At 36.1% G+C, this 284,327-nt stretch overlaps 32 protein-coding genes and 1 long non-coding RNA gene across 46 annotated transcripts in view; 15 read left to right on the top strand and 18 right to left on the bottom strand.

The window, feature by feature from the left end:
- LOC113492137 (protein yellow-like) overlaps positions 1-16,678 on the top strand; it is a 17,752-nt gene extending 1,074 nt beyond the window's left edge. Inside the window, exons 1-8 of one of the 4 annotated variants that reach the window (XM_026869464.1) lie at positions 6,582-6,652; positions 7,545-7,724; positions 8,201-8,449; positions 10,604-10,773; positions 12,930-13,094; positions 15,004-15,175; positions 15,359-15,540; positions 15,830-16,678. In XM_026869464.1, the coding sequence (XP_026725265.1) occupies positions 7,610-7,724; positions 8,201-8,449; positions 10,604-10,773; positions 12,930-13,094; positions 15,004-15,175; positions 15,359-15,540; positions 15,830-16,270 (1,494 nt within the window). In that variant the 5' untranslated portion in view covers positions 6,582-6,652; positions 7,545-7,609 and the 3' untranslated portion in view covers positions 16,271-16,678. Of the gene's footprint in view, positions 1-6,581; positions 6,665-7,121; positions 7,725-8,200; positions 8,450-10,603; positions 10,774-12,929; positions 13,095-15,003; positions 15,176-15,358; positions 15,541-15,829 lie in introns of those variants that run through there. The other 3 variants (XM_026869463.1, XM_026869465.1, XM_026869467.1) reach the window with 3 other exon arrangements.
- A 105-nt stretch (positions 16,679-16,783) lies between these two features.
- LOC113492145 (ATP synthase subunit O, mitochondrial-like) lies at positions 16,784-17,980 on the bottom strand. The gene is made up of 3 exons (XM_026869480.1): positions 17,833-17,980; positions 17,512-17,703; positions 16,784-17,168 (listed from the first exon to the last, which is right to left on the bottom strand). Exons 1-3 carry the CDS (start codon positions 17,900-17,902, stop codon positions 16,822-16,824), a joined length of 609 nt encoding a protein of 202 aa, XP_026725281.1. The 5' UTR covers positions 17,903-17,980; the 3' UTR covers positions 16,784-16,821.
- A 53-nt stretch (positions 17,981-18,033) lies between these two features.
- On the bottom strand, positions 18,034-24,472 carry LOC113492139 (UPF0764 protein C16orf89 homolog). Its single transcript, XM_026869472.1, has 6 exons — positions 23,997-24,472; positions 23,636-23,785; positions 19,791-19,943; positions 19,017-19,310; positions 18,698-18,867; positions 18,034-18,256 (listed from the first exon to the last, which is right to left on the bottom strand). Exons 1-6 carry the CDS (start codon positions 24,199-24,201, stop codon positions 18,110-18,112), a joined length of 1,119 nt encoding a protein of 372 aa, XP_026725273.1. The 5' UTR covers positions 24,202-24,472; the 3' UTR covers positions 18,034-18,109.
- A 369-nt stretch (positions 24,473-24,841) lies between these two features.
- Positions 24,842-52,261, top strand: LOC113508725. Its single transcript, XM_026891809.1, has 7 exons — positions 24,842-25,399; positions 42,895-43,066; positions 43,478-43,659; positions 43,754-44,703; positions 50,382-50,536; positions 50,923-51,101; positions 51,177-52,261. Exons 1-7 carry the CDS (start codon positions 25,171-25,173, stop codon positions 52,091-52,093), a joined length of 2,784 nt encoding a protein of 927 aa, XP_026747610.1. The 5' UTR covers positions 24,842-25,170; the 3' UTR covers positions 52,094-52,261.
- LOC113492136 lies at positions 52,111-57,329 on the bottom strand. The gene is made up of 5 exons (XM_026869462.1): positions 56,992-57,329; positions 55,705-55,851; positions 54,358-54,554; positions 53,972-54,130; positions 52,111-53,870 (listed from the first exon to the last, which is right to left on the bottom strand). Exons 1-5 carry the CDS (start codon positions 57,115-57,117, stop codon positions 52,220-52,222), a joined length of 2,280 nt encoding a protein of 759 aa, XP_026725263.1. The 5' UTR covers positions 57,118-57,329; the 3' UTR covers positions 52,111-52,219.
- A 314-nt stretch (positions 57,330-57,643) lies between these two features.
- On the top strand, positions 57,644-71,960 carry LOC113492146. Of its 2 annotated transcripts, none has more exons than XM_026869481.1 (5): positions 57,644-57,887; positions 68,993-69,236; positions 69,479-69,555; positions 70,325-70,484; positions 70,863-71,960. In XM_026869481.1, the coding sequence occupies exons 2-5, from the start codon at positions 69,050-69,052 to the stop codon at positions 70,961-70,963; spliced, it is 525 nt and encodes a 174-aa protein (XP_026725282.1). In that variant the 5' UTR covers positions 57,644-57,887; positions 68,993-69,049; the 3' UTR covers positions 70,964-71,960. The 2 variants fall into 2 exon arrangements, with proteins under 2 accessions (XP_026725282.1, XP_026725283.1); XM_026869482.1 differs by lacking the exon at positions 57,644-57,887 and adding an exon at positions 68,661-68,913.
- Positions 71,961-72,406: 446 nt separating this feature from the next.
- On the top strand, positions 72,407-75,456 carry LOC113492142 (L-xylulose reductase-like). The gene is made up of 5 exons (XM_026869476.1): positions 72,407-72,584; positions 72,745-72,997; positions 73,179-73,293; positions 74,119-74,321; positions 74,572-75,456. The coding sequence occupies exons 1-5, from the start codon at positions 72,533-72,535 to the stop codon at positions 74,681-74,683; spliced, it is 735 nt and encodes a 244-aa protein (XP_026725277.1). The 5' UTR covers positions 72,407-72,532; the 3' UTR covers positions 74,684-75,456.
- A 427-nt stretch (positions 75,457-75,883) lies between these two features.
- On the top strand, positions 75,884-77,360 carry LOC113492143 (L-xylulose reductase-like). Its single transcript, XM_026869477.1, has 5 exons — positions 75,884-76,010; positions 76,122-76,374; positions 76,705-76,819; positions 76,916-77,118; positions 77,197-77,360. The coding sequence occupies exons 1-5, from the start codon at positions 75,959-75,961 to the stop codon at positions 77,306-77,308; spliced, it is 735 nt and encodes a 244-aa protein (XP_026725278.1). The 5' UTR covers positions 75,884-75,958; the 3' UTR covers positions 77,309-77,360.
- Positions 77,361-78,779: 1,419 nt separating this feature from the next.
- On the bottom strand, positions 78,780-85,415 carry LOC113492141 (casein kinase I). Its single transcript, XM_026869474.1, has 8 exons — positions 85,028-85,415; positions 84,518-84,628; positions 83,935-84,127; positions 82,925-83,067; positions 82,100-82,302; positions 81,664-81,823; positions 81,360-81,440; positions 78,780-81,093 (listed from the first exon to the last, which is right to left on the bottom strand). Exons 1-8 carry the CDS (start codon positions 85,116-85,118, stop codon positions 81,035-81,037), a joined length of 1,041 nt encoding a protein of 346 aa, XP_026725275.1. The 5' UTR covers positions 85,119-85,415; the 3' UTR covers positions 78,780-81,034.
- Positions 85,416-86,669: 1,254 nt separating this feature from the next.
- Positions 86,670-104,359, bottom strand: LOC113492144 (protein dimmed-like). 2 transcript variants are annotated; one of them, XM_026869478.1, is made up of 5 exons: positions 104,119-104,359; positions 89,852-89,998; positions 88,869-89,095; positions 88,642-88,781; positions 86,670-88,414 (listed from the first exon to the last, which is right to left on the bottom strand). In XM_026869478.1, the coding sequence occupies exons 2-5, from the start codon at positions 89,988-89,990 to the stop codon at positions 88,288-88,290; spliced, it is 633 nt and encodes a 210-aa protein (XP_026725279.1). In that variant the 5' UTR covers positions 89,991-89,998; positions 104,119-104,359; the 3' UTR covers positions 86,670-88,287. The 2 variants fall into 2 exon arrangements, with proteins under 2 accessions (XP_026725279.1, XP_026725280.1); XM_026869479.1 differs by having other exon boundaries at positions 104,123-104,359.
- Positions 104,360-120,133: 15,774 nt separating this feature from the next.
- Positions 120,134-122,714, bottom strand: LOC113508724. Its single transcript, XM_026891808.1, has 3 exons — positions 122,688-122,714; positions 121,285-121,401; positions 120,134-121,029 (listed from the first exon to the last, which is right to left on the bottom strand). The coding sequence occupies exons 1-3, from the start codon at positions 122,712-122,714 to the stop codon at positions 120,412-120,414; spliced, it is 762 nt and encodes a 253-aa protein (XP_026747609.1). The 3' UTR covers positions 120,134-120,411.
- Positions 122,165-124,693, bottom strand: LOC113492133 (nudix hydrolase 8-like). The gene is made up of 5 exons (XM_026869459.1): positions 124,481-124,693; positions 124,166-124,299; positions 123,884-123,975; positions 123,575-123,785; positions 122,165-123,231 (listed from the first exon to the last, which is right to left on the bottom strand). Exons 1-5 carry the CDS (start codon positions 124,534-124,536, stop codon positions 122,855-122,857), a joined length of 870 nt encoding a protein of 289 aa, XP_026725260.1. The 5' UTR covers positions 124,537-124,693; the 3' UTR covers positions 122,165-122,854.
- Positions 124,694-125,644: 951 nt separating this feature from the next.
- LOC113492134 (mesencephalic astrocyte-derived neurotrophic factor homolog) lies at positions 125,645-127,400 on the top strand. Its single transcript, XM_026869460.1, has 2 exons — positions 125,645-126,346; positions 127,223-127,400. The coding sequence occupies exon 1, from the start codon at positions 125,803-125,805 to the stop codon at positions 126,322-126,324; it is 522 nt and encodes a 173-aa protein (XP_026725261.1). The 5' UTR covers positions 125,645-125,802; the 3' UTR covers positions 126,325-126,346; positions 127,223-127,400.
- A 781-nt stretch (positions 127,401-128,181) lies between these two features.
- Positions 128,182-129,428, bottom strand: LOC113492135 (putative ATP synthase subunit f, mitochondrial). The gene is made up of 4 exons (XM_026869461.1): positions 129,269-129,428; positions 129,092-129,190; positions 128,619-128,735; positions 128,182-128,318 (listed from the first exon to the last, which is right to left on the bottom strand). The coding sequence occupies exons 1-4, from the start codon at positions 129,345-129,347 to the stop codon at positions 128,290-128,292; spliced, it is 324 nt and encodes a 107-aa protein (XP_026725262.1). The 5' UTR covers positions 129,348-129,428; the 3' UTR covers positions 128,182-128,289.
- A 218-nt stretch (positions 129,429-129,646) lies between these two features.
- On the top strand, positions 129,647-130,952 carry LOC113492132 (26S proteasome non-ATPase regulatory subunit 4). The gene has a single exon (XM_026869457.1). The coding sequence runs from the start codon at positions 129,735-129,737 to the stop codon at positions 130,827-130,829; it is 1,095 nt and encodes a 364-aa protein (XP_026725258.1). The 5' UTR covers positions 129,647-129,734; the 3' UTR covers positions 130,830-130,952.
- LOC113492130 (ribonuclease Z, mitochondrial) lies at positions 130,912-147,783 on the bottom strand. Of its 4 annotated transcripts, none has more exons than XM_026869455.1 (32): positions 147,559-147,783; positions 147,292-147,486; positions 146,981-147,167; positions 146,294-146,415; positions 146,000-146,205; positions 145,824-145,909; positions 145,539-145,704; positions 145,215-145,350; positions 144,643-144,883; positions 143,673-143,836; positions 143,014-143,229; positions 142,696-142,838; positions 142,256-142,425; positions 141,727-141,916; positions 141,143-141,375; positions 139,569-139,716; positions 137,888-138,001; positions 137,408-137,536; positions 136,823-136,927; positions 136,357-136,446; positions 135,807-135,905; positions 135,122-135,241; positions 134,817-134,882; positions 134,492-134,557; positions 133,645-133,752; positions 133,174-133,260; positions 132,956-133,048; positions 132,680-132,751; positions 132,066-132,194; positions 131,627-131,740; positions 131,098-131,211; positions 130,912-131,003 (listed from the first exon to the last, which is right to left on the bottom strand). In XM_026869455.1, the coding sequence occupies exons 2-32, from the start codon at positions 147,453-147,455 to the stop codon at positions 130,960-130,962; spliced, it is 4,122 nt and encodes a 1,373-aa protein (XP_026725256.1). In that variant the 5' UTR covers positions 147,456-147,486; positions 147,559-147,783; the 3' UTR covers positions 130,912-130,959. The 4 variants fall into 4 exon arrangements, with proteins under 4 accessions (XP_026725256.1, XP_026725257.1, XP_026725254.1 ...); XM_026869456.1 differs by having other exon boundaries at positions 147,292-147,460; XM_026869453.1 differs by having other exon boundaries at positions 147,292-147,783.
- Positions 147,784-148,010: 227 nt separating this feature from the next.
- Positions 148,011-187,080, top strand: LOC113492127. Of its 3 annotated transcripts, XM_026869448.1 has the most exons (19): positions 148,011-148,424; positions 149,562-149,698; positions 168,473-168,496; positions 168,861-169,143; positions 169,966-170,033; positions 170,405-170,611; positions 170,950-171,080; positions 171,513-171,648; positions 172,031-172,149; positions 172,236-176,133; positions 176,268-176,424; positions 176,763-176,997; positions 177,365-179,730; positions 179,949-180,118; positions 181,390-181,440; positions 182,243-182,470; positions 183,151-183,277; positions 183,526-183,636; positions 183,808-187,080. In XM_026869448.1, the coding sequence occupies exons 1-19, from the start codon at positions 148,325-148,327 to the stop codon at positions 184,626-184,628; spliced, it is 9,369 nt and encodes a 3,122-aa protein (XP_026725249.1). In that variant the 5' UTR covers positions 148,011-148,324; the 3' UTR covers positions 184,629-187,080. The 3 variants fall into 3 exon arrangements, with proteins under 3 accessions (XP_026725249.1, XP_026725250.1, XP_026725251.1); XM_026869449.1 differs by lacking the exon at positions 168,473-168,496; XM_026869450.1 differs by lacking the exon at positions 181,390-181,440.
- A 1,084-nt stretch (positions 187,081-188,164) lies between these two features.
- LOC113492129 (transmembrane protein 94-like) lies at positions 188,165-210,660 on the bottom strand. The gene is made up of 20 exons (XM_026869452.1): positions 210,574-210,660; positions 205,788-206,193; positions 205,179-205,475; positions 204,524-204,873; positions 197,512-197,768; positions 197,204-197,311; positions 196,652-196,800; positions 195,488-195,640; positions 194,975-195,183; positions 194,292-194,511; positions 193,890-194,093; positions 193,419-193,603; positions 192,933-193,056; positions 192,629-192,763; positions 192,107-192,252; positions 191,669-191,799; positions 191,332-191,408; positions 191,045-191,244; positions 188,846-188,928; positions 188,165-188,254 (listed from the first exon to the last, which is right to left on the bottom strand). Exons 2-19 carry the CDS (start codon positions 206,160-206,162, stop codon positions 188,877-188,879), a joined length of 3,372 nt encoding a protein of 1,123 aa, XP_026725253.1. The 5' UTR covers positions 206,163-206,193; positions 210,574-210,660; the 3' UTR covers positions 188,165-188,254; positions 188,846-188,876.
- On the bottom strand, positions 206,387-210,567 carry LOC113492128 (cytokine receptor). The gene has a single exon (XM_026869451.1). It carries the CDS (start codon positions 210,272-210,274, stop codon positions 206,504-206,506), a length of 3,771 nt encoding a protein of 1,256 aa, XP_026725252.1. The 5' UTR covers positions 210,275-210,567; the 3' UTR covers positions 206,387-206,503.
- A 1,091-nt stretch (positions 210,661-211,751) lies between the features above and the next one.
- Positions 211,752-227,053, top strand: LOC113492126 (transmembrane protein 94-like). The gene is given in 28 exon segments (XM_026869447.1): positions 211,752-212,244; positions 212,386-212,642; positions 212,843-212,950; positions 213,354-213,502; positions 214,514-214,666; positions 214,971-215,179; positions 215,643-215,862; positions 216,061-216,078; positions 216,080-216,265; positions 216,552-216,736; positions 217,099-217,222; positions 217,392-217,526; positions 217,903-218,048; positions 218,356-218,486; positions 218,745-218,821; positions 218,909-219,108; positions 220,665-220,781; positions 221,606-221,738; positions 222,282-222,443; positions 222,751-222,879; positions 223,106-223,185; positions 223,367-223,490; positions 224,224-224,346; positions 224,888-225,055; positions 225,513-225,789; positions 225,953-226,046; positions 226,184-226,360; positions 226,811-227,053. Coding segments are annotated over 28 exon segments (4,083 nt in total). The 5' UTR covers positions 211,752-212,116; the 3' UTR covers positions 226,884-227,053.
- Positions 227,054-227,239: 186 nt separating this feature from the next.
- LOC113492124 (dual specificity mitogen-activated protein kinase kinase 6) lies at positions 227,240-230,636 on the bottom strand. The gene is made up of 3 exons (XM_026869443.1): positions 230,319-230,636; positions 229,696-229,861; positions 227,240-228,430 (listed from the first exon to the last, which is right to left on the bottom strand). Exons 1-3 carry the CDS (start codon positions 230,387-230,389, stop codon positions 227,654-227,656), a joined length of 1,014 nt encoding a protein of 337 aa, XP_026725244.1. The 5' UTR covers positions 230,390-230,636; the 3' UTR covers positions 227,240-227,653.
- Positions 230,637-230,931: 295 nt separating this feature from the next.
- LOC113492122 (DNA excision repair protein ERCC-6-like) lies at positions 230,932-234,335 on the bottom strand. The gene has a single exon (XM_026869441.1). It carries the CDS (start codon positions 233,903-233,905, stop codon positions 231,017-231,019), a length of 2,889 nt encoding a protein of 962 aa, XP_026725242.1. The 5' UTR covers positions 233,906-234,335; the 3' UTR covers positions 230,932-231,016.
- Positions 234,336-234,453: 118 nt separating this feature from the next.
- LOC113492123 (protein penguin) lies at positions 234,454-238,663 on the top strand. Its single transcript, XM_026869442.1, has 8 exons — positions 234,454-235,088; positions 235,351-235,756; positions 236,095-236,222; positions 236,518-236,683; positions 237,006-237,182; positions 237,439-237,670; positions 237,903-238,102; positions 238,471-238,663. The coding sequence occupies exons 1-8, from the start codon at positions 234,637-234,639 to the stop codon at positions 238,645-238,647; spliced, it is 1,938 nt and encodes a 645-aa protein (XP_026725243.1). The 5' UTR covers positions 234,454-234,636; the 3' UTR covers positions 238,648-238,663.
- Positions 238,664-238,757: 94 nt separating this feature from the next.
- Positions 238,758-242,764, bottom strand: LOC113492125 (thymidylate kinase). Of its 2 annotated transcripts, none has more exons than XM_026869446.1 (7): positions 242,571-242,764; positions 242,234-242,346; positions 241,684-241,784; positions 241,150-241,297; positions 240,614-240,731; positions 240,097-240,183; positions 238,758-239,725 (listed from the first exon to the last, which is right to left on the bottom strand). In XM_026869446.1, the coding sequence occupies exons 2-7, from the start codon at positions 242,304-242,306 to the stop codon at positions 239,626-239,628; spliced, it is 627 nt and encodes a 208-aa protein (XP_026725247.1). In that variant the 5' UTR covers positions 242,307-242,346; positions 242,571-242,764; the 3' UTR covers positions 238,758-239,625. The 2 variants fall into 2 exon arrangements, with proteins under 2 accessions (XP_026725247.1, XP_026725245.1); XM_026869444.1 differs by having other exon boundaries at positions 242,234-242,359; positions 242,571-242,763.
- Positions 242,765-242,988: 224 nt separating this feature from the next.
- On the top strand, positions 242,989-245,801 carry LOC113492117 (DNA fragmentation factor subunit beta). The gene is made up of 4 exons (XM_026869435.1): positions 242,989-243,313; positions 243,500-243,635; positions 243,987-244,175; positions 244,684-245,801. The coding sequence occupies exons 1-4, from the start codon at positions 243,209-243,211 to the stop codon at positions 245,325-245,327; spliced, it is 1,074 nt and encodes a 357-aa protein (XP_026725236.1). The 5' UTR covers positions 242,989-243,208; the 3' UTR covers positions 245,328-245,801.
- Positions 243,513-245,860, bottom strand: LOC113492121. The gene is made up of 3 exons (XR_003400479.1): positions 245,795-245,860; positions 244,188-244,241; positions 243,513-243,580 (listed from the first exon to the last, which is right to left on the bottom strand). It is a non-coding gene; the product is annotated as an uncharacterized LOC113492121 (long non-coding RNA).
- A 3,333-nt stretch (positions 245,861-249,193) lies between these two features.
- LOC113492118 (ribosome biogenesis regulatory protein homolog) lies at positions 249,194-251,498 on the bottom strand. Its single transcript, XM_026869436.1, has 5 exons — positions 251,255-251,498; positions 250,886-251,158; positions 250,409-250,628; positions 249,886-250,148; positions 249,194-249,667 (listed from the first exon to the last, which is right to left on the bottom strand). The coding sequence occupies exons 1-5, from the start codon at positions 251,401-251,403 to the stop codon at positions 249,505-249,507; spliced, it is 1,068 nt and encodes a 355-aa protein (XP_026725237.1). The 5' UTR covers positions 251,404-251,498; the 3' UTR covers positions 249,194-249,504.
- Positions 251,499-251,604: 106 nt separating this feature from the next.
- LOC113492120 (INO80 complex subunit C) lies at positions 251,605-252,708 on the top strand. Its single transcript, XM_026869440.1, has 2 exons — positions 251,605-251,979; positions 252,077-252,708. The coding sequence occupies exons 1-2, from the start codon at positions 251,832-251,834 to the stop codon at positions 252,274-252,276; spliced, it is 348 nt and encodes a 115-aa protein (XP_026725241.1). The 5' UTR covers positions 251,605-251,831; the 3' UTR covers positions 252,277-252,708.
- Positions 252,709-253,790: 1,082 nt separating this feature from the next.
- LOC113492116 (U3 small nucleolar RNA-interacting protein 2) lies at positions 253,791-255,285 on the top strand. The gene has a single exon (XM_026869434.1). It carries the CDS (start codon positions 253,910-253,912, stop codon positions 255,257-255,259), a length of 1,350 nt encoding a protein of 449 aa, XP_026725235.1. The 5' UTR covers positions 253,791-253,909; the 3' UTR covers positions 255,260-255,285.
- A 1,236-nt stretch (positions 255,286-256,521) lies between these two features.
- Positions 256,522-259,740, bottom strand: LOC113492119 (serine/arginine-rich splicing factor 2). Of its 3 annotated transcripts, XR_003400478.1 has the most exons (5): positions 259,429-259,738; positions 259,039-259,179; positions 258,325-258,507; positions 258,112-258,175; positions 256,522-257,213 (listed from the first exon to the last, which is right to left on the bottom strand). XR_003400478.1 is itself a non-coding variant. In XM_026869439.1 (4 exons), the coding sequence occupies exons 1-3, from the start codon at positions 259,608-259,610 to the stop codon at positions 258,333-258,335; spliced, it is 459 nt and encodes a 152-aa protein (XP_026725240.1). In that variant the 5' UTR covers positions 259,611-259,740; the 3' UTR covers positions 256,522-258,175; positions 258,325-258,332. The 3 variants fall into 3 exon arrangements, 2 of the variants coding, with proteins under 2 accessions (XP_026725240.1, XP_026725238.1); XM_026869439.1 differs by having other exon boundaries at positions 256,522-258,175; positions 258,325-258,468; positions 259,429-259,740; XM_026869437.1 differs by having other exon boundaries at positions 256,522-258,175.
- Positions 259,741-259,991: 251 nt separating this feature from the next.
- On the top strand, positions 259,992-262,202 carry LOC113492115 (uncharacterized protein C1orf194 homolog). Its single transcript, XM_026869433.1, has 3 exons — positions 259,992-260,310; positions 260,959-261,127; positions 261,459-262,202. Exons 1-3 carry the CDS (start codon positions 260,129-260,131, stop codon positions 261,597-261,599), a joined length of 492 nt encoding a protein of 163 aa, XP_026725234.1. The 5' UTR covers positions 259,992-260,128; the 3' UTR covers positions 261,600-262,202.
- Positions 262,203-262,808: 606 nt separating this feature from the next.
- Positions 262,809-265,457, top strand: LOC113492114. The gene is made up of 5 exons (XM_026869432.1): positions 262,809-263,299; positions 263,399-264,163; positions 264,239-264,322; positions 264,828-264,964; positions 265,052-265,457. Exons 1-5 carry the CDS (start codon positions 263,278-263,280, stop codon positions 265,412-265,414), a joined length of 1,371 nt encoding a protein of 456 aa, XP_026725233.1. The 5' UTR covers positions 262,809-263,277; the 3' UTR covers positions 265,415-265,457.
- A 122-nt stretch (positions 265,458-265,579) lies between these two features.
- Positions 265,580-279,365, bottom strand: LOC113492111 (protein shuttle craft). The gene is made up of 17 exons (XM_026869428.1): positions 278,948-279,365; positions 277,348-278,855; positions 276,126-276,302; positions 275,352-275,571; positions 274,850-275,013; positions 274,408-274,612; positions 272,220-272,344; positions 271,980-272,107; positions 271,479-271,632; positions 270,783-270,979; positions 270,341-270,465; positions 269,828-270,022; positions 269,591-269,680; positions 269,255-269,453; positions 268,853-269,005; positions 268,230-268,372; positions 265,580-267,700 (listed from the first exon to the last, which is right to left on the bottom strand). Exons 2-17 carry the CDS (start codon positions 278,696-278,698, stop codon positions 267,550-267,552), a joined length of 3,777 nt encoding a protein of 1,258 aa, XP_026725229.1. The 5' UTR covers positions 278,699-278,855; positions 278,948-279,365; the 3' UTR covers positions 265,580-267,549.
- Positions 279,366-284,327: the final 4,962 nt, after the last annotated feature.

The raw sequence follows: 284,327 nt of genomic DNA, 5'->3' as shown, positions 1-284,327 counted from the left end.
AAGTCAACTTTATAAACGTAAACTAATACTAACTTCTCCCAAAGCTAATTAATTCTTTTCGCTTAAACAAATAAATAAGATTATAATAGTGTATTGAATACTTGTATGACGTCACTTACTAGTATACTATTTACCGGCACGTTATGTTCCTACCTCCAACTGTCATACATATCAATATGTGTCATCTTTATTTATTATTTGAAAAGCTTACCCTGTCATCCTAAGTCTTAGAAAACGCTGACTTAGTAAAGAGATGTAGAATAATTCATTAATTTTTTTAAATCTTTAATGAATCTGACTTTCGCAGATGTATGGTTTTCCAGTTGTGTAGTATTATTAAATTTCAAATGTCGGACGTATTTCCCAAAACGTACGACATTTAAGTTTTATATTCAAAAATAGATCGGCTATTTTTGGTAAACTTAATTACCATATTTGAAACCCATTATGGCTGTTCATCTTATATTACAATTTGTTTCTAAGTATTAGCTATCCTGTGCAATCTTGTACGCGTGTTGCAAAATATATTTTTCCTGTTTTTTTTTTATACTTTTATCAGTGCCCCCTGTGCCCAGTCTTTTTGGTAGAGAATGAAATGACATTTTTTGATCAAGAAAAGATAATCTAAAACAAAAGAATCTTTAATTCAAACTTAGTAGTAGTTCCAGAAATTATTGCTTCCAATCAAAGAGAAAAAATAAATTAATCCTTTGGCTTCAAATCATTAATATTTTTAAATATCGGTTTGTATTTCTTGTGCTTTACTACATTTCTGTAGGTCACAACAAAATCGAATATTAAATATTTATAAATTGAATATTTTTAATTTGTTTTGTCTAGCAATGTTGAAGAACCAGTTCGTGTTAAGTTCAAATATATTTTTGGATTAGTTCTCCTAAGGTAATTTATGGCTTAAGGTAATTTAAGCTTAATTCAGGGCCGAATTTAGGGGAGGGCAACCGGGGCAAAAGCCCCGGGGCCTAGACAATAGAAACTTCGGGAAAAAATATCTTTTAAACAACTAGTAAACCTAGTCAACATCCTTTCCTTTGATTTTTTTTTTTGCTTTTACCTTTACCTACAGCCATTTTTTACCTACAAAATTGTTCATTTTATTTGGAAAATAATTTGGGACAAGGGGGCCTCCACTCCTTTGTTGCCCCGAGTCCTCTGGACCCCTAAATCCGGCCCTGGCGTGCTTACAAAAGAAAAAATGCAATAATATAACATATAATATAACTGGCTATGCTAAAGCCACGTGGTCACGTGCCTGAGTGGTCGTTTATTGGTTGTTGTAGATAATTGTTAAACCACAATGATGTCATTGCATTATATTAATGCTTTTTGTATACCGGCAAGGCAAATTATACCCTAAACTGCGTAAATAGTTGTAGGCATCTTATAATGAGCGACTTTTTAATGTTTTGATAATCTTCTTATATCTAGCTTTTCCATTGCGTCGTGATTTACTGAACCTCAATTGTTTTTTTTTAGTATTTACAAGAGAAAAAACCCTTTAAGTTACAGCGCGAATTGTTGCGAAATAAACGTTATTAATGAACGAGACCAATTTTCTTTTAAAAATAAACGTTTATATAAATAAAGCAAAATCAACGTACCTAATTACACAATAGCAAAAGTACAATAAATATTATGTAACACCGTTTTAACACATGGAGAACAATAAAAGTATTGAGTACATATTTCTTCGTATATTCACCATTCAGGTATTTTAATATACCTGCCTAGGACCTATTGCTCATGCCCTTGTCTAGATATCCTTGCCAGCTCCTTGTTTAGACTTCAATTCATTGACATTTATCAAAAGCATAATGCCACATATGTAAAGTTAAAACAAGTGTTTATACTAAAAGATATGTCAGGAGATAATAATCTATACTGTTCTGTTTATGATTTATTAACTGCAGATTATTATTTCGCGTTGTATTTTTAATTTATCGAGGAAGACTATAGGCTATAAAATATCGCGCTATGATTAATTTAAGCGTTAAGGTGCCTGGGTAAAATCACGAGGCTCGAAGTTTAGAATATATTTAACTATCTGAAGCTCGCGGCTCCGCCCGACGAATATTCGTTAGAGCTGTAAAAACGTTAACTTCTTTTAATTTGGTGATACCTGTGTTAATACAACATTCCCGCTACTTTGAATTTGGTCCAGCCTATTATACTATACTAGTTGTTGCCCGCGACTTCGTCCCCGTGGGTAGAAGATATAAGCTATGATTCATACCTGCCCTGTTTTTTTTTCACATTTTCCATTGTATCTTCGCTCCTTTTAGTCGCAGCGTGATGGTTTATAGCCTAAAGCCTTCCTCGATTAATGGTCTATTCAACACAAAAATATTTTTTCAATTTGGATCAGTAGTTCCTGAGATTAGCGCGTTCAAACAAACAAACAAACTCTTCAGCTTTATATATTAGTATATAGATTTAACTATCGGATGCTCGCGGCTCCACCCGCTGAATGTCCGTTAAAGCTGCAAAAACGTTAACCTCTTTTAATTTGGACAAAATACTGGTATATTGGTCCAGCCGTTTGGGCGTAAAGAGGTAACAAACGAACTTACACACACAGAAAAACATAGAGATACTCATATACTTTCGCATTTATAATAGTTTAAATGTGAATAAATTTGACAATTAGTCAATATTTACAAAAAGCAAATTCCGTTCAGAATCGTTCATGTTTTTTATCGTCGTCTATTGTTTTACTTCATGGAGTACCGCCTTTTATATGACGTATTTTGAACAAAAAAGATCACAAAATAATTATGAGACTATGAATAAATTACAGACTATTCACAAAGGATTCAATTTTAAATGATTGAAGACCAATCAATACTTTCCGCGAATCTTCTTTCTATGTAAATTGTGCTTATTAAATTGAACCGTTGTTCTTCATCTGCGTTTGAAAAATAATCAATCACTTATTTTCAATTCTTAAGACTTTTATACAGTGTGAAGTGCAATTTGAATATGAAGTACATTTTTAACCTTCGTATGACATTACATAAGTAAAACATTTAAAACAATAGTCTTTTACAATGCCTTTTATAAACCTAATTATTTTTAAATACAAGTTTCCAATCATCATAAAACACACGACATTTGGAACTTCATTATGCAGTCGCGATAAAGGTTTTAAGTAAAGTACTGTCAACTCATTAGGCAATGCAATTACAAAATTTTCAAATGCAAAATAATAAGTTAATAAAAATGATAAGAATGTATTTTTTTATCTTTATAACAGGTACCAATCTAAAAATATCATTAGTGCGTTTTCCACGGTGCGCACAAATTGTTTTATTTTTAAGGAAACACGGTTGAATAAGTTTCAAGCTTTTCTATCTTACGGTAATGGTTAGTGAAAGCGTTTACCGGAAAATTTATAATTTCTTTTTCAATTTGACCGATTGTATTAATTTGAAAAATAAAAAGAATGATATTAAAATTCAATTACATAAATCCGGTTTAATATAACGTATGGGTTAGGCCAGTGATCTTTCAAGAAACCAGTTTAATTTAATTCATGATCTTACTGATTCTCTGTGACTTGATTTGGTTATTTTTGTAACATTGGACACACCTCTATGAGGTTTACCATGCGGTACTAGCTTACGATTGCTTTAGTGATGGAGGAGGTTGACATAACGATATTGGTTCATCGATACGACGTTAAATGTAGAGCCATCGATTTGGTAATTAGTTATATATAACTAAATAAATGATTAGTTCGGTCCAAGTTGAAAGTGCATTACTTAGCGCTTATTGTGTTTTAAAGGAATAATACTAACATAAAAGGTTATTAATATTTTATTTTTATTTTGAAGGCTGAATTTTGAATTCGACGTGGCTTAGAAACAAACCTTTACGTCATATTGATATGGTTTTATTGAGACAAACATTTAGTTTAAAGTGAGCTGAGGAATAAACGATTTTGAATTTGATGTAATCCGAAGAATTTGTTTGAGAATAATAATACAATAAAATTTTATGAATACTATACTAATTTAAATGTTTATTTATTTTTAGTTTGACTCGAATTTGTAACTAAGCGCCATGAGCTTATTTTAGCATACTATTCTAATACATTATATAGTACATACTTTGACATATCTAATCAAATATAGTTTATACATCCCAGATACCTATCAGTTACTAAGACGTAGGAGCTAACCAATATACCTAAAAATAAATATAACACTTGCCATAAACAAACGTTTTAAAACAACAATTACATTGTCATTACTTCGAAGTTACTTAGTGCTGTGGAAACGTCATTAAGCAGGCCGTTTACAAAAAAAAATTGGAGGTGACAAAAAATCCCGAGTGAAAGTTAGCACAAGGCATGGCGGCGGCTCCATGGTGAACTATAGCCATTGTTAAACGCCCATGAATCACTGATCAGGTAATTAGTTCAACTTTACATAAAACGCATTTCGCAATAGTATTTATAGAGTCGCTGATTGTATTATTACTATTTATTAACATTGATAGCTAATTACGTAATAAAGCGGGATAAATTTAGTCGTTATAACGTTTTTAGATTGTATAACAGTTTAACATGTAAGGGGAGAGGTAATGGTGTACAAGTTACATTTTTACGGCAATAAGATGATCCAACACAATGTACGTACGCATTAGCATAGGCAAAAAAAAATTGTACTGAAACAAATATAGAAAAAAAGACAATAGACTAGATTTTGGCAAGGTAAACAATTAAACATTCTTATTTATTTTTTCGATGTTTTTGTTTTATTTTAAGCTTTAATGTTGAAGAATGAAGTCATGTCAAAGTTTATACTTCAAAAAGTTAACCCAAATCAATAAATATAAACAAATTTAATATAACAAAGATTAGATAGTGCTCAAAAGTAAAACAAAAAAGTTTATGTCTTCTTAAAAGAACGACTATAATTCGATAATATACCTGAAAGAAACATGCATTTTCAAGACTTGTAATCCTGATTAGTATTGCGTAAACGTATCTATAATTAAAATAGTACCTAGCTTTAAATACTTTGGTGCATTTTTTGCAAGCAACGATATAGGAAACCATTACGGAAAATAACAAGTATTTAACTTACTTCAATGAGATATAAACTATTTCACTTCATGGTCACAGGGTCAATAGGTCTGTTTTTATTCACAATCGCCGAATATGAACGGCAAATAGGGAACTGCGATCAAGTAACACTCACATAGTCAATTGTCAACTGCCAGAGCATAAACATTAAACATTCTTAAAAAGTTCTGCCACCAAGGAGGGCTGAACAAAAACAGATTATAATTCGTGTTCTATAATTTCAAATCTGAATTTTATATTCTGTGGCGCTCTGTTCTATGAAAAAAGAACACACTCGGTAACTCTGGCAGCCAAGAAGAATAGAAACTTGTGTTTAATTAAAGGATGACTCGTGCCGAGGACGGATCTAAATAGATTGATTGTCAATTTTATCTCAAACGTTTCTAAAGAATTGCGACGACATTATTAAGTGTCGCAACAATTTAGTCTTCAACCGTTTGCCTGCAACCACTGCCACCACAAGATTCAGTTCATAATTTGCGTGTAGTGTTTGGAGGTGCCGAATCGAGTATTGTGGACTTTTTTCCTTTTACAATGGTGCTTAGCAGAAGTACAAGATTGTGTGAAAAGTGGGCTGACAGAAATGCTATGTCCTATCGCGACTATCGACGGAATGCAACGAAATCCTACTCAGGTATAAACTAATCATATACCATAATAGGTAATTCCATAAATAACATCAATCAAACTTCATAAATCCATTCATTTTGGCCGATTATACCCTAAAAGAACGATTTTAATTTGATTAATAACCAAATATCAGTTATTTATAACTCATTAGTATTTCATACAGGAAATAAAATTGCAAATATTTGCTGCAATAGCTCAGAGTGTGACCTTTTAATTTTCGTTAGAACAATAGTCGTTATGCAAATTAGAAAATAATTAAAACGGTTTCGATTTCCTATATATTTTTGGCTTTTTTCCTGTTTAGAAATAATTAAAGAACGTCATAAGGTGTGTCTATTTTAATTATCTATTTAAGTATTCGAATTAAATTCCAAATAAATACGTGCTTTTCAAAATATCCTTATTCTGTACACAAGCGTAGTGAGGTCAGAGCGATTCAAGATCATGTTTATCGATACCCATCAGATAGACAAGATAATGACCAGTCCAATGCAAATATGTTATAAGTAATCCCTATTTTAAAATCAAGGCTTAATTAAGGTATCGACTATATATTTATCACACGCACGCGCTATAGGTAACATTAGTTTGCGTACTCGATGTAGCCGGGTTTTAAAGCATATACCTCATATTAAAATATCTGTGAATGAGTGAAAAAATTGCATTGCGCGGTTTCTTGGTATTCTAAATCGTTTATCCAAAATATTCATAAATTCTCAAGACATCTAAATACAATGGTTGTCAGATGAAGTGACCTAGGGGTTATCGTGCACTTTTAGATACCTGAACCCAAAGCACTACTAATTATCATAAAGGTTTTCCTTACATTGTCAATCTCTCAGTTGTTTCAGTTTCAACTCGGGTCTCATCGGTTTCAGTACAGAGTTGTGTGTGATAGTGCATTTGTTGCGATCGGTTTGTTTCACAGTGCGTTCAGCGAAAATATAGAGCGTACCTGAATTAGTTTTTAAACTTAACATTTGATAATTTTGCTAGCCTTTAGAAGTGTCTATTTGAACCGCAAAAAAAAACTGAAATCGTAACCTAAATATTATTTATTTAGCTCAATAAGCAATCGTTTTGTAGAGCTAGATTTTTTGATTGACTATAAAATATATATAACTTTGGAACAAATGTTCAAGATAACGGTGTACCTTAAATATATATGAATGAGATATCATTATCTGATACGTGTTTACGCAGGCTTTAAACTCATTAAGAGGCCGATGAACTTTATTGTCATTTGCTTTTATTAAGCCGTTACACAAACATTTATTTTTTCATCCCCATATTGATATAGGTTAAACAAATGATTTAATTACTGATTAATTAAATATTTGTTCAGAATTTTGTCGCCTGAATTAATAATATTTTTTTTTCGGTGTCAAAACGAGTCGTTTTTACGCCGCCTGCTAATGTCAGCGTAATTAATATTCATAAAGAATTATTTAAAGATGAATTTGGCCATTATGTATTGGTGCAGATGACACGAAATATTGTATGGCAGTTCTCGTTCATCACTATTGGTGTATACCCGTGGGACCCGTGGTCAGTTTTGATTGAATAAAGAATAGCGTCACACGTCCCAAAGTCAATCAAGTTTAGTGGCTCGGTCGCTTTCATACAACTTTTTATAAAAAAAATTGTTAACGGTCCATTTAAAATGTACAATATAAGCTTTATGCCTTTTATTAGTACGTAGTGATTGTATAGAAATGTATAACGGGGTTCTGCAATGAATTAATATTTAGATTCCTTTGCGTACTTCGTTATTTTATTTTTTGTGATATCGAATTATTTCTTTAAGGTTGACAGAAAGTTGTGTTGGTTTCCTGTGAGATTTTAATGTAGTGTTGTGATTAAGTTCCAAAAATGTGTATTATAGTAAAAGTGTTAGTGTTTTTTACTTTATTCGTAAGCCCAATAGTTATGTTTCGGACGCCCTACGACCAGCAGGAATATTGCGGGGAATTGTTCAGCCAATACGGTAATAATAATAGTCGCGATTAAACTTAATACTGCAATAAATGTTTTATTAGTTAGAGTAAAAACCATGACGAGTATTTAACTCATCACTTATTGTTTTGTAATTAATATAGCTTTGTTCATTTATTGCGTATTTTTAATTATTGATATTGTCTGATTGAGTAGGGTATTTAGATATATGATGGAATTTGTTAAGTTAATTTGCAACTTGTTACATAAATATCGGAATTTATAACTTCATGAAGAATTTTTATGTTACCTTTTTATTTATCTGGAGTGAATAAAAATCTTATTCAGATTTTTCGAAATAAGACTATTTCCGTCGTGTGATGAAGAGCTGCTTTTCATTTACACTACTGCATCAGGGACGTATAAGAAGCCCTCCGGATTATGCAGTCATTGTTTTTAGTACCAATTTATGTACTTACAGTAAGGATAGTTACCGAGTGAGTTATTAAATGTAACCTTTTTCCCCAGATCCGCACCTGCTCGATACATTCAAGTTAGAGATGTCTCAAGGTATCGAGAGGTTCTTCCTGCTGTCCTACTGCCTGGCGTGTTGCTGGCCAGGACTGGGCGCTAAGAGCGAGCTGCGCGTCGTCAGGCAATGGGCTGTCCTAGACTTCAACTTCCCGAGCGAGGAGGCAAGAACCGAGGCCTTAGAGAAACAGTACTTCGTCCCGGGGAACTCCGTGCCTATTGATGTCGATGTGCATCATAGACAAGGTAGGAAGACAAATATTTGCTATGTGTCAATTTCGCCCGCATGATTTTTTTGTCGTACAAAATTAGTGCGTTCTTGCATAGTTATGATATGTTTTCCGGAAAAAAATTGTTCTACATGCTGGAACTGACAATTATTTTTGTTCCGATTATGGGTATGGATTATTATTGCTATTAACTTTATCTTGCAGTAAGGAGATTTGTTAATTCAACTCACTCTTTTTTGTTAATTAAAAAATAGTTTTTTATTTACCTGCGTTGTATTTTCACATCATCTCAGAAGAAGGTAATTTTAAATGAAATAACAAAATGTTAATAATTTAAATCTTAGCCAAAATAAAAAAAAGGGGATCCTTTTAATAACGTGCAGCGGCCATTGCTTAAATAGTAAACAGGTAATTTAGCGATAATCCGATTGATATTAATTAATTTCATGCCATGACAAACAATGTCTTAACGATTTCTTGATCACTTTACAGAAAATGAATTATAGGCCCAGATCTACCAAAATCAAATCAAATTTAAATTCATGCCTAAGAAAAACTTCAGGGATAACTACTAATACTAGTTTTGGACTAACATTTTTTCATACTTTATATGCTAATACTCAAAAACACTTCACGATTGGATTGCTCTGTTATTCCTCGCTCGTATAAAAGACGAAAACAATTTGTCTTGGCGTGTTTTTGTTCATGTTACATCCAATCATCACATTAAGTCTGTTTAGAAGGAAATATTTTCAAATGTTAATAGCCCGAATTAAGCTACGCCGGTCACGCGCCGAGGACACGTTTGAGTGAACAGTAATCCGCGATATAATCCTAACACGAGTTTTAGGACGTATGAGCAATAATGCTACTGATTAACGACTCTGAAGATTGGTAACACACTCCTAAACTAAAGGGGATCCCTTTTCCACACTTAGACTCCAATTTCGTTTTAAGAAAACGGCTTCTTCGATAAGGAATTTTATCGTTTTGTCACCAAGACTGAAACCAGTAATTTGCGAATCTCACAGATACTTACTTGCGGGATCGATCCCGCAACAATACAAGTAGTTTTTTGCGAGTTTTTGGATGTGAACTTTAAGTAAAAAAATTAGATAAAGTATTTCTTACGAATATGATGACACCCAGCATCGTGCTCTCTGTAGCTGTGAAAAAATGAGCTTCAAATAAAAGAAAATTTGCTCAAAAATCTGCAAACAAAAAGCGAAGTCATGTATTTCATAGCTCTACATTCAACTTTAGCTCTAATAAATTGCAAATAAAAAGGATAGGAAAAACTTAATTGTATCCCTATTGTAACCATCTTTATACATGATACCTAACAACTGAACATTGCATGCCAGTACGAAACTAATTACTGACATAATAAGAGTATAAACGATATGAAATGATCGCTCCAACACTTTGTTTTGCGGCTTTTAAAACATTACCCATCAACTCATTGACCTTGCAAAATAAAGAAGTTTGAAAACCGTACAACCTTTTTAAATTACTTATTCTAAAGAGGTATTGTAAGGAATCTTTCTTTTTTAATTTATGCGAGTCCTTTTTTGTTTTGAATAAAAATCGATTCTTACTTTTTATTGCCAAATATCTTTAAGGCGTGTCCCTTTATTGGTTGTAAGTGTATTTTATAGTCGTCATATTAAAAAACAGTTATGAATATTGGAACAGTAATACAAAGGTCCCTAAACGGGTTCTTTAGTTCGAGTCCGCCAAAAACGTAAACGGACCTACTTTGAATGATACGCTACCTAAAGTAGCATTTATTAATACCGTTCATCTCTTAAGTAAAGAAGTTTTAAACTCAAGTTGATAATTTTGGATGTTTGACCACTGAACGGATCTACAAAATACATGGTTCACGGATAGTATACAACCGGGATTAACACATAGGATAGTTTTGGATAGTATGTTCCCATTGGACCCTTTATGATTTGTAGCGCGCGGGACCGCCAACAGCTAGTTTCAAATATAAGTACCTAACATTATTATTTCGCTGTAAAACTCGGAAGCTGAAAACAAAACAAAGAAATCCTGACCAGCACCTGTTTTGCTCACGTTACTTACTGTCTTTGTTTCCAACAGACATCTCATTATTACCCATTGATTATTGTAAACTAATTTCTATACAACTTTGTTGTTCTAGGTGCACTTCCATCACGCATCTTCGTGACAATCCCGCGATTCGACATAGGTCGCCCCATGACACTGGGTACAGTCGACGAGAATGGGAAGCTCACCGCCTATCCCGACTACAGTTGGCATGAGAACCAGGGCTCCAACTGCCAGGGTATGACGTCAGTCTTCAGAATTGCTGTACGTATTACATAATTATTATCAATCTCGTATATTCACATAGAATTCGCCATAATACGTCAGTGACACATTAAAGAAATTTGAGCTCTAAGTCATTAAGGTATTTAATTAAAAAAGAACGAAATAGTCCGTCCGACAGGTATCCCAAAATATTCAATACTTGCTTTTAGTTTTATGATTCAAAAGATAGGAAGATTAAAAGCATTTTAGATGCTGAAATATATGGTAGTGGGGGCTAGTAATCACTTGCTAGTGAAAAGCGTACTGGTAAGTGACGTCACGCGAGATTTTATTTCACTATGTCATTATTAATTTTGTTCGAAGTCTGTCTGACGGACTTAACAGTCTTTTTTATCAAATACCTTATTATTTCAGTACCTTAGTCTATGAATCATCTGTTGCGTGTAGCCAGGGGGAGCAGGTTTGAGTCTTGTCTGAGCTATAAACTTTATATTTCATTATTTGTTTTTGCAAATGTTTTATACTTATTATCGATTTAAGGTTAAAGATAAAAGCATGATTTCACACTTACATATTATTCTCATTATTGCATAAAGTTAAGGGAAAACCTTGTGTGTATGTACTTAGATGTCAATACAATCAAGGGAGGCCATTGTAATAGCTTTGTTTATGGGCTTCTATTGAGAGACCTAGATAACGAGATGTGTCCGTCCTCTGTGGTAACATTGAGAGCAGATAATTGTGATGTTTCCGTGAATGACGTAGATGCAAACTTAGGTAATGAAGGCATTCAAAGCACGCGATGATTTGTATACGAACAGATAAGTCGTGATAAATGGTGTGAGTAGGTGACAGTAGGTTATGGTTCAACAGTGAATACAATACAAGTAGCTAATACAATACACAGCTGGACGAAAGCCAGTGTTGTTTTACTTTTACATTCATAGGAAGATGACAAAGAACTATTCATACAGAAACTACACGAACACTCGTATTCTCCACGCAATGGGTATTTGAGCCAATTTTTCAATCATCAGTCAACTTCTATCTGAGTAATAAATATGGCCGTTTGTCATATTTTCTATACAAAAGCTGTCAAAACGTAAAACGTCATTGAAAAATCGGCTCTAAATCTTGTAATATCTGTTAAGCCCGATTAATGATAGATTTCCAAAAAAACTAATACACATTTTTTATTTTATTATATCGTTAAATAGAAAGGGAGAAAAAAGTACTAATGATGGCAGTTCGGGCTAAAAATATCACCTGCTAGTAAAAAGCATACTAGTAAGTGACGTCACACGTCACAGATTTTAAATCAATGTAGAATTTCATTTTTTGTTTACGAAATCAAATCAAAAATATGTATGTATAATATTTTTTTAAATGCCTAACGGACTTTAACATATTGGTTTTGTGGATTCTCCGGCGATCGTAACGCAGTAATCAAATATTCGAGTAGGTGTCTGCAAAAAAGAATCAAGTCGTGATTTTGTGGCTTTCCTTCTAACATCAATCATTGTTTTTATAATAATAAACAAATCTCTGACATCATGTCTATGTTAGTACTGATGCGTGTTAGCTGCGCTTAGGAATTTAAGGCTCGTTTTCGGTCACTGACCCGATAGTCATACAAAGAATAACAATGTACTTTATTGATAAAATTTAATGCATAAAAGAAAACAGTAAACAAAGAATAAAAAATAAACGCATAAGTTTGAATCGATTGTAATGATTACACATTACACTTAAGTAAGCAAGTTTATAGGTATTAAGTGTGTGTAAGTTAGCATGTGTGTGTAATAAATAAAATGTATGAGCGTTAGAATGAGTGGACGGATTTAATTTTGCACATCAATAGTATAATTCTAACAGTTTGAATATTAGTATGACTGTGCAGGACAAAGCTTTTCGGAAGATTTATTAATCAATGCCTTTATTTTAGTCACTAATGCAATAAGTAAAAACCCATTAATTCGTACAAAAAAGGAATGCCGTTCTGACCGATCGATATCTAACTAAAATACCAAGTTTTCTTAGCTATAATACTTAGATACTTGAAAATATTTACACAGCTATGTAGAAACATAGCTATGTACATAATCTTGGGCACGTGTACAGTTTGAACAGAACATGCATTTGCACTCTACATACGATGAATACTTTTATAACAATATCTCTAAATGTCATTTTAGATCGACCAATGCCAGCGTCTGTGGGTGATGGATGTCGGCAAGATCGGAGACAACCAGGTGTGCCCCCCTCAGCTGCTCGCCTTCGACCTCGCCACCGATCAGCTAATCTATCGCCACGTCGTCAACTCATCCGCGTACACCGGCGGGTCTCTATTCATCACACCGGTAGCTACCTAAGCATTATTCTCCTTTACAATTAATTAATTAGTATCAGGGTGTCACTGTCAAACTGTTTGTGCTTGGTCAAGGTCTCTGTCATCAACATATACTAATCATGGACATAACGTACGCGTATAAACTGTAGTATTTTTTCGGTTTGAATAAAGTGAGAGTGATGGCCTATGCTTTTGGTCTAGCGCTTTCCTTTCCTCATAGATGATTGGCGCTCAGTTTTCATGACAAGCACGGCATATTAATTTTAAAGAGATAAAGACAGAGCTTCGTTTCCTCTCTTTCTTTCGGAGTTCCACATTTCTCATCGCTAAGGCATGTCCATTAGTATATTTCTAGGATCTCTGTCCATGGAGAGCATGTCTATGGGCTGCTGATGCAAGATTCAAATATTTGAAAGACAAGGGCTATCGTCGTGGCTTAAAGGACTATTATAAACATGAATATTACTTAGCCGTGGTGGGATACCCTCTGGTTTCATTTCATTGTTTTTGCATCGCCTTTTGTCAGCGATGTCTTTGAATTTAAAATTTTGAAAAAAAACATATGGACTTGCATTTCTATGATGTTCGAATTCACAACAACATTTTAGACGAACAATGACGTCATAGCCTCATTTCTTTATCAATTACAATTATTGCTTTAATCCTTGACAATGTTGTAGCAAAATTGGTTACTAATTATCTGTACAACCTGTTTCTATTGAGGTTTCCAGGTTAGGTATTTTTTTGCTTTTGGATATATTACTTCTACATAGATGATTTTTTGTCGTTGTTAAATAAATATGTACCCAATCATCAAAGTCATGTTGATTAAAAAAACAGAAAAGTAGTTGACGCACCTTAGAACGTCACTTGTCCTATAAGATGCTTGTCATTGTGTCATGGCGCTTTTTAAATAAAGTACCTATTATACTAATTTACATTTCAAGAATACAATTGCAGGATCTTTGACATAACCATAACGCTCTTGCATAGGCTATTAAATTTTAATATATATATAAATCTCGTGTCGCAATGTTTGTCCTCAATGGACTCCTAAACCACTTAACCGATTATAATAAAATTCGCTCACCATGTGCAGTTCGATCCAACTTAAATCTCAAGTTATAGTCGCAATTTCTTCTAACCACGCGGACGAAGTCGCGGGCAACAGCTAGTAAAACTATAAAAATTACTTTACTGGGTACAAAAACTTAAAAACGTCTCAAATTATTCAAGACATTTATAAACCGACAAAAAGGTCATCAATCTTATTCGCCAGTTGATACTTTTTAAATAACGGATTAAGAACGAACTAAAAAAGATAAAAAGAAACATTCAAATTACTTCCTAATTATTTTAAACAATGACCGCTAAGCAGAATGTACTCGTAATGTCGTTGCCCCTAATCATTCGTTAGGCGTCCGCGGGTTAAAGCAAAGTACGTAGCAACATAAGTACATCGTTTCGACCAATTTTTTGATCAAGCTCATTCCGTATTACTTACATAAGGAAAATTTTATCGTTAAACTAAGTTGTCATTAAATACGGAAACGAAGCCATGAACCAGAAAGTAACATGAGAAATTTTATGTTTTGACGAAGGCAATCGTTATTGTTCTAAAAAGGATGCATAACGTGATAAGGGTAGGTACATTTTATGTGATGTAATTTAAGGTAAAGCGGAACAGTGGCCTTAAAACATGCCTTTTTATTTAATATTTTTATTTAAAAGCCTTAAAGCGCAGCAAAGCGTTAAAGACTTTAGTAGTTCTTACTTTGCTGCTGTTTGATGTTTCATTCAATCTTCCTTCTCGTCTCACCTACCTACAGTGTCAGCATTTGAAGTTTTTCACTAAGCTACTTCAAATGCTGACTTTTTGCCTTCAAATGATATATTGTGTCCTTTACTATGTATTCCAGATAGTAGACGTTCGTCCGCGCGGCCCCGGTGACTGCGCCGACACGTTTGTGTACGCTGCTGACGTCTCCGGCTTCGGTCTGCTGATAGTGGACATCAAGAGAAATCTGTCATGGCGCGCTGTCCACAGATACTTCTACCCTTACCCTTCAAGAGGCACCTTTACTATTGATGGTAAGTTGGTTCCTAAAAAGGTTGGATGAGGCTAGCACAGGACCGTAGAAATTGGCACGAGAAAGGGAGGCCTATGCCTCGGGAGGATAAAGGCTGTGGATGATGATGATGATCAGCACAATTCCGCTGTCATTTTTTCTGGTCTTTATAAAAGTTAATAATCATCAAACGTATTATTTCCAGGTGAATCCTTTGATCTTATGGACGGTTTATTTGGCATGGCTTTGTCGCCGTACCAGCAGGGCCGTGACCGTTACCTCTACTTCCACGCCTTAGCTGCCACCACCGAGAACATCCTCAATACCAAAGTGATCAGGAATGACTCCCTCCTCCAAGATCCCAACATTGACCCAGATGCAGTCTACGTAAGACACATTTTTACTTAATTACTCTACAAGTGAAAATAATCGGAAACAATTGCACGGAGTGGATTAATTTGATGATGATATACTAAATGAGTATAATGATGAGTTCACAAGAGCCACCTATATTATTAGTTGTAAATTTGTCTTTATAGAACTTTGGTATTGTTATTTTTGTGTATATTATGTTTAGGTACTTGTCATGTGTGTAACTAATTTTGTCGTATTAGGCTGACCTGTAAAGACAAAATTAGCTGTGTATGTAATAAATAAATTTAATAATCACTTGCAGGCATTCCCCCACGAACGTCCTTCACAGTCAGCGGCCGAAGCTATGGACCAAAGCGGTATCCTTTACTTCGGCATGATGGACCCGCCAAGCATTTGGTGTTGGAACACAGCCACTCAGTTCCATGTCAAGAACTTCCATGCAGTGGCCATTAACCAGGAAACATTACAATTCGCAAGTGGACTCAAGATCGTAAGGAACTCTAAGGGAGAAGAAGAATTATGGGTACTAACGTCAAGTTTCCAGAGAGTAATGACGGGGTCGATGTCACCCGATAGGATAAACTTCAGGATTCACGCTGAGAAAGTGCCAACTATTTTGGAGAACACGCCCTGTAGGGCTGCCCCAAAGGGGGAGGGGCCTGGTCACCACGCGGACATAGTCGCGTCCCGTGCGGGGCACATGCGGAGACCGTACAGGTATGGCTCCGCATGGTATCTCTAGAGATAAGTGCCATGGCTGAACGATTGCTCAGGAGATTCTTGAAGGAAAAAGTGTAGAAATGCGGAGATATGTTTAAATCGTTGTAAGTTGTTCAAATCTCGTAATTATTCTTACTTAAATACCGGTATTAAATGACTGAAGTCTAAGCATATAACTTGTTATTAATTACGCTTAAATAAACGAGCAAACGCTTTTACAAAATATTAGCTTATAGACCAAAGTGAGACTGTATAACCAGTGATGCCTTATATTAGAGTTTTCCGATCAGTTGCTACCGTGTCACAAAAAAATGAAAACCGTTTCTGGTATCACCGAAAACGTTAAAAAAGTCTCGTTTATACTGGTATGTCCAAACTACAAATAGGTATTGTATACAACATTAAAAATAAATAATTTAAATTTAAAACATTCTGACTTACCTTTATTTTTCGCTTTCCTTTAGATTTAAATACTGGTCTGAAAACCCTGTCATTAACACTACAACGCATCTCCAATATAAATCAGAAAATTTAATTCGAATTAAAGCATTTTTATCACATGTCCAACGTTGTCTACAAGATACCTATCTTCAATAACTCTGAATACATGAGCACTTTCCTAGCAATACTCATGTCGATGTGTTTGTCTTCAATACCGACAATCATTCCCCCAATAATGGAGGGTCTGACTTTCTCCGTCAGTTGGATATTCTGTCCTGATTTGACGAACTTCTTCAATGTTTCTACGAGAGTCTTCCTGGTCGCCTCGTCGAGTGGCTCCGCAGTAATGACCTCGCATAGAGCCTCGTTCCTGTGAGCCACCATTACTGATAGGAACATGTTGATCATGCGCCGTAACATCTTCAACCGCCCATTCTCAGCTACGAGTCCTAGAAAATTTGCTGCGGTATCCGGCATTCCTAGAAATATACTATGCGGTTTTTTAATTTCAATGATTTAAAGATATTTTTCTTTTATGAAGGAGACTAGCACAGTTTAGGTAATCACAGTTATAATGTGTCCTTTTACATCGTAAGTTAGCTAAGGTTGAGATTTAAGACCAGGAATAAATAGTCTGTTGATAACCTATTATATAACATAACATTATCCCAGAGATATATTTTTTGTTAGGATAGGTAAGTATGTTTATCATACCACTACAAAATAAAATTTAAATAATTGAATGAAATTATGATCCACACATCTTCAAATAAAGGAACCTGTATCAACTCATACGTATTTACAACAAAGACTGGCACATACCGGCTTGCTTTCCGGCTTCTATCAATAATTTGGCTTTAGCGGCTCGAGATATCAAACTGGTTTCTATGAAGTCCACTATTTTAGGTTTAGTGAGTAGTTTCCGAAAGTCTCTAAGACTTTTTTCTACTGCTTCCAGTTGTTTCTTCTGTGAGGCGGCGCTGTAGAGGGCGGTCACGTAACGACCTTCCACACCTATCGTGAATACAAATTACTAACAAATGTAAAAACCTTTTCCTCAACTGCACTGCTCATAATAGGAATCTTATACGTCATTACAATTTAAACCTTAAAACAATCCATTTAAAGTGCATATAAACTAACCAAAAACTGAAATCGGAGGTTTAACGGCTATTGTCGAAGTAGTCATCGTTCTCATAAATAAACGAAGCATTGCTCTAGATTGGTAAAGCTAATTACTAATAACACAGAAAGTATAAAATCACTGCTCTTTATGACAAACTATATTAGACATTAAAATGACAGGAAACTAAGCACAGACTATAAATAAACGCAAACTTTTATTTAATTTTGATTAAGATCTTTTTATGTAGCAAAGAGTTTGGGATACAAATAGTTTTTAATCAACAATGTTGTTAGTCTATGATAGCACGTCGTATTGGAAGGCTTGGTCTGTTTCCAGTAATGCCCTGATGTAGATGACGAGGGAGCCGAGAGCCATCGCCGACGTGAGGGAGTTGCACGCTCCGCCTTCAGACGTTGCTGCCTTCTTTACTCTGTACTCTTCCTGTAAAACGAAGTAACTAATTAAATGATAATATTTAGAAAGGCGATTTTGTCGGGATCGCGGGATCGGACTTTTTATGTGGATTTGATGTATCGTCAGTGTCGCGATTAAGGTCACTAGTTGAGTCTCAGAAATCGTTATATCAATTACTTATGAATAAGACCCACGAGAATTGGTACAATAGATTAAACACAAGTGGGGTTTAAAATTAGATTATGAATTATAATTGTAATGATGATTCATAATCTAATTGATTAAATGTTCAACAATGATACTCTCTAACTATGTGGAGTTTAATGTTACCAATGAATAAGAGAAAAAAAAACTATCAATTGCAGGTCCTTAAGCAGGTACCTATTACTATACAAACCTATTATAAGAACGATGATACGCAAAAACATTTACCATCAATCCCATCCTATAATATAAATAACCGTCTACCTCTCTTTCCTTTGGAGTAGGGGCGGACGCAGGACCAATGAACCCGGTCAGTTTCAAGAAGGGCTGGCGATCATCTGAGTAGCATCCTTTAGGCTCCTGCCACGCCAAGATCCTGTTCATCCAACGCGGCTTGATGAACTCTCCGTAACCTTGTGACGCACAGTACAGAACTGGAAATACACCGGCATGTTACAAAGATCACGGAAACATCAACAATAGATCGCAAACAATAGCCTGTTGACAGTTTTATTATAAGTATTGCAAAAACAACTACTATTGTAGACCTGAGAATTAATTATAAGGTAATAATAGATCTTACTTTGCTGCATAAATAGAGTCTTAGTTCCAGGAGGATGGTCCCAAGCTTCCAAGGACTTTGTTTCTTTGTAAACTTGGATGCATAATTTATAAATGTGCGCTGCAAGGTCCAAGCCCTCCATGCAATCGAAGAGGTAGGCTAAGCCGGCGGCTCTGACCCGACTGGTCTGCTGAAACGCCAAACCTGAACCCTTCAGTATCTGAGTGGAACATTCCGGAGTCAGCTCACAAGAACCTTCCGTTTTCGTGGTCTGCGTTTCCATTGCCGATATCAGCAACTGCATTGTACACGCATCTGTAACCCACAGACACTTCATTGTTAAAATGCAATTCAATTAAAAGTAGGTCGGCAAGCTTTCTCACCTCATTTTCATTGTCACCATGTTGATTAATCTTGTATTATGTCAAGTGGCGCCGCATTGTGTTGTGGTTGTTAATGGAACTAAAAAATGACCTTCGATTGCGTCGCAAAATTTCTAATGACACCTTACTTCAGAAATACTTCAGTATAACGATTATTTTCAACCATAATAAAAAAAAATGATGGCAGAGGGTTCATTGAACTCAGACAGACTAGTAAAGTCTAGTAGAGCCACTCCAAATACAATTCTATTTCAATTTAGTAATCCAAACAATTTTCCATTTCACCCATGATTCGCTTTGACACTCCAGCGATTTGAAACCACCGTTTCTCTAACATTCACCCAAGGTGTATCAATACGCCTAACATTCCATAACATCGTTTCATTCTATCACTAATGGTTTCTTAACGAACCTGCGGCCTTCCTTGTCGGCATCTTTGTTCTCGCCTCCTGCACGTATTGCTCGAACGCAAACCGATAAGGCTTTTGCGTTCCCATTGTGCCGATAGATATTGGTTCCATTATACTTGATAACACATCCAAGTTTTCCAGAATTGCTTTGACCACTGAAAAAGACATTACTCTACGATCAAGACCCCATTTACCAGATTCTGGTAGTTTGACGACTAAATTAAGTCGACAACTACGGAAAAAATAGGCTAAAATTACTTTCTAAACATTAAGTACTTATTAAAAATGTTATTTACTGATACTACGATTTTTTTTCTTTTTTTATCCTATTTCCTCCCACTGCCGAATAAGGGTATACTATAAAGCCTCACCATGAAATATGTATGTATAAATCGGTAAGATCAAATATAATTAGATGTATATAAGAGTGTGTATTTCCCGTTTTGTTTGTGGCGCTTAAAATATTAAGTGTCGGTTTTAGCAAAACCACAAACTAAATGGTACAAAATCGTCAACGAATAAATGATATAACGTCAATAAAATAATATCCATTAAGAGTGAAACTCAATAAATTTCTCTGTCCACTCGCCGATGTAAACCGTAATAGCACTACCTGTATTAATTTAAAACGGTTTCTGTTAAGGCCAGTTTAGATAAGAGTGATCACGGTTAAGGTGAATAAACCGAGTGTAAATGCAATTACTAGGTACCTTCATTTGGATAGAAATGTCGTTTTACTAAATTCATTATTTTTCTCTAAATAAAAAACTAAAATTGCTACAATTAACGTAATTCATAACCGCCTTTTAAAGTTTTTTTCATTTGATTTTAATTTCACGTTGAAGATGGCAGACTTATTTTATTGATTTATTAACATTTCACATAGAATTGTCGCGTGTAACCGCGCCTTAACAAGAAAGTTTTTATTCTAGTGAGCTACAGATACACGTCAACATGATTAGCTAAGACAAAGTATACTATAATAAGACAAAGTACCTACTCTATTGGTTTAGATACTAAAAAAAATCTCGGTGTGTCTTTTTATACATACAGTCACATGTTAAATAAATAAACGACAGTTTACATTTCAATTGTATACCTGATTTAGTAATAATTATTGTTGTTTTATATTGGTGTTAAGTCGCATTTTATTTTTAAATTGAGTTTTTAGACAAAAAGACATACAAAGATGGTTTTGATTCATAAAGTTCCTAAGTAAATTTAGTATAAAGTGTAAACAGTTGAAGGCATACAAAACAACGACCATTTGTTCCGCGTCTAGTTATTTTGCTACAATATGAATGTATTTGGAAATACCTAAGTATGTTTATCAGTTTTCTAGCACTCGTTATACAAACTTTGGTTAGGTCGAGACAGTTGTGTCCACATATTATGTCATTTTATTGAACACCAAATACCGTTACGTACCTAAGATGCCTCATATTGCAGAATCTCAATTATACACGTAATGATATAATTAATCATGAATAAAGTTCTTTATCAGGCAATATTAGAACAAGTTTTGCAATTAGTTACTCCATCAATAATCTAGATAAAAAAGCACTACTTATGTGGAGGCATTACATAACTGCAAACTGACATTGAAATCAAAATTGAGTAATTACAATAAATCTCTTTGAAGTTGTACGCCCTTTCACCTTCGTTAACAGTCTTCGCAAGTCCAGTTTTAGCCACGGGCGTTATGCCTATTTTCAATAGTGGACTAGATGGCCTTTGTAACATACAAGTTTATAGATTTCTTTGATTTAATTAAAGGTGACAAGGTGGTTTAATAAATCCGCATAGGACACTATATTTAAATTTTACCTTCAAAAATTCACAACTGAGAAATGGCGAAGTATACTGGGGGTCAAACCGACTGCTAACTACTTTCGCAATTCTTATCAGCGGTCCCAGACTTGAATCAAAGATGTGGATGCAAGGTTGAAGTGCGACTAAGCCGGTCAAATCTACCGAACGCCAATGGAGTACCGTAAACGATGAATGTCAACGTGATGGAATCAAGGTGGAGTGATAGTAGTAAGCTGGACTCTTACATGAAGGCCTGGGACTGCCATAGAAAGAGAAAATGGAAAGATCGGCCTTTGCCCAATGGCCAGCAGTAGGTCAATATTCTAGTTTTTTTTTGTTCCACCTTACAGGACATTTGGTTATAACTATTGGAAATGTAAGCAATTGTTATTAATATATAACACATATTACATACATACAAAAAGCTATTCATAAAAAGTTTTGACCTAAATAATTTTGTTGATAAAGAAGAAGTAACGAACAGTTGGCTTCAACTAAGAAAATAATAAACTTGAAAAATATCGACAAAAAGCAATAAAAAAAGGTAACTAACAGTTTCACAAGTTTCGACGTTGACCCCTAAAATTCTCCAATTGGCCGACGCAACTTTTGAAGTAGGTATGTGTAATAACTAGATGTGTATCAGACTAAATTCAAACTAAACTTTTGCCTAGGTTCACTTTAGTAATTAAAATTAAGCAATTGTGTCTGGTTACGAAATAGTTGTAAGTTACATTAGGCTGTATACAGCATGTATTCATAACGTATTGGTTGTTTGAAATAAATTTATTTCTCACTTTCAATTACAATCACTATGCAAGTATTAAAAAAAACAAATGTTTGTACGAAACACAAGGTTATTATTTTCTTTTATTGTGGTCGTTAGGCGGACAATATAGCTGTGTCCTGAAAATCCCGCAATATATCACACTAATACGAATCTCACTAATGAGAAATAATGTGAGAGCGTTTGCGTTTCTGTTTATGAGTGTATGTTTGTTACTTTATTACGCTCAAACGGCTGGATCGATTTCGATAAAATTTGGTACTTAGGAAGCAGGCACTTTGGCTAGTTTTATTTGCGTTAAAGGAGGGTAATGTTTTTTTTTTCAACTAAACCCGACTTCCAGGCGAGCAAAGTCGCGAGTAACAGTTAGGCAAGTCTATATAACTTGGAATTACCAAGGTACGCAGAGTCAAATTCCGGATTTGTAAAGAAACAAATACGTAGTTTAAATGTTAAGAGATACCTCATGTATCGAAACAAACAAGAACGACATGACAATCAAAAATATTCAGAAATTTCACATCCAGTTACAAAAAAATGACAGACTTCAATTAATATCTAATAAAAAATAAAAAATTGTAACGAACTAGTTTAGTTCTGGCCAATAATAAACTTAGAACATTTTTTTCTCTGATGTCATTACACGGCACTAACATTTATATTCGAGAAATAATCGTAACCGCAAACTAATGATTGTGTCTGATTGGCTATTATTATGAGCACGTTGAGCCATTTATTCTAAACTGACCTTTAAAAACAGGCTTTCAGAATAATATAGGTGTAGTGAAAACAATGAAACAAATGAATAGCGTCTTAGAACTATAAATACATTGCACGGCGCCGGCGTCCTTAACCATTAATAAATGATTCTGCTCTTTTGTAAAGAACCAAGTTTCTCGAAATCACGATCTGGAATCGAAACTAGTCGGGCAATCGCGATAAAGACGCGTGAGTAAACCGTAAATAAATAAATACTTATCAATCAGAAATGCAAAAAAGAGAGCAGAAGACGTCAAAAAAGCAAAAATTACATTATTACAACCAGCGCTCAGAGCCAACAAAACTGTAGCTAGACAGTCTTGACACAGTCTGCCAACTAAAATGAGTGATAACAGATTTTCCCTACTTCAGACATCATATAAAAAAATAATAATTATAAAATAGTTTCAAAACTGTCTAACAACTCATTCGTTGCCGATCAAAGCTGACTATTAAGGTAAGCTATTAAAAAAAAAACGTAATACAAACCATATTCGTAATCTTTACTCCTGTATATAAAACTAGAGTAGTCGGTATTATTTCTAATGCGATCCATTCGTCTCGTAATATTCTGCAAGTTCTCCTTCAGCTTCCCCGGCACTGATTTATCCAGTTCATTTATAGTGTACTCTAACTGACCTGAAACATTATGATCGTGTTATCTGATCTCCATTTTTCCGTTCTCATTACGAAGATGTAACTTCTGCAATAAGTATTGTGCGTGGGATTCCATTTTGAATTTAAACGAGCATTAATTTTATTTCGCAAATAGATAGCAAGGTTATTGATAGATGGTTATCATTCTTTCTAGGACTCTACATTTACATTTTTTTTAGATTTTATTTAGTACCTCTAGCCATTCCTAAAGCAATGTACCACTCTGGATCTTTGGAAGGCTTCTTCTCATAATGTTCAAGCAACTTATCCAAAGTAATGGATATTCTGTAAACTTTCGGAACATTGTATATGAAGTCCTGCGTATCGAAGTACGGGTAGATGCTGTACGCAACTTCGGCACTGATAAAAATGAACAAGACGATATATTTTACGCACATTTTGTTGAAAACTGACCGTTTTCTAGAGTAGAAAGTATTGGCAGTCGTAAAAACTATAAAGTGGCCACCCGGTAACCACTGATTGGACCATTTGTACGTATTTTATTGAAGTTTATCGTAAGTTTGTAGTTTTCAGTCAATAGGACTGCGATCTAACTTCCTTGTTCTTTCATGTTGCCGGAACCCGTCAATTATGCAATTCTAATGGTAACCAAGTTATAAATGTGGTTTTATTCACCTACTAGTACCATATTATTATTTTCTTCAGAAGGTTCAATATCTTTCTTTTTTTGTTAGAAGTTATTGGTTACATTAATTAATCTATTGAAATGAAACTACTTTTACGGATTTTTTCGCGGTTTAATTTTAGATTTTAGTTTATCTACTAGTTGAATTATTCACTTGTCAGTTCTATTAGTTTATTTTATTTGATTAACAGATTTGATTCGATATTAAATGGAATAAACTGATAATTATTTAACAAGAATTGTGTATTCGTGATTTAGCAATTTTACATTGCGGGCACACATAGGACCTACTTTTGAAATGTAGCCTGCAGTCCCGGCAACAAGTCACGACGGACTCATAATATAAATTGATGTGCCAAAGTTTCTGTATTACTCGTACAGTATGTACTTACATATTTAGCAATCCTAGCCTCTCATGGGTCGTTAATTTAAAACATTTCGCAAGCAATCGTGATGTATCCCAGGTCCTCCAATGAAATGCAGAAGTCACTCATGTGTCCAAATCGCGAAAGCTGCTCCGTGGGGGGCAGAACGTGCTCTTATGGAAAGGGCGCGATCACACCGCACCGACAGACAAACTCAACCGGTGTGCTTGCGCTAACGTATTTCTGCGATGCGGAGAGCCGCGTCGAGATCGGTCAGTGAAAACCGCCTTAGGAGAGACAAGTTCCAGTTATAGTGTTTAATATAGTTTATAGAGTTTTAGCGTGTGACGTAAGCGATGGCGGTGTCGCATCAGTGGTTCGTGCAGTGGTCCGCCCCGCCGGTGCTCTTCGCAGACATCACTAGTCAGTACAATGACGTCAACGGCCGATGGAAAAATGACGTTCCTAAATGGAGTGATACTTTAGAAGTTCCTGAACAAATTGTTCATAGACAAAATGACTCTACTAATCGTGATAACATGATAGATGATAACAATTACGGATTGAAAACGGAAAAAAATAATGGTAAGTTCTATAATGATTTTAATGTAAAATAATACGATACAGTTCGATACTACTTTCAAAAACTTACGCACAGTCCTATCAATGCTTTCGCAAGTCACCAAAATTCTGACTCGTTGGAGAGTGTGCGATGAATTCGCAGTCATATCATTACGAATACCACCTCCTTCTACTGACTAATACCCTTAAAGAGCAATTAAACAAAATGTGTCACCACCTGGTCCACCTGACAAAAAGTTATTGTTCCACGGCGTGTTACATAATTATCGACCTTCTGCCTATCATTTCGAGTACAATGTAATTAAACATTAAGAGTTAATTGTCAATTACGTGAATACCTATACAGGTGCATAAACAAAGCGGCGGAAATGCGTTTTTATCTAGCGCTGAAATTACTGTTGTGTATTCTAAACTCGACCATGTGGAAATATATAATTTTTTATTACGTACCTCATCAATTAGTAGAGTACAGAGGTAGAACACATGGTCGAATGGATTATTTTTAGGGGTAACTTAAAAGATAATCCAAGCAATGGTTATTGCCGTCACATTTGTCACCCAAGCCATATTCAACCGATGGTAGATTAGTGTGATAATTAAATAAATAAATTACCTATAAATAAATAAATAAGTTTTCTTTAGCTTATTAGACTTAACCCTAAGGGTCGTCAGTGCGACTCGCACTTGACCGGTTATTTAACACAACGTCTTCTTTTTCTTAAACAGTTCTTTTATTATATTTCAATTATAGAACGGGAAGCTGTATAAATACCAAAAAAGATAATTTTATTGCCGTTCTGGAGAAGAGATACCTCCAGTACTGTACGAGATGCCGCTCTACACGGAACTCTGTCATGCTTCTACAAGTGAAATAATATTTTGAATATTAGTAGACTTAGTTATGATAGTGTTGTTAATGGTGTATGATAATATGCACATTGTAACACAATGTTTTGCATAATCTGGAGCACGTCAATCGTTTTGATGGGCACTTGCATCACGAGTAATTCACATCGTGTTTAATGCTCTATATCTACGCATTAACATGATAATCTCATTACAAATGGTACAGCCCTTCCTTATTCGTTGCTTTTATCTGCGCGTATCGCGTAATTCATTTCGTTGTTTCCACTAAATTAATTGTAAAAGTTCAGAGTGTGTAACGTTTTAGTTTCTAGGTTACTAGTCAATTGAATTTTTCTTAAATAAAGATTCGTTTGGGAATAAGTGAAATTATGTTTGTAAATAAATGAAAACCTCCCTGGTCGAGTGGCGTACGCACCGGTTTCAAGGTTTCGCTAGCTCTGAGGTCCCGGGTTCGATCCCCGGTCGGGTCAATGTAAAAAATCTTATTTCTAAATTGTCTCGGGTCTGGGTGTTTGTGGTACCTTCGTTGTATCTGAATTCCATAACACAAGTGCTTTAGCAACTTACTTTGGGTTCAGATCAATGTATGTGATGTTGTCCGCATTTATTTATTTATTTATTTTATTCAAACAAATGGACGTAGGCTATAGCTGCTTAAACATTACCTTAATTTAACTAAGTTGAATAAAAGCCTATTTCTTAATCCAGGGTCTTCGCTACATCCATACTAAATTTCACACATATGTACGCATACACATAGTTTTGTATTTAATATATTATCGTTTTATGAATTCTTTTGATTGATCCTGTAATTCTGAATTTCCTAGTATGTATGTAAACGACGTTATCCCGTGTACCACGTACAACTGTCCGCTTCTTGTTGCGGTTTCGATCCCCGAGTAAGACAAGCATTCGTGTGATTCACGAATGTTTGTTCCGAGTTATGTGTGAGTATCTTTGTGCATGTGATTAAAATATATTATGTAATATATCACAAGGAAACGGCGAAATCAATGCATCTAAAGCAATAAAAGCAAAGCAGTAAAATAATACAAATATATGGTAATAATATAGTGTAATTCACCTTTTAAACTTCGGGAAGTGCGGGAGTTGTTCGTTTTTTCATTGTTTATACAAAATAAGCACTGTTACTACCGCAGCACTTAACATACTTTTGTTGGTTATGCATACAATTTACCTACATCTTCTTTTATATTAGTCACTTACACATCGATTATTTCGTAATGAAATTGTGTTGAATGTTTAACATGCATCTAGGTGTGCCAATATTTGGTGTGCATCAAGACACGTGTCATTTGTGTCACTAATACTGACCAAATCACTAAAACGCTCAATGCATTGAACGTCAGAGCATCGTCGAAAAATTTGATTTTCATACATTTGAGTGATTCATCATAATATGATCGCTAAAGCTTATAAGTAATATTTTTCTATAAGCTTCTTCGAGTTTGTAATGTTATAATAATAATAATAATAATAATAAATCATTTATTTGTTTGAAATATGGTGGAACAAAAGATGTTATGTTATTGTAGGTATAGCACATATACATATTTCACCCTAATGAAGGGTATACAAAATAATATTAACTTAAAAACTAGTTACAAACATATTAGGAGAAAGGAAAAAAAGAAAAACACATTGACGAGTTAGAAATTTAGTACAGATTTAGCACCAAATCGACATGTGCTCTTATTTAAGAACTCTTTGAGACTATAGAAGCTCTCCTCAATTAACCATTTTTTCAAGGTAAAACAAAACTTTTTATATGGCAGATCAGTCATTCCTTTTGGAAGAGAATTATATATTAAAGGTGCCATATAAGCACAGCTTTTTCTAAATAGTTCAAGCTTAGGCACAGGCATTTTTAAAGGAAGGTGGTTTGTTTTACGTTTAAATGTATTATCGTTAAAAGTGAAAAGATTACTGTGGTATTTAACAAACTTAGCTACTTCGTAAATATAAATGCAGGGTACAGTAAGTAGATTTTTAGATTTAAATATATGTTCAGTGTTATGAGCAGTATTCTGTCAGTCATGCGCAGGGCATGCTAAATGTCAATGTGGCCTTTGATGTCATTTTTAGGGTGTCTTTGTAAGTGTGAGGCTGTTAGTAAGGCTTCTCTCTGTGTCCCACTGTCAGCCCGTCAAGCTGTCTCAACAAGACAAATAATTGATGACGAATTTCTGTTGTTGCTAAAACTAAAAATAAATATCGACGCTTAGCAACAATTGTTACGGTCATAAATTTGTTGGTAGGCAATAAATAAATTTGTATAAATAATCCTAACCATTATTTATCATCTTCCAACAAATTTATTAGTAAACCGACAGATTTGTTTTGAACTTTCAGTATCGTGAGTCTGTCGCGCACGATAACTAACAGTCAGATAGCAGTATCAATAAAATACTTTTTTGTCTTCAGGGATCTAATATCACATATCAATCAATGCCTGTCATTTTGATTACCTTGTATACGAGGAAATCAAGAGGAAATCAATACATTTGAAATAATATTGACATATTTATTTAAGCAAGAATTAAAAAAATATGAATATGATATGGTGTATGAACTGACCTTTTGCTGAAACTACTGTGTTACTATTGAATTTAATATTGTATTATCATACCTCACGATTATTTACTGGTTATTAGATTTCTTGTGATTCATAATCTTCATGAACGGTAATAAATCCACTCCATTAAACGTAGCTTAGCTTTGTTTCTTAAGTGCCTGTTTTAGGCCTTTTTTTGTCGGGGGAGGGAATGGGTTGTGTCAGACTCCTGACTAAACCTGAACCGCCGTGCTACGTCATCCGCGTTTTTGTGTCGGTGTATGGCAATGCGTTGCAATCCTTCATTCACCGACCGCGGGCCTGTTTACGGCCTACTAGAAACAAAAACATTTTCTTTTTTACATGTTATAACCTAGGTCTGGGCAAATGTAGTGTAGGACATCATCAGGCACGGTGGAGTGGTGACCTGCGCAAGATGACTACAGCAGGATCATAGATCTCGATGGGGTGCAATTGGGGAGGAGTATGTCCAGTAATGGACGAATACGGGCTGATGATAATGATGACTTATAATATTTGCATGACCATTCTCTCCTAATTAGAAGTATTTGTGTTATTAAAGCACATTTTACCAACAAATAACTTGCATTTAAACGTGATCGTTTAAATATGATTGAAGGACAAGCAATCATTTACTTTGGTTTGTAATGAATCAATTACTGCGCCAAGTAACCAGTAATGAGCGATCAAAGTGAGTCTTTGTGGTATACAATTTAACATAAGAATCATGCTTGTTTTGTTTGTAATTATTGATGATTTTTACGAGCATTGTAACGATTATATGATTAAGTGGTGAATTAAAAATTAAATAGCAGGTTACAAACTTTTCATAATTTTGACACTTAATGAAAGTTGTTATAGTTTACCTGCTTGGAGAATATTTGTCCTCTCAAAGGAGAAGGTAACTTAATTGCTTAATATCAGGGCCGTTTGCTCAATTTTTGGAAGTACTGCATTGTAGTACCGAACATACTAATATTCTACTGTTATCAACAAAAGGGTTTTTCGTTAGACACGAAACAATAAGGATGACGACTGGGTATAAAAAGAAAAAATTTCATTAGTCCCTCAGTTAGATAATTGAAAGGTATTAGACACATATTTTTTCCTTTTTCAGTAAAACTAGAATTGACAAAGATTAACTGTTTTAAAGTTTAGGAGAGGGGGCTTGTGACGTAACGATATGGTAAAATTTATACACAATCGTGACGTCACGCGTAAGTTTCATTCACTGTAATTTGGTCAATTTATGTTTGCGGGACAAATTAAAAAATACGTATCCATTATTATACAAAAAACTACAAGACGGACACTGCAAAAAAAATTGACGTCATCCCTATTGTCGGTGGAGTGTCTGTCATCAATCAATTTAATTATTCAAAAATGTTGATTGTTTTAGCATGTTAGAGGTTTTAATACAAATGATATCCCCATTCGTAAAGTTCAATAAAAAAAATAACAACAAAACAAGCAACCGACATATTAAAAACTACTGACTTAAACTTAATGAAATTTATGGGACTAAACAACAGTCATTTTAGGTTAAATTAATCAACAATATCGGTTCATCCAGTCCGAAGTTCTGGGGTAACTCACAAACTTAAAAAAAAAACAAATTGCCGAGGAATTCTCTTGGTCTGTTGGTCTGTTGAAAATACATAAAGACACGTTTTAAAAATAGATACCTGTAACGTTGGTGTGACCACAAGATTTACAAACATACGACAGATAGACTAAAATATAATTGTTTTGCATTTTAAAACATGTCATAAAACGGTTTGTAGCACACCCACACGTTTTTATCTTAAGCAACAATATTGTGTGCCGGTGAAAGTAAAGTCGATTACACTTATCGGTCGGCAAAACCATAGCTAGTGTTGGATATGGCTCTAATTATAATGATTATTGTTTAAAGGCACGCAAATATATCGTTCTTAAAATATCTCAATTGTAGATAAAAAATAGGGTGTTGTTTTGTTGTGAGACGGTTGATAACAGATAGTGTATGACGTAAAAAGAATATTGCAGAAAGGCAAGTTATTGGATATATACCTGTGAAAATTCCTGGTCATTGTGAATAAATGTACAAATTTTGAAAAGTGAAATTGGCTAATATTTAAAATGTATTTCTTTTTAATTTAATATAAAACCTTTAAAATCTAAAACAGCAAACTTCGAACATAAATAATTTCGATGTCTTAGTTTGTAGATGGTAGATTGTCCAATGCTAGGATGAAATTCGTTTTTTTTTTTGTTGCTGGTAGTGGCCGTGGTACTTACATAGAAAAATCATTCGTAACAGTATTTAGCGTTACTCGATTACCAACGTTATTTATACAGTTAAATAAAGTATACAACATTTTGTGACACCACTGAGAATATTCTCACAAAGCAATGAAAATTCACAATGAAATTCGAGATAATAATGGAAACAAAAGTATCAATATGAAAACAGGTGCCTTACACAAAGAATTGCAACGAATTACCATGAAACGTCTATCGATTTAAGAATTAAGAGGCATCCGCTTCGTCCCCCAAGAAAGTCCATGAAGGTTCCAAAAACTTTTTTACAATAAGGATACCTTACCACAATATGTAATTTAATAACACAAATTCTTAACTAACTCAACTTCTTAATTGCCAAAATTTCTCAAACTACTGTGCTTAACAATTTACCAAACCATTTACCTACACTTCTATATGATAATCATTACAAAAAAAATTACTGATTTCAGCAATTCTAGACATGAATAATTTAGCTCATATTAGACTAACCAAACAAAGTATTTCAATATGCACATATTGCCTTTCTACCTTACATTCTAGCGCCGTGCATCTAGACACAATAATTGTTCTAGAAAGCGCACATTAATAATCTCCATTCTTACACAATATTTGCTATTTCTTTACTTTAATTTGTTTCTCGAGAATTAGACAGCGAATAGTAAACTATTATGACAGGTATTATGCCATAGACTTGAATAAATGCTTGACTTGCTTGTGTTTAATTACTCTCTGTGACTTGCAGTTTCATCTGTGTACTACTGCTTTTGTAAAGGTCTATGGTATGGTGCGGCGAACACTAAAGTCTGCGATGTTCGTATCATAGTTTCAGGAAACTACAAAATTCTGTCACTTTAGGCCATTGGATGCCATTCTAACATTTTAGGCAAATTAAAATTATGATTAACGTGATTGCCTCAATAAAACCATACATAATTAATAGCTCAATATTTATCTACATTATGTTTCAATTAAAACATTTCGAAACGAAGATTGCCAATAAAACCTGTCTGAATAGAACCTTTTTTTAGGTTTACTTAAATACTCATTTGTTATTAAGGGGTCATCGCTAAATGCCGGATGTTTGGTAGAATTCAATGATTTATAATTACGAGTGCTATAAAACAATAATTGCTTATTTGAAGCCGATAATTACATATCATTTTAACACCATTTTAAAATTATTGTTTAAATGCTGAAAGGGTTTTAGCAATTCTGATGCGCAGCGCTGTTATTGTTATCCACAATAAATAATTATAATTAACCGTCTATTAAGTAGTCGAAGAATTTCAAGTTAATATTTGCTGTACAATGTGCTTTTAAACATATAATTGCAATTATTTTGCACGCTGCTCGACCTTTGAAGAACTACAATGTTTTCCAAAACTTGAATTATCTCAAGGACAGTTCCTAAGCTACTTTTAACTTCAATGATTATACAGACAACATTTTCAATCGATATTGTTCTAAAAATATCTCTTCCTACTAAATGATCATCGATGTTTTAAAGGAAAGTAATCAGTCATCGAATCGAATGAAATCGATTGACTATGGTTCACTTCCCGAACCACATTGTGTTCGAAATGTGAAAACAAGCGTCCGTTTTGTATACCGGCGTTTGTTGAGGCCTGATTCAGGTCATCGGCACTAACAATTAAAATTTTGACAAATTTAATGAAAAAAAAGGTAAAAGGAAAACCCAACTTAACCCAAAGCCCAAATTAATTAGTTTTGACACTTATATGTTATTTACTCGTTTTATTGCTACCCAAAGGAAAATACTAAAAGTTACCACGAAAGCTCAACTAATGTTAATTGTGTTGCTGTAATCTATTAAAGTGTTCCCGTGTATCACACTGCGACAGGCCTCGTACTTGATCGGTTTTGAATGCTCGTCTCGTGTGGGAAGCAAGCATATATACAGTTTAGTGTTTATTTCCACCTATGGTATTATAAACGACTTCAAAAATGAGTAGTTTTCAAATTGGGCATAATGTTTAAATCTTTCGAAATTAGCTTTGGAGCGGTCCTAAGCCCAGATTTCTGACTAAATTCGAAAGGAAACATACCAAGATTATGTATGCTGAACTTCTAAGGCAACTCTCCCGAGACCCACTGACCTGATTCAACACGATACTAAACTAGACAGGTTTATTAAAAAACAAACAGACCACAGTATTGATATCACAACTATTAAATAACCGATCTGTTCATCAAATTAAACACTGAACAGTTTACAAATACAATTGATAAACTGGACTACTATCTAACGCTTACGGACGTGTTGCAAAATATAGACCAAGGATTGATGCTAACAAAAATGTTTGGCCGAATATGTAGCTGCCATTGTTCTCGTAATAATAAATATCAAAGCGAAAGTGTGTATCACATTAAAACCTTATTAAAAACAATCATGTTTCAGTCGGGTATTCTTTAAGTCAGTTCGAGTTTTTTCGTGATTGTGTGAAGTACAGTGGTCTCAGGCTTGGATTTAAATAATGAATACAGGTGCGTACTTATACTTCATGAACTATTCAATGGGTTCTTAATTCTACTTTAATTTATTAACAATACAGGCGAAGCAATACATGCTGAAACTGTCTTATCCTTAGAAACTTTTTCCTTGTTTTTAATTGAGTGTTGTTGCCCTGAGATACTCCGAGCTTAAGGACTTCGTAGGTGTGATTTCATTGTAGAGTGGATTGGTGTAATATAGCTGGCGGGCTTACCCAACTTTTCTGCGGTATCAATAAATCACAAATCGATACAAAGTAAAGAAAACGAATAGTGACAAATTTTATCCAATTGCCATTCATTCATCGGCCAGTAAATAGCGGCATTGGGGCCATGTACGTTGGATAACTTGTATCTGATCTGCAGAAACAAAATTTGTTCGCTAAAAAATTATGCGATGCACATTGAAGCCTATTTACAGGAATATAAAGGTTCTACAAAATCCTTTGCCTGCTTAATACTTGTGTAGAACAACGATTAAGAAAATTAATGAATAAGTCATAGGTAGGATAATTATTAAAATCTAATAGGTCTGCAGAAAATACTAAATTATATTATTAATGCATGTATTCTCTTTTCTCTATAATTATATATGTCAAGGACTTTAAAACAAGGGAATTGTTTCAAAGACAATACCAAGGCCTAATACAAAATAGAATGACCTCTGCAATACTAACAAAGTAATATACAATTAAATTTAACACATGAACGTAATTAAGAGCATTTATTTTGAACAATCATTTCAGCTACAAAACGTAAGTACACTGTATTAAATTAATTTAAAATACCTAGGATACATCATCATCCACAGCCTTTATCCTCCCACTGCTCATAGGCACTGGGCATAAGCCTCCTCTTTCTCGTGCCAGTTTCAACGGTCCTGTGCTAGCCTTATCCAGACTCGACTCGAGACCTTTATTATGTCAGCGACCCATAGGGTAGGGTACATACCTAGTAGTTAAGGGGCGTTGATTCTAATACAATCACAGAATATAGAATAGATATGGTAACATAAACATATAATAAATGATCATTTTTCAGGCATTATTAAAATGAATGTTTTAAATTACCAAACAATCCTATAAATTCCGAATAAAGTTTATCTTATTCGGTAAAAGATGTCGTGAGAAAACCAGCACAGTGAGCAAACGAACTAATATTTCCGAGGTACAATCAGAAACAGAAGTCGGTTAACTTATAACATTTCTAATTTAACTGTACACAATCAAATTATATGAGTTGGTGTTGTGTTATTAGATAGCGAAAGAGGCTTTGCAAATAATAAAATTAAAACAAATCAACAGCCTTTTCTTATATGTTGCTGAAAAATACTGTCACATTGTATTTCGGATTGCTGATCGTACTGCCAGCCACTACTGATGAAAAACGTGACCTTATTTTTATATTAAATTTATATCTTCCATCATAATTACCTACCACAAACTTTGTGTAATAAAATATTAAAAAAAAAACAATGCAATTTAGTAATTAGTGTCAGCGAATAGTAAGTTAGCGAATACTGCAATTTAATGAATTAAAACTATTTAACTTTCGTGACACGGATTCATAATTTTATTTCGATGAAATCGGGACCCCGCCGCCGACCGCGTCAGCTAATCATTAAGGACTCTGGTTGAGTCCTAAACTAATAAGGCCGTGCTTATATATACGCGTGAGTAAACTGATTTTAAATCGTAACTATTTTATTTTAAAGCTTTTAAAATTAACTACAATAATATAATTACACGATAATTTTATTTGTAGACTCAAACGTCGACGTTATGTTATAAATTCTGGTTAACAGTGAAAGTCATCTGAATAAAGCTAATGCGATACTGGACCTTCCTCAACGCTTTGCAGTAACCAGCTACTAGTTACTTAACTGTGATATAACAGCTCAGTACCAAAGACCTAACGTTGCCCACTTATTTCTTATTTACGATGTATGGAAGAGAAATCGCTGTTGATTTGACACTGAGGCACGACAAAGGTTTAAGACGTGGTTACCGGGAAATGCTGCGTTCACGCTACACGGTGTAGCCACAAACCCACTGTGCATGATTTGCGGGTTCGATTCCCGCTTAGCACAAACATTTTTATGATCCATGAAGGTTTGTTTTGAGTCTGAGTGTCTTTTGCATGTGACTTAAATTTTTGTGAAACCCCCCGCGATACAATGATACCTTATAGTTGGGAAAAACTTCTACGGGGTCGCACCACGTATACCTTATCAAATTTATCGTTTGAGCAAGCAGATAACAAAAAAAGTGGAAAGCCGTCGTTAAAATTTCGAACGCAAAAAATTGGCGAATAATTAGTGACGTAAAGAGCATTCACCTACATAAAAATTGGTTAGGTTAGGTTAGGAAAGATATATAGAAAGATATATTATCACATTATACATACGAGTAAGTTGAAACTATAAAAGAAATATTCTCCATAGACATATTAACGTGACCAAGAGACCATAACAATTCAATTTTAGAGTTCCGTACTCGAAAGGTCGATGGAACCTTTTCACTAAGGCTCCGCTGTCTGTCGGTCTGTCACTAGGATGTATCTCATAGATCGTGATAGATAGGTGATAGAAATTTTGTTCTTTTAGCCTATTTAAACGAAACCCTCAGTCACGTGACCAGTCTGTTGTAGCACTGACCTTATCGTGACGGAATACAGCCTGACGCAGTTGCGGCCTTTAGGAGATAGCGGCCCGTGATTGACTCAACAAAAACAATAAACTTACGCGTCATGTTACTTTCAATTCGAGATCTATTTTCTTTTTGTACGCACGTTAACTACTTTCGGTTTCGTTAAGTGTCAGCTAAGAATTAAGATTCTGTGATTTACCTGGTTACTGGTATCTGATACCGTTAAAATACCGATTATTTTTAAGAAATAAAAGTATTCAGTATCTATATATATAAAAATCAATGCCACTTTTCGTTGTAATTCCATAACTCAAGAACGGGCTCACCTATCCAAACCAAATGCTTAGGATTTGGTCGGCATATTTAGTAGATGGTTTATGTGAAGTTTGCACAAAATCGGTCGAGCGGTTCCTCATTTGTCACATTTTTTGTAATAAATGAATTCAATAGAAACTTTTTTCACAGAAACTTTTTTGAAGTTTTGTTGACAGGACAAGCACGTTGTTATGTCATTCATGCCGTCAATTCATTTTGGACGTGGTTTGATTAAATCATATTATCAGCGATAAATTTCTTTTCACATAATTGCATTTGCAGTGCATTCATACAAACGGTGAGTCCTGAATTTATGTATACTTTTCTAAGTTGCCGTATATGATTTCACATGGCATCATATGCGACAGCTTCTTGGGAATTTGTTTTTTTTTTTGTTCTAATTTTTTTTTTCGATTTTTAAGCGAAAACATATGTGCATACGGGAAAAATGCCACCAGCCAGACGAGCAAATATAGGTCGGCGAACGCGTAATGCAAATGATGTGGCATTACTAAGACGATCACAGACTGCAGATGAACGCGCACAAGCTAATGCATCGCAGCGTGAACGTAATGCACGCAATAGATTTGTTAACCCAGTACCTGTACTGAATCTTGCACGGCCATCACGAATACGTCGTGCTGTTTTGGCTGAAATGATGCGTGCTGCTTTTAATTACAACAGTCAGATCTATATATATAAAAATGAAACCCGTTTCGCGTTGTCATGGCATCACGTGTGAACGGCTGAACCGATTTCGATAATTCTTTTTTTTAAATGTTTGTGGAAGTCCAAGGATGGTTCTTACGGAAAAACATATTAAGAAAATCTCTCAGAAATATTGAAAAGTATACATTTAATTTTGCATATTTTAAAAAACGCGCGTTACGAATGTCATTTTTTTTTTTTACGAATGTCAACGTCATTCACAGCCATAGACTATATTAAAAGAGCATCGTTTGTTCGGAAACGTGGTTACTTATTAAGTTTGTTCGGAAACGTGGTTACTTAATTAAATTCTATTGCACTATTTTATAATTTTTTGAAAATAATACGAATAGTAAACCTATACAAATTTCGCATATCCTATTTAGTAATCTGTGGTAGTATCTGTTTCCCTAACTTGACATTGGCGTCATTGGCGAATGGCTGAACAGCCAAGCCAGTTAAAAAAAAAACTGTGGTAATCTGTGGCATCACATCCATAACCGCTTTCTAAGTTTTTGATAAAGTTTGTTTTGTTATAAAGACTAAGAAGTTTTTTGTTTGTTAATTACGGTAAGTTGACAGCTTCATATCGATTTTTGGTAACTTTTGGTGACTACATAATATTACAATTTGGTTATACAGAAAATATATGAGAGCTTTTTATTTTCAGTTTTTAACAATGCCACCAACCAAACGTACAAATTTAGGCCGCAGAACTCAAAATACGGCAAGTCAAAGAAATCTACGAGCAAATCAAACTGATGAGCATGGGGGTGACAGTACAGTACTTTGAGGACAAGAAAACAAAATGTATGGAAAGTGGTGCCATCTATGCCACAGGGCAAGTCAACTAAGGCATAATATTCCCTTAAATATTACTAGATGCCGCTACAGTAACTGCTTTCTTCAAAATGTTATTCTTTTAATAATTTAATAAATATTATTTAATAAAAAGTAAACTAAAAAAAATTAAAAAAAAACTGAATCGCCTTTTCGGTCTTCAATTAATCTTATACGCAATTTTTATTTTGCTAATGACATGACAGCACTGATATGTTTTGAAAACTTTTCACTCAACGTTCGTTTCTTGTGCCGTGAGTTTACCAAGTTTTATTTTCGACTTATTTGCCTATTATTGACCATCGCGTGTTTTCTGGACCTCGAAACTGCTTCCTACGTATTTACTTGGCTTCTCGTGAACGGATACCGACGAATATATTTATTTCTCTTGACCCTGGCATCGTTTAATGGACTACGACGTGTGTTTACATTACTTGATTTAAAAATTTGGCTGCGTTTTTTACGGATTACGATGGCGAGATTACCGAAATACTCTCGCACTCATTGCTATTTTGGATGTGAAGAAGGAGGTAAGATGATTATTGATGATAGAATAAGTGATCTTATTGTAGGAACGATCCGATCGAAGTTTGTACTATTATATATCACTATATTTTTAAAACATAAATTTCACAACCTGCAATTAACTCATTCTTTCTAATTTCAGGTACATTACATCATTTTCCTAAGCCAGACTGTTATAATGAAAGGTTTGAGATCTGGAAACAAGTTTTAGACGATGATATTATAATGAAAGGAGATACATACATCTACAACCAAATAAGACTATAAACATTTTGAGAAATACTACATAGGTAAAGGAACGGTATTAACGAGAAATGCAGTGCCAACCTTTTACACCAGCCTTATCCCATCAGGTAAATAAATATATTTGCATATTATAACATCCAATTTACATGTAAACAAATATGCAATTAACATTTTGGCAGATGTCTATTAAATGTATGAAATAACTGTGAAATCTGCCCCTAAGATGAACCACAGACCAACAAGTGCTGTTTCAATTTTATTTTCTGTCACCTAATCATCGCAAATGAAGTGCATTAACTGTCCTGTTGGTCTAGTGGCTAGTGTCTTTTAGTGCTATGCCAGAGGTTTTTGGTTTGATTCCCAATCAGGAGAAATATTTGTGTGATGAGCATCATCATTTTGTTCTGTGTCTGGGTATAAATTATTTCTATATTTAGAAAGTATGTTTATCAGCTGTCTAGTATCCATAACACAAGTTCTGCTTAGCTTGGGACGAGACAACATTGTTTGATAGTTGTGAAATGTTATAATTATGTTAAAATACTTCTAAGTAGTCTTTTGTAGAATTGCACAATTATATTAATAGGTTTTAAAGTATGTGCTTAGTCTTTTCTAACAAGATTATTGCTACTTTCTAGATACCACCAGCTCATCTGCAGTTGCAGAAGTATCAGTTGAACCAGTCGCTTCAGTTTCAATGTTGGAAGATAAGGAAAAGGACAGGGAGCAAACATTTGTAGAAGGTATGTTGCAACTCATAATGAAAATCAGTTAAATGTTTTGATTATAAGTATTTTTTATCCATATAAATCATACATATATACTTTTTCTTGTGAATACATATATATACATATATATATATTTTGAAATTGATTATATATATATTTTGCATAGGAACATAAATAACCACAAACATTAATGATGTATAATTATATATATTTTTTTGTTTCAGAATGCAACATATTACTAGCTGAGTGTGAAGAAACTGTAGATTTATTGCTGATTTTTGATAAATTATTTGATTCGTTCTTACCGAACTGGTCACTCGCGGCTCATGACAGAGACAAGTGGAAGAAGAGTGGGGAGGCCTTTGCCCAGCAGTGGGACATTCCAGGCTAGTAATAATAATAATAATGGCCACTCACACCGTGATACAGCAAAAATACTCAAGGGATGTCTTAAAAACAAATCACCACATTTCCCGTTCCGGGCAGAAATTAAACCTGTTTTTAAATCAAGAGGAATTTGAAAAAATTGTAAAAAGTCAAGATGGGTCTCAAACAGTTAAATATGATGATTTATAAAATCTGATGATTTAGATTCTGATTTTGCAGTTGATTCCTTAATTTCAACAATGAGTCAAATTATTTTTAGTAATTTGATTTTGCATTCGGAAGCGAAGAAATATGTACCCTGGATATATAATAAAAAAAACTAAATCTAATATATTTAAAAATTGTAATTGTATTGTTGATTTACTTCAACAAGAAATTGAACCTAATGCATTTAATTGATGCATGATTGATTATACAAAAAAATCACATGTGATTCATTTATTAAATTACTTAATGAAATATATTTTATGATTGAGACTTCGCCCGAAATAATAAACTTAAAAAAATAATAATTGTGTTTTTTATAAATTGCAGATGTGATTTTTCAATTATTCAATGCGATGAACATAAATTGATTTTAACTAATTATATAATTAATTTGTTCATCAACTTAATTGTAAATAGTTGGTGTACGGGTGTAAATAGAATTTTAACAGGAAAAATTGCTGATTTTGATAATAACGATACTTAAATTACAAGCATACAATTTCTATAAAATTCATAAAAAAAGGAAATAATGTGAATGATATTTAAAACCTTATTTGCTTTGCCATACAACGTGGCAATGCAGCCAGCCTTCTGGGCACGTTTCCCGACTTTGGCAGGGATGAGGATATCTTTTTCGACGCTTTGTAAATAATGCATATTTTTCTTTTTATATTATATAGCTTTCAAAATGTAAATATTAGTTTAGTTTAGTTCATAGTTATGAAGAATATTAATTAAACCTTATTGTTAATTAAATGATTTGATTGATTTAAATCATGTGATTTTTGATGGGTGGCCATTTCCAACCATCTACTTTATTTACATCGATAAATAAAATAGAAGGTTCTCAATTATACCCTAAAAATTTAAAAATGGTTTCTATTAATGTGAATTAATTGGTGATTGTAATATACCATAAGTGTATTATGAATGTTAGCCAATGAAATTAAACCATATTACGATTTTATTAGAGAATAATTTTTCTACAGAAAATCATATTACTTAGTAAATTATAATAGTAAAAATGTGTCAAAGTAAAAGTGGTTTAATTTCAATACGTTGTAGACGTTAATTAATAAATTGTATAAATTATCCGTATTTATAAATAAAGAAAAATCTTTATATTTTTGTTGTATTCTTTTTTCTCTTTAGTACATTTTATACACGGCAAAAATGCTGTACTATGCGTAACTACCTATAGCAACCTATAGATATTATGTAGATGAGTGCATACATACATATAGCTATAGATCGCTTCACAGACGCTAGCGCCATCTAGTTTACAGGGCAAGTAGTGAAAAAAAGAACTGATCTGTCAGTGTCTCATCTATACCAGTATTATATGTATTATCTATGCTGATGAGCAACGCGAAGCGCGAAATGAACTTCAACGGAATCGAAATCAACATAGAAATGTTGTGTTTAATCCCCACAGAGCTGCATTCAGTTATAATAGGATATGCGAAATTTGTATTTGTATTATTTTCAAAAAATTATAAAATGTGAAAGTTGAAACTGAACGATTGACATTTATCAGGTTGAACCAGGCAAAACTCCGTTCCGAGGAATACATTCATCTTCGGGATGCCATTACTGCTGATGGAAATGCACAGAATGTTGGCAGAACAACTATTCTTTAAACACTATTATGAAAATATATATTTTGTTTTGTATTTAATAAAATTAGGTCCTTTTCAGATATGGCGAGACCAGGGAAATAGGGATTAATTTATATATGGAGGATATTATAGATTCCAGTTTAAATTGAATAGGTACTCATACCTAAGATAGGTCAACTATACAAAATAAAGTAGTGCATCAAAGCTACGCTAAGGCGGTACGAAGTTCGCCGGGTCAGCTAGTAAAATATAAGGTTTTTGTGTTAATTGTGTCATCATAATAACTAATTAAGAGTAATTAAAACAATGAATTGAGGAAATGCATACATAGTGCACAGTTGTTGCTCATTCAATTTAAATAAATGTTGAAAGTAATAATTTGCGTAATAAGTTTTGTTTGCGTTTGAACCTCGTTAGAAATATAAAATTTAATTATAAATGTTACAAGGTTTTTCAAAGTATTATTATTAAAAAAAAGAAATAATTAAATTATTTCAGTCAAGTTTGAATCTACAAACTGTTGCGTCGTTTTGGCTTTTATTATTTGGAGTATATGCGGCATTCGAAATCTGTAAAAAATTCAACTGTGTAGCTAAGAAGGTTCATGAGATACGGCTTTGTGACGGGCGGTCGGACAAACAGCAGAGTCTTAGTAGGAGAGTTTTATTCGCACCGTTTTAATAAGTGCTCGAACCAATATGTGCTCAGAGGAGCTCGATTCTTACATCTTTGACAGTCGTTAGAGGTCGTTACAGTAAGCTTGAAAAGTCTGACAACCAGTCTAACCAAGGGGTATCGTGTTGCCCAGGTAACTGGGTTGAGTAGGTCAGATAGGCAGTCGCTCCTTGTAAAACACTGGTACTAAGCTGAAACCGGTTAGACTGGTAGCCGTCCCCAACATAGTTAGGAAAAGGCTAGGCCAATGATGATGTGCATAACTCTACAAACCACCCACACCAACAAATACAGACGTACGCTTCCTTATTTAATTCGCTTGACAATGCCATGTTTCCAGACCGTGCGCACGCGGCGGGCATCACGCTCTGGCTGACGATGCTGGGAGTGATGCGCGCGCAGTCCGTGCCCGCCGACAACGACACGCCGCCCTTCAGCACGCTGTACAAGTGGAAGCACGTCGACTACGAGTTCCCCTCGCCCCGGCATCGTAGACATGCTCTGTCTACTGGGTAAGTACATATAAGACAATTTGGCTATAGTTCAGATTGGAATAAGAACTTCAGTTAGCTAAAATTGTCTGCAAGGTGTTTTGTTTTCTATAGCCTCTTTTAGATACCACTGCAAGACAACGGCCTCCCCTTTTCTTTGACTTCCTCTATTTTTTCCAAAATGAAGCCTGAAACGGAAAGAAATTAGACCATAATGTTTTGATGGCATCTACTTGAGATTTCATTAAAGAGCACGCGATAGTAGTGAGAGATAAGAGGTTGACGCTCCCCTTTCCCTCCCCTGAAAATAATAAAATAAAACTAGAGAGATTATTTCACCTTTTATCATTCGTCGATCATTTCGTCTTTATCGATTTTATTTACTATGAGTAAGAAAATTCACATATAAAACAGTTAAACGTATAATTCCAGTAAGTATGTGCCTGCCAACGTGCTCCCCTTGGGGCTGGAGGTGTGGGGTGACCGCGTGTGGGTGACGGTGCCGGCGTGGCGGCGCGGCGTGCCGGCCACTCTGGCCACACTGCCGCGAGAGGGAGGGATCGCCTCGCCGCAGCTCAGGCCCTATCCAGACTGGAGCTTCCATACAGCATTTGGTATGTATCAACAAACATTTTCTTTCTAATTTACAAAGCTTTACTATAAAACTAGCACTCGTAACGAATATTCATGTATTTTTACTATTTTCAGGAGACGCAAAGAACTGCACAGGGCTGACATCAGTTTTTCGAGTCAATATTGACCCCTGTGGAAGACTATGGGTTTTGGATTCCGGTCAGATAGACTCACAAGATAACCCCAAACAACTGTGCCCCCCCAGTATAGTGGTGTTTGATATTTACACAGACAAACTTATAGCGCGGTATCCAATCCCGCAACAGTACGTGTTACAAGATTCCCTGTTCGCTAACATCATCGTGGACACGAGGACCCCGGACTGTTCAGACCTTCATGTCTACATAGCCGACACCTGGAGGTTCGGGCTTCTTGTTTTCAGATTAAGTGATGTACGGTTTTGGAGATTCACTCACCCCTTATTCTTCCCGGATCCCCTGGCTTCAAACTTCACTCTACATGGACTAAACTTCCAATGGACCGACGGAATATTTGGATTAGCACTTACGCCTCCTGATCTTTTCGAGGATCGCCTCTTATTCTTCCACCCTATGTCCAGCAACAGAGAATTTTACGTATCTACGTCAATTTTACGAGAACCCTCTCGAGTCAGCAATAGTTCTTCGGAATTCAATCTAGTCGGCGAAAGTAGAGGGATTCATGGACAGTCTTCTGCTTCAGCAATCGATAGACGAGGAATCATGTTCTACGGTTTAGTTACTCGAGATAGTATAGGATGTTGGGACACTAAAAAACCCTATAGAAAGAAAACTATAGAAGTCGTGGCAATGAATGCAGAGACTTTGGTGTTCCCGAATGACATTAAAGTCGACCAAGAGGAAAGACAGAGCCTTTGGGTGATATCGAATCGGTTGCCGATGTTCCAGGCGGGGCCGCTAGATCCAGACGACTATAACTTCCGGATCATGTATGCTGACACCTCAGAAGCGGTGCGCGGAACTGTGTGTGACCCTGACCTAGAGCTGCCTCCTAATAAAGACATAATACATCGCGGATGGTTGCCATAAGGATGTACCTCATATCTGTGTATAGTTAGATTAAAATAGTCCTAAGGCCTTCCTAAGTTACCTACTAATCTAAGCGCCTACTCAAATAATAGCTGCACTTACATCGATAGTCAAATTTATTTAATATTTTTTGGCGGCGCTAATGCTTTTCGTATTGCCTTCTGTTGCCATACTATTAAATTTAGCTGTTGTGTATATCTTCCTAAGTCACTAAATATGTAGTGTTAGTTATTTTATAAGATTTAAATAACATTTTTATTCTTTTAATTCATAAGGCACCTTGTGATAAACTTGCAAAGCGCCTTGCATAATATGTCACGCAAAAGATAATTATCTATATCTACAGAGATTAACTTAAAAACCCTTAAAACTTATATATATCTAATCCTTTAATTTGTTTATTTTTATTTGTGATTGTTCTTGTCGTATCAAGTAATATTATATACCTACTGAATAAATTTTTGCACCTGATTTGAAAACAATTAAATTATTTATGCACTAGAAAGGTGACGGTTACATGATTTTTTTGGTAAACCGAATTTAAATTATATGTCAGGGCAAACAAAAATTGCTCCCTTAATTTTCTTAGTTAAGTTTTACACCCTTTACCCCTATACCCTAGAGGGGCCTCAACTTTAGCGCCTACGAAAAAAGATTAGCAAGTGTGTTTACAGAAAACATCAGGTAAGTATCTATCGTAAAACGGGTTGAATAGGACTGGCAGGGAAATACGGACGGACTTTGTAACGCTTTAAAAATGTTTTTCAGGCTAAATTAAAAAATCGTCTCCTTTTATCCCGCAAGTTATATTCACCCAGTTGTACCGTTCTTAATATGGGTAATATATAAAGATTCAGTAAATATAAAGTAAGACGTACGTGTACCTTCGCATTTCTCTGTGCGGTTACACTGCAAAACAGACGGCTCTTTCCTTAATGTTTCTACGTGTAAATAATATGTTTAATACTTTTTATGTACGTATGTTGTCGAAGGACAAACAGAGTTGACAACTAAGGCCAAAACTGGTCTAACCAAATAATTAACTCCTAAAACCCATGAAAAACTCTACAACAGGTCCGTTAAAAAGGTCTCAAATTTAGAGGATTTACCTGGTTTTTTGTTTCTTAGATAATTTTAGTTTAGGCAGAACTCTGTGTAACCAAGCTGTGTATAGGCTGGCCACTGGAATGCTTTGATCTTCAATAACAGGCAATTGCCGGGACAGAGTTAAAAGCGCGCTCTTTATACTCTCTATCCACACGCAAATACTGATCTGTGACTTAATAATTGTTATTATTTATAAATATCCATTTTAAATTTGTTATATGTATTTTAGTTGTAATTTAAATAAATGTATAATATTAAAATGTCTAACACCTATATCCGATGTTTTAATTTACAAAATTATGTAACCGTTCCCCATAAAACACCTCGTGGATAGAGTCAAACCGCATGTCATTTAGAATTTAGCATCCGTTTCCCGAACATTTTAATCCAAAGAGGTTTAATAAAATAAAACCTTTTCATCCATTCCGTGATTCAATGAAATCATAACTTGTATTACCAGAACTAGTTTTTCAGTGTTATCAAAAAACCTTCCCTTCTCCGTAACGCGAAATTGAGGGGCGTTAAATGTTTACCGCACCTTGAATGCCGCTACTTACTATGTAATACCGCTGAACACGCCAAAACCGTTTATGTAATACTTCTATAATCCTCATTAACTCCTCGCTGTTACACATAACAGTTTTAAAGCAGCGACGGAACGGACGTGCTTCAAACAAATTATGCGCAAGTGATTTGGTGGAAACGTTAACATGCAGAAGGTACGTACTTCAATAATGTTTGTTTGCTGCTTCTTTATTCAAATATTAGTTTTATTTTAATTTGTAATTACTAATTGACTCGGATTTGTGGAGATTGTGCCTTATATGCAAATGATTTATGCATTATTCTATAAAGGGAGGATTACAGAAGAGGCTTTATCAAAAAATTGTTTTTAAATGAGGTTTTAATGCCTATAAAAACCTTCATGAGTATGTTTTTGTAAGATATTCTACCTATCTTTGTTTGTGTTTGATATAAGTTTTTAAAATGATAATCATTGTATTGAGATCATTTCTGCATAGTTAACAAATTATTCCTCGATTCATATCAATAGTTCGACTTCCTATTAGAAAGTTCACAAAAATCTTAATAGTTTTCGAGTCTAAAATCTTAATATATAGTTCTTATTCTCTTTATCACACAAGTCCTAGTACAAGGCGCCCTGAAACAAAACACTTTTTATTTTTATTTTATTTTTTATTATAAACAGCTGATTCCCATAGATTTAAACACAAAGCAACGTTTTTTTTTTTTGCCTAAACCAGTTTGTAGAGTCGTTGTCCTCGACAGTTACTCACAAAGACAACCCCAAGGTAATTTAGGCAGTCAAAGCATACCTTTTGCGTCATAACATCAGGAACTACTTATTTTGTAACTCAACTGTAACTGGTGACAAAATTCTACAATCAGGTAACCCAAACTAGAATTTCTGGCCAGTGCTCGGAGTATGAATAATTAATTTGATAATTACACACAGTGCATAGATCGGTTAACTCAATGTGTATCGTATTACAAAGCATCAAGGTCTTAAATTAAATACGGCCTGATTACATTCTCATTACACTTTTCGTATCTGGAATACACGTGAGCAGTCATGTCAATCTTAATATAGGCTTAATGATGCATTCGGGAGATAATCAGCTAACCAAAACATTATAACGTTAAAATAATTAAAAACTCTTTGCTCTAATTGAAACGTTTTGGTTATATCATGGCTGGAGGAACTGAAGTAGCTGTATTTAGCAGCATAATTATAATAGAATATGAGATAAGATTTAAGATTAATTGTTGTAAAGAGGTTGATCATAGCGTTCATGTTAATTGCTAATTACCACCAGGAACAATATTCGGATGTGGGTGTGGATCGCATGCAGCGGGATATCGATAACCAGCGATGTGTAAAACATTATTTTTATATTACCGTATGCTGTTTATAAAGATAATATTAATAGGCCATTTATAATCTATGTTTGACAGGCAAATAGGCCGATAACCATTAAACGGTATAGATTTCACTACAAAGCAATTTTTTATTGGCTGTATACAACTTATAAAATTTTATAAAATTAATGGCTTATTAATTCTAATAACATTTTTTTCAACTTATTCTTAATTCAAATTAGTAACGAAATACGAAATTACAAAAGCCCTTTTGTTTAAAAAAAATACGTTCGAAATTCGAAAAAAGAAGTAATATAACAATGAGCATAAATACTCTTTTGAATAGATTACTATTCCAACATTTCTATACCTTTCGATCTCAAAATATGTTTTCTCGTTCGCCTTTCTCAAACCAAATCGCCTCATTTTGTGTGGATGCATTTGTGATCATTAATGTTTACAAACAATGCTCACATGACAAAGCATTTTCATTTTCAATAAGCGTTCTAACGCATTGTCTTCTAGACATGAATAAGTCAACTTTTGGCACAAACAAAAACTGTGATAAAGTATTAGTAAACATTCGGATATATATTCGATTTGAACACTTGTTTACCACAATATAGAAATAGATCAATTTAAAACAACACAACAACACTGCTTGACTATCTTTTCCGCTGAAATTAAGTGATCGTAAAAGAATACGAATTTGATAACAATTGAAAACTTTTATGGAATAAACGTTTTATGCAATACTTTTGAATTCGCTCATAACACAAAAGGGACTATTTAAAAACAACAATATTGAAATCCTGCCTGTTCCCACGTTATGAAACACCGCAAGTTTTAATAGAATTGTTGGGTCATTAGGTACTGTATAAGTTAAATATAGGCTCTGTTAATGATATTGTGGCGAGAAATAAAATTGTAGATCTCGTATTCAGAGTGAAAAATAATATAACGCAAGTAAGTAAGTAGTAAGTCAGTAAGTAAGATAAATCATCAATTTTATGGGTGAATTTCAACAGGTCCAAAAAAATCTTCATTTCCGTGGATTTTTTATTCTTCAACTTTAGAACAATAAAAAATAGTGTTTTCTCAAGTTTTCGATCAGATATGCAGTTTTGCTTAATATCTAGCAGATAGCTTAAAAAACTAACGAGATATACAAGATTGAAAATTCCGTGCCACGGCGATGAAACATGCATGCACGGCAATGAAACAGGCGTCCATGGCAATGAAATGTTATTATAGTGTACAAGAATATTTAAATGATAAAGTTAATCATTGAAACAAAAATAAATACTATTAATTTATACGCAATAATAATAGAATATAATGTGTAAAAATCCAGTCACACATGATATTATTTTTATAATATAACTATAAATAGATACATTCCTGTCTAGTGGCGAAACAAACATAAGTCACGGAAATGAAACACGTGGCCACGGCAATGAAAGGAAACTGTTTTACAAGGCACGGCGATGATATTTTTTTCATTCCCGTGTATTTTTTTTCATTGCCATAGCAAATTTTGTCCACGGAAACCACGGAAATGAGAGCACGGCGATGAAAATCAAGGGGTATAATTCAATTTACTAAAAAACTGGTAATAATTCACAGTAATGAACACTTTACAAATAAGCTAAATATAAATGGCATTGTATTGAATGCTCAATCGAGATTAAAAACTTATTGAAATAGAAGTTAGACCTATCCACGGCGATGAAAGAAAAAATGTCCAGTACCAAAAAAATTGAATACTTTTAATTATAGCTCGAAAACGCAGGCACGTACACACGTCGTTCCTTGTCTAGCCTTTCGACGTTACTTATATGCAACGTTTAACGCAAAACGGGAGCGACGCAAAACGTTAGAATATGCAATATTCTCAAATATGTTTAGGACATGGCGATGAAAGGTAGTTCTGGGACAAATGGTTTTTTATTAACCATACGTTGTATTGTGTAAATATTTGAATAAATGTATTCCGAGTCAATACTCTAACTATTCACGAACCAAATAAAACTAAGTTTTAATATAAATAACGATACATTTTTGATCAATGATGACTTTAATACATCAAGGTGAGTCGTGGACAAACACGGCGATGAAAGATTATGTGGTTTAACTTTTTTTTTTGGAAAACCTATTAATTATATTAATAAAATATTTAGTGCTACAGATAGATTTTTATGTCATCTACCTAAAAAAAAATGTTAGAACATTATAACAATGCTTTTTAGTACCGATTTCATCGATGCCACGCAATTTTTGGGTCCGGGAAATTCACCCTTATATGACTTTTTTTTAAATCAATGGAGTCGCCATTATACCCAAATGTATGAAATAAAATGTCGAACTATACTCAGATTTATATAGTAAATTGACAATGGTACCTTACAAAAAATATTGTTTTTTTTGTAGTGCCCCAATTTCGAGCTTTTATAAACGTAATCTAATACTTCAAATAATTAGAAGTCATTCAATGTTTCACATACCACCGACCTTCAGTCGTGCCGCCATTGACGTCAGTCACCTACATTATAATGTATTAGAAACATTAGCCTGCTCCACTATTAAAATTTAAAACAAATATTATAACGAAATTCTAGAATTAAGTTATGCAATAACGGCGCCTCGAATGACATAAGCATAAATTTTAATCTAGTTTTCTTTTCTAGGTATTGCTATGTGTGATACTTGCTAGTATCGCGACGGCAAGTCATGGGTATATACAAATTGCTAGTAAGAGTCCTATAGGCACTTTGTACAGATGGAAACAAATTGACTACGAGTTCGCGACACCTGAAGCTCGTGAACTGGCTATCAATAATGGGTAAATATTATCATCTGTCATACAACTTATCATAAAATATTCTGGCCAAGCAATACACTTCTACAATCGTTTACTTTAATAAGGTGGTCAAATGTATGGAGGTGGCAAGTATTTCGTTATAAATCGAAACAAATGTGGAAAAATTTACTTGGCTAGAGTTACTGTGACTAATCAACGTGTATTACATAATATGTTTATATACAAATATAATATGTTTATAACAAGTACCTTTGTATTAAATAAATAAAAAAATCAAATCAAAACGAAGAAACGGTAGTTATAGATAGATCCTTCGCAGACAACTTTATATGGCGAGATCAATACTTGTTAATATAAACGAACCTGTTTATGAAATATACAAAGTGTAACATTTACGTATTTTGCAGTCAATTCATACAAGCTAACGTAATACCTCTGGGTATCGAAAGATGGAAGGACCGTGTGTTTGTCAGCACACCTGCATGGAAGAAAGGTGTCCCGGCGACTTTGTCCTCCCTCCCGATAGGAGCCCCTTCTGAGTCACCTCGGCTAGAACCATACCCCAACTGGGACTGGCACAATGCAGGTATTTAAAATCATCTAAGTGTATATAAATTATTATACCTGTGTATGATTTTCATTATACCTTTTTTTCCAACAGTCAACTGCACCGGATTCACGTCAGTCTTTCGTATGAGTATTGACCACTGCGGCGTGATGTGGATCCTCGACTCCGGTCAAGTGGAAGCATTTGAGACACCTCGTCAGATTTGTCCGCCAACGCTGATTGCAATCAATTTAAACACTGACACAGTAGTGGCGCGGTATCCAATTCCAAGCGAGTTCGTTCTCCAGAATTCCTTGATCACTAACCTGGTTGTGGACTCCAGAGACGTGCGATGCCGAGATCTCCATGTATACATAGCTGACGCGTGGCGCTTCGGATTGATCGTCTTCAGAGAAGAGGACGCAGCGTTCTGGCGATTCAGTCACTACAGCTTCTATCCGGAACCATTGCTGTCGAATTACACATTACACGGTTTGAATTATCAATGGTCTGACGGCCTATTCGGTATGTCCTTAGGCAAGTACCAACAAGGAGACCGACCTCTTTACTACCACTCTATGTCGAGTTCTCTAGAATTCGTCGTGCCCACATCCGTTATACGGGACCCAGCGCGCGTGAGCAATGCAGTGGGCGAGTTCAAGCTGCTCGGCGACAGCCGCGGCGCAGACGGGCAGGTCTCAGCCGCAGCCGTCGACCGCAACGGTGTTATGTTCTTTAACCTCATTTCACGCGACAGTATCGGGTGTTGGGACACACGTAAACCTTACTCAAACCGAAATTTAATCATTGTAGCGCAAAATAATCAAACTATGATCTTTCCTAATGATTTAAGAATGGATCACGAGGTCCCTCAGATGGCGTGGATCATTACCAATAAACTTCCTATGTACCAATTCAATTTAATAGATCCCAATGAATATAACTATCGTATACTGTACTTGGACCCTGTAGCAGTTGTTCAAAATAGTATATGTCAACCTGAAATTATCAACCTTAGTGACTATTATTAATTACACATTATAGTATATACTTAAGTTAATGCTTAGAATGTTTTATTTATGAATATACATATAGAACTTAATAAGTAATATAATTTTAAGGCCTTTGTGCAAAGTAACTCTTTGGACTATATCCTGTTACTGGGTATTTGGTTTGTTAAATAAATCTTTATCAGGAGACGATTTTGTTTCATTACTTTCAGCTTCGTCACTATTCTGTGTTGTTGATTGTTGGTCACGACTAGAATTAGAATTGGACACATTATTAATACATTCTTTTAATAACATTTTATTTGCATCCAAGTCATTTTCAGAAACATCATCATGACAACCGCCACAAGTGTGAGCATTTTTAAGAACATTATTAGATTGTGATCCAGAAGCCTTTGTTTCCTCTTTGCTTGTGTCCTGGGTCGAAGTAGTTTCGTCTACAATAGGACTTGAAGTATTTTGTTCTTGTTCATTATTATTTTCATTCATAGATATTTGATGTGACTTAGATTTATTTTCAGCTTTGTACTGTATTTCAATAACATAATCAGATTGAGATTCGCAATCTTTATTTTCTATTTTCTCTATTTCGTTAACGTGCTCGTTTGGTGCATGACTTGAATTAGTATTTGTAGATTCTTCACACACACCATGATTTTCTTTGGTCACGATTTCATTACTATCATTTTTAAATCGAAATTCTAATTCTTTTCTTTCCAAATTATCCCTACTTTTACCAGTTGATTTTGCGTCTTGCCGAACAAATGTACGAGCTGCTGTAGCTACTAATGACTCTTTGCTTGTCTTCAAACTTGTTTCATTTTTTTGTACTATAATGGGTATCTGAATATAATCTATAACAGGAGGATCTAGAACATTTTCGGGCGGATTTTCTCTGATTTTCTTTGATGATTGTTGAACTGAAGAACGGCTAGAAACTGCTTCATTGGATTCAACACATTTATTTTCACTTGAAGACATCTTATACACTTGTAACTCATTATGTATTCCGTTCGGTACATCACTTTTAATTTTAAATTGTGATTCAGGTTCCTGTTTTTTCTGCTTTGTTTTGCCATCGTTACTTTTTAATGTCCTCTTTGGTTTTTGTTGCTTATGCTTTTCAGTTTCAACTTCAGAAGAATGTATATCTGAAATCGAGATCTTTTTCTTGCTAGCAACATTTTCGACATTTACAGATAATGTTTCAGTAGATGTATCAGGCGAAACGCGTTTTCGACTTTTGCTCGTATTTCCATCTTCGCTTCCAACATGACTGTGGACAGTTTTTAAAGATGCGAGCTTACGTTCAGTGGGAGGAACATCTGTACCTGCCCTCTTCATAAATATTTGTGGGTATTCTCGAAGGTAAGAAGCCATATTTCCTCTGCTACTGCCAACAAGTGGAGGTGTATCAGTATCGTCTGCATTCATAGCAGAACAATCAATGTTATCTCGTTGAAGCCAGGAGACGGGTACAGCCGAATTTAGTATATCTGAATCGAGAATACTTTCCAATCCCTCCTTTTTTAAATAAGCACCTATACGTAACAGCATCAGAACGATTTGTTCTAATATGCGGTCAGTATCACGAGGTATCATAACTTCACTGCCGAACCAATCCTCGTACGCGCCGATGTCGGACCATCCTGTTGTGGACACTGTCAAGGGTTTTGTATCTTCTGATGGCAAAACCTCTTCTGCGCTAGTGTCTGGTAAGTCAGCTATTCTTGATGAGAGGCCTATGGCAGTGCGTAAATATGCTTGATCGGTTATACTTGAAGTTCTTTCCCCATAACTGTGAATAACAATTGTATTATAGTACGAACTGTAAAATAACTGACTACTGCTATTACCTAATTTAAACTTTGATGAGAATAATTAATATAAAATATTTACAAGTTTGCGACCAGTTTTTTGCGGAGCTGATCTTCTCCAAGCAGAGACTTGGTGCGTCGTCTTCGGACGGCGAGCTCCAGTCCATAGTCGTGATCGTTGGGGGGAAGCACCGCAGGGAACGTTTTAAATGCTGCTGCCACCTTCAAAGCGTGATAGTAACTGCAAAATGTCAACCAGATATATAGTTTCAGTAATGAAAATTAATATAAGTACACCCAAGAACCTGTAAAATACAGCGCGTATCACAAGACATTAGCCGAGTAAGGTAAAATATTCAAATGAAGCAGAGAAATATGGATGACCATGTGTGGATATCCCAAACAAGCCGTTTAAGACTCACTCTTCAAAGGGTAGTTTGAGACATATATAAGTGAGCTGCAATATACCTGAACACCAGCATCCACATGTAGAAGGCAGGCATGATTGACGTGAACTTGACAACGACGAACTTGATGCAGGGAGGTCTGGCGGGGCCCAGCAGCACGCAGGTGCCCAGCCCCAGCGCCAGGCTGGTCAGCTCACACAGCAGCTTGCGGACCGCCGCCAGCAGCAGCCACGGTAACACCAGCGTGGGGCGCTCTTCCTAAAATGAAAATAATAATTTGAAAGTTTCCTGCTATAGATATAGGTACATATAAATGTTAAGTTTTTAGTAATCAGTGGATGAAGATAGTACGTCATTTCGTGTTAGTTACTAATTTCATCTTAAATTTACAACGATATTTAAAAATGAATTTCCAAATCTTAGTTACCTGGAGTCGAATAACGTTTTGCACGATTCTCTTACGATTTTTACTTTCATCGACATTACATTTAAATAGTTTGTAAATTTCATATGAATTCTAAAAGAAACTCCTGCCTGACAGACTTCAAACCTACGTGACTCGTATGTTTGTTTGTGAAACCCCCCGCTACATAGTGCGGGAGTCGTTTTTTTTTTAAGCAAATCTTTTGACTTGTTAGTCCAACGGTCATGATAAACCATGATTCACTTGCAATTAAAAATAGCTAGAACAACATTCTTTTTTTGGATAAGAATTCAGTGGTTATTCGACTGTTCAGTAGGTCTACAAAAATCAACCTAAAATATTAGTAAACCAAACTCCAGTCTAAGGATTCATCACGTGATCACGTAATGAAACACGTGCGATGTTTTAATTTCTAAAGCTTTAACAACAGTTTACACGATCGTGACGCACAATTCATTATTGTTTCATTCAATGTCCATGAGTGAGGCAGAGTTGCGGTCACAAGTAGATAGTATACGTACCTAGCTCCTGTGACTCGTAGAGGCTCAATGGCTGTATGACTAAACGCCAAATACGCGGTAAAATGTAATGTATTAAGACGTGAGCTGATTCTTGCGTAATGTTGAAAATACTATACTTTAGATTCCATTACGTGCTGTTTCTAAATTACTTGAAATTAATATTGTTATGTAAAAACGTAATATTGGCGGTAGAAATGTATTTAGAAAACTAGTTATTGGTAAGACGTTGAAAGCTTCAAATTACTATTTTATGTTTGATTTTGATAGTGAAAAAATTTTGTAGAGTCGATGATTAAACTGATGAATTACTTTGAGACCTCTCACTTTTTATCTTCTACAGTTACAAAAATGCATTTTAGAGAGTATTTTTATCATGGATAATTTTAACCTTTTCCCGAAGTCTTCATGCTCTCCAAACATTAAATAATAACTCTTATTGCTCAAAAAATTAAGTCTTAATTACCAGGAACACAGGATAGAGTAGTACTATGTAGGAGGCGAGGTAGACGTAGACAGTGAAGCACTGCACCAGCATCACGCCGGAGATCATGGTGCGCAACACGCGCTGTACTGGCATTGACAGCTCTTCAGGCATCGTCATCTGCCAGACCTGCAAAGACATGGCAACACTTAGTAGACTAATTAAAGAAGGTTGTAACATAAAAGGTTAAAAACAGATTGATAAAAGTTAACTATGTATTTTGAACGCCCTTCTAGATTTTGGGGTCGTATTGTCAGTTTGCAAATGTCATCTGTAAAAAAAAATGTACTACTATGCTTATCTACTTATTAATAAAAGCAATATATATGTTTACTAGTGTTGTCCGCAATTTCATTAGCGTAGTAAATAAATATTTGTTAGAAAATAATATTGCGAATATAAATTGAGATGTAATTAATCATTTTGGGTTGGATCAAGCTGCACACGGTGTGCAAAATTTGATTGAATTTGGGAAAGTACCTAGTTTAGAAGTCCAATACGGACAAACAACGTGTCACGTTATTTATAATACACATTAGAGCTTGAAACTGTTGAACGAAAGATTATACCCTAATACTTGCGTGACAGTTATTTATATTTCATAAGTTATAGAGTCATTTTATAAACAAAAAACTTGTGGTTTATTTATTTTGGCAAATAAATAATAATTCTTTATAAATAAATAATGACTAATTGTTGTTTTAATTCCACTCCATTACACTATATTAGGCATTATGTTTATGCGTATGATAATACTTTGTCAAATGTTTCATTAACGTCGTAATTAGCGGTTACATCAGTTCTAACTACCATACTTAAAAAGTTAACTAGCAAATAAGTTGAAAATGAATCTCTTTTAATGTCCAAAAGGTCTATATTTGAATAAAAACCTACTACGATACTAAAGAAAGAAGAGATTATAATAGAACTCTCCACAGTTGTTATAACGTAAATAAATTTAAAGAGGCTTAAAAATAAGTTCATAATATCAACCAAATTACAACGCTCTTACTGAGCTAATACTTATTCAAGTATCTAACGGTAATTATTACAAGCTAATAAGATAGCGATAGTTTGACTATATAACTTATAAATAAAAGCTGTCTACCATCTTAATTATTAATGAAAACATTCACTGTTCGTGATACCCATAAAGATAATCTCTGAGTGTAACTGGTACCTAAGTCAACACGTGTGTGCATAGTGGGCGGCGCAACCTCAAAAACTACTTAATTATAATGTTGAATAAATCTGTCGGCAAGCCGGCACCTGTTTCAGATTGGCGTTCACTTTGAACAGCGTGGCGTCGAAGATGGTTCGCACCAGCCCCAACAGCGTCCACAAACACACCTCGGACTGCATGTTCATGCCCACGTAAGATAGTATATTTATCATATTTATAGCTAATGATTTTGTTGCCAAGTCATTTAAAAATCAGAAGCATTTTTTATTGAAAACTTATCGATTACTGGATTATTTGTACATTTATGCGGTTTAATGTCAGACGAGTGAAACTAATGTGTCAATTGTAGTTTGTTTTTTAAATTACAATGAGATTGTAGTGTGTAGTGTTCACTCATTCAGCCAATAACAAATCTTATTTTATAGAAACTTGGTGCAACTGAATAATTTTAACGAGATAAAAAATTTACTTATTAAAAGACCACAATCATCAATAATAACATCGAAAAACAAAGATAATTTAAGTTAAGGCCATCATATTTAAATATCCATACTTATTTAGCCTCAAAACAACACAATCGATCGTTATACTCCAATGACACTATTTAATTCAAAATACAGACGCGTACATTGTGTTTACTAATACATACTTAAATGTTACGACATAATTGGTGTGTGACAGACGTACAAATCTGATGAATCGAAGAGTCAACGGATGGTAGTGACAGAGTGATAGTGTGATTAGGTCTGTCATCACCAGCGTGCGTCAGGCGGGCCCTACGGCTAGCGCGCGTCGGCGTCGCGCGGTACACTCGCCGCGAACTCCCTCAGACGATCTCTGGCGAGCGAACAGTCACATCGCGTACTGCCGCGCACACAACTTACGTAAAGAAACGTGAACGTAATTAATTACAAAAGTGATTAACAAGTGGTAAACAGTGATAAGCAGTGATTTATAAAACAGTTTTACCCTCGTGGAAAAGGTAAATAAATTAAAGCATGTTTTAAATATATATCATTAGGTATTCTATATGCGATTATAAATATATCTTATTTAATACAAGTGATGTGTGTGGTAAAGGCCTTGATTTTGTTTTAGAATAAATTTGGGCCACGATACGTCCTTACCTTGAGCGCGTGAGGCACAAGTTATTTTTAAGAACTCTGTTTTTACACCACCCGTAATGTTTATGTAGAGATTCGCAAGAAGACGTCATCATCCATAAGAAAATAATAGTGTAAATGCGTATGAATTGCAGAAACAATATTGTAACAACAACGTTATACAAGTTTGCAATTTAGATATACTTACCGAGTTTTAAAAATATAAAGTGTCTGAGTATTATTTTGGGACTATTATTGTCCCTACCATTGCTTAAACTATCTGTATAGGATAAAAAAGGATACAAATAGTATTCACGTGTTTTTAATTAGATTTAAACATTACTAGCCTATGTACGTCCCACTGCTAGATAAAGGCCTCTTCTTATGTAGGAAAGCTTTGATAATATTAAAAAATGAAGAAACAGTTGTATTAGTTGTATAAGTAAAATTATGATAATGAACTTACAGTTAATAGAACATAAACTGATTTAATTACCGAACATTCTACTAAACGTCTGTATGCCACTAAATTCCTCCTAAACGGCTGGACCGATTTGAATGAAACTTTCCGCGTTTGGATGGCATTCTGGATGGTTTAAATTCACAAATCGGTCCGTCAGAACGAAGTTCACCGAATCACTTAGTTAATTATTAAGATCGTATTAATCACGTGTATTATATGTTTTTCATTAGAAAAACAAAACAAGTCCTATATCTAGATATATTTAATGACTAATCGACCTTTTAGTTTATATTGTTGCTTAAGGTCGCGGCTCAACACAATGTTAATATGTACTAGAATAGACGGACCTGATATAATTGATTTAATTAAAAAAGGTATTTTCGACTCGAGACCCTGAAACCGCGACATCTCATGATAAAAGAGTCCTATTATCTCGGAAACTAGTCGGGCAATCCCACGTGAGAGTAAACCATCTAACAATTTAAAGAAGTTGAACTCACCCCTAGCAGGACCTACTTAATTTTTGCTACTCGATCGTTTGTTCACCTACTGAGTATGTAATTCAGTTATTGTAAGTTCTTTTTAACCCGATATCCACAAATAAGTGTTATACGTTGGCGTTTCTGTCAGTCTGTGCCATCAGAACTCCCGATCGGGTCGATATCAATTTAATTTGTTTTGTATAAAATGCGAATTGTTGGTGAGCGTTCTTAGACATGTTTTATAAAGATTTGGATAGTATAAAGCTATAAAATAATTTGTTTATCTTGGAACATATACACAAGTTAAGCCTCATTCAAACGAACCCCTCATGTCATATTTCGTCTTCAAGACCAAGATACTTCGAACGTAACTATATGACATAATGATATAGTGACATACGGAACAATTATAAGCAAGAATGGTATGTTGTGGGATGCGGATGACGGTATGGGACCATCGTATCGCCTACAACACAAATTAATATATTCATAATTACTATTATGGACACAACATGGTTTTTTTCTGGCCAGTAGTACCCACAAATCATAACGCCCCCGGTAAGGCAAAGACAACTGAAGTCTTTTTATTAAGACTACTGTTTAAAATAAAGAATACGCTATATGTGTTTTGACTTTAAAACTATCACATTTTAAATCTTAAAGTGTTAAAGTTAAAAAAATACCTGTCTAAATGTTAATCCGCACATAATATTTTATTGCCAATAATTCTTCTTAATCCAATTTTAAGTTATTAAAGCTGAAAGTTGTATCTTGTTGTTATGCAAAATAATTAATTAGTTGTTGCTCAGTATTTCGTCGTTATTAAATTTTATGTATCGATCAATGTGGGCAAGGATTAAAATTGGCTATTATGTGTCCAATACTTCGTGTGTTAGCAGAATTTCAGTATGATGTCATTCACATCCACGATGTAATTTAGAATCACTTAGTCCCCTACATTCTGCTCAATTTATTCAAGGATCTATTTCTATTTTTGTTCTGTTAGGTAGCGATGAAAATTGCTGTCATTTCAGAAAAAAAAACTTGTTATGTTTCATTAGTCAATCGACGTTACTAATAATCGTCATGATACACAATAAAATTAAGACAAATTGAAAAAGAAACACATCTAAACTCTATTCTTAAATTCCCAACCGTTGTAGCCTCAGGTCAATACCCTGTAGTGACAATCTGGTTTATTTACATCTAAGATTTGGCAATACGTTCATTATCTTCTATCGTTTACTCGAGCGTTCTTTAAACGGGTTATCAAGTTTTTTGGAACGCGTTCACAACGCACACAACAAGACGTTTACACACTGATTCAATGAAACCTCGTTAGAATCAAATGCCAGATCAATCAAAACCAGATTAATTAATAACCGATACACTAATCTATAAACGATCGTATCAAAAGAGAGAGTCGAAAAACAGTTCCGTTACAAAAAAGTGAACGTCGGTAAAACAGTTAGAATTTAGTAGAGCCACCCAAAAATAACAGATTCGTTTAACGAGAATTAAATAACGATATAAAACTACAGTTTAGCACGTAACCGTTCCTGTTAAGACAGTCATGACAACGGAAACATGTGTAATGCGTATAAAGTAATATAAACAGAAAGGAATTCCACTGAGATAGCTTGACACGCAGATTGTTGGAACTATTTATATAAGCTTTACATTTATGATATAAACTCTGTCTATAAACAAAAACAAATAAACACATTTTTTTACAAAAAAAAACAGTTAAATGCGATTCAGACTCGAGAAACTGAGGGTTCTAGTTCGAGTCCAGTCAACCAGTTTATGGCCATAACAATCTTTGCTTAACCTCCATCTTTATTTTTATTAGTATTTGATCTTATTGCGGCAAAAGAAATACATTATGTGTGAAAATTTCAACCGCTTAGGAAACACGGTACATGAAAAACCACCTGGTGACAGACGGACGGAACAGAAGAAAAGAGAGCGGTAGCTCAGTATCATTGTTCCGTTTTTACCCTTTACAGAAACCTACGGTACTTTAGGTACGGAACCGCAAAAACACCTAGCATTCTAAGTTCCCATTACTGCGATGTTTACCAAGGCTTTCTTTGTCAGTCTTATCACTGAACTAGTTTTCGTGAAACATCTTTGGAAAACAGTTGTGTCAATACCGGTATCAAATGGAAAACGGTACAAGTGGTTGTGACATGCTTGATGTACGTGAGAACACGTCTATGTTCCCCTCTCGACCCATATAAGGACTCTCTGCATATGGCAGTGCTAACATGGCATGAGAAGCTACCTCGTAATTTATCCTCATTTTCCCAGCTTTCTACTTAACGACTACATGAGAAAGAAACGTTAGCCCACGCATGTATGCACTTCATTGACCCTTACACTTCATGCAATTATCGCTTTAAATTAACAACTAATTTCCCACCAAAAGCAACGCCTAGGAAACAAAAGATTGATTGCGTTCATTGTTTACAAACTGACGAATCGTTTTGAATAATTATTGATCTGGAACAACAGCGCTTATTAACAGTCTGTATGAAAGATGCATGAACTGCGAGTAACCCAATTTGGTAAGAACATCGTAGTACTCTAATGAAAGACAATAAACGCCATGATACGCTTTATTATAGCGTGACATTTATAAAGCAACTGAACCAGCCCTAATATGACTAGAATGTTAAAGGTTGTTGTTCTTTGCAACCCACTTCAAAAATAAGGAGGTTCGCAATGGGTCTGTATTTTCTTTTAATTTAACCTATAAAGTTTCATGAAGTTTGCTCAGTAGTTTTCATTTAAAGTCGGTTGTACGTTTTGTTCTTAAAATCAACTTATTAATCCCCATCAATATGATATCCATGCAGTTATGGCGTTTATTAAATCAGTATTTATATCGTAAGGCTGTGAGTCATTTCTGTTGCATATTGTATTACACATCGCTATAACATTGCTGTTTCGGCTGATGTCATCCACACATCCAGAAGTACATAAATATTTGTGTCGAATTATGACTCTCTGTGACTTTCGACTCAAAGGAATGGAATAATCTTTATTTCTTAATGAAAAATCCCATGTGATCTTGTAAATGCCGACAGTATGACTGATTTATACACCTAGACGAGGTAAACATGCGGACAAAGGGTGACGTCACTTAAAACTGAACCTTGACCAAGTAATGAATCGTGGGTATGACTGAGGGTCGCGCTAATACATCACTGAATAACAGGACATGTTCTCAGAACAAAAAAAAAAGCTTTAGACAGTACCACATTCGAACTTAGAAAATTGAACATTAGGGTATTTTATATTATTCATTTTGTGTTGTACTGTATTGAATTGATTTGTGTATTTAATTACTTAAAAGTAAAGAAAATGTGCAATTTAAAACAGTAGGTTAAACTTGACTATTGATATTTTACGCCTTCATGACAAAATCGTTTCTTTTATATATCTAACCAGCATTTCTTGTACATGTTAACATTTACATAAAAAACTACTGATTGGTCTTGATTCTCAAATTCTACGCTCAATCCAAAAGTAGTTTCGGTAAAAATGCGAGTATTTATAGTTTTCTCATTAAATAAGCTCTTAATAGTTGTTGACCTTGGTTGGGCAGTACTCGCTGAGGTCTACGACCAAATATAGTTTTTGCATGAGTTCACTGCTTCGACGAATCGTAATCTCAAAGTCAAGTTTGACACTGACATTGTGGCGCGGCATCGGTATCGAGACATTACTCACTCGTAAGTAATTGCTTATTTATAAGTTGTTTACATAAACCAACCATTAATTCTGCATCTTTATGTAAATACAGTCATCATTAAAGTTGATAATTATGACGAGTCTTGGGGCGTAGGTTATGTACCTACGTATAGAGTTTAATATTTGCTTTTTTAAACTTTTTTTCTTAGTCATACCAGCCCTTTATGATCATTGCCATTATGCTTATATGAATGACTCAAGGAAAACTGAATACGTAAAAAAAATATTTAAGTAGACCATAATCTCGTCAGTCTGATACCCCAATCGTTTAATCCCGTGTTATTTTTATTAAAACTATAAATACTCAGTGTTAAACTGCAATTTCTCATTTGCCCGGGCTTTTTTGTCTTATCAAGAGTTTGAGCTACAACATTTTAGCACTTATTGTTCTCATTAAAACCCAGAAATCTGTACGATAACAGGGATGCGCATGTGTGTTTGTTAGCAGAGGATTCATTGTTTACAATTTAAATTCTTGTACGAATGAGTGAGCGTCACTCGACGTGAACCTGGCGGTGACGTCACGTTACCTTCTGCGGTTGCGCGTGCGCCGGCCTTCGCGTAGTCCACGCTCAACGCGAGGCAAACTGCGCGTCGTGGGTGATGCGAGATCCCAAGTACCACGACCTTATCTCTACATGTCTTGACATAATCGTTCTCTCGAATTTAAAAAAGAATATGCCTATATTTGTCGCTTTGTATTATTCCATTGTAGTCGCCCAAAAAACACAGACGTGATTGAGTAACTTGAGTAACACATAGATAACAAAATAGGTCGGTATTCAGTTTCATATCTTCTTATGCATGTCTGGTAATAAAAACTCGACGAAGACGCTTCTTTTAATGGTACATTTAACACAAACACACATGTTCCAAGTTCCATGCACCTCTAGCGATGTGTGCACGATGCGAGGCCCCTTGTTAATTAGTTAATGACACTGACTTTGCTCTACAATACATACGTACCCGTTTGACCTTCTATAACCGTATTTATTTAAACAGCATTCATTTGTATTACTATAACCTACTCTTAAGACATATTAATGCGCTATTTATTATAATGTAGACGCGGAAATGGATCTACTCTACATTAACTACTCCTACTTATCCGAACGAATTAAATCAAGTGACAGTCAGTATAATAAATATAAATGATACAATTCACACGGGACTGCATTTATCAGAAGTATTTATCTAACAGTAAGTAATATCTGTGGGATTACGCGGCGTATGGGCGTTTTAATCGGGAGCAGAGAGCATGCATGCGAGCGGCTGCGGGCGTGGAGAGGAATGCCCGGATTAGGGATGTTCGATGAACATCGATGTTTTAATTTGGAACATGGAAATTATCGAATTTTCGTTACCGGTATTGCTTTATTTTTAACATTGATACATGACAAATGTGTTCGGAAACGAAGCCTATTCTGTACAACGTTTTTCTTACTCTGTTCTCTTTATAACAACATTAACAACTCAACATAAATTTCTCAAAACTTGAACTTATCTAATCGATATTAATAAACAATATTGGCAGTTATTATATTTTTTTTATCATTTCAACATATTTTTTCAACATCAATAATATAATCGATTTTGACATCGATATTGACATCGACTATTTTGCAACAAGGCACATCCCTAGCCCGGAGCCTCGGATCAATTGCATACAGATGCTCCGATGCAATGAACGTTTGATTGGGTTACTTAACTTCGATTAAGTGAATTGAGAGCGCCATGCGATAGATACGGACTCATACGGATGTTGGACTAATCGTTTAGGTAGGTGTGTAACGGATGTTGCTCTTGTAATGAGTGTAATTTTACCGGTATCGGTAGAGCCGTTTCCGTTTAGATAAGAAGGTTTAATTCACACCTCTAATATCTTGGTGATATTAGTAGGTGTATAAACAATATACGTGTTTGAAGTGTATCATATCAAGACACGGCTAATTGCTTTCTTAATCTATAATAAAAACTAGACGGACAAGAAATTTCACCCTTGTCTCGCAAAAGGTTTTACAAATAACATAATTTAAAGGGAAGGAAGAAAGGAAGCATTTAATTGCTAGTGGGGGCTAAAAACATCACTTCCTCGTAAAAAAAAGACGTACTGATAAGTGACGTCACTCGAAATTTTAAATCCCTGTATCCACTTCATTTTTTGTTTACGAGATAAAAGAAAAAATACGTATCCAATATTTTTTGGATACGTATTTTTTCTTGTCTGATGGACTAAACTACACTTTTGATATTAGTAAAATAACATTGTCACTTTCAAACTGTCTCAATTTTCTCGTCATTATTAAAATAAACTAAACGTTATAGTGACAATGACACAGAAAGCTTAGCTTTTAACGGCGACCTTCGTTTGTTTAATGACCGATAGCCAAGAACGCACTGCGCTTGCCAAACCCCACTCTCGATATCATAAATACGTCCTACCTATAGTATATGTATGTAGCTACGCTCTGAATACTACTACAAACCTATTAATACAGACTGAGTCAGATAACAACACACAATAACATATAAAACTGTTATTACAGGTAATTTACTCGATTTAAATATTTTATTGCAGTTCTTAATAACGCCAGAGCTTTGCTATAAAATATTTAATTTCTTAACAAATAATCAAAACCAAGTATTTTTAAAATCATTGTTAATTGTCAATTGATCCATATGTATAACTTCAAAATTTTATGTAACCACGATTCCATTCCATTCACAAAAACAATGATATTATATATCTCCATACTATAGTTGGCATCCATACTTCTATCCCAATCTATAGACTCAAAACTGTAACTATGTAGCAATAATTCAACAATCAAAAGTTCATAACAAACAGAGTAAGTAACATACAGACAGACGCTACATTTTCTACATCCTAACAAAGAGGTTTGCTACATCAGGCCACAGAACATTACATGCCCATTCAAGTACAGGGATTACTAATCAGACCTACTTGGATCTCTACATGGAGGCGCGAGCATAACTTCCTAAAGAGAAATCTGCATTAGACTTAATTTGTTAAGTCATACGTGGAATAATTACAGTCTAGATGTCTATCGCATTTGTAGAATAATTTTAGTACAAATAGGTAATAGGATTTTTTACTGAGGAGAAAAGGGCTCTTGGCGTGCAGTGGTATCTCTAATTTGTGGTATTATAACTAGTATTTATAGTATGATAGGAATCTTAATTGAAAGTAAAGTATTAGTACTGACATCGTCTGCATAAAATATACAATGGGCAGAGCTAAAAAGAAGTTAATCAAAGCTCATTAGTAAATGTACTACTACAAAATAGCTAAACTTTTTTCAAGTCACAAGTTTAATGAATTTGTATATCAAACATGTCCTAATTCTATGTATATCCTCTTAAATAAAAACACAAGCTTACATTTTGTTTTGGGCCTAAATGTCCATGATAGGGTAAATTGAAAGTATGAATTAAGCAGAGCGGACTCTATCACCAGACGGGAAACTCGTTAGGAAGAATAAGTAAACCAAGTATTTAAACCCATGTCAAAAATAGTATAATTACAATAAGCAATCTTATTTCTGAAAGCTAAGTGAGATTAATTTATTCTTGTCATATGTTTCGAACAGGAATATCGAAACGGAAGAGTATCACTTGAGATGTCATGTGTTACAATCTGTGTTACGCAATGTCCCTGACAAAGACATGTATGTACGCTACTTGCTACTACTGTGACACCGCGCCTCGCTCTATACTGTGGTACTACGCATCATGATTTATTACTCAAACAAATCACTCCCTACGATCTCATAAGTATTCACATCTTAACTCTGAATTAGATGATATGATACCAATTTGAATGAGCTTGACCATCTTTATAAGACTAGAGGAATCTGAATGAGATGCTTTTAGAGTAGGTAGTCAGGGAGTTACTTTTAGCAGTTTTTTTTTTAATAGAACCCTTGTTAATTTCTGATTTTTAATTTATTGCAAGTAATATAAAGGAAAGCTACCTACTGGAAAGAATGTGAAAAGCAGCAGATGTTGAGTCCGTCTTCGTCTTCTGCCAAGAAGTTTCATATTCCGACACTCGTCGTTTAACCCACATCAATCAATATGTAACACAAGTAGTTATCCTCGAGGACATACAAGAACTTATACCAACAAAAGCAAACAAATACACGCATAAATTAAATGGCAACCATACATTATGACACTGCGTCCCTGAAGATAGAAATCAGACATTAGCAAACACATATTACGTAAAAGCACGACAAAAGCTTTTAAAAAATCAGCGCCGCAAATGGTAATGGGGTGTAATATGGGAAGGTAGGTGTGTCCCATATTCGCAGAGCTGTAGGTCTGTTGGCGAGGCCATTGTTCTAATAGAGCCGATGTAGGTCAGGCCAATGCCAGCGATAATGGAGGGAGGGTTATCCTCATCCCACTTAGTCCAAATAGTATTTGCAAATCAGTTCCATTCGGGCTGATGACAGTTGCCCATGTGTATCAATTACAAAAGTAAACAATCGACACCTGTTTGCAAATGAATAATGCAACGTATAATGTATCTAATGGTTGTCTGTAGACATGTTAGCGTCAGATCCGTACTTTCAATATCTACAAATAATGATGAAATACCTGCAAAACTCAACTACAGCAATCAACGAGTGATGCATGAGGCAGAATTTATTTCTGACCATTGTTAAGAACACATAATACTCAGCTGAAATACCCGTTAAGAATAGAATCTTATGAACGCGCTTACTTCATTGATTGCCGAAATCAAAACAGAAGGAATAACGCAACATCCACCCGCGGCGTCAGTATTCATAAATACATAATCGAACTATTAAACGTGATCCACAATTGATTCAGTACCTGTTACCCAATGCTTCTAATTTTGAACCACAACGTTACAGTCAGCCAATCAAAATCGATCGCTGTTGCGAAATTTTTAATGTATACCGCAGGGAATTCGTTACACTGCCACATAGAACATCTGTAAGAATTCGATTCAAACATTATAATCTTAACATTTTAATTGGATTGATAGTAAAACTAGTTTAGAAGACGTTGCGACTGGCGTGGTTTCGATAACATCACAGTGTAGCGTCTAGACTTTAGAATAATAATAAAAAAATTGCTAATGAAAAGCAAATTGCTTGAACAAATATTTAGAAACCAAGAGTAAAAATGTTTGCATATGAAATCTTAGCAGACAGAACTGTGAAACGGAAACGTCTAAGGTGAGATCGACGAAATGGTATTGGAGTATTACAAGACGAGATAGCGTCACAGTAGTATTATATAAATGGATCTCTACATTCTCTAGCTTCAGCGTAATGAAGATAAACAGTAGGTGTAATAGCGTGTCGTGGGCACGGTGTTGCACGCCTTAATGAGCTGGCCACGTGTCACCCGATCAAAAATAGCCTCCTGCCAAACTGTGAGGAACCGATATCAGCGGTCGCGGTGTCGCACTTCGGCCGGCTTGCGAACGGAAGTCGCCACGGGCACGGTGATGCAATATTTTTACGGCTCTCCACTCGGTTTATGGCGCCGACATAGGTGTTTGTCTTCTCGCGTCGTTAAAACCGTTTTTGAACTCATCAACGTGTCGCCATTTACTCTAAGCCACAGACCACAACGATATTTTGTATTTACCCACCATAATAACATTCTAACCTGGATTAGACGTGAATAAGGACCGTATACAAACCTATTGTGCATTCTTAAGCGTCTAAGCATTTAAATTTATGCGCGATGTTGCACCATCTCGAATATCAATGAGATAAAACTGGGTGTTTTCTAATAACGATGATATCCAAAACTAGTGGAACAGCAAGAAGTTACTGAAGTCAATGGCGACGCGGAAGTGGCCAGTCAAGCCGATCCAATGACGGACGCCCACGCCACGTCGTTGTGTAGTTAGCTCCATTTACAAAACACAATCTATGTAATAAAGATAAAACTATAACGTTACAAACTGTTCCTACGTGAAAGAAAGAAATGTGAAATTAGTTTTGTAATTAAAGGTGGCATCAGTAAACAAATGAACATGTTTATCATATCTGATAACAGAAAGACAATAAGGCACGTAACCGAGATAGAAAGATTCACTCAACTCGAGAAGGTTTCCTCCGTCAGTAGTAGCAAAACATGTTCAGTTAATAGGCAAATATTCACACCTCATTAGGCGTTAGCAACGTTTATACCGTAGGCCTTTTAGCATTAAGATTATCGCTTGCGAAACGTTCCTTATCAACGAACTACATTTTAAATATTTTTATTGCAGTCATGAGGCGGTAACACGATATCCAGAGTTGGGATTTGAAATAACAGAACTGAAGCCATGAAGCGGTTACAGAAATGTTGTTGTGCTGCGTCGACCCGCACGGGCACGCTGATCACAGCTGTCCTTGGGATCATTCTGTCTATAGCCACCATTGTCTTGGTGTGGGTCGTGAAGAGGCACAGAATCACATTCAGCACTTTCATCTTTGATGAAGATTTTGATAGAAAACTTTCAGATCTAGACAGTAAGTATTAGACAGATGGTGATTTTTTTTTAATTTTCGAATACAATGTTAAGTCACATACTAATAGATATTTCGTTCGTGCTCTACTTAGCTAACTCATCTACGAAGTAATCGTACACATTCTTTTTAAAATATTATTCTCAAAACATGATTTGAAAAATGTTTACCTTATAACTTGTGTTTTTATATATTTTTTTGTATTTTATGTTCATATACCTAATCAAATTTCTCTTCTTTTCCAGTTCCGCGGATAATATTAACTATAAACTTATGTTTTACCATATTGATATGTTCACTCCTGATTGTGGCTGTTCAAAAAGTAAGTTTTAAATACATTTTTAATATTAATATTATTAAAATACATGCAAAGTTATTAATTTAATAAAAGTCGTTATAAAAAATTATTTAATGCAATTAATTATAATTTAATCTTATATTTTAATATGCATGCTTCTAAAAGACGTCGTATTCGGTGAGTTATTAAAAACATCAATGACTTTGATTTAGTGGCTGTAAAAATATGCGCTGTATTTATACCTCGCTCTATATTTAGTTGCAGATTCATAGCTAGACAGTCTGTCCATTGCACATAAAGGCGAACTGTGAGGGGGACAAAAATTTATAAAATATTTTAATCTTAATCATTTACAATAAATTACAGAACGTGGATCTTAACGATAGGATCTTTTATAGTATTTAGTATAATATATAAAAACTTACTATATAAATAATTTAATGAAAGATACGATAAGTGAGATAAATACTTACCTACTTAGTTACTAATAGTAGAAATTATGCCTAGTTTAAGTTCTTAATCTACATCTAGCAAGTACAGTCAGCAACGAAAGGCAAATAATAAAAACATAAACAAACGCGGCCTTTGTTAATATTGTCAATCAGCAAGTTTTCAATAGAATCTTAGTATTCAAGCTACTTTTTTCACGACTCAAAATACTTTTTTTCTGTCTTCGTAACTGACTAACTATATTTAAAAGCGTTCGAAATCTAAAAGTTTTCGTTACTCTTGCTGTTGACCGTCTACGACTGGCCGCCAAAACGAGACTAAAAAGTATTTATTTAATTTTTAGCGACGGTCATGGCTGATGCTCCCGTGGGTGGTGCTCGGTATCGTGCTGGCCATCGGGCTGCTGATCAGCGTGCTGCACACCTCCATCACGTACTACCTTGACAAGGAAGACCACGTCCTCATTGCTACCATCATACTGATTGGTGGGCTTTTCTATTTGTGTGAGTATTTTATTGTATCTACATTTTTTATTTATTTAATTAAACAGAAGGAGAATGTCGGAATAAAAATGAAAGAAAGGTCAAGTGGTATACGCTTACCACTGGTAACGCGTTGATGTTTCGATCCCCGCATAAACATAGGTATTTGTGTCTTACACAAATGCCTGATTTTCATGTGTGGGACACAAGAATTCAATTCTTTAGTACGGGAACCGTTACTTTTTTAAATAACCGACTTAAGAAGTCTTGCAAAACCTAACCATTCAGCGTAGCGCGACAGTGGTGATCGCCATTCACGGTCACTAGTGTCGCACCACGCTGTGTAAATGAATAGGCACAAATAAATACTTAACTGTACTATATTTTATTTTTTTCTAGGTCTGTACCTCTACCTATGGGCAGTGGTATTCAGCCATTATCTGGACGTCCGTGACGAGGAGGAGCGGGGCCGATACCGCAAGGCTCCATACAGGCGATGAAGCCCTCACGACATTACTAGACTGCTATACTTTAAATCTCATCATTGTCTAATCTCAATGCTTTTATATGAATAATCAGCTGCGCGTCAATGCTTAATGAACTGTTACCCAAACTGAAAATCTTAAAAAAAAACATATGTCATTTGGGTAATGTTTTTTTTTAGACTTTGACCAAGGAACATATACAAGTGCAGGTAAAGAGTGAAATCACTCTGTCGATACCGCTGTTCTGAGACCAGAACAGCAGACTGTAAAAACTCACGTTCTGTTGATACCTGGTTTATTAAATATTGTTTTATATTTTTTAATTATTTCTCACTGAATTCAATCTCAATATCTACGTACCTACAACGATTAGAAAATACGTGATGAGGTGTTGTCACTGACGCGCAGTCGACTGTTGCATAGAATTTTATTGTCATCTTATTATAAATAAGAAACAATGCATGAATACAAAATATACATCTAAATGTAGAAATGTGAAGTGTCTTAATAGTGCCTTAACTAGAAGTCAGAAATATATTTTTATAAATTTTTGGTGTGATTAAATACTTTTAAATTTAATATTTTGATCTGAACAATTGTACTTTTAAATCAATAATATAGGACGGACATATTAGTGTTGTATTATACCTTACTCTACTTGATACATGAAAGGAAAGGCTTAAACTAATAAATAATTCGGATGCCATTTTACAACTGAATGAAAAATGCGATGAAAAAGCCATTTTAGTACTTAGTTACCAACGGTACCAATGGACCAATGGTACCAAGTTTCTGATGTCTTACTTACTTAAGTACAATCAATATAGCTAGTAAATATTCCGACATAACCCATCTTCTGAAAGAATGTAATTTTTAATACTTATGAGTAAGAAAACAATTTAATCGATTGTTATTTACTTATTTTTATATTTATTTAACAATTTTAGTGTTTAAATGATACATAGTTATGTTTAAGTACCTACTTCATTTTAATAAATGTTCAAGAATAATATATTATTGCTTTATTTAAACCCATAGATGCAACGACACGTCAGAAGAAAAGAGAGATTTTCTTCTGTCAAAACATTATACACCTTTGTGTGTTAGGTACTCCAATTACTGGTAGGTAATGCCTAGGTAGGGAATTTATTTTAAAAGCGATTTCCATCTCTTTACTTAAAGGCACGAAAAAAAACCGTCTTTCTTCTTTGTCCCTCATGCTAAACAGACCCACTTCATACAATTCTCGTTTAGCAAGCTTTTCTAGGATTTAACAACTATCTTTTAAGATTTGTAACAAAATTTAGTAAGAAATTACTGTAAAAATCATGCTTATTTTCCGTAAAGAATCATAAAATTTATTTTATTTATTTACTACGCTCAACTAAAATTACCACCAACGAAAAACGAAACGCTGTCAAAAGCAAGTGTCAATTTAAATTGACATCTTCCAAGTCAAATCAATTTAGAACAGACTGCTGTGTGGAGTATGCGTATATTAAATTAATTTAAATAGTTTTTGTGGCGTTTTAAATTACTCTGGATATTTAAACTATACTACTTAGATATTAAAAAATAACAGAAATGGAAATCTCATTTAAAGGAAAGAGAATACTCGTTACCGGCGCTGGACAAGGTTAGCACATATTATTATCCTTTTGTTTAATTTCAGTGATGTTGTAGCTATTAACTTATGGCATTGTCAACATCGCAAACAGTTTATTGACTTAGTTAAAACTCGCATACCAAATATGTTTGTTTTATACGCTTGTAATCGTTATAATGTTACTCCGTAGGAATCGGCCGGGGCATCGCTGTGGAATTATGGCGTGCTGGTGCCAACATTGTAGCGTTGTCTCGAACTAGGTCTCATTTGGAGGCGCTTCAAAGTGAATATCCATCAATAGACATAGTAGACGTCGACATAGCCGACTGGGACAAAACTCGAGAGGTGGTTGAATCTTTGGGACACTTCGACGCGTTAGTGAACAATGCCGCTATTGCCATATGCGAGCCTTTCCTCAACTGTACTGCTTCGGATTTTGATAAGTAAGTTTTAGAATTTTAAATATTCACCATCAATTATTTAATTAAATTATAAAACACAAAACAAAAATAACTGATTAAGGAAACTGATAAGAAACTTGAGTAAATGAATATTAATGTGTTAATGGCTTACCTAAATTGCTTTTACCTGTACTTATAACACTAACAAATCATAAATTTTCAGAACATTTGATGTTAATGTCAAGGCGGCCCTCAATATAAGTCAAATTATAGCAAGAAAGATGGTAGAAAACAAAACCCATGGTGCCATAGTCAACATATCTTCACAGGCTTCAAAGGTGATTAACATATTCTTATCATGACGGTACAATGACCTCTAAATGCTTTCAAGTAACAATTGTGTATATGGAATAAGTAATTAATTGTGTCTGTATTCAATAATGCTCTTGAGTTATAAAAGGTTAAAAAACTAAATTTATAAATTGATTATTTAACTTGCTTCTGTAACAGTACTACCAAAATTATAAAGAGTGTTTCCAACAACTTATTGACAAATTTTAAAATACCTACTGTTAGCTTACTGTTTAAGTCGAAAATTATGTGGTGAATATATTTCACAGAAAATGTTATAAATTCTTTGCATGTTTTTCAGAATACAGTAATTGATCTACATTTCTTTTTTAAATAACATAATTTGTTGCTGCTTAGCATACAATAGATTCACCCTGTTAATCCTATTCACTGCATTCTATTGTCCTAACATTTTTCACTTGAGCCATTTTTAAATGAAGAGAATACATTGATATAATTTTTTTTTTTAAATCTGAAGTCAATTCAAAAATTATGTACATTCAGTGCACTGAAAGAAGCCATGTAGGAAATGTCCTACATGGAATAGTTGACTTATTATTAGTAAACTTCTTGTCCAATCTCATAATATTTAATAAAACTCACTGTTGTTTTGGTTTGCCATTAGCTAAGTAACTGTTAGCTGTTATGTAATGTATGAAATCATGAGTGTGATAAGAGAAAAACAACTTTATTTATCATCAAAGACACAAAATGAGCCTGTGATAATTTATTGACATTTACAATTGATCTGTGTTATGTAATTTTTCTCAAGATTAACAAGTAAAATTCAATATGTAATGTTTTATTTTCAGGGTGCTTTGAAAGACCACACCATCTACAGTGCATCGAAAGCTGCTTTAGATGCCATGACTCGATCTATGGCTTTGGAACTTGGTCCTTATGGCATCAGAGTGAATTCTGTGAATCCGACAGTCATAATGACAGAAATGGCTAAAGTTGGATGGTCAGACCCTGCCAGAGCTAATGAAATGCTGTCTAAAATTCCTCTTGGGAGGTAAGAAAAACCTATAATTATGAAGTAAAAATTTGGTTTGATCTGCCTTGTATTGTATGTACGTAAATTTGAGGAATTTTTTGATAAGATCATGTATCATCTTTTTTCTAATATTGAATGACGTAAAACCGTACTTTATGATACTTGTTATCCAGATAAGTACATCATATCTGTATAACAAGTTGTATCTCGTTCGTATCATAATAGATTTTCGCCATAACACACCATGAATAACTTGGCTTTATTGCAGGTTTGGAGAAGTTTCTGAGGTGGTCAATGCTGTGGTATTCCTCTTGAGTGAGAGAGCTAGTATGATAAATGGAGTAGAACTGCCTATTGACGGAGGATTCCTCGCCACATAATAGTAACCAAAGCTAAATACACACTGATTTAGCATACTATAAACATTATATGGCTTTTATTAATATGAAATATTTTTTTAACATTTGCATATTAGTCTTAAGTATATTGGATCTATATAAATTAGTGAATCCACCAAAGATGGTACTTTAAATCCTATTGCCATGATTATACTTCGTGTATGTTTATGTTGTGATATTGTTATCGATTCTGTTAATGAACCGTAGAAATATCTATAAATAAAAATAATCTTACAACTGTTAACTTATAAGTGTTAAACTATGTGCTTGCGAGCAATCATCCACGGCTCATACTAATAACACATACTTTTCAAATTGTACCTTTTTAGAATTGCTTTGATTGCGACTACCTATTCGTCCTCCTCCAATTTAACGAAACTTTACTTTTAAGAATTTAGGCTGAATTAAATCAGCTCATATAATGTATTTTGCTATTCCTATGCTAAATGTGATTAGTCCAAAAAAATAATAACGTTTAAGTATAAAATTATAAGCAGCATGAATTATTTTAATACTACTGTAATGTAAACATTTAATGATTGTATAGTTTTTAAGTGACATGTACAAAAATAACGTAAAGTACTACCACTATTTACAAAAAATAACTCAAATAAAACTTCCACTTTTTTTATTTTGCAATCGAGTAGAAAACTCCTAGCTTTATAAGAAATAAACTCCAAAAATACAAGATTTTGTTTTGACGGACGAAGCCATACAACTTATTTTGTTGAATAAATGCTATTTGTTGAAAATTACACATTTTATTATTTTGCGTACATAATATTTACTTGTTGGTATCGGTCACAGTTGACTTGACCGCTTTTTATTTCTGACGTTGATATCCGTTAAAATATTTGAAAGGGATACCTACACGTATATGCTATTAATACAGTAATGTGATCCACCGTCTTGTTAAAAGCGACGGTTTAAATTAGGCTTTGTTCCACTGCAACTTGTCAGATCATATGAATATTTTGGAACTTTAAAATACAGTTACATTTTAAGTACTCATAAATTAAGACACGTTGCGTATTACCAGCTACCAGAACTGATAAGTTTTATAATGCTAAAGGCGATCAGTCTATAAACACAAACAAGTCTTATCTAAGTAAAAACAACCACGTTCATACATACCTATTTAAATTTGTGATACGGTTGCAATGATAAGTCATTAAAAATACCCACTAACGAATTATACTTCGTACAGCGTCGAGTGTGTCAGATCGAGGTTCTTTATTTTATTTCAATTAATTTGTCATGGATAAACAGTTGAAAGGAAAGAGGATTCTTGTAACCGGTGGCTGCCAAGGTACGATAACAAACTATGTATTTACCTGCGTCATTAAGTAAATGTAAATTAATTATTGGCCTATTAGGTAAAAGTCTATTTTTAACTATCACTTTTGTTTTTATTCTACAGGCATCGGTCGTGGAATAGCTGTAGAATTATGGAGGCAAAGCGCAAATGTTGTTGTGCTTTCCAACCAACCAGACAACTTAGAAAAACTAAAAGAGGAATATCCGGCTATTGAAACAGTTTGTGTGGACCTTCGCAATTGGGAAGAGACTAGAAAAGCAGTCGATTCACTGGGTGTTTTTGATGGCCTAGTTAACAATGCAGGAATCGCAATTATAGAGCCCTTTTTAGAATGCACCCCAGAAAGTTTGGATGAGTAAGATATAAATATACCAACTTACTTTTTCTACTTTATAAAGTACTAGCTGTTGCCCGCGACTTCGTCCCCGTGGGTAGAAGATATAAGTTATGATTTATTCACATTTTCCATTGTATCTTCGCTCTTATTAGTCGCAGCGTGATGGTTTATAGCCTAAAGCCTTCCTCGATGAATGGTCTATTCAACACAAAAATAATTTTTCAATTTGGACCAGTAGTTCCTGAGATTAGCGCGTTCAAACAAACAAACAAACAAACTCTTCAGCTTTATATATTAGTATAGAAGTATAGATTACTAGCTGTTCGCCACATTTTGAATTTATTACAGGACTATGGCAGTTAATGTACGAGCTATGATAAATGTTAGTCAAATCGTTGCAAAGAAAATGATCCAAAACCACATAAAGGGATCCATTGTGAATCTTTCATCACAGGCCTCAAAGGTAAGCTTGGAAACCTTGCTATAAACCTAAATACTTTTCGTTTTAGAATTGTTTTTGATGCTCGGAATTTTGTATACCAGCTATTGTTGTTCACAGGCTGCTTTAAAAGATCACACTGCTTATTGCGCCTCGAAAGGTGCAGTTGATGCTCTAACAAGAGTTATGGCTCTAGAACTTGGTCCACATGGCATTCGCACCAATACAGTCAACCCGACTGTTATTATGACTGACATGGGCCGCAAAGTCTGGTCTGCACCTGAGAAATCTCAGGGTATGCTCTCAAAGATACCACTCGGCAGGTAACATTTAATTTAAACTTGAACACCGCATAATATGTAAGTGTATTGTGATTTCAATACATATTTTTTGGTTTTTAGGTTTGGGGAAGTACCAGAAGTCATCCATACGATTTTATTCCTTTTGAGTGATAGTGCTAGCATGATAAGCGGCGTACAGCTACCCATTGATGGAGGATTCCTGGCTACATAACGAAATATTTATTTTTAAGTACGTTTCATTATACAAAATTAAGAAAACGAAATGTTTTAATATTTTACTCAGTTTATTGTGCCAAAGGAATTTATACATACTGGACATAGAAAACAATGCAAGCATAACAATTTATTTATAATGCATATGCTAAGATAGGCTAGCACATATTATGTATTTGTAGTTAAAATATACCACTTAAAATGGTAAATAAGAACATAACTTGGTTAGACTACAAAATTTATATATTAGTCCCATGTTATTAGTGCAACTTACTTGTCTTCATTGGAGGGAACAAAACAAAAGGATACTTAATTAAAAGGTTATACGTAATAAAAGCCTTCCCTTACTCATTGTAACTAGTTCAGTTAATTTGCTCCCTCAACTAATTTCTGTAAATATTTGAAATTGATAACTTCCTTTTTAGAAGACAGACCGTATGGTAAGTGACACGTCTACAAACAATAGAATAACAGCAAAATAATTTCAATGACATTAACGCTACAACAGTTATGTATGTATTTATTCCATTACCTAGAATATTGTAAAAAACAGTGTGTCTGCTTACCTAATTATCTTATGATTATTATTTACAAAATTAAGTCCATAAAGTCTTTCGTCGTTTATAGCGTACACTAACTTTAGGAGCAAGCCACGACCTTTCCTCGCCAAAGCATTTGAGATACATGTTGCGCACTCCACACCACACTGACGACAAGCGCTCAGGTCGCGCTCTCGCAGCCCGCGGCCGCGCGACGCCCTCCTTCTGCTGCGAGCGCTACTGGCGCCGATTCGTCACTCAATGCACGACATCGTCGCCATCATGTATTTGAACACGAAACATCGTCTAATATACAATAATTAATATAAATTCATAAGAATTAGTAACACAATATCATGTAAAATATTTGGGTACTAACATACGAACGCTCTTAAATGAAGGAATTAACTAAAACACACTCATATTGTATAAGCTTAAAATACACTGATATCAATATTGGCACAGCGTTGTAAAGTAATACGACTGTTATTTGCGGGTAAAAAAATTTGAACTCTACAAAATTAATCCAAGAAAATGATAAGATATTTTCAAAATGCTACAAAATACCCTGTAGATCTAATATTGGATTAAAACTTAGAATAATGTGCATAAAATTACATTAAACCGAACAGTAATGATGGCTACAACTTCGACAATGTGAAATAATGTCATACTCTCAAGTGCCTGATCAAAAATAATGCTTAGATGATTTTATTCTAAACTAATTCCCTATACAATATCATGACAACAGAATAATTTGTTTCAAATCTCAAAGCTTTGCGATAAAAACCCTTGAAACGAAATTGAATATATTATCATATGTATTTACATAAAATTGAACCTAATTCTCAGTCATATTAAGAGGTGATTCGTGGCTATATTATGATCCAAATAATAGACAAGACCACTTTATAAAAAAATCGCATTACATTGTTTTTAAAGTCATATATTTACAAACTATTATTATATATTTATTAACATTCGCTAGACATTGACAGAGAATAGGACATTTTACAGCTTTGTATCAAAAAGCAGAAGAACAAAAACATTTTGACAGAAATGAGAATGGTAACAGATTTCATTGAACTACATTATGTATGAGAAAATTTGGTAATTTACATGAGATCATAGATTCCTTGAAGTTTTCGATCGGCTCGTGAAAGTCGGCATCAAATGTATTTGAAGATACAGACTGTTCAAAATCATCTTTGTAGATTTAACAACACTTCATCAATTTATAAACGAGTTTCAGAACAAGCAACATTATTCTGATTGTTTGTTTGTACAAGATAAAGTTGTTTTCATAGATTAGACGATTCAAACAGCCGTGTTCCATTAAATTTGATGCGAACTGTACATTTTTCGAAATAATAGAAGTAATCACGGAATGTAGACATCGCTACACGCACTTAATTGTTTGCAACTTCAAGCATGTATAATTATAATTTTTCTAAATTTTGTCAATACAGTATTTGAAAATAAAGTATAGTAAAAAAAAATTAACTGCAACATTTTCATGAGTTAACTTTATTTCCGAATCAACTTACTTACATAAAGCTATGGCAGTGGCTGGACATACCGTGTAACATGGTCTCTAGGTCGCCTGTCTACTAGCACGAAAACATCAAGTGAATAACTTAATTGATATCATATCGGAATTAACAACTCACGATGTCACTCGATTAATAAGAAAAAGAAAGTGTTTGAACTGAGTGAACATAAATAGTTATCTATGGATTACTCCGACCAGGTAAATTGTCGCTTAGAAATCATAACTCAATTATCTGATAGACAGACGTCCTTCACGTCACATACTTATAAAGTACATATTACCCCTTTCAGCACGAAATGAAGATATTAATATAATTAAAAAAAACTTGGAAGACAAAATGCTAAACTCAAAGACTGGTATCTTTAAAAACTAAAAGAATCAAGGTAATAATATTGCACAACATAACATTTTCAATGATTTTACAAAACCTGATTGATTGTTTCAGAATTTAAAAAGAAATTTTATTTATTTAAAGCCCGCTGATAGGATAAATTCGTCAGCATAAGAAGGTTCCGCAAAAATATCGGCCCTGGAAGGTCTTAAATATCATCTCTCTTTCGATCCTTATGAACAAATGTAAATTATAATTATTATTAATTTTTATTAAGTCAGTATTTGAACATACTGTGTTTAAACTTAATTACTTTCGTTCAATGTTACTAGCAGCGTTCTTTCGTACTGAACTAACAAGGAAATGGCCAGTAGTTAGGAACACTATGCTAACTTGAAAACGTTATAACTTAGCAGATGTTTAACAGTAGACATCATATATTGATGTTTGGTTACATTGTGACAATTAACAAAACAATATAAGCCTGGTATTACTTGCTTGTTTCATAGTGATATAGTTATTTTAACTGATGTTTAAGCTCCTATAGTTTACTTCATAAGCATTGTTTTTATATGTCGGCATGTGTTACCAGTGAATTAACTATTACTGGGTCTTCTATTATCATTGAAATGGCAACATAAATAATATATTTATGGCAGTTTTACTCAATTTTGCCAAAGAAAATCAATTCATTTAGACTTACAGATAACTACTTGATATTTGTGTCATGTCAAGTAGAAACTGAAACTTGTCAGAACGCAGTATTATTTTCCTATAATTATCAAGTCAAGGCCCTTGACCGATTTTTTTGGGACCAATTGACAATTTACTGTTTAAAACTTACCAATAAGATAGATTATGTATCTTACTTCTAAATATAACTGAGCATAAAGTACAATGATGTATGGGTAGGCCTATCAATTAACTTTATGCTTAAATGAGTCACATTCAAACTAAAAAAATCTATTTATTTATTCCACGGCCCACTCATCATCACACTTAGTCTATAATTAAATAATTTACAATAATATGAATGTTAACACGAATGCATACAAAATTGTTTCCTTATTTTAATACAGAATCTATTTCTCGGAACGTGATAACGTCGGGGGACGTCCACGCTCGCGCCTCAATTCCTACCGAGCGCTTCGATGACGTGATAAGTCGTCGTTAAAACACCGTCATAATACGTGAATATATCAAGTCTGTGTCGTTTGTTCGGTCGAACAGAACATTCAGGTCACACAATACGAACGTGGTTCCATAGTGGTGGTGTTAACACTGCGACGACAGCGAGATCCCTCACCGCCACTCCGACACCGCCGCCACCGTAGTGCTCGGCTGGCCCGCCGCGCCCGCCGCTGAGGGACACGGAATACGTAAACACACTGACATACCCGACAAGACAACTCTTATTTAGAAGTAGCGGCAAATAATGGGACTGTTCATTGATTTAATCAAACAAGTTTCTCATTAAGTAAATGCTTTGATTATGTAAATAGCAGATTAAGCAATTAGAAACACTCCGCACTTTTTTATGAGTTAGGCGCTTTTGCAATACACCAGTGTCAGAGTGAGATACTTATAAAAGTGACGAAAAGTAATCAATCAGTGTCTGTTTACTTACTGTTCTCTTGTTCCTGAGTTTGTTCATGACGTCTTAACGTGCGGTCGTTGGCACCTGATTGGTAATTACCACGCTGACCACCTGAAATTAATAAAACGTTAATTATATTTTTACTATCTTTAGAAAAACAGTCTATTCCTAAATACAAAATCATACATTCCAAATCAAATAACAAGAAAACACGTCATGCAAAAATATCAGGTTTTATATACACATTTTTTTTATTAAATAAATAATTATTAATAATTATTTTTGTTAAATAAATAATTGATTCGATAGTTTAGACTTTTAGACTAAAGCTTACCAAATTTGAGCATATTCCAATCGAAGACATAATCGTATGTGAAGCCTTGCCGGTGAAAGAGCGTGCGGAACAACTGACGAAGGTGGCTGTAATCAGGTCGCTCCTCGAAACGCAGCCGTCGGCAGTACTTGAGGTACAGTTGGAACTCAATGGGGTGGTTCTGAAAGTATATATGGTTATAATATAAAAATTACTTCTGTATATAGTACAAACTGGTACACATGTGAAGTACAGACTGGTAAAAACGAAATGTTGGATTTCACTTAAACAGATTGACCTCGGAAGAAACGAAGGCTGTATTTTTTCCTATAAGTTGCAAGCTTTCGTAATTGGCTTAGGATAGTAAGGTAAATTAACGCTGCAATGAATTTCATTCAATTTTACTACGATGAAGAAAATATATTAAAATGGTGTTGTTCAAAAAAGTTTTACTCACTTTGCAAAGTTCGTCAAAAGGAGTAGACAATTTCTTTTCAGATATTCTCTCATATTTTTGGCGTTTGGTTGCCGCCTTTAGTCCTTGCCAGGGTAGGCTGCCGCGATTGAAATACATGAGTACATAGCCCAATGACTCCAGATCATCGCGGCGCGATTGTTCGATGCCTAAATGTGTATTTATCGATGCGTATCTCGCTGTTCCTGTAAAATAAATGAAAGAAAATAAGAAATGTTTACTACCACAATATAAAAACGGGACCGTAGGCCTAACTTAAAAGGATGCGTGTCAACGGATGCACCGTACTCACGAATCGTATCTGATATAAGCTTGCGTCGTATGAATTGTAATGTCAATAAAATGAGCTATGCATAAGGTAAAACGTATAATGACGTCATCGTCTCGTATTTATTACCGGTTTAGATTCCAAATGAATGTGCCCTTTATATCTAAGTTACAGATATTATAACAGAATTGTGAAGAGTCATCTAAATCTGACCTAAGCTGTTACAATGTATTTAATAGAACTTTTGCTTTGATCACATTCGCTTCATACAACTTTTACTGTGGGGATAGGGTTGTACAAACACATACACATTTATATGGTTTTGAATAAAAATAAGTTTATTCTTGTCAGAATCTAATTTGTAAATATTCAACTGTGTCAGAAATTGAATACTATTTGAATACAACTGAACTATGACTAAAAGGTTAAAATGAGAAATGTATGAGGCACCAAATAATGTAATGATTCATAATGTAAATAACTAAAGATCCTGTGTAAATATTAATATTTTTAAAATTCCTTAAGTACTAAGAACATACCTGTTAGGTTTTTGTTTTCTCTGTACGGGATATGTTGCAGTGTGCGTGCATCTTTGTACTTCTTCGCTAAGCCAAAATCTATTATGTACACTAAATTCCCTTTTTTACCTAGGCCCATAAGAAAGTTATCTGGTTTAATATCTCTGTAAACAAAAAGGAAAGCATTTTTATGTTTGTAACTTTCATCTGTACATATGTATGCCTTAAAGTACAAGCTATTGTAATTTCGTATTTGAAGATTTGCCATGAATCACACACATTAAAATAAATTTGCAAATTTAAGATTATTTTATAGGAATAATAATTTAGACAAAAAAGTCTATCTCAAATATCAAAATACGTACTTTAAATATCAACAAAACATCACGTAATTTTATTTGAATAAGACATTAACGAGTATACAGTGCCATCAGATGTCAATGATAAATGCTAAGTAATGACTTAAGTAAACAGGTAGTTACATTATCTCTCACCCTTATATCTGACCCTGTAGACGGTATCAGTATTGGTTTTAATACTGACAATCTTATAAATAGAAAACAGTAACCAGCTGAACATAGTCTCATGTAGTCTTTTTGCAATGAAGATTTATGTCTTAATTCTAGTTACATGTAGAAAATATTAAGACTAGTATTTTTTATTATTATAACTACATTTCCCACAAAAATAGTAACTGCATAAAGTCCACAATACCACAGTAAAACACAATGTCAAGTTTATTCTCAGCAAAGGTCATTTTTATAAGTAGCAGCATAATTAAAAATATGTAATTATTCAAATAAACACAATAAAATGCAGTTCTGTGAGAAAATATACAGAAAATATAGGTTACCTCCTTGAGAGAAGCATGCATTGTTACATTAAAATGGAATGTTATAAGATTGATTGCACAAATAATACTAAAAATAATAATTCAGAACTTATAAATTAGCACAATTGATATCAATGAGTTACTTTCAGATATAAGATCAAGATAGAGAAACATTAACAACATTGATAAAGTTACATACCTATGAATAAAGTTCCTGTAATGTATGTCCTCAATGCGAGTGATGAGTTGATCAGCAAGAAGTAGAACAGTCTTGAGGGAGAAGCGACGGGAGCAGAAGTTGAAGAGGTCTTCCAGTGAAGGGCCGAGCAGTTCCATTACCATAACATTGTAGTCTCCTTCCGAGCCGCACCATTTTATAGCTGGTATACCAACTGTTGAATTACAAATTATTAAGTTTGGTTAAAGATACTTCATTATAAATGCTCTGCACCTAGCCATTACTGTAAGTTCTTAAATGTTAATATGTCTGAAAAACAGCTTATTAGGAATAAAAACTTTCTTATTCTGAACTTGCAATAACTCATTTAAGTCATTGTAATTTATGTATCACAATTTTCATAGATACATCAAACTTACTGGTACAAATGAAGATATTAATGGCACATCATAAAATTATCATTTATAGAACATCACACAGTAGTATCTACAGTTTCCAGTGGAAGGAATCTTATTAACTTATCTTCATACAACATTTGATATAAAAACATTAGTCACTTATTGTTTTTAATATTGTACTTGTTGATTTGTACATGGATACTTACCTCCACCTTGCATAAGTTTATAAAATTTGCTCTCTATGTGTAGTTGAGGGTGCCTTGTCTTAATACATTCTAATTTGATAGCTACCTCTTCTTTAGTAACAATATTTGTTCCTGAAATTTAAAATGTTAAATCAAACTAGGTATACCTTATACAACAAGACAAACCAAGCATAATATATTATTTATGACACTTAAACAGAAGGTTATTTGTAGATGTAATCATAAACCACGACGATTGGACTACTCGATTGTTAGGTACCTAGACAAAAAGTTACAGAAGCAGTAATAGGGATTCAAAAGTCAATCACATGTTAACATCAGTAAGAGTAACACAAAATATACAAAATGGTGTGAACGACATCTCAATTCTCTCAATAACCATCACTAGAGACGGCTCTCATGTTGATGGTATAAAAAGATATGATAGATATTTCGAAACGAAAAAAACTGCAGCTGGCCCTACCAAATGACCACTTTTCTTTGTTTACTATAATCTCACAATAGACTCACCAAGATAAATGTCTCCAAAAGATCCTGAACCGATTTTACGTCCCAGTCGGTATTTATTACCGACTCGAAGCTCCATTTTGGTATTTAGCATGCAACGAAATCACAATAATATTACTGGCCACCAAATCATTACAGGACGGCCATATTGCGATAGACGCAGAATGTATATAAGTGAAGTATGTAACTTAATTTGGGTGGAATTTGTTACGAACAATGTTTTTCTACAAGCTCAAATCGTAAATTACTTGAATACTCAACCATGAATCGCATTTAAAGGTTTTTTACACAAAATTACTCTAAAATGTATCTAATCTAACTACACACGCACATGAGGATTTTTTGTCGTAGACAATCAGTTTAGTGGGGCGCGCTCGCTCAGCCAGCAATAACTACAATCGTATCGAATCGAGTAACATATCTCCAACAACAATCGATTGCACTCCAACGTTACTAAACGTTTTGTTGGCAACACTGAACCAAAATAGTAAGTTTAAAAAATAAATTCTAATATATATTTTAACTTAAGAAGTATTTAGTTAGTTTGTTAATAGCTAATTTGTTTTTACCAAATTATATTATATTCTGATACAAAAATACATTTTTATAGAAATGTATCTTCTACAGCCACTATCCAAGCGGATAGTGGCTGTAAGAAGAAAATGTATAAAAGCCGCAATATCCGTTAAATTCATTTATAGTATGCAATGTTTTATTTTGTTTTTACCGATTGTGATTATTTAAATAAACTGAGGGATAATTTCCAAAAGCGGAGCCATGGTGATAGAGTTACGATGGGAGAACTTTATAATTTAAATTATGCATTTGTTATTGAAATCTTGTAATTTGATTGTCTTTGCTTAAATCTTATAAGGCTCAATACGAATTATATAGTTGCGTACTTACTTTTAATTTCAAGTATCAGCTATTACACACGATTAAGGTGCCTACCATCGTAAAATTGAGGGTCTTGATGAACGGACCCATAGGGTTAAGCTCCCCACTACTGCATGCGGTAGGCAAATTTACGGAAGGGGAGGGGCGTGTTACAGTCTTAAACCACCCTGTTAGGCCTGTTATGGTGACGACGAGGACTCCTGATTACCCAGTCAGGTGGCAGACCACAGACTATACGCACACGAAGACTCACACGCCTCCTTCGACTTAGATGGGCGTGCATTTTACACCCAGGCCTTTGGAAAGCGTCATCCCAAATGTCCAAGACCGAGGCTGGTTTTGGAACCGCACAAGTGCATGCGCACAGTACCACAAGTTGTGGGCGTGGTGAGAGTTGAAGACACAAGCTTGTCATCCTGCCGGAACCAAAGCGAAATAAAAGATAACTAGTTGATTTATCCATGGCAAACGATAAAACTTGCTTATGTTTAGAATCTTTATAACTTCTTTCACTCTGCCAAAGAAAAAAGGTGTGGATATTTTATGTTAGCATTTTGTTCTGCAGTTTTCTGAGGCTTTATAATTCGATACCCCCCTAACTCCTAAGTTGAGTAGGTACTTACCTATGTATATAAAAGATATTAGGAACCCAGGTAATTAAAACAATCTGTTTCATGATGTTCTCGTAGATATAATTTTTATATAATATAATCACAAATTGTTTGCGTAAAATACAAAAAATAAAACATTTTGCACATTTTATAATTACATAATTATTTATATACTACTTCATTACACAGCTAACTCACAATGACTGTAAAATGCTCATTAGCCATTGAAATGCATTTTGCCAACATTCTTATCGTATGTGTACTTAAACAATTATGTACCTATTTTTAAAAACTAAATTTAAATATACTCAAAGGTAGGTAGGTAACTATAAGTTGAGATTTCGTAATTAACATATATTTTATCAATAACGTAAAGATCGCACTCATACCTATTCGCGAGAAAGTAGGACACAAACATATTTTTTGCGCATAGCATCAAAATTCCTTAAAATTGAAATTGACTGTTTCCTGTAAATATAATTTATATCTACTAATTAACAGTAGGTAATTGTTAAATTGCTATACGTAAATAATTCTTGTTTGGCATTAGCGGTCATTTTGGCACCACGAGAAAAAAATCTGCAGATAGGTATAGGTCGGCACAAAAATCGATAAATTAGCACAAACACTTTACAAAATTCACTACTTCTAAGTCAAGCAGGTGAAATAACGTTGAGATCTAAGTTTATTAGTATTTTCGTTTTTCTTGATCGTTACTTTTTGCATTTCTTCTAAGGTTTTAGGTACAAGTTTCAATAAATTTTACTACACTTTAAATGCGAAAGTAACCAAGTGTCTGTTTGATTTGTTTTAGTTATTTTACAGTCTTGTTAAATATTTAAATAAATAATCTGATGACAAGATGACACTTAGTATGATTACCTACTTGTCATATATTCTTACGCCTGAAATTAATGACTAAAATACCCATCTGTTTCGTTCTGTAATAGAGATAGCAATCAGGCACAATTTGTATGGCGCTTATGTCATAATCCTACGTCTAGTCGGGAAACAGACAGATAAGTTCGTCATTATTTTCAGCCATTAGGTATCTCGCACATGTTTACTTAACATGTAACACAATTTCTTTCCTTTCTCTATCAAGTCATCTTTATTTTCTTGCATCCCGTCCTATTCATTCAGCTAACACGCCCGTTTCTTTTTTTATATATTTTTGTGTCATTTCAATAACATGCATAAATAACGATTATAATATTTTTAAATCTAGCAATTAATTCGTACCATTGGTCTTTGGGTGTCCTCTTATAGATATCGGTATATAGGTTTTGATATCTTTCTCAAAAATTGCACTGCTACATCTTTTAGAATTTATAAATGAATAACGTTCGTAAAATAAAACATTCCGTTCTAACATAAAATATCAAACATTCCAACTGAACTAATTGGATAATTAACTTCTTAATACTTTCAGTTTAGTCCCTGAAACCCTTTCGAATTCACAATGTTACTAATCGACTCGATTCTAATATCCTTCCAAAATTGTTGTATGTTTCAAAATTTACGTCTAAAAAGAATTAAGTAAGTATATATTGATGGCATAAAAATAGATGTAAAGGACAGTAATAAAATATAGATTATATGCACACATTCTAAGAGTTTGCACTTTGCTACGTGCATGTATTAAGTTTGAATCTTGATTCTACGTAATATTATATTTGTTCAAGGCATGCCTTCATTTGGAGAGCTTGGTTTGGCGGTGGATACGAGAGCGAGGCGGGGACTAGTGCGTCTTTGTCAGAGGCTGTTCTGGGCTCCGGCGCTGGTGTCTTCACGGTCCTGATCACTCGGTACGTTGTTGTTTTGTTCCTGGTCTCGATTCAGGACGAAAACGGGCTCTACATTTTCATCATCGCTATTAAATCTGAAATTTAAAATATTTATTCATTAGATTGCTTTATTTTAGATGCTAGTCAACATTTATTTTATTTTTTAGGAAACTTACAGACTTTAATGTATTTTTAACTGAGCGATTGTGAAAGTTTTTTTTATATATTTGAATGCAAGCGTAATGCAATGTTTGTTACTTAATAACGGGGCTACTAGGTGGAATAATGCCAACTGCGAAGTCTACATCTTATGAATACTTACTGGTATCGAGGAACTTCTCCCCTCATCGTGCATATTGCATTAGTAAGGGCCTTGACATAATTTTTAGCTAAAGTAAGAGTTTCTATCTTTGATAAACTCCTGTTGTCTTTCTTCACATGTGGTATTACGCGGCGGAGATCCTAAAACAGAAATGAATCTATGTCAAGCCAAAATGCATAATGAAAACGAATACAGAGTGGTTTTTGGTGTGATTGATTGATGCTTACCTCGAAGGCTCTGTTTAAGGAGTGCATCCTCATTCTTTCTCGCTCGTTGCTCTCGAGCCTGCGCAGGTTGCGCTCGCGTGCTGAGATGCCGCAGCGCCGCCGCCGGCCGGGGCCCGTGGGCCCGCTGCTGCTGGCGGCCGACGAGGACGACCCCGCCGCGGCCCGTCGTGGCCGACACACGCGACGCGGAACTTGCTCATCACTGCCACTGCCGCTGTCGTAGAAATCTGGAACGACACAGTTACTTTTAAGTAAACAAATCGACTACCGACACCCTTTAAAGTTTAATCCTGGTTCCAATGTAAAAAAAAAGGTTTTGAATTTCAAGCCAATGAATACGTCATCTCTCCCGCTAACGTTAACAACATTCGCTGTCACGAAACGTTGGCAACCGCGGTGCTGGCAGCGACACGATATCGAAGCGAGAACACTTAAACATTTGTGCAACAAGTCAGCTGCTCTGTACGAAACTTGGGCATTACGTGACGCGAATGCACGCTTGATAAAGTATTTGCGTAAGAGCGCGAGTGCAGACTAATCGATTTGTACGCACGGCTACGGGTGATTTTCGTAATGCCCTTATCTGCTTCGTGCTTTTCGACGGCTGTACGTATTATAATAATAAATTAAAATTCAATATCCATATAGATTTGTTTCTTAAATATTTTCTTTTACTATCGTATGTACTTTTGAACGGTAATTCCTAATCAAGTCAACTTGATAGTGCAGGTAATAAACTAGTGACCTAGCTGTGCCTACATTCACTTGGTGATATCGGTGATAGTAACGTGGTTGAGCATGCCTAGCATACCTACGCGCTTGATATCTGTCAGACCAAGGTGATACTGTATCTATGAGTAAAGTAAACTTTATTTACTCTTTCCTGACCCTTTGTTAAGGTTATCAAGAATAGTAATCATTATTGATAACTTTCACGAATTCGATACTTATTCAATGATTATGAAGTCCGTTTGGTGTCTTACCTCCAGCTTGTTCTATTTTATCTGCAATATCAGTTTTGTTGTCATAATACTCTGAGGTCTCGTCTTCATAGAACAGCATAGTCTGGTCGGGCGACTCCGCCTCGGAGCCGCCGCCCTCCGCGCTCGCCCACTGGGGCATGCTTAGATCTGAAACAAAGAGACCTCACTTCAAACAGGTGCATATTTACATTATAATCGCTGTTATTTTATACGACTGTAAACAACTGTGAGTCATACAGTTTGTTTTGAGTTCTATAGAACCGTTACGACCAGGATTTACTAAGTTCAATTGAATAGATAAAGATTTATAAATACAAGGAACATTGCACTCTTTAACCGTAGTATGTGTACGTATTATTTACGTATATCTATAGCTTATTTACAATTTTGTAAAGTATAATACTCTAAATATAAAACTGTAATTGACTCTTGACTTTAGTTTAACAACTTATTGCTAATTAGAATTCCGAACTCGTTTCTAAAGAGGAGTTAATCCAAGTTTGCAATTGCGACTCGACATTTTATGGATCAAGACGCCTACATATTCCTGATATAAATCTGTGACGTAGTTCATGACGTCCAGTTTAATTTGAATGTCAATATACCCAGTGGTTGTATACAAAAAGTATACGAAACTATATTTTGTCTGCTCGGGTGGTGATGTGGGCAGTAGCTAGTTGAGCTTAATGACAGTGATGCGGGATGTCGTACATGTTGCTGGGCGATCATAGAGATAACAGGCAGAAGGCTCGGTTGGAACGACACACGAAAAATTGCACTACAAAAATGGTACTATAAGTAATTCATTTCATCTAATGACGACGCTAAATCTAGTATTATTGTTGAAATTGAAGGTTTTTTGTTTGTACAATGATATCCTACTACTATTATAAAGGCGAAAGTTTGTAAGTATGGATGTATGGATGTTTGTTACTCTTTCACGTAAAAACTACTGAATGGATTTGAATGAAACTTTACCACAATATAGCTTATACATCAGAATAACACAGGCTACAATTTTTGAGGTTTCTAATGTGGGGTCGTAAAAAAACACATTTTTTGCGCTTAAACGGGGAAAATTCTAACAACGTGGACGATGTCGCGGGCAACAGCTAGTGTGTGTATATATTTAGTACTATTTGGCGTTTTCTTTCAATGTAAAGCTCAAAATAGCAAACCGGAATTCAATTTGAGTTTTCTTCTCCAATAATATAAAGTTAACTCTTCATTGATAAATTGAAACAACATCAAGAAAATAATTTTAAATGGTAAAGGTTCATTGAACCTTCTGATAGGTTTTTTATAGGGGGTGTGGGCTAGGCGCCACCGTAGCCCGCCGACCGGCGGCGCCCACGCGGCGCCCAGTCGCGCAACAAATGACATGCTATTATATATTTTGTACATTATATACCGACGCTAAGGAAAATCTTATTCTAATTATACCGGACTCAATCACATCCAATCAATCGAGGATTCAAAGAGGTTTGTAATGTTTATAACCTCCATAATTTAGTTTATTTTTAAAAGGAACGGTCTCGTAATTCTTAATTTAAAAGTAATTTGGTTTGATAGCGTATTTTAAAATGTCAACATTGTTAGATCAATTTGATTGAGCTTACATATAACAATAGATTAATACGAATGCTCTAAGAACCTTTTTTAGTACCAAAATATAACAAAATCTGGAAATACGTGTTTTACCCGAAAATTATTTTTATTACAAAAATTAAAATACTTGATCACCTACCTAGTTGTTTAATATATTTATAGTCCCATACAGATTAACATACATTATAAAAATATTTGAAAGAACCACTGGATTTTAAAAAGGAAACTTAATACTACGAAGTTTTACGTTGCCACGTCATCTGTGCTACGCAGGGTGCTACGCGGCTACGGCAAAGTGAGCTGCGAGACTTTCTATGTATTTACAACTTCACGTAAATAAATTGTAGGTAGCATAGCTAGTACTTTACTTATATTCTAATAAAGAAATAAAATAGTTTTAGGTGGTTAGACTAGTATTCATAAATAAGTAGGTTATGTTATACTCAAATGCCAGTGGTAAGTAATAGGTCAGTTCGGACTACTCTCACTAAATGTATGCTGCAAGTAGTCCAGTGCAAGCACGTGTTTAATTATTCATTTAATGAACCCCACCCGAGCCCTGGTTTCGAGATTGAGTAGCTAGTTTCGCTCGCCAATAACAGAGTGTCGTTCTACTTTGTCGAAACCGGTTTCTATCGAAAATCACCACGTTATGAACTTATTATAATTATAGGTAGACTTATAAATTATTATTTTCACAATTATTGCGAAGGTTGATGCTCTGACATTTATTTGTGTGTTTATTTAGCAAGCACGTGCGAAACAAGTATGTATTGATACATAAAATGATGTTTTTTTTTATCGTGTTACTAAGTTAAATATTGTCAATACTTGTCGTAAAAAGATAATGCAATTACATAAATAATTCTTCTTTTAAAGTCAAAAGAAATTGTGTATGAACTAGGTATACGTGTAGAAACGCAGCGGTGCTTATATCCGGATGTTTGTTTGTGTGCACACTCCGCCGCTCTCCGCTCTCCGCTCTCCGCTCGCCGCGTCCATCGCGTGTGGTTCGCACGTGCGCGTACAATCAACCACACCAATTATGCACACATTTGCAACATTGCATTATATAATACGAGTCATAGGTGTTTAACAATGCAACTTAATTACACTTCTTCATTTTCTCACGAAATACCATGAAGGCTTTGCTTAACGTCATTTTTTTGTCTGAATTAGCCATAAGTACGTGATACAACGGTTTTTATTGTGTCTTGTTAATCTGATACAAGAAACCTAATTGGTCAAAAAAAGGACAGAGTTAAGGACATATACAACCTCTAACACATGTTTAGAATAATGGCCGTCTTGATATTGTCGGCTGTAGTTTCTATAAATTTATTTTCAATGTTCACGTAAAAACAAAATCAATTATTCGTTATTGTTAACTGTGTATGTGTTAAATTGAATACATAATAGCGATAAAAAGAATCTTATTGTTTTAACTCAGACATAATACACTAATGTATTTACAATCAACGATTTGCGTCACTCGTATCAATCTACACCTGTTCTAATAGATGTTATATTTTTATTACATTTTACATTAAACTATAAAATTTTATAGAGGACACACAAGCACGGCTTTGTTCGTATACTTTCAATTTCAGTGAGCCTTGAGTATAAACATAAACAGACAATTTCCGTAAAAAGGTTTTATTTCGGTCATAATCTAAAGATGTAGTGACTTCCGCGTGTACGTTTTGAATCATATTTACGAGTGGCCGGTGGTTGAGCCCGGCGAGTCTACAATTACAATGTTGACATTTACTTGACATTTGGAATGGTAATGTCAGTGAGGGCGCTCGGCGTAGCAGCCGCAGCGTGGCGTTCGGCGGCTCGACGCGTTCGGCGCTTCGGCGCTGCAGACGACCTTCGCGGACCTCGCTCGGACACTTTCACCACACTTACCACCGCTGTTAGCCCACATACGCTTATCGTTTGCATTGTTATTGTACTAGAGCAGTTGCATAATTATATGAGAAGGCAACATGAAGCGAATTCCATTCTATGTATGTCAATATACCAATTTTCGTACATGTATTGTTGCTTTATTGCCGATTGTCATGGTTATATCGAGGAATCGTACTCAAACCGGTAAATAGTGTGAAAAGGTCAGATTATTAGCGGAGTTAGCATTTATCCGATACATGAAACAAACTACTTATTTAGTTCAGTAAAAAAATGGTTTAGTAAACCATTTAAGTTAAGTAACATGATTTAGCTACGAGTAGAAATGGAAATACTAAATTGCCAATAAGACCAATTCAATTATAATTTCTAGATTTTTGTAACCAAGCAGAAACAGCTATGATACATAAATTATGCAATGTTAAATGTTTTTAAAACTAGTTTGAAACGGTTTCCTTGCAAACTCTATTACATCTACGTTATGCTTTGATTTCTAATTTGTTATTACCAGATTAAAACATTTCAAGATTCAAGACTGTTTCAAAACTTGTTCCAGGAGGACGGAAATCGAGAATTGAGGTATGAGAGAAAGCAAAAGGTAAAACTAAGTTGATCTGAGTACTGCGGCTCTCGTACGGCGAGCACGTATGACGTTAGCAAAATAATTCGTGCATTATGACAACACGCGGGTATTTAATAGGTACGTAGGTACATAATATATGCCTACAGTGTAGAGTACGTGCATTATCGTGTTTTTAATTCGATTGTACGTAAGCTGTTTTGAATGTCGTTTATAATACGAGTGTATCAGCTGGTTAAACATTAAACAATTGAAGTAATTTTATTGTGGCCATGCAATAATTTTCTGGCCTTATAGTTTATACCACAAGGTTTCTGGTTTAAAAGAAAATCAAACTATCATACTAATATTATAAACGCGATGTTTGTATGTATGGATATTTGTTCCTTATTCACGCTAAAATCATTGAACCCACCACGGATTTAGACGAAACTTGATACACAGATAGTTTATAACCAGGATTAACACATAAGATGGTTTTTTATCCCGATTTTAAGTCCCCTTATGATCATTTTCGATTCATATTAGCCGGGCCAGAGGGCAACAGTATTAGTATACAGTGTTTTCTATATTTACGTGATTTCCAAATTTATTATCCGATCATAAAAAGTAGATATAAAGTTTTGTTATCAATGATAATAAAAAAAAACACAAATTATTTTAATCGCCTTTCATTCACGATGACAGCTTCCATCGTTAAGTTTATCAACAGGTTTAGAGGTAAAATTAAGATTAGATAAGTACTTATAACTTCCGTTCAAAATATTTATTTAGAGATAGTATCATATCATAATTACCATAACACACATATAATCAAAAAACCTACCTGTTCCGACATGTTTCTTTGACAAAAACTTATGAATGCGCTAAATTATTATATCAGTTTTATATGTATATGGAAATTTGAGCTTTTATAATTATAATATATCTGTCTATAAATCAGAGTCGTGTCGAATAGGTTTTGTCTGATCGTGACTCATTTTTATTAACACCCATTATAGACAATTCGTGATTGTTACATTGCATTCTACAGCCGAATGCATTCGTATGAATAGATTTATTTTTTGTATCTATAGCTGTCGACACGAATGCAATGAACTGGAAACGATAGCTCAATTTGAAGAAGCATGATTGATTTTTGTATAATTATTATATTTGATACTAATACGATACTAATACTAGTACGACATATTTAATCCCGATATATAAAAAAAACACACATTTTAATATGCTTACATTTACATATATACACATAAATTATTTATAAATATATCATTGTGATTTGTTTAGGTACGTTGTAACTGTGTCGCAACTGGCGTAATTATGAAAAATGGTCTAGTTTTTACCAATAACTTACTAAATCTTTTAAGAATCATTTTATTTTAGGTAAAGTAAAACAGTTGACGGATGCAACACTACATACTTTCCCACACCCCAATGGCATCTAGGTATATCCAAATTTTTACGTCAGAGGATAAAAAAAGGAATCTATACAATCAATGTCAACCTCTTTAGTGATTAATGTTATATGAAAGAAATAAAGGCTGATCTCTATGTCCTCATCATTTGACGGGGACTTATATCGTCGCTGTCTGTGAGTGCAGGCTCCTGACCGGCCATCACGACTGTCACACGTATTACCAAACGGTGCCGACGCTTCACCGTGATCTACCGAACAAAGGGATCGTGATGAGAAAATAATATTCCTCATCTAAGCTTCTACTTTGTGCAACCGTGTCCTAAATAAATAAAATTATTTATTTCCTGATAAATTTACATAAAAACCACTGTCATGTAAAATTAAATGCTCTGAAATTACAAGAAAAACATACTTATACTTACCTATGATTGTAAGTATAACATTGAACTCTGGTACCCATGGTAACATTCAAATTATAGTATGGGTATAACAGAGTTCACATGATTATATTATGATTCAAGTAATTATTGTTGCAAAAATGGTGCGTGGTTTTAGTAAGGCAACAATATGTAATTATATAAACATATAGATAAACTGGTTGTTGCAGCAAACGTTGTTTTAACACACAAATTAGTTCTAGAGAATAAACAGCATAGGGCTATGAAAAATGGACGTCCTATTCTCAGACCTACCGAATATGCTCGACCTACAAAATGTCATGAGTTTCGGTCGAGCCGTTTCGGAGGAGTTCAATTTCGTACACCGAAATGAAAACAAAAACAAATTATAAACATGAGAACAGCAGAAGGAAATCCTAAACTAATAAGTGCTTCAAAACGACAATATTCTAAATGGATACTACTAAACGGTAGCCGTTGCTTTATCATATAGATAACGAGGAAAACTTAAAGGGGAAAACCTGAAAAGAATTACGTGTTCCGGATTTTTATGATTGCATTTTTAATCTAAATTACTTCGACTCTATTAATTACCCGTTACAACTTTTTTTTTTAAAGAAAATTTCCCCACTACCTTTTTATCCTTGTGTCGCGGGCGGTTTTACACAGCGTTAATCCAAATGCACAATTACAAATGCGGTACTTATAGGCCAAGATTGTATTAATTCTGTCGATGCAACTGTACCTCAAGCCCGGTAAAGGTAAACAGTTTTTTAACAGATAATCTATTTCTGTTGCTGCTATAATTAAAATCTGAGTCGAAGTTAAGCAATGGTTGGTGAAGACATTAGAATTATTTTCACAACTTAATGTTTAGATTCCGACTGGCACCTTATTGGTAAATTGATAATGTGATATATCCAACTACAAACAATTTAGTTTACGCTAAAATATTTACTTACTACCTTTGTACTTTATAACTCAAATAAATAAATCAATAATAACTATCGTGAGACTGATTCATTATTAAATGATGTAACGGTTTACTCACGCGTATTTATCGGGGTAGCCCGACTAGTGTCGGACCCAACCGGAGTCCTTAATCATGAGCAGACGCGGCGGGATCGCGAGTCGAACTGACGTCAGCGGCCGCGCATCTTGCTGCGTAGCGTCGCGCCCGCGCTGTGAGCTACCTAGTACCGTGAGCTAACTAGTCGGGTTACCCCGATAAATACGCGTGAGTAAACCGTTACATCATTTAATAACTATAAAGTAATGTTATAAAGTGAATAAAGTCCATTTTAATGTTTAATTTGCTCATAAGATATGTTTTTACATTGAAGCGACATCACCATTTAGTCCTAATCATACGAAATCCTCACAGAAAGCGGATTGAGAGCTGCAAATTACGTTACAATTTCAATAGCCTGAGCGTCGCTCGTAATTGTAGCTACATCCATCTAGGGCGTGATCTTATCAGGCAGTGAGATTGGATTTCTAGTTCAGGGAATAATGTGGAAACCTCTGGACAACCTCTAGAAACACTGGCATTTATTAAACCTGCTTATTTACCTATTGTCCTAGTATCTATCTTAGAATTTCTCTGTGCATTTGTTAGGACAAAAGTAAAGCTTATGTATCTGATAAAAACATGATTACAAGGTGCATACAACATTATAATTATTTGCTTGTAGAACGAGTTAGGTAGCATGCGTATTAATTATAGTAGTAAGTCTCAATAAATGAAATCATTAATTAACACTGTCTCTCTTAAAGTTTAAAATGCGAGTAAATCTAAATACCGATGCAGCGTAATCAATCTCGTAATTCATTCTAAAATTGGTCTAATCACTTCAAACTCAATTTGGAACCAGAAGAATTCAATTATTGTAGAAAACTGTAGAAACCTTTCAACTTATTAATAGTTACTCCAACTTATAATAAAAATTTATTTTGGTCATTTTTTTACAAGTATTTTGAAAACTGATCTCATTTCCATTTAATATTTATGTTCACAAGATTTGTTTACCTTTCATGGTCCTAAACAGCTCGAAGCCTAATTCTGTTCTGTTAACATTTAATCACAAACTTTTTTCAATCAGGTGACCTTTTCTTCAAGTGATGAAGTATAAAGGAGGTCTTCTGTTAAAACTTATGCAAAGTTTAAGAATGATATTAAAAACAGTTTTATAAATAGAAATAGCTTCATTCGTTTGTTTTTATTCTTTAGGGCTTTTTATTTGAAACGAAAATAGGGTACCCAACTACTAGGGCTTTGCTAGCTGTCCCTATATCACCAGGTTGTATCTCAGGAACGTGTGATAGCCACACAATTGCAATATTTACAGATGGTGTCTATCCATTACTGCTAAATCACAGATTTCAGGGTTAAGCAATAGTTGGTACAGGATATATATGTAACTAGCTGTTGCCCGCGACTTCCTCCGCGTGGTTAGAAGATATAGGTTAGGAATTTTTCAACGAAAGCCCTCGAAGATTAATACTTTTCCCCGTTTTTGCCACATTTCCCATTGTATATTCGCTTCTATTAGTCGCAGCGTGATGTTATATAGCCTAAAATCTTCCTCGATTAATGGTCTATTGATCACAAAAAGATTTTTTAATTTGAACCGTAGTAGTAGTAGTAGTTCCTGAGATTAGCGCGTTCAAACAAACAAACAAACTCAGCTTCAGCTTTATATATTAATGTAGATTAATAGGAGCAGAGTAGCAATTCAATAAGTTACAAGAACGGGGAGAACATCTTCATATCCACTCGTACAAAGCCGCGCGCAGCAGCTAGTATGCAATAAAGGTAGCAGAAAATACAACAGATTATTAAATACTGAAAGCTTCACAGCAACTTATAACTTCTTTATTACGAGTAACAACTCATCCTATTTTCACCTAAGTGCATCTTGCGTAACTGTGGTTAGAAAAGTACCAACTACCAAGGTACAACCTATGCTGCAATTTATCAGGTTATGAAGTAAAACTTGAGTCAGCGAACTAGGTATTAAAGTCTGGTAATACTCGTGAATAAATAAACTTAGTTCGTACAAAGTAAGCGGAAAGTGAAGGTACCACTTTCGCTAACGTGTCCGACCTCCCCGCGGCGCCTCTCTTTGCTAGTTTAGTTTTTTTTTATACGTTCGATTAAGAATCACACTTTCTACAGACTTGCGACGTTTATTTATTTAAGGAGGCGTCTTTAAATAGCGATCGTTTAGGATGAATCCTGTATTGTTTCGTTTTTAGTGGAAAAAAATGGATCCGCTGTCTGTCCGTCCATCACCAAACTGTATCTCATGAACCGTGAAAGCTTGGAAGCTGAAGTTTTTACAGATGATCGAGGATTAGGAATGGTTGTTAAGATCATAAATTGATTGTGAACCACAGAGTCACACAACCGATTTGGTGCAATTTTGATGTGTACGGAACTCTTAGAGTCGCGAGTCCAATTCGAACTTGACAGGTTTTTCAATTTGTGATCGCAAATTGACGGTATCGTCATTATATTTTCAGTTACGACATCGACGTGGCAATCGACATAATCCGAACGGACTGTTTTCTATTACAAGAATAAGATAAATGTGATATAACAATCTAGAGTAAGAACTTATTACTTTATAATTGTATAAGCTTTAGAATACAATCAGTTGCATAAGAGAACATTCGTACATTAGAGCAAATACAAAAGCATTTTGCTAAAATCAAGTGTGGGCGGTATTTTCACAAGTACATTGCATCAGTCGGTGCGTTCTCTTGATCTTATGATAACATTCCTTCATATCTTACAATTAAAGTCAACGGCAGACAAATAATCGGAATAAAAATACTTTTTTTTCTGCTACGAATACAGGTGTAAGAATGATTAATGTAGAAAATACATATTTTCAATAATAAATATCTCAAACACCCTACGTATGCAATTCGCATTCTTATATCTGGACTTTGAACACGATTACACTTTAGCATCCGAGAACTAATTATTTTTTTATAAATCACACACACCTTCACGTTTCATACTACTTTTTTGCTTCTCCATTAAAGACCTCCTTTAATAAAAGGCATATATGGTGATAGAGCCATGAATCAAATGCACGGCAGCCGAGTGGATCACTGAGCCAAACCTACTGTGTACGACGTGTCATAAGTTCGATCCCCGCATAGGAAATGCATTTGTGTGATCTACGAATGCTTTTTCCGAGTCTGAGTGTGTGTGTGTGTTGTAAATATCTTAGTGAAAAAAAGGTACGATTCATAATTAGATGGCAAAACAAACTCATTGCAGTCATTTAAAATTGGAACACCACATCCGTTAGCAAAGAAATGAAAAGGAAAGCAGGAAAGGTTGGTAAAGAAAAAAAAATAAAGCGGACTCTTTTTGGCGGAAAACAAAACTATAGACACATAAAAAGGCACCAATCTCAAGAACCATGACAACCATTAAAATGAGACAGCAACTTTATAATCGCTACAAGAACCATCATAATTAATCCCTCAATTATTAGTAAAAGAAATAAGCGATTCTGAACAAGTAGTCACGTAATTCCGCCTCAATATGCATATTTGAAAAGAGTTAATTTACTAGAGTATGCAATTCATCGCTTATTCCGGAAGAATGTGAAAATCACGTCGTGTAACATTCTCGTAGATAATTCGTTATTATACAATATACAAGTGGTCTTGTTTTCTGTAACAGTTTCATTTCGCTTCTTCTCCGCGTTCTTACATGAGTTAATCTTGTTTACAAATGCACTCCAATTAGAATAGTAAAAGTTGCGATTTTTTAAACGACTCTCAGTTTAAGGAGTGTAATCCTTGTATCGCCGAAGGTTTCACAAACATTTTATCTTAAAGCCATAAGATTCAATATTTTCTCAGCTGAATTTAGAATGAGTCAGACTGCGTCGATTAAACCAGGTGTCGAATGTTTGAAAAAAATGATAAATGCCGCATTTATGCATTGCACACAATACACGCCTTTATCAAAGAGTAACTTCTTAATACCTCCTGGTACTAAAACAGCATTTCTTTTTAACTTTAGCATCAGGTTGAAAAGTCAAAATTCTACTTTAATATAATATACACTCAAAATAACGAATATCTCTTTGTTTTAAGAACTCTATCCAACAAATCGAAAACAATACACAATCACAGAAATTTAAATTAATTTTCGGTGTTTAGGATATCATTATACGCGATTTAGAGATATAAACTAATAGTAGAGTCATTAAACAGCAGGGAATGTGCTTGACTAATTAATTATCGATCGAATTCCTCAAATGGGACCATTAGAGGTTGCCTGAATAGGTCTATTCAGTGAGCTTATTAATGAGAACTGCAATGTCTCAGTTTGTGCCATCAAGTGGACGTCGAGAGCCAAGACTCGTGAAATATTGATGTACAAAAAACAAGTTAGAAAATACATTACTGTAATAATAATTATTACAGGAGAAGCTGATGTCCCTGCTTTCAAATACTTTAAGGCTTCGAAAAAAAAGGCGATCGAAAAGTGAAGAAAATCGAATAATCCGAATGTTTTTGGAACTTCTAAGATTGTTTTAGTTATTAAATACCTTAGTGCGGATATGTCTAGACTTGTATCTTATAGATCGTTCTCAAACACTTCCTGTGTAAGCTGCAAGATATGTATTAAGTGATTAGTGGAGAAAGGAATGTTTTTTTTTACACAAGACGAAAAGGAGAGTGTTGACAAAGATAGAAACAAAAATTGAGTTTTGTAGAAAAAGAGTATTTAAGTAGCAATAGTTAAGTGTTGTATTGAGTGATTAGAAGCCAATACCATAGAGGTTTTTTGGTCGTTCTCTATAAGAATGACATTTTGGAACCGTGCAAATGTAGAGTCATTAGTATTAACGTTTCGAAAAAGCCCGAAAAAGGCCTTTGAAATAAAACATATTCAATTGAATATTTATTTTGTAAAATAGCATTAGAATAGAAAATAAATGTATGCGAATGACATTTTATGACAGGTGACACGACTTTGACTTGTCAGTTCAAAACATTCAAGTCAGCATTATTATAGCGCTCAGAGAAAAGACATCTTTGTAAAGGCTGTAGAATCAGCATTTATTGTAGCTAAAAGCTAAAAAGCAAGGCTACTAAGGCTAGTTTCCTTGTATCGTAATTTAAACATAATAGGTAAACACTAAAAGTCCAGTTACCAAGCAGGTTGACTGAAAGGTTTATTGATGTAAATTAAACCACTTGTAAAGTGCAATGTTAATCCTGATAATGTCATAGTACAAAACTATATTGAATGTTGAATCAGATAAAGGTTATAATATAGTGTTTGCAGACACGTGTGATATGTATACCAATAATATAGAGCTTTAAACTCTACTGAAAGAAAATGTAGAGTCTTTGAAAAAGGCTTGAATAGGATGTACAAGGTGTGTGTATCTAAAGAAATTCTACGACATTATATCGAAAATATTCCACTATTTTTAGATAGAAAAAAAGAAAGCTTTTATTGACATAAGTATTCGTCAGAATTTCTAATTATTAAAATACTCATTTCAATATTTTTTCAACACTTCACTCGTTTTCATATTTTCTTTATTATACCATTGCCTAGCCGTCTTATACATATAGAACCACGTAGGTTTAAAAAGCAACTTAGTTGTGCATGTAAGTCTAAAGCACGTTATTTAAAACAGCCGAAACATCCCCACTTTCAATCACACGTGCGTTCAATCAGCTTCATATCAGATCATGTATTAGAATCGAGGCCTTTCGTTATAATCTGAAGGACGTGTTAATTTCAAATACGTCTTGCTCTCACTTTTTATCGTACCTACTAGCGGTATGTAGGTAGTACGGATCCACGTAGCGGCGGAACGTGACGCACACTATCGGTTATACATACATACTCGTAGATATAACAGTAACGTGTTAGATACATACAGATTGTATGAGTGCACGACTATTGAGAACTGACGCTTATCACGAAGCCTTTTCTCGGAGCTTTCAGCCCACGTTTCACGAGAAAATCAATAAGCTCCATAAATATCAGTTTACATCATAGTTCGTAACTCATAGTCACACGACTAACATACGAATTTAAACAACGATTGTTCTGCTTTTGAAATAATATTAAATTACTTATATAAGTATTTACGTGTTTTCCCTAATTCTCAATAATAAATAACGTGTATCTGGCGATTAATTTTATAACCCCTACGATATGGAGGCGATATCTTAATTGAAGCTAAGCATCGAATTGATAAATGCAAAAGATTAAGTTAACATTTTTGTTTTGAATTTATTTAGGTTTATGCGAATCGGTTAATTATATTATTTCAGAAACCTACGTATTATATCTATATTGAATTGTTGTGATAACGCCAGCGTCATTTGCTTACATTGTTACAGAGATGCACGCTAGCTAGTGTTCTGTAATTACGATATTGTTATCCATTTCTTTATCTTATTAACAGACGAACAAATTGGATAATAGTATTACTAAGTGTGTAAATATTATTCGCGTGTTGATTTATGACAGTGTGCTAAAACAGTTGCGACAATGTTTATTATCGTAACTTACTGAATGTTTTATTGTTATTTAAGTAATTCAGGTGTTATACACTGTTTATTAGAACTAAAATAAGTATACTTAATAACTGTTAGGTAAGAGAAATCTTCAGAACAAAAACCACTTTGTGTAGAAAGTGCATATCATGTTTGTATTAAAAAGTATTCAATTATAATAAGTATAACTCATTGCGATTTTATACGTTCATGTATTTATTAAAATGCGTACAAGTATAATATTGTATCCGTCATAACTTGTGTTGTTTGAGTCGTTATAAAGATTTCGCATCGCACCTTTTATGCATCAGCACAAAACAATTTATAACTTTTACAACATTCCACCTGAGCGGCTTAGGTACCCGTATTTAAAGCGAAACTTATTATCTACTGGCATTTTAAATATCAAGGACGAAAATGTCAATTTGAGTTTTGCTATCAATAATGTAGGTCATTGTTAAATGATCAAAATTGTACACAAGCCTTAAGTAAGCAGATAACACCATTCATTACTGTAATAAAATTACGAGTGCTTAGCGAATCATGAAGTGTGACATATACAACAAACATAATAAATGCGCGTTACATGTATTCACAATTAGCAACGATTGATTTTTAATCAATATTCGGATAAATCGATTAAAAGTGAGTGCTTTTAGAGATGCACTGTAGACCTTGTTGTCAACCTATCCACGTAATTTAACAAAGAGTTTGCCTTTCACTTAGCATTCGGAACTGACACGTAGACTCGATTTTGATTCTGACCATGGAAGTATAGATCAAATAAACTCACCTACCTTGCGATGCTGCCGTGGTGGTAGAGCCGGACAGTGCACAATAACAAATTCACAGTGTTATCATAGTTGAAACTTGATTGTCATCTGGAGCGAAAGTGATAGTTTCCGTGTAATCGTGCGCGGTGAGCGAATTCGGTCCAAGTGAGTGTTGGCGTGTAGCGGGTGGCACGGTATCGCGTGAGGCAAGCACTCGCGTCGGCTACTCGGCGCGGAGTGAAGTCCGGAGTACCTAAACACCGGCAGCGGAGGCTGACGCGCGAGCGGCGACGTCGGCGGCGCGCCAGCCCAGCCCCCAGCTCCCGGCGCGGCTCCTGCCACCCCCTACCCACTTTAGGGTTAACCACATCATATTTTTCCTACAGTAAACAATTACACTGGGATAAATACTATGACCAATATAAATGTAGAGCAACTGTAATCAGTCCTACAATACATTCAATATTTATTAATAGATATTAATAATTTATTTTCCAATAAAGAAAAGTCATAATTCCGCATTAAATAAAACATATTCGTAATTTAGTTGCACACAACATGCATTACATACATATATTGCGTATGTATCGCTATCTTGTTGCTCTCCGTCGGCAACAATGTAATATTGCACGCGTTTATTGATTTTTAATAACGCCTTGCAATTTCCATGAAACGCCATCAATTGTGAACCCATTTCAAAGATGGATTACGTCACTGCTGACCTATTTCTAAACCTAGGTATTATGTATGTAGATTTTGACGGAGTATGCTCACATGCGTGGTACTCGTGGTACTTGTAGGTGCCACGTTTATTCTAATCGCAAGTAAGACTCTCTTTCAGTGACACATTTACAATTCAATGTAAAAGCAAAGCTATAAATAGAATAGAGATTATCCTAGGAATATTTTGATTGCTAAAATAGCCTGTCCACTGCTAATTGAAAAAGTTAAGCTTGTACAGCTTTTCAGTTTGTTGTAGGATTACAACACGCCTACATAAAGAGGACTAAGAATTGAGTTTTATTTGATAACCTAAGGTATGGTAAGCGATCAAGTTACAGTGCTACCTACCCATCATGTAAGTGAAATGAGTCGTTTTTCTTTTATATTTTTATACACCATCTAGGAACACTGCAAGACACAGTTGTGTAATTTTACTCCCTTTTTTATGGTTAATTATTTATTGAAAAACGTTTTACTCACGAGTCTGGGTCGCAACTCGAATCAGTTCATGCCTCTACCCTGCGTAAACTCATGATTAACGACTCCGGTCGGTCCGAAACTAGTCGGGAAATCTCGATAAAAACGCGTAAAATAAAGACGTATTCGCCAAAAATAAAGAATGTGTAAAATGTCTTCACCGGCGTAGTTTTTAACTGATTGAATATTTTAAAAGGAAGTTGATCAAGACTTCAAACAAATCTTATCTAGATTTAAGATTATACAGCTTTACTCTAGATATGGAAGTTATTATCAAAATCAAATTAGATATTTACATTTGTCAATAACATCTTTTATTACATTATTATTTTATTTTTAGTTTGATGATACAAGAAAAGAAGGATAGGTACTTGTTTATTCATGTTTCTAATTTTAGTAAGGAATGTTTAAACGAAATATTTATTTTAATTCTTATTAAGTAAATCCGTCCTTGTGTTAAATGCACAAAGACACCTTTAATTATAACTCAGCTTACATAACACCGGACCACCCCAACCCTTCGCGGCCGACAAACTACATATAACAGTTACTTTATATCTTAATGAACGTTAACAATAGTCTGTTCAACTTGTTGAACCCACGTAGACGCTTAGCAACAAGTGTGTCTCGCGGCTTGCCAACACGCCAGACCCAATTGCGTCTGGCGTCTGCCCGCCGAATCCACGACACCCGCTTCCCAAGCTTAACAGCACCATTCGCTTAATATACTTTGCGATAAATTATAACATTACTAGCGGTAGGACACGGTTCCGCCTGCGTGGGATATCGCTGTAAAACATAAAACTATTATTTTTAAGTTACTTGAATCCAAACTCTATGTTAATTCTTATTCCTCCAAGAACATGTCTCATGAAGATCGGTTAAGAATTTTTCACCTGAAAGCGTAACATACAAACTTACATTCACATTATTATTAGGATATAGCGTCATCTTAACTAGCAGTCCCTAAAAGTCATTGGATTAAAAGTAATGAAAGGCGATAAAAAAATATAAGTTATTAATATTAACACTGTTGCACGTAATCAATTTCTTGACTGCCTCAGTAGGCGGTGGCTTAAACACGGTATAGTTTGACGCGTGATGTATTACATAATTTTTTTATAAACTTTTTAATGAATTGCTAAGTCATAATAAAAAAAAAAATATTAGACGTACGCGACGTTTAATCATTTTTTTTTTAATATGACCTACTTTTAAATTTAGAATTAGAAAAAATACTTGTAAGTGCGAATGTATTTGACCAATTTATTTGTCAGAAATGACTCCCACTATAAGGAATTTAAGGAATCCTTGTGTCGCGGGGGTTTTACAAACATACAAATTACATACACAAAGACACCCAGACTCAGAACAAGCTTTCGTGGATCACACAAACGCTTCTCCTAGCTTGGATCGTCGCGCTCACTGGGTTTGGAATGATGACCTTAACCACTCGGCAAAAACGAGTAAAGTTTGTTGTAAATTGAAATTAGATACGTGAAGCTGCAGGCAAAAGCTAGTCTATCTGTAGGTTGTGTACCTACGTGTATCCTAAACCTATAGATCATACATAGTATCGTCAGCTCATAAACGAGCGAGGACTAAATATAGAGCTCCAAGAAAACGTAATAAATATTTAACGCCTTCAAGTTATCTGGGGCCGACGACAGAGTCGTGAGCAATGAGGCAAAATGTTGTTTAAAAGTATAAACGTGAATCTTTATCTTAGATGCCGCAGGAACCAAATTTAAAAAAAAAAACTTAATAGAATTTAAGTTCAAAGGTTTTTAAAACCTATTCGACTTTGCTAAAAAACGTACACGTTTACAAAATAAACGTGTATACAGAAAGACAGTTGTACTCCAGGGGTGGTTATTTGCGTAGCTTCTAAAACAAGAGCACTTGTGAAGCGGTTCAGGGTGGGCGAAACTGGATGTTTCCTATTGTATTTTTTGACGTGTAAAAATAATTTTTGAATTTGTGGCCCCTAGTTCTACTTATGGATTTGTATGCGCGAGGTGCAGATTCGATCCCAACGAAGGTGAAATACCCATGTGCCTTTTTCAAAATACATGCATAATACGTCTATAGATAAATAATACCCAGACACAGAACAAATGATCGTGCTCATTCCACAAACATTTGTCCTGGGTGGGAATCGAACCCAGGACCATCAATATAGCAGTAAAGGTTACTACCCACTAGACTAGACTACTGTAAATATGACGAAATTTGACGACCTCCGTGGTTGAGTGGCGTACGCACCGGTTTCAAGGTGTCGCTAGCTCTGAGGTCCCGGGTTCGGTCCCCGGTCGGGTCAATATAAAAATTAACATTTCTACATTGTCTCGGGTCTGGGTGTTTGTGATACCTTCGTTGTATCTGAATTCCATAACACAAGTGCTTCAGCAACTTACTTTAGATTCAGAACAATGTATGTGATGTTGTCCGCATTTATTATTATTTATTTATTATTTAATAATCATTACAATCATAAATTGTAAATAACCTGAGACGATGCGGCGTCGCTACGATGCAAATAATCAATTTTGCATGATTCACAAATAACAAATAGTTTGATACAATATCAATATATAAATTGATAACGGATTCGAATTTAAAGCAAAACATTTAGATACTTATCCCGCGACAGCAAGTGCACGCGTTGATCGTAACGCTATAACGTGGCAAGAGTCGGCCAGAGTATTTAAAATGACGGCATTCTTGATTGTAGCTGTTGTGGTATTAGCAGTTAATGCTGTGTTTTTATTGGCATCGTTACTCTACACCATAAGAGCTTCTAAAAGCAAGGTGAGTGGTTACAACCCTTAATTGAATAATTGTTTATTTATAATTGTTTTAAGTACCGATTTAAGAATGTCTTTGTAGCTTCTTGTTATCATTGTTCAGAGATATGATAATGCTCCGTGGAATTCATATTCTTCAACGTTATTAGTACTGGGATCAGGGGTCTAACTGATATCAGGACAGGTGATTCCTTGAGTAAACCGTTATCAAATAAAAAAGAGTCATCCAAAAAAGCAATTCAAATTCTATCCCAAGATATATTTTTTAAAAGGTATAAGGGATTCATTACCGTTCTAAGTCCCTAATAAGTTAGTAAGCCTTTACCATATAATGATATTTTTTGCTATCTGACAAACAAGGGTGAATTTATGATGTAATAAATAATGCATTACATTTTTCACCCTATCAAATATATTTACTTGAATAGCATGCGATGTTAGCCCGGGATAAAATGTCAGAGGGCAGCCTCCCACGTTCTGCCCACGCTCTGCACTTCAAGTCCATACTGTTTAAAGTCTATAAATAACTACAGTTTCATTTCATACATCTTTAGTTTACCTGTGGGATACTTTATTTTTCATAACTTTAATGATGTCTTCTTGTTTGTAGCGAAATTGTAGTTAGTTTCAATTATACTCTTGTAGTTGTAGAAGTTTCTTTGCATTCTCAAATTGTCATTCTGTATGTACTTGCATTTTACTTTTCCATTGTACTTTTATTGGTATCACCATAAATGAAGAGGTTTCGTTACTTAATTTGTCATAGAACCTTATCCTAGGTTAGGACAAAAGGAGGCTGGGAAAATCTACTCACGGATTAATTTACAACTATTGCTGTACTACTGTCATTGTTGTGACTGTTTATTGTTACATACTAGAAATTAAAAAAACAACTGTTTATTTGATCCAAACTGTAGATTTTACCTTAAGTGAAACAGCTACGCAAAACTTAGCTCTACATGGCGTAGCGGCGTCTATTCACCTTGAACCACCCCTTTAGTGGTAACAAACTACCCTGACAAGTTTTCACACAACAATCTTAAGAAAATGCAATAATAAACAAGGATGGACAACGTGTCTTTTAGTCATATATACATATCTTCATGCTTAAACCTACCGCCTTAGCTTTATCTTAGGATTCACCAATCACACACCGGTATCATTGATATCACATATAATGATATAAGTATGCTTTTCATAAATCTAAATCTCGTCACGTAACAGACGTAAAAACTCAACAAAAAATCATGAAAACCGGAATGATAAAATAACTTAATAAGATAATTCAGTACGTCGTCGGCGCAATGGGTACAGAAGTGCAACTGTTACCAACGCCTACTACTAATCGTGTTTACGCTCATCGACAACTTTATCACATTATCGATTGCAGTATTGGCTATTCGCTTCTATCTATTATCAGGGTCAATTGATATGGTATTTGTGAATTATATAACATGTTTTTTTAAAACGCTCAAGAGTTCGTTGAGTAGAGTTAGTGGTTGGAAAGTAAAAACTCCTTTATTACTAAAACACATGTAACTACTTATGTTATAATAAGTATAATTTTGAATTTATCTATTACGGAAAGAACTGCCTCCTAGGACACACGTTAAGACTTAGTCTAGGAGACAAGGCTCTATCGCAGTAGTTTGCATCGCGTTCCCGTGGAAGTAGGGAATGCTGAAGTACTCCGGTAGTTTTAGCCAGTGAGCCTTATGATTCTGGTTATATTCGTTTCCTAATAAATCCGATGTACTGTTGATATAGATAGACCCAGGTGCATACAAGTATAAAAGGTTGTAGTAAAACTGATCAGTATAACCCTGCCTTTATACAGTTCATTGTTACAACATATTTTGTATATGTATAATACTTTTGTTGTTATACTCAGATACGGTACCAAATATTGCCTAATAATTATTACAATGCAATCAATATTTGACGTTTTTACGAGTCGGCTCTACTTTAAATTGATCTGGCCCCTGCAAAACTACGATAGCAATATTTCACAAACACAACACAGAAGTAATTATTATATCAGGCATAAACAATTCTTTGGTAAAGCGCGGACATTTGCGGGGTTTCTTTAGTCGCTTAATATTCCAAGAAAGTGTTTTGTAGAGTCTTAGAAAGTACTATTTATAGCTGGTTGAAGTTAGCGAGATTATTTATAAGCCTACTTTAATTTCAGTTTGATAAATTTGTGAAGAATAATTTAAGGTAGAAAAACTATTGACAAGAGATCACCTCTTTTAGCAGTTCCTACGAACGATTGTTTGTGATTAACTGAAAACCGCAAACTGAATGAAAAACATTAACTTTTTTTTAAACGACTCCCACACTAAGTAATTTAATCCTTGTGTCGCACACACATTCATTCAAGTCACATGCACAAAGACACCTAGACACCCAGACTCCACCTACATACTACGTAAAAAGCTTCCAGTTAATTTAACACTTATGAATAATTATGTTAACATAAAATTACGTAAGTTACGTATTCATAGAGCAACTTTAAAGTGGTTCTAGACATTTATTAAAGTAACTATTGTCAGGATATTTCATTATTAAACATTTTACTCTTACTAAAGCATCCATATCAATTTCAAACCAGTATATGGTAAATTCATACAAAGGTACTTTTACTTTCCAGGGTGATCCAAGGCTTTCCCTACAACCATCTCTATTCACTGGCGAGCTGGGCAACCGCATGAGTCTGCAGCCCCAGATGGTGATGTTCGAAGCTATAGTCCGCTACAGCAGAGGCTCCCTGCCTGAACTCCCTCGTTACCAAGAAAGCCAGAAGGAAACCGAGAGACAAGAAGGCTGATACCACAAACTCCAAGTAATATTACTTAAGTACATAATGTATAGGTACAATACACTCTAAAATATTGAAAATATTTTCTGTTATTTAATCGAATTGTAATCTGAAACAAATCAATTTGTTATTGTTTTTTTTTTCTCGATTTAGAATATATTTTGTTATCAGCAGAATTCTATAATTGAATGAAATTAAGTATGATCGGGCGCTTTCTCCTAAGATTGTTAAAAAAATATTTTTTTAACAATCGGAGACTTTACCGGAATCCTGGGTTCGATTCCCTACGAGGGTAAATGGTTGTAAGCCTTGTATATGCCTATATACAATAAGTTAAACAGTTACTTACAACTGATAGTATGTGTGAGTATCGACGCTTTGCTTAGTTTGAGTCTAGATGGCGTTGTGTGAAAGTTGTAAAATATTATTATTTATATCTTAACTTTAATACCTAACTATAAATTTCTTAAATTCCTAAATTTCGCTAGCGCAAAAGTATTCCAAAGATAAACTGTAATTATACCAATAATTAAAGAAAACTGGTGTTACCCAGTGTAAGAATTAACTTCAGGTGAATTTTAAAAGTAGATCTCGTTCATAATTGGTCGTATTATGGTGTATTACATCTTCTCAGAAAAAATCCTGGCCGATATAGCAAGCTACAATGCAAAAAAAGGAGCCGTTTAAGGTACCAACCCGAGTTTTTAGGAACATTTTATACGCAAAACGGAACGCACCTTTAAAACAAAAACCTGATTAGCTCAAAACTGATATGTTGTGGGTTGGTTCTAGTTTGCATAACTACGTCCAATTATGCATTCATAATATATCTGAACAGTGACCACACACACTTTGACCTCTCAACAACAGCGACCAATACACTCGAATATCCTCAAATCTAAAAATACGTACGGAGCAAATTTAAATACCTAAAGACTTATTTACTTGAACAATAATATTTTTTGCCTCTTCAATTGTCTGTGTGACCTTCAAGAACATTAATTTTGATTGAGACTGCTGATTACACAGGGGATTTGAGACTTGCTCACTTGTGACAATGTAGCGTCACACGTGTGTCGTAGACGTTCAAAATTCATGTAATTTGGCCGAACGTCTGCGATACTTGCGTATTATTTTTAAAGATATTGTGTAGGCGTTCTATTTTCTGCCTACCAACTTAAATATATTTAAGCGAAATTATATAGGAAGGCGGAGATTGAAGCCGTCACACGTCGCCAAATCGTGATCCTAATGTGGTAAAATAATGAAAGATCAGGTCAACGAGGTAAGTCGCAAGGTCCACTTTTCCCTACACTCTCTACGATGCCTGCAAACTTTTCTTCCCTACAAGACCAAAATTTCATAGCTCAATCCCTGGTTCAACCCATTATCGACTATGCCGATGCCTGTTACTTGGATGCCACTGAGGAGCTACTTAATAAGCTTGAGAAGTTGCAAAATTTGTATATCCGATTTGTCTTTGGGCTAACAAAATATGATCACATCTCGCAGTTTCGCAAAGAACTCAAGTGGCTCCCGATTCGCCTTCGCAGGAACACTCGTATCCTATGTCTCCTATATAATGTTCTTCACAATCCACTACATCCTTCCTACTTGCGTGATCGCTTTTCCTATATCCGCCCTCCTAGTGCCCTTTGCAGATCACATTTAAAATCCAATCTCAAAATTCAACCCCACTCCACTGACTTCTATTCCTTCTCCTTCTCCGTTCATGCAGCGAGACTGGAATGTGCTGCCGCCTAACATTCGTGACTCCCAATCTGTTGGTCTATTTAAACACCGACCCATACATGGGTTCATTAAAATTAAGACATTTAGTCCCATTATTTGATTTATTTCAACCAAGTTAAAGCCGACCGACCCATATATGGGATGTAATTTTTCAGCTTTTCCGAGGGAAACTTTACTTTTTTTTTCCTGAAATTCTGGAGCCATAATTAATAATAAAAAAAAATGCAGGTGTCCAAGACAAAAATAGTTTCAGGCTTATCTGGGTTACAGAACACTATCTTGCCTCTGTAAGATAGCCTAATGTCCTTGTCCATGTAACTTTATTTATAAAATTTATGTATATATTTATATAAGTAGATATGTTTGTCTTTTTATTGTCCTATATTTATGTACACACTGTGTCTATGTTTCTTTTTCTTATCTCCTTTCGCAGGTCTGCTGGCAGAAATTTCTTAAGAAATAAGCAGTACCTTTGTAACTAATGTATTTTAATTTTTATATTTCTCTCTGTATGTTGTGTGTACATAAATAAATAAAAGATAATATATAAGCTTTGTATTATAAGTCAAACTTCAAGTAGTAAAAATGTAGTTGTGTTCTTAACTACTGAATGAATAATTGGTTTCAGGGTCTTCTATTGTTTTACATTTAATTGAAATCTGTAGAAATGAGGTGTTTAAAGTATGGCAGGTTATAACAACAACAACTAGTTATAAGTGTCTATAATGTAACTGTTTGCTGTTCCTTAAAATAAAACAACTAATTTGTAAACTGGTTCCTGGGCACGTAAATGCATTATTACGCGTATAATTTTATAACTAGAAACGTGATAAACGTATCTCACACAAAAAACGCTGAATTCGATTTATTTACTGTCACGTTTAATATCATTGATAAATACTTGAAACTAAATTTACTTCTCATAACGATAAGATAAGTTGTAGATAAGCAAGTGTTGGTACTTGAGAACAAACCTAGGGATTATAAAACAACCGCCTACTTCAATTACGCCTGATTGTGATGCCTTACCGGCATTTTATAGAAAGGTTGTTAAAGTCGTGGAAACGTGGTGCCGCTAAACGCGGCGTTGCTTTCAATTCATTTTATTACTCTAGGAGTAGTTTATCTTTGTAATCTTTGTTTCGCGGGGGCTTTCACAGCTTCAAGTCATATGCATAAAGACACCTTCATTTAGGACACGCATTCGTGGATCGCACAAATGCTTGTCCTACGCGGGGATTGAAGCCGCGACACGTCGCGCAAAGTGGTTAAAAATCAGGGCCCCGATTCTGCTATTTTACAATGGCGGATGAATGAATGGCAATTGGATTAATTTAGAAATTATTCCTATTCTCTTAAGCATTTTGCCAATACAGTAATTGGAAGTTAATTGAACTGACCTTGAGTATAGCGTCCCGTACAAAATTTACAATTATTGTGAAGAAAAATGCTTAAGAAAATACGAAAATTACAATTTTCGTATTTTTTAAGCCAAGTTTCATTCATTCATCGGCCGTTGTAAATACCAGAATTGGGGCAATGGACAGACTCAACCACTTGGCTATCCGTAGTCATAAATCAGTTATTTACACACGTCCTACATTCAACATTGTTGTATCTTACACGTTCATGATCTTTTTCTGTAACAAACGTTTACAGGAAAAAAGTTAATAATTTATCGGATAAATATAGTTATCATAATTTGCTTTCTGTCAAAAGTAGATAAAGAGATATTCTGATTAAAAACATAATCTTATTATTTAGATTGAAATAATGTTAATGAGTAAACAAGTTGTTGGTTGATTGCTAATTAAATATAATGATTAGCAATAGCTCCCATGTAAATATATTATTCATTTGATTTCAAACCGAAAATTATCCTAGTAGACCCGAGTGCGTGTTTTGAAGAAGAATTCATAGTCCAATATAGATAAAGATGTTTTATTAATATTGATCCACTAATCCATATATACAGATACATTTTAATAAGACCTTTTTTCGTTTTAGTGCCGATCTAGATCTGCAGCTTTCGCTTGTCTTCAAAACAAAAGTCCAAATTATTGAAAATTAGTCAGCTTACTAAAATTCAATTTGCACAAATAGCTACAAAGTCATTATCTTATCAGCCTAGCGCCGTCCACTTCTTAACGTATGAGATACAAAAGTCAAAAACTATTTAAAGACTTAAACAAATGGTTTCTTGCAAACTTCTATCGAATAAAGAAATGTATGGGGGTTACACACATATATGTACGTACCTACTTACGTCGTACCGCTGTGTTAGTTCTTTCCGCAAACCTTCGAGCGACAACCCGAAGGAATGCCAATGTCCGCTAAGAGGATATTAACCACATAATATGTCGCTAGCTATGGCCTTCCATTTTAAATGGAGGCTCATCTACCTCTTGACGCTCTCAAGTAAGCATTTAAGTAGGTTTATATTCATTTTTTTTTAGGGGGGAAATGCTCATGGATCTTCTCCGCCTTAGGCATGCGGAGATGCCCTTGTACCTGAGACCACAGGATGCGATGCAAACTACAGTAATAGGTTATTCCTGGTTTATGTAAATAATAAAAACTCTAATCTCAATTCTGGCAATCAGTCCTGCGTATTTGTTGCGATTGTGAAACGTATTATTTGTTGTCACTTGATGGATTCAAACGAACCCGATACGAGTGCAGGTTCACCCAAATACCTTGGGAAATTCCCAAGAATTTCTCAGCAGCAAAGGAGAGTTTCCGATGTTCTTTTTCGGTAGGTAAACCTACTTAAAAAAGATCAGTGATCTCTTATTTACACTATTCAGTAGTCAAAATTTAAAGGGGCAACATACTTAAACGTCTTCTGAAAATGTTGCTTTGAATGGGCAACGGTAAACAGAAATAAACTCTTTATAATCATGTAAATAACATGTTGCGTGACGACAGTGTTTTGAAAAAATACAATAGCCAAGTCTACGTACAGCTGTTTAAAGCGTAACAGTTGTTATACGTACTTAGTTAGTATTTATTAGTCAACAGCCGTCGTAATGGATCATTACACGATACAGACAATGGGTGATGACGAGGCCAACACGACACATAGAAAAGGATGTCAATTTATAATTGGTTTAATAAACCAATTAACAGAGAAACTTGTATCCCATTGGAAATTACGTCACACAAATTATTATTACCTACTAGCTGTTTTCCGCGGTTTCGCCCGCGTTGTACTTTTTTTTCCCGCATTTTTTCCATTTTCTCACCGTTTAAACCTTTCCTGGACTGGTAAGGATATTTCAAGACTAAAATTAGCCAAATCGGTTCAGCCATTCCCGAGATTTAGCAAGACTAACGAACAGCAATTTATTTTTATATATAAGAAGAAGAAGAAGAAGATAAGAAGAAGAAAGAAGAAGAAAAGATATATTTCCTTTGAGCGACTGTTATAAATGAATTATAGTCAGACTCCACGCCATTTTTTATTTATTATAATTACTAATTAACTGTGCAAAATCCTTTCCATGGTATTTGATAAAAACGTTTAACAGTTAGAGTTTCAAAGTGTCCAATTGATTATTTAATTACGCTTCAACGAGTAAGTTATTTTACATGAATAGATAAGGTTTCATGAACGAAAGGAGATTTTTTGTTCTTATCTAAGCGAAATACGATTATATTTATTTGCTAACGGGCCTTCGGTTAAGTTGTTATTTTATTATGTACGAGAACATGGTTGTTATTTGTGTTTAATGCTAAAGGAATATTTACTGTATTATTTTTAAAAATAAAATCATTTTTGACATCGGAATCGAACCCGGAGCGTCCATCCAATGTACGTAAACGTGACGCACTTAAAGTACTTCCAAGTGATAAACAAATCAATGTGTCGTGACGATAACGTGACAATCAAACTTATGATTACAAAATAAATCGTTTTAATCCCTACAAAAAGTATTAAATAATAGCGAATTCGACTTAAACGATTATCCACGACACATGATTGTTTAATGTTTGGATATGTACGGCTAACGTTGGACCGGACGGACGCTTCTGTTCAATTTCTGAGTCATCACACGCCGGCGTCGTCGTTGACTTCGATAAAAAAATCAACACAAACGCTCAGATTGCTCGGCTATAGGTGGTCTCGTGCAGTTTTGGTTGAACACCGTAAGGCGACTCACGGCCCGGTGCAGTTTTACTCCAAACTTTCAACAGTCACACCGCCTAAACAGTAATCATGAGTTACGCGTTCTTAATAGTGGTGTCGGTCGCAATAACTGTGAAATTGTTGTTTTTAAGTTTGTCAATGTATTTCACATTGAAACACAACAAGGAAGTTGAAATAACTGAGGTGAGTGGATTGTTGACAGAATTTAGAAATCTGTTGAGTTTGTTGCTTGCCATTGTTGTGTCTTTGAACTTTGTTTGACAACCAGTTTTTATGTTTTGTACGGAGATAATATACCCACATAAATAACCGATATTCGATACGGCGAGCTGACCCTTATCTTATGGAGAATAGCAGATACTTATAGAGATAAATTCGTGGAACAAGTTTACCTATGCCACTAAAGAGATTACCCACAGATTTCTAAAACATTTTGTAGAATGTTTCGTACACATGAGACAAATTCAAAATATTATCATCTATTCTTATTTTAATATATTATAACCCTTATCTATTGGATTCAATTATGTGAACAGTGTTAGCGCAGCCTTCGTTCACAAAACTACTATTGTTACAACGTACGAAATCATACATTTATTTCGAACCCAAGGTCAATTCGGATTGTATCTGGTTTTGGTTACTTTCCTCTAAGACCATATGAGTTGATACGTACATACACGCTTGAAATAAACAAAACAAGAACGATATCAACAAAATTAGTTACGTTAATTACTTGAGAAAATGTAGGTTCTAGCCGTTGTATAGGTACAGGTAGGGACTTCGCTTGAGTGATGTCGAATGAATGTGTGAATTTGCATAAGCAAGCTATCCGTGTCACCAATTGTTTACTTAACATTGTTATTTGCTATAATATTAATCAAAATATTTCGTCATATTAATTATACTACGACGCGATGTATTGAAAAGTATATAACAAGTGCTGTGACTCGATCGTACTATTAAAGGTTTCTTAAGACTGTTGCTCAACCGCCATCGCCATCGAGCCTTCTATTTCATAACATTGCCGACTAACTGCATGGGTAGATGATAATATTTATGTATTGCTGAAGTAAGAGTATCCTGTTCTTTTGAATGGTCATGGATTCCCTATAGTTAACAAGGTTGTCTTCACTCAGATTTAGAACTAAAAGCATTGTGTACTGTGTATTGTGATATATATATGCAGGAATCAAATAGTATTAAATGTATTGAAGTACATAGTATAAAAAGGATCAAAAGAGCGCACTTTTGAAATCTCACGAAACTAGAGCATAGGTAAATAGGTTACACTATTTTTTAATGGACAATTTATTAGAGAAGGGAAATAATCATCTAAGTATTTCGGCACAATACTTTGAACGTAACACAAACGCAACGCAAAAGTAGTCGAAATGCGTATAGGTAGGTACTCACAGTAATAGGGGTGAGCAATAAAGTAGGTATTTAGATAGATGAATTTATTATGATAATTATCTAACCGTTAATTATCAAACACTGTTCGAGTTACGGGTGCTACCGCAAAAATCGATTAACGCCAAGCTCTTTTGCGTTTATGGTATCTAGTCTCCTAGCTGTTCATCAGTCAAAATACATCCGCCGGGAGACCTCAGTTGGCGATTCTAAGCATTTTGAAAATTTATACGATATACGATTGCAAAACAAATCTTTCGTGTATTTACCATTATCCTAACATAAGACGCGCGTACACTTAGTTATCTTACAACCTTGGGCGTACTCTTGGTCCCAACCAGCGAGCGTTTCCACAAAATTCACAAATTATAGTTGATTGGGCAATCCACATAATTGTCAATCCTATTTCCAAGACTTTTAAAAGCAAATTAATAAAAAAAGAAATATAAAAAGTATTCTAATTCACGTGCTTGTAAAAATAAAATGCCCCCGAGTGATACTTAACAAATTCATCCCTCTGGACATCATAAGGGGTAGGTACATACATAACCCAGCGTACTTGCATACCATTCCCCAGGGTGTAAACTTGCCCAACGTGACCATTAGGTTTATAACAACTTATGGACAATGTGGACATTGTTCAGTAGCAGTACGAGTTGTTTTTAATATTTGGTGATGCTTGCTAGAGGCATTCAGCTAAGATACACTTTCTAAAAGATTAAATCGCATTGAATACTTATCAGTCGATGAAAATCAAAATCGACGTATGTTTTCGTCACTTTCCGTACTATCTAAAGCTACCTATTACTGATTCACATACTGATTTCTTTATGCATCCTTTCGTTAAACTCTTTCTTCAGGGGACATCGATACTTAGTAGATCCCCTAACGTCTCTCATAAAGACCACTATGTTACTACACCCATGTAGCGAGACCAGGCGCCTTCAACACGTGGAAGTATATTTCTCCAGGTCTACTACAAAAGCATTTATGGAAGCAATACGGCAATTTGGGCAAGAATAGTATTTCATCCCCTAAGACATAGTCATCAACATTATACCCTAGCCCTTTCCTGACTATGTTGGGGTCGGCTTCCTGTCTAATCGGAGTCAGCTAAGTACCCGTGTTTAACAAGGAGTGACTGCCTATTTGACCTCTTCTACCCAGTTACCTGGGCAACACCATACCCCATACTGGTTGTCAGATTTTCTAGCCTCTAACCACCCGTAACGACTGCCAAAGTATAAATAAATAACAGTCTAAAGCACGTCTGGTGTCGGGGCCATATGCGTAAAGCCGAGTATTAGAGGTAGAGGGTACGTGGAGGGCACGCGAAACCAGGCTATAATGCATCTCAATATTTTTCGACCTTTAGCTAGACTTAAAATAACCTTACACTGCCTCCTGAATAGCAAATTCCAACGTTGGCTCTCTTCCGGCCATTTATAAAACGAATCGAGAGGCCCAAAGATTTATTTTAAAACCGCCCATTTTCAAACTATATGGTTTTCAATTTTAAAACAATTAATCCATAGGGGAGAGCGGGGCTGAAAGTGCCGATTTTGACAAATCCTTTTAAGATTCGGATACAATAAGTGCTATGTCTGAAAGTAGTGGTTCATCCTAAGCCAAATTTAATCTATTTTACGAATTTAACTTCAGATTTTACACATTTTTAATAGTTTTTATGAAAATGCGATTTTTTTAGACAGAGGCGACAAGGCACTACCAACCCCACTCTGGGGCAAGTTGTGCCGTAGCTGAGGTCGGTTGTGCCGTTGATAATGCTTGGAGTTTTATATGAATGAAAATTAATTAGGAAATTAAAACACATCAGTTTTATAATAATATATTTATTCGTTATATTTTTTGATATCAATCAACAGATTTTAAAGTTTAATTGTATAATACTAAGTATTATAATAAAAAAAAAAACAAGGAACCTTCTTATGTAATTAGTCAAACATAAAAACGTATTTTTAATCAATAGTTTGTACTTATTTTTATGCAAATGAGATCAATTATTAAAAATATCAGTCTATAAAGACTAGTCAACTACCTGCTATAAACAGTAAAGATTTCTCTTTCATTACTATGTTCCAAAATTATTAACTTTTTAATCAGTCTCGAGTCTTTTTAAGAAAGAAAAAAAAATACTAAAACTAAACCAAAACTAGATACTCTCCAGATTGATCAGAATAACAATTAGGACATACAAATGCTTGGTTTTCTTCATCTTCAATACATTGCAAATGGGCCCAATTCTTACATTCTCTGCATTCAATCCATTGTTCTCCAGGGGCAGAGTTAGAATAGGCATCACAACAAATTTAATGATGCAGAACCATTTTTGTTCGACATCAGAACTGTCGTCATCTTGCAATACTCTTCTCTTAGCGCGGTTATTAGTCGGCTTTTTTGTTTGTTTACCATTTCCCTTGCATCTTCCCGTCCCTTTTCCCTTAAACTTCTTTTTAGTTTCGCTTTCTTTTTTCTTCTTTTTACTAGCCTGTTCTTTTGCTAAAGCATTTTTCTCTGGAGTGTCCGTAAGAACAGCTGTCTTTCTTTTACGTGCTTTAGTATGTCCAATTAGTCGGGGAGGTGCTTTAGGCAGTCGTCTTATTAGCTCTGGTGAGAAAACTGCTGCATTGTTATTATCAACTGATTGAGGAGGCTGGAAACTGCAGCAAGGGATAGGTTCCGGAGAGCACTGACGTGTCTCTTGCTCTTGATTACCTGATGGTGCTCTTGTACTCTCAACGCTGCAGTCGCTTGGCCCAGGACAACAATACTGAAACAATATAGGTTGGTTAGGGGTTGGTTGTCCCGTGGCACAAACAGCCCCACATGAACGGCACATTTTACCCCGTTTATGATAGTGTGATATTTTGTCTCACATATAAAAATCACTGTACACAAAACATTAAAATTACACTGCATAACAAACTAGGATAAATAACAAACATTTTACAAAAACTCACATATTAAAAGCACGAAAAATGCTAGCTTGAGACCAAAAAGTATTGAAACGAAAATATTTACCTACGTGGCGCTGGAGGACCCTCACATGCAGTGCGACTCGGTCCGCGTCGCTGATGCAACTAAAATGGCAGCCGCGTGTGCGCAACTGATAGGCCTTACGCGACACAATATGATCGTATATCTATATCTTTCCGTTTTTGAGATATTCGCGTTGGCACAATTTACCCCCGGCACTTTCAGCCCCGCTCTCCCCTACCGGTAATTAATTATTATTCTCAAGAAATAAGCGCTGTTTTGTGCGGTTGCAAGTGCAAATTTCAGTTTTCATAAACAAATTATGGCAATACTTTCTCGCCTTTTCTAAGTATTTATGATAAACATAGAAAGATATTTGTACATTTCATTACCAAAGTCGTGATTTTCTAGAATGTTTTAGGTACATACAAGATATGTATGAGTAGTCTATGGTTCTCGTTGGTTCATAATAAGCCATTAAAATACAAAATTGCAATCTGCACCTAGATGTGTTTGCTGTTTACATCATTTACATAAACCTTATAGCTAGGTATGCAATGTTGCACAATGTATTTTAAGACCCAATAGATGTTCATAGATACTTACTACTTCCTTATTTTTATATTATATTCCTCAGTTCATAGATAATTATTAACTTATGTACCTATGTAAAGCATGTGTTTTTTTGTTACAGAGCAACAATCACACCAAGGCACAGAAAAAATCCCTATTCGTAGCATGGAAATCAATACCGCGCCTTATCTTACCGAAATCACTGTACTGCCCCAGTACAAACAACAAGGAATTTAATAATAAATCGTAGTATATTCAAACTTTATGTTGATTAAATTATTGTTTTGACCTTAGAAAAATATATTAATGTTCATGTTTCTATACATTTAATTATGCTTTGAAATAAAATCAAAATGTAACCATCAAATATTTTATTAGATAAATTATACCTATTCACAATACTGTATATACATTTGTAATGATTTGTACTTGTTTCTAAATGTACTGTGTAGTTTCCTAGTTAACATTATATTATATTGGAAGAAATTATTTATTTGTTATTAATATTTTATATTGTTGATTCACGGCTGTTATTTTGTCCACAAGTCTGATTAAGTAAATTTTCTTCAGTTTACTATCAATCTGTCTTTTGTATTAAATTAAAACACTACTGCTGCATGAATGAATCCCTGGGTCTTTGCGGTTTGATCAGCATTTAAATGGCATGCACCAAGATAAGGCCAAAAAAGGGGACCAAGACTTGGACCAATATTTGTGGACGCCATAATTAAAATTGTACCCTATGAGGATATCGAAACCGCGTTACGTCGTACGGGAGTCATTGGTGATACCACTTGGCTATTCACGCTATCAAAACATGCCATTCATCATTTAGTACACATACATATACTGTCAATTGTCTAATCTATTATAAATTACGCTCTGGCTGAGTTCGCTGCAATTCATGGTAAGATATTAAAATCATGCCAACTTTATAAATTAGATAAAAAATTATCTACATTAACAACTAGTACCCATTTAAAATTAACATTGAATTGATATCAACTTATATTAAAACTAGTACTAAGTTTTGAGCTATTTCTGTATCAATCTTTGTCTGTAACAATTAAATAGTTTACATCTCTTATGTAACTGGCTGTCCAGCGCACCGTCTGCTTCTGGAAATCGAGATTTAGATTCTTTTGTTTGTACGCTAAAGCCATTTTGACCATCTTCTGGTTGAACTTGTTTACGAGAGGATGTGAGGTGTACTCATCAACAGGCATCCACTTGCAAACGTTGAGTTCCCTTTCAGAGATGATTATGTCTTCTGTCAAGGCTTTCATCTTAACAATGGCATGTATGTCAGAGTTACCGAACATCATGTTGTGCGTATGTCTGAATGTTACGATTGATTCAAAAGCTGCAACTATCCCAGTTTCCTCCTTGACTTCTCGTGCTGCCGCATGTATAATGTCTTCACCTGGAATTGTTGATAACAAGTTTGAATTAGACAAGCTGACTTTTGAAAGACTTAACATGTTTTAGTTATTTCAATTTAATATTATTCCTACTTTGTGTTACAGTGCATGTTTCTTCCTTCTTATTGTGTACATAGTTATCATTTACTAAGTAGGCAATTATCTGACTGGTTTATGATAATTATCAGTAAAAATGCAAGCAAAAGTGATTAATCAAATCATTGGATGATAGTCAAAATACCTGTAAAACCTTGTTCTTTGCACAGTTTGTCTGCAAGTAGGAGTAAATACTAATAGTAGCAAATTGTGAAGATAAAAGTATGTTCTTGATTAGCCAATACATACCTCTCTCCACATAGCCTCCAGGGAGTTTCCAGTGAGGATACTCATAGTGTTTCTCAGATACTGCCAGTAGTTGGTTCTTATCATTGAACACCATTGCACCAATTCCTAAATTTGTATGAGAGGTTGGGGGTAGGTTTGGTTTTGAGTCCTTTGGCAGCCATTTATACATCATGACAAAGTCTTCTCTCGCATGATGAAAATTAAATCCATTCTAAGAACAGCAAGCCTTAATTAAAAACAATAACAGATGTGTCAAAAAATTTCATATTGACTTATGTATGATTTTATGATAATTTTAAATTTACTTACATCTGCTAAGATTGGGACACAAAAAGTGTCTTTTATGTCTACCTTGAACCATATACATCTATATCCTTCTGCACCCCAGATAAGCAAAGACTCTGGAACAGATATATTTACATATTATATAACTCAATAACTGAAACATAGATTATTTTTGCTCATAATTACACTGTAGAACAAACAAATGGTGTTGTTTATTAAATGGAATACATTTATGGCATTTTTTCATATTAAATTCAATTATCCACATAATAATTACATTTATTAAATAATGTAATTCCTACATACCTTTGAGTTTGTGAAGAAAAATATTCTGCTCGGGTTTCTCTTGTTTAAGGTCAATTGTAACTCCTCTGTATCTATCTATTACACCTCTAAAAATTTCAGGCGCCTCTGTACCAAACGAACAGTTTGATAAAGTTCTGAAAGCAATATTTATAAACATTGTTAGTTATCAACACCATACGCTTACGAATCACAGAGTACCAACCAACAAAATTACTACTACTATTAGTGTAATTACTTGATTACAGATGAATAAACTCTATTAACGAATTTTTTGGAAACTTTTAGGCGGGTTATAATACATTTGAGGTTACATACAGCGGATATAACTTTTTTTGATAGGCTCGTGTGCAAGCCAATAGTATTTTGTACATGGTTATTAAAACAGCAGGTCACTTATGAATAAACAGTAAAATATTAAATTAGATCCAGCTCAAAACAAGTATACTTTCAAAGCGATTTCTTCCAACCAGTAAATAACACTGATAATAAATATTCCATTCAGTCTGTCTGTGACACTGACAATTTTAATGTCAATCTAAAATGTCAGCTGTCAAATCGGATCAGTGAGGCTGATTGTCAAATCAACTAAGCAAATTTAAAAAAGAAACAAGCATTCTGGACTTATACCACTAATTATTTTAAATTTAAATAAATCATTCCTCACATTTCTCCAATAGCGTATGCATCTCTTATAAGGACGGAGAGCAAGCATAACTATAGATCAATTACTTTCGCAATCCGTATTATGAGGGGACAAAGCACTTACATACTTAATTTCTCGAATTACACACAACCCACATAATATTGATCTTAATATAAATTTATCAAACAAAGTAGGTTGTACTTAATACATTTAAAATGTGTGCAATATTTAAAAAAATAAGTTAAATTTCATTTTGTCTGTGAATATTAAAAGAAAAATTAAACAATATCGCATTGAGTAGATCAAGATATTCGAATGCAGTCTCTTGTGCTTGTTCAAAGACACGTTGTTTTATAACTATTTTTTGTTGTTTAGCAGTAATTGTTTTATAGTTAATTTAGGCCAACATGTTTGAGCCTACCGTAACTGATACTTAAATTATCAAATCTGGATATTGATTTTTAAAAATACTTGTTGTGTAGTCTACAAACGATTCCAAAGCCATAAATGGATATTTTATAATAATCTGTCGGTTTGTCTTAAACCGTATAAAGACTACTAAACAATGCTAAAAGATTTTATAAGAGCGGAAAACTTTTTATTTGTATGTTTACTTTTTTGTTATTTTGTTGAACTTTGATATCTCTATATCCTAGCATTATTACCACCATTTTACCATTTTACATACCATTATATTAATAAAAACTAAATACCTAATGATAATTGGTATTTACTATTGCAATACTTAGTTCAATTGAACCACATGCAATTTTGACAGCATAATTTAGTAACACGTCCACATCACCAGCTTGCCGCAACGTGCACCAATCACAGCTCGCCAAGTAAAGCTGTCAACGTTTTCGTTTCGATGAATGGACGAGATTCTTCTATCACTTGAAATTTGTACTATTTCTATTTATTCTGTAACAAGTTGCGGTGTATTTAACAGCTGGAGTTAAATTTAGCGTATATCATTATATAAAATCAGTGCAAAATGTATAAATTAAACGTGTTTCATTTATTATTCTTAGCGACAATCGTCCAGGTTGCACTCGCTCTAAAGGAAGGCGAATGCGAAGTTTGTATCAAAACTGTGGAAAAATTCGCCGCCACGTTAACAGATGATGTAAAAAAGAACCCAAAATTAATCGAGGCTGAGTTTAAAAAATTCTGTAAAGGTTCCAAAAATAAAGAGAACAGGTTTTGTTACTATTTGGGCGGGTTAGAAGAGTCTGCCACCGGTATCCTGGGCGAACTTTCGAAGCCGCTCAGTTGGTCCATGCCGGCTGACAAGATCTGTGAGAAGTTGAAGAAGAAGGACGCACAGATCTGTGACCTCAGGTTTGACAAACAAATAGACCTGAAGAATGTAGATTTAAAGAAACTCAAAGTCCGTGATTTAAAGAAAATCCTGAACGACTGGGATGAGGTCTGCGACGGTTGCATCGAGAAGACCGACTTTATCAAGAGAATAGAAGAGCTGAAGCCCAAATACATGGGCAAATCTGAATTGTAAAGTAGCTCAAATAAAATAATAGGTAAGGTTAAACATTTAATGCTAAAGTTTGATTGTCATATGTTTCCAAGATTCATCTGCCATTAGATCTTGATCTGTGAATAGAAAGGTCATTCACCTCACTCTGTCATCAATAATGATATAATATGTATAAAGTATAAATCTATAAAAGTTAGGTTAGGTTGTATTTTTTATTCAGATAAAAAAATGAATTTCTAGCAGATTCGTACAAAATATATAAACTGAGTTTGTGACCATCTTGAATTACCTATAGTATTATCAATATTACTTTGATATTGGCATTCCTTGTATCTAATCCACAAAACTAAGATCACCCAACTTTCCATAAAATCCTAGGTCACATATTTTGCAACTTCTGTTCCCTAAGATAGTCTCAGTACAATAAAAGTAATCATTTAATTTATTTCATTATATTTCAGTCTCAAGCACCAATACAATGGTTTGAATGAATAAAAACAAATTGAATGATTAACATTCAATTGTTTTGTCATTATATCATCTAATTGGATTTTTATAATTTGATAAATTTTATTGTAACAAAGAGGTATTATAAGAGATTGCAAATAAAATACCTTGAAATATGTAAATCTAGCAACTTGACTACTAACTCATGATCATCATGGGATGTGGATTAACATTAAAGACATACTTGCTGTTAAAATCATTTCACAACCATAATGTAAGAAGAAGAATGTATTTCATTTTTTTATTGTATGCTTGTAACATCGTATTAGTCAACAAAACATAGAATATTTTGATAAAATCCATATTGCACTGCAAGCAAATAAACAATTTTATTCTATTCCTATTAACTATACTTCGTGACATTAAAATATACTGCTATTTAAATAAACCAATATGTAAATTTTTGTTACAGATTAATTCATGGGACACTTATGTGATATCACATCTCAGTAAAGTCGTGTGCCGCAGTTGCGTCAGTTCTGGAGATCAACAGACTATTGCATTTGATAAACTGTATGTCAGTGTGTGTGAAGAATGCATGTGTTGAATAAATTATTATTGCTATTAAGTAATTAAAATATTTTTTCCAATTCATTGTTTTATTTTTATACTATTTTTTAACAGTCACTATAGTTATTTATTACTGAAGAAAGTAGTATATTTATTCTAACTTACAATCTCCTGTTTTTTAATATGACTGGGTACCCCATTTTTGTTAGTTTATTTGTACTACTCTAGATAGATTGGCTTTTTTACTATATACCTAGGACCATAAGGTTATTATTTTTATAATGGTAAAGTTACATATACATTTAGGATGTAGCAAACATACTGTAATAAATTTTGTTTTTTTCCTGTATTGTTGGACCTAAAAATAAGTAGTATTTTGTTATTATTGAATTCAATGCGTCATAACTTGCAGTTGCATTTTTGTGATACAGAAAACTTTAATTCTAATTGCTATCAGGTGATTTAAAACTGTTGATGACCCCCTGTCTTGTGTACCTAAGTACCTGCTCTGGCCATTGTATTTTTAGTAACAAAAATATTAAATATTAGTACATAATCAAACTCCATTTGTTAAAGAGTTCATAAAAGGTTAACTATCTCATCATACAGAACCTAAACCTAAAACAAATGCATAATAAAAAACGACTGATTTACTTTAGTGGTATATTATATTTGGAAACCTGTAACATTTGTTTTTAGATAAATTTCTTTTATAAACTGAATTTTTATATAAGACCGAAACATAGTTAAGTTTCTTTTTAATGCTTAAACAAATGGTCTATACATCACATGTGTAGCAGAGGTGTTACTTCACCTGTAAAACCTCTACTAGGGGGATTATTATGTAAATAATACACAAAAAACGGTTCACACTAATTTTTATTGCAGTATGATTGATCTAGCACATACAGTATCTTTTAATTAATTGCATACATAAATAACATGCTGATGGAGATGCAAGGATCCAGATTAGTGGTATTTGTAATTCCTGTGGTGCTCTGAAAATAAAAGAAACATGATTAACTAACTAATTATGAGCAGATAAAATGTCTATTTTATTATCTGGATTACACATGCTATTTTTTTTTAACATATCTGTTTCTCCGACCTCTATTTAGATAGTATTGTCCAATACCAATCTGACTTTATAACTGGGATAAAAGAGACTTATTATTTTAAATAAAGTAACAAAACACTTTTTTCTCCTTTTGTTCATATTTGCCCTTACCTTGATTATTTCTAAAACATCCTGTTTTGTTTATTCTGTGAAATCAAGGAAATGTATTTATGTAACTTACTCATCTTTCCGTAGTTAATCATATAGAAGAAAGCCATGCTGCCAGTCAGCAGCTGCAAGAAGGGCGCAATGCCGACCTTCTTTGGCTGCACATACTTGTGTTGCCACCTCCACCAGGCTGGAAAATCAACACAATGAAAAGTCATTCATATAATGACAGGTCAATAAGACATTAAAATTAGCTATCTTATGAAATTAGCTTTATAGTTAATTTACTTTAAGGTCTGTTATTTGACTTACAAAGAAAATTTAGGAAGCACAAAATGTTTTGTAGTAAGAAAAGTCAATCTTGTTTCAGTATGTCTTTCCTTGTCTTAGATTTAACATATTCATCACTTTTGAGAATTATTTATTATTTTTAGTTTCATTTATAAAATAAATGGATACCCTCAGCTACGCTACACCTATAACCTCAAATATCGGTAGGATATGTTGTACACCTAAGTAGGTATATATAAGTAATAAAGATTATACCTCGGCTGAAAGCTCCAGCGATGGCCTGGGGCGACTTGTTCCTGCGGGCTAACCAACCACCGAGCTCATTGATTTTCACTTGGCCAAACGGAGTATCAGCTGAAAACGAGATTGAAAATTACATAATCGGCAATGGTAAACTCAAGGGTAACATTATTTATGTGAAGTTTAACTTACGTTTTCCATAGAAGCGGGCTGGGTCGTATGGCCCATGGACTGAGGGGTTGTATTCCTTAGGATAATCACCGAAACCCATGATTCCTTCGGGTTTCTAAAATTTATTTAGTGAAAACTCAGTGTTCAGCCAGTCGATCTGTCAATCGGGTCCCATAGACAAGTCATACGTCTATCTGTTTTTCGTTGGTATTGATTCTTATAAAAACCTAACAAGAAAATAAAATTGATTTTATATATTTTTATGAGGATATTAATATAATGTTAAAAGTTTTGTGTTTATTTAATTTAGTCCTTATTTGTAATTTATTTGATAGAAAGCAAACACCCGGTTTGAAGTATAATCTGTAGCTTTGGATCTATATTTCTAAATTTTGATGTCTATGATTATTATACAGCAAATTTCATTCTTTGTGAGGTGGTCTCAATTTGTTTATTTCGAAAAACCGTCGCTGAATAATCTAGAAAAATGGTCTTAGAAAGTACTATGATTTGTGTGGATAACAGTGATTATATGAGAAATGGAGATTTCCTACCTACAAGACTGCAAGCACAGCAAGATGCCGTAAATCTGGTATGCCATTCCAAAACACGGTCAAATCCTGAGAATAATGTGGGTTTGCTGACTTTAGCTAATGTAGAAGTACTAGCCACACTAACCAGCGATGTGGGGCGCATTATGTCCAAGTTGCACCGTGTTCAGCCCAATGGTAACATCAACTTGTTGACGGGCATCAGAATTGCCCACTTAGCTTTGAAGCATCGTCAGGGAAAGAATCACAAGATGCGAATTGTCGTTTTTGTCGGCTCGCCAGTAGAGTCAGACGAAAAAGAATTGGTCAAACTAGCTAAGAGGCTTAAGAAAGAGAAGGTGAATTGTGACGTTGTCTCGTTTGGTGAAGATTCTGAAAATAATCCTCTCTTGACATCCTTTGTCAATACCTTGAACGGCAAGGATAACAATGCTGGAGGCAGCCACTTAGTTTCTGTCCCAGCTGGTGGCTGTGTAGTGCTGTCTGAAGCTTTAATATCTAGCCCCTTGATTGGTGGTGATGGAGCAGGGCCTTCAGGCTCAGGCCTATCACCATTTGAGTTTGGTGTTGATCCCAATGAAGATCCAGAACTTGCACTTGCTTTGCGTGTATCAATGGAGGAGCAAAGGCAACGCCAGGAGGAGGAGTCTCGCCGCCAACAAACTACTGCTGAAGGAGAGCCTGGCAAGACTGGTGAGCCTCAGAATACTGGCATGGAACGGGCCTTAGCCATGTCTCTAGGTCATGAAGCTATGGAACTGTCTGAAGAAGAACAAATTGCTCTAGCTATGCAAATGAGCATGCAACAAGAAGGTCCACAAGCTGAGGAGAGCATGGACGTGTCAGAGGAGTATGCTGAAGTTATGAATGATCCTGCTTTCCTCCAAAGTGTGCTGGAAAACCTGCCGGGTGTGGACCCCCAGAGTGAAGCTATCCGTAATGCCATGTCCACCATAAAGAAGGATAAGGATGAGAAAGATGACAAAGATCAAAAGGACAAGGACAAGGGTTCTGGTTCAGGCTCTAAGTAAATACAGCATTGTTTTTCAATTTTTTTAATTGACACATTATGCTCGTAAACTTTAACAATACACACCACAATGCAGTGTTACTATCACTATAAATTTATTAATAACAGATGAGTTATAATTTAATTTGTGTTTATTTCCATGAGATCCAGTTGAGTCCTTCAATTTTGTCATATTCTAAAACAAAATAATGTTACGTGTAACAATCAATCATTTAGATAAAATATAAGGAAAAAAAAATTTCAAGATTTTGTAATTGCCTACAACTAACTTGATTCAATCCAAAAGTGTTTACTTTGAAATTTTTGTTTTACTTCTGTGAGTTGTTGTTTCCTCACTTCCTCAGTTACAGGGTTTAATCTTGGTACATGTGGTTTTTTTTTTGCTAAAAGAGAATAAGCTGTTTAGTTATAGAAACAGACAATATGAACATTAAAAAGTGAGGGTGTTCTATTACCTTGTGTGAAATTGGACTGGATTCCTTTAGTTACAAAGATCCTTTAGACATAAAATCAATAATCAGTCACTCTTGAAAATGAATAGGAATGCAGACCCAGCCCAGTTTTCACTAAAATAATAGAAATATATTACTAATGAAATTATTTGTATAACATTTGAGGATGTTATGTGCAAAAGTGTACAAACCCACATTCCAAAACGACAATTCAACTCAAAACAATTTACAATACACATGCAACATGGTTAATCCGAATAAAAATACATGATATATGTGGGTTGGGCCACTTGTGTGCAGACAGCCTCATTTATTAATTAAACACATTCGTAATGAATCCGAATACCGGAATTAGCACAAGCTTTTATGGTAAGATCCTGGGGCTTTTTGTTTAACAAAAGGTAGGAACTCTTTATGTCTTCCAACTGGGGTTTGAAGCTCCGATTGCTGTGGCCTGTGGCTGGAACACCAGAAAATCATATTTACTCTATATTTTTTTTTAGGATTTGATTATTTTTGTCAGTTAACACCTTTTGATTTGGAATATTTAATGGAGTGTGCACACAAATGCGAGTTACCTCCTTGTACGTGAGCGGAGGCACGGGGGAGGCAGACGTCGTGTGCGCTTCGTCAGTGGCGCCCTCCCCCGTCCTGCCGCTCACATGCCTTCAGGAAGTGACTTGCACTTTGCGATGATTCAGCAATTTGAAAAGAAAGCACTTATTTCAATTGGTTTCAAGTAGGGATGAAAACTGATAATATTTTAATTAGCAAAAATCTCTTACGATTCGGTCTGACGGGATGAGAGTGATGCATTTCAGGGGCAGCTCCATCGCTATTGACCGAACTTTTTTGTCTTTCTCTCACACCTTGGGATGGTAACGCCTTTTTGGGACTACCAGGTTTTTTGAGTTCTATAAGAAATGAGATATTAGTTGGACACCACGTACATACTCAAGTAGGTACTTTAATTTTCCTAAACTTGTACCATACACACACTACCGTAAAACGGAGTGAATAGAGGGTTTTCTGGGGTGGATAGAAACAAAGTTTTTATTAAAATTTGGACGTTTAACTAGACAAAACATAAAGATTATACGCAGACTCACAAGTATTTCATAAAGTAACTGAGTCTAAGCATTTGAATGTAAGAAAATATTCATGTAACCCCCTAAAAAACACTATTCTCTATTCACCCCTTGAAACTCTATTCACCCCGTTTTACCATTATGGAAAGTTTCAAATGGGCGGCGTTGATTGTTGGTTAGAGGTATTTATTTAATACCTACATGCGCTGTTCGAACTGTCGATGTCGGTCGCTCACCGATATACCCCAAAATAAAAATAAAATGCAAATAATGCCTCAATCGTAGTTACTCAAATTGTTAGTCATTATTACCTGGCAAGGTTCGCTTTGCTTGTATAGGCGATCTACCTCTGTTCGGCGACCGTGGCGGCGTTTTTTGGCAATCTGGAAACAAATAAGGGGTTCGAAGAAGTAAGAATTGGACATTGCCCTAACATCATAGAAGATTTGTATAATCAACTGTTACAACCTATATAAAAATTATAAATAGTGTTTTACCCAGTAAACAAGTTGTGGGAGATGAATTCTATCTAGAATTTACACGAACATAGAAAACCCATTGGGTTCTTAAGTAGGCAAGTCCACTACCTGGGCTATGGTTCTTGACTTCGCGATGATCGTGGAGACCGTTGAGAACAGTATGAGCAGGCTTCATTTTTATTGTAGGAGAACTTGATACATCTAAAAAGTGCAAAATTAAGTACCAAGTCACGCAAGTAAAAGATATGTAGCAATAAATTAATGATTTATTGATTGAGAAGTACAAAGATTAATTCAGAAAGTAAAGTGGGTGACGAATACAATACCTTGAGGGTTTTTGCCCGCTGACTTCGGAGGCCTCGTAGGACTTCGGCTATTAGATCTATGCAGAGATGATACGGAAGTACGTAATGCTGGAAGGAGAAAACGTTAAAAAAATAAACTAAGCTTAAGTTGGGCATTGATAGCAGGTTTATTTTAACAGGGAGTGACAGACTCAAAAACTTAAGACCTAAAGACGTAAGATATTTCATGAACAGGGTAGAGAAAAGATAATTATAATAATTGAAGACCTATACCTACCTACATATAGTATTTTAGCATCTAATATTTAGACCATCAGGTTTCCCGAACATAGTTACTTAATGCTTTCAATTAATTGATTTGATGATACCTAACTAATTAAAAAGTAGTTTCTACGAAAAATATTTTTGTTTGCATAAATTCAAACTAAGTAACAAGTAACAGTGACTCGCCTTGATGTGATCATAACGAAACGTAACAAAAAAAAGACTCACATCTAGCACCAATATTGCTTCTCATGATCGGTATTTTAGTATCCGGAAAGACATTGGGACTAGTATTCGATGCCCGTAACTTGTTCCCGGATACAGTGGCCTTCGTGGCTGTCCAAAACAAAACGGCAAATACTATTACAGTGACAATCAAAACCCCTCCACCGCCCCAATGTGGATAGAGGCACGACGTGATGCGTGCCACCCGCCAAAAGATAAGGTGTCCGAGAATGCTCGTGACAACGTCTACTTTTTGGAGCTTTACTGAAATAGAACCGTCGACTGTTAAACAGCTTTTCCAAAACCTGCTTTAGTTATTAAGCTAAAACTGTATATTACTAAGCTAGTTCAGAAACTTAACCGAATTCAAATAATTATAAATAAAAACTTTGTTCCTTTTTCGACTTTTCGGAGGATTTAACTTTGATCTAGACCGAAAAAATTACCGGAACAAAAAACATCATTATTACTCTTGGTTTGTGAAGTCGGTTAGAACTACGATAGGTACGCTACTGACTGCGACTGACAAACGTTGGCTCATAGTTTAGCAGCAGACGGTCAGGTGCGCGTCAGTAGCACTAGCTACATATATGCTTACATACATAGATTTAAATAAAAATGAAATTTAATGGCAGCTGTTAATTTGGGTTTGCAAATAAGGTTCTGTTTTTTTTTTAAATAACAAATGCTGGTGCTTCCACCCTCACTGAGAGAGTGAGAGGGCGGATTGGAGTGCTGTGTAGCTGAGATTGCGCAGTGATTCGTGTTAAGTTCAAAGCTACCATTAAGTTTGCATCCTGCTACATACATATATGTAAGTGCCTACTAGTAGATGAAAGCTGTTACTCACGTATTTTAGATCTTAAACACTCAGGTCGTTGCGGAGTAGTTGGAGGAGGAGACTCTCTGTTTTCCGCTTGAAAAAACATTCGATTAATCAACAGATATTATGAAGGTAGCTAATCATTGCATATTCAACCTTCATCCGATAGCATTAAGGTAGGTACGTAATAGACTGATGCATAATTTTCGAAAATATTTCGACAGCCCGTCAGTCCAATGTTCACCAAAATGTTTACCCACAGAATAGTGTATCAAAAGATACCTAGTAAGGTTCGTGTGATAGATTCTTAGGTAGATACTTAAAAGGATACTTAAAAACACCATTAATGTACCTTTCCATGCCCTTGTGGGGGATTTCGTACGACCAATATTATTTGTGACCTTATCCCGGCTCGGGTCTGAAAACAAGCGTCGTTTAAGTACAGTTAGTTAAAGCAATTTGTGGTCAATCTTCGAATAAAAGAGTTCTTACTTTTAAGAGAAATCTATGCCCCGGATTGCGCCAATGTTAACAACGAAGTAGGTAATGTAACATATGGGTAACACCGTGCAAGTTGTCTCGGGACGTATTACCGGTTAAGGTGTTGCTAATAAAATGTAGGTATACAGTCTATAAATAAGATTATTTTCTGCTTACTCGTGACCGGCGGCCATGGCAGGTCTCTTCTTATAGTTAGCTTTTTATTTACAGGTGTCACCAGTGGCTTGCCGTAGCCGCACCGGCGAATTACTTCATGCGACTCTATAGGACCAGTACCTGCGAAAATACATCATCTCAGGCTTCTCTCAGAAGTCTTATAGCCGTATAAAAATTGTCCAAAGTGAAGTTCCCAAAGAAAAGAGGGGTGTTATAAGTTTAACACTATGTGGGCGTTTCTGTGTCTGTCTGTGGCACTGTAGCACTTATACGGGTGAACCGATTTTGAAGAGGTATTTTTTCTTAGAAAATCGATTTTCTAAGGATGGTTATCATACGCTCCAGAATCGATAAAATCAGTCCAGTCATTTCAAGACCATGTGCTTTTTTCGAAAAGAGGTATTACGGGTGCTATGTGTGTTTTTCTGTGGCACTTTTGCTCCTAAATGGGTGAACGGTGTTTTAATGCGGTTTTTTTGCCGGTGGATATTTTGTTTCTTTATTTCACTGGGCAGTCACAAAAACAGCATGATTTCGCCTGATGGTGTTACATTGACAAGCCTCTGAATATGGCTATTAATTTGCTCGCAAAGTTTACTTACATGTGGTGTGGCACATACCTTGTAGGTAGATACCGAGGAACATAGACATAGACAATGATTCTTTTAGTAATAAAGTAACTCACGTGATGGAGGCCCGGAACTTCTCTTAGAGCTCGCGTTGCTCATGATGTCCATTACTTCCTCAGCCGTGGGCGGGTGCGATGTGTCCTTCGATCGCGCTGCTGTATAATAAAAATGTTACTTATAGTGGAATAGTTGCTGCTCCCCGGCAAGCCCGCTAAAAATCGAAAATGATCCCACGGGACCAAAAAATAAGCGTCTTAATCCGTTCAGTGGTTTTTGCGAGAACGAGGAACGAATATCCATAAATACCAACTTTCGCGTTTATAACATTAATAGGATTCGTAGGATAGTTGCTTTCCAATAAATAACCTACTCACTTGAGGTTTTAAATGTAACACAAGAATACTTTATGGACCCTGTTTGGGCACAGCAAGTACTTTTCTACTGGCGCTAAGGACGTGAGCAATTGCTTCTAAGCAAATAAGTGGATAGTTAAATCCCTACATTAAACAAAATGTGGACGGGGGTATCTCACGGCAAAAATGTTCTCGATATAATTTGGAAACTGATTTTTTTTTATTTCTATTGATTAAGTTTTTTGTTACTTACAATCGACAGTGTATCCCGAAGAGTTGACTGAAATCTTCGCTGAAGTCGCGGTGTCTCTACTGAAGTCCGAAGTGTTGCTCATCGAACGAGCTGTAGGCAACAGAATAAACCGTGCAGCATTATAGTTATGTACGTAATGGTGCAACGGCAGTGCTTCAATAACAGGTACAATAGGCACAATAGTTCAGTAGAAAATTTAAAAAGGGTCATTTAATGATGCAACAAATTAGATATATGATTTTATCATTCACTCTTAATCGTTTCACTTTTAAACCTAAGTTTTTAAACAGAAAGGCGCCAAGATTGCTTATTCTATAATTATATAATATTTATATGTTATGTATTTAAACTATACCTTAAACTATTTCGACCGTAGAAATGAAACCTAGATTTCATACAAAATTGAGTCGAAGGTCATGTAGGAAAAGCAAGTATTGGCTACAAAAATAAGTAAGTAGATATTTACGTGTTGACTCCATGTCTATGGGCTTTTCCTTTTCTTGTTCCTTCGGGGTAGGCGGTGGCTGCTGTTGATCTGTCTTAGGCTTAGGACGCTCGTTGCTTGGTTGTCCTGAACATTTTAATTATTTTATTAAATAATTACAATAAATAGAACCTTTCGTAGCTGTGAAGGTATGGTAGGTATATAATAAATTCAGCAATCGTGTCACCCTCATAACCAAAAAGTGGGGGTATTAATCCCTTACTATCTAACCGGATACGAGTATTAATATTCAACCCCTTCTTTATGAGAGACGCGAACTTTGACAGTCTTAGTCCCAAGTGGGAAGCTGAGTTCGAGTGACGCAGTGATCACCTATTGATCGCAAAGCCAATGAAAATAAATTGATGCTATTACTGAACAGTAAAAAATGAAATAATAGGTTGAAATTTGTGCAGCCTGTCGTAAAATATTGATCTAATTTAAAGAGCCAAAGTTAAATTTATTTATGACTAAGGCTGTATTGGTTAATTATAGGGTGCTTCCAAATAAAAGTCATGAGGAAGCTTGAAGATTTGAAGGCCCTTAAACATAGATAGGGATAATTACGTGATGCTGCCCGCGCCGGACTCTTGCGCGACTCCGGCGGCGGCGGCGATGCCGAGGCAGAGTTGCTTCTGCTCCTCGGCTTTCGGACAGTACCCGTTATCGTCATGCCCTTGATCTCCTGCCGCAGCCCTGTACGAACACCCGGTAGGAAAATAACAATTTAACTGAGTAGCAGGTTTATAATGTGCTACTTTTTTAACTGCAAATAAATGCATAGCATATAATGAAGAAGCGTAAGTATGAATAACGATTAATACCACACATAATGACACTTTTATTTTAAATAGGAAAGAATATAAGAGAATTTGCGTGTTTGTGACCTCTTTACACCCAAACAGGTGGACCGATTACGATAAATCTTTGCACGGAGATAGCTGACACCTTGTATAAACAAATAGTCTTCACTTCACTACTAACGTTATATACAACCTATATAACCGACATTCAAGCAGGAGAGTGTTCTAAAAATTATAGTCTTACGCGAAGCATTGCTCTCCCTGTATCGCGCGTGCGGGGCGGGCGCTGAGCTGGCGGCGCGGCAGGCGGCGTTGCGTCGGGTGCGGGACTCCGAGCGCTGCCGGTCCATCGGGGTCTCTACAGTGCCAGGATACTTATGTTACATCCTGAGATACTAGCTACCACTCCAATACCCAAGGGATAGAAAGTATGAAAGAAAAAACATTTATTCGCGTTCTTATGACGCATATTAGTAAAGATAGAAAGTGTGTTTAAAAAGATCAATCTGACATTGTAGGTATTCTTTTCTGGCCTTGGACTGAATCCGTTGGCTTTATTAATTCTTTTTAATATGTCGATTACTTTAATTATTATTTTGAGTACAAGAGAGTTCACATCATCTGTGCAATTGTACAACTATCTGATGTGAATATATATACTTTTAATACATACTTTTTTTCCTAAGTTTTATCTAGTCGACCATGATTACGAAATTTTGGAACATCTTTGTAGCTAGATTAGTAATTTACATAAAGCCCTTTTTCGCTGTATTCATATAGACTTGTTTGATTAAATAACCTTATAGATAGATATTAGTGTGTAGTATTTAAGTACTTTTATAAGGCACTGACAACAACTTATTACATTATTACATACTTACCAATACACTACGCAGAATATGGGAACAAAGATACAGGAAATGATAATGAAACCAACATTACATGACATTATTTATTTCAATAATTAACAACATATTACTTTACATACCAACTAAATGTATTTTATACAATTCTTATGCATTCTATGCAAAGTTAACCAAAGTCTATAGTTTACGCATCTTAAATGGTACTTAAGTAAGGTGTGTCAGTAGTGTAACCTTGAGAAAATAATAATAGCTTGTAAAGGTGTAACAGAGCACCTGAATGAAAGAAAGAGAGGGTAATACATCGGTGTCTCAATTTTTGACCCCTTATGAAGCTAAAAATCTTAGTATAAGCCCCCCTAATAACTTCCTTTTACCTTAAATATTGTAAAAGTCTTAATATTTACTAATAACGGCAACGCGTAGAAATGTAAAAAATGGGTCTATTGCCCGCGTTAAGCCTAGGCAAAACGCATTCTGGAAACCACGTAATATGCAACATTTGATATATTCAAATTAATTTATCTAATGACTTAACGGTAGGTTGTAACTTTGAACAGAAGTTTAAAAATAAATACCTATACTAAGGCGTAACAGCGTTATAAAAAACGCAATAACAAGCATAACATAGTTTATACTAAGAGTATGGCGAACACGTTTCATAAAAAGAAAATAAAAATAGGAAAATGTATATTCATACATGTCAATATGTAAAGATTGGAATTTTACTTTTCCATACTGACTTTGTTTTCAGTCAGTCGCACTGTTAATGCTGTGTTAGTGATTAGCTGATAACACTATATTTTGGGGCGGAGCGAGGCATATAAAAATGTTGTTGCCTATCGCATTACTTGCTTTACTCACGAGACCAGTTAAGTAGGTAAAATCAGTTCAATTTTTCCGTGAAGAACGAACTATTTACTAGGCTCGACCTTGACACGGTTTTCTGTAAATCGATTTCCCCGAGGCCAGATAGAGTTAAGTAAGGCCTTGTGTCCTAGCTGGTGTGTGTGCTGGTGTGCGAGTATGTGTCAGGCCTGGCGCGCTTGTGTGTGGGGGTACCGGGCGGCAGGCTGGGCGAGGACGTGCGACGCTCGCGGTGGCGCTGGCGTTGTGCCGCCTTCAGCTCCATCTCCACGCAGTGCTCCGCGAACATCAGCTGCAGCGGCGCGTACATGTGAGGTAGCAGCTCCAGGTCGCTCATCGTGATCTGGACCACAAATATGAGAAGCATTTTACGAAGGTGGCTAATAGTAACAAATCTGTCATGGCTCTGCAACGTAATAATTGATACATAAAATAATTTCATACTTTTAGAACATACTGGGCTGATACGACGGATGGGCTTTTCTTTCAACTGCCTATACAAGGTACTATTTTCAAGCTCTGTACCAAAAATCAATAAAATTGGAGCACTAATTTAGTCGCAAATGATTTTTTAAGTTTTTACCCTGTTTGAACATGATGTATTTTCTTAACAGCCGATTATGTCTACGCGCATCATAGGTCATGCACCTTACAACGATAAATCTGAGTACAACCTACGATGCGTTGTTGCCGCACTGACGCAAGTCTCAAGTACAACTAAATAATTTTTCGCTAAAAAGATGGCAAAGCAAACAAGGAAGCAATACACACACACACACTTGCACTTTTATGACGAGTGACAATAATAGCAAAACTTCCTGCGCGTAAAAGAAATAGATCAGTGTGTTGTTATTGCATCCTAGATCCTTGCGTTCGGTAAGTGGGGCTTCAGTGCGCCGCGCTATCCTTCCGGAACGTTTGTTACGTAACACAAAGCTGCTGCGCCGCTTTTATTTTGCCGAAGTCGTGCACAGACAATAATTTAATTGTGATTATGTTTTGTTGTTGTGATAGGGACACTAAATAAGTTTAAGACAGTTTTTTTTGTGACAGGACACGTAACTTTGTATTATTAATATTATGAAGTATTAGTGCTTTTTTCGTGATTAACTGTTGTCATTGTGCTTATCGAGGATCAGTTATTTAATTACAAAAATAAATAGCAATATTCCCTGTCCGTATAAATTGTGCGTAAATGTAAATGGAGAACACATCGGGAATTTAAAAATATTGTGTTTTTTTTCTGGTGGTTTTTGTGTGCCTTTAATTTCATATAGACATGCCTATCATAAAATCCAACCCCAGCGGAGGGCTAAGTGGCCGCCTGGGCCCGCGCCGCTATACCTACGAGATAGCACACGCCGCGCAAGGCGCGTGTGCGACGTTGCCGCTTTGTTCCCTAATTATAAAGGGTGGTTGCATTTCACTCTGATTTCTGAGCTATTTAGTTTGTTTGATAACAAAAAATGGTTAAATTTTACTTTTTAATCCGTGTCGAATTTATACTAAACACATATAGTATAGGTAGTGTAATTTAACGCCCATTCGTCATATCAACTCTGTATATTATAAATCTATTATATATTATGACTAAAATCTGATAGCTAACTCTGTTTACTATGATCTTGACAATATTAAAAAGATTGTTTTACCAAATACTACAATACAACACTAGAAAATTTAAAATAATTATTGTTTATAATAGTTTATATATCACTTCTATAGCAAGAGAATTAAATTAATATCTCAGATTGAAATACATTACCGACCTGCATATTGTCAAAAGCGATCCCCACACTGTTATTATCGTTGAGTATGTGCGCGTTCAGGCGCGGCAGTCGCGCGTACCGCTGACTGAAGTGCGTGAGTAGTGTGTACCGCGCGTTCATCTGCCGCCCTATCTCTATTGCCTGCGTCGTTGTAGAGTGCATCTTAGTTCGGGCTTCGTCGGCTAGCTCATCTTCCATTGTCGCTTCGTGGATTAATAGGGTGGAGTTTTCACCTGGTAACAAGAACAATATTTTCTAGTTATGGACAGGCATTGTGTGACTCACGAAGGGTTGGCTTAAGTCTTGGTGTTTTTGGCTATGGAACTTAAATTTTTGTGAAACCGCAGCGACGCTAGGATCAAATTAATTACTGCGAGAGCCGTTTTTTTAAATATTATGTATAAAAGTCGTGAAAAAAGCTGGATTCTATCTGAAATCGGACGATCTGTATGCAGATGTATCTGAGCTTGGCAGCAGTATTTAACTGCATTACCGATCTCTAGCAAAAGAATGTCGAGTGCTGGCACAAAACCGCTTTTAAACACAGATAGGTGACTGATAAGTATTTTACACTAATCTCTCACCGATCTTAACAAGTTCTTCGCAGGGCAGCGTATCCCCGGAGTAAGTGATCTTGTGTTGGTCGTCCACATCTATCGCGACGCCAAACGCGTTGGGACAGTGCGCTACTAGACACGTCTTCATTCCGGCCACGCCCAGCGACGCCAGTACTGCTGACGTCATGTCAACATTTTGTGATGGATGGTCGTGTAGCTGTAAAACAATATACTCATTAATCACCATTATCTATGTAATTATGTATACAAATACTATGAGTGTGGATATAAAAGCTGTTGTAGCTGTAAAATAGATTGCGATTTTTTATTTGTACTAAAGAGTACTACTGCTTCGAAAAAATATGCTATTAGTTAAGAAGACGACGACAATCCTTTAACAATCGGTATAAAAACTATAATTTGTATTAGGTTAATGCTGGTTGTAAACCAGCTAATGTACCAAATTTCATCTTAACCGTTCAGTGGTTTTTGCATGAAAGAGGAACAAGTTACAAGTAGCGCCGTTATTTCATCTCTATGTATATGAATGTCTTACCAAGCTCTGATTAGGAATGAGGGTGTAGTCGTTCCTGAGCCGTTCAAACTGATGGTCGTAGAGCGTGAGCCAGGTGACAATCTGTCCGGGCGCGAGCAGGTACAGCGGCGGCGAAGCTTCCCCTGTCTCCTCTATAGCTTGCCGGCGGGCTTGGATCACACCAATGAGACCTATAAGATGATGACGAGTTTTTGTGTAAAATATAGCTTAAAATGTAGTTTTTGTATTTGAATAAAACCGTTCAGGTGCGATTTAGAATCTCGACACTAAGTGATTCGTACAAAAAGGCTAAAAAATAGCAATCTAGTTCCACCTGGTAAATAAATTTATGGGCAACCCCAGATTTATTTGTCATCCTATTTTAGCCTTTGATTACGGACTCCCAATAAAAATTACATATTGACAACTCTGTGCAGTTAGTAGAAAAAAAGAATGCTTACCAATATGGTGATCTGCGTGCAAATGCGAAATGTAAATAGCCTTCAAAGTTCTAAGGAAAGCGTTGACTTTCTTTGGTCCATAAAAGCGCACTAACTGTCCGAATGTGCCTTCACCACAGTCCAGCAAAATCGAACGGTCTTCGCTAGAAAACAAATGTAAACCTTTTAGTATTTCTTCAATAGTAATAGATTATAGATTACATATTAAATATTTGGTCATATTGTACGTTTAAATAAATGTTAAGTACCTCATCCCTAATCCCACGTGAAAAAGTAAAAATGTAAATCTTTAATTATTTAATATAGAAAAACACTTACCTAACATGCACAACAATAGCGCTGGTATTCCTCGTTTTACTGGGTATACAGGACCCCGTGCCCAAGAATACAACCTTGGGGTACTCCTTAGCGTCGCTCTTCGCGTATCTCATACTATCCACCAGGCGTCGGAACTGCTCCAAGCTTCCAACAAACCCGTCCACATCCATCGTCTCCTGAATATAGTCCTGAATGTGGAGCTTTGGTTCCGCAGTCCTAGAGTATTAGAGAAGTGATAATGAATATCAAAGGCGTCATATAAATTTAAAATTCAATAGGAAATGAATACTTAAAAACGTTCGAAGCATGCTACTGAACGAAAAAATATAAGTATAGTGCAATAGCATCAACTGTACACATATAACTGAAGTGAGTCTAGATTTTAAAATGGAAAATGCTCAACTTAATGTGGGTAAAGCATTTCTAAACACACTAATAACACTTTCCAATCATAGTTCTCAAATAAGCGGTGAAGTGCGATAAAATGGGTGCTATCTAAAAATAATATAATGAAAACCAGTTGAATAAGATTTTATAAAATATTTTTAATCACTTTTCATTCAGTCCAGGCTTTAACTTACAGCTGTAGAATACTATGGGCATGTAAAACAAATTAGTCTCGTTAGGTCATTAAAAAAAAAGGTGAATAAAAATCTGACCTGTCGAGCTGCCTCTTTGGCCTCAAATGGTACATGGTGAGCGTCCGTCCCGCCAACAGCTCGAGTTTGGAAACGGAATCGCATTCTTCCACGGCCACAGGATGCCCGTCGCCCTTAGCTGACCCCTCCAGGTTAATAATGTTCTGGAACTGCGCGAGCGCTATCTACAAATGACGGTATGTGATCGCACCTTCACCGCATGCCATGCATAATTACTAAGTACTAAAAAAGCTTCACGCAAGACAGGTATGAAGCATTACGTTACCATACGAGTGCATTTTGGTTGCACAGTTATATACGACACAACGATATTAGAGCTCAAGGTTTTTGGATTGCCGCATTGTTTCGTTAGCTAGGACTTCACACACAACACGATATGACAAAAATACAGAAACAAATAAAACATCCAAAAACAAGAACTACATTTATCTAGAAAACAACTGTCTGATTTGAGAGTAGGAACAGAAAATAATTTTAACTTGAATATTCGTTTAGGGACTTTCTATATTATGTTGCGTCTTCTGTCTTCATTTTACGGCGTGCCTTCTTATGCCTTTTTTCATTGAAATATAGCTCTTGTTTGTTTTATTGTATGGTTCTGGTATAGTATTTTTAATTCCATGGTAGACACTTATATTTTTCGGATTATTACAATAAAGCATAGGGTGACCAAAAATCGAATCGAATCATACTTATTTTTAATGCATTCAATACAAATTCACACTTCTACTACTATTATCAAACACATTCATAAAATATTGATCATCAAGATAACTTTTCCCTTCACAATCCAAAATTATTAAATCTAGCACTAAAGCAGCACTAGCAGTAATCAAAGTATGACAACAAGACGCCGGAAACAATGCATATGTAATCAAATTCGAGTATTAACGAATCTTTGACATCAAACGAACTATAAAAACGATGAGAGTCCCGCGAAAGCACATGTATCATAAAATAAACAACATACCTTATTCTTCAACTCTTCGAGCCCTTTCAATCGCACAGGACTATTCGTTTTCGGTACGGGCGGATGCGCGTTCCACACGGCAGGCACACTGACGTCACGAAGCAGCGGGAAGATGTCGGGGTCGAGTAGGTGCAGCTTGTGCTGTGTCCGGTGGACCGCTTCGGAACCGAGACACGAGTTCTGATGGTTCAGAATCAAGTGTCGAGTGCACGGCCCGAACATAGCCATGAAGGAACGGTACCTGGTAGAAATATTTGATACGTAATATTGGTTGAACACAACAAACTAACATGTAACAACAAGTCAAACTATTTGTCTAAAAATAAATGGGTCCTAAGCTAAAGTTGAGGCGCCCGTTGTAGGCAACTTGACTTGACTTCTTTTTTTAATAAGCATTTAAATAGTTCACTGCCGATAAAACACACCATATAGAACAGCTTATAGCCGTGTTCAAACCATACAAATAGTTAATCGACGAATATGAGCGAAAGTACAATAAACTGCGCAATACTCTCAGGATCGGCGGAGGTTTGGTTAAAGACAGCCTATCTGCAATCATTAGTAGAACTCACGTTGGATGATGAAACACATGAGGAGGCGTGAAGTGCACAATAAGTGTGGGGATGTTCTCTGGAGGATTGGTGTCGTTATCGAAGTGAGATGAGAACTCCGCCTCCTTTAGATACGATAGGTCTGGTACATCCAATACTAGAAACAAAGAAAATATGAGTTACTGTAATAAAACAACAAGTAATAACTACCTAGATATTTAGGTTATTTGAGTGTAATTAAGAAATCATCAGATATTATTACTCATAGAAATTTAGTTAAATTTTGAGTGTAATTTTCCTTCTTAAGCACTTTCTTATGCAGAAAAGTACACGAAAAGTGCTTACCGATAAACACGGGCCCAGGATCATCAGGCGTCTTAACATCTTTGGAGAGTACAAGAGATCCATCAGGCAGAACCACGTCCTGGCCGTTCTTCAGTTGGCCTAGCATCGGGCCTGGTTTGACGCCTAGCTCAACACACTTCGCCAAGTCAAGGGTTCCAAGTCGTTTCTGTAATGAAGGGTAAATACAGAGAAATAAAAAATGTGTTTTCATGCGTAAATTGGAGTCATAACATTTGTGACATGTCTAACAAAAACAGATGTTTGATTCCAACTCATCTAATTTACCTTCAATGTGCAAATGTAGGCAACAGAACAGTGGGTTTTCTTTTGCAGTTCATGTAGAACTTTTTCAGTCTTTTTCTTTTGTGGATCTGTAAAATAAAGTTATATGAATTAAACCATTTATTTTTTGGCTACTCTAAAAGAAACAAATGTAAAACCTTATACATAAAGCAACTTACCTCTGTCTTGAACAGGTTTTACTTTAGGTCTTTCCCTCTCTTTAACGAATTTAGCTTTAGGCTCCAAGGTTCGGACCTCAGGCCTATAGTAGTCTGTGTCATCATGACTGAATTCTTCATATTCTTTATCAGAGTTAGTTTCTGATTTTGGTTTCCTAGTTCCTGATTTCAAATCTTTACCTGTCAGTAGGTTATCATGGGGGCCTCTGAAAAAGGTTGATGTAAAAAGTTTTAATGACTAGTTTAAAGAGGTGATAGAAATTACAAATTATCAGCATAATGAAATTAACTCACAGTAACACATATTTGACATTCATAACATTGTCTTCGAAGTCTTCACTGTTACTGCACTTTGCCATGGTTACATTCATATCCTTCATGATGACAAAGCGCCGAGTTGCATTATACAACTCATCCTGTAAGAAATGGTTGTTATGACATGTAGAGAAGTTAAAAGATATTCAATTGATTAACCTTTGCATTATTTCTTAAAAAGAATGATGCAATGTAGAATCAATCCACTGCAATGCGTGTACACATGCAATGTTATGTATAAATCCAGATCCAGCATCTAGATGTACCAATATGGTATACCTACATTTTGCAGTAAAATTATTGAAATTATGATCAATTGTTGAATTGCTGACTTTAATTGATAAGACAATACTTTTTAATTAGTTTGTAATATTATGTTGAGCAGGGCCAGATCTAGGGGCCCAGGGGCCCCGAGGCCTCGAGGCAATAAAGGAGTGGGGGCCTGCTTGGTTCAAGTCATTTTATTTTAGTGAAAAATTTATCGAGCTGTTTTTATATTCTTACTTTGGTGGTGGGCCCCTGTTCATAGTTGGCCCCTAGGCACTGGCCTAAAGTGCCTTATGGATAATACGGCACTGATGATGAGTTGTGCAATCTTTTGTTTAATAACACAAGAAAAACATACTGGATACAATATAGGTGCTAAAATGTTAAATAATACCATACCAAGCCTTCAGGTCCATGTAATGTGATATTTGGTACTCCGACATCCTGTAGAGTGAGCGACAGGCCCGGCAGGCCTCCAATGTTTCTCCAGGTTTTACTGGTGATAAATATGTGGTCAAGTCTTGAAAGCTTTACCTTGTGTTCATGGGCCAGCCTTTGTGTACACTCACCACAGTTAAATAGATATCTGGAACATTATAAACAAAGAGACTTAGAATTGAAATTAGAGGTGAAATTAAAGAAGAGGTTACAAATGAATGTAAACAAAGCACAAAAAAAAAAACAAATGCACTTCAGTTTTCTTAGCTTACCGCTTTTGATCAGTGAAGAGGTACAACGTGTTCGGCGCGCCTCTCGCGCCCGAACCCAGTACCTGAAGGTATACCGTGCTGGGGCCATACTTCTCAGACTTTTTAGATATTTGTTGCCTTTGACGTTGCGCCTCAGCGATTCGTGAAGAAGTCGCTTTCGGCATATCGGCTAGAAATTCCAACAGCTTCTTAGTACTATCAGACGAATAAAAATGTGTGCTACGATAGCTAACTACTCGGCAACTAAACAATACACTTATACCGTACATGTGTTTTGAGGTTATTATTATTTCAAGCCAAAGTTTACGAGCATTCGTATCTGTAATTTTTACTTGAAAGTATTATTTTTGGCATAATACATAATTATTTAATTATTGCTTTTCATGACACATTTTCAGATTTGGAACATATTTGAGTTTTCCTCCGCGATTTTCAGTATTTTCCTAACATTTCACATTGACAGATGACATTTGCGGTTGGCATTCGCGATAGGACGCGTGACAGTTTTTTGTTTCTTTTCAGACCCTTGTCGATCACCATTATTATTTTTCAAAAGCATATTGTTTTTGGGGATTTTTTAATAATTATTTTTGTAACTGTTGCAAAGCAAAACAAACACAGTAACATTTTTATTTATATGTGTGTTGCAAAAACAGTGATGAATGGAATTACAACGCAAATGTTGCCAACAGTAAATTGTATGGTAAGACACACCAACACGTTATTGGTAGAAAATAAATAAAGCCGAGTGCAACACTAATTTAGAAAAATGGCGTTCTATACAGCTGCGGGTTGCGCAATTTTTATGTAAATGTGCACGAAATTTATTAGAAAAATTAAGTTTTAAGTGCAACAAATACTTCAGACAGTGGGCATGATCTTTTTGTATAATTTATAGGCTAAAAACATATTGTGTAATAATAATTTTAGTTCAGTGCAAACCTGTCATGGACCGTGTATTTTTTGTGTTGTGATGTATGAAAACGATAAATAATGAAACGAAAAATAATGCGATTGTGCAAATAATGTGACAATGATGGGTATGATATGGGTGGTGTTATTGGTGGCCTTGACCGGCTCACACTTGGGACACTGTTCGCCTCTCCGTTCAACGCCGCAAACCTACCCTCATGGTGAGTCATTTTGTTGAAAATGCATGTTTTACACGAATTAAATAACAGTATAACTTACTTTTCACAATATACGGGTGCAAGTGAAAGGAACATGTAAATAGATGTTATTTTTGTTTACCATGATTATGAATACAAATGCAAACATCTGTTCGCATTTGTCTAAAATATGAATACGTCATGTTATAATGGGAATATCCTATAGATTTCCGTTAGATATTGTGTAGTTTATGTTCAAGTACCCTCAAATCATTTGTATTAACTAACAGGCACTTACACTTTTTATTTCCATCATTTAATTAATATACCATCTTCTTGTGAAAAGAAACTTTCATGGACCTTTGTCGAAATTATTTATTTTGTCGATTGATCTGCCAAATGCAGTTACAATTAAAATTTACAGTTAAATAACTATATTGTAAATATATATCTAATAGTTTTTACTATAAAGCAAATACAATAGGTTTAAAAAATGTAGAATAGTAAATAAACATTCTTATCAGTGTTATCTGACATTCATATCTTTGCTTATTATGGTTTGTATATTTAAATAATATTAGATAATGTTGTTATATCATTGGGTTTATCTTGATAAGAAAAGGAAATACAAAGACATCAAACAAATAACTCTCTTGAAAAAAATATGAGCAGTTCCTTGATTAATTATATCAGTTAATGGCAATGTTTCACATAGTCTTAAAAAAAAATCTTTATATTTATTCATATAAAAGAACTACAGAAAACTACTTATAAATTTTCAGAATTCAATATATAAAACAAAGAGGACTTATTCTTGTTCTCAAACTTTGTTTATATTTAATTTCTAATTAGAATCTGCTACCCTGCTGTGAAATGGAATATAATGTAAAAATGGTTATCATAGAATAAGAACAAACAATGCTATGGCAGGCCACAAAATGTTATGAAAAGTCTAGGGCAACTGGGTAACAAAATAGGCTTTTGAAATTATAGATACTTTTATTATTCCTATTTATTATCTAAAGCAAATTAACAAATCATAATCCAAAATCTATTTCTAAAAACTCTCATTATGAACATTGAGTTTATTTATGTTACCTGTCTCTTATACAGAGTACACCTTCATTAGTGCATCAGTTTTATTCCAACTCTCTTTCACAGATGGACATAACCAGTCAAAGTTGGATGGTTGGGGCCCCGAGGGCTGGTATGCGGCGGTGCCTGCGCTGGCGCTTATTGTCACCGCTGTTGGCCTTCTCCTCGGTTGTACCTGGTGCTATCGGCATAAAGATTGCAAGGTAGGTGCTTTTACCTCTAATTAAGTGTTTTGATATGTATTTACACTGTGAGACTTTTTGTTAATTATTTTTAAGTAAAATTAATGAAAACTTGTATATATGTTATACATATATTTAATAGTTTTCTTAATGTCTTGAGTACTTGTTGGTTAAACAGCTGTTTCTCCACTTGACATAAAACACCGTGTCATTGCCGATACCTATGTTGAGAAAAAAAGTAAAATGTAGGCATAGCTAATATTGTGTGACGTCATTTGATACGCACTTTGGGAGACAGAAAATGCTTCAAAACCACACACGACGTGTGAGCTAAGTAATATGATCATACACTGGATATCACAAAATCCTTTTTGACAAAGCAAGACACGGCAGCGTAATAGTAGGGTAGTAGTAAAAGACAGCATTTCGTGTAATGAACAAACTCGAGAAGTTGTAGGTACCGAATGACAGAGCTAGGTAACACGAAGTGTTCTGCCATCCTACACTGAAAAAATAAGTGTACAGTGGTTCTTAGGGTCCAATTTTCAGTATAGGACTCAGAATTGTGTTTTAAATTTAAATTATTGTATTCGTTTTTTGATCCTTTTTTTGCTAACGATTTAAAGTATATATATATATATATACTAGTTTTCTACACGCGAAACTAATGAAATTGAAATGAGTCTACAAAGATAATAATCCTACAGTTACTGTGTCTGTGTCGACTAGCCATAATTGTGATAACTTAGATACGCATGTAATGTAACATGTTGCCTACTTCCCACATAAATAACTTTCTCTTCTATTTTACAACTCTTAATTAAAAACGCCATTTTTGAATCTTGAATGTGAAACAAAAATGAAAAAAGAAAACTTAATTCTCATTCAGCTGGAATAATGTTGATTGTATGATAAAGTCTTTTGTGTCTAAATTATTACTTTTTTTATTTTATACTATGACGATTCACAGTCCAAAACTTAGCTTTTTAAATCTATTGTGACTATCACGGACCGTTGGTGTCTAATTAAAGTACTTATATAGTTTCCAGAATCCATAGGGTTTCTTAAATATTCTAAATTAATCATCCCATAAGTTCATAACTTCATAGCCTTAATTTAAACATTGACACGATCTAAGAAGTAAGACAGTGTTGAAAACGAGTTTCATAAACAAAGCTAAAATCTCAGCACTGTAGTCGAGCGCGAAAGTCTACCGGTATGTCTCGGGAACCTCTCCCGGACGGCACTCACCAGCCCGCATTTGCGTGTCGAACGATGATAATAAATATTCGTAACGATACCCACTACTCGCAGGTGCGGCTCGCATTAATGAAACATTATATTCTTGCTTCCTATGACAGCTCATAGACTGCTCACGACACCCACGGGAAGAAACCAGCTGACGTATTTTCTTTATAAAGATTTTACTTACACCTCCCTCTCCCGAAAAGGTCAACGTAGGTACTAAAATAAACAACTATCTTAAGTATTGCTTACGTAAGATGTGAGTGTATCGTGATTAGTCTAATTATGGAACAGAATGCATCAGCTGCGAACTCCTGTGTTGTGTAGACGTGCAGGCAGAGTAAGGGTTAACATTCTGTTGAAGTGAAGGGTTAATAACCAACTTGTAACAGTTTACAGCGCATTCATTACGTCAAGATAATTTTAAGTTCGTTTCGTAGTTTCTGTTTATTTAATTTCCTATAATAGATAAGGGACGGAGGGATCCCAAGCCTAGAGTAATGTATTTATTTCTGGGAACGACATTAAGTGATAGTAGATTGAGTTGTTTTATTTCGAGCGCTGTGGAAATGTCTACATACATAAGGTAACTATATGTATTGTCAATGCATCGTTTTGGCATTGACACGTGTATATTCTATACATAGGACATGAAGCCATTCAGGCCTTGTCGTTGGTCCGGTTAAGCAGGCTAAGCTCTAAACTGCGTTGTAAGGAGTAAGTCTACAAATTGATATATTAGATCATAGGCCTTAAATACGCTATTTGCACATATTCTCCTTCTAAAGATAATGTAGTGTAATGCAGTGAGACGGGGATATCCTTATGCCGTACATATTTGATCGCAAATGGCCACTTAAAAGTTGGACTCTCACAATTTCTTATTCTTTTCTATTACGTTTATGACCCAATAAAGCATATTAGAGCTAACTTAGATAGTTCCACCGTCCCATAAGTAGGTCACTGAACTTTATCAAGTTGTATACAAAAACACGATTTTGTTTTTAGTTCAGCAGACGGCTGTGTTTGGAAGTGTATAAATGTGTTAATATTAGAGGGCATTAGCATATTATTTTGTAAGTGAATAAACAGGTTGGGAGTTATAATTATACAAGTGTTATCTATTCTAACAACCTGAATGACAAATATTGTTGTTGATGTGCATCACAGGGTCACGGGAGCAAGCGACGCATACTTAAATCAAAAGAAAACTAATATCCTCGATATGTATTAATGTTATACGATTTCGAAACGGCACATACCTAATTAAGGTCAACCGCAAACTGTTCATGATAAACCTTGGTCAAACATATATCAATTTCAATTATCGAAACAACAAGACAAATAAGTAGTATTAGCAAAATTGCTTATTTATTCTAACAGCAGAGAAATATCGCGATGTTTTGATAACAACTTTCACATTAAAAAAATATCGCCATTCTAAACTCTATATACGAATCCTAAAATAACTTCAGAGCACGTTAATGGAAACTTAGTATTAACTTAGCATGAACTCCGTATCTAAAATATTTAGTAGACAATTGATCCTTGTGTGCTATTAAAAGTTGCAGTTGTGTATCTAATCAGTGACCGACGGCCGGGGTCAACGTACGCGGCACGCCCTCGTACAATGCGTACACAAGACAATAGTGCAGATCCAGTGCGCCCTCAAAATGAACATCTGTTTGTGTAAACATACGCTGACGTATAGACAGCCACCGAGATTCTTATGAATGCCCACACTCGTGGCTAATCGGCGTGTTAGAATTTCTCTAATCAGGCAGATGCGAAGCTGACTTTTACCCGATAATTAAGGCATTAAATCTAGCGCAAAGAAAGTAACAAAAAAAAAACCAGGTCTGCGACATTGTTCTCCGAATTCAAAAGTATTCGTATTGCTCATTCTCTTGTCTGTATTTGTTGTGCACTCGGATTAAACTTTACCCTAAAGCATTCTTTTGTGGTGGAAATAGGGGGTATTGTCGCGAGATTTGATAAAATGCCCAAACATTCACGCAAAAGTGTGCTACACACAGCCGTCACCCGCTTGCCGGCAGACAAAGATTTTGTGGAGAGCTCTTCCAGAGTAATAGGAGACGATAACTGTTTGTTTTTCGCGTGGGTCGTCAATGACGTCATTGTTACGCTATTCTCGGCCTTCTAACTGTCCCTTTCATGACGTAATTTTCTGTCTTACAAAACGTTTAGACTAAATTATGCGCATTTTGTTATAAGTTTTTGCCTAGATTCTCACTTTTATTGTCGCCTGCAGCGGGTTTTCATTGGAATTAATTTGAAACCGGCAGCAATCATTGCACTATATTTTTTTCTAATATTTAGGTACCAAATTTCTATTAACGCACCAACCATCTATGTTTTATTGTTTTAAACAAACTTAACTTTTAATGTCGACGTATATTGTCATTAGTAGTGTACGATTGTACTTATTGAAAGAGACAGACCAGCAAATTATAAAACCACTAAACAGATGCAGAATAGAGTAGCTATTCCAACCTTGGAAAAACTCTTTTTAAAGTTAATCAGAAGAAAAGTAAGAATAAGTTCCTATTTCATTGTCGAAGGGAATGTCAAAGATACTTCTTTGTTGTTGTAGTAACATACATACTTAGGTCACCTATAGTTAAAATCAGCCGAATTATTAATCTGAATTACTTGATGCGGTTGCAGTTTGACCCAATTGTGGATTTTAAATGAACGAAGTTTCAAAAACATGTTTCGATTAATATCAGTTTTTTTTTCTTCACCCGTTACTGTCCCACTGCAGGGCAAAGGCCTCCCTTAGATTTTTCCAACTCTGTCCGGTCTATTGTTTTTGCTATCCATTGCTTCAAATATCAGTTATACTTGGTACAAATATACACTTAAATTAATGGTTTTGATAAACCATTTATCTAATTGCGAAGGTCAAGGACTTATTTAACACTAATCAATCGTCTATTTGTGGTTACTTAAGGGTGGGCGAATTGATTACTCCCACAAGCCAAATCAACCTTTGTAAATAATGTTCAATATTAAGCAATTGTTCTTCTATCTCGGCGCAAGAACAATTTTGTTAATTAATTACCAATTTTATTACTAAAGTAACCGTCATGAGAAGCTATAAATTTTGTAAACAAGTGTTCAGGAGTTCACAACATTTGGACCAACAAAAAAAATGAATTTGTTTAAGATTTAATAAATTATTAAGTAACAAATATTAATTAATATAAATATTATTTAAGAATAATTATTCGTCAGATTCAGATGTTTCCATTTCTGTGTCAGAATCAGTGACATGTATCACGAAGCTGTCTACAGTTTTATCAATCATCTCATCGATTTTGGAATAAAAATTATCTTCTTCCTTGATAACATGCTCCACACAACGCTTCCAATTTTCCGAAGTAATCTGCTGCAGTCCCTCTTGTAATAATTGTTTTACCTCGTCAAATTTAAAATTTGTATTTTTGCGAGCAACATATCCTTTTACGTTGGCCCAAATTAGCTCAATTGGATTAAGCTCACAATGATATGGCGGGAGTCTCAATACTTCCACCTTATATTTTTTTGCAAGCTCGTCCACTACATAAGTTTTAAAATTGTCTTTAACATTTTTTACTTTTAGCAGTAATTCAGTCTTAATTTCATTGTCGTCGTAAGAAATATTCTTACTTACAAGCCAATTTTGTATATCATTTTTTTTCCAGGCAGTAGTAGGAATTCTTTCAAGACGCCTTGAGTGGTATGGTGCATTGTCCATTACCACTACTGCATTTTCTCCAAGTTTTGGGAGAACGTTTTCGAACCATTGTTCAAAATGTGTTGCATCCATTGATTCATGGTAATCTCCCGTCTTCTTGCATTCAAATATATTTTCACCGCCCTCTACAAAACCGTTCTCATTGCCGATATGGGTAATTATTAATCGTTTACCTTTTGACGTTGGGTTACGTGCACCAATGCTAAGTCCTTCTAGGAAAGCCTGCTTCTTACTTTTAACTTGTTTGTCTACCCAAGTTTTATTTACGGTATGTCCTGTAAAAACAATTAAACATTTGTTAATTAGCGTCTTGCGCAGTAAAAGAGTTGAAGTACATTATTATTAATACACACTTGTGATAGCCCTTAAGAACTAATGTCTCAAGGTCGGCGGCGCGTGGGTTATATTTATTTTGCAAATAGATTTGCAGTATCATACACATCACTTCACGGTAAATGCGACGGTATTTGCTTACAATCAGGCGAACCGTATGGTAGTCTGCCGTTTCACTGCAATAAAAAAAAACACACTAACCTGCATTCACCCATGTCTCATCCATGTAAAATATCTGGCGATTTTGTTGTCTATAGTCTTTAATAGATTTCAAATATTTTCGCCGCCATATTGTTATGTCATCTCTATCAATAAGTGCGTTATTTCGCTGTCGTTTTATATATTTAAAGTTTAAATGCTTTATTAGCCGCCTGAGAGTTGTTTCGCTAAAATTTGGCATATCTTCATCGTCATTGACTGCCTGAAGAATCTTGGGAATTGTTGGTAATTGGCCATTTAAAAAGAAACTGTGAATTTTTTTCCTAATTACGGATTTATCAAAATCGTCTACTTTCTGATAAAATTTAGGCCTGTCTTTAGACTTGATAGGTGATTTTATTCCCTCTTCTGATTTATATTCTTTTAATATATTATACACAGATGCTATGCCAATTCCCAAAATCGATGCTGTTTTTTTATTTATTTCGGTTTTGTAGGGATATTCATTCGATGGCCAATTTTCTTTCACGTACTTATATACGTTGATCACCATATTTTTCTCATTAACCGTAAAGCTCGTCACCTGTAAAAATCACCGGTAGTCACTTGTCACACGAAGCTCAAGCTATATCTCCAGGTATACCAATTAACCTAACCAATTACTTCACAATTTAAAACCTACTTCTAATATTAACCTTAAGTTTCCAAAGATTAGCGCGTTTGAACAAACAACTCTTTCTTTTTACTTATTATATATTTTAGATAAATTGTATTACGCACCTTTTGACGTTTTTTTCGTGGCGAATTTATTTCCTTAGATGTACTGGCTACTGGCTCCATTATACGTAATAACAAATAAAATTAACGCAACAATTAAAGTAACAACAATAAAAAAGTGATAACGAAACAATAACAAAATTAACAATAACAACCAGATCCGCGATATATGCAAAGCAATGAAACAAACTCGTACGCATTCGAAACTCGAATGATGCGTTTATTTCAAAATGGCGTCCCGATAGTTCACAATCCCTGCGACGGACGCGTTCCGGTACCAAGAAACACAAACGATAGCGCTTTGCGTCGTTAAAATATGATCCGACTAAATTAAATAGGTTGTTACTTTCATATAACCCGTCTATATTTCATGTCGATTGAATATGGTCAATTTATTATTATCTCGCAGTATAAAATGTTTACTTAGTAAAAGATGTTTGTTTACATAATTTATAGCTTCTCGTGACGGGTACTTTAGATGAGTTCTCTGTTACCCACGCTCACTAATTACGGCACCTACCTCTGAAGCTTTTGATACTTTTTACATTGAAACGAAGTGTTTCTGCACTGCATTTTGAGCCAACAAATTCCGAATCAACGAACATCATAATATTATGACCTACCATTATTTAGTTGCAAGCATTTTTAAGGATATTTAGTCGTTAAAACAGCCATAAATGGGGTCGGATATCGTTTACACCTTATTTTCATTCCCGAACAACATCCCTACGTATAACCGATGCCAATAGCTTGGATAATTATCAAAAGAAATGAGAAACACACTTGTATATTCTTGAATTTAGTCAAAGGATATCGAAATTCTCTTTCTCCTCAAGGTTTCCACAAACCTACAGACTAACAACCGACTTGGACTGGAGTAAAAGAGTCAACCATTAGATGCTTTATCGTAAAAGACTTTCACAGTAAAGGCATATGTGTTAGCACGTAACTCTAGGTTCATTTCCGCCAGGTACTAGACGGAGATGAGTGTCCACCACTCACTCGCGTCACTTGGCACCGCTATTGTTCTATTCCTCGCGATGATGTGTCCACACATCAACCATGTGTAGTTATTAGTCACACTGTTTATTTTTGGCTTTTATTGCTGCCGATATTGATCTGCATCTGATATCTAGGATTGTTGTTGGATGAAAATTACCCGTTATGGGTTGAGCACTCCTATTTGCGTTTGTGCCTAATCTTCTTTGTGTTTATTGTTCGGTTTATGTTGGTTTTTTTTTATACCCAGAATGTAGAGAATTCTTCTGTAATTCATAGTCTCTTCTCCGGTATATAACCTCACGTAGCAAGTAATTTTCTGCGCAAAAACGGAATATTCATAACATTTTTTTAACCTTTCCTTTTTTTCAATCCCCGTTTGAATTGTTGAATGGCAGCAGCTCATAGGGATTAAAACAATGAAAAGATCGTTAATAAAAACATTGTGACGCGAAATTTTCCTCGGAGCTGTTTAAGCGACTAGGGTAACATCCCAAAAATGAAGCGCTAGTTTTTATTAAATGTTTTAAAACTTTATAGTGCTCCTTCTCTGAATAACTACAAAAATACCGCTAAGTACTGGAATTCGCTGTTGAAGTGTAAATCCATGTTATTACCAAAATTAAACCTTATTAGAATCCCCGCAAAATAAGTTTTGGCTTCTTTGATCCGATCATTCAGTCATGATCGCGAAAATGGTAGATACGTATATCCCATTTCTGTAGAGGTAAACTGTGTATATCAGGCCAAGAGTTAGGTCTCTTAGAACTAACGCATAAGGGCCTGACTAACTTCTTCCAGATTATTGATACGTCAGAAAAGAGGACGCCAAGTCCATAGAAGTTAAAAACACTACATTTCAGCTCATTCTCTATAATAGCTATGACTACTCTAAATATTTTTCCTCAGTATAGACTTGTTCTGTTTTCATAACTGGTCAGACTGTTTGTTTATTACATTCCAGACGTGCCAATGTGTTTAATATATCAGTATAATACCTGGTTCAGAAACGTAAGTAGATTGCTAGATTCAATCTATACAAAATTGTTGAGATGGTTCATTAAAAACTATAAAGTAACTAAAAGTTAAAATTTTTGAAACACGGAACATTGTTTCATCATCTCAATCATTCAGTCTCATTTAAAAGAAAATAATTGAGAATTGTCCTAAATAATTGAACAAATTTTTACCTGATTGATTACAGTTTTTGATTTCTTGTCCATGATCTGCAGGTACGCTCTATTAAACGCAATAAACTTTTTTAAAAAGCATCAACAACACAAACAATTCATTCAAACCAGATATCATTAATTGATTTAGCTTTAGGACCCAATCAATAAGGTTTATCAAAGTCCGATAAAGTAAGGCAAGTGCCCTCAAAATGTACCATTAGTTTGAATAATGTTGCTATCGCCTGGCAGACTTACTTTATCCAAGCATGATAAATATGAGTTCTTCCTTATTCCAATTGACCCATAAAACCTTAACAGCTCGGTCAGTATCTTATCATTAGTGGCTCCAGGGCCCAGATACTAATTTATTGATCTTGATCAATGAAGTCCTAGAAATTGACTAGTAAAACTTATTGTTATTAAGTGATTAAGTATATGCTTGTAGCCGAAACTCGTACCCTGGCCTATCTAGACCTACGTATGATTAACCCGCGACATAGGTTTCATTTCACCTGATAAGATCTCCGGTTACAGAATTTATATTTCATTTTCTTATTGAATTCTTTCTGATGTGGATTCAAATGTATTATTTTGATAAAACTGGGACGAGTACATTATTTGAGAGTACCGCTTCAGACAGAAATTTACGCCTCACAGTGGTAGCTCTAATACTACGTAGCAGCTCTACTAATACGTATCAAGATTTTTTTTTTAATTTCGTAGTTTTTGGCAAATGTTTTGCTTTTAATATTTTCCTACCAAATTGTGCCATCAAAAAATGTGAGTATCCGACTTGGCTGAAGTTACTTTAATTACGTGAGTGAAAAGGGTACGTGCCGAAACGTCACGTCAAGGACGCTCGATGGCAATTTTGTATTAAATTTGGATTGCAAAGCTACCTAAGGTCGTTTAATTTCGAATGTTAACTTTTTTTAACTTTCGTATGATACAAACTTTGGTACCTAGGTAGAAAAATATTCTCAAAAATAACATTCTCGTTTGTTGGTAAAGACCTGTAACGACTATGTTTTTTTCTTAGTCATTTTTAATTTAAAATTCTTTCCCATTTTCGCAAAATAAATGTTGAACGAATATCTAAAACTTTCAGTTTTTCTCACTTAAAATGTCATTACTCATTTTGGGTTTTCTCGAAACGCTCATCACTGACCTTGTAGGAGCTTCAATTGCACTGGCCCAGATAACAGCGGCGTTTGTAAACAATGTTATTCACACATGTAATTGTCTAAAACATTGAGATAATAGATATTTTGTGAATCAGCACGCCCACCTGCCCTGACAACGCATAATTACGTCTTTTACGACGATCATATTGGACTGTCTCGCTTTCAACTGAAAATTGTAACATTTAAGGCCGATATGTCATATCGTTTTGGGTCTAGTATAAGTGTCTAATTATAGTTTCTTACAAATAAATGTTTCGAGTTCTTTTGAACATCTTGATTATTGACGGATATTCACAACATCTGTTAATTTGTCAAACTACGTCGCATGATCTTATAACACCGTTATTGGTCACTAAAAATGTCTTGGTGCTATCAAACTCAAGGAAAAAAGACAAAAAGGGGCGCCAAAAATATACACTGACATTTCTCACAATACGCTAAAACAATTCCACGCGAATTCTTTGCAAGGCGGACTTTGAGATACTTCACATAAAAACCCTAGACTACGCGCGAGACATTCACACGACGAAACAACAATTGGATATTTTTCGTTTATCAACATATAAAATGAACCGTATGTGTGAAGGATTAAGATTGGAAGTAGACGTAGTGGGTGCAATATAATGCCAGTCATCTGACGATGCAGTGGCGCTTCTACTTGGCATAGAGCCCGAAGCGGGCACACCCCACAGTCGTGTCCCTCCCACGCTGTCATCGCTTCACACCTCCCCCATTGCCTCTCTGATTCACGTACTAAAATATGAAACGGCTATAAACCCCGCAATGTACTGTCACTAGAGTAGAATACGATTCGGATTATTCGTAGAGTAATAAGAGTACCTGAGTAACGTACGTCACGTGCCAGCATCGGTATTGTTCTAGCTCTCTTACCAGGATGTATGGTAACAATAATGTTGATTACAATAAATTGATATGAGTATAATATCGAAGGATTATAGCAAGAAGAGGGATAACCTTTTAGTTAAAAAGCTACAAGTTTAAGCTCTTCGCATACATAACAAAAAGTACAAAATCCTGTAAAACAATCTGTCATACAGAATTCCTGTAACACATTGTGGTCACGTTCTCAGAACAGTTGTTGAAATCATTAATCTAAATGTCATTAGCTTCATGGATCAAATATCCTGACAAGTCGACATTGAGGCAGGTCTTCGCACAAACATGGTATTCTTGTAACACACACAATACCTACGTAAACATGAGTTTTTGTGCTGTGTTTTCATTTGTATGCGTATGGAAAGAACAACAAATTAAAACTTCAGTGATGTTATGTTATTTACTAGTTTGCATATTTTCGACTGTGTTTAATGAGAAAACAAAGCCAGTGTTATTATGTTGTTATTTTCTACTATATTTAGCATAATTAAGAAACAATTTTCCGTCAAATTTATAGTTTCGTTGTTTACACGTTTACTTATCTGTTAGTTTTTATTACTTAATTATGTATAAGTATTTGATTAGTGCCAACAAACATCTTAAAAATCTCAAAGGCTTCGTACTTGAACTACGGAGAGTATGCAAAAGTAGTTTGCACAGGGGCTGTATGCTTTTTAGCGGAGTTTTCAACAGCTCTTTTAGCAACTCGGGTTCATAAATACTCTATATCCACTGCATGTACTATTCTACAACCTTTGTGACTTTATGACTTATAATCCTGCGCAGATGAATATTTTATTTCTCTTGCATACGATTTACAAGTTAAATTTGTTTATCCTTGCCTATATTTGCAGTTCACGTCATCTCCCCAACATAGATCTGTTTCGTAATGAGATTAGTTCATGATGCACTTGGTCGTTTTCGCCTCTTTGTTTGTTCTCTACGAATCGACTCAATTATTGCCCACGTCCTTTCGATATCCTTCTCGTGGGCTTTTAAAATGTAAAGCAAGTGCAGCTACACGAACTCAGGGGCATCTATTCACAGTTGGTATCTCCTAAATTTTTAATGTTTAATTTCAAGTATTTTACGAGAGATCGTTTTGCATTTACGGTTAAGGTTAGTGTAGCCAAAAATAGAAACACGATTTAGGAGTTACTAAAATTCGTAGTAACAAGTCTACTTCCCAGAATGCCTATAACTACGTAATTTCTGCATATCAAAGTTCCCATAAATTTCCTGTTATGCGACCACAGGCCGCTACAGTGCTGTGGTCGCAAGCCGGATGCTTGGCACTAACGACATAAAAGCCGAACCTCTGAAACTCCATCGCCATAATGCGGTGTAATGGCCAATTAATTGTGTCAATGTAATACGAGCGCTCCACTCCTTGCTTCCGGAATTGTGTGAATTTTTGAAACTTCAAAAATGTCGTGTCAATAATCTTATTCAAAGCATCAAAATCGGAATAATGTTATTAATATCTAAGGTTTTGTTTCAAGGACCATTATTTCTTAATGCCATGTCTTAAAAGTGGTAGAATATCTGAACTCTTTCATAGCCATATGCGCTCTGAGTTTATCAGTGCATATGATTCAGCTGACGGATATAGATAATTATGACTTCTACGCGTCAAATGAACTCTAGTACTCGCGTAAGTGCCCACCTCCTTTGACACCTACTTTGAAAGTACCTTATCCTGCTTATTTATTTACGTTATTATTGTCATTTCAAGCTATTAATAGTGTTCATAATATGTGAAATTCGTCACAGAAATCAAAGGCGTTTCAACTCATGCATGGTCTAGCGGAACCCTCTTAGATTTATACTCCGTCATAACTAATGTTATGTCTTTCCATTATAGTATCTTTTCTGATACATGATACAAACAACCAGTCTACAAAGTTTCGTCGACACGCGCAAGATAAAAGCGAGTATATTTTATGATGCGCGGGCGCATCACCGCGGTGACTCATGCGCTCACTAATTACAATGTACAGAGCACGTGTTCGCCTTGAAACAGCCTGTTTATTGATAACTCTTAGTTAATGAATGTTCTTATGTTACATCAAACGAATCCTTGTCAAGACTTAGTTTTGATAAAGTTCACTATAAAAAGATTTTTTATTTTATTTATTTAACTAAAAAAAAATAGCTGCTGCGTTTTCGCAGAATGTCTTACCACACTTCGTTTTAATTTATCACTTTTTTCCTGAGGTTTGAATAACATTAAAGCTTTTAAGAATCTTTTGGGACTTAATAAGCCGCGAAAGCTAGGCGATCCAGATTACAATGATAGGTATAGGTGATGATTAAATCAAAGCGTTAAATAGTAAGTTGATCATTTAACGTAAATTAAACCCGAGACAAGTTATTCATGAAATCAATCATGAGGAATGACTTCGGTAAAATTATTCTCGCGTTCTTCGAATTCTTCGCAGCCGCAGCTGAGGGCGAAAGCTAGCATATTATTATGAGATTTTTTCTTAAATTTAATTTCGAAGAATGTCAATGCCCACACCGCTATTCGAATTATTTTGGCACCAACGCGGTGTCATTCATTTTAAATCTATTTTTGTTTGGAATTCACAATGTGTACATCAAATGAGAAATGCATGTGGTCTTGTAAAATTACTTTTTTAAGTGAAGTCAACACTGCAATTAGTTGGTGGTCTGGTGCTAATTTACGAATGAATGCAAGGGAATGAGCCGAAAATGCATAAATGAGTTGCAAATGTAGCGTTATTTTGCTTTTCGCATCTAATTTACTTTATTAAATAAGATGTATTATGAATGCAAACATGTGTGTAATTATTCCAGTTCCCGCTTCATTGATAGCTTCACTTTATATTCTCAAGTTATCGGTACCATCGATTGTACCGACTGCAATTAATACGATAGCTATTGAAAGGAAGTCAATGAACAAGCATAAAATAAATAAAAAAAACTATTCGTTCAATTAACTTTCTTCGCGGCGCGGCGCGGCTTCTTGCATGCCTCAGGAAGTAAGCAATTATTGTACTAACAAGGATAATTACACGCACACTCACCGCTGACCAGATGTTTATTACTTGCACAGAATGAAATAACAATAAAAAAAGAATCAGAAATTTTTTCCAATGTGACATTCATTCCTTAATATTCTTGTATTGAAAATAATCCTGATAACAGTTCCTCTAGCACGGGTTGAATTATATTCTATTTCTTAATATTGTCAAACTTGAAGACTTGACGACACTTATCAGCATAGATTCTGCCATTGTACAGCCGAAATTAAACATTTGCATAGGTACATCCGTAAAGATAGTCTTAACTAAACCGTAGCTACCTCACAGACTTCTAAACATTCAATAAAGCAATTATTTTTATCAGCTACTACCGTCCGATACAAAATTCCATTAAGATTAGTCTGTTTATTCCTACGTAGTTTTACCGAGAAGAGCTTTGTTCATGTACTATCCTTGCAGTAATAGTGTGTCAGTTTTCTTGGCTTTGGTCGCCTTTATTCATGTTGACTTTGTAATATTTCAATGTAAGTCAGCTTCGCTTGAAATGTTGCTTTAGTTGACGCGTTGGTTTCCTTATTCTCACTTGTCTTGGTTCCTGGATTCTAGAAACCTATTTATAAAATCGTGATGTTTGTATTATTTCCAGACTATGTTCCAAGCTTGTTAGAATTAAAGACGTCTTGTATTTTATTCTATGAAAAAATACAAATGCCTTACGGAATGGAGTTTTGCACGGCAGAATTCCTCGTTATGCTATATATCACTTAAAAACCTTAACATAATCGGCTGTAGAACATAATTCATACATCCACTTCACAGATTGTTCGTCCATACTTTTAATCTGCCATAAAATCGTTTTACTCGTACATTTCGATTTTATAACATTCGGACACGCGACATCGGTTACGAATGGAATTACGTTAATCTAGTTTCGTTAAATTAATCTCTCTGAGGAAATATTTTGCACAATATGTATAGTATTATGTTATATATCGTGTGTGCAACTTACAACCTCGTGCGAATGTTGTAACAGCCGGCCGCGTCATCAATTCACACAATTATCACGCTTCAATGCGGTATTGTCGCTGTGTAGTGTATGAATCGCCATTCAGTAAATAATGTATTGTAAATCTATACGCTCAATAGAACTCCGCCGATCATAAAGTGACTTTGAGCCTTTTAGAAGAAATTAATGTTACTGCTCTCAAAAGAGTTATTTTATTATTTTGTTCTTTTGCGAATATTTGCTTTAAGGACCCTAAATTGTTCAATGAACCTTGCTTTTGCAATTCAGTAATTAAATTGGCTTTACGAACACAACCTTCGTTAACAGACGCTGCTTCCAGTAGAGATATAATGACGTCAGGTTCTTTGTCCTTTTCACTCAAATGCGTAGTCAACAATTTGCTTAGTTGGCTCAGTTAAGTAATTGGGGTGGGATAATAATTAAGTTTTCCACTTAACGATACATGAAACGTTATTGCTTTTACATGATAAAAATTAAGTATCTGGCTCGAATCTTGTAAAGAATGGTCTTCAATTTCTCGCTTTCATTCAAGAGACACTCGAAAGACCTTTCTTGACATTCGGGTAAAAACTTTATAGAAGTGTTCGAATTGAATTAAGCTGAAACAACTCAAGCAAAAAGATTTGATCTTTCACTTAGTTTTTTATCTAAAGAACCTTTTTAGGGTCTAGTACCTTTTTTAGTCTTAGACGATCGATTACTCTTTTTGAAATATATGAGTAGGTATACGAGTATAACTTTGATGTATAATACCGCAGTGGTTGTTTTTATCAACAAAACGAGGAAGCAACGGATTGATGCATTTGTCACAGACAAGTAGTCGTCATATATTTCAACACCGTTATCATTCACTTTCCCTAACAAGCCGCGGATCAAACAATGTGTGGACTCGACTATAAAGTTTACAACTTCATTGTGTGGGACTCGTGTTCTTATGATTGTCGTCTATTGTCGACTCAACAAGGGAACGCTTTTTACATGCATATTATGTTCTGTTATACGCAATGTTTCCTTGAATGTGCTGTTTGTTTTGTGATAGGTGATTGATCTTGTAGTTAGCATTTATAATTAGTGTGTTTGAAAAGTAGATACACTTAGTAGCTGCTGTAAGCATTATGTCAAATCACTTTTTGTTTTGTTCATGGGACAACAGCTGTCCAAATAGCATTATATATGGCATGTTTGTACTTGGAACTGATGCCTTTAAAAGTTAGGAGTAATTCATTAACAATTTGACAACAATGTCCGGAAATAGTCCGATGTGCATTGAATGCGAATAAAAATAAACGGTCGCTGCAAACCTTGACGTAACCCGCGTATAAACTGCATAATATGAATCGTAATGCGATCCGATGTCGAATACATTCGTCACACACACATACAAGAACTCGAACGAGCAATTATCTCGTTAACCTCATCCCGCCTAGCTTTTAACAATGTTACGTCATTTAGAGCATATTTTTTTCGAAACACTTATCGGCAAATGTATTTACTTCGAATGAGGGCAAAATTATTGTCTAGAGATCTTTGCACCTTTATTATTAGGAGTACCGAGTACGATATTATACGTTATATACGTTTTGTTTCAGAGAAGTGTTAGTTAAGGACTGTCTCAAATCTTACTTTTATCCAGAGTTCATTCAGATTGTAACGCCATAGTGTCGCTAGTCGCTACACTTACCATGAGATTTGATGATACCAGATGAAGGCATTCATTGGAATTATTTCTGCTGACAAGACAAATGACAAACAAACTTATTTGAATGACTTAATGTGTGCAAAGTTGCAGAAAAAATATTTTTTCAAAAAAATACAGAATAGAAGAATTTATCTAGAAGAATGTGTAGATGCGTCAAAATCTCGATAAGCAAATGTAAAAAAAATATTGTGTCAAATAGTTGTGCCTTTATTCCTATTGTTTAATAAATATGGTATACATTTATATGCGAATTTGCCAGTAGATTCAAATTATATAAAAGTTGTTGCTAAAAAGATTACGTATAACATTTAACATTCGTGCCAGTTCACACGTTGTTTGCGTGTGACACCTCAGGAGATGCATCGCGATTGCCATAATGAAAACTTCGCCTTCCAAGTATTGACGTGTAATGGACAAGTAATTTTGTTGAATGCCGAATATAATCAACACGAATGTCAGAAACGTTGAACAATTGTACGAGAAAACGCGCTTCGAGACTCTTGGGAACATTTTAGTATCTAGTAGTGCAAATCTTTTAGAAAACCCATGCACTTAATTAACTGTATGCTATTTTAATACCTTCGCCGAATATCAAATTTAAACCTAACTGACATTTAATTACTTAAACTCGACGATCCTAGAAATTGTGACCCAAATAATCATGCTAAATGAAACGGCGACCCATAAAATTTGAACCAGGGAGCAGCTATTCGCGGTTCAAACACACGCCTGAGTATCAATCGTACCTATGAGGGAGACTTATGTTCTACAACGACCATCTTCCGGTTGCTGTGTTAACTATAAATCAGTACACGTTGATTATTTGATACCTTTGTCCTAGATTCGGCAGCTCTCGGTTTGTATGGGAAAGACAGCAAATTATGACTAATAGCATGAACAATAGTCTTTCGTTTTTAGAAAGGCAATAATTAGTTACTGTAATGAAGGTGTGAACGGTAGCTTGGACTCATTATCTAACTTGATTCTAAATCCTCTTGAGGATGGTTTATATAATCTGTTGTGACATCAGATACCCACAGCTCGCTTTGTTCAATCTAATCTCTTTAATACTCGTAATCCTATTCTGATAGTTTCGGTTGATTCCCGCGCACGCTGAAGCCAGTTATTGTCACAGGCCTTCTGATTGGCTGCCGTAGCTGAATACACTTTTGTGACTACCGATCCCAGTCAGTGGGCACGGCTTCACGTGAACAGAGCGCCAATCAAGGTCACGCTGTTAGTTCACAATTATTGTTCATGGCGTTTGCTTTGGGCACAGAGACATACAACTTTGCTATTTACAGCTATTCAATTAATTGTGACTATTTGAATATTTACTATGACTGTTGAATATGAGTTTTTCAGTCACTGTATCCTAAATGGATAAAAGTAAAAATATAGTTTCGCTAACGTAGTACTTTTAAAGATCGATTGAATTAAGGTTAAAGTAAAAACAAATATGTTATAGAGCAAAAGTGTCCCATGAAAGCAGCCAATGTGTTAAAGAACGAACACTCATCAATCCACTCCTAACACGGGGACCAATTAGATTAGCAAGTGCAATCCATATTGCGTGTAATCTGTCTCCGGAAACTTCAGTTCGTCAGTCTGCGTCTCAAACGAGCCCCACGTACTTGGAATAAGTAGTTCCTCGAGGCTTACATGCATAATACTGCTAATGACCTAGTTATCTAAAGTAGTACATATTATTATACACTAGTTCTCTATCCTTTGTGAAAGCGAGCCGGCCTGTGTTTTCCTGCAACTCTCTTATTCACAGACGTAATTGAGCAATTATGTTTGTATGTAAAAGCTAGAGGATTACTTTGGTACTTAACGTTCCTGACTAAATAATATAAAAGTAAATTCTTCTGGCTTGGTAGGTAATGAGTGTTTGAGTTTTTTGATCATTTAAAGTATGAATGTTCTTTTTTTTAAATGTCAACTACATATTTCTTTTTTCTTTTGGTTTTACTTGTAAATAAAAAAAAATAGTTAGTACCTGCTATTCAGATGTAAATATATTAAATTAAACAAATACTACTCTGGTTTTAAGTTTAACTATTGGAATCAGTAGCATAGATGTACAAGTTTTACAGAATCAGAAATGTATTTGTATAGAATGTAGGTATTACAAAGAGCTGGTAACATAAGTTTGAGGGTCCTTGTACATTCTGCCTTTCGGCATAAACACATTAGTTATGTAGACACGATGACATGGTACGTGTTACATTTTTACATCTTAAAATTATACAGCAACAAAAAAATAAATAAAAGACAAAACACTAACTAAACAGAATAGAAAAAGAAATGTTATATAAATACAATAATAAAACTACAAAATCCGTTCATATGAGTTTATTTTGAAACAATACTAAAAGTGCACAGTATCTCACAATTGTATATTGTTGTATCTCACTTCTACTAATATCACATAACCTTACATTGGTCCTTGTACGAACAATACAAAATATTATATGTACCTCTGTATGAACAAGATCAAATGTCTGATGCATTGTTTTCTCTTGTCGCCAGCCAAACGAAGGAGCGGACAATCAGGTACTTAGTATATGTCGTAGTTGTGTGTGTCCCATTTACTTAGTAATAAATGTGTGTGAAGTTTTGGTGGCGGTAAATTTTGGTTCGACCCTTAATCTACTTGGGAATAAGGAAATATTAAAACTTTTGCTATATTTGTTCGTCTGTAAACGTTTTGTCTGTCATTTTTCATTATGCTGAATCGCATTATGGCTTTACTCGTAAACGATGCTTGAGCTCAAAAATATTTGAGAATGACATACAAGCATCGGTTTTGAAATGTCATATTTAAACAACAAAACAATCAGTTATATCTTTAAATAAAAATCATCTAACACATGAAAAATCTTACAATGAAGTATTAACATCAGCATCTGTCCCACAGTTGTTCACGGCGAGCGCGACCCACCTCCACGATGGCCGTCGCGCCCATCCACCCGACTCGGGCTTCTCGGAGCCAGTCAACAACAACATCAACGAAGACAACAACAATGGCCCGATATCCCTGCGGGAGATGCAGAACATCGCCAACAACAACGCGGCTGCCTACATCGTGAGCGAGAACGAGGAGAGGAACAGGCTCAGCCGCGAGTCGGTCGTGGAGTTCGAGCCGCTACCCACCGGGATACGGGTCGCGGATCCTTTGGAGCACTGCGCTGACTGGTTCGGTGAGTCACCTCTAATGTCTATCAGTACGTGCCTTCTATGGGAAGCTGTGGGTACTTAGTTTGACTAGACTTGCAATCTAATAGGTTTACTCTATCTAAGCGATTTTAAGTTACTTTTGGAATAACGTAATTATGATAGATGTAATCATATAAAGCTTCTTCTAATATACGTTGTGAATAATCGTGTCTTGTTGTGACTTCCTTATAATAAAAGTTTACAATGATGTCAAATATGTCTATGTAAACATCAGTCTGCACTATTATAACTTTATGTACGTAAATGTCGCCCATTAAAACTTTTTGATCATGACATTTAATTCACTTCGTTACCACGAAGCATCGAAAATTGACGTTCATCTTTGACTTGAATTAATTGAAAGTATAAAAACACCTTAAATATCTTAACCCAAAACCCGTATAACATACCACTTGAATTAAACTAATCTAAGCCTTATCGCCAAACAAATTAGAATCATTTCTTATCTTTATTTTGTGCTGATATAATGTCCATTCATTACCAAGCGGACACTATTGTAATCGGTCAACCATTAAAGTTCCCATGACCGATGACTATCAGTACTTAGCTAATTGTGGAAATACTTCTGCTATGCTATAGGAGTGGGTTCTAGGTACGATGACATTGTATTTTAATTCTGAAATACAAAATTTGAAGACAAAGAAAATTAAAGTAATGGCCCTGAAAAGATTCCTGTTTGCATTTCGTATTAAATAGGAATGAATACTTGATACTTCTTTCAGTTGCATACCTTCAATACGCCTTGTTTTCGAGTTTTTATCATAACAATAAAACTTTGTTTACAGGCGAAGAAGATTTTCCACGCAATCGGTTGCAGTACCTCAGAGAGATCGGTAGAGGATGGTTTGGAAGAGTAAGTGTTTTATAATTATTGTCCACATATCATTTTACATTAATCTCAAAATATTAAGGTGCAATTATTTGAAATTCAGTTTTTTGAAACTCCTTTTTTAGTTTTGAATGCTATATTTCTCATGCTATAATACGTGTTATTAAAATAATGGTAAAATAAAATACGTGTTAGACACAGCATACAATTAAATGACTCGTGACAATTCATAATTATGGTATTGATGTCGGCGTTAGCGAAGTACGTGTAGTGTTTAATTACACTAAAAGCAGTATTCATTGCATAAAATCACCCGACTTTTTGTCCCACGAATGTTACCACCTATTTTGTCATAAGTTCTCGAAGATTCCTTATAACTATAATTTCACTTATAGGTAGTAGAAGGCGAGATAGATGATGCTGGTACTACAACCACTGTCGCAGTCAAGATCCTCAACCAGAACGCGAGCCTGGAGGACAAGGCGCGGTTCCTGGACGAAGCCAAGATGTACAGGGACGTGAGGCATGAGAACGTACTGGCCTTCATCGCTAAATGCCTGCAAGAGGACCCCTGGATACTGATCTTTGAATTATGTTCTATGGTAAGGATATTCTCAACTTATTTTAAGTTCTTTAATGGATCAAGCCTATAGTGTAACTTTCGGGTAAGCAGCTTCATATAATTAATATTTAAATAAGTAACAGTAATTAAATTTTAAAGTTACGTGGTAAAGAAGAAAGCTACTTTCACTTAATCGATAATATAAAAATACCACCTTACAGTAATACATTTATTGAGATTATTTATGAGTTTGAGTGACTTAATAGTTCTACTTTTGATACTTCTAATTCTGCATGTAAATGTTAGTAATTATATAAAAATGTTCAAAAAATCAATTATTAGCATGCATCCTATTCTAATGCCTTTGTGTGCTTTCAGGATTTGCAGCAGTATTTGGTAGTGAATCGTCCTAAAATGGCGATTCTAAACGAGAGCGGTGTACCGCTCCGGCTTATGTGTGACGTCAGCGCTGGGCTTGCCCATCTACACTCACGAGGCTATCTCTACGGGTGCGTATACAACAGTTTTATAACAATGATACATATTTATTTATGTTAGTAGTGTACTATGTCGCGGCCAAGATGAAATTGTTTCTTGTTAATTGTTTATGATGACAAATTAGTTTGGAACTCGACCTAAGTCCGAAAGCCATAAGGGGACTTAGTTATTTTTCATTTACAACAAGGTGTCAACAACACAAGTAGCAGTCCGTTTTGCAGCGATTACAGCGCATCCAGTGTATATTTGACATACTGCATATGAATAAACATCGTCGTATATTTCATAAGTTTTCACATTGCCGCTAGTAACGAAACTTTTTTTATCTACCCCTTGAAATCCCATACTTAAATGTTACGCACTAGGCTGAATTTACGAAAACTTTCTTTATCTAATGTTCTCTGCCTGTACAGCTTGTAAGATATGTGTGTTGTTGTGGCCAGGTCGGTGTGGAGCGGCGCGGTGCAGGTGCGCGGCGCGGGCGAGGCGGCGCGCGGCGTGCTGGGCCGCGCCGCGCCCGCGCCGCCGCCGCGCGCCGCCCCGCCGCCCGAGGCCAGCGCGCAGCCGCCTTTATACACGGTCAGCGCACTTACTAATGTTACCAACTAGAACTATTGCTTTTAAATGAAAAATAAAGGAAATCTCTTAAAAAATATATAATGAAAGGATCCATCCAGCTTAAATATCGTAATCATTCTCAGTGGAATAATACTTGCACTTGTAAATAATGGCACTGGTTCATTACTTGGCTTATAATAATCCTTATTACTGAGACAACAATCCGTCAGATCCTGGGATTCCAATTAACGTACTTGACTTTAGTTAATTACGCAGCATTTTAATACATTGGAATTTAATTTTTGAGCGACCTTAATGACTAAATTCATAAAAAAAGTACTGAGTTCAATAAATACATCTTGAGTTTCCAAAATGTCTATAACCGTTCGTATATTAATTACAGGCCAGCACCGACGTGTGGTCACTGGGCACGCTGGTATGGGAGGTGTGTGCCTGGGGTGGCTCGCCCACTACCCATCCACCGCCATTACCTGACCTGCCCTGCCCCTATAGAAACCACCTGTAAGTATATGAAACAGAAAACTCAAACTCGCTCGCACCATTGTGGTTCATCATTGTAATATCCTCTATTTATTTGTTTTGTATAGTTACCAAGTGATGCAGCTATGTTGGAACCCGAGCCCGGAAGGCCGGCCCACGTCGTCGCAAGTGCACGCGCTCATCAACCACCTGTACACGACGCACCGCGACGCGGCCGAGCCCGCGCGCGACGACGGCTACGGCAGCTCCGACTTCGAGGAGCGCTGGCAGCGCCTCAAGCCCAACACCATCCCCAAGCTGGACGAGCACGTCGCCATCGTCCACGCGCCCTCCACCTCCATGGCCTCGCACTTCACCGGCTCCGAGCAAGAGCTCAACCAACACATCCAGGACTCCCTCAGTATCGACATGGACACCGCCGTCTCACGCTCCAGCAGCATCCTGTCCGACAAAGACATGTCCGTACAGATCAAGTCTGAAAGTCTCACTAACCTACACGGGTCACTCGAAGACGTCAGAAACATCTACCTCACACACAACGAGACAGCTACGCTCGAATGCCATCAAGGCAACATTAGTCTCGAAGACAGCAGGGAGAAGGAACAGGACCGCTCCGACGCGTCCATGGATCCTTGGCTCAAAGACATTATTGCCGGCAGCCAAGATGACGTTAGCTATTACAAAGATGTCAGTGATGTTATCAAAAATCTTGATAACATTCTGAACTCTGAGAAAACGTCGAGTTCTGAGTCCAGCCACCAAGCCAGTCCTTCTAGAGATAACTTGAGCTTGGACTGCAAAAAAGATTACCCGATGCAGTGCAGTATGGTGAAATCCCCTGGAATAACAAACTTCCAGAGTATATTAGATACTGGTTTTCCACGTTCTGAGGAAGGTGAGACTTGCGAGGATGACGATGTTGATCGCGATACAATCGGTACACTGAGCCACTCGTTCGAAAGACACAGCGAGGTCGACACCACCAGTCAACATACATTAGAAAATCTAACTCCCGATACACCTACCAAGGACATAGAGATCGTCAAAGATATTGAAGCACAGGTCGTGCAAAGAGATCTGAAGTATGATATTTTAGTTGATAATAAAACTGTTAAATTTGAAAATGAAGATACTGAATTGCCAAATGAAAAAATAGTGAGTAGTGATAGTGAAATACCCAGGCTGAAGGAAGTATGTGTAGCTTCAATACCTAGTGCTAGTGATAAAGAACAATTGAATGTTAGAAAAGACTGTCAAACATCATGTGATAGTAACGTAAAAGAAATAAGTACTGATGTAAGGAATGAAACTAAGTCAATAGTTGAAGTAGGAAAGTTGAGTGAAGACACGCCTCATGAAGTAGAGAATAAGGATTCTTTAGATAAGATCGAACAGGAACAAAGAGAAGATGTAGTCTTGCCTATAACGGTGAATGAAATAACGAGTAGTAAAATAGAGCGATCAGAACTACAAGCAGAGCCTGAACTAGAGAAAGTGATAAAAGTGTCACAAACAGCTGCTACAAAGATCGACAGTGATATTAAAGAAGTCCTAAATAGTGATCTCATTAAAGTAACTGACAGTCCTCCAATATCCCCTGATGCCACACAAGAGGGTAGTTTAGAAGAGCTGAGATATTTAGAGCAACAGACACCTGAGCCAGTACAAAGTATGAATGAAGTCGGAAGTACTAACTTGAATGAAACAGAAGAGACTGAAATACCAACAATCGTTATAGACGAAGTTAAATCACCATCGCCAGATTTGCCATCTGAAATAGTACAAAATATAATTAAGGATAATGAGGTCCCAGAAAATGAAAGCGAAAATGCAATTAGAGATGATTTAGATGAAGTTACAAGTGAAGAAAATGTAATAACTGCCAACACAACACAAGTGAACTTAGTAAATAAAGTTGATGAGATTGAGGAACCAGTAATTGTCAAACTCGATGCGTCAGGTAGTGCCAATATTCCACCAAAATTGCATGCAGAGATCGCTAACGAGATTTCCGCGTTCATTATGGAAGAAAGAAAGATTGCATTACATGGCGTAAACACAGGAAGCAATGATAAAACATACACAGTGGAAGATGAAACAGAAATAGTAACCGAGGATATTCTGAACCCTGAAGTAATTCCTATTAGCGAACCTCACAAAGAAGATATAGTCAGTGAAACCACTTACAATGTTTCAAAAGATAGAAGCCAAGGATTGGATAGTGAGAGTATTGTAAAATTCACAGATACAGTTCCAACTACAAATCTAGATAATGTTATTGCAAATGTTATAGAGAAATCCGAAAATGTTGAGAATTCTGTTATGTCTCATGTCAATGCTCTCGAAGAACTTACTATTCAAATGGATCATGATTCGTTATCTAGTATACAGAATCATGAACAGGTAACTAATGAAAGTTCGAATATTGAAGAAGAAATGCATCATAATGCCCTATTAATATGCAATATAGATACGAATCAACAAACAGCCAACTTCAATTTAAATGAAACCGAAAGTGAAACATTAATTAACGAGAAAAACGAAATAACGAAAGTTCGAGATGACAACGCATCTGAAAGGAAACTGAATGACACATTCCCAGTTTTAGCGAAAGATGCGTCTTTAACGGCTGGCGAATCGGAGGCTAATGTAGAGTCGTTAAAGTTAGAGGAGAATATTGTTCCTATCAAAACTGAGCAGCCCGCAGCTCAAGAAACATGTTCTGCAGCCAAAGTAAATGAAGTCAGCGATGAAACGATAGATACTGTAAAAGTTGTTGAGGACCAAGTCCAGAGGTCCGATGAAAACATACTGATTGAAGCCCAAGAAGAATATTCAGCTGATAGCACTGTATACAAGGATCTAACTAACGAAAATAACACCGAAGTACTTAGCGATAATGCAATCGATAGTAACGTCAAGAACGTCATAATATCGTGCCTCGAAACAACAAACATGCAAGAAAACGAAGACGGATGCTCTCTTGTCAAAAACGATTCCACTGAATACCTAGATTTGCCCAGTTTTGAAATAAAACAAGTTGATAATTTCTTGCACATGGAAAGAGTGTTCAACAGCTATAATGCTGAAGTGGTGTCAAGCACGCCTCTCGCAAGCGATGGCTCAACTGATGTAAACAGTACAGTCGAGAATTCTGTAAAAGATGAAACACTTATGTCTGAAACGAAAATCCCAGATTACGGAATGGGAGTGTCTCTAACGAAATTAGAGCAAAAGTATGTACCTGAGAACATGAGCCCGTTCGAATCGCCTACGAAAAGTCATCATACCGACACGTATGATGAGAACAGCTCAGTAGTGTTAGGCCCATTCGAAAATTGTTCCCTAGAGTTGTTCAAATGCGTGAAGTCAAGTGAACTAGTCGATTTCCCGAAAGAAGAGCTACTAGCTTTCTCTTCCAACTTCAGTGAAATGAATCTCGCGACACCATCCCCACTACGCGACGGGAATTTCCTAAACGAAGTTCCTGATATAGTTCATGATGACTTACAGTTTGATGATATACAAAGTCTAAGCGAGAAGCAGTCAGATCCTCAAACTGAGACTGACAGTGGGAACTCAGGCACGGAGAAACGAATCTCTCCGTCAACGCCACCAAACTCGCCAGGAATATTCTTAGCTTCAACATCACAGCAGAAATACCTCGTCGATATTGATCTAACTCCTGAGCCAGTCATGCTTGCAGAACCCGAACTGTCCCTGCAAAAAGAGATAGAATTGAATCAGATCGAATTACAGATTACATCAAAATTAGCAATGGCAGAGAATGAAAATAACTTTAACATTGAATACTCTGGACCATTAACAGTGGAAGGATTAGTTTCAGATGATGAAATGTTGTTAAGGGATAGTGACGCGTTACCGGAATCATTTTTGGCAGGCAACGGAGGTTCCGTAGAGGATTTGCGAGAGAATCTCACGCTGGATGAAGAGTGTGTTAAAGCGCTGAGGAATGAACTTGAACTGAAATTGCCGTTAGCTCAGGTGAGATTACCGAATGTTTATTTTAATTCACGTCATAAGGATTAAAACGATAATCCCCTGACAAAAGTCTATAATAAAATAAAAGTAAAGAAATTATCTATTTCACTTTTTAAATCTTGGACCAAATCTCACAGGTCGCCTCAATCGAGCCTTCGTGCGAACAAGAGTGGTCGACGGAACTTCCGCCGCCGCCTGAACTAATCCTACGGTACCCAGAGCATGGGTCACTCCTCAGTCCTATAGCTGAAGAGACCGGACAACAACTATCCGCCTATGAAAACGATATTAATTGTAAGTACAATACTTTACTTAACGTGTATTGCTTTAACGTGTAAATATGTCTAATAAACATTTAATGTGTAGAAAATCTTAATTACTTACATACATAATTACTTCTTTAATAGCTGTCGTTATTTTACTTCCGATCGCGAATGCAGGTTGATTTAAAAAATATTTTTTTGTCTCTTTCGAGTCGGCTTAAGGAAAACCCTAATGTAAAACTGTACACCACTTTTTGTTATGAGTAAAGAAGGACTATTGGTTCATATCAATACGCGATAAATAATTAATACCAGTAACAATCATCAAAATGGTGAAACAGTGAATCATACAAAAACTCTTTTGTACAGGGAACCCATCAACCCGCTCAGAATCATCAGAGAGCTACCCCGAGCCGTGTAACAACAGTACTGATGACGTCACCGAGCTGCCGACGGGCGCTCAGAGCGGCACACACGATCACTCCACATACACGATACAGTCGAGGGAGCACTCCAAGGATCCGTCCCGAGACCCGTCGCGAGTTCCGTCACAGAACAACACATACACGCTGCACAGGGACCTTGATATTATCAGCAGTAGAGAGTAAGTATTCAGTATTTTTATTGTATGAAATGAATTCCTAACTTATTTTTGGTCAAAACTGAAAATTTATTGGTTCCCTTGCCCCATTTGTATATTCAGAGAGTTATTAAGGTTATCGATTGAATGAAGTTTACGGAAAAACTGCGAAAGTGAAACGTCGTGTCCGTTATCTAATCGATTATTATTTAAATCGACTTACAGTAAAAACCGACACGCAACGTATTCGATTGCAAAATTATGCTGCGATAATGAATTCCGTTAATTCTTGTAAAATTGCATCAATTAAGCTACTACACATCATAAGAAACTACATACTTTAAGTAACAGGTGCGTTTAACTCTAAACTCTGGTTTCTTTATTCCTACAGAATTACTATGAGCGCAGACAGCTTGAACGCCAGCCCGTATAAAAAACCGATACACGACGCCGAATCACCGATCGATGACAAAACTTATAACAAGGAGGAAGAAAAAGAGTCCTTAGAGAGGATATCACAAGTATCGCCCTTTCTCCTGAGCCCTACGAAAGACACGTCAGCACCAGAAACATCTGATAACCTTGACAATGCCACGGGAGTGTCGACTCTATCGAAAACCACTCTACCAACTGACGCGAAACTCTCCAAGCCGTCAGAAACACAATGCTTGTCCAAGGCTACCAGCATCGATTCCTGGTGCTCTAACGATACCCTTTATAATGTTGAGGAAAACTTCGACGACTTAGCGATGGACCCCGACGTACCGGATTTCGAAAACGAAAAGGAAGAAGGCAACAGCGAGAGTACCGATACGTTAACACACAACGACGATGAGAAAGAAGCTAGTCACTGTTCCACATACATCATACACGATAGCAAGTCGGAGGCCTGCGAGACCTTCTCACCGGACTCGATAACCGCCAACGATAACTACACGTATACGAAAGTGAAGACTGAGAACGCTGGTACTACGCCGTCTATCATAACTAAGTCAGAATTGAACGATTCCACGAAAAATACGCAAACTAAGGACCTGGCTTATGGTACCCTTATGTCTGGTTTGCCGTCTTACTCAAACTGCACTACAGAACTCGCTTCTGGATTCGAGGACTGGAAAATGCCTCAGCCAGAGTTGGTCAGGAAGTCACCAATGATAGACAACGCTGATCTGACTCCACCAAGTCCGACTGAAGATAAAAAGGTCGATATAACTAGTCCACAGCTAGAAAGTGAACCATGTATCAAGAAAATGGAAAGCATTGATATATCTTGCCTTCAAGATAATTTGATAGACAGCCATAACAAGACAGAAAATGTAGAAAGCCAGGTACTTTTAATTCACAACGATAGTCCGAATTATAACTACAGGAACATGGCGCCGTCTGTTACAAGTACGCCTATTACCGACCTCATCGACGACTCCGCAATCGTCGAAGGGATACCCATGAGACTCCCTGAAAATAACACGGCAAGCTCCGAGGACAGTAGCAATGTACCCAATTTCCAAACCTTCCAACAGTCTGCTGAGGTCAGACCGCAAGACTTATCCTCCAGCGCCACTAATGCGAGCGGCCACCAGGACTCAGAAGTTCTGTTAGAAGGTGATAGCAAAACCGTAAGCAAAAACAGCAACAGAGACAGTATTGCTGTGTCTGAACGCACGCTGACTTACTTAGATTTTGAAAACTCGGCTGTTACAAAACCTCAGGACGTCAGCCCAAAAGATAGGTCTAGTCAGAGTATGGAGAGCGGAATAATTAGTACTGATGATTTTGAGAATTTTGAAACATCAGTAAGAGGCCGTCCACAAGACTTGTCATCGTTGATTGATGCCAGTTCTCTTTTGTTATTGAGCGAAAGGAAGTCCACAGAACTTGCAATGGGTTCGTTGCCAATAGACTACGATCAGAGTAGCCGATCGGAGAGCCAAGCGAACGAGCAATCTCAAACGAGTCCGTCTAACATCACGAATTTAAAAGAATCTCACAGTTTAGTTAATTTTAGAGAACCGAATTTTTTAATCAATTTCGATGCCGACGATGAGACTGAACAACCTCATTCGATCATCATCACAGAAACTACGATGGATGCGTTTAAAGAGAGTCCCAACAGGACATACGACACTCAAGTCGACGTTAATAATGTGGAGGTGAACCATTTATATGAACCTCACACCAGTAGATTTCAAGAACACAGCAATTTTGGAAAGCTTCTAGAACATAAAATTAATGGAGAAGTCAACTTAAAAGAAGACGAACTTCTTAGTGACGTAGAAAAAGTACTATCATCTCCTAAAATAGAATCAGATGCTCAAACCAACAATACCTTTCTAGTCGAAGTTCACAAAGAAAGTCCAAATTCGTCAAGATCGAGTACCAAATCTAGGAAGATTAATGAAGTCCACTGTAATGGTGGGAGCGAGAAGTTTGCTACGGTGAATTTTCTCAACGAGACCTTTGAGGAACTGATTGAGAGTAACGTAGACGATGCTGACACGAAGACAGACGAACACTCCAATGAAGATCAGGGTCCGGAAAGTATAAAGTCTGTGGAAAGTCAGTCTTTACAAGCAATGGACAGTCCCAAAGTGTCGAAGAGTATAAAGGATGAGTTGCTTGAGGTTGGAGAACTCACGAATGGAGTAGCAGAAGAGAATATCATGGTGACGACCGTCACACAAGACTTTCTGCAGAATGAAAAGAAATTCTGTACCCTCGATTCGTATCTGCCGATGCTGAGTGATATTAGATTCACTGGTAAGCTTATTTTGTTTTCTTATCAGTACTACGACTGCACGGATAGCCGAGTGGTTGAGGTCGCCACACAAAACATTTTATGATCCACAAATGCTTATTCTGAGTCTGATTGTCTTTATGCATGTGATTTGTATGGTTGCGGGAGTCGTTAAAAAAAATGCAATATCCAAATCATGTGTGTTTACCATTCATATCTGATCACGTAAAACTTATTTCAGGCCCGGCAACGGAAATAATGAGTACATCGTTTACACAAGACTCGCCCACTGAGCCGACTTCTCCAGAAAGCGCAGAGAAGCGAGACACTGCTGCCGACATCCTTAAGGAGTGGGACAGCGACTCTGACTCGCACACCAGCAATTCCTCAAGCGGAGAGTTCATATGGAAGGTAAGGAATTAAAGTGATGGTGATAGGTGGACGCTTAAGACGCAAGACGTGGTTGGAGGCAGCAAGATATTTAAAAAAAATATTTAAACTAATAAGTTATGATTTGACGACGATGGTTTGTAAATAATGTAGCATTTAATTGATAAAAGTAGAAAAGTCATATGGATGACCGGGTCTGATTTTGTAAAAATCCATGTTGCCGTGGTCTACACTCAATTAGGCCTTTAAAAGATAATAAATTGAAAAAACAAACATGAAAAAACAAAACTGAAAGAATAATCTTATAATAACTTACAACCAAGTCTTGAACAAAGCGTTCTGCCCTCATCAGGTGTGAGTTTCGCGGGTGACTGTAACTAAAGCAATTATACAAATGTGATTAATGTAATGGTGTGGATACTTGTAGTTTTCTCTCCCCTGCTTTGTGTTGGTCTACCTTATCTAGATTATGAGAAAACGTTTAACTTGATAGCTTATACCTCATAATCATTATAACCATCTCTATAAAGTATGTGATAAATTTAACAGATTAATAACCAATCAGAGCACTTGATTTAAGGTTTGGCGGATGAAGTAAATATATTGGTCAAACTCTAAAATTTTGGGTTACTTTAACAACCCATTCATTATCATACTCTGTGTAAATAAAGTTCTCAGTTTAAGCTATCAAGTTATACAAATAAAGAATTTATAATGCATTTCCGAATATACAACAACTGTCCTTGCTTTTTTGTATATGAACTGTCTATGAATACAACTATAGCTCCCCGTAATTGTATTTATACATATGTACATGAAAGCATTGTGCCTCGCTGTCGCTTTTGTTACTTTATGTTGTACGGTGAGTGGGAGATGTGATGTTAAACGCCTGATGTTAACTTTGGTTGGCCCCAGAGGTGTATTTGTAATAAAACCGTATCTACGGTATATCCTGCATGACCAACTTTTTTGTACAATTTATTATTTCTCTATAATAATTTCATTCTAAAGTTCAACATCGCTAAATACTTTATTTCTTTATTTTTTATCCTACTTATTTTCTCGCACTTACATTTAGAGAAACTTTTAATTACCTTTTCGTAGCCGAACAGTAGCCATGAGAAAAATCCGTTGTCCATACATACCATAGTTACTATAAAAAAATGGTAATATCAAGAAATTCCCTAGCGTCATCACTCTCCCACGTCCCTACAAACGCCGTTGTAATGTACATGTATATAAATATGGGTGTCGGTGTGGTGTGCATGATGTGACATGTGTGTGTGCGGTAGGACGGCGACGGACACGAGACCTCGGTCGTACCATCCACGCACTTCGACCACGTAAGTTTGTGCCCTTTATTCCTTATACTCATGGATGCCTAGTACTTTGCTTGTTAAATGGGACTTTTGGAAGGCTGGTTCATTGGTAGAATACCTTTTTTTTGCTTTGTCAACTTGTATGTGTTTTTCTTATATTACTTTTACATTTAATAGTGCTTTAATTAATCAGCTTTTCAAGAACCTCAAACACCATTTTCGAATTTGTGTTTACATGTATAGTAACTTGATCACATTTAGTTACTTATTCAAAGTTTTTTAACATTGAATGTGTTTCTACTATCCTTTAGTGTAATGTTTATTGTTAGTATCCATCACAAAACATTTTCATTGTTATAGTTAAATAATAAATAATCATAATGGGAATCACATTTGTTATTCGTGGTAGAAACATGATTATTGTTTCATTTAAATCATTATTTATTGCATATTAAGATCTGAACAACTATAATTAAAATGATTTTATGTTTTAGTGTGCAATTACTTGTATAAAATCATTAGTAAGTCGACACCTAACTAATAATTACTAAATATATTATTTATCCTCGTATTGTTGTCCAAATTAAACAATTATAAGTGATTTTTATGTATTAAATTATACTATTCATGTTCATTAATTTGTTGCACAATGGGCCAAGCCCATTGTGCAACAAATTAATGAGGTTTCAAATTAATCCCTGTCTCTAAAACAAAATAAACCCGACAATAAGTACCTTATAACCTCTTTTTAGCGTCAACGGTCTACTAAAACATAATTACTAAAATCCACGAGTCATTTGTGCTGATTGTAATATTGTAACCACAGCAGCGCACCGGCGAGTCTCGGAACAACAGCAACAGCGGCGAGCAGCACGGGTCGGCGGGCGGCAACTCTGCGGGCTCGGGCGGGTCGGCGGGCTCGGCCGCGTCCGACGCCAGCGCCGACTCGGGCTCGGGCTCCGAGGGGGACGAGGTGGAGTTCGTGCCCTCGTCCTGGGACTGCCGCGCCGCGCCCGCCAAGTCCTCGCTCAGGAGTCTGGAACAGGCCACGCCGGTATGTTATTGTTACTACTAGCAATAGACTTTGTACTATATACTACAAGACATAGCCTAGTGCCTAGTGGCGCCAAACAAACCTTTAGTAATTTGTTTAAAAAAAAATGAAATTGCTCACTACAGAGTTAATTATTACGTACAGACAACCATCGCGCCTATTATGTTTCAGTCATCAAGTTTTTGCAGTTTATAACTTAGGGTTTGTTGTTATTCTATTTCGTCACTCCTGAATAAGGAAACCAATCCTAAAGGCAAACTGTAAAACTTTTAGTGACGTAATATGTTTCTGTTTGCTTTTTCATTGCGTAGATCTACCTTGTTTAGCCTATACAGACAGTTTACGTTGCAGTCACTACGTGATTAGTCTTTAAAATATGAACCCGGTTTATGACTACGCCATAAATGTTGGATATTCATTGCTTTTGCATATATAAATATACAAACACTGGTTTTAGGCTTACATTTACCAATTAACAATAAAATTTTGTAACACAGAAGCCAATTTAATAATTGTAATATAAGTGTATAAATATATAGCTCTCGTTTTTCTTACTGTTCGTGAAATAATGTTGGTTATATGAACATTGCCCTTCGAATTGGTCGTTTACCTGGGGTTCTTGCGAGAGTATGAAACAGAGATTTATTTCATTACGTATAAACTTTGATTTGATTTTGTAGGACAACAAGAAGCGCGTAGTGTTCAAGCGCCAGAAGTACCACTGTGTGTACGAATACCCGCGCGAGGTGGCCGACATCGAGGCGCACTCGCCCGCCGCCTACCTGCCCGACCTCTCCACATACTCCGGTAATTATCGCCATATCGATTAAGATTACTCTTCTATGTGAGTGTAATCACTCGTTATACAGTTGTAGCCGTATACCGAAATCTAAGTTGGCATTAATGTTGAATTGAGCACTGTTTGTTTCCGCTAATAAAGCCTCATTGGTACTCACTACTTATTTGACTGTAAGTTTAAAATACTACGTTTAATTGTAGTTTGTTAAGTATTGTATAGATGATACTAAATCATTTTAAATATGATTTTATTACAGAGTGGGACCCGACCAGCGTTGAAGAGGCAGAATTAGGCTATGGACAGTTGTTCGGCGGTCCGAGCCCACTCGACCTGTACCCAATGCGAGCGGGTATTGCCTTTGGTGCTGGTACGTACCTAATAAGGGTTTTCTATGTCAAAATAAATATTGAACTTAGTTAATTTGACATTATAACTGATTGGAAGGAAATGTATGTTCTACTTTTATAGAAGTTGATTGAATTGTGTCATAATTCCCTCAACACCTCAAATGTATTCAACTTTGGGTCCTTATTTACAGATTACGACGACGATTTCTTTATATCGTCGTCAGCTCGTCCATTCGAGAGTCTCGGCATCATGTCGACCACGAGCCAGTTCTTCCCCGGAAAGCACGTGAAGCCGTCCCTGTTGGAGCGCGACCTGTCCGATGATATCACGGAGGACTTCCCGCCGCCGCCCTCGCCGCTACCCACCACCACGCTCATGCCCACGCGGACACCCTCGCTGGATTTCACCACCCCCGACTCGGGAGTGGAGGACATCACGCCAGGATCCACTACAGACGAAGACTTCAAGAAGAAGCTTCCGGAGACAGAGCTGACGTGGAGGCCCGTGGACAGCGGCAGCTCCAGCGAGTCCGTGAGCCCGAGCTCGCCCGGCGGCGAGGCGCTGGGCGGCCTGCGCCACACGCGCGACAAGCTGAAGCTGGACCTGCCGCCCAGCCCGCACGTGCCCTCGCCGCGACACAGCCGCGTCTTCAGCTTCGTGCTCGACAAGCCCAAGCGCGCGCCCGACGCCGCCAACACGCCGCTCGTCATGACCGACGACACGCCCGTCGTCACTACCTCACTGCCGCTGCAGAAGGACTGCGAGGACTTGCCCGTGCCTGAACCGACCTTCTCAACGTTCGGCAAGAGCCCGCCTAAGGTCGAGCCCGAACAGAAACTCATTCTCACCGACGATGTAGAACCGGACGGCACGGAGGTCAAGGAGGAGAGCCCTAAGGTCGTGGAGGCTGTGAAAGGCGAGGGCACGGTGTTGGACAGCGGAGATGAAGACTCCGGCATCGAGAGCAGTTCTAAAGCCACGTTGGAGCGAAATAAAACAAACGTTTCATAATTAGAACAAAGTAGGAGTAGTTTTGTATAAATAGGTACTGAAAGCTAGATCTGAAATAATCCCCACTGACACTTTGTTGTCCGAACAAGGTTGACAGTGGCGAGTTAAACGATGTCGTCATGTAGGACGTATTGGTTGGAAGCCGAAATGTGTTTTGTTGATTGTTAGTGTGTAACTCAAGTTTGCTAAGTATTTATAAAAGGACTTGAACTATCCGTCAGCTGTTATTCGTGTCCTTATAAGTATCTAAGTAGTAGGTACAGAACACGGTTCTAATCCAACCTAACGTTACCCTCGTGTTGGTTTTGTTAACCGTATCTCATGAACGCGTCCGAAACGATGCATTATTGCCATTATTAAATAAAATAGTATTACTAACAGCAAAAAGTATTACTGCTGCAACTTTAACTTGGTATACATATCGGAATTATGGACTTCGATGTTTTTATATCCAATCATAACAAGGATATCGAGTTAGGACAATTAAACGGGTTAAACCATCTCAATTACCATTGAACATTTATATTAAATCATGTTCGGAATATTTCATACCGTTCGGTGTTGCCAACAAACATGTGATCACATTTCTCTTGCGATATCGCTTCAAAATTTACAGTACATCATCTTAAACATAGTTCTCTTTTATACATTCAAAAATCCTATGTAAATATATATATCGTGTCGTTCTCCTAACTCGATTGAGCTCGAACAGTATTCGCTGACGTTGTACACTGTAAGCGACCTTCATACTAAAGTCAATGCAAGAGCGGACTCGGTTCGTTCGGTGATCACTCACAAAGGTACAAATAGCCATGAATTATATCTATAGGTGTATCGCTTTCATTATCGCGTAATATTAAGGGCTTTGATACTTTTACACTGGAACAGCCTAATTTTATAAAAGCAATCGCGTCCGACCATTTTGAAACACATATTTGTATTTATTGGAATCGTACTTCGCGTGCATGTGGATTTTGTTTTACTCGATGGATGAAAAATTGCAACAATCTATTTACACTCGAATGATTAATTAGTTTACTATTTAATAATGCACGCAGCTGTATTTTTACACGCATGTGCTGCATGTAAAGCCTATCTTCAAAACGTAATCTCTTTGAATTAATACAAAATAAGTTGATTCACTTTATAATTTTTATATATTCGTAATGAACACATTGTAGAGTGGAATTGGCCTATCCTCGTATCTACAGTGCAGGCAGCCGATCCTCGTAATTGTTAGAAGTTTTCATACGTAACGTTTTTTACTCTAATTTCGTATGTACGTAGTGTTAGAATACGCCCCCGTTGCGTCCGAGGGACACGCGCAGTAAATTCAGTGTTGTATGTATAGTATTGTATGATTCCCACCAAAATTACTTTTTATTGTTTGATTAAATATAAAGAAATATTGAGTGGCGTCGTGTTGCGTCCTCGGCGTGTGCCCGGCCGCAGCGGATATATCTCAATGTCTAAATTAAATGTTATTTGTGACGACCTATATTACTTTACGCACAAGTGAGACGCATCTTCCATCTTTTAAACCTCAAATATATCTAAATTTAACGTTTCGGTCTACGATTGAGGTTAAAAAGCCAATTGTTAGTTAAGTAAAAGTTTATATTAGATAAGTGTAGTGTTAGATGTAACAAGTTGTGGTGATAGATCGACATTGCGTATTACGTACACTCAGCAACAGAATGTCTAGCAATCTCGTGGCTAACTCCCAGTTATTATTTATTATCGGAAGGGTCCGGCACGCCGCTGTTGCTGACTGTACGGCGAGTGTGCCACTATAACGTCATCACTATAGTATGCAATACGTCCAGTAAGTGTGAACCTAATGTGCAATTCTTCTCATTTCCATATCATCGCGTTTTAGTTGTTTAGTTACTGCTGTAAATATAATTTAATGTTATTATGTATTGAAGGAAATAATCTTTTTTAATATGAAAATTTATTGATTGTATTAATTGTACTACACGTTTATTGTTCTGAAAATTATTTTTTACAGTTTTAGAATGTTTTCGTTAATGTACAGATGTAAATAAGTGATAGATGTTCATTTTGTTACGATGCGTAGTGGGAGGTAAGTGAGATATTGTCGGCGAGTGCGCACGCGCAAGCCACTGTTGATTGTGAGCCGAACAAGACAACATACCTTAGCTCCGTGTTATGTCTAAGTAATACGTTAATTATATTCGTTTGTAGAAAACCTTACTCAGCAGAATAGTTTACTTCAAGCTTATGATATAAAAAATAAGGAATTTATTTGAATGAATTGTCCACTTTAATTATGGTATTTATTGATCGTAAGTTGTTATTGATTTGTATGAGTTGTCGGCAGTATTTAGTGAATGTGAACGCATTGGAAGTCTTTTCATATTGTGACTTTGTCGAGTCTTTTAAAAGTATTTCTATGAAAAAAAATATAATTAATAAAACTTGTGACTCATATAAGCGTTTTATTTGCACATGACTAAAGGAATGTGTGATAGTGTGATCAGATCTGGTACATCTGGAGGCCAGTGGAGGGTCAGCTGCGGCGCCAGATGATGACGAGGCCGGACACGTCGCTGGTGGCCAGCAGGCTCTCGTCGTAGCTGAAGCTCACGCCCAGCACCGGCGACGCGTGTCCTGAGTAAACGTTACATTAATATCAAAGTGAATGATAAATCGTTAAAAACTCTTTTTGTGCAACATACACGAATGTATTCTCAAATTCAGAACATGCCTGATAAACACAGTCAATGTTCGAAATACCATTTTGTTATCGTTTATTATGCTTTTAATAAAAATTTACTGAAAGCCTGACAAATTCATTTCATTATGTATTTAATGCTATAAAATGAATTGAAATCGTTTATTCTGCAAATGAAATAGATGATATCACTTTAAATGACATTTTTTTAACCAAACTGTAAATTTACGCAATGTCTTTCCTAGACTCGCCTATAGAAGAAAGAGCCAGCTCGACTATTAAAAGTTACCTTGTAGTTTATTAACAACGGGATGTTCTGCGTGGCCCTCGATGTCCAGGAAGTAGACGCAGGAGTCCTCGCTGCCGCTGACGACGCACACGCCGCGCCGGAACGACATGATGGGGCAGAACGTGGACTTGACGCTGTACTGCGTGTGCACCACGTCGAAACGTTTCTTCAGGACCAAGTTACCTTCGCGGTCTGCTATTCTGTTGAATTAATAAGTTTTTATTTAATAGCAGTCGAATTCGGACCGTCATCGCTTTTTTGGAGCCATTTAAATAGGTTAATGTATTACGTTCTTGCACTTCTAAATCTGACTCGAAATCGTGGCATATTTTGCACACGTTTCCCATATAGTAAATTTTTTCTATTCTATTTCAAAGAGACATTGCTTTGGTAAAATCAAACTGCAGAAACAACTGGAGCTTGCTGTGAAAATTTTATGACAAAGCTAGGTTTACGAGAAACAGTGGTAAAGTACCTAAAAAGATAGAGCGAGTTATCAGCCGCGCTGACGAGTAGCGCGGGGTGTCGCGCCAGCCACGGGCTCCAGCTGAGGCACGTGACGGCGCCGCCCACGATGCAGCGCCGCAGCTTGCTCAGCCCGCCGCCCGCGCTGTCCATGCGGTAACTCACTATCACACCCTGCACAGTGCACAGACTATCAACGACGACGATTTTTTAAGACCGTTATTAACAACTTAATCATTCTGAGTACGTGATTTTTATATTTGTGCAACCCCCCCCGTGACACAAGGATTAAATTCCTTAGTGCGGGAGTCGTTCTGTTTTTTTTTTAATTATATGAATGGCCCCAGTTTGGTTATCGGCTAAGATTTTTTTTTAAAGTTCCTATGTCATTACCATTTCCCTCATCAATTAAGTGTTAGGTGTTAGGCAAACCACTTAAATGATTGAATCCTGACAAAAGATTTACATTACATTTGTATGCCCAACTACTTAACGACGTCAACATACAGTCCCAACATGGGTAAGTAGTTATGATGCTGTTACCTACTAACAGCAATTCAAAACAAATAACCATATATTTAGGATTTTCCTCGTTTCGTTTATTTAGAAACTAATATTTTGGTATGTTTATACAAAATATTAGATTCAATGCATACGCAAACAAAATTTACGCTTGATCGCTTCCTCGAAGCGAAATATGCAATATGTTATGAGTTCTTAGTATTTATAACTTCTAAAATTAGTTGTAAGTGGAAAAGCACGTACTTTGTCATTCGCCGCCCAGAACATTCGGCCACTAGACTCGCAAGCTATAGACAGGACCCTGCCTCCGAGGATACTGCTGCCACCTGGAGGAGAAATATTTCGTAATTTAATTGAACGCTCAAACTATTTTCTTTTACATAATATATTTATTTTAAAAATTGCTACGTAGCATGCGTACGTAGGATGAAAAGTTCGTTACCGCTTTTGAATGAATATTAGTTGATTCTATAAAAGAAGGGAATTCGTCATAATTTGTTGGGAATTTATATAAAAAAATACTCATAGTTTACAAAAATGTAAAGTTTGATAAAATCTACGGATACGTGATTTACTGTAGAAAACCGAACTAGGTCTACATTAAAATCTGTATTCTTGTTGGGAAACTCATAGATTAGCAATTCATTTCGACCAGGCTTAAATAGTTTTCTGTATGTCAATAAGTAATTAAGTAATTATTTTGCTTGTGTCACATGTTTATTAATGTATTCATATTTTCCTGTCTTATTATTGACTATTCTACTATCACTGACGAAATTGGTAATTCCTCGAAATTAGATTAGCACGCATGCGTTGAAACAATCAGTTTATTTATCACTGTTTTAACTATAACAGAGTAGTTTGTTATTGAGATGAATATGTTATTACATAAAATTATCAGAACTATAAAATTAATTAATTAAAAACCTAATAATAAAATCATACGATGTCATGATTGATAAACTATGACTAGTAAGTAGGCTTTAATTAAAAAGTTGAGAAAATATTATTAAAAAAACTTTTTACTTTAATAACTACCGGTAATACTGACTGGTGGGAATCTTTAGACTTCTGCTATACCTTCGGAAGTATGATAACAGTCGCATTAAAAAGGTATACAGTACCTTCTTAACACTTGCTGAATGTTTTATTATGTAGTTACTGTGGTTGCCACAGTCCTCGTAACTACTACTAATGTATCCGAGATTAGTCCAAGGTAGATTTCAAAATAATATTTAATTGTTATGTTTTATTTCATAAGATTAATAAAAAAAGTCGATTAAGCGCGTTAAAGATGGTGTTACGTATCGGAGTGGGAGCTAGTAAAGTCAGTTGGAAGTATAAGCACTGGTAAGTGACATTAAATGTATCATTTTCATTTCTTGTTTACGCGATAAAAGTAAAAATACGTATCCAGTCTTCTTTGGAAATCAGTCCGACGGACTAATTAGGTTTTGTAAGTCAAATACCCATATTTTATATACTCTTTACGCAAAACTATGTTAGGTAGTCCCTGTATATCAGAGATACGATTTAAACTCAACCTTATTTTCAGTACAATATAGTTGTTTTTGGTATGGTATAGTGCGAGGACTGTGGCTACCATATTCTAGGTACCCTATTAGGTCATAATAATGAAATTTATTATCAGACAATGATTTGAAAAACTTATACTTCATATACTTTTAAAGGTCGACTGGTTGTTTCCTTGTAGTTATAACCTGCCCTATTACTTATTTACAAGTAGAAGTAAAAGGTTTTCTATTTCATATATCACATTGCTTCTATTTATGATTCGATTCATACTAAAATTTGTCCAAGAAGGATTTTCTGGATTACAATAAACAATTGCACCATTTTTATCACTTTTAAAATAATGTGTATTAGTATGAAACATAAAGATGTAATGTTTTAATTCGCAATTAAATGGCTTAATCAATGACTTCCAGAGTTATTACTAAATGGCCGTCACAAAAATATGACTGACGTATTAGATCCCAAAATGATATGACGCCACACATTATAGTAATTGTTTCCTGGTTTTTTATAGCGAGAGTAAACATGCTAAAATATTGCCTTTATACATTGTGAAGAGAAAATAATGTATTGAGTATTGCTTAAGTTTAGAAACAAAACATTCAATATTCGCACTGTATCATGCTGAACAGTGTTAAGACATCTTCGAAAATACACTCCATATAAGAGGACTTTAATGGATTTATTTACTTAAAGTAAACACAGTTATTACGTCATAATACTGCATCTCAATTATTATGACACGCCACTGCCCCTACAGTACCGTGCGAATATTTCAGGCTTCAGTGAAAACTTTAAACATTGATGTAGGTAAATATTCTTAAAGATCATTAAAATAGGAACACCTAGACACATAATACTCAACACGTAAACGAAGACCGGTGTTGGGCTCCTAGTCTACATTACCTGGCGTTTTCTTCACTGATGAGTGAGATGTGACAGTTCCACCCAGACTCCAGACCCATCTTCTCGCTGAACACTCTCGATCGAAGCTCGTTCTCTTTGCTGAAGTGGACGAAGCGAATACAGGCGCGCTCTAGACGTTCTATCAGTTCCACCATGTCACTTTGAGCTTGGTACTGCATTGTTACCATGCCGATGAAAACCTGGAGTGACGGAAGCATTTATGTTATAAATATTTTTCTATATGGTTTTTTTCTGTATCGCAAAAAATATTTTGTTCTATTTGTTACCTGATTACACTGCATATCGAAGAAGCCGTCAGCATCTTTAACATCGTCATCAGTTACCTCGTTGAACAAGAGGGAATCTGCAAAAGAAAACATTTTTATCTGGTAAAAGTCGCGAGTAATTTAGCAGATATGAAAAAAAAAAAAGTTTTAGAAATTGCTGGAGATCACAAGTGTAATATAGCAGATATGAAAATCGAAACAGAAATCTTTAGTTGAATATATTTTGGGAATGAATCACGAATGTGGGAAGACGATTTTTTTGTTCGTGACTATGACCATGAATGTCAATTTTGGCGGTGCTCATAATATAGGTAGAATCAATTAGTGTTGTCCAGACCGGTGGAGTGGAAGTGCAGCGCGGGCGCGTCGGCCCAGTGCTGCGACAGCGGCGCGTACAGCTGGCGGCTGTCCGCCGGCAGCTCCAGGTACAGCGACGACAGCGGCGCCGCGATGCCGCGCGTCAGCGGCCTGCGGGGGACATGCGGCTGTTAGCATTACAATATAATATTCCACAACTTTTACACAACGCCATCTAGTGTTAAACTAAGCAAAACGTGTATAATGATCATTAGACCACTTATAAATATACTAAATACTGATAATATTATTTTTGAGTGTCCTTAATTTAAGCATCCCATAAACACTCATATCCAATACGTGTCGACAATTATTGCTGAGTCGACAACGCCAAATAATAGCCAAAACTGTTAAGCGGTTGTCAAGTCTCAATGAGACTAAAAAATACATTTTTTCTAGTTTGATAAACAATACACACTTATAGGCGAAGGCAGTACAGTAAGCTGTGAGCGAGTTCCTCTGGTAGAAGTCGATGATCTTCTTCCTGTCGGCCGGCGAGATCGGCGTCAGGTCCCGACCGTTCCAGTAGTCCACGCAAGAGTCCAGGATAATGTCTGCTGTGCCCTGGTATATTAATAATATTTGATTAATTTTGCGTAACATATTATCACATAACTGATGTTGCCAGCATGAGGAAGTTCAGGATTATGACAATCTTAATGCAGAATTAGGCCTCAAAATGGCCAATGAACTAATCTGATTGGTTAACAGATGCATTTGGATAAGCGGAAAATTTAGAAAAATAATAATACCTTAGTTTACAGATAGTTGCTTAAATGCGAAAAAACAAGCAAACAAATAGTATTATTGTCTGCGAGTGAATCGGAAAAATAAGTAAATTAAAAATAAATTAAATAGAGAGTCGTGGAAGGATTTTGGGGAGGCCTTTGCCCAGCAGCGGGACACAGTAGGCTAGAGAAAAAAAAATACATAATGTTACCTGTGTTAACATCTGCAGCTGATTCGCTTGATCTTTGACCACGACAGCCAACATGTGAGGCAGGGGGACTTTGACTCTCGTACTCAGCTGTAGCGAGCGGACGAAGCGTGTTTCACGACGTATTGTGTCTGCTTGCTGTAAAACAAGAAAGGTTTTATTACATTGCCGTCACATAAAAGTTGTATCTTGGCTGTTTATCTTTGAAACTACAAAACATTTGTAATTGTATTTATTTAATGAAAGCTTTTTCAGACACATTTTAGGTTTGTGTTAAAAGTTAGCAAAGTAATACTTTTGAACTTACCAAATGTCTAAATATCGCGAGGCACTCTTGGACCTTGTAATTCTCAGTCACAGCGTCGGTAAAGCCGATCTGCTTCGCGAGCTCGCATAGACACCTTCTATTTGTCACGGGTACTAAGTCTTCACTGGAAAGGTAGTTTTTTTTTCAATAGATATTCTTATTTTTCCTAAACTATATATTTTTTCTCTGTTTTAATTGTCTCCTGGTAGAGATAATACTAAATTTAGTTTTTTTTTTCTATACTTGGATTTCGAGAGCTCTTGAGAGCAGGCTTTGACAGCTTCGCCAAGCTTAAGCAATCTGCTCTCTGCACAACCGGCTGCATTCCTATTCAATGCGCAACACTAAGAAGGGGCGTTTATTGATTTGAGCCCCACTCGTAACCTCCTTCCCTTACTCATTTTTAGGCATACAATTTATCGATGATATGGTATGGTTGTTCCGAGCTAGTCGACAAAGCACGTGGCTTTCTTTATATACCCTTACCTATACTGCGCCTCGCAGGTGAGATGCGCGCAGAAGTGCGCGTACGTGTGCCGGGGCGCGGGCGCGCACGTGTTGAGCAGCGCGGCCAGCCCCAGCGGCTTGAGGCGGGCCAGGTGCGCGCGCCAGCGCTGGTCGTCGAACTCCACGCAGAACGGGGCGTTCTGGTCGTGCGTCAGGTCCAGTACCTGATACGATGTGGCATGGAAAGTTACGTAGTAAAGGGTAAAAAAACAATGCGTAAGTGAAATTTGCAAATTTTGGCACAAATCGTTACAAATACATTCTAATTTAACGACAGAGCGATCAAATCTAACGGCAAAATAAGGGTATATCTGTTTAGTAAAGGTTTACATAATTCTTTGAAACTGAAACTCCAGAATTACCAAAAAGGAAAAGGTTTGAAGTTATATGAATGGACAAAAAGTAACCACCGAAATTAACTATATAAAAGGATGAAGATAATGTTCTTACCTCAACAATAGTTGATGGTTCAGCCGTTTGTTTCCCATCAGTGGGTGGGTCTAGTTGTTCGTCGCTGTTATGTCCCATTGATCCCACGAGGCTCGTCTTGCTCGAGTTGTGGGACGACGGGCTAGAGTTCCGCAGAAAGAAGACTTTCTCAGCAGTAGGGTTTGGCCACGAGAGAATACCCTTTTTGTCAACGCAGCTTAACGCCTATAGAATTCAGATACGTTTGTATTTAGATAATTTAGATATGGCTCTTAATTTAAAAACCAACGAAGATGAAACTAAAAAGCCAAAAAATTTGTTTGGAACTTCTTGCTTTAGAGTTGCACATACATACGGAATGAGTGCCGATAACATACTAAAAAGTTTAAAAACAAAACTATTTTCGTCAAGACAAGTACTTACCGACAGGGATCCCAAGACATGCACAATATTAGCAGTTCTGCAGACCATATCCTCTCTACCAGTCAGTATGTTGAAGAAGGTCCTCCCTAAAGACTTGAGGCTCTCCGGCTGAAGGTTGGACTCGCTCATAACTTGTATTAAAGGGTCACTGGCCTCCTCCGATATAGAACAAGACTTAGGTCGCACATATTTCTGACGAGTTTCTGATAATAGTTTAAATCTGGTGGCAAGAAAACAATCCATTCAATAGTTTGTTATCGATCCAAAATAATGGATTTCCGAACAATTTATTTAGCGCAAGAAAACGAAGTACTTAAAAAGACAAGAAAAATTCACAATAAAGTCAATCATTGAAGAGCTTTCCGCCCGCCTTGCTAGTGGCATTCAGTCATTACCCAAACATTGGTAAATCTTTACTGTTACAGTCAACAATACTCCTATAAAAAGTGTTGAAAACATTGAAGTGGTTTTTAGTGCTTCCGATTTCAATATTGATAATTCTCAGTACTTAATTGTAGAGAACATCAAGTATAAAATATGGATCAATATTTTAGAAGAACCCTATACAAGCATTATCAGCATTATGCTCATTAGACTTATATAACCCAATATTGAGCATTTCTGCCATTATTTATACCATTCTTCTCTACCCCTCATGTCAATACAAGTATCAAAGAACTCACCTAGCTAGGCCGTAACAGTTAAGCGTGACCCAGGCGATGGGGAACACGATTTGTAACAGCGGCAGTGAGGCAGCTATCGTCTGCAGGAAGTATATCTCGGTCCAGTGCGTGACGCCGGGCAGGTGGTACACGTGGCGCACGAAGCTAGCGATCACTACCACTGAGATCACTAGCGGTAGGACTATACCTTCCATTATTTTTACTGTACACTGTAAGAGACTAAAGGATTAAATATCGAACGAATTGGAAGAAGTTCATTTTGCTATAGGTTGTTACATTTTTTTTCTTAATGACTGTTTTGATAATGATGCCATGCTATAACATATTTAGAAAACTGACAAAAGATATCAAAACTTGCGTTCCCCCTTATTACTTTCCTCCTTTTAGGTACGCAATGAGAACATGTTTTTCAATCACAACAATGTTAAATTAGTTTTTCGTATATAGACCCTCAAAAATACTAGATGCCAGATCATAAATCAAGATTAAAAAATGTGTATAATTACTAATTACCAAGTATCTTTGCTTCTCAAAGACAGTCACCGGCCTTATAGTAGCTTGTTCAAGCGCCAGCTTCAAGTTCTTCAGATAAGGAGTCTCGCACATGCGATAAGCTTTATTCTGATGCGGTGTCCTTATGCGGGGGGTACTCAAGTTGCTCTTTTGCTATAATAGAAACAAAATAATGGCTGATTCATATTTTTATATAACGGTTTACTCAGGCGTTTCTCATGATTAAGGACTCCGCTTGGGTCCGATACTAGTCGGGTTTCCCCGAAAATACGAGCGAATAAACCGATATTGCATAAGAAATAGCTTGTGTAACAATGCCTTTTTTATAAGGATTCAAAGGGTTACTGAGGACGTATGTACGGAGCTGATGTCCATCCATAGAGGACACTGAGACTACAGACAGATCGCATTTCAACTGCATTCTGTTGCAGTCGAGTGAACTGCATTCAAAGTGCACTTGAACTGCAATTTCCAGTTGAAACATGGTCCATCTGTCTAGGCCCATCAGCCTAATTTTTGTTTTGACCTACAAGAAGCTTCTTTCTGAGCACTCTCTGTAAATTTCTAGCAATGTTAAGTAATTACTATGTTGTTTTCTGCAGTCATCCCATGAATATCAGTTATTTGTCTTATATTACAATATGCATAGGTTTCATTAACATGTTTAGAAGTTTATTCGCGTTAATCACTTAAAGGTCAAATTATCATCATAAAATTTCCAGTAAGATAAATATTTGCACCGAAGTAGCTAGAAGCAATAACATACATTGATAATTAATTAATAGCAATTCTTATTAGTTATTACAAAACATAGCCTTAGCTATTTCTTTGAAATAGAAAATTATCATTCTTGTTTGTTTTACTAATTAGATTCTTATCTTATTAATCTGATAATTAGTTATATGGTATTTAATAGATGAAGGGCACTGTGTTACCAATTAAATTCACTCATTTGACAGATTTTATCAGTTCAAAATTCAAATGATAAATCATTGAATAAAAGTGAAAATAGCTTTTTTCTGTTACTATTTATCCTTCCCAATTTAAATTATTATAAATTAGACATGGTCAACACTATGCAATACTACACTTGTCGACTGTGATAAAATGACTGGAAAAAAAAAAGTGTTAACTTCATAAATATTTGAATTTTTCTATATTTACTGGTGTTGTAGGCTGGAAGATCTGTCCAAAGAACTGTTCAGGGTCCTCTGGCTGCAACCCTCGGCAGTGGCCTGGCACCTCCTGACCTGGCCTCAGCACTATCACATCTCCTTCCACAAGCAAGGCCCATGGAAGGTTTACTATAGTAGCTGCAATTGAAGATGGTTTAAAAATTATGTTAAAGCTACAAAAACTTGTTTTATTTTCTTCTGTTCTCACTCTTTTTCTTTTAGAAAAAAAAATATCTACAAAATTCAAATTAGTTCATGATTTTTCAACTTTATATTTGTAGGACATTTGCCCTCTGGGAACAAAGATAGAATAAAAAATTACTGTATACTACCGTAAATCAATAAAAAGTAAATCAAGCTACAGAAAATCAATCATATTATTTTATTAGCACCATTGCAATACTTAAAAACTCCTGTGCCATATTTGGGATATTAGATGGTTGTAACTACTTAAAATTAAAATTGTACCTAATGTATTTTAACTTTTATATTTCTCTTTGTATGTTGTGTGTACATAAATAAATAAAAATAACATTCTTACAATCTCTATATGTCCATTGTAGAATAACACACGGGGAGAATGGAGCACATAAATGTGGATAGTGATTCTCCTTCCATTTGGAATTCTCTACAGCTTCGTCCAATGTTTCTGTTAACATCAAAAACAAAATTCATTTAGCCTTATTGTATTTATCTATATTAATAAAATAAAAAAACAAAATAATGATAATGAGTTTTGATCTCTAACCCAGCTTATATTTAGTCATTAAGAACAATGAGAAGGTAAATAGGGTTTATTACAAAAATTTAATGATACCCCAGTGTAAACAAATAACAAAAACCACTTACCTAAGACTTTCCTTACTCTATGAGGTATTTCGTTCCTGTATAAATACTCTTCGTTAAACGCCACCAAAAAGTTTACTAACAATATAACAAATAAGAAAAATGCCTCCCACAGCAAATATGCATGGGCTTGTACAGATTCCCCAAGCAGATAGGTGAGTATCAAGCAGACAATGTATATTAATGTTATCGTGTAAGCAACACCTGATAACAATACTTTCTCTGATGAAAATGATATTATATTTCGTACCAAACTGAACCTGAAAAATATAAATAAGGCTATTAAAAAATCTCATTTATAACCTTGTCTTGGCTAATTAAGGTTACAGAAAAAATCTCTTGGCAAAGGGACAATTCAACAATGTCTGGAACTCCAGAAATAGCAAAAGATGTTATCGTACCCGGTAGGATTTTTCTTTTTATGTTCTTCTATAACATTACGTATATCATCACGAAGTTTTATAAGTGCTGTTTTAGTCGTATAGCCCAAAGAGTGCGGTATATTGTCATCCATAGTGTCATAGGCCATTCACATAATTATTTATTTTGGATTTCCTCCCGAAATTATTGTAAAATAATTAGATTATTTTTATCAACACTCTTGAAGGATGGTGTTCCGTTCTAAAACGCATTTACTTTATTACATAAGCCGTGAAATCCTTCTCAAAACGAATCTTAACTTGAAATTAACCGCAGTTGTGTTTTGGTAAACGAACCAGCAGTATTTTCGGTATGCAAAATATTGTTTGTTTGTAGTCGCACATGTTGCTAACATTAAATATGCCATTTCACTGATAATAAGTTTCAAAGTTACTTTCAAATATGAGTTTTATCAGCCTGTCTATCTGTTGCCCAGAGGAAGCACTAGTTATCAATTGTATAGCTAGAGCATCCGCTGTGGCCTAGTGTTTTAATGATAGCCGAAATAGTAAAAGAAGAGGATGGCTATAACCTAAATCAAATTAATAAAACCCTTCTCACCCTTATAGTTATTTAAAAATACGACCAATAATAGACTGGTCTTATTACTGGTATTATGGACATCTCGACCATTGTATATTAAAGGTAAAAAAATAAACTGTAATGCCGTCTTTGCTGCCGACGCCAAGAAATATAGTACCTGTCAATAACCCGTCATGCGCGCAGTACTTTTACAATATATCATGAAAAGCAATGGCCACAATTCTTAGCCACATTAAGCTCTACCGTGCGATCAAACGGTCGATTTATTATCGCTTAAAAAATATACCTTACCGCGTTACATACGATAGTCGCATTAGCGATTTTAATCATAATCCGTTAGGAGTTTTTACACGGATTTTATCGCGACTGGAATAGTTATAATGCGATCAGCGATCTTCGCCTCACCTAGCAACTTACTTATGATATAGTAATATAGGTTATTTAAGTGCACAGCAATGAGATCAATAGAACAATAATGGCCTTCCAACTTGAGGTAATTTACAAACTGCCGATGTCGTGATGTAAAGCATTCTTGCTTACATAATGCTAAGGTAATTAATATGAACACGCAATGATCGAGCGGAACCAATACCTAAAATGTGCCAAAAAAATATCATTATGTGGAAGGTATCAGAGCTTTTTACCTATATTTGATATGAAACTTAGGAAGTTTACACAAAAAACCGAACCAATCTCGATACCATTAGCGTGCTAAACCGAGCATTCCAACTTTGACAGACCAATACGGTTTCGATTCCACAATTTTATGAATACTAACGTTGATATCAGATCCACGATAGCGAGAACCCAGTGAAAAGTTCCTGGACACGAATTCCACACATTTAGCTAAATAGAACAAAAATAAAACCACGTACACGGAACAGGACTCGGTGACTGTTGGTGAATCGTATTACACCTTTCTAGGAACATGGTCATTTTGCTAACACTTAATAGGAACACTATTCTTCGTTAAAATCGCGTGAGATTGACGGCTGAATAGGTTCTATAGGTTTGTAACGAGATAAAAAAAAGAAAACTATTTGATTTTCCTTACAGGGCGAGCTCAAGAGTTTGAACAAGCATTAATTGGGTTGACATCACTCAAAGTCACTCGAGTCATTCGTCCAGCATGAACAAGGCAGCCGCAGAACGTCTATGTTTCACATCCAATTTGTGCGGCCAATTGTATTATAGGCATCCTATATCATATGGGTAAGACTGGATCGCTCGAGTTGTCTTCAATTATTTCGATTTGTAACGTGATCTCGAACATTGCAGCAAAACGTTATACAGTTGCTAACTAAATGTAGCTTTCGTAAATGGTCCGTGAAACCCTATTCGAGCCGGTCCTGGGCGAACCAGTTGTTTGAAACTTAATCAAAAGATCTGCCCTCCGGCTCTGTCGCCTGCGACTTTATAAACCTAGGTACACCTACACGACAGCCTACAGCATTACTTCGTTAATGTTTTACTGCAATACTTTAAAACCTGTCTGGAGGCAGATAGGAGGAGATTTCTAAGCCTCGGTAGAAACTCTAAAGGGGCATACTTCTGCTCATTATTCCTCAAGTGAGTAAGCCCTGTAGCAGCTAATCGATTGCCTTGCGCCCATCAACGCAGAAACATAAGAAAGTAAACATTAATATTATTTGTACAATACATCGTTCAGCGGAACATACGCCGCTTGTTTTCAAAACGGCTGTTTCCACTTAAGAACACGGTACTGCGAAAGCGGCGAGGTTTGTAAATAGTCACCTTATGCTCGAATATACTAAAGGCTAGTTATATGTAGGAGTGCTTCTGGACATGCCGGGATCAATTATACAGGGACTACACTACAAATGTAACGTAGGTAGTAAAATACGTGGCGTATGAACAGTTTACTAAAATTACTAGTTATTGGAACTGTCAAGAGTGTTTTAGTTGTTACCGGTTATTGTTATTACTGTTACAACATATTACTAACTTGTCTAAGGGAATTGTATGTCCATAGCAATTAGCGCTAACACAACACGTTATTATTTGCGAAATTATATTTAAAGATATGTAAATATTTGACCGTGTAGCGATCGATAGCGCGAATAAATGTTCATGTAAGGTGGAGTAACGTTTTCATTTTTGGCCAAGAGAATATGTGAAAAATGATATTTTGATCTCATTTCTTATATATTATCTTTTCACACCTAGTATACTCATTTATTTTGTACAGATCTTAGTATTAAATTAATTACTAAATAAAGAATAAGTTAGCATACATTACATTTCGATATTGGGTGATAACATTAATCAACTACTCCTTTTAAATATAGTAGGTATTCATTAAAAAATCAACTTATTTAAAAATATTTATAAGCGCGTAAAACGTAAATAAGGAAAATTTATATTTAATGTAATAAAATCGGCATCATAAAATTAAGAATTTAAAAAAGATGCTAATTGGGCGTTCTAAGTAATATAGCGACCGTTACAATATACATGAACGTGACTTTTACTATTTTATACACCTAGTTCTATAGATCCAGTTTGTTATCTATGAATCAGTCTATTTAATGTGAATTTCTCACAACTCCTCCACTTCATAAATAAATATGAAGCGTTTTGCCGGCAGCGATACTGTTTAAAGACGAGATTAATGTTACAATTTATGACAAACTCAGCTAGAAAATGTTGCTATTTTACTGAGCAACGACTGAAGCTGTATTAAAATAAACATCTCTAAATACACATGAACATAACAATCTTAAAATATATTTGTTAACTGAATATATATAATATAGCAATAATCAGATAATAAAAACATAAATTTAGATAAATTACGGCAATATCACATGGCGTATAACGAAGCATGCAAATTCCCAAAATAAATTGTGACGAACAGATGACTTCCACAGATTCGTACAAACGACCCAACTAAGCTTCCCAGCAGGAAAAAAATAAAAACAAACCAAAGAAGGGTCAAAGATATAAAAAGAACTCAAACAAAAACTAAGGTCAAGTCGAGTTCAGTATTGTTTGAAAAGAACCCTTATCCCCATCTCATCTGATTAACTATTCAAAAACATCTATGAATAGATACGAGAAAAAATCGTATGCAAATGTAAACCTACGCGTTTCGAATCGTATTCCTAATAAGGCTTTTAAAGAGAGCTCCACAATAAAATATGCTAGAATAAAGAAAACAATTCTAATTAGCAACAAACGCAGTTTTCACGTTGCCTTAAGGACAAAAGCGGATACCTAGGGTTCTTAATTATGTATTTGTACCATATATGTGGCTCCTTGCAGGACCCTATTAGCAGCTGCGAACTTTTTCCCTCACTCTCTCAATGTTCATGGAAATTATTTGTTGAAACGCTTACTTAATTAGCTGCTTGAATAATAATTAGAATCCCAATATTTACCTATAACTAAGGCTAGATGTCGGATGCACAATTCACAGTTTTTCAAAGCCCGAAGATATTGAAAAACTTGCTGTCAGTTGCGAACGTCTATTAAGCTTAATGTTTAATAATATTTACTGTTTATTACGTGTTAATCAAGCTGCCTATTTTAAAACAACTTCATTACATATGTGAGCGCAATATTAATTGAATCAGAGTAGTGCTTGAATCAATTAATTTGCTCTGCAATAAGAAGTGGCTATTATAAGGGATTTCTCTTGATATTTACAAGATACAAAACACGTCCCGTCTTTCAATGAATGTTACGTGGACTTACTGATGAAGTACTTTTTTAAATTCTCGCCCATTATCTGGTCCTGTTTGATTATTGACAATATTGATTATAACAACGCAAGAAAGACATAAAGGCCCTACGTGTATAACTAGTACGATCCTACTGTTATGCCGCGCCTACATTGTGTATTAAATAAACATTTTAGTCCGTTTAAACATAAAATTGTTGATCTCGCTTTAAAGCTATTTAATATTCCATTGATGGAGTGAACAGGGGTCAAATGACCCATAACTCTAATCCGGAGGTGGAAAACACAGCGATTTACATGTTTCTACGAAACTGTATCTATTACAACGCCTTTCTTTTGTAGCAAAGGTGCTTACGATTCATGTAATTCAATGCACCTACTGGGAACCGCGTGTTGGCGGCGAACCCTGAAGCGTCGGCACACTTGCCGTCCTTACCAGGAACTAAGAGAATCAGTCCGGATTTACACTAAATTAGGTATTTCATTTGAATATTTCCACATTAACCTTGTGAGAAGCGTACTCGCACCGTTTAGCACTGCCTGGAACGCGAACACGGCATGTATATTCAAGCGAACAATCACACACTCCTGGTGGGATGCAGCTCGAAATTGTAATTAATAACGCAAATATGTTAATAGCTCGCCAAGTTTATCGTTGTCTTTAGCCCAACTAATTAACTAACCCGTCTCCCTTAGTTGGCACAACCATATAATGAGTTTACAGGTCTTATTACTACTCGCTTTTTTACGCACAGATCATCATTAAAATAATTGTACAACAAAGTCTATCAGTTGTTATGGCAATCTTCTCAAGGGTGGCTCACACACGCTGACAATAAATGGTTAATCTAAGGTATAGTGAATTAATTGAGTAATTGATTCCTATCTTATAGAGCTTCGGTCATAAATAGCTAAGTTAATTAGTGCCACAGATGCTGCGCTCCGAACGACTTTTTGTCAATTGCATCTATTATGAACGTTTAATTACACAAAATCCCATAGTCAATCAGGGGATTCAACCAACCACCGAGTGTTTTTAACGTTAATGTTTAATGCATACATCGGGTTTGTCTTGCACCTTGCCAGTGGGAGGACGGAGTTTCATAATATATTGTATTTACTTTCGAGATCGTAGAGCGATGAAAAAATCTGAACACATATGGTGCGGGCGGGACACAAAAAATCAGGTAACGATATAAATTATAGATAACGCTAATGCACTCGTTAATGGGTGAAAAAATTAACACGTGTTGAAACTGCGGAATTTCGTACATGTTTTTATAGTAATCTATTTCGCGAATGTTCTCAGAATGGCAGTCACAATGAGCGACTGAAAAACTTACGTCTTCCTACGATAATTGCCATTCATAACAATAGAGGAAGAAAATAATGATGGTGCATATAAAAGCGTATTATTATCGGCAAACATATTAACCGCGCTGTTTATTGACGTCACAGCATTGGCATGTTTTGTTAACCGTAAGCGTGATGTAATCTTAATGTTTGAATTATGGTTTAACAAAGTTAACAATAATATTAGGATTTACGCTTGGGAAGCAATTACACGAATTTTTGTTTAGGGTAAATAATACTACAACAAAGTCAAAAATAAGACGCGCTGAAACTCTTAGCAATAAAAGAGAAGTTAAAAATTGTTGTAACTCTTGATGAAATTGTTATACGACGAAAAAACAGCATTTCACGGTAAATAAAAAAGAATAAAATCGGTTCATCCTGTCCGAAGCATTGAGGTAACAAAGATAAAAAAAATACAGACGAATTTGGACCCTCCTCCTATTTTGAAGTCGTTTGATAAAAACACTAGACAGACATCGCGTTTATAATGAAGGAAATTAATCACTTCTAAACTTCAATTATGTGAATAACTAAAGACTTTATTTGCAGATTACTTCATTTCTCTTCCGCACGGAAGGAATACCACAGAGAACCGCATATATGAGAGCGCGGGAATTTCGGTGCGCGAGGTTATAATAATCATATCATTTAACCTAAATGTAGGTAATATTTGCCAGTCATTTACACCATTATTTTATTCTGAATTGTTCATTTATTAGTCATTGTGTAATTAATATGAAGAGTATTGTAAATTAGAAGTAATATTTTGAAACAAAACATTTTGGATGCGTTAAATATTTTACTTTAGTGCAGTATCTATTATATTATGTACAAAATCCATGTTGGACCTGTATTATAATATAGGCACTGGCCGCCTTCTGCTAACATGGTGATTACGAAGAACATAGTTTTATACTGAACACCAAAAACACCAAACCGCTCTAAAAAATCACACTAAAAATAATAACAACATTAAAAGCCAAAAGCACTTACCGTTTAATAACTACGGGTTCTCCGACGTCCATGGGGGGTGGTGGCGGCGGTGGCGGCGGCGGTGGTGGAGGGAGCACCGGGGCTGGTGGCGCAGGCGGCGCGTCCGGTATATCAGGTACCACCACTGCCTCAGGCACACTTGTAATCTCCTCCTTCACATCTGGCAGTCCCTTCACATCCGGCAGTTCCTTTAAATCCGGGAGTTCCACCTCAGGAACAGACATGGTCGGTACCACTGGTGACGTCACTACCGACGGGGCTATGGATCCGTCTGTTGTATTGGAGAATTGAACGTCACCCGCTATGCCTGGTAAATGTGGTAGGTCCAGTGGCATCTCTAGTTCTGGCACCTGTTGGTAAACATATATTGTAATACACACTCCACCTTAATACTATTGTACCTATTGGGCATATTGGGAATAAATATTTTAAAAATAAACGCGAAAGTTATGTGTTGATGTTTGTTCCTCTTTCAAGCAAAAACCACAGAACGGATTTAGACGAAATTTGGTACACACTGTACACAGAGATTTTATAACCAGGATTAACACATAGGATAGTTTTTAATCCGATTTTATGTTCCCGTGGGACTATTTTCCATTTGTAATGGATGGGGCCGCGGGCAACAGCTAGTTGGGTATAAGTTTTGACTCACCATGCCTATACCGGGGGCGTACAGGTATTCGTCGGCATCACGTTTCAGGACATCTCTGTTCACGATGGAGCTTGGGGCCGCTTCCAGTAAGCTCTTGTTCTCGACCTTCGATGTCACCACTGGCACGTACGCTGATGCCCTCCGAGTGGTGCCGAGATAAGGACTCTCATCCGTATTGAAGATCAAGAGGTCACCCACACTCGATAAGTTATCAATAACAGCATTCAAATTGAAGTCTTGTTTTGGTTTCGTAGTTTTAGGTTCTGCTACTTTTACATGGTAGAAGTGAAGTTTCTCCTAAAATATTTTAGTTTTTTAGTTTGATCTCAAGGAGTAAAATTTAACTTACTTATACATTTGTATAACGCAATATGTTACAATGTGTATGTAATTTATATGGAGATTAAAGATAACAGGGACCAATTGTAATAAATAGATATTCTAAACGATTTGGTAATTTTCGTTTACGTCAAGATTAATTCAAATTGAAACGTATGTTGCAAAGTTGAATTCATTGATAATAACACACGCGCTTAATGAGAAATTATCACGCGTTAACACTATGAATGGAAACCATTAATATACAACGAATGTATGAAAAAAGCTTACTTGTAATTCCTTTTCATTGGACTGCCCCTGAGATTTTCCGCTCAGGGTAATCTTCTTAGGGTTATGTTGATATCCGCCGATATCGAATACCGACTGATAATGTTCATGGGTAATAGTAGCCGGATACTTGGCGCTGGAGAACACCTTAATAGCTTTCTGCATGCCGGTCAGTTTCTCTACTTTAGTTCTAGAGATCTCAATTCTCTCATTTAACTTGTTTGTCTTGTCCATATTCTGCTTGATTCTATTCGACAGTCGCTCAAACACGTCGTCAACAATGCCGTTGAGATTATCCAAAGTGTCTGCTATCTGCAGTATCGTCTCCTCTATGCTCAGATCACTTGGTACTAAATTTATTTTGTATAAACCCTCCATATTTAATCAGTTTTACGCGGGTATTGTATGTCTGCAACAAACACGAGTTATGAAGCCCGCGTAACACCTAACTTATACTCAAAAAAGAGAAAGTAAAACTGTATGAGAAGATATCAATTAGCAACTAACAGAAATCTTACCTACTAAGCTTCTTAAAAATCACCTAAAATAAATTAATAAGGCACAAGAATTATCACTAGACAACACATCCACATTCTTGTGTGTAATTATATTATGTCCAATAACTTTATAGCACTTCGTAAAGCTTCTAATGTTCATTATTTACAATTCAGTCACTAAAAGTTTATTTTTTCAGTAATGTGTCACTTATAATACGTAGTTTAGTTTTTAGATGAATTTAACGTATGAGAGTCGGCAAGCAACGAATGTAGGTTATCGTTAGCGGGATCGGTGCTCCAAGAGAATCGGCAGTACGCGTCTGGCGACATAGTCGGGTCTAAGATAGCCGACTCCTCGAGCTGGCCACCCGACAACATGTTGTTCAGGTGTTTGTTGATGACCGCGTCTCCAGGACTCACGTAGCCACTCGACGCTGGTGGCTTTAATGGCAAATTGTTTCGCACAGGTTGCTTATGACTAGGCAAGGCGTCTAATGACTGCAGCTGAATATAGCTGCTGTCGGCGTTGTGCTTTACAGGCTGTGGCAAGGTAGGCATCGTCGGCAAGCTTTCCGACCCGAATACTTTGGTGGGCGACGGTCCTAACTTAGGGAGGTTCATGATAGACTTGGCTTGCGCGTCTTCAGGACGCACGTAAGCTGAAGAAGCTGGCGGCTGACTGGGTATGCTGGGCTGTACAACACCTGTTGTGAATATCGGCGGTGTTAAAGAAGCCATGACGTAACTAGAGCTAGCAGGCTGCGCCGCCGGTTTCGCAGGACTTTTTTGCGGCGCGGGTGCCGACTGTACATAACCGCTGATCGTGTTCACAACAGGATGCACATAGCCACTCGGATTCTTCTTAAAAGCTTGATCACTAAAGTATGGCGAATTCTCTTTAGAGTTCTCAGTTTCTGAGTTAGAGGAATCTTCATCATTAGTGGCATTGTTTTCGTCAGGCCTTTCAGCCTCGACTTCTAAATGTAATGATGAGGCAGAGCCGTCATCTGACGTAGAGGCTTGCCTCTCGACAGGACCCCGTGAGGTGTCTGACAGGGCAGTGCTGTCCGTGTGGTCACTGGATCCACAGTTGTTTTCAGTGTTCTGTTTGGTCTCCGGAGTCGACAAAGTCGTTCTACTGTTAGGAAGCAGTAACATTTCGTCAGACGACGGTTTGTCATCTTTGTTATTAGGATTCCACCCGCCAAAGGCGTACTTTGAAATATCTTTTTCTGGAATTCCTAAGCCAACTGGTAGGACAGGTTTTATGTTTAAACGGTTTCTGTACCATTTCAGCAGTCTTATAGAGCCATAAACAATACCTATTAATGCCATTACTCCCGAGAATATGAGAGTCATTGCGAGGCTTTCTCTGCTCCCGCAAGCCATGGTGCTCGGATCGCTCCATTCGCCTGGGTATTTTAAAAGGCCGCTATGTTTTTTCGGCAAAACTACTTCCATTTTGTCTGCTAGTACGCCGTAATAAGGGTCTTCATCAAAGTTAACAGCTCTGACCTGATAAGTTTCTCCAACATCAACTCCTTCACAGTGAACTAAAGAGTATTGTAGGTTAGTAGTATTAAGAATTTCCACCTCAACATTATCATCTTTAACTCTCTTTATTTCGTAAAGATCAACAGTGCCTCCTGGCTTCTCCGGCGGTTCCCATTTTATGATATCTGGATTGTTTTTTAAAGAAGGAGCTTTCAATTTGCTTGGAGGGCCAATTCTTGTTCTTACAAAGATACCATCATGAGGACTAGGTTTGGAACAACTTCTTATAGCTGAATTACAAGCCTGAACACTAAATGAATAATTAGTAAATCCCTGAAGACCAGTTAGCTTAACATGTCTCCTTGTAATATTTTTATCCTTATCAGCCACTTTCTCAACTTTCCATTCTGCCCCATAATTATTAATTACATATTTTCCTATAATTCCATTTTTATGAATTGGAGGATCCCATGAAATTACTAATGAATCATTTTGAACTTCAGAAATAACCACATTTCTAGGACTTGTTGGTGTGTCTTCAATGGTAGTCACTCCAGTAGATGCATTTTCTATTGTTTTTAATCCATAGGTTGTGTTTAGAGCCAATGTAAACTGATATGTTGTATATGGTTTTAGATCAGTTATGTTTACTTCCATCTGTTTGGGGTTGGAAACATAATAAGTAGACTTGTTCTCAAAAGTCGTATCACAAACATTGCTGGTATTTATAACAGGACAGTAGGTTATAAGATATCCTGTAATGATACCTTCCTGCAGAGTACAGGACATAGTCCAAGTTATTTTTACAAATGACTTTCCTGGAACATCATGATTTACTTTTACAGGAAACCCATACATTGGTATGCCATCTTTGGATATGTCACAAGAAGCCCAAGTCATTCCACTTGTTTTAGTTCCATTATTAGCTGATATAGCAAACTGATATCTGCTGTCTCTAGGTAAATCAATTACATGGGTGTTCTTGTTTGGATCTAACACAGTGAAATTCATGCGTCCTGCACAAATCTGTGTGGAGTTATGCTGACACCAAAACAGAGTGTAATTATCAATTTTTTTAATGCCTACCCATGACAATTTATAGGTGCCATTTTCATATGCAAGTTTAGTAAAGGACGGTACATTCAATGCTTCTGTATCTAACTTGGATGGAATGTAAAGATGGCTGCTGTTCACAGATGATCCCATTGCATTGAATGAAAAGATGGAAACATCAATGGCCTCAAATGTATCATCAGTCAGTGTCACATAACTCAGGCTTTTGTTTTTGTCAGGGAATAAAATTCGAGGATTTTTAGTACCTGGTAGTGCCACTATAACTTTATAAGTAAAGTTTGCACCTGCCTCTTCATATTCTTCAAGCTGCTTCCAGTACACATATATCAGTCTCTTGTTTTCATACAAGGCTTGGTTGAATGCTCCTGCAATTGTGTCTGGCGGTCGCTGTGGTCTTTCACTAACAGTTGTGAATAGTACAAAATTAAAGTCAGACCAAAACTTGTCTTCTGTGGCTAATTGAGATTTAATGTATATTCTGACCTCATAGGACATATGAGCATACGGGAGATTAGACAGCAAATATGTGTATGTTTTGGCCTTTGCAGGTAGATTTGTCACATTGACACTGCGAAAGTATGACATATTATCAATCTTAGCAATCTGGTATTCTATTCTATGCACTATCCCCACTGTTTTAGGGAGAAAGTCAAACATATTGTTTGGGGTCTTCCATTGGAGTAGCACACTATGGGGGTCAACATGTTGTACTTTAATTTGCTCTGGCGGGTCCGGCTTCACAATTGAAAAGTGGTCAATAATAAAGCTTTGGTTATTGCACCCAAAATAATTACATGATCTCAAATGGAAATAAAATCGATCCTCCATTTGCTTGTACCTAGGCTGACTGACAGCATTCCATGAGCAGGACCTTGATTTATGGTTTCTCCTAGCCACACAGGGATCAACAGCATTCCCATTGATTATGTATGTTAGTGTATAGTTTGTTATACTGAAGCTGTCAGGTGAGGTCCATGTACAGTTCAACTCATCAAGGTTCTTTGAGATGCAACCGAAGTCAGTGACATCGGAGGGTGGCAGGTCTACTAGGACCCTGCTGGTACACTGTTTGTTTGTCACATTGTTCCTGCAATAATATGTGTAAACTTCTTTCTCCAAATGTTCTATGTAGAGCCTTCTAGTGGTACGGTTCACTACTTCAGAGTCTATATGGTTTCCTCCGAGAACAAACTCCAAGTTATCAGCAGTATCTTTTTCGGCTACACAGAAAATCTCCAGTGGCTGACCATACAGAAGTTTGATCATACCCTCGGGGTACACGGCGACTGAGATGTCCACTCCTTGACATCTTGAGAATATGCACGGTAAACTAATCAAGCACTTGATTACGATACACCACATCCATAGTCCGAACTCGGGTCCCCTTCGGAACCCTTTGCACTTGCTTCTTCGCGTATTTTCCATAACTGATGCGTTAATCTGTCACTCCATTACGAACTGGTGCACTAGATCTAACTAAAACGAACGCGGCGATGGACACATTCCTTGTTTTTTTTATCTCGCGAGCTAAATGGCGCACCGATGATCCCAACTCGATGACACACACTGACTGAGCACCGTCACTACACGCATACAACATTTATTTATCTTATGCTACTGTTACCCGGGACCTAGCAGTTAATGAAAGTTGTGTCTTCGGGACCACGATTCGTCTATTTGTTCTGTATTGAAATTTTGTTACAATACAGTACTTAGCTACTTACATTAAAAGAAAACTTTGGGAGTATTGAAATTCTCAGAAAAGCCAACTTCAGGTCGCAGCAATGATTGACAGCGGTGTTGCCAGTGGTCAAGATGAAAATGCCCAATTTTCTTGAAAAATATATTGTGCGACGCAACTAACGCTATTTCATATTAAAAAACTGTTAAACGTTTTACAAATACATTAAAAAGCTATTATGAGGCTTCATTTTGATGCAAAAAATATAAACAAAACAGTAACGTCTAGTATTTTCCCAGGTAGTCTATTTCAAGGGGTTATAAATTTGTTATGATAGTTCTGACGATTAATAAGACAAAAGTCGTTCGAACTGCAAGTACTAATGATTAAACTAATATTAAAGCTGCGATTTTATCTCAAAAGATATTTCTGCTTACAACACTCCTTGGCAGCGAATTACGTATGAAGTTAGCTGAATAATAAATCCGTAGTCAAAACAAATCAATAATAAACTGCAAAACATTGCCACATGATTGAATCTTCCTATAATTGTGGGTATTTCCACAATAATAAAAGATAATTTGTCCATTGTGTAATACTAGTAAGTAATTATACAGGCTTTGCTTATTTTAAGACTTGATGCTGACTAGATTGTGTAAGTTATGGATTATATTTTTTTCAATCACGAAATAACTTTGAAGGAAGACTCGGGCCTTTTTAAAGTTGTACGTAGGGACACTTTTCTCTAAAATGTGATGATCTAGAGACGGACAAGGACGGTCAACGATTGTGACAAAACTATTGTAAATTAAAGAAATCAAACTAATTCAGGCTATTAGTATACGGGCGTTTTCTTTACAAACTATAGATGTTATAGCACTTGCCTTTCAGCAAATAGGCATGAAATGAAAGTAACAGGTGGTGACTCGAATAAGTTCGCTATCGTGGGTCTCCAGAGTGGGATTCCTTATTTTTAAGCCATTAAAGTCATTAAATACTTGTAACCCTGAGCATATAGCCTAGCGACCCCTCTAACCTGGTATTTCAGGAAGGAAAAAGGTGGGAGTTCCCTTAAAGACTGACTTTCTACTTACAGGGTGCCATAGGCTGCCATGTGAATATATGGTCATACCTTCAGGAACATTATTATTTATATTCCAAGGTTTTAAAAGCACTTTAATGTTCTGTCATGTATTGTGTTTATTATCTTAAAATATTAGGGGCTGTATCCGAACGATATAAACATGTGACTTTGACATTGACAAACCACACGTTCCAAAACTCATGCAAGTATAATGCCTATCATTCACAATAATACAATTATTTCATTTTATCTTTAATATATAATTTTCGTCATAAAACTTTACATAACTGAAATAATAAACAAAATTGTAGATTATAAGTATCCTCAGCTGTTTTAAGTACACTTACAGAAGTTAAGATTCGTTTTGAGAAGGATTTCACGGCTTATGTAATAAAGTAAATGCGTTTTAGAACGGAACACCATCCTTCAAGAGTGTTGATAAAAATAATCTAATTATTTTACAATAATTTCGGGAGGAAATCCAAAATAAATAATTATGTGAATGGCCTATGACACTATGGATGACAATATACCGCACTCTTTGGGCTATACGACTAAAACAGCACTTATAAAACTTCGTGATGATATACGTAATGTTATAGAAGAACATAAAAAGAAAAATCCTACCGGGTACGATAACATCTTTTGCTATTTCTGGAGTTCCAGACATTGTTGAATTGTCCCTTTGCCAAGAGATTTTTTCTGTAACCTTAATTAGCCAAGACAAGGTTATAAATGAGATTTTTTAATAGCCTTATTTATATTTTTCAGGTTCAGTTTGGTACGAAATATAATATCATTTTCATCAGAGAAAGTATTGTTATCAGGTGTTGCTTACACGATAACATTAATATACATTGTCTGCTTGATACTCACCTATCTGCTTGGGGAATCTGTACAAGCCCATGCATATTTGCTGTGGGAGGCATTTTTCTTATTTGTTATATTGTTAGTAAACTTTTTGGTGGCGTTTAACGAAGAGTATTTATACAGGAACGAAATACCTCATAGAGTAAGGAAAGTCTTAGGTAAGTGGTTTTTGTTATTTGTTTACACTGGGGTATCATTAAATTTTTGTAATAAACCCTATTTACCTTCTCATTGTTCTTAATGACTAAATATAAGCTGGGTTAGAGATCAAAACTCATTATCATTATTTTGTTTTTTTATTTTATTAATATAGATAAATACAATAAGGCTAAATGAATTTTGTTTTTGATGTTAACAGAAACATTGGACGAAGCTGTAGAGAATTCCAAATGGAAGGAGAATCACTATCCACATTTATGTGCTCCATTCTCCCCGTGTGTTATTCTACAATGGACATATAGAGATTGTAAGAATGTTATTTTTATTTATTTATGTACACACAACATACAAAGAGAAATATAAAAGTTAAAATACATTAGGTACAATTTTAATTTTAAGTAGTTACAACCATCTAATATCCCAAATATGGCACAGGAGTTTTTAAGTATTGCAATGGTGCTAATAAAATAATATGATTGATTTTCTGTAGCTTGATTTACTTTTTATTGATTTACGGTAGTATACAGTAATTTTTTATTCTATCTTTGTTCCCAGAGGGCAAATGTCCTACAAATATAAAGTTGAAAAATCATGAACTAATTTGAATTTTGTAGATATTTTTTTTTCTAAAAGAAAAAGAGTGAGAACAGAAGAAAATAAAACAAGTTTTTGTAGCTTTAACATAATTTTTAAACCATCTTCAATTGCAGCTACTATAGTAAACCTTCCATGGGCCTTGCTTGTGGAAGGAGATGTGATAGTGCTGAGGCCAGGTCAGGAGGTGCCAGGCCACTGCCGAGGGTTGCAGCCAGAGGACCCTGAACAGTTCTTTGGACAGATCTTCCAGCCTACAACACCAGTAAATATAGAAAAATTCAAATATTTATGAAGTTAACACTTTTTTTTTTCCAGTCATTTTATCACAGTCGACAAGTGTAGTATTGCATAGTGTTGACCATGTCTAATTTATAATAATTTAAATTGGGAAGGATAAATAGTAACAGAAAAAAGCTATTTTCACTTTTATTCAATGATTTATCATTTGAATTTTGAACTGATAAAATCTGTCAAATGAGTGAATTTAATTGGTAACACAGTGCCCTTCATCTATTAAATACCATATAACTAATTATCAGATTAATAAGATAAGAATCTAATTAGTAAAACAAACAAGAATGATAATTTTCTATTTCAAAGAAATAGCTAAGGCTATGTTTTGTAATAACTAATAAGAATTGCTATTAATTAATTATCAATGTATGTTATTGCTTCTAGCTACTTCGGTGCAAATATTTATCTTACTGGAAATTTTATGATGATAATTTGACCTTTAAGTGATTAACGCGAATAAACTTCTAAACATGTTAATGAAACCTATGCATATTGTAATATAAGACAAATAACTGATATTCATGGGATGACTGCAGAAAACAACATAGTAATTACTTAACATTGCTAGAAATTTACAGAGAGTGCTCAGAAAGAAGCTTCTTGTAGGTCAAAACAAAAATTAGGCTGATGGGCCTAGACAGATGGACCATGTTTCAACTGGAAATTGCAGTTCAAGTGCACTTTGAATGCAGTTCACTCGACTGCAACAGAATGCAGTTGAAATGCGATCTGTCTGTAGTCTCAGTGTCCTCTATGGATGGACATCAGCTCCGTACATACGTCCTCAGTAACCCTTTGAATCCTTATAAAAAAGGCATTGTTACACAAGCTATTTCTTATGCAATATCGGTTTATTCGCTCGTATTTTCGGGGAAACCCGACTAGTATCGGACCCAAGCGGAGTCCTTAATCATGAGAAACGCCTGAGTAAACCGTTATATAAAAATATGAATCAGCCATTATTTTGTTTCTATTATAGCAAAAGAGCAACTTGAGTACCCCCCGCATAAGGACACCGCATCAGAATAAAGCTTATCGCATGTGCGAGACTCCTTATCTGAAGAACTTGAAGCTGGCGCTTGAACAAGCTACTATAAGGCCGGTGACTGTCTTTGAGAAGCAAAGATACTTGGTAATTAGTAATTATACACATTTTTTAATCTTGATTTATGATCTGGCATCTAGTATTTTTGAGGGTCTATATACGAAAAACTAATTTAACATTGTTGTGATTGAAAAACATGTTCTCATTGCGTACCTAAAAGGAGGAAAGTAATAAGGGGGAACGCAAGTTTTGATATCTTTTGTCAGTTTTCTAAATATGTTATAGCATGGCATCATTATCAAAACAGTCATTAAGAAAAAAAATGTAACAACCTATAGCAAAATGAACTTCTTCCAATTCGTTCGATATTTAATCCTTTAGTCTCTTACAGTGTACAGTAAAAATAATGGAAGGTATAGTCCTACCGCTAGTGATCTCAGTGGTAGTGATCGCTAGCTTCGTGCGCCACGTGTACCACCTGCCCGGCGTCACGCACTGGACCGAGATATACTTCCTGCAGACGATAGCTGCCTCACTGCCGCTGTTACAAATCGTGTTCCCCATCGCCTGGGTCACGCTTAACTGTTACGGCCTAGCTAGGTGAGTTCTTTGATACTTGTATTGACATGAGGGGTAGAGAAGAATGGTATAAATAATGGCAGAAATGCTCAATATTGGGTTATATAAGTCTAATGAGCATAATGCTGATAATGCTTGTATAGGGTTCTTCTAAAATATTGATCCATATTTTATACTTGATGTTCTCTACAATTAAGTACTGAGAATTATCAATATTGAAATCGGAAGCACTAAAAACCACTTCAATGTTTTCAACACTTTTTATAGGAGTATTGTTGACTGTAACAGTAAAGATTTACCAATGTTTGGGTAATGACTGAATGCCACTAGCAAGGCGGGCGGAAAGCTCTTCAATGATTGACTTTATTGTGAATTTTTCTTGTCTTTTTAAGTACTTCGTTTTCTTGCGCTAAATAAATTGTTCGGAAATCCATTATTTTGGATCGATAACAAACTATTGAATGGATTGTTTTCTTGCCACCAGATTTAAACTATTATCAGAAACTCGTCAGAAATATGTGCGACCTAAGTCTTGTTCTATATCGGAGGAGGCCAGTGACCCTTTAATACAAGTTATGAGCGAGTCCAACCTTCAGCCGGAGAGCCTCAAGTCTTTAGGGAGGACCTTCTTCAACATACTGACTGGTAGAGAGGATATGGTCTGCAGAACTGCTAATATTGTGCATGTCTTGGGATCCCTGTCGGTAAGTACTTGTCTTGACGAAAATAGTTTTGTTTTTAAACTTTTTAGTATGTTATCGGCACTCATTCCGTATGTATGTGCAACTCTAAAGCAAGAAGTTCCAAACAAATTTTTTGGCTTTTTAGTTTCATCTTCGTTGGTTTTTAAATTAAGAGCCATATCTAAATTATCTAAATACAAACGTATCTGAATTCTATAGGCGTTAAGCTGCGTTGACAAAAAAGGGTATTCTCTCGTGGCCAAACCCTACTGCTGAGAAAGTCTTCTTTCTGCGGAACTCTAGCCCGTCGTCCCACAACTCGAGCAAGACGAGCCTCGTGGGATCAATGGGACATAACAGCGACGAACAACTAGACCCACCCACTGATGGGAAACAAACGGCTGAACCATCAACTATTGTTGAGGTAAGAACATTATCTTCATCCTTTTATATAGTTAATTTCGGTGGTTACTTTTTGTCCATTCATATAACTTCAAACCTTTTCCTTTTTGGTAATTCTGGAGTTTCAGTTTCAAAGAATTATGTAAACCTTTACTAAACAGATATACCCTTATTTTGCCGTTAGATTTGATCGCTCTGTCGTTAAATTAGAATGTATTTGTAACGATTTGTGCCAAAATTTGCAAATTTCACTTACGCATTGTTTTTTTACCCTTTACTACGTAACTTTCCATGCCACATCGTATCAGGTACTGGACCTGACGCACGACCAGAACGCCCCGTTCTGCGTGGAGTTCGACGACCAGCGCTGGCGCGCGCACCTGGCCCGCCTCAAGCCGCTGGGGCTGGCCGCGCTGCTCAACACGTGCGCGCCCGCGCCCCGGCACACGTACGCGCACTTCTGCGCGCATCTCACCTGCGAGGCGCAGTATAGGTAAGGGTATATAAAGAAAGCCACGTGCTTTGTCGACTAGCTCGGAACAACCATACCATATCATCGATAAATTGTATGCCTAAAAATGAGTAAGGGAAGGAGGTTACGAGTGGGGCTCAAATCAATAAACGCCCCTTCTTAGTGTTGCGCATTGAATAGGAATGCAGCCGGTTGTGCAGAGAGCAGATTGCTTAAGCTTGGCGAAGCTGTCAAAGCCTGCTCTCAAGAGCTCTCGAAATCCAAGTATAGAAAAAAAAAACTAAATTTAGTATTATCTCTACCAGGAGACAATTAAAACAGAGAAAAAATATATAGTTTAGGAAAAATAAGAATATCTATTGAAAAAAAAACTACCTTTCCAGTGAAGACTTAGTACCCGTGACAAATAGAAGGTGTCTATGCGAGCTCGCGAAGCAGATCGGCTTTACCGACGCTGTGACTGAGAATTACAAGGTCCAAGAGTGCCTCGCGATATTTAGACATTTGGTAAGTTCAAAAGTATTACTTTGCTAACTTTTAACACAAACCTAAAATGTGTCTGAAAAAGCTTTCATTAAATAAATACAATTACAAATGTTTTGTAGTTTCAAAGATAAACAGCCAAGATACAACTTTTATGTGACGGCAATGTAATAAAACCTTTCTTGTTTTACAGCAAGCAGACACAATACGTCGTGAAACACGCTTCGTCCGCTCGCTACAGCTGAGTACGAGAGTCAAAGTCCCCCTGCCTCACATGTTGGCTGTCGTGGTCAAAGATCAAGCGAATCAGCTGCAGATGTTAACACAGGTAACATTATGTATTTTTTTTTCTCTAGCCTACTGTGTCCCGCTGCTGGGCAAAGGCCTCCCCAAAATCCTTCCACGACTCTCTATTTAATTTATTTTTAATTTACTTATTTTTCCGATTCACTCGCAGACAATAATACTATTTGTTTGCTTGTTTTTTCGCATTTAAGCAACTATCTGTAAACTAAGGTATTATTATTTTTCTAAATTTTCCGCTTATCCAAATGCATCTGTTAACCAATCAGATTAGTTCATTGGCCATTTTGAGGCCTAATTCTGCATTAAGATTGTCATAATCCTGAACTTCCTCATGCTGGCAACATCAGTTATGTGATAATATGTTACGCAAAATTAATCAAATATTATTAATATACCAGGGCACAGCAGACATTATCCTGGACTCTTGCGTGGACTACTGGAACGGTCGGGACCTGACGCCGATCTCGCCGGCCGACAGGAAGAAGATCATCGACTTCTACCAGAGGAACTCGCTCACAGCTTACTGTACTGCCTTCGCCTATAAGTGTGTATTGTTTATCAAACTAGAAAAAATGTATTTTTTAGTCTCATTGAGACTTGACAACCGCTTAACAGTTTTGGCTATTATTTGGCGTTGTCGACTCAGCAATAATTGTCGACACGTATTGGATATGAGTGTTTATGGGATGCTTAAATTAAGGACACTCAAAAATAATATTATCAGTATTTAGTATATTTATAAGTGGTCTAATGATCATTATACACGTTTTGCTTAGTTTAACACTAGATGGCGTTGTGTAAAAGTTGTGGAATATTATATTGTAATGCTAACAGCCGCATGTCCCCCGCAGGCCGCTGACGCGCGGCATCGCGGCGCCGCTGTCGTCGCTGTACCTGGAGCTGCCGGCGGACAGCCGCCAGCTGTACGCGCCGCTGTCGCAGCACTGGGCCGACGCGCCCGCGCTGCACTTCCACTCCACCGGTCTGGACAACACTAATTGATTCTACCTATATTATGAGCACCGCCAAAATTGACATTCATGGTCATAGTCACGAACAAAAAAATCGTCTTCCCACATTCGTGATTCATTCCCAAAATATATTCAACTAAAGATTTCTGTTTCGATTTTCATATCTGCTATATTACACTTGTGATCTCCAGCAATTTCTAAAACTTTTTTTTTTCATATCTGCTAAATTACTCGCGACTTTTACCAGATAAAAATGTTTTCTTTTGCAGATTCCCTCTTGTTCAACGAGGTAACTGATGACGATGTTAAAGATGCTGACGGCTTCTTCGATATGCAGTGTAATCAGGTAACAAATAGAACAAAATATTTTTTGCGATACAGAAAAAAACCATATAGAAAAATATTTATAACATAAATGCTTCCGTCACTCCAGGTTTTCATCGGCATGGTAACAATGCAGTACCAAGCTCAAAGTGACATGGTGGAACTGATAGAACGTCTAGAGCGCGCCTGTATTCGCTTCGTCCACTTCAGCAAAGAGAACGAGCTTCGATCGAGAGTGTTCAGCGAGAAGATGGGTCTGGAGTCTGGGTGGAACTGTCACATCTCACTCATCAGTGAAGAAAACGCCAGGTAATGTAGACTAGGAGCCCAACACCGGTCTTCGTTTACGTGTTGAGTATTATGTGTCTAGGTGTTCCTATTTTAATGATCTTTAAGAATATTTACCTACATCAATGTTTAAAGTTTTCACTGAAGCCTGAAATATTCGCACGGTACTGTAGGGGCAGTGGCGTGTCATAATAATTGAGATGCAGTATTATGACGTAATAACTGTGTTTACTTTAAGTAAATAAATCCATTAAAGTCCTCTTATATGGAGTGTATTTTCGAAGATGTCTTAACACTGTTCAGCATGATACAGTGCGAATATTGAATGTTTTGTTTCTAAACTTAAGCAATACTCAATACATTATTTTCTCTTCACAATGTATAAAGGCAATATTTTAGCATGTTTACTCTCGCTATAAAAAACCAGGAAACAATTACTATAATGTGTGGCGTCATATCATTTTGGGATCTAATACGTCAGTCATATTTTTGTGACGGCCATTTAGTAATAACTCTGGAAGTCATTGATTAAGCCATTTAATTGCGAATTAAAACATTACATCTTTATGTTTCATACTAATACACATTATTTTAAAAGTGATAAAAATGGTGCAATTGTTTATTGTAATCCAGAAAATCCTTCTTGGACAAATTTTAGTATGAATCGAATCATAAATAGAAGCAATGTGATATATGAAATAGAAAACCTTTTACTTCTACTTGTAAATAAGTAATAGGGCAGGTTATAACTACAAGGAAACAACCAGTCGACCTTTAAAAGTATATGAAGTATAAGTTTTTCAAATCATTGTCAGTGGTCATGAAACTCACGGCATCTGCAAGCGACTGCTACACGTTGACTAACCGCGCAACAAAAGTTTGTCACATTAACATGATGCTTGATTGGCAATTAATTCGACACAGTTCAAATTCTGTTATTATTAAACTAAGTCATGCTATCTCCTTCTACTGAATGTTATCAGAAAAGGATAGATGTGGTAGACTGACACTAATTTTGTTTAGCCACAGCTGATATAACTTATTCGTTCTGTTTACTACATAGCTGTATAAGTCTATAAGAGCTAATATCCTTTATCGCAACTAAGTAACCTAACAGGTCTTATTGTTTGTCCTTGTTGAATAACCTCGATCAGAAGGAGACAGTGTGCTTAGTTTCTTCCAACACAGGATCAGGATCAACGCAACAAGATCACATTATTACTACACACACGGCACAGTGTAGACTTTTCCTCTGTCTTTAATTTTACTATTTGATGTCATTTTGATGTATAGAGCGAATGGGTACAGATAGCAAAACACAATAGTTACCCTTTCAGTCTGTTTATTGTAGACGTTTGATGTATTTCTTTCAACTTTTCTATAAATTATAGAACGATTATTTTTCAGTGTTTCAAACTCTAAATGTTAGTATCCTTTAGTTGTAAGTGATGAACTACAGCCCGAGAGAAAATGAACTTTTATCTTTATGTCATAGAGTTGAATTTTCCTTGGCAACAGATCTAAGTATTGCTAAGTGCAGGCTGTGGTCGGTCACTGTTTTGACGTGTGTTTAACAGCAAGAGCGCGTCCCCACTGTCGTCGCAAACCTTGGCCCAGGGCAAGGAGCGCGCGACGTCCCGCCTCAATAGGCACATCGAACCTTATGACGTGGCCGCGCTCGGCTTGTACTATAGGTTTGTTCCTCTCGCTCTATCGCGCAAGCGAATTGTTATATCACGTTAAACAACATCTTATATGAACAGTACACATAAACTGACAATCGTTAACCAAGGATGAAATATGTAGACCCAGCTTTAATTGAAAAATTGTGTTTAACGCACAATACTACCTATAAGTACCTCACATAAATATATTGTTGTAATTTTGTTAAGTTTTGTCTACATTTTCTGGAGGACTAATAAACTAACAGAGACGTATTATGGGGTACCTACTATTAAAAAACATAGAACTCAGTAACCTAGTAATAAATCATGAATTAAAAAATAGGCGTGACATAACAATTCTGCATAGTATTTAATTTAATCTTCAAATATTATTTTATTCACATTTTAAGCGATAAATTTAAAATATTTATTTAAATATATCTCAATCATATTGAACATTGAGTGTGTGAACAAAATAATACACATTATTTTAAGTTTTTGCTTTGCACTTTAGCTTGCGCTAACTTGACCCCTCATTTTGTAATTAATAGTCACTACACACTTTGCATTAATACCCTCTCAAAAATAAGGATATTTCATCATTAGTTGAATAACTGTTTAGAATACGGACATTATAAGTAAGTGCTCAGTTTGTGGGATAAATAATATTTTTAACATTAACATGAGAATCTTAAAATTCAAATCCAAGAAAAAAATACTATAAAGACACCGATTAAATGTTGTTCATTTCGTCTTAACTTATTAATTTATGTCAGGAAACCCTCTAAACTGCCTCTATTTGTATGAAAATACCTAATGTTGTTATTCTGTAACTTTTTAATATAACGCTATAGCAACAACATAGCGACTTCCAAAGCGATATCGATGTCTGCGCCGGGAGCCATCAACCTCGATCACAGCACCGTCAAGTTTGACAGCGAGATCAAAAAGGCCAGGCATTCTATTACCACGCACACTAATCTAAAGGTAAAATATAAACCTATACGATATATGTTTTATAGTTTAGTCAGAAAGTCAATGCTCGCATTCGGCTAATTTTTTTTTTGCCAATATAACGTATGGTACCAGCTTTTAGTGATCTGGAGATCATAGAAAATGATGAGACCTTTTTTTAAATTTATAGTCAACGCCTTCATTAATGCTTTCTCCAACCCTATCAGACAATACGTATTTGCCCAGAAATGGGCACATTATTTATTTTATTTATTTATTTATTTATTAAACAGGTACATGATAAAAAACATTAAATCTGATGCAATGTCCAACAAGACTATCGACATAGTTTGTCTGTGTGTGCAAATGTGTGTAAATGTGCAATTTATTGTTCTCATAATTTTCCCAGCAACTATCCCTAGTTATAAACTTAAAAAAAAATATATATGCAATTATAAGCTTTTCAGGTTTGGGATGTCTTCATTCAAAACAACCCGGACCTTTGTAGCGAATTATTTACTGAGACAGGTACAATATGCAGAAGCTTTGTTGAGAATTTCATAATCCATAATACAGTTGCAGCGCGGCAGTGTATCCACCAGCCACCCTTCAGCAGACTCGCTACTTGACGACGACGAGGACGAGGGCGGGTCACCAGCGGACGCTTGCCGCTCGCTCTCCTGCCTCACAGACTCCACCGACCACTCCGCGCCAGTCAACTTCGATATGAGCAACAGGGTGCGTGACTTTTTAATTACCTGTTACATGTTGTTAAGGCAATGTCTTGTTATGTTATTGGACATTAAAATTTACAACTTACTTAAGGCAGTCAATTGAAAAATATTGGATGTCTCGAATTATTTTTCGAAGCTTTAATACAGTTTGTAGCGGAGGTCATTTTATTTTTTTAAGGACGACTAAATCCTGACTGTACAGTTTTTCTGCTGGTATTAACAAGATAACCAGCTTAAATTTTTTCACTACGTTATCCTTTAAATAATCTCCAAAATAACGCAAAACGAATATATATAATAACATTAACCAGGCAAAGTTACCTCGAGGCATCGAGAACATTCGTCCGCACATCGAGCAGGTGGACAATGTGCCGCTGCTGGTGTCGCTGTTTACGGACTGTACGGCGCGCTCGGTGCAGCTCATGATACAGATCATGCAGGTAATATACTTACATACATTATCCAGTACCCAGTATAATAAGAACTTTTTACAGACGCATGGTAAAATGTCGCACTGGTTTTGTTTTTTTTTGTCATGCGAAAACAAGATGAAGTAATAATTGCGCGAAGCTGTTTTTTTTTTCACGACCAAAAAAGTCCAATTTGGAAAGGTCTGATCTGAGTCGGAAGATAAACTGTTTATATACTAAAGCATGCATGTTACAGGACTATGGTGAAGTGGTTTGTGTTATGGGGTCGGCAGCGAACTGCCTCAACATGGAGATTTTCATGCAGGCTGATGCAAGGTAGGGTATTAAAATATCCATTTTATCGTATTTTTTTTCCATAACATACATAATATATTGAATGACAACAAAAAAAAAGATATTTCATATTTTAAATATTTTCGAAGGAACTCCATAACTTCTTATAGTAAACTTCGTACTATACATTTATATATGGAACAATGTATTTACTTCATTGTAGTATAGCGGTAGAGCCCCTGTACCCAGTGTTGTGTCAGAAGATGCCCCCGTACCAGGTGCCCGAGTCGTGCGTGGGTCCCATCGACCTGGCGAGGGCTCTCAACTCCGTTCCTTGTTCATTGTCTGTGAGTGTTACCATAAACTGTTAAACATTTTACCTTTCATTTCTCTGACATTCGAAACGATACCTACGATACGATGTCTTCGTCGCACTATGTTTGAATACTAAATTATATTTGTACCATTTAAGCTAAATCTTTGTACGTTAGGTACTTAAGGTTTGGTAAAATCCCATCATAAAAGCATTTTTATGTATGTTCCACGCTGCTCAGTTACAAAATAAATGGCAGGATCAGCCTTTCACAAACTACTGTAGTCAAAAGGTATGTATATTTTCTTAATTAATTTTATTGCGAGCATCTACGGATGGAATGATATATGCAAAATACCACTTATTATAGACATAGGATCCATTGTGAATATTCTTATTTTAGATCGGAAGAACTGCTACTTATTTCTACTAAGTATGATTCTTGGTTCTCTAGTAATTCCTACCAGTGCCGGATTAAGAAAGCGCGGGGCTTGTAGCAAATTCTGCCAACGCGGGGCTCTTTTGTTTACTTTAGGTTCTCAAATTTTCCTGTTAATTTTGCTGCGCTACCCATAGACATTTTGAAAAATATGACACATCTGTTTTTACGGTCACAAAAGCATTGGAGCGCAGGAGGGCCTATTTACAGGGCCTATAGCATTAGATTCTCTTGCTATGTGATTAATCTGGCATTGATTCCTACTAAGAATGTATACTCTATTTATGATTACTTTAAGAATAACATTAATATCAATGTGTATGTACAGATGACCCGCGACGCGGACGTGTCTCTGTTCACGCTGATCACGATGTCGCGCCACTACATGACGTGCTTGTGGAACAGCACGCAGTTCTGGATATGCAGCGTCTGTTTCATAGCATTACTGCAGGTGAGGGAGAGGAAACTCTTCTATGTATTGCAGAATAATTACTGGACTGTTGGTCTAGTGGTTGGTGGCCCTGACTGCTATACCGGAGGTCGTAGGCTCGATTCCTACCCAGGACAAGTGTTTGTGTCAATGAGCAAGGTAATTTTTCCTGTCTCTCTATGCAAGTGCGTTTATCGGTCGTCTAGTACTCAATACTACCGTAATACAATATTTGCTTAGTTTGAAGAGGTGGCGTTGTGGAAAAGTTATGCCATAATATATTTTAGTTAGTAGAAGATTTCGCGTGCTTCTGCACGTTTTAATAAAACTATTTTGTTGATTTGCCACTAGTGATGCTGGAAACAAAATCTGTAGCTTTCACATGCTGTCCGTAGTTGTCACTTTGGTAACAAATGTGAGGCTAGAATCAACAAAATTGTATAAAAAGTTAAGGATTTTATGTAGTTAATAATTTCGGAAAGCAATCGAATATTTTAGATTGAGTGTGGAACTTTATGACGTATCATTGTCCCCGAGCGGGCCTTACCCTGCGCGTGTGCAGGTGGGGTCCCTGTGCGGGCTGCTGCCGCTGGTGGTGTCGGTGGGCGGCGCGGTGTGGGCGGGCGCGGGCTGCGTGCCGGCGCTGGCGGCGGCGCTCGCCTTCGCGCCGCTCGAGCCCGCGCTCATGGCGCGCGCCGCCACGCGCCCGCATCTCATGCTCAACGCCAAGGTACACTATACACCATCCCCTTAACCTATTCCTTTTACCCACAGCCTTTTTAGGGGTGGACGCCCACTGCCTCTGGGGAGGAAATGGGTACTGTCAGACTCTTACTGACTAAACCTGCACCGCCGTGCTACGTCATCCGCGTTTTTGTGTCGGTGGGTGTATGGCAATGCGTTGCAATCCTTCATACACCGACCACGGGCTTCCGACGGCCAATAGTGTGAGCTGGTGGGTAATTTCTCGTTGTGTATAGAGGCCGAAGTGTAAAAAGCTTCGGCCTCCTCGCCTCATATTGGGACCAAACCCATAGCACCGAATGTGGTCCCCCACCGTGGGCCTTTGACCTACAGCCTAAGAATAGTTCGTCCAAAATTACTCACTTATTAAATTAAGCTCTCCCGCCTATCACAAAGAAAAATACAAATCAGTAATAATTATTTTTTCCTTGCTTTGTCCATAGATGGCGCTATTCGTGTTCTGGTGCTATGCGTTAAAGTTCCTACCGGCCGCTCTGTCGGTCCTAGTCCTGTACGCGTTTACATTGCGTAGTTTCTGCGAGCAAATAGCCGAGACGACCAACGCCACGACGTGTTGGATGGTGTACCCTATCAATGTGGGCGAGTTCAACTCGACGCATAACCTTACACAGCGCAGTTGGCACGGCTGGGGCGATGACTTTTATGACGGATTTTATCTGGCCCAGCATATTACACTGGCTCTTATAACCATGCATTTAAGTAAGCCTATTTTTCTATAATATATTGCCAAGTAATGGTTCATTATGAGTTCAAAAGTCCTGACTAGCAGTACATTTAACAATGAAGAAAATTGATAATATTGATGATTTGAAATTGGATGACAAAAATTAAATGGATTTTAATAAAACGTTTTCATTTTCAGTTGTGATATCATTATCATTCATCCATCGACAATCATCTATCTGGCAGAAGTGCTTCTGGACGAATAAAGTTTGGTCTGTGACTGTTGTCGTTTTGTGAGTACCTACCTTATCTAAAATTAATAGGAAAATATTATTTAGAAAGCGTCACGTACTCGTTTATAGTAAGGTATCGGTAAGCGAAAATACCAACAATTTCTGGACAAAACTCGAATAAATATTTTGTGTTCCAGAATGGCAGCACAGGTGTTGTTCAGCGGCGTAATGTTGAGCAGTAGCTACGGTTACTGCGAGAAGTGGGACGTGTGCGGGCTGCGGTACCGCGTGCCCTGGCCGCTGGGCGTGGGCTACGCCGCCTCGCTAGTCGCCGTGTTCGCGCTCAACGAACTTATCAAGTGGCAGGAGATTAAGTCAGTACCAGCCTTTCAGTCTTCAGTCTAAAATAATACCAGCTTATATAGTTTCCACTGCTGGACACTGGCCTCTCCCCCAACAGGGAAGGGTTGGCGTGGAACTATTAATAAAATTATTAGTGTTCCGAAATACAAAATGTTGTAGCATACGCAAAATATTGTACATAGCAGTTAAAAAAACGGTTTAACAGTTCACTAGTATCGCTTTACACAATATTACGTAACCCTTATCAAAAGTAGGTGGCGCTATTGGAATGGGAATGTTCGGAAAGGCGCGGCGGCGTAGAAAGTAGTTATACTATGTAAATCATTCTCACACCACATGAAATGTGTTTTTAGTTAAATATTACCTTTAACGAAAATGTATAGTTCAACTAGGCCCATAGCTAAACAGAGGGTCAAATGTTCACTTAAAATTCTTGTTCCTAACATGATTTATTTTTTCAGGGCGGATGGTCGTAACCAGCGTCGTGCACGTTTAGACTTCGGAACAAAACTGGGAATGAATTCGCCGTTCTAATAGATATACACATCTAGTCAATTACGCTTTAGTTAAACTGTGAATATAATCGTATCGAGCCATCGAGGCGTTTATTTTGTAAGAGAAATGACATTGTACTTAGTACTATTTTGTACTTAATTTATTTATATAATGTTTTGATGATTTTAAATAAACTGATTAATAAATTATGGTTCTTTTTTTTGCAAACCTTTGGATAAATGTTAGTGTGTGGTGTGTCAACGGCTTCGTGTCTTGACATAATATATGACAAGCAAACCGCTCATATCGTACGCCGTTAATCTGAGCCAGGCGTTATTTATGCATAAGAAAGGGATTTACTACACTGATTAATAGAATAAAAATAAACACACCAATTGAAAACAAATATTTTTTATTTAAAAACTAAATTATGATAATTTTGTGATGCTTATTCAATGTTGCCAGTCATTATTTTGTTAAACCAATTCCTTTGTTCGCTCTGTGGTCAGAAATAAACTATTTGTAAATAAACCCATGATTTTAGCGACACTACAACTACCATTTATACCTACAGCACTAAATTGACAATGTTCCACTTACACACGACTTTATTACTTCAGGTCAAAAGACGCAATCATCTTCGATATCAAACATTAAAATCGCCGCGTACCATAACACTCTAAATAGGATACATAATTTAATTTTTTATGGTTAATAACATTATTTTATATCTTTTCAATTATTAAACTACATTAAGGTTAGTCGGTAAACGCTTGTACTTAATAGGTACGTAAATAATGTTCCTATCACTAGGACTCATCTGGTAAGTCTAACATTTCTTGAACAAACGCTGCGACGTCAGTTTCTTTCTGGCTATGTTCTAGACAGAACGGGTGCGTCAACAGCGCATCGTAGTTTGGTCTCTTTTTGTAGTCTTTTTGAAGACTTTGAATTATCAGGTCCTCAAAATCTGTTGAAAATTCTCCGCTTGGTAACCTTGGAGGGTCATCTTTCACGACTTGCTTGAGCTGTTCGAAGGGTGTGCCCCAGGTGTTGTAGGGGAATTTGCCTGTCGCCAACTCTATCAGGGATATTCCCAGCGACCACACGTCACTGCGAATATCGTACTGTCCCGGGTTGCCGCTCGGGTCGATTCTCTCTGGCGCCATGTAAGGTTTGCATCCAGCGTCAATCGTCTTAGCTACAGAGTCCACTAAATACCCAGATATACCAAAGTCACACATCTTGACCTCTCCCTTCCTGTTAATTAGAATATTTGATGGCTTCACATCTCTGTGAATTACTCGGAGTTTAGAATATAAGTAGTGAAGAGCACTGACGACAGAAAATGTAATTTTTCCGAGAATATTTTCGGGAATTGTGCGTTTGTTATTGTAAACTTTTGTGTAGAATTTGTCAAGACTCATGTCCATGACCTCCATGCAGATCCAGACATCTCCCTCGCGGAACATGGCGCCATAGAAGTGCACCGTGTAGGGGCACGCGCTGGCTCTCATGGACACATCCAGGTCCATGAGCAGACGCTTCAGTTCTGTTGACTGGCTGTTGAATGACGCTGTGATTCTCTGTTTAAAAGAGAAGTAACTCATGAAAAAAAACATATTATTTGGACTGTTACATTGCGTACTTGATATAGGGGTAAGGTAACTGCTAAATTTTTGCCAATATATACAACACCAACTAAATTGAAGGAATAAATAATAATATGAAATAATTAACAGTAAAAATGAAACAATTTATCAATATTTTTCTCCATAAAAGGGTTATGGGGATTGTCAATTGGGACCATGTCTGGGTGATGTTTTATGCTAAGTTATTTAGGCCATGAGACCAGGGCCTTACATCTGGAAGTCTGTCCCCTGGGGGTCATCACCTTGACATGGTAGGGGACCATGTCAAGGTGATCGCCAGGGGACATTCCCCCTCTTATCACATTATTAACTAGGACACTTTGTTTGTACATAGCAACACAATGTGTTGTTACCAAGCAATATGACTGAGCTAGGTAATACAACAAATTGCACAGCTGAGATAATGATTATAGTGTAAACAAAATCGAATCTAAGCATTTACTATATTTCTTAACCACCCTTTATTTTGGATCTACCCTTTTTTTCCTTTTGTGTGGTTCTCACTTAACACAACAGCCTATGATCATTGGGGAGTTCAAACTAACTTTTAAATATTCATTTTTTTCATTGGCCTAGCCTTTTCCCAACTTTGTTGGGGTCGGCTACCAGTCTAACCAGTTTCGGCTAAGTACCAGTGTTTTACAAGGAGCGACTGCCTATCTGACCTCCTCAACCCAGTTACCTGGGCAACACGATACCCCTTGGTTAGACTGGTTGTCAGACTTTCCAAGCTTCTGACTACCTGTAACGACTGTCAAAGATTTAGGAATAACAGCCGGGACCCACAATTTAACGTGCCTTCCGAAACACGGAGGAACTCGTTATGACAAAGATGGTCACCCATCTACGTACCAACCGCGTCAAGCGTAGCTTAACCTGTGATTGAATCACTTATGCGGTTATAGCTCAGCCACAAGCTCCTCTAACTTTTAAATATTAAAAAGTTAAATGTGGTTTAACCTTTACTTTAAGTGAATATTTTAGTCTTGTTAAGTAAATAAATTGGGATGGTTGGCGCTCTTTGGGGGAGGCCTATGTTCAGCAGTGGACGGCGATAGGCTGAGATGATGATGATGATGATGAAGTAAATAAATTAGTTGTAATTTAGTTAACTTAATTTTATAGTTTTGCTACTAAGTTTTAATGTTGGTTTCAACATTCATAAAAATGTAATATATGTAAGAAAATAAGAGACATACCTTAACTGCCATAGTGGTATCACTAGGGATGTGCTTCATCTTCTCTACAATGCCATAAGCCCCGCGCCCAAGGTCACATATCTTGATCAGGTCATCTGCATGAACCGTGAAGGTTTTGTCATCAACTGTTATTGTTGTCTGCTTGTCCAAGTTTCTCGGTGGTGTTCTGAGAAACAAGTTAAATTATACAGTCAATTAAGTCATTATTTAAGGTCATTAACTAGAGTTGCTTTTAATTTGTACTAAGGAGGGTTAACTAGATTATGTGCAAAATCTTATTGTATTTGATGTTATGTAAATTTTAACTTATCTTTGGACTATGTAAGGTTATGATACCTCCAAAATTAGCTTATGATAACAGCATCAATCCAAGTTTAAATCTGTTGGATCAAACACACATGGATGCAAAAGTAATCATTGTCACAAGTCATTGAAAGTTTACTTTGGTAACATCCGTTTTTTTTTTTACGAAATTGATAGTGTAGCTATTTATAACTTCAAAATCTGTTTTGCAGCATAAAACAATTACTCTGTTATTTAAAATAAATATAGAACACAAATTCTTTATTTTAGCTAATTGATAATATGTCAGGTAGACAGATTGGCGATCAGTTGACACTCACACGACCTGCTCTTCTGGGGGCTTGAAGCTGAAGTTGAATCCTGGCGGCGGCGGTTTTCTTCTCCCCGACATATCGCTGAAGATCCCTTATCGAGACTAAAGGCAAGCAATCACAAATACTATAAAATTTCACTAAGATTCCCCACGATACGCTACAAACACGACTCCCGATATACTAAAAGTTAACCACGACTTTACATTGAAATCACAATTACAATTGTTTAAAGGTGATATCGGGCATGAACGTTACATTTGTTTATTATGAATTATACAATATAACTAGATTAGATTTACCAAAGAAATTGCACTCGGAAGGCAGCTAGGTAGATTTGACATTTACAGTTTATTGTTGCCATATATCACAAGCATAACCTTCAACAAGCAATAATATTCATTGGTAACAAAATTGGAATTTGGAGAGCCTGTTTCGTCTTGTCTATAAATGTAATATAGATATTTTATTTGGTTGCAGCCAGCTCTTCAAGGGTTATAAATATTATTTTGTCGATAGGAATCTGAAAGCGGGAGACATGGGTAGTATGTAAGAAAGTATGTAAAGTGGTTTTAAGACGATAGCCATCAGTTAAATTTGAAATCATCTAATAAAACTACAGTTTAAATATAAATATAAAAGGTGTATTGAAAACTTATATTCTTACATTAACATTATTTTTACATTTAATTTAATAATCGAGTTTTTTATTTGGATGAAAATCTGATTGCTCGGACTGCGTCTTTTGCTTTTTTAACTGCTTCTTGCTTTATCCTGTGACGTTTTTCTTTTTCTGCTAACCCAACTACAACATCGTGTTGTAATGCACTTTTAACATTAGCTTTAGCAAAAAGTTTACTTAAAACGTAATCATCATCATTTGTTTCTTTCTCCCTATCTCGTTTATGTTTTTTCTTTTTAACTTTCTTTATTGCCACCAAATTTTCAACTTCTACTTCTGGGCTTGGAGAATGAGATCTCTTGAGACTTTTTTTAACCTCTATATCAGTAACACCATCATGTAATTTACTACTTGTATCCAAGGTTTGCTCTTTTACTTGTTCTTGACTTACTTTTTCTTCAATTTCAGGCGGTTTTTGTTCATCAACATCATTCCCTCCATCACTAACTTCACTTTTTTCTTCCTTGTTATTTTCTTGGGATTTAAGAGCATTTTTTATTAAATTCTCTTCATAATCTTTTTTTGCATGCAGATTAACGATGTCGAGTTCTGATAATATATTTTCAAATGGAATGTTAGTCACCTGATCATCTACTAAGTTAATTTCAGGTACTTCAACCTTAGGCGGATTCAATAATAACTCTCTCTTTTTTTTGTATTCTTCCCTGGGGTCTCTTTCTTCTTCAAGCTTCTCATTCTTGGCTTTCGAAATTTTCTTACTTATCTCTTTAGCCATTCTCTTCATTGCTTCTATTTTTTTCTTCTTAGAGTATGAAATTTCTTTATCTTCACTTTTCTTTTTACTTTTTGTATCATCAATATTAATTTTAGTGTGTTTAAATAAAGAGGCAGTTTCTGTGTCCCCATCACAGTTCAGTTCTTCTAGAGTAAACAGGCCTTGTAGAGTGCTTGTTGTCAGAACATTTTTTTGGTTGGGATCTACTAATATTTTATTGCTCAAGAAGTGCTTAAAGATTTGTCTCTGATATATTTTTTCTTCAATAGTTCCTGCTGATAGTAGTCTATATACAGTAACATTCCTCTGTTGGCCTATTCTCCAAGCCCTCTCTTTAGCCTGGTCATCAGTAGCTGGATTCCAGTCTGGGTCATAAACAATAACTCTGTCAGCTCCTGTGAGATTCACTCCCAAACCTCCAACCCGTGTTGTAGCCAAAAACACTAAATACTCAGAATTTTCATTAAAGGTCTTGATCATGCTCTGCCTTTGTCCCACACTGACCGTACCATCCATTTTTAAATATTTGTACCCTTGGACTTGTAAATATTGTTCAAGTAAACATAGCATTCCTCTTGATTGGGAAAATATTAAGGCTCTGTGGCCCTGTTTTTGCCAGATTCTTAACAGTGAATTGACCACCAGCATTTTGCCAGATCTTTTGTAGTTGCCAAACTGCTCCTCATCTATGTTTTCACAGTCTTCCTGAGCCTCATAGAGATACAAGTCAGGGTGATTGCATATTTTTCTAAGAGTGCATAGAGCTACTAAAATTCTAGCTCTCAATGGATTGCCAAATTTATTTTCTTTGTCCAATATACTTCTTACAGTAGTGCCAGTGAGGTAACCCATATACAAGTCCTTTTGTTCCTGAGTAAGAGCACAGAATAAGACTTGTTCATTTTTTTCTGGTAGTTTTATATGATCCTGAACTTCAGCCTTTGTTCGTCTTAACATATAAGGAGTGATTATTAATTTTAAGGCTTTAGCTATTTCCAAAGCAGTTGCTTCTTGATATTCGGTGGCGTTTGCATAACCGCCTTGAGTTATGGGGACTGCAAAGTGATCCATAAATGCTGCATAAGTACCCAAAAGACCTGGTCTCATAAAATCAAACAAAGACCAGAGTTCTTGTAAACTGTTCTGCATAGGTGAACCTGTAATGAGTATTTTATGAGGAGTTTGAAACTTTTTTACAAGTTTGCTGACTTGTGTGTCAGGGTTCCTAATCTTGTGTCCCTCATCTAGTACTATGTAATGCCATTTTCGAGCTGTTAAATCTTTAGTGTACTTCACAATGCCTGCATAAGTGATCAACAAAATCCCGTGTGCTGAGTGCAAGTCTCTGATCAGTTGGTTGTGATTGCCTGCATGCGTCCCTGTGTGGTGGAGTACTGCTACTCTTAAATGTGGACACCAGTAGTGAAAATGGGATACCCACTGGTAGATCACTGTAGCTGGTGCCACAATAATTGATGGTCCGAGTCCTGCCCAGGCACCTACATCAGTCTTGGATAATCCAGCCAGGAATGCAATGATTTGGATTGTTTTCCCCAGCCCCATCTCATCGCCGAGTAGGCCTCCTGACTCCACTTGATGCAGCTCCCAAAGCCACTTCACACCAACTTTTTGAAACTTGTACAACTGTTTCCAAATATAGTTTGGTATTTTTAAACCATTTTGTAGTTCATGTATTTCCTCTGGATCTTTATTACCTTCCAGTACAAACTGGATGTCTGCTGTCATCATCCCTCCATCATGGTTACTTGCTAACGCATCAGCCAAATTTTTCTTCCAGAGTTCAATTCTTTCGTTATAAGCTGTAGTGTCTCCATCGTCTAAGATTTTCTTTATATTTTGCTTGGAGCGCGATGTGGAGGGAAGTGACACACTAATCAGGTGTTCTTCATCTCCTTCCTCTTCCGATGGTAAATATTCAAAATCCGAGTCCTTGTCTGTAGAGCTTGTGGTAGTTCTCGTTCTCGATGTAGTCGGCTCTGAAGATTCTTTGCTTATTTCTTTAGATTGCTTTCCATGCTTCAATTTAGATTGCTTTTTTGAAATGATATCTGCTGCCGCTTTACTTTTCTCTGAAACACTGTCGTTTTTACCTTTAGTTTCACATCTGTTCTTCGCAAGTGCAAGTTGACTTTCTAAATATTTGTTAATGTCAACCATTTTATCATTATATTAATATGTGTAGTATAGACAACAAAATCAATCAAAACATCATAAAACTTCCAATTAAGTAGAAGTCCCAAATATTGTAAAGCGACGTTTATACGAATAGACGAGTGAACAAGTCTCAACTCGCTGAAATCGCTAGCGAGTACGATTCGGCTGTTACTTCGAGCATTGCCCATCGGGCCTCAGAAGGGAGATATCGTAGAGCCGATTCTAGCCGATTATTGTTTTGGTCTTCGACAATTCGACATTGACAGATAACCTTGTTTGAAAGCGGCATACGTTTGGTTATTTCTTTTATCTAGCCCACTGTGCGTGTTAGTTATCGCTATATTAAAATATTTTCTGTGTAATAATTACCCGCATTTCGTGTTATAATTGCAAAGAAAACATATTCTTAATTTTGTAAGTGTATTTAAATACATAGAGGTAATACTTACATGATAGATTTCTGCAATTTCAAAGTTGTAACAATTTTTTTTTCGAATTCCATAAACGTCAACGTCAACTGTCAAAAAAATATACAATAAATTGCACGTGTGGTGTGCGGTGCGTTGTTGCAATCTAAATGAAAAATCGTGTAAAATAGATATAATTCAAAACTATTACTATATAAAACATCAATCTCATGACCTGCTTCTAGACGATTTATATGTAAATGTACTTCTGGAAAAGTCTTAGAGTAATTTCATAACCTCGTGCATTATTTGTGTTAACGATTTAAGATGCAGAAAGTAAAAAGAAAAAGTAATGAAAACGATACTGGCTCGCCTAACAAGAAGAAGTTTACGCCCAACAAGATAAAAGGCGATAGCGACCAAGTTGAAGATGGAAAGAATAATAAATTTAAGAAGAATTTTAATGATAAAAGCAAGGTCCCCAACAAGTTTGGAAAGCCAAACTTTTCGAAAGATCAAGGCAAAGGTGGTAAAGGAAAACCTTTTTCCAAAGATCTAAGCAAAGGTGGAAAAGGGAAGCCGTTTTTCAAAGACCAAAACAAAGGAGGTCATGGCAAACCAAACTTTTCTAAGGATCAAACTAATGGTGAAAAACCCAAGTGGTCAGAAATGAAGAAAGAAAAAAAAGAACTGAGGCTAGTGAGGCGCAAGGCAAAGGCAACTGCTGAAGTTTTTGAAGTATCACACAAAGCCAAGATGTTAGCTGCACAAATACAAAGGTAGAATTTTTAGTGATGTTATTATCTAAAAATAAAAAGAGTTTTTCAATTTTAAATTTAGATCACTGCATGCTAAAAGAATCATATGCTTTGGGTATCTGTTAATAGAAACATTTTTTAACATTGTGCAATAAATGCAGAATAATACATATACATCTAAAAACAAACATGGTCTGAAAATACATATCTAATCTAACCAAGTAGCTACATGTTCATTTTATTATTATTAGTTTTGTTTTTAAAATACCATTTTTTATTGCAGAAAAGTTGTAAAAGCAGAATTTAGAATGCAATCATGTAAGGAACTGCATGGTGTACTGAAAGGACATTACAAATCAATAGCCTTGACTCATGATTTGAGCAGAGTAATTCAGGTTCTACTTAAATATGCGCCTGATGACATAAAAACTGATGTAACAGAAGAGTTATTAGACTTGATGGTACAAATGGTACAGTCAAAGTACGGCCAGCATGCAGTAAAACGCATATTGAAGTATGGTACAGAGTTTATTCGGCATGAGGTGTTGAAAAGGTTCTTTGGCCACATTGTGTCACTAGCTACACATACCATTAGTGCTCCAGTATTAGACTATGCGTATGGCGAGTTTGCTACAAAGAAAGAAAAATGCCATATGCAGCAGGAGTTTTATGGTGATATTTATAAAAATGTAAGTAATTATTTTGATATGAGAATTGTGCAATTGAAAACTTTATTAATATGACGGTTTTCTTTATTTCATTTGGATAATTTACAGTACCTGAATCTAGAAAATAAGAACTTTATCTTTTTCTTCTTCTAGACTTAGTCCAATCTACTTGGGATGGGCCTTTATAGTCCACTCTGTCCACTATAAAAATAAAATCATTCATAAGGTTACAGTCACTGTTAATTAGTGTTTCTATATTCTACATGACAAAACTATTTTGCTCTGCGCAGGACAAATACCATCTGAACACCTACTCGAATCGAAAGACTCGTATTTTAATATTATTATCTTTATTTCAGACAAAAGATGACAAAGTTAAGACCCTGAGTGACACATATAAGGAGAGTCCTGAAATGAAGACTGCTATCTTACAAGCTTGCAAAGCCAATATCCAGAAGATTTTAGATAAAAATTTGCATGATGGAGAGTAAGTGTTGTTTCATTCTAGATTTAAAGAAATGGATGTGTAATAGTTGTAAGTGCTAGACTAGAAGAGCAGTTTAATTACACATAACTGACCCTTGAAAATTAACTTTTCCACTGAAAATGCAAAGCAAATGCTTGGTACATTGTGGCCTGGAGTATGCAATTGCATTTTTGGTCTTGGTCAAGTTTTAAAGTCTATTTTTGATACTCATAAAATATTCCTTGCATGCCGTCATATGTAGACTAACTCAATGTAATGTTATTCAATTCATCTAACTGTATCAAAAATATTTCAGATTGTTCCATTCAGTGTTATACGACTACATACGCGAGTGCAGTGCGGAGGATCGCGTGGAACTGATCTCGACGCTCAGCTCCTACATAGTGCCGCTTAGCAACTCATTGCCGGGTGCTAACGCCGCCTCCATCTGCGTTTGGCAGGGAACCAACAAGGACAAAAAGGTAACTGGAAAGATATGGCAATAAGATTCTAATGTAAACTCAAACTGAAGTGATCAGGCTCGATTATGTTAGCAAATTGTTTGCCAAATCTTCAGGTAACATTTTAAACAGCCTTTTTATAATTTTTGCTTAGTATCCTTAGAATGAATTGTGCTATTATGCATATAAAATAATTTAGGTTTAACTCTAGCCAAAAATCGATCGTAATCTAGGCTAGAACCCAAAACTAACACCTGCAACAACTTGTGAATTAGCCATCATTTCACGCTTCTTGCTGTAGAGGGCACAAAATTAATAATTTGCAATGGTTATTATTTTGCAGACTATACTTAAAGTAGTAAAGGAACATGCAGTGCCTCTCAGTAAACACAAGACGGGCTACCGACTACTGGTCGCCATATTTGATTCGGTCGACGACACAGTGCTCGTGAAGAAAGCAATCGTGTCCACCTTAGCTAGCAGTTTGAAGGATATAGCTAAGGACCACTGGGGCAACATGGTAAGTTTGTTAACTCCCTAGGTTTTTCCATATTTCAATTAGAAAAAACATGCAAATTATGAAGCTGTTTACCTCTTGATAGAAAACAACAAGACAAAGCTATGACTATTGTACACGTTTTTTCTTTTATTTAATTTTATCAACTAACTAAACGTAAACCTTCCCATAGTCGTCATAATTTATTATTCAGATAAGCAACTGATACTAACACAGTAGTTAAAATGTAAATCATCTAAATTTCCTATATTTATTACAGACCTTACATTGGTTAGTAAAACCAAAGGATTCCGGAGCTTTTCATCCCAGTTTTATAAAGTTCCTTGAAGAAGGCGCTAAGAGCGGTACCTCTAAGAAGGACGCGGAAATCCGTGTGTCAGAACTGAGGGAGGCCATCCTCCCTGCTCTCAAAAAAGATATGGAATCAGATCCTGAGTTCTGGCTTAGTAGTAAGACTAATATGCTGTTGACTGTTGCTGTTTTGTCTATAGGTAAGTTTACGGAGATTACAAACTTTTTTTTATCGGTATATATTGACGCAAACTTGACTCTTATTATAAAGAGTTAAGTCTTATATGGACGTATTTATTTGATATGCATGTAATTTCATAGGATTTAAATTGTGTTACCTATAAACCTCAGGAGGCAGTGGACTTTTCATTATGCCTAAATTGTATATCATATTCGAATTCACTCATTGCCTGCTTTCTGCCGATTCAACAGACTCCACAAAAGAAATTCTGGAAGCATTAGCTAAAGTGATCTGCAAGCCTGATTGGCTCATCACCGTAAATGGCAAGGAGTTACTCGCTGTGGAAGACGCCGGCATACACATGTGTCTCAAGAAATTGGCAATCCTAGACAAAGATAAGGATGGCAACACTTTGGGTGAAGCTATTTCTGAACACTTAGAAGATGAGACTGTAAGTTAATCTTGTATTTTACTACTACCCACGAATTAAGCATGTAGCGTAAAACGACGTGAATAGGAATCAATAGCGACGGATTTGTTTGTTTTAACTTTTCAGAATCAACTAATATATTATGATAACTCTAAAATGTTCAGTAAATTTTAAGAAAATGGTTTTTTTTCTAAAAATAACACAAACCCTCGCACTTAAGAAATAATTTCTCTCCGTTTTTGTAACATTTCTCATTACTGTTCATAATAGGGTGACGCCTATAGCCTTTCTCGTTAAATCTACATTGCAACATATCTTGAAAAAATTCCAGTAGTTCAACAAACGCACTATTCAGCTTTATTATACTAACATGATTTCCGTTTTCTTAGATCAAGCTGTGGCTGCCTACAAACAGAGGCTGTTTCTTCCTCCTAAAACTAATTGAGAGTAATAAGGACACCATAGCATCTGCATTGAAAAAGAAAGTTAAGTCTCATGTTAGTACTCTAAAAGGACAGACTTCAGAAGGAGCTAAACATCTGTTACAGATTGTACAGAAGAAATAAAACTTATTTTCAACAACTCTGTTTGAATTTCCTCCTAACAACAAATGTAATCTCGTCTGAATTACATAATATGTATGTTATGCAAAGGTAACGAGAAATAATAAACAAAATTACACCATGTAGTTGTACTTTAATAAATAAATTGTTACAATTTATTCAAATGCTGTGTTTTACATGTTATTCATGAAAATTAATGCAATGTAATGGCAAAAGCACCTGAAAAGTGTATAACATAATTACACACAGAGACATAACATTTTTATATCCTAAATAATATAATTTTACATATTTACACAATCCAATTATCCTAGTTTCAGTACTAATTCTTCTTCACCAATTTGTTTAACAGTATAGAGTGCGATATAAAGCAAAAACATTAGTTGGTAGTGGTTTCTTAGGTTTACGCGAATGTTAGACATTGAAGTGAAACTACTTTTACGGATTTTATCGCGGTTTATTCGGTCAGCGGCAGACTGATACTGCAAAGGTATACTGATACCATATTACCTGCAAAGGTTTCGAAACGTCGGGAACTAAAATTAAACCGCGATAATAGTTTCATTTCAACATTAGTTAGTAGTTTGTGCAATGTTCATTTGTGTGAGAATGCTTGCCATTGTAAATTGAAAACTATTAAAAATATATTGTACTTCAAAAAGAGTTTGTGGCTTAGTGTAAAGTACACCGAATATATATCACTGCTATAATATAACATCATAGAGCAATACTTGGTAGGTGATATAATGGAATGAATTATACAATTTTTGATGGATTTTTGTCACTAAGTGCGATCTTGACGACTCAGACACATTTAAGTCTCTTTAGCTCTGCTATGTGTCTGGTGGTCAATGGTATGTTGCAAAGTTCACTAAAGTTCAGATACCTAGTTATAATTCTTAACAACAATGATACTATGTACGAAACAAATTATTCTATGAATACTTATATATCTTGGCCAACCAACGATTTTCTCCTAAATTATTTCTCTACCCAGACATTGCCTATAGGTTTATCTGAAACGTCATTTACGACATCCAGGGTCCTTTCAAGTAAATCCTCTTCAATCGATTCCATTGACCTGAAACAAGGTATTTTTTTCATGGATAAAGATGCTGCATTGCTAAAAGCACAAATGATTTAAAGAAAGTAAAATATCATTAAACTAAATGTTATAATGATTTATAATCAAACTAGCTTTTCGCCCGCATCGAGGTCGGTTATATCGCGTTTCCAAGAGAAATCTTCAAAAGTCTAGGATAAAAACTATCCTATGTTTTTTCTCAAGGTCAACTCTATATCTGTACCAAATTTCATTGATATCGGTTCAGTGGTTTAGACGTGAAAGCGTAACAGACAGACAGAGTTACTTTCACATATATAATATTAGGAAGGATAGTAAGGATGATTAATAACACTTGAAGGAATCATTTGTTTAATAAAATGACTAACCTGTTTGCATCAAGTACTTCCCAATAATCTTCTTTCAACTTTGCATATGTTTCTGATACTTTCTTCTGGAAGTCCAAAACTTCGTACCTGTTGTGTTACATACAAAATAATAAGAACAGAGCAAAAATAAAAGGAAACCCATGTATCACCAAGGTGACAAAATTGAGGATAGATTTGAATCAAATTCCAAGAATATATAGGGTATTTTGATGCAATCACAGACAATTCCTTTGATCGAGCTGTGCATATCTATACTAATATATAAAGCTGAAGAGTTTGTTTGTTTGTTTGTTTGTTTGTTTGAACGCGCTAATCTCGGGAACCACTGGTTCGATTTGAAAAATTCTTTTTGTGTTGAATAGACCATTTATCGAGGAAGGCTATAGGCTATATAACATCACGCTGCGACTAATAGGAGCGAAGATACAATGGAAAATGGGGAAAATTCTAACCACGTGGACGAAGTCGCGGGCAACAGCTAGTAAGATAATAAAGATAATTGTGGCATGAGTCATACCTTTCTTCTCCAAATCCCTTCCTTTCCATGATGGATTCAAAAGGCATTGTTAAGAAGAACACCTTGTCTGGTTTGGGTAGACCCACATCAGGTGACTTACACCAGTCAATGTCTAGACCTGGAATAAATATTATTAAATTATAGGAAGTGTTTCAGAACAAGATTTCTACAATTAGTACATGAAGTATGCCTAAAATTATACGAGTACCTATGCTTTTATTTGGTATAAGATTTGCAGAATTGCAGTTGACGACGTTTTTTTAACATTGTTCGAATGATTATCATAATAACTGAATTGTAGAAATCAGCTGTCCCTAATAAAATAATTACTACTAATCTCTGAATACTCAAGAGCAAGATAACATTATGACTATCATTTTTTCAGACAACTTCAGTTATATAATGTTATTTGATACATGTGGTTATGAGAATCTATGAACATTAACAGCAACTTAAAATTTATTAGCTCAAAAACACTAAATTATTAAGTATGATTAAGTATACGAATTTAAATAATGAAAGGTCTGCATCCTTGCCTTTAGCAGCTGAGTAAGCAACACCAGAGTAGCAGTATCTGTCCACAACAAGTGTGGTGCCGGCCTCCAGTGTCTTTATTATGTGCTTGGCTCTCTCCCACCTGTTCGCTGAGAACAGCAGGTGTACCACTTCATCTGATAAGTCACTCTGTAATCAAGAGAAGATTTTGTTTTTAATGTTCCATATGGTTTATATAAGACACTGCTGTTTGTCTGTCTACCAAAAGCTTTTCTTGTACAGAACCCTAAATATTGCTAGTCTGACTCGCACTTGAACTTTAAGGTATGTAAGTATGTTTCGAGCATCCTTATCAAACAAATTAATTATACCATATCTTGCATCAAAATAAGATAGTAAATTAATTAATTATTGAGTCTACCATATTTTAAGATTTGTACATTCGCTATGGAAAGTATTTATAGATTGATAAATAATTCAATGTTTGGTTTTGTGTTCCCTAGATTTAACCAGAATGTTATGAAACTCAAAATAATAAAGACAATGATATTAAGGATAAAGAAAGTAATACATACCTTTAACTGTATGTAACTGTTTATAACCTTCCCAACTTCTGTTTCTCTGGCTGGAAAGTTTGTGTATTCAGCTTGAATCTGCTTCTTCTTTAAGTTTTCAACTGCAAAACAAACAATATTAATAGATTGACAAACTTTCAAATGAGGATACTAGTCTTTAAATCGGTATAGACTGGGATAGATAGATCTTTTACACATTAATGTACTTAAATGGTAACAAGCACTCCAATAAGTATTATCTCTTATCTTATGCCAGCTCTTTAATTAGCAATTCACATTCTCACAAATAAAGCTTACTCTTGTAATTCAAACATTAACACACACTTTTGAACTTCCTGAAAAGATTAAACACATTAACAATCACTTTATTAGGTGCAACACACACAAACAACTAAACACATAAATGTTTATTTAGTTAGATTACGAAATGGGAAAACAGGCTGTCTGCTTGCTACCTTTGCCAGTAAAGAATTTAGAAACGTCAAGCCGTTATAGGGTAAATACGTAATATAAATTTTCGTTATTGTAATAGTTAACTATAAACACTCACCCAGTTTTCTGGCCTGTGTCGATTTCCCGGTTCTGTCTACTCCTTCGATAACTATCAAAGCCCCCCTTTTCATTTTGGTCGATTGATAAAATCTAACACGTATTGCGCAGTTACTGTAACGGTTAACTGTAATCAGTATATTTATTTTATATCACATAAACTTCAACTTAGCAATCGGCAATGAATAACACAAATATGCGGGAATTAGCCATGTACAATCAGTAAACGTTTGATAATTGAAGTGCCTCTTATATCCGCTTACCTACGGTTATATTAGACTGGTTACTGCCACTTTTGATGTTATAATAATATAAAATTTAATGTTATTTATGCTTACATTGAGATCCCTTCGATATATTACTCCTTAAAATAGCTATGTTTCCTTGGAATCCATACAAAATGTCTCGTGAGTTGAGGGAAATTCTTATTTGATTATCTTGTCTTATTTTGGCGGGAAATAGTGGAACAAAATGTCACTTCTGTCAGTCAGTACAGTCTACAGTCAGTTACCGGCCCACTCAGCTGATTTGAGGTCTATGTTTAAAAATATAAAATTATGAAAACACGCAAGATTTATAACGTTTTTAAATTATACATTTACTTCTGAAAAGAAAAATAAATGTACAATTTTATATCAGCAGACTTTTGGGATTTTAATTAAATACTGAAAAAAATGTGCGCTATTTTTTATATTAAAAGCTAAACCTACTCACTATGTCAGCTAAACAAGCAATGAAATAACACTATCCCGCTATCCCAGACTGGACTTTCAGCTTCGCTTTTCCAAAGCTACATCTGTCACTAGTGGCAACCCTCTTATCAATTAATGTCAAAATTCATATCAGTCAGAAATTGGGAGGGGAGAGAATCAAAACTGCGCTGAATTCGGGATTTGCGACTTCGAGTTCGGTTGTTGAATTTCTTTGTTTTTATTTTTATAAGTAAATGTAAATTAGATGTCAAGTTATTTTAATCATGAAAAAGGGATATAAAGTGACCGATGTAAGGAGGGAGAAGAAAATAGGCATCGCAGCTGAAAACCTACAGGAGTTGGTGGAGAAGTCGTGCAAAAAGTTAGGCGTAAGTGAATATTCTTATTTATTGTGGTTTCACGATACTAAAAATGCGAATAATTTGAGAATAGTGTACTTTTCGGGCAGGGTTTTAGTTACAATTAGCTGTGTTTATCGTTGTGATATATGGGTCAGGGTGAAACCTTGACATATATGTGTACCTTGACCTAATTCTGAGGCTCGCTCTTTCCAGTTCAATGTCAGCTGCGCAGAATGCCGGCTGTGCGTGGCCGAGGACGGGACACAGGTGGATGACGACGACTACCTGGCCACCCTGCCACCACAAACACTCTTTATATTATTAAAAAATAAAGAGGCAATGGTCACTGGTATGATTTAAAGCCTCCTTACTATGTAGTTGTTATCAATATGAACAAAAAACAGTTAAATTACTCTAAAGCTAAATACTTAATAATAAATACAAAAGTGATGATGTCTTTCATAATGATACAACACAAAGGGCATTGTCTCAGAACATCATTTTATTTAATATTACTGCTAGGCCTTTTCAAGTTGAATTTTCCCTCCATAATAAGATTTCATAACAAAAGTAATATAAATCAATTTAAAAAGAAAAAAATATTTAGGACTTTGAAATCAAACTATTGCGAATTTCTTAATAAAATAAATTCAATTTAATTTCATGTACAGAAATGACAATTGGTATAAATTATACACAGACTTTGATTACTACTATGAGCTGATCCGGTCACCTAAGAAGGATTACATAGACACTGGGGCTGCAGCCAAGGAGTTTCTAACCACTAACATCAAGGAGAAGTTCAAGGTGTTCCAGAGGTACATTGCAGCTGCTGATGACGCGCGCACCATGCTCAGTGAGAGGACTCAGGACCCTGAGTGGTTTGAAGGTAACAACTTACTATTTTACTTGTATTTTTCCAATATGATGGCTCTGGATTTACAACTTCTTTAATCTGTAAAGTAAGACACGTAAACATTTTTTCGCTTTTTAGAAACGTATGTTATCTGAATCACTTCGAAAGCACTTATAAAGTCATAACCACAATCACGCCCGGAAATCAAACCCGCGACAAAACACACGGGTAAAAGTACGACTTGAGGTAAACTGTACCCTGTACCACAATAGCTTTAGACGACACAACCAATCGTCAGATTAAAAACATTTTACGTAACACGTGACGTAGCCACTTCGTTTGGCTAATCATATCATATTTATAAATATACATAAAATACATATTATAACCCAAGCTTTATTCGATATTAAATTGTTCTTAACTTGGTGCGCGCTCTAGGCAAAACAAAATACTTGCCCACGAAAATTGCGTTGGAATTACAATTGATTTAGGTATCTTAATCTTAATATATTTATGATCAGATTCAAATGGATTTTTTTAGGTTTGGAGCCTTCTGAAAAAACAAAAGAGCAATCAATGTCAAAACGTGTGAAAGAACGAATGAGGGGGTATTACTATAAAACGAAGTCTGCTCTCCAATCATCCGAGGTCTACATACACTCCAAGAACGGACGTGGAAAGAAACTCATAGACCAGTTTCTTACTGATTTGCGGAATATCCTCGAATCGCGCAAGTACAATGATACCTACTTCAACCGCAAGGCTAATGAAACAGCGCGCATGTGCGATGAGAAGGGAGTGTTTCAATGTGGAGGCTTATGGAGCGATAACAAGTGCCTGTACGAAGGCGAGCACATCATCAACCCTTACAGAAGCCGTGAAGAGCGCATCATATTCCAAACTTGGAATTTAGACCACAACATCGAGCTCTCAAGGTCTATAATCCCAAAAATTCTTGAAGCAATCGACGGGTTGTACAACGGTGATATTAAATGTATAATGTGTGATAAGGATTCGAAGGTAGGCGTCCTGGAAGCCGACAGGTACTTCCTGCAAATATTTACGCGGGAGAATCTCAAGCTGGTGCACATAGTGTGCCATTACAAAGGTAAGCACGACTCTGAGTCCGGTGTGTACACACTATGTAAAAAATGTTTTTCTGGCCAAAGCATTGAGTATAAGTAAGAAGTTGAAGAGAAAAATGCAGATTCAGGATTCGATTCTTTCTATTTGCTTTTTTTATCTATGTTTCGTAAGGGTAATTAGCTTTACAAGCAATTTGTATTGATTAAGTATTATGACTCCTACGTATTATGATTTATTCTAATTCTATTTTACATATGAAAACGCAAGCCGTCTATGAGGCATAAAGTTTGGCTTCAATTAGTATACTTAACTAGAGTGCCCTAAAAAGGCAACATACTAAAATATTATCGCAATTAAGTTAACAAATCTGAATCTGCTGCTTTTAAAAATATTTTAACCTAATTCTTATAGTTATACTGAATTTTAATAATGCCTGTACTTTCTGCCATGTAGGTACGCTAAAGTAGCGACTTGTGTCAGATAGACTAACAATATGAAGGATCTCATTGTTAATAATTCTAGTTAAAAAAAAATGCCAGAGAATTGTGAACTATTTATGCACTTACCTACTGTTTTACAAGTTCAATAAGTTTGTTTTTAAATCAATTTTAGTGAAAGAGGTATTTCTACATACTCCGCAAAACACTATGAAAAAAAATATTATTGATAAGAAGTCTCGGGATTATTTTATACAACTTCCAAAGAGGATAAAATTCGCATAACCATTTTTTTTCTTAAATCAAAAATGTTGGTCTGTATTTTTACTTTGCCTTGTAAGACAGTGATTGTAAAGACTTTATTTATGTACTTAGACGTTTTACTTACTTTTACATAATAATGTTAGATAATACTATATTCTACATTGAAGCAGCAATGGTTATTAGAACTCATGTAGCGATGTAGCATTTGTATGTAGTGATCATTTGTTTTATAAATATTTTATTGTTAATATTTACCTGTAGATGTACATATTTTCTATTCCTTAATTGATCTCCTTAACCCTTCATGACATAGGATAAGAGTTACTAAAGTTATACACATTTATTTTACTATAATCAATTTTATTTTTGTTGGTAAATAAGTTTTACTTTAAAAAATATATTTTTGCTGTAAACAAAATGGAATTCTAAAATTATATCTATCATGCATTATTTTACTCTTGATATTTTTACTGTTCTCAGTTTTAAATCTTAAACAATTAGGTCTTTTTGACGTTATATTTACAGGTTTGTGTGATAAAGACGACATAAATTAAACTTACACAGTAGTAAAATCCTTACATGCTGATTGTGCGTAAGATTTTACAAAAACTATCTATATCTTATGTACTTTCATGTATACACGAAGTATAATTTATGATTTTGTATATTATTTTAGTTTTCTTTTTATATATCTAAAATGTTCCTAGCAAACAGTTTAGTATCTATCAACTCATGCATGATATATTTATACCTAGAAATTAATTTCTTTTATTCAAACCTTCTTATGTGTTTGTATGTTATGGTAGATTAAAATTTGACTCGTTTATTTTTATATTCATGAAATTATATAAAAACAGGATTTAAACGTTAAACCTCAAAGTTGATACAGGGTTGTTAGATAGCCGTAAACAATATTTTGTGAAACAAAATAACAAAACAAAACGCGTCTTCGAAAGACAGCGGTACTAAAAGTTTTAAATGGCTTGAAGCATTACTCCTAATGAAGAAATATTTTTTTGCATAATTTTATCTTTGCCTTCTTTTACTACATACCAACGTATATGTATACACAGACAAGTATCTGCTATACCAAAAATTCCACATTTCTGGCCAGTGTTTTCGAAAGTCAAGTTTGAAACCACACAACACCTTCTTGACTATACGGTGTTGTAACATTAGAACTAACTCGTGTTTTCCGGCGCATAAACACTTTACTATATGTTTAGGAAACCCTGGTCTTAATGAGTCATCTCATATCTGTTATTTTCAACAGTTGGTGCTAAATGAGAATTGACCGTTGGTTTGTCTTTAGTTTAATTATTACGACTAAAGTGATTTGTGCCAAACTATCGAATTTTTAGAGGAAAATGTTTCTCAAACTTATAAATTATATTTTCAAAATTTTCTCTATTTAATTGTTACTTTAGATTCAATATAATTGTAATCTCTAGATAGGTAATATGGAATGAGATCGAGGGCTTTTTCCACAAGCTTGCAGAAAATTTTCAAGAATTTTAGCTATGGTGGCTACCAAAGTTAAAAAAAATGACAACTGTACTGAATTCCGTAAGCAAGCAGTGGAAATTGCTTTCATGGTTGTGTAAACAAAGAATCGATTTGATTATTCTTGTTAATTTATTATAGTTAAATACTGTCTTTTATATTATTAAGACAGCTTTACATCTTTCTTAATATTGTCTTAAGCTATAAAATTTTCATTATTAAACTACTCTTATGCAAAAAAGTTAATCTGACAATCGTTAAATAAGGTCAATAATATAAAATCTTACTTAATATTTATACAATGTTATTAAAATGATCTGAACCTTATTTAACGACTGCGGAATATACATAAAACTATGTATAAGTATAATAATTATATCAGAAATCCTATTTTGTGACAATCGTTTACCAACTTGTTTAGATAGAAGTTAGTTGATAGCGCGACGAATAGCAATATTAATGTTTAAGCAGATGTTAGTACAATCTCGATTTGACGTCTTGGGGAAAGAAGGTTCCAAGCTTGTGAATGTTATTTATGTTACAAAAAAGGACGCATGCGTATAAATGTTTGGCAAAACCGCTAAACGTGTCTGGACCAGCACAACGTGTTCTTATAATATCGGAAAAATAAGTTAATATAAGTGTTTACGCATGCGTTGCTGTTTCTGCAGTATACTTTTTACCTTTTAAAAAAATTGGAACAGTTTTTTTCACATCGAATGAACTGATAATTATTGTGTGTGCTATTGCAGAACTATGTCCTTTTAATTAACTCTCAGTACTTCCGTCCTATTTTATTTAAAGAGTTATTGTTTTGTCAATGACATGACTCCCATTCAATATTAATGATGGTCCATTTTACCTCTTGGCGTCAAATCAAGATGTTTATATGTCAATAATAGTTAACCTTAGTAGACGCTTCCATGTAGCTTTATAGTTGTTTGCGTAGGATAGCGTACGTTGTGTAGCGTTCTCGATATACAGTATTAATCGATATACCTTCTCCTTTGCCTAAGTAGAGGTTAATGTAGTGGTAAGGAAGATATCACTATTATAAGTAGTCCACCGGTGCAAATGTAGACTAAATGTTACTGCACATGTCGATTCGTGTACTTAGTGTTATATTTTGAAAATCTATTTTGAAGGGAACTTGCTATTTTTGGTGAGGAATTGAGAAGAATAACTAGTACATGTCTGTTTTCGAATCAACTCTTAAATAACGTAATGCAAATCAAAATAGTATTTGTTTTACGATATTAACGATTTTACTTTTTATTTCAACAATTATAGTCGTAGAGCGCACTATAGGTACCAAACAAGCGACGTAATATGTTTATATTGATAGGTCATCGTTTGCATCAGAACAACGGCAATTTTTCAATCTTTTATTATGATTAAACAACAACTTCTTCATCAAATAGAATTTTTATCAATTCACATGTGCAGTTTTTACATAATAAATAGACGACTATCAGTGTTATTTAGAAAGCAAACCTTCCACTGTTACCTGTTGTCAAAATAAATGGTATTTCTATAAGCAGTAATGACGATGAACTTCTATAATATGTATGGAATTGAAATAACGTTTCGTGACTTTGACTAAATTTATTTAACTAAATTAATTCCGTAAATTTATTTTAATACGTTGTTCAATTTGCGTTATTGCTTATAGTGGGCCTCTGTATGATTTCTGGCGAGATTGTAAAAGATAGAAAGATACGTAGTCCATGGTAATGTGTTGAAGAAATTAAAATAAATATATTTAAAAGTTTACAAATCTTTTTATTGTAACCCTTTTACAGATGGATATTTTAGAAAATGTTCTCATGAAAAGGCGGGTTGCGCATGCATTGTGCGCTTTTTCATCATCAGCAAGGCTTTTACCAATTTTTACATTAAGAATCCGAGATATTGTGATTCTTCAAAGTGTAGCAGACAAAGCCAATTACAATAATTCTACGACATAAGTAGTGAAGATGTAATGGAGAACATTTAAATACATGTTTAAATGTACTGCAGAATAAAATTATACCGATTATTATATAGTTTCTAGTTCTCGGAGGACCATTAGACTATCTCCTCTTCCTGCCACCTGCCTTTTTGCCTGGATTCCTTTGTCCCTTGCCGGCTTTAGGTTTCTTCGCAGAGAAGTTAGTTGGATTGTTACCCTTCTGCTTCGTCTTGAAATTGCGTTTACCTTTCGCTGGCTTTGTGTTTTTCTTTTCCTCAGACCGACTGAAAAGGGAAAATATGGTATTAGTTACAAGTTATGGCAATAATAATAATGATCATTATTTGGGTTTCGAAATTTTCTCAATTTAGTCCACATAGTACCTATAGTTACTAGGTATCACAGTTATGCATACATGATAGATACATCAAAATCAAATATAAAAGTCTGTTTCAAACTTTTTGCATGCAACATGAAGTGTGATAAATAAAACAGTACTCACTGCACTTGTTCTTCATGAATATGCTTGGCTACAGCTTTATCCATATCAATTTTAGGTCTCTTATTGAGAATGTTATCCAACATATTCAAGTTATTCTCCCTTTCTTGCTGAGGTGTAGGGATTGGCAGCTTGCGTTTCCTCTCTTTGCCAGGGATTAGCTCATGTATGCCTTTGCCTCTTGCCTCCTTTTCTTTTGGCAACTTGTCTTGAAACTTGCCAAGGGATGCTGTGGATGCTTTCGCAACAGTTGCCGCTGTGTCCAACTAAAAAGGTGTTAAACATATTTTATTAATTACAAGAACTTGATATATGTGTAATTTTAAATATCATCAAATTTTTTAAATCATTTAACCCTACCAAAGCAGTGGGATCAAGCAACGGTAGAATTTAATCTATGAAAGTTTTGTATTATTTGTGGCAGGACAAATATTCATGAAACTGTTAGTACCATTACTAAAACAATACATTTCAATACATTCACAATCTCATGGCTAATGACTAATAAAGTTATGACTTTAATTACCTGTGTGGCAGATGCCTTGTCTGATGTCACAGGCAAACCAACTCTAGGTATCTTGACCTTCCGTGCCCTGGCTATGTTCTTTAACCTCTGCAGCTCATTTTTAGCTACCTTCTCTGACTTTTCACTAGCTTTCTTCTCAAACATGTCTGTCATAGGGTCCAAGTTCTGTGGCACTTCTATCAACCAATTCTTCTCTTTCTCTGCAGATGCTTTCTTGAAACTGGAATAAGAATATTATGTTTCATAATTGAAGAAATTGTTATTGATATAAATTTATATCTAAATTTCTTTTTAATAGTTGCCAAAAATGTTCTGTGCTATGAAAATTGACAATAATAAAGAAATATTCAACATTAACCATCATTAATTTCTTTTTGCAAAGAGAGGTAAACTGAGTTTTTCCCTACAGTGAGATAAAAAAATAAAATGCGAATAATGCAAAAAGTTTTTAACACCCTAAATATTCTGATAACTCACCCATAAAGAGGTACCCATTTCTGCAGTTGTTCATCCCATTGTACCTTGTCCTTCTTCTTTTTAGTGATGCCCTTAGCTTTAGCAAACTCTTGCCACTTGGTGAGTGGCTTGGGTTTGGGGCAGGGCTTTGCTCTAGGAAGTACTGTCTTAGGTTCGGGCAGACGTACTACAATAGCCTCGTCAACCCTCTCTGTAGGAAGCTCCCATATTTTATTTAGAAGGAGTTGTGTATTATCACGTGTAAGCGCCTGTAAATAATCGTCTTTGTTTGCCCTGAAAAATAACATGTGGTTGGTAAGGATATTTCATGATACATACATTGATAGGAACATTAATGATTGATAAAAACCATGTTCCAAAAAAACTTACTGTAATGCTTTGGGATCCAAATCATTTGTGTCAGATGCAAGTAAAGTTCCAATGTCAAGTTCTAAGTCCAAGTGTTTTTCAACTGTTATTGGTTTATACTTTTCCGCTTTCTTCTGCTCTTTTTCCAATATCTCGTTAACTATATCCATTTTTCTAGTTTAATGTTATCCACATTTCTTCCGATCAACACAGGTTGCACCATAAAATGACAGAGATGAAGAATAACTTAACCTCAAACTTTTGACGTCTGATATGACATACAAATAGTTCAAACACGTGTGCTCGAACTGTGTGTGTTCACAGAACTTTGGGCGTAAGCACAAAATAGTGTGCAAAATATTTTTCGATAAACTTTACGGTAGTCTTGAAAAAAAATGTAATTTAAACTTTGTTTAAACCATTAAGATTAATTGCATGTCTATTTCACAGTTTTATAAATTAAGGCATACCATCTTTTTAAAACGTTACTAAACGAATGTCTTTTTGTATATTGTTCTGTCGTGGGTTGAATTGAGTGTAAAATAATCTAATATATCATTTGAAAAAACATCAGTTAATTCAAAGGTAATATACTAATATGACGGGAGATTCGGAAAAAACATATTGTTTTAAAAGTGAAAATAAATTCATCGTCAAAAGTGGTTGTAAAAAACGTATGTGGAGGTCTTTAAAGCAAATATTAACGGCTGAAAGGGCTCTACCATGGCATAATGAGGCAGTTTTGTGTAAGGCTCATTATATTTATTATAACTAATGTCTATATCAGCCAGAAGTTCTAAAAAGAAGAAATTGATTTCAATTTATAACCTTGCCATTTTCCAGATTACTCCATCAATGCACCTCCATCATTCAGACCTAACAAGAAGTATTCAGATATATCGGGCCTTCCAGCTCCATATATAGATCGGCACTCAAAACTTTTTTACAGTAATGTTGAAGAATTTGCAACAGTAAGAAGTCTACCGATGGACATCACTGCAGGTTACCTATTATTGAGGGGAGCTAACACTATGGTTGGGTGAATACAAGACAACAAATGATAACAGACTTAAAGACTGGGAAGACTAATTTGCACTGCAAACCTGTGTTAATTGAATTGTGGTACTAAGTAAATAGAAATTGATTACTTTACATCCATATACTGTAAAATAGTGTTGATAATTGTGTAATAAATTGAATTATTACATTAAAAAATGTGTTCTATAAGCAAAACAATTGGTGAAATAAGTAATATAGTCTGCCACTGAAAACGGTGTCACAATTCTACTATTAATATAGGCCTGTTTACTAAACTAGCATATCAGCAATGATCAATTATTTTTAACTTCACCAGTATTGTTGGTGTAACTCTTTCAATTTACCTATTACCTTATGGCTAGGGTATGAAGATTATTTTTAGATAGGAGGTAGATGCTGTTCATTAGAGTAAACTTTAAAGTATTGACATCTTTTTATCAACTGTTCATAATAATAATAATTTTTTTCAAACAATTTTCATTAAACACCTTATTAACACTGAGATATTGGTGCAGACAAAAGCTAAACTTCTTTCAAACAGATTTTGTTAAAAGTTGCATTTCATAGCTTGGGAAGTCACAAACCTAATAGAAGGTTCTGCCCTCTTCCTCTCTCTTATATTTTTTGCGTGCCCAACAGGGTCCATATTGAACTCTAACTGCTATTTATTTTCTACCATCTCTGTAACATATGGAATGCAATAAATGATTGAGTATTGAATATTGAGTATTGAAGGTTTTTAAACTTATTTGGTCACATACAGTATATAACAGTTGGACAGTAATGAAGAACGCGCCTTCATGACATGTGTGCCATAAATAGTTATGCTCCCGCTGACGTAATTAAAACACACGTCCCACGTGTACGTCCATGTCCTACTGGATCAAAGCCGGCTCTATATGGTTTCGTGCTATCTTTACTCTTCTTAAAGTCTAGCGACATTCTACGGTGGCAAATGCTAAGTATGTAGATTGTAGCTCCATCCACTGACAAAAGCAAGAGCGAGGACATATGGTGATACCTCAATCGTAAGCTTACCGCCTCATATAACAGTGGTACGCGTGCTGCGCACCGCCTTTGCCCACTCCTGACTTCACCAAAGTAGGTATGTCTCAAACGGCTATACCGATTTCCATGAAATTTGGAATGGCGGTACCTGAATTTGTAATGGCTATGTTAAAGGAGGGTGGTGCTTTTGCAGCGATGGCCGACAGCCAGGCGAGCAAAGCCGCTTTTAAAGCTTATTGTGGTATAAAAATAAATTATATAATTTTATTTAATAAAGAATTAGTCGGAAGATAATATTTCTCCACATATAAGTAAACAATACGGAAACTCTGTTCACTTCTCTATCAGAAACCTATAGTCTCATGAACAAGTTTTAATGTTAAATCATATTTTAGTTTTCATTACAAATTGATTTTTGATTTTTTGATAATAATAATTTAAGATATTTTTTATCATCATGATAAAGACTAATTTACAAAAACTTTGAACGTTCCGTAATTTTTGGCACAACATGAGGACTGTCAAACTGATGTCAAAGTTAAACTTGACAAATTTACCAACGTGCAATCACATGCCTTTCAGGCTTTATTTTTGAGTTTTTGTATTAAAGATACTGTGTAAAATTAAGAAATGTCGTCTTCCTTTTTCCTAAAAGGTAAATCAAGGCAAGTTCAGAAGAGAAAAGGTGAAAAAGTTAAGAAAAAGAACCCTAAAAAGCAGAACGCACCTAACCTAGAAAATGGTCAGGAGTCTTCGGATAGTGAATTAGATTTACGTAAGTTTTCTGACGCCGAAGAGTCGGAAAGTGATCACGAAACCGCAGAAGAAAAAAAACTGCGTTTAGCTAAGAAGTACTTAGAAGAAATAGAAAAAGAGGAAGCGAAGCGCGCTGAACTTAAGGAAGTAGATGATGCGGTTGAAAACCGATTAAAAAAGGACTATTTAGAACAAAAAGGCAAGCTTAAGTTTGAAATCGCTGATAAATATATTGTGCCTAACGAAAATGACATCAGATTAATTCGTGCGAAGGAACATCGTTTAACATTAACATGCATATGTATCAGCAGTGACAACAATTACGTATTTACTGGCAGCAAATGTGGAACTCTAATCAAATGGGGCATCAAAGAAAAAAGAAAGCTTGGCTGTTTAACCTATAAAACTCATTCCAAATTCATAAAAGGCAGTGTTACCTCTGTAGCAATATCAACTGATGGTAAATTTTTAGTTTTATCTGATGAGTCACCTTTCATTAAGATCTGGGATCCAGTTACACTCAAACACATACATATATTGAAAGGTCATAAAGATGCTATCACTGGGCTGGTTTTTAGGAAAAATACACATGAATTATACTCGGCAAGTAAGGATAGGTCAGTCAAGTTGTGGTCCTTGGATGAAATGGCTTATGTGGAAACTTTGTTTGGTCATCAGTCACCTATCACCTCTATAGATGCACTTACTCGAGACAGAGCTATTACAGCTGGTGGCAGAGACTCCACTGTCAGGATATGGAAAATTGCTGAGGAATCCCAGTTAATATTTAACGGTCCCATAGGTAGTCTAGATGAAGTGAAATTGTTGGATGAGGAGCACTTTGTTTCAGGCAGTGACAATGGTTCACTATGCATTTGGAGTGTTCTCAAAAAGAAACCTCTTTGTACTGTCACGGAAGCACACGGTACTGAAAATGAAGTACCAAGATGGATAACTAGTTTGGCAACATTACTGAATTCTGATGTTTTTGCATCAGGTTCCTATGACTTTAACATAAGGTTATGGAGGGTTTGTGACCAATATAGGAAAATAATACCAATATTTAGTGTTGAAGTGAGCGGGTGTGTTAACTCAATGCAGTTTACAAGTGATGGCTCACAGTTATATGCAGCTGTAGGCCAGGAACACAAGACTGGCAGATGGTTTAAATTTGGTAGTGCCAAAAATGGACTATTAGTCGTTAATTTTAGTTTTAAGTTATAATATACAACAGTAAATTTGTCATACTATTTTGTTTTTTATTGAGCACAAAATTACCTATTGAAATGTGATGTACATTAAGGACGAGAACTCAGACTCAGAACAAGCATTCGTGGATCATACAAACGCTTGTCCTACGCGGGGATCGAACCCGCGACACGTCGCGCATTGTGACTATTGTGGGTATGGCGCGATGACCTCAACCAATCTGCTATCCGTGCATGCGATGTACATCTTTATAATAAATCAAGTTTTTATTTCAAGTAGGTCGCTTTCCAGGCACTTTCTAAACGTTAGAATGATTATTCTATTTGCGCGGTTCCAGTGTCATTCTTATGGAAAAGAATCCGTTTTTGAATTCGGAAGTAGAAGACTCACGACCACGCTCAGACTTGTCCTAAATTCATAGACCACACAATAATATGCTTATTCCACGCGGGGATCGAACCCGCGTCACATCGCACACAGTGGGTTTGCCGTCGTTATGGCGCATTTACATTAGGTCGGTCACCGAAGGCTGCGGCTGTATTCGGTTTAACCCTTAATCAGGGTTTCAACATGAAGAATCAGCGGCACACGTGCTCCTGGAGTGCACGGGGGTCGCGGAATGCCGGGCAGGGATCCTCAGTTCACCGAGCTTCGTCACAGAAACCTGCGAACGTCCCAGGAGACTTCTGCGCTTCTGGAGGGAGTTGGGATGGCTGGACTGACAGCCTCCCAAAGCCACCTGACGCACAATGGGCCGACTTGGAGCGGTGCGGAAAAAGGAGCCCATCACCAGTAACCAGTAAATGAAACGCTTACCTAATATTGCCTAACTGAATCCGGACTAACGAATACCTTTTATATTAGTCGGTGACCGAATACGGTCTAACCGACTAATGTAAATGCGCCGACCACTTGGCTAACCATCAAATTTGCCCTTCCTTAATAAATTAATGTACGTCGATAAATAATTATTGATCGCTTGCCCGGGTTCGAGGACTACTCATGTACAGGCTAACAACCTATTAATTTCTTCGAATCAATGCTTGCTGGGGCCGCATTCTCATTGGTCGTTAGGACCCGCATGCAGCATGTGAAGATTTTCGTCTGTCACGATAAGGAACTTCTGGTTTTTACATTTGAGAGAAGTCCAGCCAATAAAATTAAAATAGAAGTGAAGAATTTTACATCATAAATAATTTTCACTTTGCAGGTAAATTCTATCATTTAGATAGAACTTTTGGTTGGGAAAAAGGAAGAAAACGATTGAAAGACAAATGTTATTCCTAAAAATTTTATTACCGATAAAACCTACAAATCCAGTGAGTGGAGTCTTCATCTGTGACGACCTTGATTCTTCAGAAATAATACAGTTTAATGGTACATTCCATAGTAACCGTAGGGAAAAATCCTAGTGCTAAATAAAAAAAGTGTTAAACCGCATATATTATGTACTTAGAACGCTCGATAATATTGGGGGGCAGGGAGGGCGTTCCTTTTTACCGATAAACCTAGCCGCATGCGAATCTGCAAATCAGCACAGGATACTGCCACAGCAAACAGGCCAGCGTGCAGCACCGGCCTGCCAAACAAACGCATATATTAGTTCGCAGTCTGCTGGTCTGCCCGCCGCCGCCTACTTGTGGTCCTGACGCAAAAACGCTGACCCCTAATGCAATTACATTGAATTTAACTGGAGCGAAGCAGATAGTATCTATTCGAAATTGTGGACAGTATAACAAAAGTTGAGTGTGCGGTCTGTTTTGCCCTACGTGTTTGTATGACTACATACATAAACTGGGTGTTGATTTTAGTCGTCATTTTACCTAGGTTATATGCGTGTCTCGGTTTGTCAATAAATATAAAAGTTTACTCATAACTTATGTACGGCAACAACAGCAAAACAGCAGTTGTCAGCAACAGCAAACCCCCCCTCCCCGCATACAGCCTCGCTCCCCGCGTACTCCACGCCCTGAGCATACCAACATTTCAATTAATATTACAGAATCATTTCTATTAATATTACTTGCACAAATGCAATGTACTTAAAGATAAAAATCGTAAGTAATAGGCCATATGCTCTAAAATGTTGACAATGGTTACAAATATAAGTCCTAAGCCTTTTAATCACCAATACTCAGATGACACTAGGAATGAGTGAGCAAACAAATTGTTCAAATTACAATGATTGTAGCAAAGTACATAAAATGGTTTGGTGTTCAAAAGGTGGGTTTATAAGCAAGGGCCTACTACTTAAGATTATTGACAATGTTAAAAGTAGTACAATGTATAATTAAACAAAGTAACTAAAGACTTGAGGCATCACATTCTTACAAGTTATTTACCAAGTAACATGAATGATGATCCCACATTAATGCCCAATTTAGCCCAATTATCACTTGTGTTGGTAGAATGGAGGTTATCTTCCAGTAATTTTGTTATATTTAACCTGAAATAATATATTGAAGACCACAACGGTCTTACACCTAGTACTGATTAATTAATTACATACATAAAAAGTCTAATACAATATGAACATGAAGACTCAAATACAAGTGACTCATAAATATGATGCAGAATTTTCTAAACTTAAAAGTAAAAGATACATTCAAATAAGAAATTAATTCAGTATTTATTATTCAGTAAGTATTTCATTTGATAGTTAAGTTGGAGAAATTTATTGAAAGGTTCTATACAAACAAAAAACGAAAGAATGAAAATCTCCATGGATACAATTTCTTACATTATGCAGTTAGCCTATGTTATTTTAGGAAACTTAAAGTATAATTTGTTACGTTGCATGTTTTGCCACTATGTTGATCATAGTTAGGTCTGTGGATGGCTTATGAGTAACTGATGAGTTTTAGTACCTTGGGCGAAGGCTGCTTGGGTTCATGTTGAACAGCACTTCAGCTCACACTTGGTACTCTCAACCTGAATGGAAAAATAAATAAATTAGTAAAAATTGTTGGTGATCATTTTCATGTTATAAAAATATTTATTGGAAAATTAATTTTGAAAAGATTCATATTTTTTTAAATTTAACATGCACTATTTTGAGTGTAAAAAAGGTATGTACTCACACAGCACTTCAATGCCTAGAGCGAGAACGTGAGCGGGAACGGCTGCGAGTGCGGCCGCGTGAGCTCTTCGAGTCGGAGCGGCTACGGGAGCGAGAGCGGCTGCGACTGCGCGAGTAGGACCGCCGACGTGAACGGGAACGAGACCTGGATCGACGACGTGAACGAGACCGTGAACGCGAGTTGCTAAAAGAATAACCATCACACAAAACATATGAATATATCCTCAGAATGACAATGACGCTCCCCAGAAGCGTCCCCTCCTTACGTGTCAAACGCATCTGGAGACTTTGGAGCTACACGATTGTGACATGTACCACCTCCGTCGGTGCGAGCTGAACAGTACAAATTGCAAATTATGTGTTATGGCTGACCACATAAATACAATAAGGAAAAAATAAAGTTAGGTAGTGCAGCCAATAAAGAGATAGCATGTAAGTATTTATTAGGACATTGAAAAAATTAGAAATTAATAAATTACATTTGTTATTCTCAAAGAAAAAGCTAAAAATATAACCACATTATCATAGATTTACTGGATTGAACCATTATATTTATGTGCAACTTGGTTGTGATGTACAAAATTCCTGAAAGCACAATAGTCTGAAATTGCTAACAGTATGAAATTTATGAAAAATTTACAGAACAGTGGTCAGCCAGCGCAGTAACGCGTTGGAGAGAAAAGACTCGATGAAAAAGATTGTAAAATTGTTTTACCTGCGACGGCGATCGTATCGGCTTCTGTATGGGGACGAAGGGCGTCCATAGCGCGCCATCTGCACACGAAGTTCCCTGCCATCTAACATACGTCCATCCAGGGAATCCAAAGCTTCCTCAGCGTCACGGCGGTCGTAAAATCTTGGTAAAAAAATGCCAGATGTAGATTTATCGAAATTACCACGAGAAAATTAGTAACATTTCAATAACATGGCAATTATTATATAAGTAGTATATAGCCGATAACGATGGTATAATTGAGATAGCTGACTATTTAGGATAACAACGGCACGTTGACGGTGTGTTTGGGAAGGGCAGGTGGTATTTTACCGGTGCCATGACGTCAGATGAGAGAATGCAATAAATACTTAGTTTCCTGGTGATAGTTACCTGACAAAAGCAAATCCTCGACTTTCTCTAGTATAACGATCTCTGGGTATGTAGATATCGCCTACTTCGCCACATCTTTCAAACACACGACGTAAATCTTCAGGCGTTGTGCGGTATGTAAGATTGTCCACTTTCAACGACACCATGCCGTCGATACGCGGCGGCGGTCTTCCGTAACTCATTTTGATTGTATTATTAAAACTTCACTGAATGCAGTAGACACAATTACTCTTGATTCACAACAAGAAAATAAAATGGCGTCACAACGCCGAGCTACCTCAGCGTGCAAGCGTCGAATTAAATATGGCTACCGGATGGATGAATCCTCTGGGCTATGACATTTTTTTTAACGGAAGTCGAATAAATGTTGCCATATCAATATAAATGATCAAAAAAACATTTTTTTTCATAATGGAATCGAGTAAAAAGGAACATAGTCCTATAACATCGATTTTTTCAACGTATTTTAAATACATGTCTCTCTAATCTGGTTTTTAATACATTTGAATTTGAATTGCCAGTGCCAAATAGAAGGCCACATTTTTTACAACGACTATTGGGGTATCGTTGCTAGGGATTTACTTTGTTTATAATGTGTCAATTTAAATTCCCGATTGTATGAATAAAAGATAAATTAAACTTTTCGTTTTCGATACAGACAAAACTCAACAGTGTTAAGATCTTAGGTATATTTATTAAAATGACGGGCATCAAACAAGTTAGAAATAAAAAACTTCTTCCTGATTTAAGGAAAGAAGGATCACTTGATAAAGAAATATTGCTTTCCACTAACGACAAACACGGTGCTCCAACGGGCTCCAGATTGTTTTCACATCATACACTGGCCAGTGTCAGGCGACTTAGCTTTTATCATCCTTTTTTGTAAGTAATTTTCAGCTCTTTACAATTGCAATATTCTTTAATACCTTGGAGTTAATACTTATATAAATATAATTTTTCACAAATTTTATTGTAAGGTACACTATGATAGAGATAAATAATGTGGTATATTACAAGATTTTTTTTAAATCCCTTAATTTCGGTCCACAGTGTTTATAGATGATTTAGTGCTGTTCGGTCTTAGTTTTTCTTTATAATACAAAAACATTTTGTAAACATAACAGTAGTCTAGTAAATAACACGCAGAACTAACTGTGTTGAGCTTGACTTGGTCCCTTTTTATAATATATTGTAAAATTGTTTTCGTATAACTTCAATCGAATTAAGGAACCACTATTATAGTTACTTGTTGGTTCTCCCTTTTCCGCTCTCAGGCACCGGTTGTCCCGCTGCTAGTGGTTTTTGACCTATTTTTTACGATTATCGAATTAATTTGCCTGACTTACGTGTCCACAGCCTTTAACTGTCGGTTTTATCTGATCTTAGTTCCATCTACCAAAAATACTTATAAATGTATTAAATACTGACTATAATTAAATAATCTGAAATCGTTGTATTTAAAAATCACCATGTTCCGTCCCAATTTATAGCCAGTTTGATTCCCGTTTACATTTATTTCCATTTTTTTAGTTTGCCAAAAGATAGCTTGGATTTAGTTTTGGGAGCCACATACAACCATACCACGGAGAGGTTTGCCGACAAGGAAGACCTATACTTACAACCTGAAACCATTGGGTGCGACACTTGGCGGCGACTTCGAAACACATACGATAAACATCCACCAGTTATTATTCCATTGGTATGTAATGTAACATCAGAATTGGATAATCACGTAGATGTCTGTTCATCTGTTCGTATATGATGTAGATAGTATTTTTAATTTTAGAACGGAATCGCGGACTCTATAAAAAAGACATGGTAATTTTTTCGCTTTTCGGGAGTTTGTTACTTCAAAAAGTAGGGTTGTGCCTGTGTACTTACTATGACTAGATATATCTCAGCGCCAGCGGAGCAGACTACAGTAGATATAGCCCGTATTCTTTTCATGCTTTTCTAGCCCATTGAAAATGTAAGGTACCTTTAAGGAACCTTTCTTAAACTCCCATTACATGATGCATTACTTGTTTCAGGGCCATCCTATGCAACGTGGTGGAGTAAAAGAACGTCGTTCACCATTCAGTGTGAAGCTAATGAACTCGGGAGTACATTCGTCGCAGACCAACCCTGGTTACAGTCGACAACCTGCTGGAGGAGCTATTTTCTTCTACTAAATTTAAAAGTACTATACACGACACCTTACATTTTTACATATCATGCAACAGTCTTTTTCTAAATTCAAAAATTGCTCCTACTGTAATTAAACGTAGAATGGCAATTGTACGAAACAAAGCTTTCTGTGCCTGGGGTCAATAATTTATTGACAAACAGACATAGTGTAAAGTATTTAAATGTTTCATACTTTGAATACTCATATTAGGCGTAGCAAGAGTTTAGTGGTATGTTTCTTGTGCTATTTTTTATCATAGCACATTGCAAATATATTGCATCAACAAATGAAACTTTTCTAGTTGTCGTTTAATAATCATGATTCCTATTACAAATACGTAACTAATTATAAAGTAAGATATGTTATTTTTGCATCCTGACCTTTATTGGGTCAGTAATATTATACATATCGTCGTTTTTTACTGTTTATGTATTTAACTTTTGAAATTATATAAAATCATCGATCAGTATTTTAAGTGTAGCTATTTTTTTTACTAAGGCACACATTGTTGTTTTGTTTTGTTGTTGTCCTGAAGTTGAGCTTTAGTCGATTATGTGTTTTTGTTTGTGTGTAAATGTTATGTGGTGTATTAAATGGATTAACCGATATTTTGTTTTGTTGCTAATAATTCTGCGCATTTAGCGTACTTAACGTACGTAAATCGTGGGCCGCTTACGCGTCTGCGCGATGCAGTCTGCAATGTGTAGCGAACATTGTGCTTATATTATAGTACCTACTTTGGAAAAGTCAATTACCTAAATAACGAAGGTAACAAGGGTTAGAAGTGATGGGTACCTACCTATAATTTTTTGTGGTGCAACATAATATTCACATAAATAATAAATTTAACATAATATTTATATAAAATTAAAGCAAACAAATCATAATTTTATTTTTAACTTTATTCTGTGCTGTGATCAAAATTCTTCAGGAGCTCGTGGCTAAGCTATAATCATGTAAGTGAATCGATCACAGGTTACGCTATGCTTGACGCGGTCCGTAGATGGGTGACCATCTTTGTCATAACGAATTACTCCGTGTTTCGGAAGGCACGTTAAATTGTGGGTCCCGGCTGTTATTCCTACATCTTTGACAGTCGTTACAACTCTAACGTCTAACCAAGGGGTATCGAGTTGCCCAGGTAACTGGGTTGAGGAGGTCAGATAGGTCGTCATAAGGTCGCTCCTTGTAAAACACTGGTACTTGGCTGAAACCGGTTAGACTGGTAGCCGACCCCAACATAGTTGGGAAAAGGCTAGGCCAATTATGAAAATCTTGATCAAAATTCTCCGCGTTTAATGGTCGCTACCACTTAAATTCTTTTAGGGCCAAATTTTAAACAATGTAGACAAAAAGAAACCACTGATTAAAAGCATAGTGAATCCATACTTTAAAATAATTCCTCTTTCATTTTACCAATTGACTATGGGAATAAAGTCTCTTTAATATTATTTTGAGAACCTACTTACAAAGCTGGCAGAAAACATTTTAAATCCTCTTACAAACTGTCAAATGAAATTAAACAAGATTTGGTAACTTCTGGCAGAAAAAGCATCGAACACAATTTATGATAGGTATACAGAAATAGAAAATTAAAGAAAAAATTTGCTTGAACTATGTAAATGTTATATTCGGCGCGTCATTCAAAACACATTTCATTATTAGGTATCCTTTAGCGTGATATGGATTTTTTGGATTCTCTTGGTAAGTGGTGCTGACTTTCAAAGGTCAGTCTCGGACTACAGTGACTTGTTTTCGGTAAACTCCTTGGTTGTAATGAAAGTAGATTGTTTTATTTTCTAGATCTAGATACTATTGATAAAAAGTCGCACCGAGTGCGTTCTTGGTATCTGTATGAGCAATACAAGTCCCTTGAAAGGAGCCAGTTGGATGCCGCTAAGAAATTGAAAGATCGCTCTTACCAAGAAAGAATTTTACGCCAAGAATTGTCGGAACGGAAGGCCAGGCGCAAATTGTACGATCAATTCGGACTCTGTCACAGCGAGTCCAGAATTAAGAAGAATATCAGAAAGGGAAGCGCCAAGACGTCGGTCAGTGCGAGTAACGACGACTTCTTTGAAAGTTTCTGTGACTTACATGAGGACGAACGAGTTACTCAAGTCACTGAAACTGAGTTCTCCGATGAAACCTTTAGTAACGATGGCTTATCGGCGAGCAAATGCTGTATAGACGATTTTAAAAGCGTCGAAGATCAAAAGGATGACAACAGCTATTCGGAGAGCATCAACAGCGTAGTGGAGAATTTAAAACCTGACAGTGAAGGCTGCCCACAGCCCGAAGAAATGGATTTTACTAAAAATACTATGGCGGAGGACATCAACATGCAACTTGAGGCTGTTAAGGAGGATATCCAGTGTCTGGAAAAGTTAACTGTTCTTGAAGATGTCGATATAAGTTCTGAACATAGTAGTGTCAATACTGTTGAAGAGTGTGAGTCGCAGCATATTGTGGTTAGCGAGAAATGTGAGCAGGAATATAACAATAATGTAGTCGCGATTTGGTCCCGACTAGTCTCATTTGCCTATCAAGTGGTACAATTAAATCATGGTAATTGTAAATTAGATACATAATTTTAAAATTTATTGCTGCGTTTGTGGAGATAAGTGTGAGTTTGGTTTTCAGGTAACTGTTACTGTGACTACAGTTCACAGTTTATGACGGCGGTGTTGGCTTGTGATGTCTTACGAAGAGGAGTCAACCGAATGTGTGAGTAATTATCGTTCTAATTGTGCCAGCGAGCCGGTCTTATGGTTTATTTATAGCGATGATAAATACGAGAATTTCCTTATAAAAGTAACTTTCGTGTGAATGGTACATTACAGGTAAAAGTTTCGACTCCTAAATATTTATTTTTAATGTCATGTGCGCGCGAATGCTCTGCGCTCTTTTCGGCGAAATTCTCACATTGAGTGAGTATATACCTACTTTTAACAGTTTTTTTTTATATCGGACCTCGGAGCGTATGCGTGTCCAAATATAGTCGAATCGTTCATAGAAGAATGATATACTAGAGAATAACTGAGCAAATGGCTCGTTTTTCTGTCAGACGTAAAAGCTTTAGTTTATCATCACAAAGTTTGTGGAGTTTATGTATTCACGGAATCTTTGTGCTCTCACAGAAACTCGATAGTATGGTCTATTAATTTATTTCAACGCCGGAGTTCTTATGGTCCTAGTAATGAGAATAAATTAGTAGAAAATTTAATTTTAGGTAATATTTTGCAGCCTTACGTCTCACCAATAAAGTATGCAACTGATGAATCGGACATGTCTAGAGCGAGTCTTAAAAATGTGAAACGGAAAAAATCAGTACAATCGAGAAAATTTAGGAAAACATATGATAACAAGGTATAACAATTTGATTGTATTAATACCTTAATTTAATAATATCTTAAGTTGTTTTATCATATTCTAATATGTAGATATTTTTTGTAGCCATTGGCGAACAAGAAAGCGAGAACGTGGTCAAATGCAAGACGATCGAATAGGAATTTTTCAGAAAGTGGTTGGCAGCCGTTATGCAAACATTCGTTCGAAAAACGAACAGCAACGAAAAAGTCTCGCCGAGCCAGCGAACCATGGCGTAGTTTTGCAAAGTTGTGTACATCCAAAGATTCAATAATAAGTCAATCGTCTTCATCTTGTAGCAGTACTTGGGCAGATTCTTTATCAGAACAGCCTTCCAATGTTTTACAGAAACCATGCAATTGTTGCCTTAATCGCCAAAAGGCGGTCAATCCGATGATTAAAATAGCTCATTATATAGACAGCATATTAAAGGACATTGACGACTCTTAACATTTGTGAAATTGTTGTTGCACATTAAATTATTGAAACAACATATTTGTATTATTTACTACAATATTCTGGGGTTATACGAATTAACAACAACAATAGACGTAGTTCAGTAAGGAATTTGATCAATCGTGATCGAAGTAGATGTAATGCAAAGAAAAGACAACGTAACAAATATGTAACACTTTATTACACATGTCGCCTGTACAACAGCGAATTTAAGTTAGTTACATTATTTTTATAGATTTCTACATAGAAGTTTTACATCGAAAATGTTTCATAAGAACGCATCCCCTTCACCTTTAAATTCGTTTTAAAAGAAGCCGGTTCCAAATAACATTAAGGAATCAATAGAAAATTTTGAGCGTTATGTTGACGCATTTTAAAATAATTTAAATATATTTTACCGACTAGGCCAAGAAGAAGTCAAATTAAACACTTGAATGGGAAATTAAAAAGAAGGTGATTTTCCTATTTTTTACTTGATTAGGTTGCACAAAATTTAACACAGGTGCTAACATGTTCAGCCTTCTTTATAAAATTCAACTTTTTTTTACTGGCAATACTTAAGGGTAATAGTAATAATCAACAGTGTAAGACTTTAATTCCAGGCACATAACAGAATGTTATTTTTATAAAGAAGGCTACATCTTACTGTTAACCATAAAATCACTTCAAATGTAACAAACAAATCTTTTAAACATGTTCGAACAATCTGTAAGCTATTGTTCTATAAATACTTTAACTGGTAATGAATAATTATTTTTTATGTCTCACAGTATGACCAATAAATACATACCAAACAAAATAAAATTGCGGTATTACTTATTGTTAATAACGTGATAAAACAGGCAATTATAAAAACAATTACCCGACTATGGTTCAAACAGCGGGAGTATAATATCATTCTCAATATTTATTTTAAGAAATCAAGTGACAACAAGGTCAGACAGTCATATGAAAATTGACTCAAAATATATTGTATGTTCCGGACATATAATATTAAATGTATCCCTTCTCTAATATACCACTTAGGCTGAAAAACTGGTCGCCATAGCCGGGTAAAGGCAGTTCTGTATAACATATATGTATGATTATAATTTACTAACATGTAAATATTTTGCTATGTACTGTGTGACGGTAGATTGTAAGGCGTGCTTCACTATGGTATGCGGGTAAAGGCATGTTTTTTCACAGAAATATTACACTAAGCGTCTATAAATCGATATGGGCTAAGGGGCTGACTTTAAATTAAGTGCTTTACATTTGTGCTAGTTTTTTTTGGTTCTGTACGTGATAATCCGTTATTGACAAAGCCTATAGGGAATTAAAGAGTAAAAAAATTACACAGTCGCATTATAACTTGTTTTTTAAAAAGTGATGCAAGTCATGCTGAACCCCATTGACAAAAGAATACGTTGCAATGTTCCCTTGGTGCCTGTTCAATAATTAGTTCCTAAGTTGTTATGTTCTAGATTAATCCCTAACAGCCATGGTCCAGCCGCAAATTGTCATAAAGGACTATCGTGTACAGGAACACATAATTTTGATATTATGCATTTATTTTTTTAAATACAATTATGCGAAAAACAGACTTACTTCTGCCGTGCGATTAACAATACAATACGCCGAATACATATGCCCCATTAGAAAAGTCTATACATAACTATATGATATTTCGATTTAGTGTACAATACGTTACAATAAGAATGGTAAACACTTATAAAATTGACACTATTGTCTCTTGTCAAACACTCAGTGCATCAAAAATAATAATTTAAAATCTCATAATATTATTTAATCACCTGGATATTTTTAATAAATAGATCAACATATTTTAAGTAGTTGTGTGATCATAATTTAGTCAATAAATAAAGGTTATAAGTACCCATGGCTAAAGTATAAATCTTGCCAATGTAGGTCCACTTTGAACCTTGACAACACGTTTTACATGTGGTACAAACAAGTCCACAAAAACATCAATGGATCACTGGTAATTATGTAAGTAAAGTGTTTAATAAAGAAATATTGATTTTATTTCTATTATTTTTTCCATCAATTTAGTGCCACGCGTTTTGGTACAGAGTAAATAAAATATGCACTGAGTGTACACTTACTGTATAATTTGAGCTAGGCGCCTAGTTCTCGGGCGGGTTGTCGAAGTAGTCGATCTTCTCTGGTTGCGGTTGCGGTTGCGGTTGCGCCGCTGGCTGAGCTGGTTGCGGCTTCGGTTGACTGCGGGCCGCCCACGCGTTTGTTGATGTCAATGTTGCCCAGCCACTTGCTTGTCTGTGAAAGATAAAAAAATATTTATTTAATATTATTAAATTTATTAATATTTTTTTGGTTGCGAAGTTAGAGCCCATTTTAGGTCATAACGTTATTGATCATGATAATCTTCGCATGGGAAAAGCAATAAGCGAAAGTTGTAGCCACCAATGTTCAAATCTTCCCTATAATATAGCTGGCAGCAGTTGGTTATTTATTACTTTAATGTTATAAAAAAATATTTATTCTTAAATATATCTTTTATTTAATTCTTGCCAGTTCTTCTCCACAGGAATGACATTTTGCACCTTATGTCATTATTGTAAGGTTAAAAATGCTTCGAAAACGGCTTATATGAAATCAATTTTGGATTGTTTTCATTTTGAAAGGCGTAAGGTTGTGCGCTAGGTGCTCATTGCTCTTTGTCATCGTATGGGTTTAATTGACATAGGCATTCAATTAGTAGCCACCTCGTTTTAATACGGAGGCTGCAGGGAAAAACTAGTAGGCTCAGACGAATCTGGGCTAAGTGTGTGTGTAGTGTGCATACTTGTGCGCGGGCGCGGCGCTGGCGGCCTTGGGCGCGCGCTCGGCGGCGGGCGCGGGCGGCGCGCGCAGCACGGGCCCGGGCACGCGGCGCTTGCCCGCCTCGCGCGCCAGCACCTCCAGCACGCTCATGGCCGGCAGCCACGACTGCGGGGGGCGACACGGTTACGGACTGTGATAGTGCTGACAATCCTTACAATATTAAAAATATGTGGACGCGTGTTCGTCCATGTACCACTTTAAATCTTTTGCTTATGCTATTATGATTGATTTCCACGATCTGAGGTATTGAGGATGCGCCCTCCATGACTATACATGGATGGTGGCTAGTGTTTATTATAACAAAATATTGGGGAAAATTTAAATATAATGGAACCAAAATATATCACATAATTCAATTTTTTTTGACTATAAAATATGTGTATGCTGAAAACAACAAACATTATGGCCCTATTTTATGTAACATCTATTTTTACAATATTCTTATAAATAAATAGATATTCAATTTTTACAATATTCTTATAAATAAATAGATATTCAATTTTACTTGTTAGAATTTTCCAAGCATAGTTAAAGGAAGTTTGACAGCCGGTCCCTTAAAAAAAAAATATTTATCCTTTCACTAACCTTTTCCTTGTCAGCAGTAGCCACAACGTTCCTGTTGGGCTCAGCATCGTAAGCGACGCTCTCGCAGCCGAAGTGTTCACACAGCTCGTGAATAAACTGACGCTTCTGCCAGTTCATCGATGGGAATGAATGAGCGCGCGTCTTCTGTTTTGACTACAAGCAAAGTGGCAGTGTTATACATACGGTGTTCAATGTGAGGTCGACATGATATAACAAGATCAGATTTTAGTACACAATAAAATTCAAAGATTGTATATTGCTGTAACAATATAGTTACTTAAACCATTATGAACACCAATTGTTATGCCTTTCTGAAAATGATTGACTGTTTATAAATCGGATCGGATAAAGCGACTTTTTGTTGTCAGTACAGATAGAAAACGTAAAAAAAATGTTTGTGACCTTCTTAGCGAGCTGCACGAGCTCGGTGAGCTTGTCGTGTATCTGCTGCGCGAAGGCGGGCTCGCGCGTGGCCGTGGCCCGCACGTGCTCGCTGTAGCGCGGCGCCAGCTTGGCCGACACGTCGGGGTTGCGGATCTGCAGCGCCAGCGCCAGCTGCCGCGTGCGGGCCTCCACGCGACACTCGTCGTCGCACTCCAGGCTGACGACAAACCATTACAATTAAACATTATTCGGAAAATAATTCATACAGCATAACAGAAAAAACTGTTTCAGAGGCATAGCAAATTAGGGATATATTTTAATAAGGAAAGGACAAGGAAAATAAGTCAAACTTACGTTTTAAGCATATTTCCTGGACGCTGTACGTCTGAGAGATCTACTGAACCACCTTCGGACATCTTAGTAGCTGCGAGGGCACTCATCATCCTGTTGTACAAGTTTAAAAGCATTAAAGATTGGGGAATCTTGAGGGTGTGCAACTGTAACGATTGGTTTGCAGTTCTGTTGCAGTCGTGTCAACTGCATTCAAACTGATGATGGATGGATAATGTTGCATCGTGGAGTAGCGCTTACTTGGCATAGTCGCGTGCGTTGTCGCAGCAGGGCCGCTGCGCGTGGCGGCGCGCGCAGGGGCAGGTGGCCCGCACGGCGCGGCGGCAGGGCGCGGCGCTGGGGCAGGCCGCGCCCGCGCCCGCCGCGCCCGCGTGGCACGCCGCCGCGCACGGGTGCCCGCAGCTGGGGCGCGGGACCATGCACGGCTGGGTGCATCTGATATACGAACGACATGTTTACTACATAATATTATATTCAGTCATACAAATTGACAGTTTTTGAGGTGCTTGCGGGGAGTGAAGTGTATTTCACAACGATGTAAGCCAATGTTTTACGATCGTCAGTCAGTTGACATCTGCGTTAACGCACGAGCTCATTCATGTTTTAGAGAAGGAAATAAAGGCAATGTAGCATCAGTGATTGTATAGGCTATGAGTGCGAAAAAAAGTTATGAATAATATGCAGTAAAAACAAAAATGACTGACTTATCATTAGAATAATGATCCATAGTAAGAAATGGAGTGAGGTACTTACTTGCCAGTATCACAAGGACCCTTATGACACGTCTTGATGCAGGTGTGCTTGCCACACGGCAGTGGCTTCCCGCAAGGCAAACCACAAGAGAACTCTTCTTGGGAACACGGTATCGTTTTTCGTTCCTAGAAACAAAAATGAGTATTATTATCGAAATTTTATTCTGCAAGTAATACATATTACATCATCACTTTTTAACGGTCGAACGAACTCGTAGGCCGCGGTCTTTTTTTAAAGTCCAGGTTAAAGTGCTTGTATAAGTGTATTTAACGACTGTAGAGTATTTCCTGAATCTGAGCTGAACTTGGGTCGTTTAATGGGACTTAGGACGCATTTTAAAAATCACGTAAGATGTGATTATAAAATGAATTCGTTTCAGGACAGTTTAAATAATTCCAGTATTCTCAGCCTGAGCGTGCGCTAATGTAAGTGTCGTGCTGACCTCGTGGTTCCCGTGGCAGCGCTTGGTGGTGAGCACGACGCAGGGCGGGCAGTCCCCCGCGTGGCAGGAGTGGTGCGGCGGGTGGCGGCAGGCGCGCGCGCGGCCGCACGGCGCGCTGCAGGCGGGCGGGCGCGCGCCGCAGCGCACCGGCGGCAGCAGCGTCTGCGCGCCGCACGAGCACGACAGCTCCTCGAAGCCTGGGGGCATGGGGAGGTGTACGTCGAAATAGCTTCGCACCGGATGAACCGATTTTCACGGTGAGCTACACTCACTTATTTGTTTGTTTGTCGATTCGATTGGATTTATGTAACTCAACTTTGAGGCACTTCCCGATAAGCTAGAAGGCTAAAATTTTCAGAGTAACTTCAAACCTGATGACAATTTACAATTATAGAAACGGCGGGACCGATTTTGAGATTTGAATTTAGATCATTTAAACCTATTAATTATTGTTGATTATATTTTCATTTAGCTAAAATAGCTGTCATTTGATCCCATTAAAGAAAATCCCAATAGTCATGAAGTTTGGCGCAACATTTCTTATCTGAAGTCGGTTTTAAACCGACTGCAAAGGCTTTGATTCTGCATGATACCCATATACAATATCACAGTACAAATCTCTAAAATCTCCTATCAGATTCCCACTTTCTGTTTACGATGCGATCATATTGATAACTTATGACATGTGACACTCACTGACGCGCGGGCAGGGCGCGCAGTGTCCGGTGTGGCAGAACTCCTCGCAGCGGTGCGTCTGGCAGGACAGCGTGCGGCCGCACACCACGGCGCAGCGGTGCGAGGTCGCCGCGCAGCATACTGTGCGGCAGCGGTGGCGACCGCATGATAACTTCTGTTGGACGACGGGAGACAGTGAGATATTCATTAGTTATATTGCCTTGACATGAGAAACTACAAGGAGCTGGCATGAAGATATCTAAAGGAATTACTCCATAATTTAGAGGTACCAGTCATCGGTTTGCTTATACGCAAAGAGACTTCGGCAAGCGCGGGCAGGGCAGCTGCGAATGCGTTCGCACTTTGGGTGAAGTGAGTGCTTTACGCGGATCTACGACGAGTTATCTGGTGTACATTCTCATCAAAATAATTAATAACATTAGAGAACCACCTCCAACAGAACCCACGATCAGCATAATTGCTATTGCTGGCGGTCGCCAACAGCAGTATGTGTCAACGTACCTTATTACACTTCTTCTGGCACAGCACATTGTTGTACATTTCGGGCAGTTCGGCGCACGGTACCTCACGACTAGAGTGACCGCAGCGACATTGGAGCACAGTTTTATCGGGACATTCGGGGCATGGACCTGCGAATAAAGTATATATAAAAAAATCAATCCTGTTGAGAAAACCCTACGTAGTGTTCTAAAGTAAGTTATTTAAATATAATTGGGTGGAAAGGAAAAAAAATATGCATACCTTCATGACAATTAAGTTTGCAGAAGTGCTTGTCTCCAGCGGGCCCGCACTGCAGCGGTTTGGCACAAATGTTACCGCACAGTGGGATCGGGTCGGTACAAGACTTGCGCGAGTCTTTTGGAAGTCTGTTGAGAATAAGTGGATTATTTATCAGTTCGAAGAAAGGTACAACAAATAGTGCATTCAGGGTTTTTTTTTTATACATTTTCAGGCATTCGAATTTAAATCACTAAAATCAATGAAAAATTGTCAAAAATAGCCCGTAGCAGACAAATTACACAGTTGAGGACTTAGAAATCTCTTGTTTTTGCTTCTGCTCAAATCTCTTGTTTTTGCTTCTGCTCCTCAGTCCGTCTTACTCTCGTACCTTGGGAGAGGTATATCTCCGAAAGTACATCAATGAAAGACGTGCATTAGATATATATCAGAGTGTGTTAGTGTGCGGTACTGACTGCGTGTTCCCGCAGGGGCAGGTGGGCACGTGTTGCGGCAGCAGCGCGCAGGGCCGGCAGGGCGGCGCGTGGCAGGGCGCGCGGCAGTAAGATATATTAGAGTGTGTTAGTGTGCGGTACTGACTGCGTGTTCCCGCAGGGGCAGGTGGGCACGTGTTGCGGCAGCAGCGCGCAGGGCCGGCAGGGCGGCGCGTGGCAGGGCGCGCGGCAGTAAGATATATTAGAGTGTGTTAGTGTGCGGTACTGACTGCGTGTTCCCGCAGGGGCAGGTGGGCAGGTGTTGCGGCAGCAGCGCGCAGGGCCGGCAGGGCGGCGCGTGGCAGGGCGCGCGGCAGTAAGATATATTAGAGTGTGTTAGTGTGCGGTACTGACTGCGTGTTCCCGCAGGGGCAGGTGGGCACGTGTTGCGGCAGCAGCGCGCAGGGCCGGCAGGGCGGCGCGTGGCAGGGCGCGCGGCAGTAAGATATATTAGAGTGTGTTAGTGTGCGGTACTGACTGCGTGTTCCCGCAGGGGCAGGTGGGCACGTGTTGCGGCAGCAGCGCGCAGGGCCGGCAGGGCGGCGCGTGGCAGGGCGCGCGGCAGTAAGATATATTAGAGTGTGTTAGTGTGCGGTACTGACTGCGTGTTCCCGCAGGGGCAGGTGGGCACGTGTTGCGGCAGCAGCGCGCAGGGCCGGCAGGGCGGCGCGTGGCAGGGCGCGCGGCAGTAAGATATATTAGAGTGTGTTAGTGTGCGGTACTGACTGCGTGTTCCCGCAGGGGCAGGTGGGCACGTGTTGCGGCAGCAGCGCGCAGGGCCGGCAGGGCGGCGCGTGGCAGGGCGCGCGGCAGTAAGATATATTAGAGTGTGTTAGTGTGCGGTACTGACTGCGTGTTCCCGCAGGGGCAGGTGGGCACGTGTTGCGGCAGCAGCGCGCAGGGCCGGCAGGGCGGCGCGTGGCAGGGCGCGCGGCAGTAAGATATATTAGAGTGTGTTAGTGTGCGGTACTGACTGCGTGTTCCCGCAGGGGCAGGTGGGCACGTGTTGCGGCAGCAGCGCGCAGGGCCGGCAGGGCGGCGCGTGGCAGGGCGCGCGGAAGTAAGATATATTAGAGTGTGTTAGTGTGCGGTACTGACTGCGTGTTCCCGCAGGGGCAGGTGGGCACGTGTTGCGGCAGCAGCGCGCAGGGCCGGCAGGGCGGCGCGTGGCAGGGCGCGCGGCAGTAAGATATATTAGAGTGTGTTAGTGTGCGGTACTGACTGCGTGTTCCCGCAGGGGCAGGTGGGCACGTGTTGCGGCAGCAGCGCGCAGGGCCGGCAGGGCGGCGCGTGGCAGGGCGCGCGGCAGTAAGATATATTAGAGTGTGTTAGTGTGCGGTACTGACTGCGTGTTCCCGCAGGGGCAGGTGGGCACGTGTTGCGGCAGCAGCGCGCAGGGCCGGCAGGGCGGCGCGTGGCAGGGCGCGCGGCAGTAAGATATATTAGAGTGTGTTAGTGTGCGGTACTGACTGCGTGTTCCCGCAGGGGCAGGTGGGCAGGTGTTGCGGCAGCAGCGCGCAGGGCCGGCAGGGCGGCGCGTGGCAGGGCGCGCGGCAGTAAGATATATTAGAGTGTGTTAGTGTGCGGTACTGACTGCGTGTTCCCGCAGGGGCAGGTGGGCACGTGTTGCGGCAGCAGCGCGCAGGGCCGGCAGGGCGGCGCGTGGCAGGGCGCGCGGCAGTAAGATATATTAGAGTGTGTTAGTGTGCGGTACTGACTGCGTGTTCCCGCAGGGGCAGGTGGGCACGTGTTGCGGCAGCAGCGCGCAGGGCCGGCAGGGCGGCGCGTGGCAGGGCGCGCGGCAGACGTGCGCGCCGCACGCCAGCACGCGGCCGCACGTGTCGCCGCACGACCAGCTGCCGCACGACCCCGACTCCGCCGTGCACACCACCGAGCGGGACTTGGCCGCCGGGCAGTAGCACACTAAGCGCACAAACACGGGGTTCTTATTCATTACAACCAATACATATTTAGATAGGTTATGGGCAATCTAAAATAAATCGGAATAATAAATAAGGCCGAGTAGAGGAAAAAGTAGAAATGACACTTACTATATTATATAAGAATGGCATCATTCAGCACTTTAGAGCTATTAAAACTGTTTGAACTGACTTTCAATACATGAAACACTAAAACATATATTATATTTGAGTATTTTACCTTGTGTGACAACCTCGGTGCATTCATCACAGGGTCCCTCGTGGCAGTCGCTCTTGCACTTGTGCACACCGCACTGCAGCGTGCGGCCACACACTCGGCCGCAAACTTGCGGCAGCTTGCTGCTGCATAACACCGAGCGGGTCTCCGCACCGCAGCCGCATTGTCTGCACAGATTGCGTGAACATTTTACTACAATTACTTTGAAGAAGATCAATAAATTATTCTCGATATTCTTCTATGAATTTTTTATTTATTTTTGGTGACATTGTAATAGTGTTTTTTTTTCAGAAGTTACGTTGATTGTTTATGTTTCTAATTATACAGATTTTCTATATACTTCATAAGATACGAGATTTAAAAGTATCACAATGGTTTAAAGCAACAAGAAACTGCTTTTTCTTTACACATTCGTAAATTTAATGACAGCTACATGGGCACGAGCAATTTGCGGACACATTGCACTTTTTAGTCTCAAGCTAAGTTATATATCAGGAGCACATACTTGACGACGGTGGCCTGGCAGGGCGGGCAGGGCCCGGGATGGCACAGCAGCGTGCAGGGGTGCGGGCAGGCGCGCGCGCGGCGGCAGGCGCGGCCGCACGTGTGCGCGCCCGCCGCGCCGCGCACGTACTCGGGCGCGCGCACGGCGCCGCACATGCAGCGGTACTCGCCCGGGATCAGCTCGCTCGTGTTCTGACAGGCCGGGCAGCGCCACTTGCCCTCTACAAATAATACACGACAGATGTAAAAAGAACTATGAATTTTTTATACTAACTTGTGAGTATGACTCAAAATTAAATGAGGCAATGGTTTAACTAACGCGTATTTATCGGGATTGTCGGAGTAGTTCCGGACCCAACTGGAATTCTTAATCATCAGCGTGAATGACGTCGGTTGGGTCCAAAATTAGTTAAGCAAACCCGATAAATACGCGTGAGTGTCAAAAATGAACTATGAAATTTAATTCAATATCGCAAGTTTTAAAAATGTACTAAATAGTTATCCTGTAGCACATTGACTCTAATTAGACAGATTTTCTATTTCTGATGATATGAAATAGTAATGTATGCCCAAGTGGTTCATTCACAAAGATTGTATTAAATTTATCACAGTGAACACCAGGCTGATAATGGCAACAGATTTTTGTATTCATTATTATCAACAGCTGTTCAAGTTTGAGTAAACATGTATTGTTACTTAAATTAATTGACAACTTTCATTGAATATTTTCACACCAAGTTGGTTTACTTAAATAACAGTATTTTTTAGTACTCACCGACCATACTACTCATGGCCCATTTTCTAATGCACCTGAGATGCAGTACATGGTAGCAGTTGGTGCAGGACCACACTTGATCAAACTGCTTGACTCTGTCGCAGCACACCAGACACTCCAGCGTTCCTTTATCTAACTGCTCTGCAAGGCGCTCCCGTTGAGTCATCTCTTTATTTGCTGTAAAATAAATGTACCTTTAATATGGTTTATGAAACCATACTGCATACAAAATTTTTATGAATCGATTTGGGTTTTACTCAATTCAGGGCATCACCATATATAAAGTATAGTATTTAATGGCGTCTACTGCGTGTATTAAAAATGTAATATTGTTTTTTTTTAATAGACAAAAACTGTTGTTTGAAAAGTTTTACTATCTCATACCTGTCTATTAAATGTATATACTGAATGCTGCAATGGATAGACTCTAAAAACGTATTATATATCTATACTAATATATAAAGCTGAAGAGTTTGTTTGTTTGTTTGTTTGTTTGTTTGAACGCGCTAATCTCAGGATCTACTGGTTCGAATTGAAAAATTCTTTTTGTGTTGAATAGACCTTGTATCAAGGAAGGCTATAGGCTATATAACATCACGCTGCGACTAATAGGAGCGAAGATACAATCGATCACGTGGACGAAGTCGCGGGCAACAGCTAGTATTGGATATGCGCCAGGCATTTTTACTCATTGATTTACTAATATTCATACATTAAGTTTGGCAGCCAAATTATGTACTTGATTAGACTTGTGATTGGCTGACCATAGTTCTTACTAGAGGTAAACAAGTCTTGTGTACTGTACAAGACCTATTCTGTGAAGGAACAATAGGAATAATAGGCTGAATACTGTACAGACTATAGCAGAAACAACTATTTACATGGAGGATAAAAAAGGATAAAGAAAAGCTCATCTGTCTCTACATTATAGGAGAGTGACAGAGATAGCAAGAATTTTAATTATAACTTTAGTGTGAAGGTAAAATTTTAAGGAAAAGTACTAAAGGCTTAGTAGGCTTAGTCATGTGTTCTACATACTAGGCTATTAACAAAAACATATTGTAGTTATGTAAATACTGATTGATGTGTCATGTTGATTGCAACATATTACAAAAAGATATATGGACAATTTATCAATTATTATTTACAATTGATAAAATTGATAATGGATATACAAAAACAAACTTAAAAGATCTTACAACAATAAAGCAAATTTACGAACCTTGATCATTATTCTGATGTTTACTTTTTGAGCGAGCTGGGCTTTGAATGGGTTCCACTCTAGTCACTTTTTCTCTCTCTCTTTCTCTGCTTTCCATTCTTTCCTCCTTTAAGTAGGTGTTTGCATATTGCTCATCTTCTGTGCAGTTCCGTTCTGTCGCCCTGACACGCTGGCTTCCTATCCAGTTCTTTCCGCGGCCAGACCCTTCACCCCTCCCATTTCTCACATCCTGGCTATCCTTACTTATGGAACTGTTGTAAAAAGTACGAGCATCATCATTGTTTTTCGACTTATAATTTTGCTTTGATTGACCTCTTTTGTTGCTTGTTTCATAGCTGCGGTTATTTGATTCGTAGTTGCGACTATTTGAGTCGTTTGGTTCACGGCTGCGACCACTGGGTTCATTTTGACGAACATCTGATTCTTGACTATGGTTGCTAGATTCGTATCGACTATTAGATTCATAGCTGCGACTGTTAGACTCATGGCGCCCATTTGAGTCATAATTTCGGTTGTTATAGTCGTGGCGCCCATTCGATTCATAATTACGACCGGTTAATTCGTGTCTAGATTTTGATTCATAATCGCGATAGTTATTATCGCGATTACGACGACTATTAGGCTCATGGCTTCTCGTTACCTCTTGTGGACGCTGAAATGATTCTGTTCTTGGGTTCTGTTCATTGCTTTGCTGGGAACTTTGAGGACGTTCTCTCCAGTTTGTATCAGATTTACTGCTAGCATTGGTACGAGATTCACTGGTGTTGACATAGTTATTTCGTGAATCACTTACATTTGAATGGTGATTTCTTGAGTCATTTACATTAACATAATTATTTCTAAATTCACTATCCTCATTCACAGTACTGGTCTCAGGAATGTTCTGAGTGCTAGTTGAAGGATTCATCATAGAACATTTTGGCACAAACTCAGTGGCAGTAGGAGTTAAGTTGGATTTGAGTATCATTGCATTTGTGTAAGCATTGGTATTGGGAGCCACTGGAGCGTACTGACTTTGGACATTCATTTGGTATGCTTCAGCACCATTGGGGGCATTTGATGAGGCTGCATATCCATAACTGTCTAATTGAGGGTTTTGAGCGTTGGGTGGTAAGTTCTGGTAGTTGTAATGCCTATTTTGATAAGCTTCGTATTGTACATTACTATAGTTAGCAGAATTCGGCGCACCATTGTTTTGCATTTGAGATAAAAACTCATTAAAGCTCACATATTGATTAGCTGGCTCTGCTCTGTTAGGATAATAGGTCTGGTTAGCATATTGACAATTGGGATCACCATTCCAGGATTGGTACTGGTTATCGTAAGCGTATGAATTGTTCCACTGAGACATGGTTACGGAAAAATTAAGATATATTATGAAATATTTGTGAGATATTGATAAAGTATGTTGAAGAATTTAGAAGCTTTACGCGTGTTTTTCAAGGGTGGTCGTGTTTTTGTGACCGCAGGCCGAAGCCTGAGGTCTATAGTTAACCGTGTAACTCGGCCTGAAATGAATAAAAATAATAATTTGTTATCAAATGCGAAAGCTACCGACATGTGCCACTTTCTAATTTACTGAACACTATAGTCGACTTACCACTTGCTTGTTTTGTCTATCGAGTCGTTTTTGTTAAAAATAACTATAAAGTAACAAAAAATAAACTAAAATAATTTAATAATTTATAAAATTGCAATAACTCTAACGATATGACAAGGATGATTCGGATTCGGAAGAAGGGTGAAGGGGGAAGAAGAGGTCGACGTTGACAGTAGATTCGTTATGGTTGTCACTTTACCTAACATTTTATTTATAGTCAGTAGATTTTATCATCGATTTATCTACAAATTAATTTCATAACTTTATTTCGGATTTAAGTAACATGAACGTAATCAAACATTTAAGTAGCTGCCAATATTGATTTGATTTGATTATTTGTTTTAAACGGAAAAAGAATTGCAATGGGAAGAATAATTCAACATTCGCACTACACTAAAAAACAAAACAAAAATTAAACAACAAAAATGTTTTAATTTAATTATTAGTCTCTGAGAGTCGTTATAGAATTAATTTCAGCATTTCCAGTTTTATATACGATTCTTGATTGGACATATTTTTTTTAACATTAAATTGTCAACTATAAAGAACTTATTTTGATGCGATGATATTCTCGTCAAGTCAACTCAGTTTCAATAACAAAATAAAAGTATCGATACAAAAGTGTGCAGCATACTTTTAAGAAATAGGGTTCCATTTTCTTTTAATACTTATTATCATTACAGGTAAATTTCTGATTGATTGATTTTTAAATGTTTGACTATTTTATAATTCTTCTGCTAGCTGGGTCAAAGAAAAATCTAGCAAATGTAATTTTACAAAATCGATCTACCGTTTTTTGACCCTCTACTTGAGTCGACTTTACTTAACCCGTTGAACAGTTTCATATAATTGTTTATTAACTTGAGAAAAGCGGTTAGCGCTGTGGGTTCAAGTGAGAGAGGTTGAACTTGTATCTTGCTGCCATATACATGCCATATACAGAGAAGGAAGCCAGACAAAAGTGGTATTTTACCGTCTTAAAAGAAGTAATTACTTCAATATACTCTGAATTAAGCATTAAACATACAAAAAGAGTAGTATTCATTTTGTAGTTTATTTGAGTTTTCCAGCAGCTCCAAGAGAAAAAGTATCTTGTGGGTCGGCAAGGTTAGAGCGGCAGATACTGTGTGTGCAGTAAATTTCCGTATCGGTTAAGTAGTTACTTAACACTTTATTGAGAGAAATTATGTATATTGTCCAAATTGTTTACCTTATACACAATTTATTATTTCCTGTTTAATACTTATAAGTGCTTGAGCACATGGAGTCAGGCCATAATTCACGTTGTTCTTAAGTGATAATGCCAATAAGGTATAAGTAGGTAGATAGTTATTTATGCGGAAATTTCGTAAATATCAGCTCAAGGTCACTATTTCGCCCCATAAATATGTTTTATGTATCACTTTTAATGGTGTAGGTAATTCTGATTCATAAAACTTTTGCTGATTCATAGCATAGAGGGCCTGTTAACGGCTAAGGGCCATTTATAATTTGATATCTACGTTCATAATGCACACCATACAAGTTAAATTCATAACATAGTTTCGTGTTTGTGACTAATTTATTACATACATTCATGTTAGAAAATGATTAGATAGGTATGCTATTTATTATTTCAATACAAAACAATTTTGTTGTGTGACGTGTTACAAGGTCAACAATGTAACACGTTAACGATATTTGTTAACACCTTTTTAGTTTTTTAATCAACCCACACTTCACACGTAAGTAAATTTAGCTGATAAGCCAATGGTATTGTATGATTTAGCTGTTGCTAACGCTGATAGATGATAGAATAATAAAGTAAAAGTCCTTTTATTCAATGTTAACGGTAAAAAAATACCAAACTATACCACCTTCACCACCTTCACATAATTTCGCACATCTATACTTATAATAAATCTGTAGAGAGGTCAATTCTGTACATAAAATATATTTAAAAAATAACTATCAAGGGGTGGTTAGGGATCGCTACTGATGCCAAAAATGCAATCAGTAAAATTTTTGTCTGTCTGTCTGTCTGTCTGTCTGTCTGTCTGTCTGTCTGTATATTCGTTATAGAAACAAAAACTACTCGACGGATTTTAACGAAATTTGGCACAATTATTCTTCATACTCTTGGGCAGGTTATAGTATACTTTTCATTACGCTACGACCAATAGGAGCAGAGCAGTGAAGGGAAATATTGGGAAAACGGGGTAAGTTACTCCATTTTTTAAGCTTCCGTCACGTGTGCAGGCTTATAGGTTAAAGCTACATAGAAATCATGTATGACGGAAATATTCTCCCTAAAATTATATAAAAAATATTCCTCGACAGCATATGTCTAACTTTTATGGTTGACTCACAATAACACGTGAAACTCCCGATAGCTTAGCAATTCGGAGATTTCTGATTGTATTTGTCTACTCTAACGTTTACAACACTATCACTCATCCCCAATTAAAAAAGTTAACATTATTACCTATTCAATAAAAAAAGAATCATGTAAATCGGTGTAGAAACACCAAAGTTATACATGAAATAATAAGAAATCGCGCGTGAATACAGAGTCATGCTATAAGGATTATTTTTGTGTATCGGTTGCCGCGCTCGACGCGCGTCGTGGCGGGAGGTGTAAAAAGGCGGGGGGTCCGCGCTCGAGCGTCATACAATATTTGGCTGTTGATGCGAATAGACGTTCAGACTGTTCGACCTTATTGACAATCAATAATTGTTATTTGCAAACCGTGCTTATCAGCACGACTTTTAGTCTTTGAATAGTTTATTTTTAGAATTGTTTTGTTGTTAGTTTATATAATAGGTATTAGATTAATAGTATTAGTAGTAGGTACACCTATTAGTTATTTTGGTAGTGTTTAATTGTATTAATAGTTTATTTTCGTAATTGGTAGTGTTTAATTATATTAATAGTTTATTTTCGTAATTTTTATATTATTTATTTTGGTAGTGTTTAATTGTATTAATAGTTTATTTTCGTAATTTGGTAGTGTTTAATTAAATTAATAGTTTATTTTCGTAATTGGTAATGTTTAATTAAATTAATAGTTTATTTTCGTAATTGGTAGTGTTTAATTATATTAATAGTTTATTTTCGTTATTATTATATTAGTTATTTTGGTAGTGTTTAATTGTATTAATAGTTTATTTTCGTAATTGGTAGTGTTTTATTATATTAATAGTTTATTTTCGTAATTATTACATAATAACTATATATAATTGTAAGTGTAAGGTAGCTTCAGTTACCGTCGATTAAAAATACACAATGCCACCTAAAAAACGACCATCTTTATCTCGAAATTCGAGAGATGCTAAAAGGATGAGAAATGCGCGTTCTCAAGAATCGGCAGAGGAAAGAGCACAACGGTTAAACTCTATGAGAGTTAGTGCCTCAACCTCTCGAGCCAATGAAAGCTCTCCAGAGAGAGAGATGCGATTAGCAGCTGACAGAGCGAGACGAGCTACATCACGGGCGTCTCAAAGCTCTTCTCAACGAGAGCTGAGGCTTACCATTGACCGAGAACAACATGTGTTATCCCGAGATGCTGAAACTGCGTCACAACGAGAATTGCGTCTCACTGCTGACCGCGAACGGCATACATTGTCTCGCGAGTCAGAAACCTACACTGAGAGGGAATTGCGTCTCACAGCTGACCGCGAACGTCATATATTGTCTCGCGAGTCAGAAACCTACACTGAGAGGGAATTGCGTCTCACAGCTGACCGCGAACGTCATATTTTATCTCGAGAATCTGAAACTTTAACTCAATATGAAGACCGTTTGACAAATGATAGGGTGCACCATAATGTTATTCGATCTCTCGAAGACGCACATGAGCATGAACAACGACTAGAGTCGGTACGCGAATATTATAATTCTTTGAGACAAGAACGATCAGTAAGTTTGTCTAATGAAAGATTAAGAATCGAAAATATTCGGTCTCTTGAAACGGACGAACAGCGAGAGGCCCGTCTTACTGCAGACAGATTTCGACATAGCCTTAATAACTTAGATGTACACATAGAAGATCAATCTAGAAATTCGGTGGCTTGGTCCGACAAATATAAAAGTGGGTTTGCTTATAACCTCACAATTGATTATGGATCATCTTCTGTAATAGGCGATATGAACGTGGTATGTCGTTTTTGTAATGCTTCAAAGTGGAGTAAGGAGTCAGCTGGTTTCTGTTGTTCTACAGGTAAAATAAATTTGCCTTCATTCGAAGACCCACCGGAACCTTTGAAATCACTACTTTTAGGGGAACATATACAATCTAAACAGTTTTTAGATAATATTCGCACTTATAATAGTGCATTTCAAATGACATCCTTTGGCGCTCAACAAATCTCAGAAGGTCATTTCATGCCTACTTTTAAGATACAAGGTCAGGTTTACCATTTGATAGGATCCCTTTTGCCTGAAAACCAACCTAAGTTTCTTCAAATATATTTTGTATCCGACTACAACGAACAGTCGAATATAAGAAATCAATATTTCCCGAATTTAAATACTGAACTCATATCACAACTTCAGAACATGTTGCATCAGGTTAATTCGTATGTATGCAGTTTTAAATCGGCATTAGAAGCTCTTCCTCGAGATGATGATAACAATTATAAAATTGTTATAAATGCCGATAGGCGTCCAACTCAGGAACACCCTGGGCGTTATAATGCTCCATCCACGAATGAAGTTGCTGTGGTATTGGTCGACCAGGAATGTGATAGGCGTGATATCGTTATCCGTTCCAGAGATAATCGTTTGCAACGTATTTATGAAACCCACAGGGCTTACGACAGTTTGCAATATCCTTTGATATACTGTCGAGGGGAAGATGGTTATAATTTTGCTTTATACCAAACTGATCCGCGTACAGGCGCACCTAATTATAATAAAAAGATTTCATGCCTTCAATTTTACTGTTACCACTTGCAAGTAAGACGGAATAGGTTTGTATACTTTCAACGTTTTCGTGGCTTATTCAATCAGTTTATTGTAGACATGTACGCAAAAATTGAAACCGAAATATTAGTTTATATACGATCTAATCAAAGGCAGCTGCGCGTTGAAGAATACGTGCACCTTCGCGACGCCATGCAGCAAGATAACGATACGGTGAATATGGGTCGTTTAGTTATTTTGCCCTCTTCTTTTACTGGTGGTCCACGATACATGCACGAACGTACTCAAGATGCTTTTTGTTACGTAAGAAAATATGGACGTCCCGACTTATTTATTACTGTAACTACCAATCCTAAGTGGGATGAAATTACTCGGGAGCTTCTTGAGGGTCAAGCACCGCATGACCGCCATGATATCATAGCAAGAGTTTTTCATTTAAAATTAAAATCAATGATAGATCTACTTACCAAAGATAAA

The sequence above is a fragment of the Trichoplusia ni genome, chromosome 3 (assembly GCF_003590095.1).
Source record: "Trichoplusia ni isolate ovarian cell line Hi5 chromosome 3, tn1, whole genome shotgun sequence".
Taxonomy (NCBI): domain Eukaryota; kingdom Metazoa; phylum Arthropoda; class Insecta; order Lepidoptera; family Noctuidae; genus Trichoplusia; species Trichoplusia ni.
This window is presented reverse-complemented; position numbering and strand designations above follow the sequence as displayed.

Bases quoted from the DNA above. Each gene is read 5' to 3' on its own strand.
- LOC113492145 (XM_026869480.1), bottom strand. From the start codon at position 17,902: ATGCTTCGTTTATTTATGAGAACGATGACTACTTCGACAATAGCCGTT. The intron at 17,704-17,832 runs GTTAGTTTATAT...TATTCACGATAG, and splicing joins ACCTCCGATTTCAGTTTTTG to GTGTGGAAGGTCGTTACGTG. The intron at 17,169-17,511 runs GTATGTGCCAGT...GTATATTTCTAG, and splicing joins AGAAGCCGGAAAGCAAGCCG to GAATGCCGGATACCGCAGCA.
- LOC113492139 (XM_026869472.1), bottom strand. From the start codon at position 24,201: ATGTGCGTAAAATATATCGTCTTGTTCATTTTTATCAGTGCCGAAGTT. The intron at 23,786-23,996 runs GTACTAAATAAA...ATAATGTTTCAG, and splicing joins TGCTTTAGGAATGGCTAGAG to GTCAGTTAGAGTACACTATA. The intron at 18,868-19,016 runs GTAAGATCTATT...GTGTATTTCCAG, and splicing joins GACTCTATTTATGCAGCAAA to TTCTGTACTGTGCGTCACAA.
- LOC113508725 (XM_026891809.1), top strand. From the start codon at position 25,171: ATGGCGGTGTCGCATCAGTGGTTCGTGCAGTGGTCCGCCCCGCCGGTG. The intron at 43,067-43,477 runs GTAAGTACATAT...GTATAATTCCAG, and splicing joins AGACATGCTCTGTCTACTGG to TAAGTATGTGCCTGCCAACG. The intron at 44,704-50,381 runs TAAGGATGTACC...TTTCTTTTCTAG, and splicing joins TACATCGCGGATGGTTGCCA to GTATTGCTATGTGTGATACT.
- LOC113492136 (XM_026869462.1), bottom strand. From the start codon at position 57,117: ATGATAAATATACTATCTTACGTGGGCATGAACATGCAGTCCGAGGTG. The intron at 55,852-56,991 runs GTGCCGGCTTGC...ATGTCTTTGCAG, and splicing joins TGAACGCCAATCTGAAACAG to GTCTGGCAGATGACGATGCC. The intron at 54,131-54,357 runs GTATATTGCAGC...GACATTTTGCAG, and splicing joins ATGTGGATGCTGGTGTTCAG to TTACTATCACGCTTTGAAGG.
- LOC113492146 (XM_026869481.1), top strand. From the start codon at position 69,050: ATGAAGCGGTTACAGAAATGTTGTTGTGCTGCGTCGACCCGCACGGGC. The intron at 69,237-69,478 runs GTAAGTATTAGA...CTTCTTTTCCAG, and splicing joins AAAACTTTCAGATCTAGACA to TTCCGCGGATAATATTAACT. The intron at 70,485-70,862 runs GTGAGTATTTTA...ATTTTTTTCTAG, and splicing joins TGGTGGGCTTTTCTATTTGT to GTCTGTACCTCTACCTATGG.
- LOC113492142 (XM_026869476.1), top strand. From the start codon at position 72,533: ATGGAAATCTCATTTAAAGGAAAGAGAATACTCGTTACCGGCGCTGGA. The intron at 72,998-73,178 runs GTAAGTTTTAGA...ATAAATTTTCAG, and splicing joins ACTGCTTCGGATTTTGATAA to AACATTTGATGTTAATGTCA. The intron at 73,294-74,118 runs GTGATTAACATA...TTTTATTTTCAG, and splicing joins TATCTTCACAGGCTTCAAAG to GGTGCTTTGAAAGACCACAC.
- LOC113492143 (XM_026869477.1), top strand. From the start codon at position 75,959: ATGGATAAACAGTTGAAAGGAAAGAGGATTCTTGTAACCGGTGGCTGC. The intron at 76,820-76,915 runs GTAAGCTTGGAA...TGTTGTTCACAG, and splicing joins TTTCATCACAGGCCTCAAAG to GCTGCTTTAAAAGATCACAC. The intron at 77,119-77,196 runs GTAACATTTAAT...TTTGGTTTTTAG, and splicing joins TCAAAGATACCACTCGGCAG to GTTTGGGGAAGTACCAGAAG.
- LOC113492141 (XM_026869474.1), bottom strand. From the start codon at position 85,118: ATGCTAAATACCAAAATGGAGCTTCGAGTCGGTAATAAATACCGACTG. The intron at 84,128-84,517 runs GTAAGTATCCAT...GTAATTCAACAG, and splicing joins TAAACTTATGCAAGGTGGAG to TTGGTATACCAGCTATAAAA. The intron at 81,824-82,099 runs GTGAGTAAAACT...ATATACTTTCAG, and splicing joins CTTTTGACGAACTTTGCAAA to AACCACCCCATTGAGTTCCA.
- LOC113492144 (XM_026869478.1), bottom strand. From the start codon at position 89,990: ATGCCCCAGTGGGCGAGCGCGGAGGGCGGCGGCTCCGAGGCGGAGTCG. The intron at 88,782-88,868 runs GTAAGCATCAAT...TTTCTGTTTTAG, and splicing joins CCTTAAACAGAGCCTTCGAG to GATCTCCGCCGCGTAATACC. The intron at 88,415-88,641 runs GTAAGTATTCAT...TTTAAATTTCAG, and splicing joins GGAGAAGTTCCTCGATACCA to ATTTAATAGCGATGATGAAA.
- LOC113508724 (XM_026891808.1), bottom strand. From the start codon at position 122,714: ATGAATTGCAGCGAACTCAGCCAGAGC. The intron at 121,402-122,687 runs GTAATTTATAAT...GGAAAGATATAG, and splicing joins GCAGCGAACTCAGCCAGAGC to ATATACGATCATATTGTGTC. The intron at 121,030-121,284 runs GTAGGTAAATAT...ATATTGTTTCAG, and splicing joins TGAGGGTCCTCCAGCGCCAC to TATTGTTGTCCTGGGCCAAG.
- LOC113492133 (XM_026869459.1), bottom strand. From the start codon at position 124,536: ATGTACAAAATACTATTGGCTTGCACACGAGCCTATCAAAAAAAGTTA. The intron at 124,300-124,480 runs GTATGTAACCTC...TATTGCTTTCAG, and splicing joins CAAAAAAAGTTATATCCGCT to AACTTTATCAAACTGTTCGT. The intron at 123,786-123,883 runs GTAAGTAAATTT...TGCTGTTCTTAG, and splicing joins GTGTCCCAATCTTAGCAGAT to AATGGATTTAATTTTCATCA.
- LOC113492134 (XM_026869460.1), top strand. From the start codon at position 125,803: ATGTATAAATTAAACGTGTTTCATTTATTATTCTTAGCGACAATCGTC.
- LOC113492135 (XM_026869461.1), bottom strand. From the start codon at position 129,347: ATGGGTTTCGGTGATTATCCTAAGGAATACAACCCCTCAGTCCATGGG. The intron at 129,191-129,268 runs GTAAGTTAAACT...TCTCGTTTTCAG, and splicing joins AGCCCGCTTCTATGGAAAAC to CTGATACTCCGTTTGGCCAA. The intron at 128,319-128,618 runs GTAAGTTACATA...TTTTATTTTCAG, and splicing joins GATTAACTACGGAAAGATGA to AGCACCACAGGAATTACAAA.
- LOC113492132 (XM_026869457.1), top strand. From the start codon at position 129,735: ATGGTCTTAGAAAGTACTATGATTTGTGTGGATAACAGTGATTATATG.
- LOC113492130 (XM_026869453.1), bottom strand. From the start codon at position 147,560: ATGTACGGTATAAGTGTATTGTTTAGTTGCCGAGTAGTTAGCTATCGT. The intron at 133,753-134,491 runs GTGAGTAACAGC...TGTTTTGGACAG, and splicing joins GTGTTTAAGATCTAAAATAC to CCACGAAGGCCACTGTATCC. The intron at 132,195-132,679 runs GTAATAATGACT...CATTTCTTATAG, and splicing joins AGCAAAGCGAACCTTGCCAG to AACTCAAAAAACCTGGTAGT.
- LOC113492127 (XM_026869448.1), top strand. From the start codon at position 148,325: ATGATGGGTATGATATGGGTGGTGTTATTGGTGGCCTTGACCGGCTCA. The intron at 168,497-168,860 runs GTACTTAGTATA...TCTGTCCCACAG, and splicing joins ACGAAGGAGCGGACAATCAG to TTGTTCACGGCGAGCGCGAC. The intron at 180,119-181,389 runs GTAAGGAATTAA...TGTGTGCGGTAG, and splicing joins GCGGAGAGTTCATATGGAAG to GACGGCGACGGACACGAGAC.
- LOC113492129 (XM_026869452.1), bottom strand. From the start codon at position 206,162: ATGGAGGGTTTATACAAAATAAATTTAGTACCAAGTGATCTGAGCATA. The intron at 196,801-197,203 runs GTAAGAATGTTA...CTTCAATTGCAG, and splicing joins ACAATGGACATATAGAGATT to CTACTATAGTAAACCTTCCA. The intron at 194,094-194,291 runs GTAAGTACTTGT...TGAATTCTATAG, and splicing joins ATGTCTTGGGATCCCTGTCG to GCGTTAAGCTGCGTTGACAA.
- LOC113492128 (XM_026869451.1), bottom strand. From the start codon at position 210,274: ATGGAAAATACGCGAAGAAGCAAGTGCAAAGGGTTCCGAAGGGGACCC.
- LOC113492124 (XM_026869443.1), bottom strand. From the start codon at position 230,389: ATGTCGGGGAGAAGAAAACCGCCGCCGCCAGGATTCAACTTCAGCTTC. The intron at 229,862-230,318 runs GTGAGTGTCAAC...CTTGTTTCTCAG, and splicing joins CCCCCAGAAGAGCAGGTCGT to AACACCACCGAGAAACTTGG. The intron at 228,431-229,695 runs GTATGTCTCTTA...TCTTTTAAACAG, and splicing joins ATACCACTATGGCAGTTAAG to AGAATCACAGCGTCATTCAA.
- LOC113492122 (XM_026869441.1), bottom strand. From the start codon at position 233,905: ATGGTTGACATTAACAAATATTTAGAAAGTCAACTTGCACTTGCGAAG.
- LOC113492123 (XM_026869442.1), top strand. From the start codon at position 234,637: ATGCAGAAAGTAAAAAGAAAAAGTAATGAAAACGATACTGGCTCGCCT. The intron at 235,089-235,350 runs GTAGAATTTTTA...TTTTTATTGCAG, and splicing joins TTAGCTGCACAAATACAAAG to AAAAGTTGTAAAAGCAGAAT. The intron at 237,671-237,902 runs GTAAGTTTACGG...CCGATTCAACAG, and splicing joins TGTTGCTGTTTTGTCTATAG to ACTCCACAAAAGAAATTCTG.
- LOC113492125 (XM_026869446.1), bottom strand. From the start codon at position 242,306: ATGAAAAGGGGGGCTTTGATAGTTATCGAAGGAGTAGACAGAACCGGG. The intron at 241,298-241,683 runs GTATGTATTACT...TCTTGATTACAG, and splicing joins ACAGTTACATACAGTTAAAG to AGTGACTTATCAGATGAAGT. The intron at 239,726-240,096 runs GTTAGTCATTTT...ACCTTGTTTCAG, and splicing joins GAAGTACTTGATGCAAACAG to GTCAATGGAATCGATTGAAG.
- LOC113492117 (XM_026869435.1), top strand. From the start codon at position 243,209: ATGAAAAAGGGATATAAAGTGACCGATGTAAGGAGGGAGAAGAAAATA. The intron at 243,314-243,499 runs GTAAGTGAATAT...CGCTCTTTCCAG, and splicing joins AGTCGTGCAAAAAGTTAGGC to TTCAATGTCAGCTGCGCAGA. The intron at 244,176-244,683 runs GTAACAACTTAC...GGATTTTTTTAG, and splicing joins GGACCCTGAGTGGTTTGAAG to GTTTGGAGCCTTCTGAAAAA.
- LOC113492118 (XM_026869436.1), bottom strand. From the start codon at position 251,403: ATGGATATAGTTAACGAGATATTGGAAAAAGAGCAGAAGAAAGCGGAA. The intron at 251,159-251,254 runs GTAAGTTTTTTT...GTTATTTTTCAG, and splicing joins TTGGATCCCAAAGCATTACA to GGCAAACAAAGACGATTATT. The intron at 250,149-250,408 runs GTAATTAAAGTC...ACACCTTTTTAG, and splicing joins ACAAGGCATCTGCCACACAG to TTGGACACAGCGGCAACTGT.
- LOC113492120 (XM_026869440.1), top strand. From the start codon at position 251,832: ATGACGGGAGATTCGGAAAAAACATATTGTTTTAAAAGTGAAAATAAA. The intron at 251,980-252,076 runs GTAAGGCTCATT...GCCATTTTCCAG, and splicing joins GCATAATGAGGCAGTTTTGT to ATTACTCCATCAATGCACCT.
- LOC113492116 (XM_026869434.1), top strand. From the start codon at position 253,910: ATGTCGTCTTCCTTTTTCCTAAAAGGTAAATCAAGGCAAGTTCAGAAG.
- LOC113492119 (XM_026869437.1), bottom strand. From the start codon at position 259,610: ATGAGTTACGGAAGACCGCCGCCGCGTATCGACGGCATGGTGTCGTTG. The intron at 259,180-259,428 runs GTAACTATCACC...TTTTTTACCAAG, and splicing joins CGAGGATTTGCTTTTGTCAG to ATTTTACGACCGCCGTGACG. The intron at 258,508-259,038 runs GTAAAACAATTT...TTATTCTTTTAG, and splicing joins CGATACGATCGCCGTCGCAG to CAACTCGCGTTCACGGTCTC.
- LOC113492115 (XM_026869433.1), top strand. From the start codon at position 260,129: ATGACGGGCATCAAACAAGTTAGAAATAAAAAACTTCTTCCTGATTTA. The intron at 260,311-260,958 runs GTAAGTAATTTT...CCATTTTTTTAG, and splicing joins AGCTTTTATCATCCTTTTTT to TTTGCCAAAAGATAGCTTGG. The intron at 261,128-261,458 runs GTATGTAATGTA...TACTTGTTTCAG, and splicing joins CACCAGTTATTATTCCATTG to GGCCATCCTATGCAACGTGG.
- LOC113492114 (XM_026869432.1), top strand. From the start codon at position 263,278: ATGGATTTTTTGGATTCTCTTG. The intron at 264,323-264,827 runs GTGAGTAATTAT...ATTTAATTTTAG, and splicing joins AAGAGGAGTCAACCGAATGT to GTAATATTTTGCAGCCTTAC. The intron at 264,965-265,051 runs GTATAACAATTT...TATTTTTTGTAG, and splicing joins GGAAAACATATGATAACAAG to CCATTGGCGAACAAGAAAGC.
- LOC113492111 (XM_026869428.1), bottom strand. From the start codon at position 278,698: ATGTCTCAGTGGAACAATTCATACGCTTACGATAACCAGTACCAATCC. The intron at 272,345-274,407 runs GTCAGTACCGCA...TATTCTCAACAG, and splicing joins TGCCCCTGCGGGAACACGCA to ACTTCCAAAAGACTCGCGCA. The intron at 269,681-269,827 runs GTAAGCGCTACT...CTTGTACAACAG, and splicing joins AACGCACGCGACTATGCCAA to GATGATGAGTGCCCTCGCAG.